Source organism: Myodes glareolus, chromosome 4 (assembly GCF_982192425.1).
Source record: "Myodes glareolus chromosome 4, mMyoGla1.1, whole genome shotgun sequence".
NCBI lineage: Eukaryota > Metazoa > Chordata > Mammalia > Rodentia > Cricetidae > Myodes > Myodes glareolus.
In genome coordinates, this window is record NC_142029.1 from 8,374,616 (window position 1) to 8,662,973 (window position 288,358).

At 44.4% G+C, this 288,358-nt stretch overlaps 1 protein-coding gene and 1 pseudogene across 1 annotated transcript; one reads left to right on the forward strand and one right to left on the reverse strand.

Moving 5' to 3' along the window:
• The first annotated feature begins 20,740 nt into the window (after positions 1 to 20,740).
• On the forward strand, positions 20,741 to 21,385 carry LOC146894519 (serine/threonine-protein kinase VRK1 pseudogene; annotated as a pseudogene).
• Positions 21,386 to 24,157: 2,772 nt separating this feature from the next.
• Gadl1 (GAD like acidic amino acid decarboxylase 1) lies at positions 24,158 to 168,142 on the reverse strand. Its single transcript, XM_048423714.3, has 14 exons — positions 167,974 to 168,142; positions 162,556 to 162,682; positions 159,812 to 159,902; positions 155,641 to 155,747; positions 154,805 to 154,920; positions 148,463 to 148,542; positions 148,275 to 148,329; positions 143,328 to 143,444; positions 136,359 to 136,423; positions 135,633 to 135,714; positions 91,549 to 91,748; positions 80,869 to 80,920; positions 72,192 to 72,281; positions 24,158 to 25,871 (listed from the first exon to the last, which is right to left on the reverse strand). Exons 1-14 carry the CDS (start codon positions 168,124 to 168,126, stop codon positions 25,698 to 25,700), a joined length of 1,509 nt encoding a protein of 502 aa, XP_048279671.3. The 5' UTR covers positions 168,127 to 168,142; the 3' UTR covers positions 24,158 to 25,697.
• Between the last annotated feature and the right edge of the window lie 120,216 nt (positions 168,143 to 288,358).

Consider the following 288,358-nt stretch of genomic DNA (forward strand, 5'->3'; position numbering starts at 1 on the left):
TTTGCTTTTCTGAGTTTCATGTTGCCCCCTTATTAAATCTGGCCAGCCCAGTGGAACAAAGAGGCCACACCATGGGGTGTGGTAGTCCTTCTGTGTATCTGCCTCCCCATGTCTATTAGCTCTGGAGAGCCAGAATGTTCTTTCCTCTTTGCTTAATCTGCCTAGCACTCCCCTAACAAGGTCTGAAGAAAATCTTGCAGAGAGAAGAATTGGGGGGGGGGGGGAATGAATGGTTGAGTGTGCATAGCATTTCTTCATGTGTGAACTGTGTGCTGACACCTGAGATGACTTCACAATCTGCTAGCTATCAGAGGCATGTTTATTTTTTATTATTGTTATTTTTTGTAAGGTGTGTTTTTTGTTTTGTTTTTTACCAAATATGTCTTTATTTCAACAGGTGTTGGGAAGACAATAGAAGGTGAAGCCTGGGGTTTCACAAATGTTATTTTTTGAAAGATACATGGCAAAAACACTTTGTTTTTGAAAGTCACTGAGAGATAACAGTACTTATTTATGGTGATCAAAGGAGATGCATTCAGAAGGCTGCCAGTTCTTGTCTAAAAATAGAGACAGCTTGTTTCAATCAGGGATGGAAGTGCCTAGTGGGCTGAGGAAAGAGCGCAGAAAACCTCTAAGCATCTGGTGTACAGACCTTTACAGGGCTCTGATAGTCCTTGGCTCTCCTATGATGGAGTAAGTCACAAAACAAAGCAATCCCATTCAAACTCGGAATTAAGATTAATAAAAGGGCTATTTATTTAAAAGGAAAAACTTACAGATCACCGTCCTAGACAACAGCCTCCTGCAGGATCAGGAAAAGCCTGATAGCCAGAAGTGGAATCCGAAGCAAGCAAGAGAGCGAGAGGGCTGCCGCTGCTTATTTTTAAAGCGGAAGACACCACACCCCAGGGGGCTGGTACCTCAAAGGCTATTGGCTGAGGGAGCAGAAGCAGCTCCTGCAGCACTCCTGCTTGTACCCGAGGGGCCCCTCCACACCCCCACACCACTCCCTGCACACGCATGTGTGTGCATGATCTGTTGCTTGGATAATGCCCAGGTAAGCATGAGCTTCCCATCTTCCTTTGCAAGCTTTCTCCTTTTGCATACTAATCCGGATGTTTCCATTCAGTTCCTATTCCAGCTACAGGAGTTCTAATGACAGCAGCTGGGCTCCAGAACCAGACTGCCCACCTTGGGTGCCAGTGAAGTTAGAGGCAGCAACACACAGCCCTGGGGGGCTCAGTGGTCTGGCTCATGAGTTAAACTACTCTTCTGGTTGCTGGGATCAAAGCCCTGACTAGCAAAAAGGAAGGGTTTCTTTGGGCTTACAGTTTAAGGTGACACAGTCCACTGTGGTTGGTAATGAAAGACATGTGAGAGCCAAAGTTAATTTAAGGTTTGAGTTTTAATTACTGTGCCCAAGAGATCCATGAAACAAAAAGGACTCTAACCTGTGTGCCCCTTGTTCAACAACAGACACTTTCTGAAATGCTGGAGGCTGTTATTTACGGAAGATAATAAGCCACTATTTTTCCTCTCCTAAATGAGTTTATGTGGCTCAGCTTCATGAGATGTTTGATCACAAGTAGGCAGGAGGTACATGGGCAGGAAATGTGTCACGACGTATGCTTGCTTCTAACTGGACCTGGTGGGAAATGCGTGGCGTAATGGATTTGCCTTTTTAGATACTGCAAAATGTGACTTGTCGTCATTTTCTGGGAATTCTGGAATGAACCTGGTCAGAGTCCATCATTCTGGTCAATGTTTAATTAAAGCTATCTTCAAATCTGGCTCAAAATTGTATTGTGATAGTGGTCTTATTCTAGTCCGGTGGGATTAACAGATATGGCAGCAGGGACAGGAAGCAGGCAGTCTCATTGTGTCCACAATCATAAATCACAATTCAGAAGGGGAATCTTGCTACAAAGCTACAAGTGACCCCTTCCCTTAATGACCCACTTCTCCAGTGAGGCTCCACCCCCTCAAGGTTCCACAACTTTCCAAAATCCCACCACCAGCTAGGGGTCAAGGGTCAACCTCTAGGGGCCATTCACACTCAACCACAGCTTAGTCAAACTACAGGGGAGGGAAAGCCATCTCAGCACTGACTAAAGGGAGCCACCTACCAGAACATGGGAGGGAAAAGTCTTTTTTTTTTTTTTTTCTTTTTCCCAAATGCACAAGGTCTCTGGGCTCAGAGCCAAGCACCTCAGCCCACCCAGGAGCTAAGGTCTTCTGATCCTTCCCGGGCTGTTCCACCAGGGTCATTTCAGTTCTGGTTAGTGGAGGTCAGGAGTAGGAACAGCTGCAGCAGCCCTCAGAGCCCTCTCCACAGGGACACCAGCCCTGCTGCCAATCACTGCCTTTTAAAAGCCTGCCTTGCTGGCTCCTAGTTCCTGTTTTGTGGTGACCTTTTCTTTAAAAAAAAAAAAAACTGTGTGCAAATGACATGCTAATGACATGCTAATGACCCCATCTTGAGGGAATTTGCTTCCCCAGGTGACAGGAGGGAACTTTTCATCTAAACAAGCCTGTCTATCTCTTCCACAGAGGCTTCCCTAGTTGGCATCTGCTCATCTTGTTCCTTTTCCCCCTGAAGTAACTGCCTAATCAGTGCTTATCACATTTCTAATTAGTTGCTGCTTGCCTCATACTCTATGGGTTGGGGGCCTTGCCTTTCAGGCCTGCTTTGCAAACACTGCTGATGAAGACAAGATTGTGAACTTACCACATTGCAGGCCCTGCCAATCAGTCTCACATGGCATAATCTAATTCCAATACCTCCTGATATTTGCTGCAATTAAAAATAACTTGTTAATCGCCTTCCTATTCTAATGAAGCAGACATCGTGCCTTTATTTTATTGTAATTTTTGACAGTGTCATGCGTGAGTGCTGTTTACATTGTTTCTCCCCCATCCTCCTCTTCTTGTCCCCTCCCTCTCCTTCTCCACTTCATGATCTCCTCCTCTTTAATCATTAGTGTTATGTTTTCAAAATAACTATCTCAAAATTGTCCTGATGCTAAAGAGCTGTATGTGGTGTAGAAGATTCTGGACTTCCACGGTCATTTTTAGGGTGACATTCTGGTCGCCTACACTGTTCAGGCTACAGAATAAAACAGGATGACTTTAGGCTAAGACTGTTAAACAGAAAACCAGAGAAATCTTTGGAAGTTCCACACTGTGTGCTTCTGAATGTCCCAGGCAGTCGATGAGAAGCTCTTGGTCAGAAGACAGAGGACAGCATCTGTCCTGAACATTAATGAGCACCCAACTTGCACACATTCTGATAACTAACAAAGTTCTGCTGTTGATTTTGGTGAGACTGCCAACTTGCACAGCTGCTTTGGAAATCAATATGATGATTTCTCAGGAAATTAATAAACAATCTAACTCAAGACCAAGCAATACCACTTTGGGGTATACATCCAAAGGATGCTCAATCATACCACAAGGACATGTGCGCAACTATGTTCGTAACAGCATTATTTATAATAGCCAGAACCTGGAAACAACCTAGATGCCCTTCAACTGAAGAATGGATAAAGAAAATGTGGTACATTTACACAATGGAGGACTACACAGTGGTAAAAAATAATGACATCTTGAAATTTTCAGGCAAATGGATGGAACTAGAAAAGAACATAGTGATGTAACACAGACCCAGAAAGACAAATATCATATGTACTCACTCATAAGTGACTTTTAGGCATAAAACAAGGACAAACCAGTTTAGAGTCCACAACCCCATAGAAGCTAGACAACAAAGAGGACCCTAAGAGAGACTTGCATGGATCTACATAAGAAGGAAAAAAAGATAAGATTTCCTGAGTAAAGTGGGAGCATGGGGGGGGGAGGGGCATGAGATAGGGTAGGAGGGGAGGAAGGAAGGGGAATGGAAAAATATGTACAGCTCAATAAAAACACTAAAAATGTAGATTATGGAAATGGAGATCGTGGCAATATTTTGTTTGTGATCTAACAAATAAATCTTGCCAGAAGATCAGAGTGCAGACCTAAGCCACTAGTTAGCCATAGAGGCCAGACAGTAGTGGCACACACTTTTAATTCCAGCACTTGGGAGGCAGAGGCAGATGGATTTCTGTAATTTCAAAGCTACCCTGGGCTACACTAGATTGAATCTGTCTAAAAGAGAAACAGAGCTCACACAAAGACAATCCCAGCACTTGGGATGGTCACACACCTTTAATCCCAATACTAGGGAGGTGGAGACAGGAAGGGATATGGCTGGGCTGAGAAAGGAATGTAAGGTGGGAGGAGACAGGAGCTCAAGGCATTCAGTCTGAGGACTGTAGAGACTGGACACCCCATCCAGTCTGAGGATTTCGTAGAGGTGAGAACTTTTGACTGGCTGCTCTGCTCTCTGATCTTTCAGCATTTGTCCCTATATCTGACTCCAGGATTTTATTGTTAAAACCAATTAGAATTTGCGCTATAGGAGGTGAATCTCAGAAATTAAGAGAGTTTGGTTCCCAGCATCCATGTTTGGCCCTTAGGACTTCCTGTAATGCTAGTGACAGGGGATCCAGGCTCTTCACCGGCCTCTGCAGACACCTGAACTCCTGTACACAGAGCTCCGACAGACAAGCACATACATACACATATAAAAAATAAAAATAAAGGTGGGGAAATACCGCGCCTGCACGGTCTGGAACCACGAGTCTCGGCGGAGGGTGTCCAGGTTGAATGAAATCCACAGAGCACAAGGTTTAGGTGAAACAGCAGCTCGTTTATTGTTCTGCTTGGGCTAGATTTTATACCATGGCACCAAATGGGGAAGGGGCTGCGAAGGGACTGTCACCTACCCAAGGAGGAACTCTTACCTGACCCCAGTAGGGGTCAAGGACTGATCACATGCACTCCACCTTCACCTGTCCCCAGTGGGAACTGTCACCTGACCCCAGCAGGGATCAAGGAATAATCATGTGCACTCAAACTTCCTCATCCAACTCCAGGAGCAGAGGGAAGTTCTTATTCTTTGCAGATAAGCACCTCAAATGGGGGCAGGGAAATATAACTTGGGGTAGCAATTCCCACAGGGAAACACAGACAGTAAGAGTCTCTGAAGGGCAACTTTTGGTAAAATGAGCTGGTCATCTTCAGAGTACTGTTTGAGATTGGGGCAGCCTCCCTACTGGGAGTGTACATTAAAGACATTCTACACGTTACAGATAGATATGTTGAAGTATTTGGAAATAAATAATGGATTATAATAACTGAGGCTCTTCATGAACAATGCTTCTTTTTTCTTCCCCCTCAAATTCCCACTCATGAGCTCTCCAAGTTGATAAACAGATGAAGTGTAGAGGTAGAGGTCCTAGCTTCTCATCCTCCACACTTGAACTTGGTTAAGTCTGAATGGAATCTTTGAACAATGTCTTCTAAAACCAGAGAAGCATCGGCGGTACCCTAACTCCTCACGGTTGGGGGACAGACACTATCTTGGGCATAGGTCTGCATTTGTTGAAATGTCTCATCAAAGCTGTGAACTTTGCTGAGTCATGGCCACTACCGATAGGTGCCTGAGTTTTGACATGGATGGATGTCCCGGGGAAGCCTGCTCACTTGAGTGTTCTGTCCTGTGTTTTGGTTTCACTAGGCAAGTGTTGTTTTAGGAAATGTAATCACTCAGGAATCAGCACTGCCTAAAGGAATGAAGTCATCACTGACATCATCCATAGTCACTAATCCACACTAAATATGATTTTACAAAATGATAGGGCTGGGTTTAAACAGTGAGTGTTCAAACTTGCAACACAATCATTTCTCCACTAAGCTGCCATTGTTTGCGTATTTCTCAGTTGTAAGGAGTATAATGAAGAGACTTCTTTGTAGGGAGTTGGCAGATCTCGAACCTCCTTGTGAGCTGGTGTCCCAGGTTTTTGCTTTTTGTTTGCTTCCCCTTTCTTCACCTTCAAACACAGTTTGCACGATCTCAGCCAGTCCTGTCACCCGAAATACCATTCCTTTGCTTGTGGATCTTCAATTTAAGTCTTTCATCTTAACTCTTCCCTGAGACTGAGATTCATAATTATCAATAAATCACCTGTGCTTGACTGACTGATAGGCAGCTCAAATCTTGCACAGACTACATCAGGTGATGTTATAAATCTATGTTATCATTTCAGGAAGCCACAACTCCTTCTTTGCCCAACTGAGAGAATATGGAACTCTCCTGAATTCCTCCTTGCTCTGTGGACACTCTTTTCCATCAGTCAATCCTAGCGTGCTACGAATGTGAGCTTCCCCTTACAGGCTCTTACACTGGGGGATTGCTTTCCAAATGACAGGCTTTGGAGCTTATTGGACATCTGGAGTCTACCCTAATTGCTGTTTTCATTCCTTGGTGAATTTATAACATGAAGTGATTACTGGGGAGTAGAGGAAAATAAAAGGAGACACCTGGCAAGTGGATTGCTGTGGGGTATATTCTTTTTCAAAAGGTTTACTTATTTATTTTTTATGCATACGAGTGTTTTGCCTGCAGGTATGTCTGTCTACCATTTCCTTGTCTGGTGTCTGTTGGTTAAGTTATGGATGGTTGTTAGCTGCTGTGTGGATGTTGGGAATTCAACCAGGTCCTCTGGAAGAGTAACCAGTGCTCTTAACCACAGAACCAACTCTTCTGCCAACTACGGGTATATTCTTAAGAACTTGAGAATTTCCTAACCTTTCTGTATTCTTTTCTTTTTCTTTTCCTATGTTCCATGAGATGAGCTGGCTTCTCCATCATGAATTCTTCCAGGGTCCTTCCTCCCATGAGTCATTTTGCTACAACAGTGACAAAAGCCACTAATATGCCAATCAATCCACCCATAGAAGCTTCTATAATCAAACTCCTGATCACCACTTTCTCCATTACAATTCTAGTATAAATAACCATACTTGCTTTCTTGAACCATTTTGCTGCCGAGCACTACAGTATATCTAAATGAATTTAATAAAATCACTTTATAACAGAAAAATTGGGAGTCAGAAAATATATGAAGCAAATTCCAAATTTTCTCTGAAAATTGCATTGCCACTTAAGAATTCTAGAGTCTGAGAATCTGTAGAGATGAATTCAGTCTGAAGATTCTGTCTGAGCATGCAGTCTGAGGTTTTGTAGAGACAGCATTCAATCTGAGGATTGGTAGAGAGAGAATCGCCGCTTCAGTCTGAGCATTGGTAGAGAGTTTGGCCCAGGAGCATCAGAGGCAAGTGATCACTAGGAGTGGCTACCGTGACAGCATGGTCTGGAACCACGAGTCTAGTCGGAGGGTGTCCAGGTTGAATGAATCCACAGAGCACGAGGTTGAGATGGAACAGCTTCTTTATTGTTCTGCTGGGGCTAGCTTTTATACCATGGCACCAAAAGAGGAGTGGGCTGCGAAGGGACTGTCACCTGACCCAAGCAGGGACTGTCACCTGATCCCAGTAGGGGTCAAGGACTGATCACGTGCACTCAACCTTCACCTGACCCCAGTAGGGACTAAGGAATGATCATGTGCATCATGTGCACTCAAACTTCCTTATCCAACTCCAGGAGCAGAGGGAAGGAAATTATTATGTTTTCTTTGTAGATAAGCACCTCAAATGGGTGGGGGCAGGGAAATGTAACTTGGGGCAGCAATTCCTACAAGTGGCTAGTGACCATGCCACTGGGAGAGACAACCACAGTGACTTTCAGAAACTATCATAAGTAGCTGCTATGGAAAAGAGCACCTGTGTCCCAGCCAGTATCCTCTGCCATTCCCGATAAGCGATATACCGCCACTGTAGCAACCGTGTAACATAACCCCACCTACAACTAGAGGGGGGATCCCCAAAACCATGTCATTGCTTCCACCTAGAGTAGCATCCACTGGACGTGTGGCCCCACCTTCACCTCAAGGAGTGACCATGTGAGCCTTGGGTCCACTTACACCTGGAGAAGTAATCACCGGAGACTCTGCTCTGCCTGGGTTGGAAGGAATATTCAACGGAGTCACAGCCCCCAACTATATCAATTGGAGAAAGAGGGACCCCCTGAAGCACCGATTAGAGGTAGAGATGGGTGGGCAACATGGTAAGAAAACACTCATCAACATAAAGGGCAATACCACTAGAAAACCAGTGCTCAGGCAAGACCTGAACATCCTAATGCAGATGAAGAGGAAGAAAATGACTTTAAAAATAACTTTATGAAGATGATTGAGACCTTTAAAGAGGAAATGAAAAATTCACTTGAAGAAGTGGAGGAAAAGATAAACAAAAACTGGAAGATATCAAAAAATCCCTTAAAGAAAACCAAGAAAAAGTAATTAAACAGGTGAAGGAAACTATTCAAGACTTAAATAAAGGCAATAAAGAACACAGAAACTGAGGGAATTCTGAAAATGGAAATTTGTGTAAACAATCAGGTACCACAAATACAAGCATAAAAAACAGAATACAAACAATCAAGAGAGAATCTTAGGCACTGAAGATGCGACAGAGGAAATTAATTAATTGGTTAAAGAAAATACTAAATCCAACAAATGCTTAATACAAAATCTCCAGAAATGTGGGACACCATGAAAAGACCTAAAAATAATTGAGATAGAGGAAAGAGAAGAAGTCCAAATCAAAGACACAGATATTCAACAAATCATAGAAGAAAACTTTCCTAACCTAAAAAGGAAATGCCAATGAAAGTACAAGAAACTTACAGAACACCTAATAGACTGAACCAAAAAGAGAAGTCCCCTTGCCACATAATAATCAAAACACTAAATATACAGAATAAAGAAAGAATATTAAAAGCTGCAAAGAGAAAAAGGCCAAGTAACATATAAAGGCAGACCTATCAGAATTCCACCCAACTTCTCAATGGAAGCAATGAAAGCTAGAAGGTCCTGGTCAAACGTCATGCAGACACTAAGAAACCATAGATTCCAGCCCAGATTATTATAGCTACCAAAGCTTTCAAACACCATCAATGGAGAAAAGAAGATATTCCATGACAAAACCAAATTGAAGCAACCTATCCACAAATCCAGTCCTATAGAAAGAAAACTCCAACCCAAGGAAGTCAGCTACATCCACAAAAACACAGGCAGTAGATGATCTCACAGCAGCAAATCCCAAAGAAGAGAAACACACACATAATGACACTACCAACAGCAAAAGCAAAAATAACAGGAACTAGCAGACACTTGTCATTAATATCCCTTAATATAAATGGACTCATTTATGAAAAGACACAGGCAAACAGATTGGGTACAAACACAGAATCCATACTTTTGCTGCACACAAGAAACAAAACTCAAAGACAGACATTACCTCAGAGTAAAGAACTGCGGAAATTTTTTTTCCAATAAAATGGACCTAAGAAACAACTTGGTATAGCTATCCTAATAGCTAACCAAAAAGACTTCAAACTAAAATTAATCAAAACAGATAAAGAAGGACATTTTATATTTGTTGCAATAAAAACCCATCAAGAGAAAAATCTCAATTCTGAACATCTCTGCCCCAAATACAAGGGCACCCACATTTGAAAAAAAACTTTATTAAGGCTTAAATCACACATTAAGCCCCAAACACTAATAGTGGGAAACTTCAACACCCAACTCTGACCACTGGACAGGTCTGTCAGACAGAAACTTAACAGAAAAATGAAAGGAACTAACAGAGGTTACGACTCAAATGGATTTAACAGACATCTATAGAATATTCCACCCAAACACAAATTAATACACCTTCTTCTCAGCACCTCATGGAACCTTCTCTAAAACTGACCACATATTTAGTTAACAAAGCAAACCTCAACAGATACAAAAAAAAGTTGGAATAACCCCATGTATCTTATAAGATCACCATGGCTTAAAGTTAGAATTCAATAACAACACTAATTTCAGAAAGCCCACAAACACATGGAAATTGAAAAATACTCAACTGAACCACCACTGGGTAAAGGAAGAAATAAAGAAAGAAATTAAAGGTTTCCAAAAATTCAATGAAAATAACCACATGACATACCCAGACTTATGGGACACAATGGAAAAAAGTGCTAAGAGGAAAGTTCATAGCTCTAAATTCCTACATAAAGAAGCTGAAAAAATGCCACACTAATGAATTAACAGAACACCTGAAAGCTCTAGAACAAAAAGAAACAAGTTCACCCAAAAGGAGTAGATAGATGGTGGGAAAAAAATCAAATTGAGGACTGAAATCAATAAAATAGAAACAAAGAAGACAAAGAGTTGGTTCTTTGAGAAAGTCTGTAAGATTGACAAACCTTTATTCAAGCTAACCAAAAGGTAGAGAGAATATCCAAATTAACAAAATCAGAAATGAAAAGGGGGACATAACAACAGACAGTGAGGAAACCAGAGAGTCATTAATCATACCTCAAAAACCTCTACTCCACAAAATTCAAAAATTTAAAGGAAATGAATAATTTTCTGGATAAGTATCGCATACCCAAATTAAATCACGACCAGTTAAACAAATTAAATAGATCTAGAACCCTCAAAAAAATAGAAACAGTCATCAAAAGTCTCCCAACTGAAAGAAGCCCAGAAGGCCAGGTGGTTTCAGCACAGAATTCTACCAGAATTTCAAAGAAGAACTAATACCAATACTCCTCAAATTGTTCCACACAAAAGAAGCAGAAGGAACATTGCTGAAATCTTTTCATGAGGCTACAGTTACCCTGATTCCCAAACCACACAGATATGCAACTAAGAAAGAGAATTACAGACCAATCTCCCTCATGAACATGATGCAAAAATACTCAATAAAATACTGACAAACTAAATCCAAGAACATATCAAAAACATCATCCACCAGTAGTCTTTATCCCAGAGATGCAGGAATGGTTCAACATGTGAAAATCCATCAACATATTAACAAACTGAAAGAAAAAAACCTACATGATCATCTCATTAAATGCAGGAAAAGGTTTCAACAAAATCCAACATCCCTTCATGATAAAGGTTTTGTAGAGTCCAAGGCTTCAAGGGACATTCCAAAACATAATAAAGGCAATATACAGCAAGCCAAAGCCAACATCAGACTAAATGGAAAGAAATTTAAAGTGATCCAACTGAAATCAGGAGCAAGACAAGGTTGTCCACTCTCTCCATAGCAATTCAATATAGTACTCAATATATTCAATTCAAAGTAGTATGGCTAGAGCAATAAGACAACAAACAGAGAACAAGAGAAAAAAAATGGAAAGGAAGAAGTAAAACTTTTACTATTTGCTGATGATATGATAGTATATATAAGTGACCCCAAAAATATTTTACCAGAGAACTCCTACAGCTAATAAACACCTTCAGTAATGTGGTAATGTGGCAGGATGCAAGATAACTTAAAAAAAATCAGTAACCCTCCTATATAGAGATGGTAAACTGACTTGAGAAATAAATCAGAAAACTATCGCTCTTCACAACAGTCACAAGCAACATCAAATATCTTGGGGTAACTCCAACCAAAGAATAGAGAGACCTGTATGATAAGAACTTTAAGTCTTTGAATAACAAAATTGAAGAGGATATCAGAAAATGGAAAGATCTCCCATGCTCACGGATAGGTAGAATTAACATAGTAAAATGGCAATCTTACCGAAAACAATCTACAGATTCAATGCAATTCCCACCAAAATCCTGGCACAATTCCTCATAGACCTCAAAAATAACAATACTAGGGTGGCTCCACCCTGCAGAACTCTCCCGAATCCCATCCCAGCCTTCATCCAGGTACACCTTCCTCTCTTTCCCCCTTCCCCTTGGGCCCACAAGATCTCCCCAGAGCTGCTCCCTTACACACTGAGCCTGGGCTGTGGGCTCATCCGGGCAGGGGCAGCTCCTGTGCTTTGAGAGCCTGCCTGAGGACAGGCAGGCCCTGAATCAGCTCAGCCACATTCCTGGCCAGCAAGAGACAGTGAACTTCTAGCAGACATCCATTGGAGGAGGGATGAGTTTGCTCCTGGCCCGAGGGCTTCGGCTAGGAGGAATTCAGACTTTCCCCGCCCCCCTCAACTTTCTGGTCACCCTGCAGTGGTGGCTCCACCCTGCGGAGCTCTCCCGAATCCCATCCCAGCCTTCATCCAGGTACACCTTCCTCTCTTCCCCCCTTCCCCCTGGGACCACAAGATCTCCCCAGAGTAGCTCCCTTGTGCGCTGGGCTGGGGCTGTGAGTGCAACCCGGCAGGAGGGAGTGCCTATGTTTCAATAGACTGCCTGAGGAAAGGTAGACCTTCTGTCAGTGAAGTCCCTGCCCAACAAGGGAACCTGACCTGGTACCAGAAGATCCAATATAGAGCAGTTGAAGGAAGAGATGGGCAGACGCCAAGGCAAGAACTCCTCCAACAATCTAAAAAACAACATGAAATCACCAGATCCCAATGACCCTACAATAGAAGGCCTTGAAACTCTTAATTCAGAAGAAGTGGAAAAAAGTGCCATTATGAAAGCAATAGAGTCCCTTAAACAGGATATGAATAATTCCCTTAAAGAACTGGATGAGAAGTACAACAAAAAGATTGAAGAAATGAGTAAAGAAATGGATGAGAAGTATAACAAAAAGTTCGAAGAAATGAGTAAATCCGTGAATGATACACTGGGAAACCAAGAAAAAACAATCAAACAGGTAATGGAAACAGTTCAAGAATTGAAAACTGAAATGGAGGCAATGAAGAAAACACAAAACAAGCCCCGGCTGGATATGGAAAATCTAGGTAAACGAACAGAGACTACAGAATCAAGCATAATCAATAGGATACAAGAGATGGAAGAACGAATCTCAGAGTCTGAAGATACCATGGAGAAAATAAATGCTCTGATCAAAGAAAACAGCAAATCCAACAAATTCTCATCACAAAACATTCAAGAAATTTGGGAGACAATAAAAAAAACCAAATCTAAGAATAATAGGGATTGAAGAAGGAGAAGAACTGCAGATCAAAGGCCCAGAAAATATATTCAACAAAATTATAGAGGAAAACTTTCCCAACCTAAAGAATGATATTCCTATGAAGGTTCAAGAAGCATACAGAACACCAAATAGACTTGATCAAAAAAAAATCCCCTCGCCATATAATAATCAAAACACAAAACATACAGATTAAAGAAAGAATATTAAAAGCTGCAAAGGAAAAAGGTCAAGTAACTTATAAAGGTAAACCTATCAGACTTACACTGGACTTCTCTATGGAAACCATGAAAGCCAGAAGGTCCTGGATAGAGGTACTGCAGAAACTAAGAGACCATGGATGCAAACCCAGACTACTATACCCAGCCAAGCTATCATTCACTATCAATGGAGAAAACAAAATATTCCAGGATAAGAACAAATTTAAACAATTCGTAGCCACAAACCCAGTCTTACAGAAAGAAATAGAAGGAAAATCGTAACCCAAGGAATCCAACATTGCCAACAATGCCTACAATAACTCAGACATCTAGTGACCCTTCAAGAGCTTAACTCAAACAAGGGACACATACAAACTCTAATAAACAAACAAAAAAATAATAATAACTGGAGTCAACAACCACTGGTCATTAATATCACTTAATATTAATGGACTCAATTCACCTATAAAAAGGCACAGACTTAGAGATTGGATACGAAAACAGGATCCAACATTCTGCTGTTTACAAGAAACACACCTCAACCACAAAGACAGACATCTACTCAGAGTAAAGGGCTGGGAAAAGGTTTTCCAAGCAAACGGACCTAAGAAACAAGCAGGTGTGGCCATTCTAATATCTAACAAAACTGACTTCAAACTAAAATCAATCAAAAGAGATGGAGACGGACATTTTATACTCATAACAGGAACAATTCATCAGGAGGAAGTCTCAATCCTGAATATCTATGCCCCTAATATAAAGTCTCCTACTTATGTAAAAGAAACACTTCTAGAACTCAAGGCAGTCATCAATCCACACACACTAATAGTAGGAGACTTCAACATTCCTCTCTCACCAATGGACAGGTAAATCAGACAGAAACCTAGCAGAGAAATAAGAGAATTATTGGAGGTATTGAATCAAATGGACTTAACAGACATCTATAGATCATTCCACCCAAATAGGAAAGAATATACCTTCTTCTCTGCAGCTCATGGAACCTGCTCGAAAATTGACCACATACTGGGTAACAAAGCAAACTTCCACAGATACAAAAAAATATTAGTAACCACCTGTGTCTTGTCAGACAACCATGGACTAAAGTTAGAATTCAACAACAGTGCTACCCCCAGGAAGCCAACAAATTCATGGAAGTTGAACAGTCAACTACTAAATCACCCCTGGGTCAAGGAAGAAATAAAGAAAGAAATTAAAGTCTTCCTTGAATTTAATGAAAATAAAAACACAACATACTCAAACCTATGGGACACTATGAAAGCAGTGCTAAGAGGAAAGTTCATAGCACTAAGTGCCCAATTAAAGAAAACGGAGAAAGCACACATTGGAGACTTAACAGCACACTTGAAAGCTCTAGAAAAAAAAGAAGCTGATTCACCCAGGAGGTCTAGAAGACTGGAAATAATCAAACTGAGGGCTGAAATCAACAAAATAGTAACACAGAAAACAATCCAAAGAACCAATGAATCAAAAAGCTGGTTCTTGGAGAAAATCAACAAGATTGACAAACCCCTATCCAAATTAATCAAACAGCAGAGAGAGAACATGCAAATTAATAAGATCAGAAATGAAAAGGGGGACATAACCACAGACACAGAGGAAATTCAGAGAATCATTAGATCTTACTACGAAAATTTATATGCCACAAAGCTGGAAAATGTAAAAGAAATGGACATTTTTTAGATAAGTACCATATACCAAAGTTGAACCAAGACCAGGTGAACAATCTAAATAAACCTGTCAGTCGTGAAGAATTAGAAGCCATTATCAAAAATCTCCCTACCAAAAAAAGTTCAGGACCAGGTGGTTTCAATGCAGAATTCTACCAGAACTTCCAGGAAGAGCTAATACCTATACTCCTTAATGTATTTCACAATATAGAAACAGAAGAATCATTGCCAAACTCTTTTTATGAAGCTACAGTTACTCTGATGCCAAAACCACACAAAGACACAACCAAGAAAGAGAATTACAGACCAATCTCACTCATGAACATTGATGCAAGAATACTCAATAAAATACTGGCAAACCGAATCCAAGAATACATTAGAAAAATTATCCATTATGATCAAGTGGGCTTCATCCCACAGATGCAGGGTTGGTTCAACGTACGCAAATCTATCAATGTAATCCATCATATAAATAAACTGAAAGAAAAAAACCATATGATCATTTCATTGGATGCTGAAAAAGCACTTGACAAAATTCAACACCCCTTTATGATAAGGGTGTTGGAGAGATTGGGTTTATGAGGATCATACCTAAATATAATAAAAGCAATATATAGCAAGCCGACAGCTAACATCAAATTGAATGGAGAGAAACTCAAAGCCATTCCACTAAAATCAGGAACACGACAAGGCTGTCCACTCTCTCCATACCTCTTCAATATAGTGCTTGAAGTTCTAGCAATAGCAATAAGACAACATAAGGGAATCAAGGGGATTCGAATTGGAAAGGATGAAGTGAAACTTTCGTTATTTGCAGACGATATGATAGTGTACATAAGCGACCCCAAAAACTCTACCAAAGAACTCCTACAGTTGATAAACACCTTTAGTAATGTGGCAGGATACAAGATCAACTCCAAAAAATCGGTTGCCCTCCTATACACAAAGGACAAAGATGCAGAGAGGGAAATCAGAGATACATCACCTTTCATGATAGCCACAAATTGCATAAAATATCTTGGGGTAACTCTAATTAAGGAAGTGAAAGACCTATTTGACAAGAACATTAAGTCCTTGAAGAAAGAAATTGAGGAGGATACCAGAAAATGGAAAGACCTCCCCTGATCTTGGATTGGGAGAATCAACATAGTAAAAATGGCAATTCTACCAAAAGTAATCTATAGATTCAATGCAATCCCCATCAAAATCCCATCAAACTTCTTCACAGACCTTGAGAGAACAATAATCAAGTTTATATGGATAAACAAAAAACCCAGGATAGCCAAAACAATCTTATACAATAAAGGAACTTCTGGAGGCATTACCATCCCTGATTTCGAACTCTATTACAACAGTGTTGAAAACAGCTTGGTATTGGCATAACAACAGAGAAGTCAACCTATGGAATCGAATAGAAGAACCGGGTATTAACCCACAAACTTATGAACACCTGATTTTTGACAAGGGAGCTAAAGGTATACAATGGAAGAAGGATAGCATCTTTAACAAATGGTGCTGGCATAACTGGATGTCAACCTGTAGAAGAATGAAAATAGATCCATATCTATCACCATGCACAAAACTCAGGTCCAAATGTTTTAAAGACATCAACATTAATCCAACCACTTTGAACCTGATAGAAGAGAAAGTGGGAAGTAGTCTACAAGATATAGGCACAGGAGACCACTTCCTAAGCAGAACCCCAGGAGTGCAGACAATAAGAGAAACAATGAATAAATGGGACCTACTGAAACTGAGAAGCTTCTGTAAAGCAAAGGACACTGTCAGTAAGACAAAAAGGCTACCTTCCAACTGGGAGAAGATCTTCACAAACCCCTCATCAGACAAAGGTCTGATCTCCAAAATATACAAAGAACTCAAGAAACTAGACAATAAAACTCTAATTAACCCAATCAAAAAATGGGGTACCGATCTGAACAGAGAATTCACAACAGATGAACTTCGAATGGCCAGAAGACACTTAAGGTCATGCTCAACCTCCTTAGCGATCAGGGAAATGCAAATCAAAACAACTTTGAGATATCATCTTACACCTGTCAGAATAGCCAAACTCAAAAACACCAATGATAGCCTATGCTGGAGAGGATGTGGAATGAGGGGAACACTCATCCATTGTTGGTGGGAATGCAAACTTGTACAGCCACTGTGGAAATCAGTGTGGCGGTTTCTCAGGAAAGTGGGAGTCAACCTCCCTCAGGACCCAGCAATTCCACTCTTGGGAATATACCCAAGAGATTCCCTAACATACTACAAAAGCATTTGTTCAACTATGTTCATAGCAGCACTATTTGTAATAGCCAGAACCTGGAAACAACCTAGGTGCCCCTCAATAGAAGAATGGTTAAAAAAGGTGTGGAACATATACACATTAGAGTTTTACTCAGCGGTAAAAAACAATGACATCTTGAATTTTGCATGCAAATAGATGGAAATAGAAAACGCTTTACTGAGTGAGGTAAGCCAGACCCAAAAAGAGGAACACGGTATGTATCCACTCATAAGTGGATTCTAACCATAATTAAAGGTCTTTGAGCCTATTATTCGTGATCCTAGAGAAGCTAAATAAGAAGGTGAACCTGATGAAGATTATTTAGCTATCCGCCAGGAGATAGGAAATAGACAAGAGTCCCAGGTAACCTCGGGTGCATGGGGGGGGGGGGGTGGGAGGGTTGTTGGAAGGGGAGAGGGTTAGAGGGAAGGGAGTAGGGGAGGAATGGGGAAAGCTCGGTGGACTGGGATGGGGGGAGGGAGGAAGGATGAATATGGGATCAGGGAAGAATATATTTCAACTAAGGGAGTCATTTTAGGGTTTACAGGAGACTTGATTATATATGGGATCCCAGGTCCAAGGAGAGATCCCCAGATTGTTCTCTGGACAGAGGAGAGGGTGCCTGAACCGGCCTTGGCCCATAACCATACTGATGAATATTTTGCTTATCACCATAGATTCTTCATCTGGCAATGGATGGAGATAGAGACAGAGACCCACATTGGAACACTGGACTTAATTCCCTATGTCCAAACGAGAAGCAGAAGGAAAGAGAACGTGAGCAAAGAAGGCAAGACCAGAGGGAACCTTCATCCGATGATGGATGGCGATACAGACGGAGACCCACATTGGAGCACTGGACTGAGCCCCCCAAGGTCCAAATGAGGAGCAGAAGGAGGAAGAAAATGAAAAAGTAAATCAGGACTGCGAGGGATGCGATCACCCACTGATACAAGGGGACTGATCTAATGAGAGTTCACCAAGGCCAGTTGAACTGGGACTGAACGAGGACATGATCCAACCAGATTCTCTGAATGTGGCCGGATTCTCTGAATGTGGCTGGCCGGGAGTCTTTCTGAAAAGCCATTGACAATGACACTGGGACTTGTTTCCTCTGCATATACTGGATTTTGGGGATCCAGTCTGTTTGGATACTCACCTTCCTGAACCTGGAGGGAGGGGGGAGGAACTTGAACTTCCCACAGGGCAGGAAACCCTGACTGCTCTTAGGGATGGAGAGAGAGGAGGAGAGGGAGTTGGGGGGGGGGTGGGAGGGTGAAGGGAGGAGGGGCGGAAATGGATACTTTATAATTTAATAAAACTACTTTCTCATAAAAAAATAACAATACTAAATTTCATATGAAGAAACAAACAAACAAACAAAAAACCCAGGATAGATAAAAAAAAAATCAACCTTGTACAATAAAGGAACTTCTGGGGGCATCATCATCACTGACTTCAAGCTCTATCATAGAGCTACAGTAATGAAAACAGCTTGGTATTGCCTAAAACAGACAGGTGAACCAATGTAATCAAATTGAAGGCCCTGATATTAACCCACAAACCTATGAAAACCTGATTTTTGACAAAGAAGCAAGACATATAAAATGGAAAAAAGAAAGCCTCTTAACTAATGTTGCTGGTATAACTGGATGTCGACATGTAGAAGAATTCAAATAGATCCATATCTATCACCATACACAAAACTCAAGTCCAAATGGATCAAATACCTCAACATAAAATTAACTACACTGAGCCTCACAGACAAGAAATTGTGAAGTACCCTTGAATGTATTACACAGGAAAGCACTCCCTAAATATAATACCAGTAGCACAAACACTGAGAGCAACATTAATAAATGGGACCGCCTGAAACTGATAAACTTCTGTAAAGCAAAGGACATAATCAATACAACAATATGGCTGCCTCCAATATCTTACCCAATTCCACATTTGACAGAGGGCTTATCTTCAAAATATTCAAAGAATATAAGAAACTAGACATAAAATTACCAAATAATCAAATTTAAAAGTGGAGTACAGATCTAAACAGATTTTTTTTTAACACAAGAATCTCAAATGGCCAACAGAAACTAAGGAAATGCTCAACATACTTAGTCATCAGGGAAATGCAAATCAAAACAAATCTGAGATACCATCTTATACAAACCAGGATGGCTAAGATAAAAAACACTGATGACAACTTATGTGGGAAAGGATGTGGAATAAGGGGAACACTCCTTCATTGCTGGTGGGAATGCAAATTTGTACAGCCACTATGGAAATCAGTATGGCAAATTTTTAGAAAATTAGGAATCAATCTACCTCAAGACCCAGCAATACCACATTTGGGCATATACCCAAAGGAGACACACTCACACCATAAAAACATTTGCTCACCTATGTTCCTAGCAACATTATTTGTAATAGCCAGAACCTGAAAACAACCTAGATGCTCTTCAATTGAAGAATGGATAAGGAAAATGTGATACATTTACACAGTGGAATACTACTCAACAGTAAAAAGCAATGACATCTTTAAATTTGCAGGCAAATGGTAGGAACTAGAAAAACAAAACATACTGAGTGAGGAACCCAGACTCAAAAAGACAAATATATTATGTACTCACTCATAAGTAGATACCAGACATAAAAAAGGAAAACCAGCCTACAGTCTACAACCCCAGAGTATCTAGAACCCTCTTCCAGAAAGAGATGGAAGCAGATGCAGAGATTCACAACTAACCACTGGACCGAGTTCCCAGAGTACAAATGAAGTGAGGGAGGAGTGATAATATGAACAAAGGGGTCAAGACCACAATGGGGAAACCCACAGAATCAGCTAACCTGATCTAGTGGGAGATCACTGACTCCTGACTGACAAATGAGGAACCTGCATAGGATCAAACTAAGCCCCCTGAATACAGGTGACCATAGTGTGGCTTGGGCAGTATATGGGGCCACTTGGGCAGTGGGAGCAGGATCTATCTCTAATGCATGGACTGACTTTGTGGACCCCATTCTCTATGGAGAGATACAGGAGGAGGGGAGAGCCTTGAACCTGCCTTAAGGAGGTGAGACAACAGACTTATTTGACTTCCCAGGGGAGGCCTTATTCTCTCTGAGGAGCGAATGGGGGTGGGGTGAAGGGAAGGGGGAAGGAATGAGAGGAGAGGAGGGGGGAAGAACTGGGATTGGTACATTAAATAAATATAAATAAATAATAAATAAATAAATGGTATTATTAAGGAAAGAATTCTAGATATCCTGGACTATAATTGTCTTAGTAGGTTTTCTGTTGCTATCAAGAGACACCATGACCATGGAAACTCTTATAAAGGAAAACATTTAATTGGGGTGGCTTGCTTATAGTTCAGAGTTTTGGTCATCATGGTGGGGTATGGTAGTATTCAGACAGGCATGGTGCTGGAGAAGTAGCTGAGAGTCTCACATCCTAAAGGCAGCAGGAAGTAGACTGAGACACTGGCAGGTATCGTGAGCATATGAGACCTCAAAGCCTGCCTTAACAGTGATACCCTTCCTCCAACAACAAACACCACACCTACTCCAACAAGGCCACACCTCCCTTTACAGCCACTCCCTTTGGGGGTTAGTTTTTTTTTTTCAAACCACCCCAACACCATGAGCACGAGTAATGTATGTCCACAGGGATTACCAAAGCCTCCAACCTTCTTCTGAGTTACAAAAACCCTGAGCAGGTGTACTTAGTGACTATGGACTTGCTTATGGGAACTGCCCAGATGCAGCTAATATGGAGTAAAGAAGATCCCCAAAGATGCTATGTTGGCACACTGGAGTTCACCAGCATAGATGCATGCCATGGTGTGGCCCCACTGTGATGTGGTTTGGCAATGCCTGGTTAATACATGACCCAGTGGCTCGTGTTATCCTCATCCTCCTTGAGAGAATAACTTGAAAGACCCTAACTACCTTAGACATTTCAAACTTAGATATAGAGACAAGGTTGCAGCTTTGGTGGAAAAATGCTCTCCTGAGAAAAACAAGCCAGGTAAAAATGCTAAGTATATGAAAGCTGTGAAATTACTGGGCTACAATGGAGATTTAAATGTTTTTCAAGAACTAAAAGCTATAGGAAATAAAGATGAAGGCAAGCTGGATTTTAGTGCCGTGGAGACAGAGGTGTGAAGATAGATCCGTCCTCAAAGAAGCTGAGGGGAGAAGTAGAAGAAAGCACTGTGTGTAATGAGGAAGACACAGAGTCACAAATACATGGTGGAAGAGGCCACACAGACTCAAGAACTAGAAAGCAAGCCCAGAAGTAAATGAGGTGCCCGAAACAGACTTTTTTCCCCTACTCATTTGATTTTTCCCCTCCTTTTCTATTTTATGTTTTATTTTCATGTGTGTCTTGTAGAGTTGGCATAATTATTAAATAACTATGCTTTGGGCTTGTTTTGAATAACCAATTTTATTAAAATTCGTAAGAATTTGTTCACCCTGTATCTACTCATCCCCATTTACATCCCAGTGTCCAAAGAGCAAGTAACGAGCTTCTAATACGTCAAATACTCAGGTGTGCTTCTATGTCACTTGAGGTCCTACCCACAGAAGTCTGGGTAACTGACTTTCAAAAAGTCATAAACCAGCAACCCCCACATTCACTTTGCCCCAGTCAGTAAGCTCCATGTCGGTTCTTGGATACACTGTGGATGCAATCCTCACTCTCTGGCCTTACAGCTTCCACTCCGTGGATCGTCCTTACCCAAGAAACTCTGCCCCTTACTTGCTTAAATCATCTGCTCAGTGGCTCAACTGTCAGCGGCTTGCCTGGTCAGCTGTTCTACAATAGATAGTATTCTCCCTCCTCTACACTCCTGAGCCTTGGAGTTCCAGATATGTAGCCCTTAGGGCTTGGCTCATCCCTCCGTCTTCAAGAAGCCAGGACCTACAGTCTCCCATCTTCATCTCATTGAGCTTTGTGCTTTCTGATAATTTCGTTCTTTGCATTCTCTCAGTGTCTCTATATGCCCGCCACCTTCCCCATTCCCACCCCTTCTTTCTCTGTCTCTATATGTCCACCATCCTTACACATTCCCGTCATTTCTCTTCCTCACTGACTCTGTCCTCACTCATTTCTCTGGAATTCCTCAGCTGCCTTTTCTCTATTGCCATGGCTGCTGCCACTACCTCAATAGCGGCAGGTGCTGCCACCTCTCCTGGTCCTGTGGTTTTCTCCTGTTTCTACAACCAACTCAGCCTACACTACCTTTGCTGGCTAGTTTTCTGTCAACTTGACATGAGCTAGAGTTATCTGAAAGTAGGGAACCTCAAATGAGAAAATGCCTCCATGAGTTCTAATTAGTGATTGATGAGAGAAGGCCCAGCCCATTGTAGATGATGCCATACTTTGGCTGGTGGCATTAGGTTAAAAAAATAATCCAAGACAATCAAGTCATGATGAGCAAGTCAGTAAGCAGCATTCTTTCATGGCCTCTGCATCAGCTCCTGTTTCTAGGTTCCTGCCCTGTTTGAGTTCCTGTCCTGACTTCTTCAGTGATAAACTACAATGTGGAAGTGTAAGCCAAATAAACCCTTTGTTCCCTATTTTGCTTTTGGTCATGATCAAAACAGCAGCAGTCACCCTGATGAAGATGTGATAAAGATCATAAGTAGGCAATAAAACTATCCCGGGAGGAACAGTGGGGGCAGCACAGAGGGATGTTTCCTGGCTGGCTGGTAAAATAAGCCAAACAGCCAAGGATGGGGCATGGCATGCAAATGTAAGGCTGTGATTTGCACCAATCATAACTGTTTCCAATTCCATCAATCACAGAAGGATGGCACAGAAGGACCTGTCACTGACCTCTCATGACACCAGTCCGGAGCTTTCTGTTGGGTCACTGGAGAATGTACAACCTCCAAAAGCTAGAAAGTTGAAAAGCTGCAGGGTTAGCAGGGTCATCACGGGTCAGCATACAAATCACCTGCAGCAGTCATGGCTGGAGCACAATCTGTGGAGGAGGTGCTGCAGCTTCATTAACAGTGGCCCTCGCACCTGGGAGGTAGCCTGTTCTGCCGCCCAGTGAAAACAGCTGTGATGTCAGTGCAGCCTGCCCTAAGAGGGATTGTTCAGCTGATCCTTCTCCTCCCCAAGGCAGCTGGACAACAGGAAGGGTCTGGCAACCGTCAACGAGTCCAGTCAGTAAAGCCCACAGCCACGCAGCTCATTTAAAGCCAGTGTTGAAAGAATGATTCAACAAAGCCTCTTTCTCCATTCTCAGCAGAGTTTGACGCTTGGGTAATTGTCTTTGCTCCGCCACTACTTGACTTGTATGCTTCTCTGGCAATTCTCTGTCTCTTCTCGAATGAAGACTTTAAAAGCAAGTTTATCTAGTCTATCCATTGTGCGTGTTTTAGTTTAGCTTGATCTTATTTATTACATATTTATTTATTTATCTGTTGTTTTGTTTGTTTATCTATTGCTGTTGTTTGAGACTGAGACTCCAGTAGACGAGGCTAACTAGCTCAGGGACCTGACTGTCCCTGTCTGCCCAGGACTGGATGATACGGGCAGGTCACCACACCCAGCCTTTTTTCTTTGTGAGTTCTAGGGATCTGACTCAGGTCTTCACGTTTCTAAGGCAAATGTTTTATTGAGTGAGCTGTCACCCCATCCTCTCAAATGATTATTCTTATAACCATCGAGCCAAATACCTGATGGATAGGGTTAGCAGAATATTTCAAGAAACAAACAAAAATAATGGGATTGTAAATGATCTGATCCCAGGGGTATTTTCCATCAATGAAAAAAACTACCACATCCCATCAATGGTGCAGTAGGACCTGAGCTGTAGCTATTGAGTTTCCCATGATTGCCTAGTAGATAAAAAATGACCAAATAACAAACCCATACTTTGCTATACATTCTTTTCCATTTTTTTTAGGTGTTGAATAAGAAAGACCATTTCTAGTGTCTTCCGTTGTTAAACTAAATTTCCAGTTGAATCTAGTTCACTTCTTAAAAATGTATTGATATCACCTGTCGAAAAAGGCCTGACAGAGAAAGAACTGTCAATCACACGCAGTGCTGACACGGCTTTTTATTTCACAAAATACAACTTATTTCAGGCATCAATTTTAGGAGCATTTTAGGTAGGCAGCTTTTAAAAGGCAACAAGAATCAAGCCATGCACGGATAGCTGCCACCACCAGGGAGTTTGAAGCAGTTCAGAAAATGAAGTGTAGACGCCCCTGATGAGTGGAGCTAGCAGCAAGACCATGTACTCTACAGTGAAGAGACTCAGCGGGCACTGCACAGTACTCATCAGTACTTCTCAACATTTAAATGGCGTGAGTTAGTGATACAGGATGAGGCGGCGTTCATCAATCCAACACCTGGGCAGCTCTCACCACACAACCTTCATTCTACACCCTCATCCCTGAATCCTGTCCGTTTCTTAGTCAAAGAGAACCCTCTAGAAAGAAACCTCAGACGATGGTTGGAGAGAAAGCTACAATCAGCTACAATCATCTATGCCCATGAACAATGAAGTACTGCCATGAGATGGTCTCCGATGCTAGAGTCTCCACCAAGAGAGATCACCAAAATTGTCCAAGTGACATGTCAGAGTTAGGGAAAGAGAATGCTGTTGCCTCGGACTTCACTTATGGTAATTTATTCTACCCCTACAAAGCCGAGCGCGAAGATAAAAACTGCCTTCCCAAGCCTAGAAGAGGGTCAGAGACCCACACAGATGTGCCATGTTTGTTTCCACCCAGTGGCACATTTGGAGAAATGGGTTAGTGTTCATTTGTCACTGGTCAAGAAGGCACACTACAAAGTATCTGGTTTTTACCCCGATCTCTAGCTCAGATAAATTAGAATAGATAATGATTCCTTTTCACTCCTTGGGGGGAAAAATCATCCCAAATAAAAATAGTTTTAGGCAATAAGAATCTTGCACAGTCTGTGTGTGTGTGCAAGTGTGTGTGTGTGTTTGACATGTTTCAGGCACCCTGAACATTTGTGGTACAAACACAACAGTTGTATTTTCCAAAGCCTGACCTTTTCTGGCAAAGCCCCAGTCAAGGTTTTCCCTGGACCATCGTTTCTCAGATTTTACTGTGCGAAAGACTCACCAACTGTGTTTATTAAAACTTGGGAAACTAGAGCCAGGTTTTCGATTCAGATGGTGTGGGGCGAGGCTGGGGAGTGTGGGTTTTTAGTAAGTTCCTTGGTGATGGTTTTGCTGTGGCGCAGGGGCTACATTGAGGCTTTGTTGCTGTAGGCTCCACACTGCGTGTTTCTACGTTCTTTAAAAAACAATAGGAGCTGACAATCCAATATCCACCCACAGGGCACTGCCTAGAGCCTCCTCGGGGTTGTTTCCAGGGATAATATTTGAGGGAATAACTTTTTATTGCTTCTGCTTTCTCCATTCTACAGCCAGTAGCAGCAGGCAGCCAAAGAACCCTTAGGAGTATTCGCTTAGCATTTTGGCTTTCTGGTGGGAGTGGGAATGTTTGCTAATCTCACCAGAAGGGTTGTCATCTACCTAGGGTGTGTCCAGATGCACTGGATCTGGGTCCCTCCCCAGGACAGGAGTGGTGTCTCTGGGGGAAGGAAAGCCATGGCTACATATCCCTCCCTAGGCTGTCGATCTCATCTAGCAGGAAGTCCATGTCTTCCCGGCTCACTTGAGGGCTGATGACCACTTGGCGAAAGAAGTTGACCTTCCCTCGGTGGGGCTGGTAGCCCAGCATGAGACTTCCCTTCTTCATCATTTTCTCCTTAATGGCTGGGGCCACCTGCAAGGGGAAAGAGGGCACAGATAAAACCAAGTGTCAGAGCACGTCAACTGACCTTTAGTCAATCGGTGTGGACCTCAGTCTTGTCCTCGAGTCTGACATAGTAATAACTCATCGAGAGTGTACAGCATTTATACACCAAGTCAAGTGGCTGGGCTGTGTTAGTTCGCCTTTATGGTACCACAAGGAGCTGCTGGCAGCTTGTCTATTTACAGAAGAGGAAGTCAGGCACTTGAGAGTCTTCGAGTTCCGTGTGTTGCTGGGATTAAACACTGCTTAAAAAAAATTAGGGTAGAAAGTAGTTCACTTCATTTTACAGATTACAGTCCAGCATCAAGAGATGTCAGGGCAGAGACTTGAAACAGAAACCATGGAGGGACACTGCTTGCTGTCCCTTTCTTATACAGTCCAGGACCATCTGCCCAGGGAATGTTGCTGCCCACAGTGGACTGGGACCTCCTACATCAATTAACCAGGACACTCTTCCACAGGTATATTCAATATGATCTGGGAAGTTTCTCTGTTGAGACACCCTTCTCAAGTGGTTCTAGGCTATGTCAATTTAAAGCTACATAGGACATGGGGTCCCTTACTGAATCCGAAACTTGCCATTTCAGCTACTCTGGCTGGACAATGAGTTCTCAGGATCTGTCTCTGCCCACTAGTGGTAGGGTTGTAGGTGCACATGGCTGTACCTGGCTTGAATGCCCTAGATGATTCTTGGTGAACCTAGTTTATAGAATGGTAACGGGTCCTTGAGCTATCATTCCTCTCTTTAAGAGAAACCTTAAGATTTTAAGCATTGGAAAATCCTCAATCTATGGACAAGAAAATAAAACAAAAACCCTTTCCATCAAAGATGAGAAAATAAAATGTGTTGAAATAACCAGGCTAGCTAAGAATAAAACAATTATATTTTATTTACTATAAGGGGAAAACTCACGAAACAGGAAACGAGAAATCCAAGCACAGCAATGTCCCTCGGGAAAAGGTGCAGAGAGCCCGCACACGGAGGTGCACACCTTTTACCGTGGGTCCCAGCGAGGCCACGCCTTAACTGAGACCCACCTCTTAAAGATGATTGATTAACAAGACTTTTCCCATCAACAACGTATATAACTGTACAAACGTGCTTCCAGTCCTGCAGCACAGAACCAGCTCTGGCTCCGCCCATTTTTAATTTAAAGCAGGCGTGCTCTGGGCTTCAGCCTCATTTGCATGTTTGTGCCCTGCTCACTCTCAGTGCTTCCATTCTTCTCTCAAAAAGGGCATTTCCTGCTCCACCTGTGAAAAACATTTGGGACTTGACACTGGCTTATGACACTCCCAAGGCTCAGTGAAGCTATTATCAACATGATCTCTCAGGCTGCCATGGTTTATAAGCAAACCAGAAGTCATTTTGCTTTAACCTTTTTCACATTTTATTTATTTATTTGTGGGGTGCATGCCACTACCACATGTATGGAGGTCAGAGGACAATTTCTAAGAGTCAATGTCCCCCCACCCACTAACCAACCAAGGTTGCCAGGCCTGGCAGCAAGGACCTTCACCTCCTGAGGCAGCTTACCAGCCCCAGAAATGCTTTCTAATGCCACAAACTGCACGCCGAAGAGGGTATGTTTTTAATAAAAGGATGTGCTGGAAGCTTCAAATCCTGCTCTTGTGTCTGGCACAAAAGTATACAAGTTTCCACAAGGCAAAAACTCCCGTAGAGACAGAAACTTCCTAAATTCAAGTTTGTTACTGGTTCTCTGAGATTACAAAGAAGTAATAAAACATCGCTAGTCTCAGCAAAGGAGCCGAGCTGGGGTTTGACAGAGTACAGCAGGGAATTTACTAAAATTATTCCCCAGAAGACGTCACTGCTATGCACATAGTAAAGGCCTCCTCTATTGAAAAATACCGAGTAGCTTAAGAAAGTCCCGAGGAGCCCCAAAGCCACAACCTGTTGAATTTCTAGCTCAAATCATCATTGTAATGGTAGTAATTATTACTGCTAACAAATATTTTGCCAGTTCTTTGTGCTTTGCAATACTCATTTCAGACTAATTTGAAAGAGCCCATGTTTTTATTGTAAAGACCAGGCTCACTTCACTAACCGTCGGATTAACACCCTTGTACTTAAAAAAACACCAAGCATGTTCTGTTTATCAGGCTGCAAGGCAAACTCTGAGACCAGGCAATTTGGATATTGTCTTTCAGCCGGCAAAGGCGTAGAAACAGGCCTAATCTGGCAGGATGGAATATTCACAGGGAAAGGAAATATGTGCAAACTAAACGTAAGTACCCAAGTCCCGCGCCTAACTGGAGCATGCATGGGGAAAAGCAATTTGGCAAGGCTAAGATTGCTTTCCGGCTCTCAATTATTTTACTGCGGCATTTCCTTCAAATTGTAAATCAAATTCTTTCCTTGTGCTTCAGTGCGCTTGGTTCCTGAATCTTAAGTGGAGGAAGATCCTGACATTTCTATTTCATTGCACAGTTTCCTCTCCGTGTTTCCATAGGATTTCTGTTTCCCCTCTTAAATTTGTTCCCGTAACGACACGGTCATTTCAACGGCATTCTGTTTGTCGTCTGCTACAACACTGGGTAGCAGCGTATTTAACAAGACAAGAGGCGCTTAAACAGAAGGGAGCACAAGTAAAATGACTCTCCCTGACCAACGGTAGCCATTTGATAAGCAACTGGTCTAGCAGCGCCTCTGCCTTGGATGGAGAACAATAGTCATGTCCAGAAAATAACATTGTTTTGAAAATATGTCCATACTCTATGCTAACACAGATATATCTCCTTGGGTGGAGTGGGGGCACACCTGTAATCTCAACATTCTTGGAAAGTGGAGGATCTAGAATGCAAAGCTTACCTAGGCTACTTGAGATCCTGTCTCAAAAACATCAAAACAAGAGGCCTTGAGAGGTGGCTCGGCAGTTAAGGATACTTAGTGCCCTTACGGAGGATCCAGGTTCGGTTTCCAACACCCACATGGCTGCTCGCACCCACCTGGACTTCCAGTTCCAGGGAGATCTGATGTCATCCTCTGACCCCTTTGGATTCCTGCACACTAATTCATAGCAGACACAGATACAAAGATTTAAAAATGAAATAGATCTTAAACTAAACTCCAGTCAACACAGCCTCTCACAGTGGAAATACATCTTTCTCCAATGGAGTCTCACTGACCACACAAACCATACAGAAGATCACGCCCCATGCCCAGGAATAGAAGACTAATCCAATGTGGACTCAATGAGGTTTTTAGAAATTGGGTTTTTTTTCTTATAATGCTTTGCCTGGGCATTTAAAAAACTTTACCTATCGTTTGTATATATGTGCATATGATATATATATATATACTTACATACATACACACATACATACATATATTGTCTACATATATATACATAATATATACATACATATGTGGGTGTCTTCCACAGGCAAAATCAGACATCGGGGTATGGAGCATTGCCATGACAGCCTCCCTACAACGTCTGATAATATTTTGTCACACTGTTACTGATGTGACAGACTATACAAAAATCAGGTCATTGAGCTAAAAATCTGTTAAACACTCCCATTATGAACTATATCACTCATTTCTTTAAATTAATATACTTTAAGTCAATTTTAATTTGCACCTGGTTCCTGGTCCCGCACCCCCCCCCCCCCCGTCTTCTTGGTCCCTCTGTGACCATCTCTTGAGATCTGAATCTTCAGAAGTGTGAGAAAACCACAGCTTCTGAGGGATTCCTCCTCCTCAAAGAATCTGTTGCATCCCACTGTTGGCAAGACGATAGCCTTTGCTCCTTAGTTGGTTTAGACACGGGATCTCACACCTCATGCACGCTGTGACTGCACAATCTTTCACTCAGGCTCCAAATTCCTTCCAGTCTGGATAATGCAAATGTACTTGTGCCTTCAGAAAGTTAGATTGTCATAAGGTTGATCACCTTAATGGTGTTTTGCACTGGAGCCACACCGCTGGAAATTTAGTATGGCGGGGAATGACTTCCTAAGATTTTCTAGAAAGGTCTGTGTTTACACAACTATCCAGAATACAGGTCTCCTTTGTGGGTGAAGAAGCTACTTCTGGGGGTTGAAGACATGATCACAAAGCCCAAGCTCTAGAGTGTCTCTAAGTTTCCCCAGCTCCCCTGCGGTCTGCCGTGTGTCTCGCTATCACAGGGAGCTTGAGCAGCAAGGCTGGTATTTCCTACAGGTGTTTAAAGCTGCAGGTCACCTGGCTTCAGACCCCATCAGAGCAGCTGGGTTTAGATTTGGAGAGGTACGCCTGGTGGTCTGTAAACTCACAAAGGAACTCCAGTGTTCTTTGGGAATCAAGGAATAGAAAGGTCTTCTTGCTGGGGTGTCTGTAGAGGCAGCAGTGGGGTAGATGATGAGGGAAGGGAGTTGCGGCCCGAAATGCAATCCTAGGAGATCAGGGGGTGGGGATGAACTCTCCTCTTCCTGGATTGCTTATGTCGATTTTCCACAAGAAAAACTTTCAAAACCAATGACCTTTGGAGAAGTTGCTTAGAAGTTAGCCAAGTTGTTTGTTAATAGTAAAACTTGATAAAGTATTCAAAACACTTAAGCATGCCCCAGAAAACAATGAGCATTTTCATTTTGAATGCTTGAAGAGTCAATTTTCTCCTTTTGATGTATTTTCTGCCCACATCTTAGGGCCTCACTTGCTTTAATTTTTTACTTGTCTTATTCCTTTGCACCGCGCACTTGCCCTGATACCCCTGCCCCATAATTTAGAGTTGAAATATATCTGTGTAAGTCTCTCAAGCTTAAATGATATAAAATTGGTGATCTGTCGCCCATGAAATCACATGCATCTAAAAGATCAATTCAGCTTGGCAGAACATGAAGAAATGGCTACATTTCCCTAGACACGCCTTTTTCAACTATGAATATTTTTAGCCTAATTTCTCTCTAGAGTACATCTGAAGTCAAAATAAGTTGTGCCTCCATTTCAAAAAACTACCCCATTCACGATTTTTCTAACACAAGTTAGAAAAAGACAACACAAGAGCAGGTATCAAACTGAGGAGTTTAGGGCCTCGGTGACTAAAAGAGGCAGCTAGTTTCACCGGTGGTGTTTACATCACAGAGACAACCACGGCAGATGTTCCAATAAACCTAATGTCAGCTATATATTTGAGGCCAGCCAAAATGAACAGTCATAAAAACAAAGCAAACTGAACCGAAAGCTTTAGCTGAAGAATGGACACAATAAACATTCTGCACCCTCTATAAAGCAAAGCTTAATACTCCATTTTGTCCCGGCAGCCAGTTGAGCTAATAGCAGCTGAAGAGCTGTTTAGGGTCAACACCCACTTTTCCGCCCACATTCAGAGATTTCCTTTGTGCACCAAGAAGTGAGGCATAGCTCAGTAAATTCCAGCAGAAGCAGAAGCAATAGCACGGGGGCTTGTGAAAGCCTGTCAGGGGACTGGGGGAGATGGTGAAGTGCTTATTACAAAACACCATGAGGACCCCAGATCAGATCCCAGCACCCACGTATAAACCAACTGTGGTGGGTGTGCCTACAATTTCAGAACGTGGGAGGCAGAGACAAGGGGAATCCCTGCATCTTGGGTAGCAGACTGGCATTGTAAATTTGATGAGCTCCACATTTGGAAAGAGAATATGCCTCGAAAAATAAAGTGTGGAAATACATCCAATGTTGACCTCTTGTTACAAACAATCATACAGAGAGAGACAGAGACAAAGAGAGGGGAGAGAGACAGAGACAGGGAGAGAGAGACAGAGAGAGAGGAGAGGCACACACACAGAGAGAGACAGAGAGAAAGACAGAGAGAGAGAAAGAGCACGTCAAACCATTTAGGATTGCTGCAATGACCATGGAGTGCTTCTTGCATTTAGTGTCCCCAAGATCATGGATATTGAATAACCCATAAGTCTGGAAATAACCCAGCCCATGGAGGAATCTTGTTGCCTCAAATGTTAAGATGTTCTTGTTCGGCACCACTTGTCAGTAGTTCCTTGACACCCTGACACCTTTTAGTCCTTCCTGTTTTCACCATGAATCACTAACCTTGCTGTGGACCAGAGAAAATAACTAAATTTAAGGGTCAGCAGAAGTGAGAAGCTGAGAGTTAAAAACAGTTTTCATGTTTCTCGAGGATTCTTAAAATGATCACTTGGAAGAGATCGCGTCTTTGAAGTGTGAGCGAACAAGAGTATGTTCCCGTTTCTTTCTGGATCCCATGGGCGATGATCCAGGATCTCTGCATCCTTCCCTTGGCTATCTCAGCAGAGACAATCATTTCCTCCATGAATTGATGCCTGATACAGTAAGTGGCCAAGTGACACAATAGTTAGCCACACAAGGACAGTATTCAAACCTTACCTGTAGAACTAGGGATGTAGCTCAGTGGCCAGATGCTTGCCTTAGATGCATAGAGCCCTGGGTTCATCCTCTGGGGGAAGCAAGCAAACCTTGGGGATGGAAGGGCCATTTGAGGAGCGTGCTAAGGAAGATGAAGATGCTGACTCACAGATTATCTCAGGGCAACTTTCTTTGAGAATGGTACATGCACTCACCACTTGGCATGAAATAACAATGTGCTGAGATTTTGGTGACTGATTTATTCCATGCCAAGAAGCATCTAACAGCAACCAAGGCTCTTTGGGGTGATAAATACAATGCTTCTGCCTAGTAACTTAGGAATAAACCTGTGGCCATTTATATGACACCCTTAGACCATGAGCCAAAATAAACTCTTTCCTTAAGTTGCTTCTTTCCAAATTCCTGACCCACACAGTATAGAGCAGAAAACAACCGTTAAAACTGGCAACCCTTAAGGAAAGCAGCTCCCAGGAAAATCTGCCTGATACCAAGCTTGCCAACCTGAGTTCGATCCCAGGCACCAACAGGGTACATCAGAAGAACAAACTGCTGCAAGATGTCCTCTGACTTCCACACATGCATTGTGGCAACTGTGGACACACATATGTGATGTGCTGTGAATATCACTGGTTAATAAAGGAACTGCTTTGGGAAAAACTAAACGGAATGCTGGGAGAAAGGAAGCAGAGTCAGAGAGAAGCCATGGAGCCCGGCCAGAGACGGACGCCCAAACTTTAGCCGGTGAGCCACAGTCATGTGGTGATACACAGATTAATAGGAATGGGTTAAATTAATATGTAAGAGTTAGCCAATAAGAAGCTAGAGCTAATGGGCCAACCAGTGATTTAATTAATACAGTTTCTGTGTGATTATTTCGGGGCTAAGCAGCCGGGAACAAACAAGCGGCCCCTCCTCCAACACATATGCACACACACACACACACACACAAACACATAAGTAAATGTGATTAAAATTTTAAAAATAAAAATGACTACAATCGATACATATGAAGCAAATCGCACCTGAAGCATTAAGTTCAGATTTTTTTGCATAAAAGTGTTACAATTTCAAGCTTTAAGTACTATCTTTTTGAGTTAGCTCTTAGTTACATAATAATATATACTATTTATCATAATAATGTATTATATATATATTTATATATATAGATAGATATATACATACATTTTAAAATTATCATAATGAAGTCATGTGGACTAAAGGGCTGCCAGTTTCTTGCCTCTGGCTCTTACTCTCCAGGTAGGAAACGCTTTCCGTCCTCAGTTTTGTATATTGATGACGGCAGGATTCTGAATGGCATTCAGCCACTGCCCTTCCATTTCACAGACCCACAATTACACAGCCTATAATAAACGTGTTTGGTCTTTTCTCTTTTTAAGTATTTAAGGTCCGTGTCTCCCACCATCCCTGCGTGGCCCAGAGGTGCATTAACTCTAGCCGACACCACAGGGCTCCCCATTTGCTGCTGATCTCATGCAGAGGGCAGGGTTTCATAGTCAACATATGTTACCCCAACACATCACCCCAGATCTCAGCAGGTACTGCAGGTGACCCCTCTGCCTCCTGTCAGGGTTGAAGGTCACAGAACAGATTTGTTTTAAGTCAAAATTTCTAAAGTTCTCATCCTTTCTTTACCTACGGAGGTGGGAAACACAATTTCAGATTATATTGTTTAAATGCATTCAGAGACAGGTAGGGAAAAATGATGAAAATTGCACTTTAAGGACTGCTTTTTACTTGGCTTCTAAAATAATGAATTCTACTGAATGGAGCCCTAAAAAAATGGAACCTGGGTGGGACTTCGTATGCGGCTCAGACTGGCTGATCCATCTCTCCAGACAAGGCCCCCAAAACACTACAGAAATTGCTTCAACCTGGGTGAGTGGATTATTGTAAAGATTCATGAAATAACCCTCTCATCTTTTAACACATCTCTGACCCAGTTTGGAAGAGCACCTTTCATGTCTCCTCCTGCTCCGCTGACCTCCAGGACGGTGGGTCAGGCGTATCTGCATTTAACAGGCCGCTTTCATCTCTGGGTTCACAAAGGAGTCGAGTTTTTTCTTTCCAAAGGAAATTGAAACTTATATTACTAGGCAGCAGTTCAGGAGATTTTACTTTCTATTTTATAACCACGGCAAATAGAAAGTGGAAACATTAAACAACAGACGTGTCTTGGCACAGCACACTGATTGGAGTAAAACAGAAAAGCCATCGCTCGGCCTGAATCTACCCCCAGGTGGATCATTCACAGGTTCTAGGTCCTCACTCTAGAAGGCAATAGAGTCGCGTGTGGCAGATGGGGGTGAGACTGGGTGGCTGGAAGGAAACACACGAGGAGAGCCCAGGCAGAGAGGAGAGGGAGAAAGAGAACCCCTGACTGTAGGGCCTTCAGAGATGGTTACAGGCAAAATGGATGCTTGCTGCTAAAGCGAGAGGCCCTGGGTTCGGTCCTCATGGACCTCCATAAAGATGGGACTGGGGGAGTGTGCTTACAATCCCAGTGCTGGGGAGGCAGAGGCAGGAGGATCCCTCCCAGTGCTGGGGAGGCAGAGGCAGGAGGATCCTTCCCGTGCTGGGGAGGCAGAGGCAGGAGGATCCCTCCCAGTACTGGGGAGGCAGAGGCAGGAGGATCCCTGAGGTTTTCTGGCTATCCAACCTAGCTAAGTTAGAGATCTCTGGACTCCACAAGAGATGTTATTTCAGAAAATAGTGTGAAGAAGTGATTAAGGAAATGCTCTTTATATTTTGAATGATAGAAAATTGGTGTGTTCTGCACCGGTTTGTGAAATACCCAAAATTGTGCATCACAGCCTTGTCCCACGTGGACAGAGGTTAGCAAATAAGACTTGAGTGTTCCCTGCCATATAAAGAGACTTCTGGGTTATGTGGTGATCAGTCTTGTGACTGACAGGCGTCTTCACCTTCTTCTCCCAAGCCGTGAACTCATATGTTGCTCTGCCTTCTCTTGAATGCCTTCTCTCTTGAATAATCGGTCACAAATGTGTCCAGTAGCTGTGGTAGTCAGCGTCTCACGGCTGGGACAAAGCACTTGAGGTGGTACTCTCTCCAAAATGCTGAGATGCCCTTCCCACATCTTGCCCTCTCGGGCAAAGTAATGACCTAAGTCGCTAAGAACGGCATCCTTTCCATGGATGACAGGACACGCTACCAAATCTCTCACATGACCTTACTATAGGTGTGAACACTTAGTCCAGTAATGATCTGGACAAAAATGGGGGCATCATCTTCAGCAACATATGCTAGTCAGCTCAAAGAGACCCAGTTCCACCTTACAGAGAAGGTGCTCTGGCTTGAATGAGAAATGTCCCACTGTATTTGTAAACTGTGCCCAGTTGGTGGCGCTATGTGGATGTGATAACGGACTGTTTAGGAAGTGCAGTCTTGCTAGAGGAAGTATGTCACTGAAGGTAAGAGTTGAGGTCTTACCGCCTGGCCCCACATCCTGCTCTCTGTCTCTGCTTCGCGTGTGTAGGTGGAGATGTAATTTCTCTCTCCTTCCTCTGGCCGCACCTCCCTCAGAGCTGTCATGGACTCACTCTTTGGAAGCATAAACCAAAGTCAACTCTATCTCTGTAAGTTGCTTTAGATCGTGGTGTTTAATGACAGCAATGGAACAGTGGTTATTCTAGCAGGCATCATTTGTAGAGTAGTTTAGGCGACACAGAGGTGACAGAGGCTTTTAAATACTTAAACACAAAGGAACTGAGCAATGACAACATTAATCCACCAACAACAGGGTTGGAGGAGCATTATTGGAGCCAGGCCTCAGATTATCCTGTGAAGTATTTCTGAAATGTGTGCAGGTAGTGTTGGTGTTCCATGGAAAAGGCATGGAAGTCTTGACTTCAGAATCTAGTCATTGAAAGCCCGGAGTCCTGCAATCCCTAGGACCTTGAACCTGGAAATTCTTTCCAGCAAATTGATCTAAGTATGGGAACCCCCATATTAACTATGAAAAGCAAGTAGGCAGAGGTTTCCACCATCAGTGCTTTCCTGAGGCTCATGGGAAACAGCCTGAGGCTCACTGTGGACATTGAAGAAACAGGGGAGCAGACACTTTGCGTGCAAAGCAGCATCTCCTTTTTTCTACTCTCAGAGATGGATTCTAACCCCTATCCATCATGCTTCCTATGGTTAGGAATGCCAAAAAATAGAAGTAGCGTCTCCGGTGCAGTGTAAGGACAAAAACCAGCACCGAAACGATCGGGGAAATGAGCCTGGTTTAGTATATTATCCGAAGCATTTTCTATAAATGTGGTGCTGTGCTTTTCAGTGCTTAGTGGCCCTCAGTGCAGGAGTGGAAATGAAACAGTATACGATTTTTAATAAGATGTATTCATGTGTCCCTGCGTGCACGTATGTATGCGCCATGTGTGTGTAAGTGTCTGCTGAGGCCAGCAGAGGGTGCTGAGTGCCCTAGAGCTGGAGTGACAGTTAGTCGTGAGCCAACCAACATGGGTACTGGGATCTGAACTTGGGTTCTCTCAAAGAGCAGCAAGCACTGTTCTTAACCACTGATCCATCTCTCCAGACCACTGGAATAAGATGAGTTTGAAGACAGAAAGACAGCAGAGTCCTGAGACATTCTGTGCAGAAAGAATTCTACTTGGGTTAAAAAATTCCCACTCGTCAGTCCCCAGAGGCTTTTTGTGGTGGCCTGCATATGACCTGTGCTCTGGAACAAGTTTGTGTGTCTACAGCAGGTGCCACTCAGATAGACCTGAGTTTGTCTTGCCCCTCAGATGGGGCTCATCACCACAGTGCTGAATTATCTCAATCACAGGGCAAGCAGGTTATGGGACAAATCAATTCCAATCTGGCTTTGCTTTTTCTTTTTTTGTTTTTGTTTTAATGATGACAGACAGACCACAGCCATAAGCAAGCCATGCTCTCTCTAGGATTTTTGCATCCAAACTCTCAGACGGTGTGAAATATCTTTATATGGATAAGCCTCTCAACCTCAAGCACCTCTCTCTCTCTCTCTCTCTCTCTCTCTCTCTCTCTCACACACACACACACACACACACACACACACAGATACATACACACAAAGACACACACTCACACACAAACACTCACACACAAACAGACACACACACAAATATACAGTCAGACAGAAAGAGAGACACACAGTCAGACAGACAAACACACAGACACATAGTCAGACACACACATATACATACTCGCAGACACACACAGACAAACATGCACAGACACGTAGTCAGACACACATACTCACAGACACAGAGAAACAGACAAGCACACACAGGGATACACAGTCAGAGACACTGACACACACACACAAACTGTCTCCTTGACTACTGACAGCAATGAACCAACTATGCACAGACTTGTCAAAATGATGATGCCCAGCTGTCTGAATAAGAAAGAAAAAGGGGGAGGAGAGAGGAAGAGAAATGTGGAATTGACTTGGATTGGAAGCACACCCTCTTATTCATTTTAGCTAGTGATGAAGCCACATCAATTCAGACATCTCTTTGTACATTTTTCTTTTTTGCAAAAAACTTCAAATCCAATTTCTTCTGAAAAGACAGCCTCTGTTATATTTTCTGAATCAGTTGAATGTGTAGGTATTTTTTAAAAATTATATCATCAGTTGCCTTGAAAGGAAGGTCCTAGACTTGAAATGTGGACAAAATATTCAAATGAAGCTCAGGGTTTAATCACTTCCACGAATTTATCTCTTTTGAAAAAGATTTATGTGCATTTGTGCCTCTGTGTGTATATACAGGCTACATGAGTACAGGTGACCTCAGAGGCCAGGTACTGGTGCTTTGCAAGATCGTCACTGAGCCGTCTCCCCAGTCCCAAATTCATTCTGCTTTATATTTTCCTTTCTCATCTATTTGTCCTTTCTAGCTGTACTCTGAATTTCACCCTTGTCACCACGGTGGCCTGTGGTTGGAACTGACTGTCTCCATTAGGGAGTCTGAGTGAATCTGTTCCTGATTCGCGGCACCAGCTAGGTGCCTGGGGTCACTAATGATGGATCTATCCAAACTTCGTGCCAATCACACAGAACCATTCTAAGATTTTAAAATGTTTCCCGTCAAGAGCCACCTCAAAAATATTTACAAGGACGGCCTATCAAATACTCAGCAACATGCGGACCTCATTGCTCATCTGGAGGCATCAAACAGAGTTGGGGAAGGGAAGTCTCGAGAGACGGTTGTGTCTGGCTACCTTCCCCTGGACCAAAACAATGGCACGGAGGCTATGGGTTGATTTGGAACGCCATCTAGTGAAGGATTGAGGGAAGTGCAGAGAAGTAGAGAAAAAGGCCAAACTTAGTCCTGATAGAATTGTTTCATGCGTCCCTTGGGACAATTTTAACTAGTTCTGGAAATAAGGACAAGTCTGACTTGATGGTGCCTACCCAACATCACAACTACTCAGGGGGCTGAGGCAGGAGGGTCACAAGGTCAAGGTTAGCGTGGGCCACTGAGTGAGTTCAAGACCTGAGTGGGCAACTTTGGGAGACCTTGTCTAAAATAAATAAACAATTAAATAAGCAGCCAAATAATAAACTGTGACTTGATGGCAGAGAGCACTTTCGCAGAACTTGCAAGGTACCAGCTTCAGTCCCTAGTACTGTTCTATCAAAGAGGATGGTGGGAGGCGCGTGTGCGTGCATGCATGCATGCGTGCGTGAGACATCGTCTCTCATTGGTCTGAAATTCTACACGTGAGCCAGGCTCAGGGGCGGCCTGCTAGCTTCTGTAGACTCACCAATCACAGCACCAGGATTCCAGGCACAGGCATTTCCCCAGCTTCTAACCGGGTTCTCAATGAGGATCCTCATGCTTGTTCGACAAGGGCTCCACTGCCTGAGCCGTTTCCACCTCCCCAGCCCTGTGGCTTTTTCAGTTACAAATGAGTCGCTAAGCACAATGGCTTTAGAACAGACCAGATTCACCACACGGTCCTTCCTGCCTCTTCCTGGCTTAGTGCTCTTGGGCCGGATTCTCTCAGATCGGAGTCAGTAGGGCCATAATTTCCTCCCACAGGTAAGTCTGCCCCAATGACACAAATGGCACCTAAGGGCCTGAGAAGTCAGGCACAGGGGTGCAGGGATTTTGAGGCAAGCATCTGCCGGGCATGGTGTTCTTCGGCTGAGTGGTCGGTGTGTAAGAGGTTCTGGCTAGCACAAAATTAAAATTTGTCTAGACTGCAATAGTTTTTATCACAAGAAAATCAGTACAAACAGCGCCTACTTTGCAGCGCTCTGCACTCAAAGGGCAGTCAATAAAAACAGCACTGTTCAATAACTCATGGTGGCAGCTAAAATTTTAACCTGGGAGGAGAGCCGGATAGAGCCCAACGATTCCATTTTGATTTTTTTCTGTATAAGCCGAGTCACTCATTCCTTTCGCTGTTGAACCTTTCACCCCACCTTCCAATGTCGTCTCCCTGAGTCTGGGTTGGTGCTCTCCCTGAGCTGCATCGAGTTCTCACAGTGAAAGAAAAAAGCAAAAGAATAAATCTCCCCAACTCAATACGGCAGTGACTTTACCAGAGCTGGCCATCAGTATTTTCTGCCTACTTTACCTTCAATCATTCTGATTTTGAAACAATCACAGTCTCCAACAGCAAGCAACCCCACCTGACTTTCTGTGTCAAGCTTGCTTTCTTCTTTTCTGGTAGCCTAGCATCCGACCTCTCTGAGTAACTGACCCCAGTCAACACCAAAAAGCCAACCTAAGGTGTCGTTCCTGTTCCAGATACAGATAACTTTAGGGCCCATGGGTAATCAATAGGTTATCATATTATTTTAGACGTGATTGGGAATTGTGGGAAAGTATTTGACCCACTTTGCACATGTGTGATGTGCTAATATTAGTAGTTAGCTGTTGCAAATTAAAAAAGAAGCCTGCACTGAGACAAAGAATCAAGGAACCCCTTCATAAGCAAGCTAAGGGCATCAGACGGAATCCCTAAAGCCCCCGACTGACTGGAAGTCTGCAGAAGACAGTCTAAGACAGAGATTTAGAGAGAGACAGTTGGAGAGAATGTCTGACAGGTTTACTGGGGAGCCTCCCCATGTGCTCTCCACTGAAGCTGTGTCTCAAGGACACTGAGGAAAAATAATTCGATTTCTGCGGTGCTGGCGTGTCCCCAGGGTCTCACCATCCCCTGAGTTTAGGTTTTGGAGGAAAGGCCTGTGGAAACCTTGGCACAGATTTTTGATCCGTGCTTTGACACAAATGTAAAAATCAATAAAGCAAGTCTTGTTTCCTTCTTCCACCCCCCAACACACACAAACACACACACACACACACACACACACACACACACACACACATACTCACTCATTTTGTGTCCTCTGTTCCCAAAGGATGACTAGAAAGGGATGGTGTTAAAATTTGTAAAAATAAATAAATAAAAGATTCAATGATGGTTGTTTGCATAGGGATGACAGGGACGCTGAGGGGTCAGGGCCCCTGCAAAGGCTGCCAGACACCCAAGGCTATTACATCACAATTCCAGAGAGACTTCCACTGCTTGCCTAAGGAGTCACTGGGATGGTGAAACTTGGGTTGTCTCTTTGAGATTTAAAATCACCATGGCAACAAGCCTGTGGGTGTGTACAGGAGGGCACTGAGTTAACTGGGGAGGAGGGGGATCATTTGGGTGTCAGGACTCCATGGCCTTGGTTACCAGACTTCATGAGCTGAGCACCAGCCTGCATCTCTCTCTGCTCCCTGACTGGGGTGCAGTGTGATCAGGACCCTGAGCTCCTGCTGCCCTGTCTCCCCTGCCATCAGGGGCTGGAGCCTCAAACGGTGAGCCAAAATAACTTCTCATTTTTTTCAATAGCTGTTGTAGTATTTTCTCGCAGCAAAGAACAGTCCCTGTTCAAGGGTCCACAGAAAACAAGAGAACTGATCATTAGATTTCCGCGGACAACTTCAGGACTCTACCCAAAGGTTTTCTTCCCCTGTGACAAAACCGAAACCAAACACCAACCTGGGAAGGCTTGAGAGAAAGGCCTAGCTTTTGTTCCCGAAGCTGCAGGGCCTGCCTCAGCCTCTCTGCTGGTTACAAAGTGCATTTTAGCCACAAGATCCATCTGGCAACCCTGCGAACGTGTAAGTCCAGACCCATGCCAGGAGAGACTGGAAAAGTAGCAACAGCACCCAATGCCATAGAAGCCTCAGCTTTGGGAAACCAGCAACCTTCAGCGCCTATTTAGGGGAGGTGATTTGTTATGATGGTTGTGGCTATTCCCCCACCACCACCACACACACACACACACACACACACACACACACACACACACAAATTCTCACACCATAGCTGAGGCTGGCCCTAGAACTCGCTATGCAGTTCAAGCTGGTTTTAAACTCATAGCAATCCTCCTACCTCAGATTTCTGAGTGCTACGATTAGAGGTAAGGTCCACCACACTTGACAGCAATTACCTACTAATATGAATTTAAGATCACCTTGGACATATGAATGAAACTGGACATCACTGAGTTTTCTAAACCAACCAGCTCCCCTGTCTCCCAGAAAACCAATCTGGGGGAGGCAGAAGTGACCATTCCATGCTTTGTCCTTCATAATCTGCTCCCCTTAAGGATCCGAGGGTTAGAAGAAAATGATCCTTGAAGTATACGGCATAGCGTGGAGACAAGAGTAGAAATGGCAGAAAGAATGTTCTAGAAAAATATCTCTTTTAGTAGAGTCGTGTGTATGTGCAAAGTGCTGGGGTCCAAAGGGCTGTTTGCTGATATTGGGAGATGTCAGTGGCACGCTAAAGCAATCTAAAGCAATCAAAAGTGCTTGCACTTGCGGGTTGCAGTGGTGTCACGCACACCTTTCACACTGGCACTCACTGGGCAGACAGAGGCAAGTGGATCTCTGTGAGTTCAAGTCCAGCTTGGTCTACATAGCAATACCCATGCTGCATAGTGAGACCCTGTCTTCAGAAGCAGTGCTTGTTCTATTTAAGCCAATGGGACAATTATTTCTTAATTCTCAAATATGTGCCTACTGAGCTATCAGTCCTATAGGTGTGCTGGTGGGACCTTGGAATCTGCTAAGAATTGGGACTCTCACTGTCCCCAACTCTAACCACTTCTGAGGACTCCATTTTTGTGTGTATGAAACTGTTTTATTAATGTTAGGTAGTTTCAGATGTATAAAGGATACATCTTAATAATCGCCTTCTCAAATCAACTTCCTTTTTAAAAATAAAAGATTGCTTAGACCCATAAACAGACAGTGTTTTCCCCTGTGGGCCAGGAAGTGACTTAAGGCCACACCAACTTCACTCTCCTCAGGTGAGCAACCCGAGTAACTCCAGTTTGTCCTACTGAGCAGAACATTCTACTGCAAAGGTTAGTTTTGTGTGTGTGTGGGGGGGGGGGGGGTCCATTGTTTACAACATAAAGCAAATTCTTCTAATCAACTGGCTGCAGCTTCTGGAGCCTTTGTAAACAGAAACATCTGCCCCTTGGCCTGCCTCTAGTTTGATGCCTTGTGGGGATGGGCCTTAGAAGGCATAGCCTGCCTCTCCTGTAGGGTAGGGCGTCCCTGCTGGACTGAGCCTGCTCTCTACCAGTCTTCACTGAGCACTGCTCTCTTGCACCTCTAGTGGGTACCACACTGACTTTGTGAAGTGTTAAGCACATTGCAAAGACCCCATCTCTGACTGCAAGCAAGAGGAGAGCAATCACCTGAGGACTGAGCAAGAGAGGGAAGGCCATTCCAATGTACATCACATGTCCTGCACATAATAATATTTTCTCCCCTTGGTATTTGCTACTTCACCTCAAAGATCCTTCCACAAAAGGATTTAGATCCCTAGCTCCATCTTTTAAAAGATCAGTCTCTGTGCAACATGCATTTAGCTTGTTATATTGCTTAATGTGGCTTCTGCTTATCATGTATTTGAAGTTTTCTACATTTTAACTTTTATATATATATATTAGTTTATATATATTATATATCTATATAATATATTATATATTTATGTATATTATATATATTAGTTATATATTAGTTTATAAAAGCTAAACGTGGAAATTTTCTACATGTTTAGTAAAGTTAAATTAGAAAAGGTCCTTTTCTGTTGCTGAGATAAACAGTGATAACCAGGAACTCAAGGAAGAAAGGGTTTCTTTTGGTTTAAGTTCTAGAGGGATAAGAATCTCCCGGTGTGAGGAAAATGGCAGCAGGCAGGAGGCATGGTGGTGAGAGAAGAAAACTGAACAATCGCATCCTCAACCACAAGAGGGGAGAGTGTAAACCCTCCAAACCAGCCCGCAGTAATGCGCTACCTGCAGCAAGACTCCACTTCCCACAGGTTCCATAACCCTGAACATCATCACCAACTGAGGACCAAGTGTTCCAATACCAGAGCCTATGGGAGACCATGTCTCACTCAAGTCTAATGCAGTCTCCTGGACTCCACATCCATGTACATGTTCATGTGTTCACACACACACACACACACACACACACACACACGCACACACAGAGTGAAAGGGGGGAAGGGGTGCCTTCCTATAGCCTTCCCTCTACCACTGATGGCTGAGCTCTTCCTCCCAAACCACTGACGATCCTCAGGTGTTAAAAGGAAAGACTGGGCCAATATGCTACCAGTGGCCCAAACACAAACCACACTGAAAAGCTATTCCAACTGTAGCTGTCTCTTAACTCTCAGACTCCCCCAGGCAAGTGTTCCTATGCAAGGTTTCTCTACGTCGTGAATTGCTAGGGGACCAACAAGGCTTACTTGTACTGCAGCTCCATCTGTGAGGGGCCTCACTCAGTCCCCTCACTTTAATGGTGCTACAGAAAAGATGCCTGGAACCTTGAAGCTCCAAGATGAGGAAGAACAGTTTGAAAGGATGTCGGGAAGTCATATCCAGCTAGGGATTGAGAGCCACTTGCAAGTCCAGTTTTATTCAATATCTTTCTTCCTCAAGTGATAAACCCAGTTTGTGATGCACAGGGTTTTCTGGAAAGTTCCTGCTAAAAAATGTGGCCTCCAGATGCATAAAGACCCTTTAATTATTTTGCTTAATTGTTTTACATATGTGTATCTGTTTGAATGTATGCCACGTGTGTGCAAGGTGTTAGTGGAAACCAGAAGAGGGCATCAGCTTGCCTGGAGCTGGAGTTACAGGCAGTTGTATTGTACCTGAGCCAGGTACTTGGAGCCAAACTGAAGCCCTGTGGAAGAGCTGGAAGCTCCCCTAACCGCTGAGCCGTCTCTGCAGCCCTAGTAAAGATCCTTCCAATGAGGGGCATCGGTTTGTCTTTCAAGTGTGATGTCCTCCTTTTGCGCTTTCTCCTGCGTGGTACAGGGTAGGGAGTCTGTTGTTCTGTTTTTATCTACATGTAAAGAAAACCCCACAGGGAAGTCTTTTGGGAAGCAAATGGGAAGTATGTCCAAATGGTAAAATAAAACTTTTCATGAAATCATAGATCTCCCCAGGAGAGAAGAAGGGGCGTTCTGTGGCTGCAGTTTTGAAAGCAATGGTGAAAGCGGCACAAAGCCTGTATCCTAAGTGGCTGTGGGAAAGGGCGGGGCCATTTCAAGGCCAGCAAGGACCACCTAGAGCAACAAGAGCATAGGGCTTAGGTCCCACAGCTAAACGGTAAGGAGTGTGTCACCTCCGTGGATAAGTACCTAAGCCTCACTGAGTAGAAGATTTGAATGTAAATGAGCCAAGAATACAAAAAAAATATCCAAGTGTCTATAAAATTTTACTGTCCAAGAGCTCTGGTTTTGTCCAAGTTGAGACTTATTGAGCAAATTAAGCTTCAACTTTTTTTGCTGTGGTGAACAGACACCAGCAAGTAAAGAAGTTGTAATTATCAAGTGTTTTCACTAAAAATGAGTTTCATCTTGCTGAGGGGCAACAACCACAGGGTAGTGGTGTGTTGGCTTGCTTGCTTCCATCTGCCGTACTTCCCTCCCTCTATCCCTCCCTCCATCCATCTCTCCCTCCCTTACTTCCTTCCATCCTTCTTTCTTTTCTTCCTTCCTTCCTTTTTAAATACTTTTCTGAAAATAGTCTAGCATGTGCTTTGAGAGCATTTAAAATTGCTAACAGATGAAACATCCAACATGGGCAATCCAAGAGGCTTCCTTGAGAAAGCACAGCAGAGGAGAGCCACTTCAGCATCACTGTAGAAGAGTCTAGAAGAATGCTGTCTGCTTAAGCAACAGTCCATCCAGAGAGCTATCAAATATTTTTACAAAGAGTGGTCCTTCACCTCGGGGTATAAAAAGATAGGTGTCACTGTGGTAAGGTGACCACAAATATGCACTGTCTAATGCCGTGTAGTTTTCCCTAACGCGAGCTTGAAGTTCCTACACCACCAAAAAGATACAGTCTATTGCTACAATATACCCTAGCCATATTCGCCTTGTGAACACCCAGAGATGATTATTTATTGCCTGGGAGATCCATACAGAGATTCTGGTCGAATAAAACCATCATCTAGATTCATTAGAGAAATTGGATTCTTATTATTAAAATGACAAGAGTGTCTTGGAAGAAGATGGTACCTTAAGATACTCAGGGAGGCCGGGGAAGTGCCTTCATGGGTACAAACAATTCTGTACATATGGGGAAGACTAGAGTTCAGATCTTCAGCAGGGAGGTAAATGTCAGGTGGCAGTGGCAGCCTGTTTCCAGCAAGGTAGAGACAGGGGACTCCTGAACAAATTGTCTAACTAGATGAGCTGAGTCAGCCAGTTTTGGGTTCATGTGAGAGACCCTACCTTGATATATAGGTCAGGAGAGAAAAGGAAGCCACCAGCTGTCAACCTTATACACTACACCACATACATCTTCATACGCACATACACATAAAACACACTTATAAAATAAACAGAAATACATTTAGGATTTCTTGCTTTGCTGTTTTCTTGAGCTCTCTTCATTTTGTGGTGCTCAGGACCAAACCCAACTCCCACTGGCTAGATAAATGCTCCATTGTTGAGCTGCATCCCTGGCCCCCAAATTTAGAATTTCTATGTAGAAAAAAATGTTAATAAGACCAATGCCAGCATTAGGATAAATATAAAGATAACTCAGATATAGAATTGCAAATTATTATCAATAAATATATTAAACTGCGGTAGATAAAGATACCTCCTTCTCTCTGGTAGCTTCTTGGGCCTGTACCTTGAGAGGTCTCTTCCCTACAGTGCCATTGAGACAGGGTCCTATGCATCCTCTCTTTAAGAAATGCCAGTGGTAGAGAATGCATGCTGGGAATGCCAGTAATGCAGTGACATATTTGCCTGCATTCTCCACTTGACAGGAAGGAAGGGAGCCCTCCTCATCCATGGCCTGGCAGCCTGAATAATCTCAATACAGACTCAATAAATGCATGAGTGAATGAAATGAAAGATATAGTCCAGAAATGTTGCATCATGACAGAAAAAAAAATAAGTCTTTTTAAGGCCCTCTGTGTTGTTCCTGGTAATGATGGGACTGATTTTAAGTTCTGTCTTCAGATTCGGAGTTGCGTGACTCCCGTGTTTCTCTGTTTCTTCACATGTGCGATGTGAATAATAAAAACAGAAGTGTGACCTCATAGAACTCTTATATGTATCCCCTGAGACTGCAGAGGTGGAAACATTTATCAAGCCACAAAACGCACTGCATAAAGCTAAGAAGCAAAATCTTTATATAAAGCACAATGATTGAAGGCATGGTATTGATTAATGATATTAGTTGCTTTCCACATGAATGTGACCAAAGCCCTACCAAGAAGCAGCTTAAGTGGATGGGAGGATGGTTCAGCATCTAAAAGTACAGACTACTCCTTCCAGGATACCCAAGTTTGTCTCCCAGAACCCATGATGGGCAACTCACAACCATGTAACTCCAGTTCCAGGGAACCTAACATCCTCTCCTGGCATCCGTGGACACTTGTATACACCTGAACATACACACACACACACACAAACGCACACGCACACACACACACACACACAATTTTAAAACATCATTTTAAAAGGCAGTTTAAGGGAGGAAGGGATTATCTGGGCTCACAGTTTGAGAGGTACAGCCCATCAGGGTGAGAAGGTCTTCACAACCCGCGGACAGGTGTGGGGCAGCCGGTCGCATTGCCTCTGGTGAGAAAGTCTTCACACTCCAATGAGGGAGGGGTGTGAGACAGCTAAGAACCACAGCACACACCCGACACCACTGCTGCAACGTGATTTTCAAATTCCTCTATGAGGAGACATCGCGGTCCCTTCCTCCACCTAACTTGGGCTGATCTTGCAGTATCTTCAACCCATAGAAAACAGCAGAAGTGATGCTGTGTAGGTTCCAAGGGCAGACCTCAAGAATTCTTACAAATGGCCCTTTGCTCTCTTGGGACCCTTCCTGCCCCGGGACCACCGGCCTGGAATACCTGTCAGAGGCTGAGGAATTACCCAGCTGCGAGCCCAGCTGTCCCAGATCAGACCCCAGCAGTTCCATAACAGCAAAACTTCACATCTGACCCACAGGCAACTGCAGGGGAAAAAAAGCCCGGGCCAGCCCAAACCAGAAAGACCACCCAGAAGATAACTCCCCTGAAAAACCTATAGCAAAAGCTGAGTGGGATGGTTTACTTGCTCTGAGAAATAATAGCTAATTTATGGTTCCCCCATGAGTGTACCTTGAAACTGGTTCTGGAAGGTAGGGTGACACAATCAGAAGGTGTGTGTGGGGGGGGGGTTGTGTATGTGTGTGTGTGGTGTGTGTATGTGTGTGTATGCGTGGTGGTGTGTGTGTGTGTGTGTGTGTGTGTGTGTGTGAGAGAGAGAGAGAGAGAGAGAGAGAGAGAGATTTGAATCATTAAGGGTATGTTTCTGTTCTTCCCTTCAGCTTCCCCCAGCTTTCCCAGGGTTGTCTGAGGCACAGCTGCGGGCTGACCTCAGTATGAGGGCTGAAAGCTGCCGCTCTCAGCAGAAAAACTGCATTCATTCACAGAACGCTGGGCACGGCGCATGCATTTCTGCTTCCAAGACACGTTTAAAAGGAAAGTAAGAAATGACTTCCTGGCCACTATCAAATCTCTCTTTATGTATGCCATTCCTTTCAAATATAGCTTCTGAAATCAACCTAACCTGTCTGACATTTAAAACTCGGCTGATGCAAGGAGTCAGGGAAGTATTAGTTAGCAAAAGCGGCCAGAGGATAAATGAGACGCTAGCTCATCAGAAGCCCATAAAACCAGAAGTGCGCAGGGAAATTTGCATTGAAAGCGGAAAGAGGATTTGATAAGAGATGAAAGGACGCATGGTGTGTCTAGATGGCTGAGTCGGTAAAGTGCTTGCCACACAAACACTAGGGCCCGGTGGCAGGTCTCTGCCACCCACAGGGAGGCTGAGTGTGGCAGCATGCACCTCTAATCCCAGCAGTCCCAGTTTTGGGAGGCAGAGACAGGAGAGACCCCTGGGGCTAGCTAGCCAGCTAGCCTAGCCAATCAGCAAGCTCCATGTTTAGTAAGCAGCATGGCCTTGGAAGAATATAAGGTAGGGGTGATGCGGGAAGACACATCAACCTCTTGATTCTGTATGAACACACACTACCTGCATGAAAATAGCACACCACACACACACATACCACACCACATACACACACACATATATACGCATACATACACATACACTCACATACCCATACCACATACATACAAACACAGACACCAGATACACACAAACATATACACATACACATAACCATATTACCCCACATATCACACCACACACACACACCAGACATACACATACATATTCATACCCCCACCCCACATACCCCACACATGCCACACATACACACACATACCACACATACACCACAATACATAAACACACACCAAACACATACACACACATATATATATATCACACATACACACACACTACTCCCTTATCACACAGACACACACGCACGCGTGTGCACAGTGTTAGCAGCAGTGTTGTTAAGACAAATCATCAAAATTGGGATAGATACCTGGGCTTAAGAAGGAGGGACTGTGATTGGGCCACAGAAAACCCAGGTGTCTTACAGTCGGCTCTCTGTGTACTAAGACCCACAGTGTTCCATAATTTAAACTTTGTGCTCCCGACAGTCCCAGGAACTAGGTATTATAAAAGCTGTGTATGATACAGAGGAGGCTCGGACAGATAGAGTGATTTTACCATGAAAGTCTTCTAAGGTGTTTTTGTTGTTTGTTTTCATAGCCAAGAGCAAAGTCAAATGTGGATACTGGCGGAGAACTCTTTTCTTTCCAACTGTTTGGACTCTAGGCCTCGGCCCACACGACTTCCCAACCCTGTACGTGTTGACAGTTTCTCAAGGGTGATAGGTATGAGGTACTCTGAGTCACACACCCTTCTATGGTGAACCCCTTTCTTAGCAGGTTAGCCGGACCCCTGAGCCGTGGCGGGCACCCTCCTTGCTAGTCACTTCTCTCTTCCTTGCTTCCTACGCTGCCTCTGCCTTTGTCCAGATCTCAGTGTCTCCCATGTCACTCCATGTTGTCTTTACCTTTTCGCCTCTCGTCTTCTTCATCTCCCCCAAGCCACAGACCCGGGACTTGGCAGGTTTAGGATGGGAAATGATTCTGTCACTCTCCCACCGCCTAACAGGACATGTGGAAAAGCAACTTCCCCCTCTAGGGAGAACAATAGAACCTACCCCATGGGTGTGTTGGAGACGGCATCATGTGTGAATAACGTCATGCAAGGCAGAAAGACAGTGCTCAGGAAGTACCACAAGAACAAACGCAAGTCCTCCATGAACATGAGATGGGAAGAGGATTGCTTTTCCTGAACGCATACATGTAGGCACATGTGTGTATATGACGGTAAGCAGACAATTTGGGTGGCGTCCCTCAGGACCTGTCCACCTCAGTTCTTTGAGATATGGTCTCCCATTGGTCTGGAGTCTGTGGATTAGCCTAGGCTGGCTATTCATCAAGGCCCAGGGTCCCACGTGTCTCCACTTCCCCAGGCCTGGGATTACGAATACATGCCTCTCTACCAGCTTTTTATAATGTGGGTGAACTCAGGTTTCCTAACTGAGCTACTTCCCCAGACCTTTCCTTGTTTTTTTTTTTTTTTTTCTGGTGACCCTGTTCAAGAGGATCCAACCTCCTGTATTGCCATCAGTTAAATCCTCTCCATATTTGCTCCCTGATCTAGAGGTCTTAAATCACTTTTGCAGAGTGCTTCGCCATCCTTGTCAAAGGCAGTCCTTGCTGAGACCTGGTACGAATGCCAGCCCTTTAATAGTCTTTTTCTGAGCCTCTGGTGGAAGCCACAAGGGTCTGGCTCAGCATTTCCCTGGCTTCTCTCCTAAGTGTCCTAACATCCAGTGTAGATGTTGCTACATTGCTAGGCAGCTAAGGGGTCTGACATGATTGACAACTGCCTTGTTGTAATTCTATGTGTTATCATTTCAGAAATCAGTGGGAGAACCAGCGTCAGGGAGGAATACACTTTGCCTAGCGCAGATCAGGGCGGGATCTAGGGCTGGCATGTCTTGGGGCACAGAGTGCAGAGGTGACTACAGATCCCGGTGGGAGGAGCTTAATGGTCAGTCCAGTGTGGAATATGCTTTTCAGTCACTGTCCCTGTGAGCTTTCTATGAGTTTATACGCCTTTTTTTAAAAAAAAAATGGATTAAGTTTTATTTTATGTATATGTTTGTGTGCCTGCTGGTCTGTGTACAAACCAGTGACTGCACTGCCCATAGCGACCAGAAGAGGGCACCAGATCCCCTAGACACTGGAATTGAAGCCTATTGGGAGCTGTTTTGTAGGTGTTGAGGAGGGAACTGAGTCTCCTGCCAGAACAGCAAGATTTCTTAGCCGCTGAGCCGTCTCTCTAGCTTAAGCTCAGTCATTTTACCCACACATGCCTGATGTTTTTGCTAGAAAGGGATCCACATTTGGAGTCAGAACATGTAGACTTAACACTATCAGGATTTTGCCAGTTCATTTTCTATCAAACACCATGACCAAAAGTAACTTAAGGAAAACAAATTCATTTTGACTTATGGTTCAGAAGGGTAGCATCCATAATGACCAGGAAAGCATGGCAACAGGCAGAAAGTGTAGCAATGCTAGGAGCAGGGAGCTGAGGGATCACATCTCTATCCCATACAGGAGCTGGAGAGAGCAGGAATTGGGGTGAGGCTATTAACTCTGAAAGTCTCCTCCCAGGAACACACTTCATCTACAAAGTCACGCTTCTAAAGAGTCCATAATCTCTCCAGACAACACCACAAATAGGAGACCAAGTGTCCAAATGCGTGAGCCTAGGGGTGAGATGGGCATATCTCATTCAAACCACCACAGACAACTGTCTATAGGGGATTTTTTTTTAATTCCATGTTGCAAAACCTAACCAAAACAGCACCTTAACGTGGCTGATTTACTTCCTTTTCAGACCTATTCCCACTTCTTCACTTCCATAGCAGAAACGATTCTCAATGCACCACTGGCTCTGGATTTCACCATACAGTGGGTAGTTCTGGCACTGCTGGGATAGGGCATGGTCTCTACAGGCTTGTTCTGGCTCCCATAGGGGAGGGGGTGCACCTTCCACAACCTTTCAGTGTTGGGCTGAGCTCTCCAGCTTGCTTTGGTTAACTATTAGTAGCTATGGTTAACTATTAGTAGCTACTTAACATGATCTCACCCCTCTGCCATGTTCATCAGAACTCCCTTCTCATGTCCATAGGTTCAAGGAAGAGGGTAGGAAGTTCACACAGGGCCATGAAAGGAAAGTCCGACACAAGCAAGCAGCCGACATCTTCCCTTTCCAGGCAGAGAGGAGTGAGGCATGCTGGCTGCTTTGTGAATGACAGTGTCATGGTGTTACCATGACAATCCATTTTGTTTCTAGAAGACAAGAAAGGAAATTCTCTCTTCCAGGGGTGGGGGTGGGGGGAAGGTTTGCTGTACTAGAAACAGAAAGCACAACTTGTATTAAAAGTTAGAGACTGCCCCAGCTCCTCTCTTCCCTCTCACCTGGCTTCCTCTTTGAGAAGTCAAAGCCTTCCCCCCACCTCACCCCCACTTACAGTTGAACTCATTATGTAGTTGAGAATGCTCTTGGAACTCCTGATCCTCCTGAAAAGTGTGCACCTCCACCTGGCAGGACACGTTTCTTACATTTCCATAGTAACAGACATTACTAAAGCGATAGCTCTTTGCCAGTGTTTCCTCCGGCACTCCAGACTATGGATAGGTGCTCCTCTTCCTCCAGCCTTGCCCCTTTAGTTGCCACTTGACTTGAATCTCTCTGCATGGAACACTCCACTTCTGGCTCTTTCAGGTTCTAAATGTTTCCTTCAGCAAAGCACTGCACCAATGCTGAGCTCTTCCTAGAATCCCTTACACGGATGGAAGGCCCAGAACTGCCTCCCTCAATGATGACTCTAGATTTGTCCTGTCCTCTCTTTCTTCTACTGACTATGCACTGGGCCAACCACACACATGCAATCTCAGTGGTCAATACTCATCCCTCACCAAGTCACACATACACTTAATAACTACCAAGCTTTTTATAGCCGCAATGACTGTGGTTTTGACATCAATCCCTCTGGGAATTATTCAAGTTACAGGAGGTTTCATATTAAAGAATACTAACTGGAATAATTTTGAGATGCAAATAGAAATCTTGATAACTAGACTCTGCACCGAATACACTGCTTTCAGAATTCTACTATACTCATTATGTTAAAAAAAATGAGACGTGAGGGATCTATGGACAGATGCTAGAACATCACCCACACTAATGGAAAGCAGGACAATAATCTGATGATGCAGCGAGGACATGGGGAAGCTTCAGCCACTCCTCCTTCGGTAAGCAAGATTAGAGGCTGATTTCCCATGCTGCCCTACTCAAAAATCAATGGCTAGTAAAAATGTGCACATTATCAATTCAAACTGGCCAAACAAGGATTAAACTTTACCGTGTGGAACACAGCCCATAAAAATATTTTGCAACTAGATTTCTTCTCCCAATTACCAAGGATACAACATCGTTTTTCCTGTAGGCATTGCAGGAGGAGCCTCTGAAGTTGGCCGAGATGTAAATCAAGTATTGTGTGGGTGCTTTCTTTACCCACTTCAAAGGACCCAGCCCTCCTAAACTGCCTGAATGGCCACAGGAACTCTCAGCAAAGACTCGAGGAAGGAGGCAGCTAGAGTCCATTCAAATTCCTTCTTAAGTTGTGGAGCTGATGACTCAGGCCAAAAGCTCAGTGGGTAGTCACACAGCATGGAGACCTGGTGTGGGAGAATTGTCTGTATTCTGTCAATCATATTTTAATAAAATGCTGATTGGCCAGGCAGGCAGTATAGGCGGGAAAGCCAGGCAGGAAGTAGGGGTGGAGCAAAGAGACTGGGAGTATTCTGGAACCAGAAGCTCCCTCAGCCACTCCTGCGCAGACCACTGAAGAGGCAGCATGTAACTTGCCCAGCTGAGAAAGGTACGGAGCCATGTGGCTAATGTAGATAAGGATAATGGGGTAACATAAGTTATAAGAGTTAACAAGAAACCTGACCTAATGGGCCAATCAGCTTTATAACTTATAGAGATCTCTGTGTGGTTGATTTTCTCTGGGACTTGCCGGCTGTGGGGTACTGTGCAAGACAGATACCCCAACAAGCCGGCCCATCATGTTACAGAGACCTGAGCTGGACAACCCACAACTCAGGTAAAAGGAGACATGGGTTGGCACACGCATCTAGCCCTAATGCTGGGGAAGCAGAGAAAGGTGAATCCCTGGAGTTCAGAGAGAAAAATCTATCTCAGATAACAAGAGGGATAGCATCTTGAGGAACAATGCACCAACACGTGTATCTCCACAAGCACATATACACATCAGCATACAGTCACACACACACACACATGCACACACATATGCACACACACTTTTCCATTGCATGCACTGTAGAGCATGGGTTACTATGTGTGTGTTTTATGTGATTATTTCACAGCATGGTGTGTTGTGCACTAGTTGAGTCTGTGTGTGTGCACAGGTGTACAAATGAAACCTGGATAAACATCCTTCCCTGATGCTGTACCAGATCCTTGTTCCTTACTCCATAAGTTTCAAACCTAGACCAAACTTTATCCCACTGAAAGCATCCAGATTAAGCAGGTTGTAGAGATCACAAAAGGGGCTGCAAGGAGCTTCATAGAGGCGTCTGTGTGGAGGAGTGGATCGAGCAAAGACTGCATTTCATTTAAAAGATTACACAGGATGTTGTTCCATACTCACACAAAGCCCTGAGCAGCATCGGGGACCACCACTCATGATGCTGAAACTATGGTTAATACCTTGCAAAACAATGCAGAAATGATGCAATTCATAAACATGCCATATGTCCCATACCACACAACATGCAGCTCACATATGTGTGTGTATGTGTGACTCTATTTTCTACATATGTAAGACATGGGGAAAACAAGATTGTAGGAGGGGTGAGGGTCTAGGAAAAGAAGGCTCCTGGCACTGAGACCTAAGGAAACTACTCAGATTCTGGACACAGATCTGGGGCCTCCAGAGGAATCTCACAGGCAAAGACATGAAAACTGTGGAATCGGGAGGAAGCAAAGGCCCTCAATGTCTCACCTTTCCTCCTCTGTGGTCTGCACTCTACAGAAAAGGCATGGCAGGTCTTTAGAAAAGTAACTCAGGCTGCATCTCTAAAGACCTGATGATTGTGCAGAGAGAGGCACCATTGGGCACCAACTGACCCGGCTGACATGGGCTGTGGCAGTGATCCAAGCAGGTGAAGGAGGTGTCTACCAGCTATGTTCCTTCTGGCTGTTACCAAACAGCTGAGAGAGCAACTTAAAAGAAGGAAGGATTTATCTGGGGTCACAGTTTGAGGGTGCTGTCCATCTTTGGCGGGGGAAGCATGGTGGCAGAAACAAGGGGGTGATCACAGGGCATTGATACAGTGAGAACTGCAAGCTGCCCCTTTCACTCAGTTCAGGGTTCAGGCCCCAGTCTCAAGGTGGTGGGTGCTGCCAGCATTTAGGATGCACCTTTCCCTCTTTAAAGACCCATGCAGACAGACTTGCCCAGAGGTATATTTCCTAGGCCATTCCAGACCCAGGCAACTTAAGACAAACTATCATCAGGAGGAGAACACACTCTGAATACAGATTTCTTTCCTACACGGTCCTTCAACATGTATTCAAAGTTCTCATATGATTTTTCTGAAACTTTTTGTATGGTATATTAAAAAAATCAGATGAAACATACCTAAACTCTACAGTGTAACAGGCTAATACCTCCTCCCTACAAAACAGACAGTGGACATTTAATAACACTTTGCACACCTATAATCACATTTTATTCAGTGTATTTTTTTATCTCCTAATAAAAAGGTTTCTGTACGTCTATGGGTATATGTGAATCTCTATATATATTCAAATTTTGCATAATAGATTTGTATATAATATGTACAAATGGGGTAAGGGTCCAACTGCATGATTAGGGTAAGGGAAAAGTGTTTGATTTTGTTTTGTTTTGTTTTATTTTGTTTTGTTGTTTAGATTAGAGTATGTAGCCCCAGCGATACTGAGACTTACAATGTCGACAAGTTTGAGTCTGGCCTGGCCTCAAATTCACAGAGATCAGCTGCTTCTGCCTCCCAAGTCCTGGGATTAAAGGTATGTATCACCATGCTTGGATAAATGTGCATTTACTATTATTATTTGTGTGTGTGTGTGTGTGTTTGTGTGTATGCAGTGCACATGCACATGTGTAGGGGTATGTATGCATGTGTCTACGCATGCATGTGGAGATATATGGATAAATACCTTGATTATCTTTCCTCAAGCCCTGTCCACATTGACTTTTATTTTTAAAGTGTTTGTGCACAGGCATGTTCATTTGTGTAGAGAAGCCTATGTTTGCGCACAAGTTCATGGCCAGAGGCTGGTGGCAGACTTCGTCCTTGGTCACTCTGTACCATGTTTACTTAGACAGAGCCTCTCAGACCCAGAGCTAGCCAATTCAGCTGGTTTAGTTAGCCAGTTGCCCCAAGGAGCCTCTGCTTTTGCCTCTTGAGTATGGGATTATAGGCAAGCTGCCACATCTGCCTGACTTGTAATAGCTGGTGAGGCCAGCTCTGTTTGCATGGTAAGTATTCTGTCCACTGAGACTTATCTCCAATTCTATCTTGTTTGCCAGATGCTGCCTCTCACTGGCCTGAAGGTCACTGGGTAGGGTATGCTGTTTGGTTACTGAGTCCCAAAGATCTGCCTCTCTCTCTACCTCCTCCACCTCCCCAGTGTTGTAAGCATATGCTGTCATGTCTTTGACTTCTTTACACGGCTTCTGGGGATCAAACTGAAGTCCCCATGCCTGCATGCCAAATACTTTACCACCTGAACATCCTCCAAGGCCTTCCTTTACATTCTCATTTGGTTCGTTTTTCATACAGGAGTTTCATCCTAGGTGGGCCTAGAACATCGCACATATTCAAGGCTGGTATCTTAGCCCTCCATATCTAGAGTACTAGGATTCCAGGGATGTATTGTTATGGCCAGTTAAATTTCCTTATGTTCTTTTTATAAGGTATTACTTTTTATTTGTATTATGTGTTTATGTGAGTGGATTTGAGTGTGTGCATGTGAGTGCAGTTACCTACAGAGGCCAGAAGAGAGAGCTAGAGTCTCTGGAACTGAAATTACAGGCAGTTACTCCACCTAACATGTGGGGATGCAGGGAACTGGCCTCTCTGGTCCTCAAGAGCATCAGACTCTGTTACTGCTGAGTCATCTCTCCAACCACTGCTTTTATCATATTCTTGACGACACCAGACAGATAAAGAAATGCTTGGTAACTGATCAAGCTCTGCAGGATCACAGCCAGAAGGGCAGAGGTACTGGGATATCCATTCATCTCTAGAGACAGTAGCTTAAACGCTGCTAAAAATCTTAACAGAGCATCCTTTAAAAAATACATATTTAAAGTTCCAAAATACATATGCAAAAGTTAAAAACACCCTTCATGGGGCTGGAGAGGTGGCTCAGTGACTAATAGTGTGTGTCGATCTATCAGAGTAGCCGGGTTTGGTTCCTAGCAGCCACGGTGATTCACAAGCATCCATATCTCCAGTTCTAGGAGATCCAATGCCTTTTTCTGACCTCACGAGGCACACAAAGTGCACATAGATACTTGTGGGTAAAATACACATAAAATAAAATGGATAAACCTAATTTTTAAATATTAAAACATCATACTTTAATAAGTCACTTTACAAAAGAATAGCAACAAAAAGGTAGTTTTTGGCTGACTACAGATTACATTATAAAACAACTTCCTTCAGACTCATGGTTCCTGGGCCCAAGGCCAGAAAGACAAATCTCTAGAATGGATTATGGTATCCAGAAATAGAATCAAGAATTTTTAAAAATATAATATACAGATAACACCAACTTTGCTAATGATATTAGTGGAAAGAGTTAGTTAATAAATTGAATTGGAATGTCTGTGCTCTAATTTGGGGAAACAATTAAATTGAATGGATATTTTACTGTGTACTCAATACTACCCTCCACATGAATGAAGGACTTAAACACAGTCTATTGACTGAGAGGAGACTCAGCGGGAGATGGATTAGAATATTTATCAGGTCCATGACACAACGGTAACTCCAGCTTTGAAGTCTTGGAATAAATCATGAGGAAAAAGACTGACAGATTTGAATATATAAAAAATTCAAAACTTCTATACAGAGGGGGGAAAAAATTCAACAAGACTAAAATGAAAAGGCATTGTGCAGAGGGCAATATTTGCATGCCAGGTGACAAACAGCATTCTCAAAGGCAGGCTATGTACACCCTCACTCAAATTTATCAGGGAAACATCTGATTTCAAAATACAAATATGCAAAATATGAGAAAGCTAAATACATAGAGAGACACAATCCATCAAGAGGGAGAAGCAAGAAAATCATTTGGCTGCCAAGAATTAATACAATACACAGTAAGGCAGACCCAAGACAGAACCAGTTTCCCTTCCTAAGCCCATCCCCCACTGTCCACCAGTGATACCCAGTGTGGCCACAGCTATGTGGAAGACTGTGGACTCTCATCTGACTTTCAGAATTGCAAATGGGTCCAAACTCATTAAAGATTAATCGCATAAAGGCTATAGATAAAGCTCAGCGGTTAAGAACGCAGACTGCTCTCGCAGAGAACCTGAGTTTGGTTCCCGGTATCTATGTCTGGCAGCTCACAATTCCCTTGACTTTAGCTCCAGAGGATTCAATTCCCTCTACTACCTATTCCTTAAAAATACAAAATCATCTTAGAATAGTTCACGATGTACAGGCACATCCAGGCTCAGATGCCACACAAATTCCACAGTCAGCAACAACATTTGGTGCAGTTTGCAATGTGGAAAAAGTAAAAATCAAAAGTGGGTGTGAGCAGTGCAGGGTGTGAGCTGGAATGCAGCTTATTTGGTTGAGGACTCGCTCTGCATGCCCAAGGTCCTGGGTTTGAAGCACAACATTACATAAGCTGGAAGCCACCCAAGACCCATGCGACCCAGACTCAAAGGACAAAAGTGGTGGCTCATCACTTTAATCCCAGCACTCAAAAGGCAGAGGCAGGTGGATCTCTAGGTCTGGGGCTACCATGGACTACATAGAGATTTCCACATGATCCAATCTACATAGTGAGACTCTGATCCCCCCTAAAAAAAAAAAAAAGAAAAAGAAAAGAAAAGAAAGAAAGGAAGGAATGAAGAAAAGTGGATGCCAATATGAAGATGTCCATAGATTGTTGTTTACAGGGACAAAATCCATGGCACCAAACACCCACACTTATGACACCTATGGGGAATTGCCGACTGTATCTGTTGGTTTATAGATTATAACAGACTGTTATGCAGTGCTCATGACTTCATTCTAGAGTTTCATCTGATAGAATGGAGAGATATAGATAGATGATTGGCAGGTAGGCAGGCAGACAGACAGACAGACACATGGATTGGTAGTGAAGAAACTTGAGGGGGACACATCAGGAAAAGGAAATCATGTCACCACCTCCACTTTGTCCAAGCCTGTCACGTCTCTTAGTGTTGCTGAACAATATATTGGGGAGGGGGACATTTGGGAAAGAGGAGAAGAGAGAGGAGGTAGAAGGAGGGGTCAGGACAGTGGCAGCAGAGACCAGAGACTGGAGAGGAGGTCCTGGGTCGGGTGCAGCCCTAAAGGCAAATGTGGAAGAGTTGGCTGCCTGCGGAGGCAGGGGCATGGCTTTCTCTCAGTACAGAAGATCACAGAGGCACAGATGCACACGTGAAGGAAAGTGAAGGAGCAGGCTGATCCTTTGAGAATTCCACCCACTGCCTGCCTAGGCAGTTCTGGTGACTGTTACCCTACAAGTCTGCATTCTTTCCACAGGGCTTGTCAGTTCTGAGTGGCCATTCCCATGCAGGAATAAAGCAATGATCAGAGCCGCCAGAAGGGGGCAGCTGTGGTACTGGCAAAGGAGCTTCAAAGATAATTGGGGAAACGTTTTTTGTCCTTTAGCCCAGGGTCCATTCTTTATTCTGCAACAATAAATTTCTCATCGTGTCCAGTGCAATTTCCTTAATGGCTGTGTTGTGGGTATGAATTTTGTCCTGTAAACTCAAGTGCTCAAGAAATGTCACCAGACGCTATTTCCTCTAAATAAAAATCAAATCCAAGGCAGGCCACCGTCCTGAAAGGCCAGGCAGAAAGTCCATCCTCGGTAATGACTATGGTTCCCACGGCCCTGTCTGGCCCATCCGAGAGCTCACAATGACTTCTCCCTCTGGAGAACTTGCCCCTGTAGCCCCCGCCCTCCTCTGGGCCTGCCTCCCCACTCTGCTCTAGCTCCACAAGTTCACCCTGGACTTGGAAGAGAGATCTTCGGGGCATGCAAGCCTTAGGAGCAGCGAGAAGCTCAGAGGCCCCATGCCATTCAGGGGTTAGGGAAATGAAGAACTAGGTGAACAGTTGCATCCAGACATCCTAACTGCATTGTCAGTCTGGACACGGGTTTACAGCCCTGACACAGCCCACTCCTACCACTGATTGGTGGGTCTAATGTCCGGCAGGGAGGTTTCCCTTCTTTATGGATTTTACAGGCATCCCTAGAGGTAGATGGTGCATTGGGAATGACCACCACATGAGCCCCCCTGAAAGAAACAGAAAACAGAGAATTGAAAGAAACAGGGAATAGAAAAAAAAAAGTAAAAGTGAATATGAGGATTCCAGGATTCAAGAATTAGGGATTTAACTCATTTGGTATTTGCTTAGTGTGTAAAAGATCCTTGGTTTGACTTGCAGTGTTACATAAAATAAAGGGAACACATACTTACACACCACCCAAATACACTATACTCACATCACATTGTACACATAACACATACTTACCCCTGCCCCCTCACACACACATTGGGAGCATAGTTCAGTTGACAAACTCTTGGCTAGGTAAGCATGAAATCCTGAATCTGAGCCCCTACAGCCCAAGTGAAGATACTGGCTGTAGTGGTGCATGATTACAACCCATCCTGGCACTAGGGAGATGGAGTTAGACAGGTGGGTTCCTGGGACTTGTTGGGCAACCACCTAGTCTATTGGTGAGGCCCAGGCTAGTGAAGAGCCCCTGTGTTAACAAGGGAGAGAGCTACCGAGAGAAGCCAGTGGTTGATCTCTTGTCTCTCCTTACATACATGCACACATGCCCCTGTTTTAACAAGGGAGAGAGCTACTGAGAGACGCCAGTGGTTGATCTCTTGTCTCTCCTTACACACATGCATGTGGCCCCTTCCTCTGTGAGCATACACACACAAAGATACACTCAAATAAAATAAAATAAAAAGTAAATAAAGTCAGTGTCTACATTAGATGCTCCTCAAATGTAAAACATAAAGCAAGTTTAACCTTGATATCTCCTAAAACTGGAAATTTTCAAGATTATATCATCAGTTATATGCCACATGATTTTCAAAGGGATCTTGTTTTTTTTAATTACTAAAAATAAATAAAAACCTGGGGCTGGAGAGCTATTTCAGCAGTTAAGAGCACTGATTGTTCTTGCGGAGAACCCAGGTTTGGTTTGCAGCACCCACATATTGACTCACAACTGTCTGTAACTCCAGTTCTAGGGGATCCAATGCTCTCTCCTGGCTGCCAAGGGCACCATGCACCATGGGCCCTTGGTAGTGCCCAGAGATGGATGCAAGCAAAACACCAATACCCATAAAATAATTAAAAAGAAAGAAACAAATAAACAAAACACCTGCTCTGTTTTTATACAAATAAGTATTTTTTAACTCACAGTCCAAAACAGAGCAGCTGGGTATCCTATTATCACAGAGTAGGATTGAAGGAAAATCAGAACCAGAATTCTCAAAAATAGGATATGTGCAAATTCTCTTGAACACATGCCCACCTGCACATGTGCACATGAATGCACACAAGAATACACCAAAGCAACCCGAAGATGCTCTATAAAATGCTGCTGGCAGATTGAAGGATGGAATCTCAATGCTTGAAGTGTGCAGATACAGTCAGGCCATCAAGGGAGCACACTGAGGACCCCTGAAAAGCTTCCCAGAGTGCTAGCAAGTGGCTTGCTTGGGCATCTGTGGGCTGCCAGTTCTTGCACCCTCCTCTTGAAGTGCCACTCAATGAAAGCCTGTTGGGGCAGCATGGATTCTCTCTAAGAATGTCTTGAATCATCTGTCAAATTATATCCACAGCTATGCAATAAAACAGTAAATGTGTCAAGGACCACCCAGAAAAACTCACTCTCCTATGACTGAAAAGAAGAAACACTCTCAGACCTGGCTTGCATTAGTCATGAATCTGCAGGCCAGCAGATCAGAGCAGGTTGCTGTGGCCACACAGGAGTGCAAAGGAAGGGACGTTAAGTCTGTGCAAGCATGTTAGGATCTTGTTGATGGGGCATAGACTTGTAAATGAAATGTTCACAGAAAAGGATATTTTCATTAGAATGCCAAGGATGAGTCAAGAAAAGCACATGGGATTTTCTGAAACCTGTTTGTGCTTTGTCTTTATATCTTATTCCCAATTGCCTGTCCCTAACTGGTCACTCTGGGGCAGCTCCTAATGAACTGGTCACTCTAGGGCAGCTCCTAATGAACTGATCACTCTGGGGCAGCTCCTAATGAACTGGTCACTCTAGGGCAGCTCCTAGTGAACTGGTCACTCTGAGGAGGCTCCTAAGAACACACAGCACATAAACTTACTGTACACAGAACTTGGACTCTACTATCTGTTCTCAGTCAAACATACACACAGGATTTTATATACACTTAATATCTGTGATGATTAATGTCCACTGTCAATTTGATGGGTTTAGGATATCTGGGCACCTCCGTGGAGAACTTTTTAAATTAGATTAACTGAGGTAGGAATGTGGTGTCATCCCATGAGCTAGAGGTTCCAGACCGCTCAAAAAAGAGAAAGGAAGTGGCCACTTTGATTGACTATAGATATAGTATGACCACTTGCCTCCCTGGTCCTGTGGATGCAATGTGAGCTGCCCCTTGGTCCTGTGATTACAATGTGACCAGTTGAACAGCCCCTCCCCCCAGTCCTGTGGATACAATGTGAGGAGCTGCTCTTCCTGTCCTGTGGATACAATGTAACCAGCTGCTCTTTTCCTCCTGTGAATACAATGTAACCAGTTGTTTCTCCTCCTGTGGATACAATGTGACCAGCTTCCCCCTGGTTGTGTGAATACAATGTGACCAGGTGCCCCCTGGTCCTGTGGATACAATGTGACCAGCTTCCCCCTGGTCTTGTGGATACAATGTGACCAGCTGCCCTCCATTCCTACGGCTATCACCCAGCCCCCTTACTATAATAACATTTATCCCCTTGAACCATAAGCTCAAATCAAACCTTCCCCCCGAAACTGTTACCTATCAGGTTTTTTTTCATAGCAAGGGGAGAATTGACCAGTACGATTTCGGTCTTTATCTCTGCATATACACATAAATATACATACACACACACACACACACACAAACACACACACAGAGATCACTATATATGAACACAATTTTTCAAAATTGGTATGTTTTAGTAGTTGATTTTTAAATTTTCTTCCCAATTAGTTACATATATTAATTGTCAGAACATTAAATTTGTCTATAGGAGTGAATACATACCATATTCCTCTTTTTGGGTCTGGCTTACCTCACTCAGTAAAGCGTTTTCTATTTCCATCCATTTGCATGCAAAATTCAAGATGTCATTGTTTTTTACCGCTGAGTAGAGCTCTAATGTGTATATGTTCCACACCTTTATTAACCATTCTTCTATTGAGGGGCACCTAGGTTGTTTCCAGGTTCTGGCTATTACAAATAGTGCTGCTATGAACATAGTTGAACAAATGCTTTTGTAGTATGTTAGGGCATCTCTTGGGTATATTCCCAAGAGTGGAATTGCTGGGTCCTGAGGGAGGTTGACTCCCAGTTTCCTGAGAAACCGCCACACTGATTTCCACAGTGGCTGCACAAGTTTGCATTCCCACCAACAATGGATGAGTGTTCCCCTCATTCCACATCCTCTCCAGCATAGGCTATCATTGGTGTTTTTGAGTTTGGCTATTCTGACAGGTGTAAGATGATATCTCAAAGTTGTTTTGATTTGCATTTCCCTGATCGCTAAGGAGGTTGAGCATGACCTTAAGTGCCTTTTGGCCATTCGAAGTTCATCTGTTGTGAATTCTCTGTTCAGTTCAGTACCCCATTTTTTTTAATTGGGTTAATTAGAGTTTTAGTGTCTAGTTTCTTGAGTTCTTTGTATATTTTGGAGATCAGACCTTTGTCTGATGAGGGGTTGGTGATTCTGACCATAATTAAAGGTCTTTGAGCCTATTATTCGTGATCCTAGAGAAGCAAAATAAGAAGGTGAACCTGTTGAAAATCATGTAGCTATCTGCCTGGAGATTGGAAATAGACAAGAGTCCCAGGTAACCTCGGGTGCATGGGGGGGTGGGAGGGTTGTTGGAAGGGGAGAGGGTTAGAGAGAAGGGAGTAGGAGAGGAATGGGGAAAGCTAGGTGGACTGGGATGGGGGGAGGGAGGAAGGATGGATATGAGATCAGGGAAGAATATATTTCAACTAAAGGAGTCATTTTAGGGTTTACAGGAGACTTGATTATAAATGGGATCCCAGGTCCAAGGAGAGATCCCCAGACTGTTCTCTAGACAGAGGAGAGGGTGCCTGAACTGGCCTTGGCCTATAACCATACTGATGAAGATTTTGCTTATCACCATAGATCCTTCATCTGACGATGGATGGCGATACAGACGGAGACCCACATTGGAGCACCGGACTGAGCCCCCCATGGTCCAAATGAGGGGCAGAAGGAGGAAGAACATGAAAAAAACCTCAGGACCGCGAGGGGTGCGATCACCCACTGATACAAGGGGACTGATCTAATGAGAGTTCACCAAGGCCAGTTGGACTGGGACTGAACGAGCATGTGATCCAACCGGATTCTCTGAATGTGGCTGGCCCGGAGCCTTTCTGAAAAGTCACTGACAATGACACTGGGACTTGTTTCCTCTGCATATACTGGATTTTTGGGATCCAGTCTGTTCGGATACTCACCTTCCGGGACCTGGAGGGAGGGGGGAGGAACTTGAACTTCCCACAGGGCTGGAAGCCCTGATTACTCTTAGGGATGGAGAGGGAGGAGGAGGGGGGGAGTGGGAGGGTGTGGGAGGAGGGGCGGAAATGGAAACTTTCATAATTTAATAAACTTTGAAAAAAAACTCAACACAGGAAAAAAAATAAATTTGTCTATAGGTTATGTACTAAAATGTAACTAGTTCCTTAGAGTTGGCTATTTAGCTACTTCCTATAATATTGTTATTTTGAATAGCTGTGAACCTCTGAGTATATTTTCATTCCTCACAATTTTGCTACTTTTTATAAGGAAACAGCTTTAAGTTTGAAACTGATCAAAGAAAATGTATGCAAAATTAAGGGTTTGTGTGTTTTATGTCACTTCAGTTATGTGAGATGTCCATCTGTATATGTGTTGCTTTATTGGTTGATGAATAAAGCTGTTTTGGCCAATGGCTTAGCAGAGTAAAGCCATGTGGGAAATTCAAGCAGAGATATAGAGAGTATAAGAAGATGCCAGGTAGCTGTCAAAGGAGACAGATGCCGGATCCTTACCAGTAAGCTACAGCCTCGTGCCAATATGCAGATTAATAGAAATGGGTTAATTAATATGTAAGAGTTAGTTAATAAGAAGCCTGGGCTAATAGGCCAAGCAGTGTTGAAATTAATATACTTTCTGTGTGATTTTTTTTTTTGGGAGTCTGGGCAGCTGGAAAACAAAAGAGCAGTTTCTGCTTACACTCCAGTAAGACAGCAAATTTATGTACCTACAAGAAGTTTAGAGAATGAACTGGGAGAGGGCTTAGTCATTAACATGCTTGCCTTGCAAGCATGAGGACCTGAGATTAATATGCCAGAACCCACATAAAAATCCAGGTGTGAGGACAGGTGTCTAGAACCCTAGCACAGGGGAGGCAAGATAGGAGGACTCATGGACTCGCAGGCTAGGCTGCCTGTCCTAACTGGGTTCAGTGAGGAGTCCTCTGTCAAAAACTTAGGTGGAGAGCGATGGAGGAAGACATCTGATATAGACCACTGGCATGAACGTGCACACATGTACATATGCAAATACCCCTATACACACATGTACATATGCACATGCCCCTATACACACAGTAAAAAAAAATCCTAGAGGACTCAGCTGACTCTCAGTCTCAGGCAGCAACATTCAAAATGGCACGTGGGGAACACATATGTGCGCAGATGTCTGTAAGCATATGTGTGGAAGCAGAAGTTAACCCCAGGTGTCAATTCCCATCTTTTTGTTTTTTATTTTCTTTTTTAAAGGTCACTGGCAGGCCCTGTCACTCCCCTGGAGTTCTCTGGCTGGCTGGCCTGCAAGCCCCAGGGAGCCCGCTGTCTCTAACCCCTTCAGTGATGTCACGTGCATGCCACCACCCTTGGCATTTTTAATATGAATTTTAGGAAACCAGTTCAGGTGTTTATGTCAGCACAGAATCAGTTTTCTGACTGAGCTGTCTCCTTAGCCCCTCTATAAACATTAAAAAAATTGTATTATATTAATTCATTCATCCATTCACTTGTGTGTGTGTGTGTGTGTGTGTGTGTGTGTGTGTGTGTGATTACCATGGTATAGGTGAAGTGGTCACAGGACAACTTGCAGGGATCAGTTCTATTTTTCTACCATGGGGGTTCCAGGGATAGAACTCACGTCATTAATTTTGACCACAATCACCTTTGCCCACTGAGCCATCTGAGCAGTCCCCATATCCACTTTTAATAAATGCCATTTTTGACTTCACATAAATCAAGAGAAGTATTTTCTTCTAAACAAACTTGTGTGCTGTTTCTGGAGAGCGCTACCACTAATACTATACCATCCTTATTATTTTCAAGACAGACATTACCTGCAAGCAGTGTTCTCCCTTTGTGTAGAACACACCCACTGCGTTTCTCAGAGCACTGCCAGGAATTTTACCAGGTTCAGGCATTTTCAGAAGCTGCCATGCACAAGTATTGGTGAGATAGAATGAAACACATATCTAATTATGAACCACTTTGCTCTTTTCAGCACACATAAGACCCCATTTAGCCCTTCCAGAATTACATGCATTGGCATTCCCCTTGGGAATACAAAGGGAATGTTGTTAACAGTCTTGGTTGTGAACAGTTGTCACTGGGTCTGATGCAGACAAGAGCTGCTGCAGCAGATTGGGGAGTAGCTCACAGTCCTGCAGTAGGCCAGCGCTAATGCAGCAGGACTAGAGATGGGGGTGTACCGGGAGGAACAAAAGTAAGAGAAAGGCGATGCCAGGAGGCAAAGAGGCATGATCTAGGCAGGAAAGTAGCGAGGACCTGAGATACAATCATGCCCGAAGGAGATACATCTGCAGAAGACATGTAAGAACAGAAGTCACACTAGCCTGTTGACTGAACACAGTGACACAGAATGGATGTCATAGTCCTGCGTTCTCAGAAACAGCCCCTCCCCCCCTCACACACACATCCTGTGCTATGCCAGATTCATTTCTAAACAGGCCCTCTCCTCTAACTGCGGAATGAGCCCCATCACACCGTACGTAGCTCTGTGACTTGGCAGCTCACCCAGCTAGCGTGACCAGAGGAGCAAAAACAAAAACAAAAGCCTTCTTTTCTTTTTGCCTTATTTATTTGTTTGTTGTTCTCCATCCAATATAAATGAGGAGATAAATTTCGAGTGTGCTTTAAGTGAGCTCCGGATATAAATCATGCACTACACTCTCACACTACGGTAAGCACAAAATCAGAGAGATCAACAGCGGATACATCTGCCTCACCTCTCCCTTTCCAAATCTGTCTGCAAACACCCATGTAGAGAGAGAATAACTAAGAACCCGAGGCCCCGCGACAACTGCCTGCAACATGGGCTTCACTAGCCAGAAACAATCATGACAAAAGGCATGACATTCAACCAGACAAAGGGAATAGTGATCTCAAAGGCAAAGAAGCATTTGCTCTTTTGTAAAAGATCCGCTTCTATTTCTATTTGTGTTTGTGTGTGTGTGTGTGTGTGTGTGTGTGTTTCTGTCAGTGTATGCCAGGTGTATGTGAATGCTGGCAGAGGCCAGACGAGGACATAAGAATTCCTGGATCTGGAGTCACAGCAGCTGTGTGTTGCGTGATGCAGGTGAACTCAGGTGCTATGGAAGAAGAGAACCCTTAATCTCTGAGCCATCTGTCCAGCTCCAGCAACAAAGAATAGCAGTGATGGATACTAACTATTCCAGAACAAATGTTGGCCATTGCTGGGGATGAAAGATAATGTCTTGATGTGTGTTTGGTTTCCTGTGAAGGTGAGAAGAGCAGAATATATGAATTCTCTGATTTTAACCTATATTTCTGTGAAGTTTGCATAGAGAAATATGACCATAGGATTGTGTGGCTGAACACTTGGCCCCATGACATTGAACTTCTAGGAGGTAGAGTCTTGCTGGAGGAAGCCCATTAGGGGTGAGCTTTGAGAGTCTGCACCCTCACTCAACTTCTAGTTTGTTCTCTCAGTTTCCTGTACATGGACGGAGATGTGATCTGTTGGCTTCCTGTGTGTGGATGGAGATGTGATCTCTCAGTTTCCTGTGTGTGGATGGAGATATGATCTATTGGCTTCCTGTGTGTGGACAGAGATGTGATCTGGCAACTTCCTGTGTGTGGACGGAGATGTGATCATGGCTCTGTTTCCTGCTCTGGCCCCTGCTGCCATGCCTCTTCACCTTGATGGACTTTTGTCTGTAAGTGGCAATTGGTCATGATGTTTTTTCATAGCAACAACCAGTAATAAGCACAAGATCCATTATTGATTTTGGATTTTCACAGGGTAGAAGCAAAGGAGATGCATGACAAAACCAGCCCTACCTTCCAGGAAGTCATCTAGCTGTCTTCATCTCTGTCTGTGCTGTGGCACCAAATCAAAGAAACACCAATGTCACCTTCCAAATGAATTTTCTTCACAACTAAAAAACGATCTTCAGGCCTGGGACTACCTTTCTCAACTTGAAGCAGTTTATTTTCGGGCTCTGCCCAATAACCTCAGTCTCCATCCATTAAAGGGAAAATTCCCCTCTAAACCTCACTCCAATTCCCACCCTGTACCTTTCTACTCCCCTTGAAGCTTGTCCACCATCTGCAATGTATTTTCACATTGCTTTCTTATTTACATTCTGTGACAAAATACCAGACGGATCGCAAGGCCTGGGCAAGCTGTGACATAAGAGGTTGGCAAGGCCAGGACAGGGATGTTGCCCTGACTTGTCTCCATCAAGGTTCCTGAATCATTCTCTTTCTTCTGTGACTAAACCGAGGACAAGCAGTCACTTAAGAAAGGGGGGGCTTCTGTTGGCTTGCAGTTTGAGGGGACAGTCTACCATGGCAAGAAAGTCATGGCAGCATGCTCCAGAGGCAGTTGCTGGCACTGTACCCACAGGCAGCAGCTGGAGAGAGATGAATGCTGCTGGGTCCTGGCTCACTTTTTCCTTTTCATTCAGCCTAGACCCCTTGACCAGGGAACCGTTTATATTTAGAACTGGTCTTCCCTCCTTGGGTCGATCTTTCTGGAAATGCCCTTACAGACACCCAAAGGTGTACCTCACCAATGCCTTAGGTATTCTTTAATCCAATCAAGTTAAAAAATTAAAATTAATCACCACTCTTCTTGAATTCGGGTTTGGCAGGAGATAGTCTGCATATTTACTGGTTAACTAGTATACCACAGTACACCAGGCATAAATGTGCACTAAATAAAAATAAATGGCCAAGCTGAGAGGACATAGCATTGGGTAATGCTACAGAGCGCCATAGCTCATTGGCAACAAAAGGCTTTCTTTCTCTTAATTTGCTCTTCTGGCCTTCCGTGCATCCATCGCTGCCCCTTCTCTTAACTCTCGTGATCTCCACACTCTGAACGTCCTCAGGATCTATTTCTCTCCAGCTGTTCCCTCCCTGGCATCCCTCCAGTGTACAAAACTCCACTCCAGCTTCACACAGCGAAGCAGAGGTTTGTCCCCTCTGCTTCTGCTGCAAGCTGAGTTTATCTTCATCACTCCCGTCGGTCTCTTTCCTTGCTACATCCCTAAACATGAACTTGTCAAGGGCATCTACCAAGTTCTTTTGATATTTGTCTCCCTAGTGCTTAATACATCTAGCCCTCAGTAAATATTTACTGCTGCCTGTTTGGCAAGTCCTTTGACTTCCTTTCAAAGGGCAAGCTGAAGGGCTATCAACTGTCAGAAGTTTTTTTTAAATAATTACTGTTTCCTCCGGTTAGGGGAGGAAAGGGATTGCAAGATAAAGCTTTATGAACTTGGGATGGAGTCTTCTCTGCTTGCCTTGGGAGGAAAGATGAAGGGGAATTGCCTAGTCTTAAGGGTACCATGAATTCTCACATGTGTGTCGTATGGCAGAAACCCCCAAGCTAATTTTCAATACAAAGCTGTGAGTAGGGATAAGGAATGTTGACTAATGGTCCTTAGAAAACAGAATGAGAGGCAGGATTTTGTCTGGCAGAGCCAGGTAAAAAAGGGTATAGATAACATTGAAGCAGGCTCTGGGGGCAGAGGCTCCTTCTCTACATTGTGAGCTCTCTACAGCTACGTGTGAAGCCCCTACTTGCTTTCAGTGCTCAGGCTGTGACTCAGGGCTTTGACCCAACAAAAAAAATGTTAGGTACCTGCTTTACCACTGAGCTGTACCCAAAACCCCTGCTTTATCACTGAGCTGTACCCCAAACCACACTGTTGTAAAAGGGAGTGGTAGGATGCATTCCTGCCCAGACCTCGGCTAGCTTACCCCCAAAATAATTACACAGAAACTGTATTCATTAAACACTGCCTGGCCCATTGTCTCTAGCCACATCTTGATTAACCCATATCTAGGAATCTGTGTATCACCATGGGGTTGTGGCTTACCGGGAAGATTCTAACCTATGTCCATCTCGGGCTGGAGCTTCATGGCATCTGCCTGACTCTGCTTTCTTTCTCCCAGCATCCTGTTCTGTCTACTCCACCCACCTAAGTTCTGGCCTATCAAAAGGCCAAGGCAGCTTCTTTATTTAACCAGTGAAAGTAACACATAGACAGAAGGCCCACCTACTCCACCCCATGAAGACACTTTCAAGAATGTTTTATTCAGTTAAAAACCCAGACCCAGAATCCTTTATTTTTTTTCTGAAAGTTCCTTGACTGTTTGGTACTGGCTTCTGTGGAATGGAGAATAGGATGTTGCTCACTGCGTAGCCACACAGTATAGGTGAGGAGCACTGAGGAGATGTGAGGTCACAGAACACAGCGGTATTAGCAATGGTGTCTCCAGATGGTCAGCATGGTTCACAACGGTTAAGAATCCTTGAAACTGTAGTTAGTTTGCACCCTCTACATAAGAGACTAAAGTCCGCGGCATTCTCCTACACATCAGCACTTGCTTTGTGGCTCTGACATGACCTACTTTTGTAGATTATTCTAAATAGTCATGAGAAGAAATATTCTACAAGGGAAATCCAGTTTATCACGAACACAGAGGGCAAAAGGGTCCCCTCATCCCATGAATATACCATCAAACTCATAAACATTCACTAAAGATTTACCACCAATCTCATAAACATTCATTAAAAATGTCGTTAAAATATACAACACAGAATCTACTGGACTGCCTGCCTGCCCACCTTGGGGTAGCTCTGTCTAATTTCTCTTTGGAGTGTTTGCTTAGTGAAATAACCTTCTGGCTTCTGCTCAGATCCCCCCCCCCCGATTCTTTCTTTCAAGAACACAAGAAGCAAGAGACACCCTTCCTAAAGTAACAATATCTGATTTAGGTTTTGCATGTGCTTTCAAGTGCGGCGATTGATAGAAGGCTGAGAAGGAAACATGCCTCCAGAAGCGAGAGCATCAGCCATTACGCACACCTGTGCCTGTGAACCCTGCGACCAGCTCACATTTTCAGAAATTCTAATTTTCCTATGAAGGTAGAGCTTCTAAGAAAGTCTACAGTTTTCCTGCACATGGCCCAGATGTTTTTGCATGTGTGTGTATGGATCTGGCACGTCCATGTTCTAGATGTAAACACAGCTAACAACTGTTGGCACGTCATCGGTTTCTGCAGAGAGAAACGCCTGTAACTGAGGCGCTTCTCTGGGTCTTCAAGAGGCAGGCACACACGGAGTTATCCACAGACCAATAGGCAGGTGCATTGAATCCTTCTCCTCAAAAGAAAACACAACCCACTCATTACTCACCAAGCTAAGCTTCTTCCAGAACTCTGGTCCTTCTTCCATCTCTCTGAGACTCGGTGGAATGTACCAAAAGCAAATATTGGTGTATTCAGGCTGAGGATTAAAAAAAAAATCATAGTAAAGAATGCTGTTTTGTTACTTTAAGGTTAATCTTAGACAGTAATTAAACAAAGGCTTTTAAACTCCACACTAGGCTATTAAGAGTCATCAAATATGTATACCTCAAAGCCAAACTCTTGCAGAGTAGATCTGCATGAGTTCTGACAATTATTTTACTGGAGTTTGGTTCTAGAAGGTTCTCTTTTCTCTACATTAAGAGTGGACTCAAAACCCAGTGCATGCATAACCATTGTCACAGGGTAAGTCTCTATCTTCATTCGATCACAATGTAAGACAAACCATGCCAAAGACCAGAAACAGACGTGTGCTCTACCAGCACTGACTGTGTTATGGGGTGGATTCTCAAGTGAGACACAGTTCCTTTTACTCAGAAGCCACTGCAAAGGGAATCCGCCTTCTTCGGTGGACACTGGGCACTATCAGTGACTGAGATATCTTTGATAGCTTTCACTACAAATGTAGTTTGTAGCCGGTAACCAGTGCTGGCAGTTCTTACTAGTGCCTGGCTTGTCAGCCCTCCTGCTATGAAGTCTGCCGTACTTCAGAAAGAATAAACAGTCAGTATCTCATATCCTAAGATCAAGACGGGTACCACATGGAGTTCTGCTGTCAGTGGGTTTGAAGCCATCACTGGGAACCTAGGGATGTTTTCTGTTCATCATGATGATGTCTTGACCCACTCACTCTTGCATCTTTGAAATGTCTAACCATCTCATGGGATGTGGCAAAGAGATAGAGTTACAAATTTTTAAACTAGAGAGTAGGTTTGACAAAGAAATGGCTGTGCAATTCAACTTAATTTCCATTACCCCTTTATCACAAGAAAATGTTTTATATGTTTTATAATACAAATCTACAGAATTTACATTTGGGCCTCTGATTTATAATAGATTTAGTTCCCCCAGATAGACTGTGCTGAGCTTCAAAATTCTTTGATCATTTAAAAAGAATAATTTTTTTAAGCACTAATTAGAAAGTAGAAGAAAATCAGTTTGTCATTTGCTTCTACTAACCGATCTATAAATCAAAGACTGTCAACCATTCCCAGGACCACCGGCATCAGCTATAAAAGGGCTAGCCTTCATCTCCAAGTCCACTCATTCTTGGTACCCTACAATAATGGTGGTGGGCCCTGTAAATACTGTAAGAGTTGCCAGATCTAGTATATGTTGTCATGCCTGGGTGCTGGAGGGAAGCCCAAGGAAGAGGTAGTTCATCCCAGGATGCTATGTATACTTCATGTTTCCCACGAAGGATTGGGATTGATTTCAATAGTCCCGGAAGTCCAGAAGCAAGTAGTTACTGCTTTGGGGCATCTCAAAATGGCAGCTCTACTTCCTGGCACACTGCCCAGGCAGCTTTGGAGGGTAGGAGACTGTCACCAGCCAGGCACTCTGCCCCAGCGACTTGACTGGTGTCTTCTGGGAGTACTCTGCAGCTTTTATTGGCTATGGCCCCTGCAGGAAGATGGCGTCCCCCAGAAAGCATAAAGTGGATGACTAGTGAGCTTTCGCAAAACAACATTTCAGTGAACTCTGCCCCAGTCACACTTTTTCCAAGGGAATATGTTTCTCAGTCCTGTGCAGGAGTGGTCTCTTTTCTGTGTTCCATCTCAGTTCTGGAGGAGGTGGTGGCTCTCTATAGGTCAGTTATGCCTGGACAGTTTTAGGGAACTATTGCATCTCTATAAGATGCCTCTCATGGCTCAGGCCATTGTAAATCAGTATATGTATGTATGTATGTATGTATGTATGTATGTATGTATGTATGTCCCATGTGTGTATAAATATAGATGTATGTGTGTATGTACATGTGTGTATGAACTGCTATATCTATGTATCATTTCTACTATCTGATTGTCTACATCTATATATCTACCTTCCCCATCTGCGTATACATTTATCTACATATATCCTTCTCATTTCAAGTTGCTGGGCCACTTTGTTTTTCTGTTTTTGAAAACAGACCCTGCTGCATCGTCAATTTTTATTCATTGATGTTTGTATGAAAATACTACAAAACATATCACAACAGCTTGTCTGTGTGGCACACCACCTATGTCTCAAGCAGCCCTAGGCTAGGCTACTCAGATCTGTTTCCTTGTAGAACTCTCTTTTAGCCATTGTGAGGGTGACATCTTCTGTGCCCTCTACTGCTCAGCATTCTCTTCGAGTGGCACAACTCCCTGAAGGCACAGCTGGCAAAGCGCAAAGCCCTTTGGACACTTCCCTGGAGGACGTTTGCTCTCCCATTTGGTGGCATGCATTCACTTCAGCCATTCCCAAAATGAGTGAGGAGGAAGAAGGTCTTGGCTTGCTCACCAAGAGCATGCTTGCGTTGTCTCCTAGTTCGTTCTTTCCGCAGCTTCTGTCTCATGCGTGACTTTCTGCCAGAACCGTTAAGCACTAATGGCCGTTTTTAGAGCAGAATCATGCAGATGCCCTTACTCTTCATTGCCTTCATGTGTGAAAGCATGACCTCTGAGCACCATCGGAGCGCGCTCGGTCTAGATTCTCTACAGACCATAGCAGTTGGAAGGCACAGAGAGGAAACTGACCGTGTGGTGAGTGGTGGGAGAAATGGTGGCAGCGAGTACACTATCCTAATCTTTTCAGGGCTGCTTCCATTATACTCTGGTTATCAAAGAGAAAAACAGACAGGCACTTTGTTATCAACCCTAGGAAGGGTTATTGAAAAATCAATTAGAGGTCCCCAAAATGGTATTAAGTTCAAGTTTTATATTTGGTTTATACACCATCTTTTAATCAGACCATCAGTAACAAAAAAAGAAGGTGACATGATGTATTTTATTAGGTATAAATGCAGACTCTAGCTGTAGATTAAATTATGCAAATATAGAATGAAGGAGAAACTGACAAGGAGGATTTCAAAAGACTTTATATTCTTGTTTTTAAAACAAGATGGCAGTACTGTTTAAAGATGTCAGCCGGGATAAAGCCCATGTTTTAGAGTCACAAGATTGGGATTCCAAACTCATTAGGCCACATTTTCGTGCGTGCGTGCGTGTGTGTGTGTATAGGCCAGAGATCAACTTTTAGCATAATTTCATAGGTACCTTCTACTTAGTATTTGAGTCAAGGTCTCTCACCGGTCTGGAATTTGCCAAGTAGGTGAGGTGTAAGGCCAATAAGCCCCAGAGATCCATCTGCCCATCCCTCCCTAGTGCTGACATTACAAGCACACACCACGTAGCAAACTTTTCACATGGGTACTGGAAATCAGACTCAGGACCTTTTGCTTGTACAGTAAGCATGTTGTTGACTCCCATTTCCCCAGCCCTTCACCATGTCTTATCTTAGACAAACGCCACAAGTTCTGGGCCTCTGCTTCCTATACTGTACTGCGGGTGACACTGTCTGCACCATGGACTCTGCTGCATGAGCAGCAAGAGAATTTATTTCCCGCAGTGGCTAGCATATCTGCCACACAGCAGGCGCTCTGTGAGGTTAATGACTATTCCTGGGGGCCATCCCGGTAGCAGGAGATGTCCTTTTCAAGTGGATGTACAGCCTCATTAAAATCCGCACGAGCTGAGACAAATCACTAGGAATGTTTTTGGATACCATATTTGAAAGGAAATCCTGAGATGTATAGAGTATCTAAAGAAGGTCAACCACATTGCTCAGCATCGGAAACAGAATTTCTGTGTTGTAGAGACTGGAGGAGAAATTAGAATGAGGAAATCATTTATGTCGTATGCCCGTGCCCAGAAACTCAGAGACTCCGAAGGGAGAGGGGTGCAGTGGCTGATCTGCAATGAATGGGGGCTAGCGAACGAGAGACTTCTCTTATTGTCAGAAATTGATAGTGCATCGGGGAACACCAGAGTCTTCAGAGGACTGAAAATAGTAAAAATGAACAGAGGGCGGAGTTCATTGGTGAAAAATTAAGGCAGAAATAGAGATACAGTTGGCTTTGCAGTGGGCATCCCCACATGCCATGCCCGGTGCTCAGCTTGACTCTAGAGGCAGTGCGGAGTCACAGCAGAGAGGCAACCTGGCTACAACTTACATTTCAGAAAGTCAGTCAAGCCTGGTGTCGAGAGATGGGCTAGAGATGGGTTAGGGGCAAGGGGCAGGTGCTGCCAACCTGAAAAGTGATTGGCTCTTAGCCAAGATGGGGAGGAGAAGATGAAGCAGAAAAGGGGGTGGGGAAAGGTGCCATCAGCAGTTTCGCTTGGACTGATCATGGTTCTAATAATCCGAAGAAGAATGCGAACTTTTGGTAAGAAAAATGCTTACATATCAACTTCAGGAGAGGTGAGGTGGAGGTGAAGTTTCTGTGGAGTCTAGGGGAGGCTACAGGATAAGCATGCACAGAAGCTCAGGGTGGAGCCAAATACAACAACAACAGATGCTAAACCCAGACGACAGAATCTTCCAGGAGCTAATACTGATGGAGTAAAGGAAGCAGGACAGGAGAGCAGAAAAGAGTATCCCAGTGGTATGAGACAAAGAGGACGTCACACTAAGGCGGAGAAGAGAAAGTCACAGGAGGAGGTCAAAGAAATCATGGCCGGTGGGAACTTCAGATGGAGTGGGGAACTGTGTAAAATAAACAGTAGAAGTCCAAGTCATTTAAATGAGATGTGTTAGATTTCAGCAAGTAAAATGGTCACCACGATCGCATCAAGCTGTGTGAGAGACGCTATTGAAGGGAATTCACAAGGTGCTGGGTACTCATGGGGGTAGGCATCCAGAGCTAGAACACAGCATTCGGAGCTCTCTGGATGAGGCAGAACCAGCAAGTTCTTCACAGTAGGAGGCTGTTTGGGCACAGTCTGAAGCCCATCATCCGGGCTCTGGGTGAGGCTTCGTGCCATGCACCGGAGGTCGACAAGATATCCTTCATGCCTCTAAAAGTCTATGAATCATGATAGCACTTCCTAATGCAGAATTTAGGAAGTCAAGAACATAAAGGTGAATAATTCAGACTCGCCCATGAGACTGAAATAAAAATATGAACAGGAGGCTGAGAAGGAGTATACCTCTAGGAAAAGAACTATTAGATCTTAGATCCAACCCAGAAGAAAAGACAGAGTTATGGTTTTCAGGGGACCATGAATAATGCAGAATTCATTTGAAATGATAACTTTCAATCATCTTCAAGAAGATAGACATTACTTTAGCTCTTTCCAGAAGACACTCAAGTGATAGGTGCTCTATTTTCCTATGCTCATTAACAATTTCTAATGTAAGTTGTACTTAGCATCTTTCTTGCTCTCTCTCTGTCTCTCTCTCTTCCTCTCCCCCTCCTCTTCTCTCCCTCTCCATCTCTCTCTTCCCCTTCATTTTAAAATGAATTTCACACTTACATGTAAAATTTAAGGCCTAATTCTACTTTATTTCTTGAAACAAAAATCAAGGGAGACCAATGTAAATCAAATATCAAAGCCTTTGTAGCAGGGCGTGGCTGCAGCTCAACAGTGGGGCACGTGCTGTTTTGGACTCAGTTTTGATTCTCAGATCCAGCAATGAAAATAAAAAGCCAAAATCCTGTAGTACAAATTCTGGAAGCCTCTTATTCTATAGGAGCCAACTGGCTTCTACAGGGAAAGAAACACTCATGGGTTTGGAGAGGTGGCTCAGCCGGTAAGAGCATGGACCGCTCGTGTGGAGGATCCGAGCTCAGTTTCCAGTATCCACTTTGAGCAACTCCCAAACACCTGCAGCACCAGCTCCAGGGGTTCTAACACCCTCTCCTGGCCTCTGTAGGTACTACACTCAGGTGCACATACCCACACATGGACACACACACACACACACACACACACACAGAGAGAGAGAGAGAGAGAGAGAGAGAGAGAGAGAGAGATGATTTAAACATAAAAATGGATAAATCTTAAAAAAAAATATCCAGAGCTCAAGTCTGCCTAACAGTTAAACCTTACCTTGCAACGAAATGAATTTAATTCTCCAGAGATGGTACTAAGTGTCCCTCCTCCCCTTTCCAGGGCCTTTCGGAAGAAGTTATCTGTGGCAACTGATCATGTCATCTCTTCCCCTCTGCACTTTTACTCTCAACCTTATAACAACAAACAAAAGCCCACCATGCGGTTCCAAAGTGCACAGCATTTCATACGCGCACTGTCGAAACAAAGCAACCCAAATTTGCAAAAAACAGATGGGAAACTCAAAGTCAGGAAAATATAAGATGTGACTCTAACTTAAACCAACAGTGTGACCACTGGCTCCTCTCTTTGTGTGTATAGATATTCACAAGCAGCGGAGCCAGCCGGGAGATTCGCCAACATGAGAACAGCTGAAGAAGTCTAAAGGATGCATCCACCTAGCTGTAATGAACGAAATGATTTTTGCAGAGACAAATGGGTGGAACTAGAAATCAGTTTGTTAGGTGAATGAGGTTCTTAGTCTTGTCCACCTGACAGCCTGTAACTCCAGCTCCGTGGGATCTGATGCCATCTTCTTCAGAGCTTCAGAGCAACTGCGTTCATGTTCACATACCTCCCCACATGCCCGTTGGCGTGTCTCTGGGGCACTGTTTTATTGATGATTGATGTGGAGGGCCCAATCTACTGTGGGCAGTCCAACCCCTAGGCAGATGGTCCTGAGCTGTCTAAAAAAGCAGGCTGAGCAAGCCAGGAGGCAGTTCTCTGCCATGGCTCCTGCGTCAATTCCTGCCTCCAGGTTCTTGCCTTCCGTTAACCATAGACTGAAATCTGTAAGCAGAAGTAAATCCTTGCCTTCCCAAGCTGCTTTCAGTCAGGATTTGATCCCAGCAACAGAGACACAAACCTAGGGCAGTAAAATAAGCATTCACCACTACACTTGTTTTTCTTTGCTCGCTTTTGTGTGGGTTGCTGGCTAGTAAACTCAGGTCCTCATGCTTGGAAGGCAAGCCCTTTTCCAGCTGAGCCATCTCTCCGGCCCTGATTTTAGAATTTCACCCTGCTAATGCAGTGTCTCCATTACAGCCATTGGAACACTGGTAACGTTATTTACACGCATTTTAGAGTATTCCCCTCAAGCATATTTCCTTGCTGAAGGCTCCTAACTCCTTGGTGCCTCCTTTTCACTTCCCACTGGCATAAGAGCATTGAGCGGGGACCTCTCTTGTCGTAAGTATTTCTGGAGGCCGCAATTGCAGGCACACACTGGAACCCACTGTATCTTGCCGAATAAAAGATCAGTGCAGATTATCTAGACTTCCTACAGTGGGATCTATAATTGGTTTTACATTCATTTAAAGAACGCAATGAGGTTTCAAAGATCTAAGATACCCGTGCCCTTCATGGCTCTTAAAAGTCAGAATGAAACAACTGGGTGGAGAGATGGTTTGGTGGTTAAGGACACACAGTGCTCCTGCAGAGGGCCTGAGTTCAGTTCTGTCCCACGCATCAGGCAGCTTGCAGCAGCGGGTAACTCCAGCGCCACAGGATTGGACACCATTCTCCGGCCTCCACGGGCAACTGCACTCCTGTTCACATACCTTGCCATGTGCCGGTTGGCATGTCTGTGGGACCCTGTTTTGTTGATGATTGATGTGGGAGGGTCCAGTTCCTGGTGGGCAGTCCAGCCCCTACGTGGTTGGTTGTGAGTTGTATAAGAAAGCAGGCACATGCATACACATAAGTAAAAAAGCACAGTCCCAATGAAGCAGGGTTCTTGGGTTTGAGAGAGGCGCCAATGGGTAAAAGTCCTCATTCGGGAAATGTGAGGACTTGAGTTGGGATCCCATCATTCAGGTAAAAAGGCAGGCATTGCTGAGCATGCCTGTAACCTCAACACTGGGTGACAGAAACAGGTAGATTGCACCAGCTACAGGAACAGTCAATCTGGTTGGAAGACAGACTAATAGTCTAGTGAGAGCTCCTATTGCAATATAGAGGAAGACACCTAATGCCTTGCTCTGGCCTTCTGCATGTGAGTGCACACACTCATGTATATGAATATCCCCCCCTCACACACATACATGTGCGCGCACACACACACACACACACACACACACACACACACAGAGAGAGAGAGAGAGAGAGAGAGAGAGAGAGAGGATTTTTATATTTCCTTACTTTATATTTTAGCAAAAACATTCATACATTCATCTTCTAAATCACCTGACTTCTTATACACAGCAAGAGATCCAACATCTACAATGAAGCATCCCATTTCCCATTGCTCCACAGCTCCTAGTGCTCATTATTTCATACAAAGAGAGCGTGTGTGCACGCTTTATACCCCCTTAGTTGGTCTTGCATACACAAGCACAGTATTTGCAACACAATCGCTGTGCCATTTCTGTATCAAGAAAGAGGTCATAATTTATTCAGTATTATCCCTGCTAATTATTATTGAGCATTTTAATTTTCAACACTTAAAGGCAAGTGTATTCTCTGTGAATCCAAGCAAGGAAAAAAATGTTCACTAATACAGTCAATTAACATAATGGACTGTATGAATTAAGCTAATGACTTGTTTCTTAGCCCGCAACACAAAACTGGCACAATACAACAGATTAGACAATGGCTGCCTTCAGCACTGTTGATTGGCAGGGCCAGGAGCGCAATCCCACAAGCACTTACTTCCATCAGTAACTTGAATCCTTCTCTCTTCTTGATTTCATCTACCAGGTACCTAAAAGAAAAACGATGTTATTTTAAAACGGCAATATTAATAATCTGCAACCCCCAAATACCGTGAATTGACTTTCATAACCTGAAGCATTGCTTCTGCTGCAGAACTGGGGCTTGGGTGCACGAGGCACAGGCATAGCTCCAGACATGGGCAGAAGTCTCTGAGGACATCTGTAGGACCACACTCTGGGCCTCCCTAGGAGGACACATCTTGTTGATGAGGCCAATCTCACGTTCTAAGACGAGCTTTAATCTTGGCATGAAAATCAAACAGAATGAGTCATGTCATACCCAATTTCTTTTAGAAATTTTTATTGGGTTTATTTATTTTATTTTATGTGTATGAAAGCTTTGCCAGAATGCGTGTATGCGTACCATGTGCATGTAGTTCCTGTGGAGTCCTGAAGAGGGCATCAGATCTCCTGGAGCTGGCGGTATGAATGGCTGTGAGCAGTCATGTGGATGTTAGGGGTTGTCTGCAGGTGCCCGTAACCATTGAGCCATCACCAGCCTTCATTATACCCACTTCCTTGGTGAGGATTCAGTATAGGTGTTTGAACAACTTTGCTAGGTTACAGGGAGCATTTGGTGTGTTACTTTTGCTGGGATTTTAAGTTTAAGACCAAAAAGTCTAAACTGGTCGTTTCTATGGCCAGAACAGAGGACAGGAGGAGCACTAATCAGTATCGAGTCACAAGCAAGGGGTGCAAATAGAGCTAGGGTGCCTACAGTGGTCCACTGAATATAAAGAGCAGCATTTCATCATAAGCAAAGATCTCAGATACACAAGACTTGGGATATGATTAGAGCAGGCATACAAAGGCACTGAACAGTGTGTATAACAGTGCCCAACTCTTCTCCTGCGGCTTGGCTTTTATCTACACTTAAACGGGGGCATTTCACAAGGTCCACTTCTATGTAAAGAGCTACAGTCAATAAATGTGTACTCAGTGGGAAGTTGTTTTCTACAAGGAAAATCCTTTGATAGGTTATCTAAGTCCAAGTGGTCAACCCTAAACACATGTACATATGAGCAACAATGAATGTGTGCATCAGTGCATGCGTATTGTGTGTGTGTTATGAAATCCTAACTGAAGAAAGAGAGGTCGTGTTTGTGTGGGGGAACACAGAAGGATCTGGGGGATAGAAATAATATAAATATCATATATATGTATGAAACTCTCTGAAAGAAGAAAAATTATATATGTAAAAACTTGAAGTATTTGACCTTGGAAACAACTGATCGGATCACAAACTTAAAAATCTCACCATATTTGAGCCAGCATTTCAAGTTTAGGGGTCAAATGCATTTAAGAAAATGTATACAACTTCGGAAAGAAAAGTGTTTGCCAGAGAATTATTGTACTCTTCTCTAAATGGAAAAAGTGGAATAAAAGAAAGATGGAGAGAAAGAAAGAAAGAAAGAGAGGGGGGAGGGAGGGAGGGAGGGAGAGAGAGAGAGAGAGAATGAAAGAGAGAGAGAGAGAAAGAAGGAGAGAGAGAGGGAGGGAGGGAGGGAGGAAGGGAGAGAGAGAGAGAAAAAGAGAGAAAGAGAAAGAAAGAAAGAAAGAAAGAAAGAAAGAAAGAAAGAAAGAAAGAAAGGAAAAGAAGGGAGAGAGGGAGGGAGGGAGGGAGAGAGGGAAGAAAGGAAGGAAAGAAGAAAAAGAAAGAAAGAGAGAGAAAGAAAGAAAGGGAGGAAGGAAGGAAGGAAGAACGAAAGAAAGAAAGAAAGAAAGAAAGAAAGAAAGAAAGAAGGAAAGAAAGAAGGAAAGAAAGAAGGAAAGAAAGAAAGAAAGAAAGAACACTCACCAGCAAGAACTGGCTTCACAACTTATGACCTCACCCTGTAGCCATGGCAACCTGAGCATGCTATTAAATTCTTTATAGTCAATTAACTCTTGGGAACTTCAAGTCTCATTTGATTACTTCAGAAACCAAACCTATGCAGCCTTTTTTCTGGTAAGAAATTGCCACGACAAGTCAGAAAAATCCTAGAAACCATGTGAAGAGTTGGGATTTTGTTTGTTTTCTTTCATTTTTAGTTTTTTGAGACAGGGTTTCTCTGTGAAACAAGTTCTGGCTGTCTTAGAATTCACTCTGTAGACCAGGCTGGCCTCAAACTCACAACAGTCTTACTGCTGGGATTAAAGGTGAGTACCACCACTGACTGCCCAGCTTGTTTTCGTTTTCTGTTTTTTTTATTGTTACATTACTTGTTATAGACCATTCTAGAATGTGGATACAAAGTACTAGTTTATAAAATTTGGTCTTTTATGTCCTCTTAATTTATTTATATATCATTTTTACTGAAGATATAATATTGATCCTTGCTCATAGATATCATTTTTAAATACACAAAATCTTAGAAAATTCTATTAGTCATATAAATCTTTTATTTTGAACAATTATGTTGCAATCACACACAGAGACAGTCACAAAAGTATTGACATGCTACATGCATATTCCCATCCCTGAATATTGGTTTCAGGGCATGGTATAAAGTAGGAAAAGTCTTAGAACCTTCAAGACACAGCAAAAAGTGATTCCAGTCATCAGTAAGTATCAGAAAAAATGTTTGAGATCAGTGGCCATCAAAGAAATGCTAATGAAAACATTGATGATAAACCGTGTTTCCCCATGGTGTTGGGTACCAGAACCAGGAATAGTGAGTAGATGTTAGAGTGATTGGAAGCTGCCCTATGGCCATACTTTCTAATGGAAGAAATCACAGTTGTGAATCAACTAGGAAAAAAATTAATCATGTGGACACACATAGAGATACATTTTACACTTGCAAATATATATACATATGTGTATACGCACACACATATTATAGTTACAGATCTCTGTGTTTCTCTACACAGTCATCAGAAATAAAGTTAGAGCACAGAAATTGAAGACTAAAAAACTAAAGTGTGCTGAGTGACCCAGAGTTGTATGGTGTACCTGTGCAAACGAGTAGACTCTAGTTCTGTCTTGTGAAGCATAAGAGCAAAGCGTTGAGAAACATAGACGATTTAATTCCATTTCATCATAGTTTTATGAGAAAGAAACCCTAAGTAAGGTCTGGAGAGATGACTCAGCAGATAAGAGCACTTGTTGCTTTTGTAGAAAACCAGAATTCAGATCCCAGCATCCATGTAAAAAGGCAGGTATGATCCTGTACATGTATGTCACCCCAACTCCAGCAAAGCCTGAGTCAGGAGGATTGCTATGGCTTACTCACTGAGAAACTGATAACTCGGTGTTCAGGGAAAACTCTGCCTTGATATTTTGGGTGGAGGATGATAGACAAGGAGCACCCAACACTTTCTTCTGATATCCCTAAACACTGGCACAGATGGGCACTCCCCCAGCACATATGCCCACACACTCACAGACATGCACACACAAATGTATAAGTAAATTTTTTAAAAGTAAGACAAAAGTTAGTTCTATCTCCATAGTCTGCGTGAAGACACCAGCACGGAGTAAAATGTTAAGATAGGCATTGTATGCTGTTCAAGATTGTATACTTGAAAGAGAGGGAAAGGAAACAGGAGAATTGAAAGTTATTCTGCTCATTTTATGCCTTTGTGCAAAGTTTCATGGGTGTTGTTCATGCCTAACTTCTGAAAAGAAACTGGAAACACCAGAGAACAGCTACAACCTCTGCCTATATCACAGAAGTTTTGAGACTCATTTGTAAAAGGAGACTGCACTTTAGTTTCCTGGCCACCCAGACCCAAATAATCACACAGAAACTATGTTAATTACAACACTTTTTGGCCAATGGCTTAGGTGTATTCCTAGCTAGAGCTCTTATATCTTAAATTAACCCATTTCTATTATTTTATATTTTACCAGGAGGCTTGTGGTTTGAGGGCTGCATGGAGCCTACCTGACCCCACTTTCTTTCCTCCTCTACCTCTGCTTGGATTTCCCACCTTGCTATATTCTGTCCTGCCCATAGGCCAAAGCAGTTTCTTTATTAATCAATGATAATAAAACATATTCAGAGTATACAGAGTGGAATCCCACATCACTCATTCCTTATCTCAATCTCCAAGATATAAATGCATGGGCACCTGCTACACCCAGAATGCTGGATTGTAATCACACCAGCCTACAATGTCCTGAGTTCATGGTCAATGCTTTGCCTACCAGGAACCTTGAGTTATTCCAGGTTGGAAATTGCTAATGGGCTTTTAACCAACCTTGTAACTAGAAAAATCACATAGCATTCCTGAGCCTGTCTCAGTTTCCTCATGCACGTAATAGAGATGTGGGTACAGATTGGGAAAATCCTTGCCTGGCATTATTATTATTTGACACTTAATCTTGCTATGTGTGGTTTCTTTGTAAAATACTCTTGTCATAGTGGCTGAAGCTGTCTTCCAAAACCAAGTCAACTCATTGTAGTTATATTCTGCTTATATAGCTGTCCCATTTGGAACTGAGTGTTCAATAATCACATGCTTTGGGCACTTGCATTCACCCCTCCAAGGTTCCAAGAATATCACAGAAGAAGGGAGGAAAGAATGTAGTAGCTTGAGTGTTACGGGGTGCTTTCTCTGTATAACATGGCCACCCATCCTAAACACACAGCAATTGGAATTACCTGCACACAGTGGTGCCTATCAACATTCCATCATGAGCAGTGAGGGCCTGACAACCCCCTCTCTTCCCTGAGGACCCATAGGTTGCTGGGGGAAGGAGAGACATTTTCTTCAGTGGCATAAATAACCTCCCCATGCACGATATGTCAGCAAATCTAATTAAACTCACTAGTCCACCAAACAAACAAAAGGAAGCAAAAATAGACAGAGGAGTAATTGGAAAGAGGAAAGGAATTAGCAAGAGTAGGAAGGGATCAGAGAGGGTTATTGGGGGTGAATATAATAAAAATGTATCAAAACTGTATAATGAAACACATCATTATGTATGATTTATTTAAGCAATAACAAACTTGCTAACCATGTCAAATGGATCTTACATTTGAACAATGATCACCCTGAGTCCCTGTCAACACCTGTAAAGTGCCATGGTCTAGCTGAGCTTAGGGACTAAACTGTCATTGTGCCAACAGAACAGCAGCTAGGGCCTGCTTGTTGGGGTTTCTGACCTGCCCAATTCCCATAGCCAGTAAGCCCTAAAGAAAATCACACAGAAGTCTCCATAAGTTATAACCGATTGGCCCATTAGCTCTATTTTTGCTTCCTTTTGTTACAGGTGTGGCCCCTGGTTGGTAGATCACACTCCAGTGAACAGCTCTATATCAGTGCCTATATGGGCAGCACTAATTAGACTCAGTGGGTTATTAGACAAGCAAAACAAGACAAGAGGACATGAAATGGAGTTGGGGTGTGGCAGAGATCCGAGAGGAGCTGGAGGAACTGTGTGAGAGAGAATACAAACAGAAACTACATTGTATATTATGAAACTGTCAAAGAATATATAAAATATTTTAAAATGTATCTTTCTTGCTTTGCCTGGGAAGGAGAGATAATTGTTTGGACACTGGTCTATCCAAATCTGGTCCTTCCATCTTAGGCGAACATACCAATTTCAGGATGAGGCTCTGTTTAGGTTCAGGAATAAAAAAGTGTGGTTCTGGCTGGGTTTGGCAGGAGAATTGCTGCACAGGTCTTCGGTATCTAAGACACCTGATCAAGGGCCTGAGGAATAACATCTGAGCTATACCAGAATGCTAATGACGTGTGTGCATCCTCAGTTTGGTGCCCTCATCAGACCCACCTTGCTGTAATCTGCTGGGGGAAGTCAATTCTTCCAGTGGTAAAACAGCTGACTCTACTCAGAGCAGAGTAGAAAGGATGAGAAGCCGAGCTTTCGGAAGATGTGTGAAAACTGGTAGACTCTGGATTGAATGCCCGTGGGTTCACAGATAAACAATATCTGAATTGCCATCCTGTGACTGAAGCAGATAATTTGACTCCTGTCGTGGGTGAGTTCTGGGGCCAGTTTGTGAAGACTGATGAGAACCCACTGCTAAGTGTGAGGGATTCTGCAAACCCAGCTCATAGTAGTGTTCGGTTACCAGAGTAGTAATATTTATACCACTGAAAAGGGTGTGGTGGTTTGAGTAAGAATGGTCCTCATAGGCTCATGTATTTGAATGTCCGGTTTCCAGTTGGTGGAACTGTTTCGGAAGGATTAGGAGGTGTGGCCTTGTTGTAGAAGGTGTGTCACTTGGGGTGGGTTTTGAGGTTTCAAAAGTCCATGCCAGGCCTAGTCATGCACTCTTTCTGCCTCCAACTTTTGGATCAGATTTGCGCTTTCTGTTACTGCTTGAGTACCATGCCTGCCTGCCTATCACTGTATTCCTAGTCATGACCATCATGAGCTAACCCTCTGAATCAGTAAGCAAGCCCAAACTAAATGCTTTCTTTTATAAGCTGCCTTGGCCATGGTGTCTCTTCACAACAATAGTAAACCTAGGACAAAGGCAGACAATGTTAATTGGGGTATTTCTACTGACAACCAATCTATCTGGCTTTAACCTCATGGTTCACACCAAAAGAACACACACCAGAACTGAGACAATATTTGACTTCAAAGCAAAATAAAAACAGGGCTACAAGCCAACTAGTAAGCACAGAAAGAAATTAGACCATGGTTCTAAGACTCTTAATCCTAGAGAAACAGCTGCCAAGCTTGTCATTTCCCAGTCATTGCGAGGGAGGGGGCAAAAGGACTCTGCCCCCTTCATTTGACATTGGGCACAAGAGGATAAGGTGACTTTTGCTGACCCCAGGAATATATTGTTGTCCATCAGCAGCATGGAAAGACGAGGGGTACAAAAGCCCATTATGAATAACAGCACGAAAGCAGAGGGATGTTTTTCTCAAATATTTAAATATAGGTCACAGAGCCTGCAGCGCTATTCACTGAAATGTTAATTCCACTCAATTCAACTTGACAAACGTTTACAAACAATAAGGATTTGTTGAACTGAATTGAAATGTTAACATTTATCCTCCTGTGATACCGCGTCTGAAAGAATTAGAAAGTATCCTTAGACTATAAACTCCAATCTACCCTGAGACGAATATTAACTTCAGAATAAATACCGTCATCAAATATTTATATCTTGCCTTATTTCAAGACACCTGTCATTGAGTCACTGGGAGGCTTTGGCAAAATAGCACCACATCCTGCCACATTTAAATAGTACAAGCAAATAAGAACCGGGGGCACAGCTTTCTGACTTTTATTTTAATTTAATGGGTAGGTATGCATATTTATTATAAACAGTCTCCTGTTCTTATTGCTAGGTTATCATCTCTATACTCTTAACAGGGCACATTAACCCCATTTCTAGGTAAAGTTTGTTCCCCCCAAGGCTCAACAGACTTTTTAAAAGTATTTATTTATTTAATTTTATGTGTCCGTGTGTGTGTGTGTGTGCCTGCATGTTACCATGTGTGCACAGAAACTCACAGAGGTCAGAAGAGGGTGTCAGAGACCCGGGAACTGGAATTACAGATGGTTATGAGCTCCCATGGAGGTGCTGGGAACAGAACTAGGGTCCTCTGCCAAAGCAGCAACCATTCCTAACCACTGAGCATCTCTCTAGCCCACTCAGCAGATCCCTTAAAAGACCAGATGACTGAGTCGATCAGAGTCGAGGGCACATGTCTCAGTATGACCATGCTGCGAGCTGGCCTGGAAGCAGCAACTGACGGACATTTCTTCCACTCAAGAATAATTCAACTGTCTTTGAGATTGTTGTACTGAACTTGGTCTTGAATTTGGTAAAACGTAGATCTGATTCCTGGTAAGTGCCACGGGAACAAACACAGCATGCAGAAGGCATAACTGAACAGCAGAGAGAAGCTGGCCTGGTGATATTCCGTGAGCTTTTGATCGAGCTGTGCCGGACATCATCACTCAGGCCTGCAAGGGATGTAGGTGATGGGAGGCGATGCCACTTTTCTTCATTTATCATAGCATGGGGCCTCTGCTATTTACACCTGCCTGCTTCAGTTCCTGGGGTGGGGGGAGCCAGACCTAAGTTAAAGGTTCTACACGGTTAAATGACTCACAGAACTTAGTGACAATGGAGAATCCAAATGCTGAAGCTCTATAATCAAGTTATCTTGGGCTACTTAAAAAAGAAAAACCTCCCCCCCTCTGTATGTGTGTGCATGTATGCTTGTGCATGCACACATGTACATACATGTGTGTCTACATGTTTGAGTGTAGCCACTTGCATGTCAAGGTCAGAGGACTGCCTTGCAGGTCGGTCCGCACCTTCCACATTCTTTCAGGCAGTGTGTCTTTATTGTTCTCCACTGTATGTACCAGGTTGCACACTGAGGACCCTCCTGTCCCTGACTCCCATCTCTCCTGAGGAACCCTGGGAGTACAGATGTGCATGAACTACTGTATTGGTTTTACTTAAATTTGGGGGACCCTAACCTTGAGACATCATGCTTGCACAAGAACTGCTTACCCACTGAGCTTTCTCTCCAGCCCTCTTGGGCTTTCTGTAGTCTTAACAGTCATTCATTGCCTATGGGGCCCAGATGGTCTGCCGTTCCTTTTTGGGATGCAAATCCTACAGAGATGTGGCTGTGTGACTGCAGAAAGCTACAGGCATGGGGTAGTTTCTAATGAGGAATGTCCTCACCGGCAAATAAATCCCAAGGGCAGGGAACTGCAGAAGAAGGGATTCAGATAAAGGGGTTCAAGAGACGGTTTGCTCAAACTCTACTTGAGAGTTATCTGTAGTGGTGTTGTGAGGAGGTATCCCACATCGTAGTAGCTAGCTAAAGTATGCATAAATAGCAATATGAATGTTTTCTTTCCTCAAATGAACCCTGAACCCAGAGTCTCGTGTTTCTGTCTACCATTACCTGTCTTTTGCCCTCAGCAATGCCAGCCATGACAATTGCTCACCTCTGACTCTCACCACATTGGCTATTAGATAAAATCTGTAAAAATGTATTTTTAACAGACTGTTAGTTTTCACCGAACTAAAGTTAGAATCTCATCCATGGCCTCTAAAACCTAGGAGGAGGGTTTCACCGCTGCTAGACTCTGCCTCCCTGTGATTCCCACCAGGAAATGCTTCGACTCACAGCTTTCCTTTTGTCTGCACTTGTTCTATAACTGAAGATCTCAAGGGCTACTTCTATGGTGGAGTAAGTCGCATAGGACAAACTTCATCTATGCTGCAAAGCGATAGACGCTAAGTTTCGGCTCAAAGTGAACTCTTTCTGATCCTCTGTGCTAAAAGAACTGTGTTTGTGCTGAACACACCCAGCGTATCTCACTATCCTGTTAGCAGGCACTAAGTTAGTTCTTCTTTATTCTTTTATTATTGAATGTGTTTATCACGTGTTCCCGCTTCCTTCATAGGCCAGAAGAAGGTGTCCGATTCCCTGGAACTGGAGTTGCTGAGCTATAGAGCTGCCATGCGGGTCCTGGGAACAGACCTGGGTCTTTTGGAAGAGCCGTCAGTGCTCTTACCTGCTGAGTCAGCTCTCCAGCCCCTTGAGCCACCTTCCCAGCTCCCTGAGCCTCCTTTCTAGCCCCCAAAAAACTTCTTAAAGAACAGTCACCCAAATTATTTACTCCAGTTTTTTTCCAAATGCCAAGGCCAATTCTTTACCTGTTCTGGTAAAGGGTACTTCCTGCTCCTTGAGGTTGAACTCTGGCCTCTCTGGGCAGTGCACACACATGGTGTGTATGTGTACATGTAGGCAAACACTCATACACATAAAATGAAAATAAATAAATTCTTTTAAAAGATATTTGAAAGAATTTCCATTATTGTTATTTTGCTGGATTAGAACTGAGGTGCACTGAGTCCACATGCTTTTCTAAGCTACACAGCAGGTAACTGGTACCACTAAGTTTTGAATTAGCTTGTCCTGCCTAACAGGGTGGTGAAAGCCTTTAATCCCAGCTAATTCCTTGCTCAGGGAAGATAGATCTCTAAGTTCAAGGCCAGTTTGGCCTACATATTGAGTTTCAGGGCAGGCAGAGCTATATAGTGAAGCTCTGTCTCGAAAATAAAAACAAAAAATTAAAATTGATCTGGTTTGTCCTTCTTCTGTGCTTAACAATAGGCCAGGAGGAAGTGAGATCCATCACACACCAGTGTCACCATGTTCCTCGACTGATAAAACATAGGATGAAAAAGTTTTGATTTATTTGAGAAAAAAATCTATGTTTGTGAAGACTAATGTTAGGAGTATATAATTAAATGTGTTTATTCATTTTTGAGACAGGACCTTTCTGTAAAGCCATAGCTGGTCTTGAACTCCCAGAAATTCAGCTGCCTCTGCCTCCTGAACGCTATGGTTACAGGTAAACGCCACCATTCAGGCTTTTCAAGAATTTCTATTATGTTTCATTTATCCTGCTCTCTCACCTGAGTGTGTACCTTAGTGGCGTGAAGGAAGGGTAGAGGACTTCTCTGCACATGCTTCCAAGACATAGTAGACACTAAAGAAATGCTTACTGTGTTCAAAAAGGGACTCAGAAGCAAGGGTTATGTATAGAATCTACCAATACTATTTTCATTTGGTCTTTCTAACACACATACACACACACACATTCACACTCACACATGCAAACATGTACGCATGCATGCATGCACGCATGTGTGCCTGCACATACCTAGACAGAGCAAGGGCACGATTAACTCTCTCCTCCAGTCCTAAGGTGCCCAGGGCTTTCCAGGTCATCCAGAACTTGAAGGCATCGGGTCTCCTGCTGCACTGGATGGATTTGTCTCCCGTGTCATAACTGACATCGTAGAATTTATCCTGCTGGAACAGGTAGGTCGCTTTGGCAGAGTAGCACTTCTTGAGAAGATCCTTCGAAAAAGAAAGTAAAGGAGAGTCAGGGCCCGTTCACTTTAGAGGAAGTTCTGTGTCAAATACACACAGCAACAAACCCTGCCTGACGTCTGTTCCCAGAGATGTCACACCGCTGCTGGCCGTGGAGGGTGGACACAACCTGTGTGTGTTAGGGTGGAGACCCAGGGTTCACCCAGGAGCAGGCAGTGCAAGACCCACTCTCCAGGTGTCACCAAGGGCTAAGAGGGGCCAAGAGGACCAAAGGCCCCATCACCATGATACCAAGGCCTCAGTTTCTCAAAGGAAATACCTCTCTAAGTCCCTCAAAGCTGCTCCAAAGGAAAGACAAAGCCTGGTCCATTTGTGTAGCACTTTACAGGTTGTAGTACATTAGACCATTTCAGGGGCAAACCCTAAGCTCTTAAATCCCCTTCTTTCCAACAGATCGCCACGCTGAGCATCCATGAGTGACAACGACCCAGGGAGAGCTCATCCAGTGGAAGAGTCAAGAAGACTGGACCAGTGTGTCATCATCCCAGAGTGGCAGTCACCAGTGGTCTCTTGTTTGTTCCATCCTGATTTCATTTGCAACTGAATTCTCTTCCCGTGTCTGGACTGGTGGCTTCTCACTAAGAAGCCAGTGACAAGCCCACCGTGTCGTGAGCAGTCCACCATCTTCTCCGTTATTTGACTGGAAGCCATACTGTCTTTAGTACCAGGAAGAGTTCCCACGAGGCAGTCTCCCACTGTCCTATATCTTCCCGAGCATTCATATTGCACAGTAAAGATAAGCAGGGGAAGGGAGTTCAGCTTTCATTGTCACACCTTGGCACAGTGCTTAATCTAGCACATTTGACAACCATAGCCAGAGCTGGCATCTGCTGAAGTCAGACTCTTTATCCAGACAAGGCATGACAATGGCATTGAAATTCAAGTACCCTAGACCACATGCCTCTGAGATTGTGGAGTTCAAACCAAGGCAGCTTGGGTTCCGGGCTTGGCCTCTCAGTTTATCACCTTTTGCTGTTTAAACAATGAACCCTCAAAGACACGTGTAAAGAGTGCTGGGATCTGGTGACATTTCAGGATGTCATCAAAAGCACAGCTCAGCCAGTGGGCTCCATCTTCTTGTCCAGATCACCCAAACCACTTTTGACTTCCAGGGGACGCATCGAATTCAGCTGCCTCCGGTCCAGCTATCGGCGACCATACAGACAACTGTGAGTCAGCACTCTGCATTCCAGACAAAGCTCCCCGCTTCCTCACACTTCAGCCATCTGGTGTGGGAGAATTGTCTGTATTCTGTCAATCATATTTTAATAAAACGCTGATTGGCCAGGCAGGCAGTATAGGCGGGAAAGCCAGACAGGAAGTAGGGGTGGAGCAAAGAGACTGGGAGTATACTGGGACACAGGAAACTCCCTCCACAGTTCTGCCCAGACCACTGGAGAGGAAAGATGTAAGCTGCCCCGCTGGAAAAGGTACTGAGCCATGTGCTAATGTAGATGAGGATAATGGGGTAACATAAGTTTTAAGAACTAATAAGTAGCCTAACCTAATGGGCCAATCAGTTTATAATCTTATGGAGTCTTGTGTGTGATTTTCTTTGGGGTTTGCTGGCTGTGGGGTACCGGGCAGGACAGAAACCCCAACAAGCCGGCCATCATGTTACAGCCATCAGCAGTGTTTAGCTCATCAAATAAAAGTTCCCAACAATTCTCTCCTACTGCTTTTCCTATATTCTCTCCCAGGCCACCATTACTGACATGCAAACATTTTTTCTAAATTATTTAGCAAGCAGGCATATTAATCATCTTTATAGTAATTAATTCATGTCAAAATTGTTAATCTTTTTATAGAATTCATATGATGATGCCAGGACCCTGGGCATACTACCCCAGCATGGTATTCAGTACTTAAGCTGATATTTGATGACAGGATTATGAAACAAAATTCAGCCTGCACTAAAAGAGGAGCTTGGTTTTAACCTAGAGCAGCATCCAGTAAAAGCCAAATGTAGAGGAGAGCCTGAAACACAAATGCTGGATTTGACATGGGTATCATGCCATGAGCTCACTCCAGCTATGGTCACCTCCACGGGATCAGTCCAGCCAAAATTCTGGCATAGACGGAGAAGTTGCTCTCCAAGCTGTCATATGCTGAGCTGTTGGCCATTAAAAACTAGTGAGGTGGGGAGGGGAATAAGTCTTCTTCCTTTGTAGCCATTGGTACATTGTTCCACACTCCAGGAGATAGCCTCACCCCCATACATTTCAGAGCAGCACTAATTGGACTTGCTGGGTTACCAGAAAAAGTGGAGGATGATGGAGAGGTAGCTCAGTGGTTAAGGCCACTTCTTGCTCTTTCAGAGGACCTGAGTTTGGTCCCCACCATCCATGTTGTACAGTTCACAACTGTACATAATTTCACATCTAGGAGATCCAACACCCTCTTCTGGCCTCTATGGACACCTGCACAAATGTGCTACACACACACACACACACACACACACACACACACACACAAAGAGATGAAGTTGGGAGGAGCCATGATGGGGAATTTCAGAGGAGTTGGAAGGGAAAATGGGGTGGGATAGACATGACCATGTTCCATTGTATATGTGTATGAAATTGTCAAGAATAAAAATAATATTGTAAAAACCCCCTTAAAATGACCAGGCCTAGTAATTATTTATCTAGTAGATATTTTAAATACTTTAATATACAGAGAAAGCCATGCCAGGCTCTGGCGTTCAGGTGGCGAATCAGAAAGCCACTGTCATTGAGAAGTTTCTGATGGGAACAGAAGACAGAGAGGCAAACTACACAACAGACGCTAGGACAGGAAGAACAAGGCGTCACCGAGTTCAGTGGCTAGGTACCTTTCATCACATAGAGATGCCACACAGGGCTCTTTAGAGGAACCACAACAGCCCAGGGCTGAGAAAGGGGAGGTGGGTAGGGTGGCATTAGCTATTAACTCTGCATAATTAGAGTTAATTAACAAGGTGCAGTATGGCTGTAGAGCTGGCTGGAAGGCAAAGAATGGTCAAGGAATCTTAAATGCCACGATGAGGAGGATTTGAGGAAATCCTCGCAGGCGCTTGCAGATATTAAACTTGGTTTCTGCTCTGGGAAAATGGAGAGCGAATGAGGAAATGCAGAGTCTGCTTTGGATGCAGCTGTACATATGAGCTCAGGCAGAGGCACTGAGCATCTGGGCTGGACTTTACTGTGCCCAGTGGAGGTGAGGGTGCTTACTCTGTGCACTAGACAGTCATCCTGGGGAGATGTCATGGTCCAATGCTCACTGGCGACACCCCTCAATCTCTGAGCAAAGCCTTGCCCCACTTCTGTCTGGTGCATGCCTCTGAACCCCTCCCCCCAGCAGTGGTCATTCACTCTCTCTTGAACTCTCTTGTTCACGAAGGGAGTCACAGGTCAGGCTGCTGGCACTCTGCCCCTCGCTGTTTATCCAATGAGCTCTATAGTCCGCACTCACCTTTCCTGTTGAGCTGACATATCTGCCCTCTGTCGAGTCCACACAGCACAGAACAGCAGAGGAAACGGACAGAACACAATGAGGGTCTTACAGGGAATCTACGCCTGGTGGGCAGAGCTGTCTATGATCTTCCTCCAACAGATACAGCTGAACCTGACTTGTGTCTATACCCTGCCCTTCACACAGCCCTCTCTAAATGTCGCAGATGGGAGAGAGGCAGATTCGGCCTTCTCCAGGAATGAGTCCCCTAACAGATTATCTAGTTTTAAGCAATCAATCCTATATACAAGCAACACTAAATGAACCCTCAGAAGGTTGTATTTGCATGTGTATATGTGTCTCTGTAACAATAATTTAAGAAGTCATAAATTTGAAAAAGAATTGAGGAAGAGTGAAGAAACCGAAGCGGGTAGCAGGAGGAAGAAAATGATATAAATAAAATACTCATGTCTGAAATTCTCAAAACAAAAGGGATGATGATGATGATTATTATTTATAGAAGTCTCAGCATGCTTTGAAGAAAAGTCAAGGAAGCATCTTGTGAAATGACAGTGGACCAGAGAAAGAAAGAAGTGGGGGAGGCAAGGGAGCAGAGACAGACAAAGGGAAAGGCATGCGGAGCCTAAAGGAGTCATGTGGGGATCAAGGGGTGGTTTCAGTGCTAAAGCACAGGTCACATGGAGACATCCGTCCAGGCTGAGATAGGCAAACAGGCACTTGGGAAGCTGCTTCAGCTAAAGAGCATCCACTCCTCGCTTGGAGACAGAATGAAAGCCTGACAGACCGCCCTTCAAGTCCATCTCTTTCTTTGGCTGAAGGAAAAGAGATAAGACATTGTCCCCAACCTTGTTGTCGAGTCACCTTGGAGTCACCCAGGGAGGGAGAACCTTTGGGACAGACACCCTTCACCAGTTGGGAGCAATTATCCATGATTGCATTATCCACATTTCAGAGGGGAAATTTTCACCCATGAAGAACCACCCTCTTCTCCCAACCAACCAATAAGAACTTCGACTGAGCAGACAAGGGTGGAGTCACACCTTGCCCAGCACTTTTCACATGCTAATCTCTTGCCTCCCACCCCAATCCCTCCTCTGTCTAAGTCCACAGACCAGTAGGGTGACTGGATCCTATCATCCATTTCTCTACCCCGTGTGGCCACACTGACTGCATCTCCTCTTCTGTTTGCGTTACCAGTTTTTTAGTTGTGTAAGAATGGATGGGCAAGTTTAGCTTCTTGGAGCTGTCTGGAGCCTAGTTTTTTACCCTAAAACCTCTGATTACAATACAGTGTATCAAAAACCTATGTGACGCCACAGACTGCTTGGCTTTCATCCAGCTAGTGGAAACTGTTACATGGCACAGAGCATTTAGGGATCTACCCTTCCTGTCTAAACAGACATTGCTGAATGACACCAGATAGTGCGAGCAGAACCTTCCACTCCCGTTCTACCCTTCTACCCCTGTCCTTCCCCATTTCCTTCTTACCCCCCACCCCCATTCTAACCCCCATGTCCTCAGTCCTTAAAATCAGGGCATCTTAGGCTCTAGGTCTATGAACCATGTATATGGGGCTGGAGAGATGGCTCGTCAGTAAAGCTCACGCTATGCAAAAATGAGGGCCTGAGTGTTTATCCCCAACACCCATGTAAAATCACCAGGCATGATGGCATGGATTTGCAATTCCAGCTATGGATGGTGAGGTGGATTCCTGGGGCCTGCTAGCCAGCTAGTCTAACCGAATGGGCAGAACCAGAGATAGTAAAAGACCCTGTTGCAAAGCAATAAATAAAATAAGATGCAGAGAAACAGAGGTAGATACTGGAGGTTGACCCCTGCCCTCCAACATGCATGGACAAACATGTGAGTGCACACCCCAACCCATGTGCAACTGCACACACCCAAATTCATACAGACACAACATAGGCCATGCTATAGGAAGTCCTATAGCCAGAAGCCTTTAAGTTACCCACCCCCTTGGGCGTGGCCTCTTAAACTATAAATGCTGATGTAAAATGCATGTGCATATTCTCTCTCTCTTCCAGTTGCTGGATTCAGTTCCCGTTCCCTGTTCACTCAGAGAACTGTGATCTATGAGTCTACCCCTAAATAAATAATCCTTTATTGTACTCAATTCTGAACTCGTGTGGGATTTCTTTTTAGCATCCATCTTCAAGGTAGAGAAATCATTTACCTCTAATGAGTCACTAAGAAATGTATTTTAAAACAATTCTCCTACCTCGGTTCTATGCAACTTTTACCTCCCAGTCTCATGGGCATTAATGGTTGATGCTGGGCTGTGAGCCTCGCATGCCTCTGCAGCTAAGATCTGTTCATCTACTGGCAGCTCCCCTTCAATGCTGAGCAATCAGGTCTCATGTTCTGAGTCTTGGCTCATGCAGTCTGTAGTTTGTTCCATGTCCTATGCTATTGCAGCGACGGCATCCATTTCCTTGTGAGTCCTTTGTAAGACACCTGCTGTTTTCCTCACCACATTACTTTTGGAGTGTGTGGCTATTGACTTCATTCTTTTCTCTCTGTTATTCTAAGCCTTCTTTACATCATTACAGTAGAAGCTAAAGTCTTCCAGAACTGCATCTACCTTGAATAAGGGCTCGCCTTGATTGTAAGTGACTGAACTCTGTCTTTGAACTTGTCTGAGTCTCATCCTGACCCACTTCTGCTGGACCCCTTCAAGGAATCGTGCATCTCCTTGCCCCACCCATCTGAGGTACTACCAGGCCATGGCTGTCATCCATAGAGCCCCTCTGCTTTTGGGTTCTTACCACCCCACTCCTTCATGCTTGTGTGGCCTAGGGGAAGCTAGGTGAAGAAGTCTGATGGTGTCTACGGTGATTGTACACACATTTTGGGAGAGCTGTGGAACAGCCTACCACCCCCCTACACAGGTGGGTGAACCTGTCACCCACCTTTCCAACCTCTCATTGTGTACCTTCCAGTCAGGCACAGCTACTCCAAATGTACCTGTGCTGGCAGCCTTCTGTGACCTGACTCAATATCTGCCTGACTTGAGCTCATTGCAGAAAGTGTCCATACACATGCCTGTGGTGTCCAGCAATGTAGGACTTCCCCATCCGTGTCAGTTAATAGACTTGGTCAGAGAAGGAATGCTGTATGAGAGCTTAATGAGTGATGCTATGCAAGAAAGACTTCACATACTCTCTTGTCTTCCACCTTCAGCCTTCAGGCTGATCACCTACTGAGAACTGCTTTTTGCAACTCAATCTGGTTTCTCTTTGGAAGACCATCCTGCCAGCTTTGGGCCCCAGCACAGGTGACTGTATGCCTCGTGGATGCGGTAGGCAGAGCTCGGCAGGCCCTTCTGACCATCTGCTGGTGGGGTCCAGTTCTCTGCTGGATGCAGCCCCTCTGGGCTGACTCTTCCCTCTTGATCTCATGGCTCCTTTCCTCTCAAGTCCCTACAGCAGTTCACAGATGACCCCCAGACACAGCAACCTTCAGGACATAGAATGATTAGCCAGGCACAGGAGGGAGGGAAGAAAAAGAGAGGGAAGAGAGAAGAGAAGAATGGAGAAGTCAAAGGGAGGAAAGAGCAAGGAAGGAATAAGGGAAAAGTGAGCGAGGGAGGGAAGAAGGGAAGAGAAAGGAGAGAAAGGAGGAAGAAACAGTGAGGGTGGGGGAGAAGAAGGGAGGCATGGCTTCCTGGCCTCCGTGATAGGCCTTTGTTTTGCCAGCATGTGAACTGACTGACGTATATCACAGGTGCTGAGTCGGTCTGATGTCTGTAGAAACCATCAAACATCACAGACTGTTGGGTGCTTATTGTCCTATGAAGCCCACCCCATCCTTCTTACAGGAAGCATTGCTACGTTTTCAGCCTGTGGTCCCACAGGGATTTCCAGAGTGTTGATGGATCACAGACTGGAACACATTTTCTCCTGAAGTGTGAGCAATTCTCCTGTAAGCCGCCCTGTCTAAGGAAGGGTTGGCATAGGCTGACTGCAGAAGGAAGAAGCAGAACTAAAAAGATATTTTTAAGAAACACAAGTTAATAATTTGAAACCATGACACTGTCTAGGGGAGACAGGGAAGTTAGACTCAGTTTCTCAGAGGCTCGTAAGTGCTTCTATAAATAGGGAGACATTTGCCAGGGCAGGATCACTTGGCAGGCCTGCTTCCGCCCTACTAGAGTATAATAATAGCCCGGTTGGGCTTCTCTCCGAGCAGGGGGAGATTTTCCAGTATCCCCTGAGTGTCTATCAGCACACCTTCTCTGCTAATAACAATCTAAAATGGTGGTTTTCAAGTTCTGATGACAACCCACCGTAAGAGATTATTTTGAATTACGGACAGACACAGTGCCCACCCTCGCAGACACAGGCTGGAGCACACGTTTCACGGACCAGTGCACTTCACTACTGCAGTGACTCCACCCTGGGGTTGTCTGTTTCATCCTGCTTTGTTCCATTCATTAAAGGAAAAATCAAACAAGCTGGTGTCTCTTAGAATTGACTCTATAACTCAAGACCAATGGTCCAGTGGGACTTATCCTCCAGTCACATTAAAACTACCCATTCTAAGGTAGGCTGCCCCGATACCCACCCCATCCATTGGACCCTTGCCTGCAACCTCAGTGGAACTCTGAAACACAGCCTGCTACAATACAGAGAGGATCAAGAGAGGAGTGAGTGGCCACCTGGCAGGACACCCCACTCTCTAGGCCCTCCATAGTGGTTATTTAATCAGCCAGCAGAAGAGTTTCCTGCAGTTAGGCTGCCCCAATACCCACCCCCAGCCACTGGACCCTGCAAGCTACAAGCCCCAACCCACCCCCAAACCCACCTATCCTCCTGCAACCTCGGTGGAACTTGAAACACAGCCTGCTACAATACAGAGAGGACCAAGAGGGGAGTGACTAGCCACCTGGCAGGATACCCCACTCTCTAGACCCTCCATAGTGGGGCCTCTCCCCAGGCCTCTCCCCGACCTGCTGCAGCATAGCTACTCAGCCAGCAGGAGGGTTTCCTGCAGGGAGAACCAAGAGAGGAACTCTAACGCACAAGCTGTGACTGCACAGAGGGGACCAAGAGAGCGAACCAGGAGAGCAGACCTAGAGAGCAGGCTAAGACAGACCTCAGTGGCTCCCTGAGACACAGACATTGACAGTATAGAGCAGACCAAGAACAATGTCCAAAAACTCAAACATCCACTGCAAGGATTGGACCAAGATGCAAAGACACTGCTAGCATCAATTGAAGGAAGAGATGGGTAGGTGCCAATGCAAGAATTCATCCAACAACCTTAAAATCAACATGGTAACATCAGAACCCAGGGGTCACACAACAGGAAGACCTGAGCATCCTAACCCAGAAGAAGCAGAAGAAAACATTTTTAAACACAACTTTATGAAGATGATGGAAACCTTTAAAGAGGAAATGAAAAACCCCCTTAAAGAAATGGAGGAAAAATCAAACAAAAAGTTGGAGGAAATTAATAAATCCCTCAAAGAAACCCAAGAAAACCAAGAAAAAACAATCAAACAGGTGGAGCAAACAGTTCAAGACTTGACGACTGAAATACAGGCAATAAAGAAAACACAAACTGAAGGGATTCTGGATATAGAAAATCTGGGTAAATGAACAGGAACTACAGAGGCAAGCATAACCAACAGAATACAAGAGATGGAAGAGAAAATCTCAGGTGTTGAAGATACTGTAGAGGAAATCGACTCATTGATCAAAGAAAACATTAAATCCAACAAATTCTTAACACAAAACATCTGGGACACCATGAAAAGACCAAACCTAAGAATAATAGGTATAGAAGAAGAAGAACTCCAGCTCAAAGGCACAGAAAATATATTCAACAAATTCGCAGAAGAAAACTTTCCCAACCTACAGAAGGATATCCCTAGGAAGGTACAAGGAACTTACAGAATACCAAACTGACTGGATCAAAAAAAAAAGTGCCCTCACTATATAATAATCAAAACACAAAAAATACATAATAAAGAAACAATATTAAGAATTGCAAAGGAAAAAAAGTTAAGTAACATATAAAGGTAGACCTATCAGAATTACACTCAGCTTCTCAATGGAAATCATGAAAACCAGAAGGTCCTGGATAGATGTGCTGCAGATGCTAAGAGACCACGGATTCAAGCCCAGACTACGATACCCAGAAAAGCATTAAATCACCATCTATGGAGAAAAAAAAAAGATATTCCATGAAAAAACCTATTTAAACAATAAGTATCCACAAACCCAGTCCTACAGAAAGTACTAGAGGGAAAACATCAACCCAAGGAAGCTAACTGCACCCACAAAAACACAGGCAACAGAAAACCTCCCACCAGCAAAACTGAAAAAAGGGAAGCACACAACCACTACCACCAAAAAATAACAGGAATTAACAACCACTGGTCATTGATATCTCTTAAAATCAATGGATTTAATTAACTTATAAAAAGACACAGGCTAAGAGAATGGATACAAAAACAGGATCCGGCCTTCTGCTATATACAAGAAACACACCTCAACCTCAAGACAGACATTACCTCAGAGTAAAGGGTTGGGAAAAGGCTTTCCAATCAAGTGGGCCTAAGAAACAAGTGGGTGTAGCTATCCTAATATCAAACAAAATAGATTTCAAACTAAAGTCAATGATAAGAGATGGAGAAAGACACTTTATACTCATAACAGGAACAATCAAGATAAAGTCTCAATCCTGAACATCTATTCCCCTAATACAGAAGCACCCACATGTGTAAAAGAAACATTACTAAAGCTTAAATTGCACATCAAACTGCACACACTAATAGCAGGAGACTTCAATACTCCACTCTTATCAACAGACAGGTCAACCAGACAGAACTTTACAGAGAAATAAGAGAACTAATGGAGGTAATGACTCAAATGCACTTAATAGACATCTATAGAACATTCCACCCAAACACAAAATAACATACCTTCTTCTCAGCACTTCATGGAACCTTCTCTAAAACTGATCACATACTCAGTAACAAAGCAAACCTCCAAAGATACAAAAAAAAAAAACCAAAAAACTGGAGTAACCCCCTGTATCTTATCGGATCATCACGGTTTAAAGTTAGAATTTAACAACACTACTCTTAGGAAGCATACAAACTTATGTAAGTTGAACAGTACTTCATATGTACTTACTTATGTAAGTACTGAGCCACCCCTAGGTCAAGGAAGAAACAAAGAAATTAAGCACTTCCTAGAATTCAATGAGAATGAAGGCACAGCATACCCAAACCTATGGGACACTATGAAAGCAGTGCTAAGAGAAAAGTTCATAGCAGTAAGTGCCTACACAAAGTGGAGAAACCTCACACTAGTGACTTAACAGTGTACACAAAAGTTCTAGAACAAAAAGAAGCAGATTCATCCGGGAGGCATAGAAAACATGAAATAATCAAATTGAGGGCTGAAATCAATAAAATAGAAACAAAGAAAACAATACAAAGAATCAATGAGAGAAAAAGATGGTTCTTTGAGAAAATCAACAACATATACAAACCCTTATCCAAACCAATCAAAAGGCAGAGAGAGAACATCCAAATTAACAAAATCAGAAATGAAAAGGAGGACATAACAACAGACACTGCAGAAATTCAGAGAATCATTAGGTCATGCTACAAAAACCTGTACTCCACAAAATTGGTAAACATAAAAGAAACGGACAATTTTATGTATAGATACCATATACCAAAATTAAATCAAAACCTCATAAACAATTAGTCCTATAAACTGCAAGGAAATAGAAACTGTCATCAAAAGCCTCCCAAACAAAGAAAGTGCAGGGCCATATGGTTTTAGTGCAGAATTCTACCAGAACTTCTAAGAAGAGCTAATACCCATGCTCCTCAAAGTGTTCCACATAATAGAAACAGAAGGAACATTGCCAAACTCTTTTTTACGAAGCTATAGTTACCCTGATACGGAAACCATACAAAGACTCAACCAGAAAAGAGAATTACAGACCAATCTTACTCATAAACATAGATGTAAAAATATTCAATAAAATACTGGTAAACTGAATCCAAGAACATATCAAAAAATCACTCACCATGATCAAGTCAGCTTCATTCCAGAGATGCAGAATGCTTCAACATACAAAAATCTAGCAATGTTCTCCATCATATAAATAAACTAAAGAAGAAACCATATGATCATCCTATTAGATGCTGAACATGCATTCGACAAAATCTAATTCCCCTTCATGATACAGGTCTTGGAGAAATAAAGGATACAAGAAACATACCTACACATAGTAAAATATACAACAAGCTGACAGTCAACATCAAATTAAATGGAGAGAAACTCAAAGTGATTCCACTAAAATCAAGAAAAAGACAAGGCTGTCAACTTTCTCCATATCTATTCTACATAGTTCTTGATGTTTTAGCTAGAGCAATAAGACAAAAGAAGGAGATGAAGGGGATTCAAACTGGAAAGGAAGAAGTAAAACTTTCACTATTTGCAGATGATATGATAGTATATATAAGTGACCCCAAAACTCTATCAGGGAACTCCTACAGCTGATAAATACCTTCAGTGAAGTGGCAGGATACAAAGTCAACTCAAAAATCAGTAGCCTTCCTATATACAAATGATAAAGAAGCTGAGAGAGAAATCAGAGAAGTGCCACCTTTCACAATAACAACATAAAATCTCTATAACAACATAAAATAGCTATAAACAAAATGGCAATCCTACCAAAAGCAATCTACAGATTCAATACAATCCTCATCAAAATACCAACACAATTCTTCACAAACCTTAAAAGAACAATAATCAACTTCATATGAGAAAACAAAAATCCCAGGATAGCCAAAACAATCCTGTACAATAAAGAAACTTCCAGAGGCATCACCATCCCTGACATCAAGCTCTATTACAGAGCTACAGTAATGAAAACAGCTTGGTATTGACATAAAAACAGAGAGGTTGACCAATGGAATCAAATTGAAGGCTCAGATATTAATCCACAGACCAATGAACATCTGAGTTTCGACAAAGAAGCAAAAATATTACAATGGATAAAAGAAAGCATCTTCAACAAATGGTGCTGGCATAACTGGATGTCAACCTGTAGAAGAATGAAAATAGATTCATATCTATCCACAGGTATCAAACTCAAGACAAATAAATTAAAGACCTCAATATACATTCAACCACACTGAACCTGATAGAAGAGAAAGTGGGAAGTAGCCTTCAATGCATGGACACAGGAGACCACTTCCTAAATATAGCGCCAGTAGCACAGGTAATAAGAGCAACAATAAATAAATAGGACTTCCTGAAACTGAGAAGCTTCTGTAAAGCAAAGGACACGGTCAACAAGACAAAAAGGCAGCCTACAGAATGGGAACAGATCTTCACCAACCCCACATCAGACAAAGGACTGGTTTTCAAAATATATAAAGAACTCAAGAAATTGGGCACCAAAATTCCAAATAACCCAATTTAAAAAATGGGGTACAGAACTAAATAGAAAATTCTCAACAGAAGAATCTCAAATGGACAAAAGACACTTAAGGAAATGTTCAACATCCTTAGTCATCAGGAAAATGCTGTCACTCAAATTAAAGCATGGGCCAGGGGGCCTTCCTCTAGAGTTAAACCTCCCTGGAGAGGTCCTCACAGACGCATGTAGAAGTCTGTCTCCTTGAAAGTTTCAGATACCAGATTCAGTCAAGTTTAACCATTAGAGTTCGTCCTACCTTATGGCAAAACAAAGCAGCCAGCTTACAATATGGGAGGACTGGGAGGGGAAAGAAGGAAAATGTCAGGTGAGATGAAAGAGGAGGAAGAACCCGGTAAACGGAGGTCAAAGAAAGAGATGGGGAAAGAGGGCCAAGCTCGAATTGGTGGCCGCGTATGAACGGTAGTGCGACAGCTTCTTCCTGCGTGTGGCAACCCAGCTGTCCATGCCCAGCACTCATGTCGTGCTGGGGACCCCGAGTATCTATGGCGTCACTGTCAGCTTCACCCCTCTGCGTCATCACATAGCGTTTTCACTCATCTGTAATAGCGGATAATGACACCGCCCTGCAGACCACCCCCTGGGACTATTTTGATTATCTGTGGCATGTTTAAATGAATGCCAGGAAACAAAAATGTATTAATACCAGACATCTCTCTCCAGTCTGGATGGATTAATTGCTTCTGCCTGACATAGGTGGACAGGCGTGTGGGGAAATGCTCTCATCCCAACTGGACAGAACTGACAGGAAACAAGCAGGCTGCTTGGCATCGATGCTAGAAGATTCCACACGGAGAACACAGTAGGAAATGAAATCAGCCCGTGTCTCCGGCTTATTCGGATGCCACTAACAAGGGCATGGCTCTTTCTCACAGAGAATTTTACACGTTCTTCAGCAAGTCCTCTGGCCTATATTTCTTGGAGGCTGAGCATCCTCTGGAGGTCTGGCCTCTGAGGCCCAGAATGGAGGCAGGAGATTGATTTTATAGAAGTGAAAATGCAAGGCAGGAAAGCGATTTCTGAAATGTGACTTTCCTATTCTTCACTGGAAGTGGTTGGTGTTAGTATATCCATGAGCATTCTCGCTTAAAGCTAGCCTGAGAGCTCAGTCTAAGGTGAATGAAGAAGGCTGGAGATGTAGGTTTGAACTCCCCTGTACCACATTAACCACCAGGCATGGTAATGCTTGCCTCTAAATCCAGCACTTGTGAGGTAGGGGCAGGAAGTTCTCAAGTTGGGGATCTTCCCCAACTATGTGGGGCATTCCAGGTCAGCCTGGGTTATATCTCCTGTCTCAAAATAAGTATTTCTTTGTTTATATCAAAGAAAATGAACCAGAAAGTTCATGGTAAAACCTTTGGCTTGGACCAAAACAGTCAACTAGGAAAAAGGGGTTTCTTTCCTGTAGACTTAGGATAAAAGGCAGGAACGGGCTGGGGTGACCGAGAATTTTCTGCCATATGAGCAGACATTTGTTCAGACAGAAAACCCCATGTATTCATGTATGACTTACTCCTAAATTGGGGTAGAGCAAACGGCATTCCTGTTCCCTGCGTGCACAGCAAGGTGCTGCATACTCGGTTGCTATCACATGTGATGAGAGACTTGCTTTTCCAAACAGTGTCTCCGTTCACTGGGGAAACGTCTGTGGTTGGTTCAGAAAGTTACAATAACTTGCTCAGGTGGCGCAGGTTAGGGCTGTTCCTCACAGAGGCAGAATTTGAACAGAGGCTTTTCTGGGCTCCCAGATGTGCAGGCTGACTGATGCACTGAGATATTTTTTATTCCTGTTTCAAACTAAACTACAAGCGAGCAAGTGGGCAAAGCTGCCCCCTCCAAAGAGTGGGCCGAACATTCACTAATTCTTAGCGTCAGACGCTCAAAGGCTTCTGGCTTCTGTTATGAAGACTACAGCCTGCGACTGCATGGGCAGGCCACCGTGTTCCATGTTCTGATGAATGTTCATGACCACCCAAGGGCCAAATTTAACTCAGCAGCTCTGTTCAAAAAAACCAAACATCTACATGAAATCAAAGATATAGTTATCTTTAAATTAACAAAAAGAGGGGTGGGCTATGCTTCAATTTTAAGGCAGTTGATGAGTCTGTTTGAAGCCCTGGATTGCAGTGCTGTACTGTGCTGTAAAAAAGGAGATGGGGATTCAGGTGGCTCAGGGAATTAAGTCCCTTCCCTCCAAATTTGAAGACCTGAGTTCAGTTCTTGGAACCCTTACGGTAGAAGGAGAGAACTGACTTCTTAAAGCTGTCTTTGACCTCTACAAACAAACACACATACACAAACACACACACACACACACATGCATGCGCCACCCCCCTCATATATCAAATGTAATAAGAATCTTTTTTAAAAGAAATTGTCCTTCATCTTCATTAAGGCAAGGGTTTTGTTGTTTTTTTTTTTTTTTAATCTTTTCTCACACAGTAACTACATGGCTTCTAAGAAAGGTACTTGGATTTGGAAGATAAAAAAGAAGATTTGGCTTTTTTTTCAGTTTGAGGAATACTTCCTAATTTCCTTAGGGAATGAATTTGATGGCATAAAATCACATGGGAATATCTTTTCTAATTTTCATTGATCCATCTGCACTCTAAGAGGAAACAAAATTATTCTGTAATGAAACTGGCTAAGTCTGGGTTCATTGTCTGCCTTATGCTGAAGTCGTATTTTGTTTTTATAATGGCTCTGTGGCTGGAAGGGCTCTGAATCTCAGACTGGAAGCTCATTACTGGCAAACAGCAACAGCTGGGGGTGGGGTGGGGAAGGAGATGAGAAGCAGGAAAATACGAGGAGGGAGAGAAATGGGAGTAGAAGCAAGAGAAAGAAGAAGAGGGGACAACACATTAAGGGGTCTCGTGGGTTCCACCAAGGGGGACCAGGTGGTTCCCAGGACCCTCTGATCCTACCTAGGAGATTTATAGTTTCTAACCAAATCATAGAACCCTTGTCTACAAACTGCAAGTATCCGAAAGGGCACAAGGGACAGAGCGGGTCTAGAACAACCACGACACCCACCCTAGGAGACGGTGGCTGCCCACAGGCTTTCTGTACAGCGTGGGCTGGAAGAGGAGAAGGCAACAGAGATGAATGGACAGCAAAGGCCCGAGGAGTCGGCCATATTCAGAGAAGCCTGAAAGTGACCTTGCGCAGGCTGCAGACTGTGGAAATGGCAGAATTGGTAAAGCTACTGGTACTGTGATTTACAATCTCTGTGGCTTGCTTCTGAGGTGACTGAGCAGGCTCCATCTTCTAAACCAACGTTTTCTATTTCTGCACACCATTGCTGCTCTCAAATCCACAGTCTCGAGTGGGAAATGAGGGTAATCTGCTCTTTGGCATCTATCCACCATCTCAGTTGAGGAACACAAAAGCTCTGGGATCCAATGGTGGGCTGAGGGGGAGCCTGAGTGGTATTTTGCTTTGCTTACTTGGTTGCTTGTTTGTCTTAGACAGGGGCTATGGAGCCCTAGCTGCCTGTGTACTCCATAGAATCAAAGAAGACTCTGAACATCTGATCCTCCTGCCTCAGCCTCTTGAGTCCTAGGATTACAGGTGTGCACAATCATACCCTGCTTATGGGCTTTGGGGGATCAAATCCAGGGCTTTGTGTGTGCTAGGCAAACATCCTACCCACTGAGTCACCTCCCAACCTCTCTTGACAGGTTTGGAATCCCAATTTCATTGTTCCTTCAATCCACACTCTGAAAGAAAACACCGGACTCAGGCAGGGAAGACTCTCGGGCTTTCACCTGGTCCACGAGAAAGGAAGTGGACTTTGAACAGTGTGTCCTGTGCCTGCCACATGAGACACATGCCAAGCCGCTGGCAGCCTCATTTCCCAACAGAGCAGCCTCACTTGCTAGTGGCAGACCCTAAACCTGAGTCCCCATGGCTCCACTCTCCAGGAGATCCTATGCTGTCAATTTCTGAGTCCCGCACTTGTCTGAAATCGAGGATTAACTCTCTCCTAGCACCACAGGGTGACATCTAGTCCATTCCCACCCCAGCTCCATCTCTGACACCTCAAGTCCTCAAGTCTGTCGATGCCCCAAACCTCTGGGAAGACACTGTGAGCTGACAGTTAACACAGTGACCGGGACCCCAAGTGAGCCAGAGACAACCCCCCAGCCTTGTTAGCTCGCTGATGGGGAACATGCCTTACGACCTCACGGGCCCTGTCGCCCATTTCTGGCAATTTTCACTCTAAATAATGACGATCAATGTTTTGAAAAATAAGCGGCAACATTTCTACCGACTTCCTAAACCTCTAGTAGTACCGAAATAAAGAAGCATGCCCATATACGAAAACTCAATTTCCAGTCCAGGAGCTTGCGTGAATTCAAAGCTATAGCATGCAGTTAAGACTGTCTCTGTGAAATTAACCTCACCACAAACCACAGCTGTCTCGTTGCCTCAAGCGCCATCATTTTCACCCAAAAGAGACATTTAAAGAATTCCCACCTCTGAGGTTCTTGTCTTGGGTTTCAATTGAACCCTAAGTGAGGGGAGCCCTGTGGCTTTCGTAATTAGAGCTCCAGACCCTTTACCCCTAGAAGCTGCTACCACACTGGCAGAAGCTATCTTTCCCTTATTACATGTACGTTCCTCTTTTCCCTGGCTCTGAAAGCAGCAACTGACTTCGTGGCATCTCACAGCACATCTGGGAACTGGCTACGGCGACATGGAGGCGCTGACATTTTAAATGAACACATCCGAGTTTCTGTAACAGGACATTGACAGGCAGTATGCATGGGGCGCTGTCCGAAACTGGTAATAAAGCAGAGGAATTACATGTCAAGATCCCATCCACATATGACAGTGACGTGTACTGTCCCCTGATGTGGGGTAAGGAAGTGCTCTGGGAAGAAGCAGCCCACAGAGGACTGCCCTGAACTGACAACTGCATTAGCTAGAACACTGGGGAAGACACATCCCATCTTCCTCCTTCTCTCCCGCTTCTGTGCCGGGTTTAAAACCCCAGTCCATCAGGCACTGTCACGCTGTTTCCACAGCCAAAGCTCTCTCTCGTTCCAGGTCCCTTTGATTCATCATGTCCCTTCCCAGCCATAGAAAGAGACAAGCGAGCTTCTCCCCTGGCTACTTCACTGGTCATGAGGTCAGAAGAGACTGGGAATTTGGAACTAACCCTGAGAGTCTCTTATTCAGCTTCAGGTCACAGATCAAAGCTTCACAAACTGTGGCCCTCAAGCCCAGTTGGAAAATGGGCAGCAGGGAGAGGTCTCTGGATATCCAGTGATCAAATGTTAAGTCAAAATCAAGTGTGCCACGAACCCAAGGTGTTTCAGGTGGTCCTCATCCATGCCTTATCTCAGGATATCCCTGCAATCTTGGGTTGTCTCAGTCTCACTTCCTTCCTTCCTTTCTACCTCCCTACTCCCCCTCCCAGTTCTCTCATTCTCTCTCTCTCTCTCTCTCTCTCTCTCTCTCTCTCTCTCTCTCTCACACACACACACACGTGTGTGTGCATCCCTCTTTCTCTTTCGTGTGCACTTGTGTGTGCATTTCTCTTTCTCTCGCTTGTGTGTGTGTGTATGTGCGTGTGTGCACACTTATGTGTGCATGAGCACACATGCACACAAGTCACAACATTCATGTGGAGGTCAGTACTTGTAGAAGCCAGTACTCTCTCCTTCTATAATATGGAAAGGTTGAACTTAGGTCATCAGACTTGGAAGCAGGTGCTGTCACCAACTGAGTCTTCTCATCAGTTGGAAATATTTGGTCTTCATACCATTTCTGTATTCCTGTGTACTGGCACCAAGGGCAAATTCCTCAGGTGGCAAGGGACCAGCGGTGGGAAAGGTTTAGCGGGACATGATGCAACTCTTAGAGTGTGAAAGAGTTCACACTCTTTCCCGTGGATAGCTTAGCAGAAAATGACTTTGCCACAGTTTTCTGTTATGCCGTGTTGGACGTGCACACAAGGAGATTTTCTTTGTCTTTAACTGAGCTATTAGCATGATGAAGCCACATAATTTCTTACTCATAATATCTATTCCTGTCATTTCCAGAAAAAATTGAAATTAGTGAACCCCCAGGCCAAGACTCTTCCTTAGTGTTTTTTTGTTGTTGTTTATTTAGTATTGTTGAGAATATTATTAATGTCACTGAGAAGTATCAGTTAAAATACAATATTTTCACTAAATTTGAAGTTCATATACACTTACATAACTTTGCTTATGTGATTTTTCTTATGTAATATTTGGGATTCACTTAGAAAAAATATTATATATTATATATTAAATTCAAAATTTTAAATAAAAATTGCATATGTTTGCTGGGGTGTATGCACACATGAGTACAATACCCTCTAACTTCAAAAGAGGGCATCATATCCCCTGGAACCGGAGTTACAGGTGGTTTTGAACTGCCATATGGATGCTAAGAACTGAACTTGGGTTCTCTGCAAGAGCAACTGGTTCTCTTAGCCACTGAGTCATCTCCCCAGGTCCTAGACTCAGACTTACCTGAGTGTGTTGCATTTTTCCATGCTTTATGCCACGGAGTTACTCTGAGAAATGAAACTGACATCTGTGGGCTGGTCACAGGTGCCTTGAGTTGACTCCTTCTCCATCCACATCTCCAACCAATTTGCTCTTTCTGCTTCCCCTGCCTCTGACCTTCACACCCCCAGCTGAGCTTCTTGATTCCCACCTCGATTTCAGGACCACTCTGTGTAGTCCTCTTAACCACATGGCTACCTACCAGCTGCCCTGAAGTGTCTGGAAAAGCAGCTGCCTCAGTCACTCTCATGCACGGACATCCCCCCTGCCATCTCTGCTACATGCACACTGACATGGTGGATGGAAACAGAGGCTCCCCACAACTCTGAACGTCACAGAGAACTGGATTACCTGTGTATTTACACACCCTGGAAAGTTCTACTCTCCATTCATGCCTCCGAGTTCGACAGCTGTTCCCTCTGCCAACCCCACCCCACTGCTGAGGTCAGGGTATCTACTTGGGAAAGAGGGAAGGCGCGAAAGTGTGTTCTTAGTGATGAGATGATGCAGTCTTTCCCAAGAGTGACTCTGGAGTTGCAACGAGAGATTTGTCACTTGGTCTCCATTGCCATACTGATCATAGGTTCCTCACAGCAACACAGGGCGACATCTCAAGGCGTGGCTTGGGAGCCCTTGAGGAAGTTGCCTTTATAAGTCGGTCTTGGATAGAAGAGCTAACTGACATTGTTATTATAGATTAATAGGAAAACAATTTACATAGAAACACTCCAAACCAAAACCTAAGGGAACCTAAATTACCCTCGAATATAAATTACTCACGTAGAACAACAGCACGAGGAGGAAAAATGGTGCATGAGCATCCTTACAAAACAATAGCATGAAGAGGAAAAACCATAATAATCGAGTAAATTTAATAAAGATGTTCATGAAAGAGAAGATTGTAGGGAATTATCCACCAGGAGATGGTAAGATAAGCTAATTACTTCAGGAGGGAAATGTAAAAATATTTCTAAAATTAAGCTGCCCAGTGAGAACACAAGAATGACATAAGACATACAAAAACAATTATTTTGCCTGCATGGTCAAAAATACTACCAAAGTAGATTAAATATTTTAGGGAATGTTACCGAGGGTGACTTACGTAGTCTTCATCGAGTGTTCTTAAAAAATGAATTCCCTGAGAATTCCATATTGTACTCACACTCTTTCCCCACTCCTCTTCCAGATGCACCCCACCCCCGGGCCCCCAAACTTCATATCCTCTTATTGATATTTTTCAAAGCCGTCCAGTCCAGTTTGTGCTGCCCACATGGGTGTGAGGTCTTCCACTAGAGTGGGGCTGATCTACCAGGGGCCACACCCTTAAAGATGGCTGGCCTTCCCCCGACCCCCAGCAGCCTTGGCTAGGGGTGGGGTGTCACAACTCTGTCCTCCTCCACTGTAGAACTTCAGGTGAGTCAGAAGTTGCCGATATTTCAATTCAAATATAGGCAAAATTTTCCCAACAAGACAGTTTTAGGATTCACTTCTCTCGGCATTTCTAAAGGGTAGTCACCCCTTTACCAGAGTGATTACCTCAAAATAAATAAGCATTTTAAGAGTGAAACTCAAAATACAATCCACCTGCCCTTGGGACTCACCAGATCCTATTTCACTTCCCACCATGGACTTTTCCATCCGACCCACATGGACTGGACACCCATATTATCCTGTGTGTCAACCCTCTCCAGAGACAGCACAGAGAGCCACAACTGACCACAATGCAGAGAACAAGAGATTGTAAAATGCTCATCTTAGATTGGGGTACCTAGACCACAATCCCTTTCCCCCAAGGCTTAGGGGTCACTGTGGGAGAAAAGGGAGAAAGACCATATGAGCGGTACCACAGGGCACAGCAGTTTCTGGACACAATAGAGCAATTGCACATATTGAACTCACCGTGATTGTGAGATAGTTTGAATGTGATAAACTCATAAACTCACAAGGAGTGTCTCTATTAGGTGTGGCCTTGCTGCAGCAGGTGTGGCTTTGTTGAAGGAAATGTGTCACTGTGGTGGGGGGCAGACTTTGAAGTCTCTTTTGCTTGAACTTCACTCAGTATCACAGACCATTTTCCTGTTGTCTGATGTAGAACTCTCAGCTGCTTCTCCACCCCATACCTTCCTACATGCCTCAATGCTCCCCACCCTCCCATGGTGATAATGGACTGAACCTCTGAAAAGGTAAGTGAGCCACCCCAGTTAAATATTATTTTTATAGGAGTTGTCGTAGTTATGGTGTCTCTTCACAGCAATAGAAGCCCTAACCAAGACAGGCTGTGACAGCACACACAAGGCCTAGGCATGTTTGAGCCAGACAAAAATCCCAGCGTGGAGTGGACAGATGAACAGGAAGTCCCACCCAAACTGATGAGCTATTGGCAGTTGATGGCTACTGGAAGAGGGAGAATCAATTTTTTCTAAGGGTATGGCCCCTCATAGGTCAACCAAGCCCCAGTGGAAGCCCATATACCAAAGCATATGGACAGCATATACTAATGTAAAAAATGAGGGTACAAATTGGGTGGACAGGGAAGGTGGTGGATCAGAAAGAACTGGAGGAGGGTGAATATGACCAACGTTCATTGTATGAAATTTTCAAAAAATTAATGAAAAACATAGTCTAGCTAAGGATACACACACACACTGGGATGGAGGAATCAATCAAAATAGACAGAGGCAAAGTTCTAAATACATAAATCCATTGATGCATTAAAATAATAGCTCTCATTGCAACAAAATGGGGTTAATCTGTAGCAAGGAAAATCTATGAGCATGTGTTTAACTGCTTAGGAAATAAAATGATGGAATCCGCTTATAAACTATAATAAAAAGGGAATATGGTAAAATTCAATATTTATTCCCAGATTTTTTTCTCTATAGGGTTGATGAAAAACATATATACCCAGGCAACTCAGAGTTATGCTTTCCACTTAGTATGGCTGAAAATATTCTCCTGTGGCGGCTTATGGCTATAACCAACGTCATCCTCGGAGGTTAGAACCAGAACAAAATGGTTAGCTACGCTGATGTGACTGACTTCTCAGGAAGGTCAGGGAGTGACTTTACACCTCCAAGAACTAATGAGAGATCTGGTCAAGTATTTAAATACGAACAAATTCATTTAAAAATTTCCTCTGTGTCAGCATCAGAATCAAAAGGTTAACAGAACTCCAAGATGCTGTACATGGGCAGAGCAATCCATGGGTTAACTTAGAGATGCATTCCAAATTCTAGAAATAATATGAATTGAAAATTTTTATGGATAAATCATGAAGCATCTATAATTGTTTTTCTTTTAAATTTCCTTTTATCTTTAATTAAATGTTTTTGTGTACATCTGTGTCTGGTGGGGGTCTGTGAGTGCAGTTTCCCATTGCGGTCAGAAGAGGGTGCCAGATATCCCGAAACTGGAGTCACGTGGGTTTTGGGAAGAATTCTGGTCTTAACCGCTGAAGCATTTCTCCAGCCTTACTTTTATCTTATTTTAATAATACAAAAATGTGGAGGAAGGGGCAAGTATGGGTGCGTTGGGCACATTTATTACTCACTGAGCAATGTGATAGGCCCCAGGGGCTTCACTTCTATGTTGGTTATGCTTGAAATTTTCCATAGTGGGTGCATTTTCATAATGGGTTAAAAAAAAAGCACTTGTCATTCAAGATTGGTGCCCCATCCCCAGAACCCGTGTAGAAAGCTGTGTGATCATAGGTGCTCAGCATGGAGTGAGCATCTTCAAGATTGGCACACCTACACTGAGATAAGGAGATGGGAGTGGGAGAGAGGAGAATATTCTGGAAGCTCCCAGACTAGCTAGCCTAGAATATACAGTGCAGCAGACTCAAAAGAAAGACCCCACCTCGACAAGGTGGAAGATAAAAACCGACTCCCGGAGCCGTCCTCTGATGCCCACACACGCTAGGGACACGTGTATGCCTTCCGCCATCTCAGGAGCGCACTCTCATTCTTTTCCCCATGCGTGTGAGCACACACACAAATCTTTAGAACTCCCAATACAAAGTCTGTGAACTTAAATATTTCTGCAATCTATCCAGAAGCACAAATACACAATATATGGAAACAATAACTCTTTAAATTAGTAAACGGCACCTGCATTTTCCAGGACAAATTCTGGAGCCGTACAAATCACAGCAGCGTGGACTTTGGGAGATAATCAATAGTGTTAAGTCCCCTGGAAAGACCGCTCTGGACTCGGAGTATCAGGCTAGGTCCTCGTCTCCCCCTAGCTTTGGTTCCCAGATCCTTTACCAACATTTTTTCTACTTCCATTTTCTGGGTTTTGCACTGTTAGATTTCTGAAGTTCTTGATGTGGGCAAAGGTCAGTTTTCATGGTGGACTGTGTCTCGGCTCCTTGAGCTGGGATGAGGGTACCACACTATGCTGACTCTCAACCTGAGTCGCTAAGGGAAGCTTGTACTATGTAAGCCTGGGTACTTTTAAATTTTTCCTCAGCTGATTCACAATTCAGACACCAGGAAAAGTGACAAAACTCACAGGAATGAGGAAGGGAAGATGGGATGATATTTTCCCAAGGCTGGTACCTGCCCTCAGCAGGCTTAGCTTCCTACTCTTGCCGGTACAGCCCCTGATAACTCCAGCAGCTAGGACTTGAGAAATGCGTGGCTGAGGATGGGCCGTTAAAGGGATGCAGTCAGTCTTACAGCTATATGAAGGTTCAGAAAACACATGTGGGTTCTCATATAGGGCATAATTACAGAGATGTCTTCCAGGACTTGTTGGATTAGCTGTTTCTATGATAGTGATGGAAATCAGAGACAGAGAGAGAGAGAAAGAGAGAGGTGGGGGGTAGATTCTGGAGCTGGAGAGATGGCTCACAGGGTAGCGTGCTTCCTATGCAAACACGAGAACCCCCGTTCAGAGTTCCAGCATCTGGAACCCAGGGCGGGCTGGAGGTGGAGATGGGTGGATCTTAGGTGATCACTGGCCAGCAAGTCGGGTTGAAATGGTGAGCTTCAGTTACAATGAGAAATACCTCAGAAAAGGAGGCAGAGAGTGATAAAGGAAAACACCTTCAGTTGGCCTCTGGCCTCTGCAGGAGCACAGTGTGTGTATGCATATGCGCACATACTCTAATCATCCCCCCCCACCCCCCGACACACACATCTGTTTTAAAAAGGAAATTCTCAGAGCCCAGTTAGACTCTGTTTAAGTAGTGCAAAAAACAAGTCACTGGTTATGGAAGAAAAATATGGCAATCTGCCCGTATGTACCATACTAGCATATGTATTTAATGTGCATACTAACATGCATGCACTAACAGGAATGTACCAGTAGCCACATACTAACAGACATGTGATATAGGAAGTCCTTCTGTATATGTGTTGCTTTTATTAGTTAATGAATAAAAAATTGTCTTGGGCCTACATAGAGCAGAATAGAGGTAGGTAGAGAAAATTAAACTGAATGCTGGCTGGGAGAAAGAAAGTGAAGTCAGGAGAAGCCATGTAGCCCCACCAAAGACAGATGTTGAACAGAACTTTACCTGGTAAGCCACAGTCATGTGGCGATACACAGATTAATGGAAATGAGCTAAATTAATATGTAAGAGCTAACCAATAAGAAGCTAGAGCTAATAGGCCAAGCAGTGATTTAATTAACACAGTTTCTGTGTGGTTATTTTGGGTTTAAGCTGCTGAGCAGGCAGACTGATCAAGCAGCCTTCCTACAACATACATGTACTAAGTTAGATTTGCTAACATGCATGAACTAAGATATGTATACCAGCATGCATACTAACATGTGTATCAACAAACATGCAATAAAACTCATGCACATATGTATACTAATACAATTAACACACATCCATTAGGAAAACTATGTTTTGCTTTTTGAGGTCAAGTTTCATGTAATACAAGCTGGCCTTGAACTTGACCTGCTAGCCGCTGTCTCCTACCAGGCTTGGTTGATCTAACATTGGCCAGTGTTCACACTGGCCATTAATTTTATGGTCATTGCTGTGCTCAGCTCTCTCTATATATACTATCAAGACTGTGATGCTTTTGACTTATGGAAAGAATCAAGAATTGGTCATCTCATAGTTAATTCTGGGTGGGGGAGAATGGTTTACTGGGTAAGAACACTTGCTATTTGTAAGCTTGTGGTCCTGAGTTTCAATGCTTAGAGCTCATGTAAAAAGTCTTACGTAGCTATGCATGCCTGCAATGCCAGCCCTGGGCTTCACAGCCAGATGGATCCAGAGATCCCAGACCTGGTTAGTATAGTCCAAATGGCAAGCTTTCGGTGCGTGAGAAACTGTACCACAAAGCAATAAGGAGGAGAACTCTAGAAGAAGACAAACACTCAGTTTGCTGCTCTAGACACCACATGAACTCACAAAGGTATGTCTGTCTATACACTCACATGTATACACACACACACACACACACACACACACAAAGCCATCTTTGATGCAACTAAGTGTTCTGATCAACCCCTACTGACATTCACTATGCTGATTCACACCTCCCTAGTGCCTATCCCAATCACATTGTAAAAGCAATCATATCTCAGCTATTTGCTTAGTTAGTTTCTGCTGTTAGCATCTGGGTTGACTTAGGGAATAGATCAGGCTATATTTGAACATACAGTAGATACCATGACTATACAAGTTAAACAAAAGGTGAATACAAAGAAGGGGTGGAGTGTAAGAAGGAGGTCTTGGGTACAAAGAAGGGGTGAAGTATAAGGAGGAGGTCTTGGGTACAAAGAAGGGGTGCAGTGTGAGGAGGAGGTGTGGGTACAAAGAAGGGGTGAAGTGTGAGGAGGTGTGCGTACAAAGAAGGGGTGGAGTGTGAGGAGATGTGGGTACAAAGAAGGGGTGGAGTGTGAGGAGATGTGGGTACAAAGAAGGGGTGGAGTGTGAGGAGGAGGTGTGGGTACAAAGAAGGGGTGGAGTGTGAGGATGACTTGGATACAAACAAGGGGTGAAGTGTTGGAGTGGGACAATTCTGTATTCTGTCAATTGTGTTTTATATAAAAGCTGATTGGCTAGTAGCCAGGCAGGAAGTATAGGCGGGACAACCAGACAGGAAGTAGAGGTGGGTCAATGAGAACAAGAGTTTTCTCAAAAGGAGGAACCCTCCTGCCCAGTCCTGTCCAGACACCAAAGAAGGAAGATGTGACCTGCCCTGCTGAAAAAGGTATGGAGCCATGTGGCTAGCATAGACAAGAATAATGGGCTAATATAAGTTATGAGTTAATAAGAAGCCTGAACTAATGGACCAATCAGTTTATAACTTATGTAGACCTCTCTGTGTGATTTTCCTTGGGACTTAATGAATGTGGGGAACCAGGCAGGACAGAAACCACAACAAGCCGGCCCTCATGTTACAGAGTGTGAGCAGGAAGTCTTGGAAAACTTCTCTCCTGAGACCTGGTCAGACTAGGGAAGGTTCCCTATGGCCAGAGGTAGAAGATGGAGGAGGAAGGGAGGAGGATTTCTGTGGCCACCGAGAGGACAACCATTGTGACAGTCACTTCTCACTAGTAGATGCTAGCAGGTTGTAGGAAACAGTTTATGGGGTTCAATGCCACCATGGCCAGAAAGGACGCTCCCTTTGCTATCCGGTTCTTCATGGTCCCTACCCTAAGATGGAGGAATAGGCTATGTCCTAGAAACTTTCTGAGCTCCAGCATTTGAGAGTTAATTTCCCCTGAGACCAAGAAGAATAAAAATAAAACCCTCCATGATGTAAGTTGCTTTATTTTGGGTCTCAAATTATTCCATAAGGTAAAATTTCCAATACAATAGCCTATGACCATTGTGAAGAACAAGGTACTCTCCAAGTGATGTGACAACCAGCACATACAGAGAGGGGGACACATACAGACACATACAGAGAGAAGCAATGGGAAGAACCCGAGACTGGAAGTCTGTCTTTAGCAGTGGTCCTCAACCTTCCTAAGGCTACAACTCTTTAATACAGGTCCTCATGTTGTGATGACCTCCCAAACCTAAATTTATTTCATTGCTACTTCATAACTGTGATTTTTGCCACTGTTATTAATTTGCCACTGTTTTAATGTTAATATCTGTGTTTTTTGATGGTCTTAGGTGACCTCTATGAAAGGGCCATTCCACCCCCAAAGGGTCACAACCCACAGGTTGAGAACCCCTGGTCTACAGTGTTCCAGGAGGTCAAAGTTCAACTTTAAAATGTCAACAAGAACATAGAGACATTATATAGATAAAAAAGTAGCAATAAGACCTCTAAAAACATGAGAGACATAAAATAAGGATGCATGGTACAGCTTTGACAGGATTCAGTTGGCTAGAAGAGCGTATCCGTGAACTTCAAGAGAGGTTAGAGGAAACCATCCAAGTGGAGCACAGAGGAATGAAATCAGGTGTGAAGATGACTCAGTCAGCGAAGGGCTACCCCAGAACCCACATAAAAATGTCAGACAGGGTAGAGTTGTTTGTCCCAGCTCTGGATTGGTGGAAACTGACAGAAGTCTGTGGTCCCCTGGACAACCCTCCTAGCCTAATAGGTGAGTTCTGGGCCAGGGAGAAACCCTGTCTCAATAAACAATGTGGATAACATCTGAGGGGAGAAATTTGAGATTGTCCTCTGACCTCCACATCCATGCTCCCACATGTGCACGTATGCCTGCACACACATGCACACACACTCCCCACACAAATATGCGTACATATGGATATACAAAAGTCTCTTTAAATCAAACTTGGGGCTGGCTGGGCCGCTTGTCTGGTAAAGGCGCTTGTCGCCAAGTCAGAACCCACATGGTAGAAGGAGAGAATGGATGCCTGCAAGTAGTCCTCTGACGTCTACATACGCACTGTGGCACAGGCATGCCAACTCACACGCTAAATACAAAAAGAAATCTAAAGTAACATACACAATAGATCATGAGAAGAAAGCAATATGTGAAGAAGCCCTGTGGACATTTAATTGGGAAGAGAGAGAGAGAGAGAGAGAGAGAGAGAGAGAGAGAGAGAGAGAGGTGGAGAGAGAGAGAGAGAGGCAATAACTCTCACATGCTATCTTATAAAAAAATCGCTCCATAAACTCAAAGGGCCGAGTCACGGCACATTCAACAAAACTCATATTTAGAACACCAAAGTTAAGGAGTGAACATTTTTAAATCTTGAAAATGTTAACAGAAACCAAAGGAAAAAGTCATTTTATCATAAAAACGTGACACTTCAATGGGTAACATTTAAATATAATGCCAGGGAGTTGGGGGGGGGGGGCGTCTGTGGAGGGCGATGCACCATCAAAGTACCCAAGGAGCTCACTGACTGGAGTTCTGTGTGCGCGAAAAGTAAATATTTTTTTAAAAGTCGCAAAGTGCTATCAAGTGAGCCAAAAAGATGTTCTTAAGAACAGTCTTCATGAAGGGAAATGATCCCATACGGAACTTCCAAGACTCAGCGAGCAATGAAGATGTGTACACAGAAACGCTGATGGCAAATTTATGTAAAAGACCCAAACTGGAATAACCCAAATGCTCACAACAACAGAATGGACAAACAAATTGAGTGTGTGTTCATATGCTCCAGTACGATAGAATGAAAATATGTCGCAGGTTGTTCCGTGACATGGCGGGCTCCTAAGGACATTGTGACGTGGTAAAACGCACTCAAATCCTCAGCTGCTCCACTGGCTGAGGCAGAAGGCTCACTCGAAACTTACTAGTTTGAAGCCAGTCTGGGCAAGAGAGTGAGGCCTGAGCTCAGAGCTGAACACATGAGCAAACGGATAGAATAAATTGGAATGACAACGAAAACTCGAACTTGAGAAACACATGCTTCAACTTCTACTTAAAGGAAAACCAAAGGAGCAAAAGGAAATTCTACCCTTCAGGGAATGTCTGACTGCTGAGGGAAACTAAAGAGAAGATCCATCAATGGGAGGGAAGGATGGACAGAGGAAAGAAGGGAGGGAGGGAGGGAGGGAGGGAGGGAAAGAGGGAGGGAGGGAGGGAGGGAGGGAAAGAGGGAGGGAGGGAGGGAGGGAGGGAGGGATGGAAAGAGGGAGGGAAAGAGGGACAGAGGAAGGGAAGGAGGGAAGGAGGGAGGGAGGGAGGGAGGGAGGAAGAGAGGGAGGGAGGGAGGGAGGGAGGGAGGGAGTCTGTCTAGGTTTCTGGTTATGCTCTTTGCTTTAGCGTAATTTCTCACTTGACAACGCTGGAAGTTACATTTGAGGTACACCAATGTCTCTCACTCTCCATGGACAGTGGTTGTAAGAACACCCCACACCCAAACCTGCCAATCCGTCAGACCCTTATACAAAATGGCAAAGTATTGGTTGGCTGATCCCTATGACAATCACTCAGACCAGGGATCACCTAATAGATGCTCTCACAGCCAGGCCTAATGGCCTGAGTTCCATCCTACACCCACACAGTGGGAGGAGAGAACAGATGCTAACAAGCTACTTTTTGCTGTTCACAGGTACACTGTGGTATTCACCCACAAACACACAGACACACAGACAACATATACACTCACACATACTTACATTCACGCACATACACACATATATATTCACATACACCACACACATATACACTCACACTATGCACTAACACACATATAACATGTGCATACACAGGAACACATACACACACACACACGCGCACACAGCTATCCTCTTCTGATGCCCAAACAGCTCTACTTTAATGAACCGCCAAAGAACACAGTGAGCTCCTTTCACTCTTTAGCAAGTCTCCCTAAATTATGATTTCCTTCTGTGTCTTTTTCTTTTCAAGACAGAACTTCACTCTGAAGCCTAGGCTACCCTTAAACTCACTATATAGCCCAGGCTGACTCCAACTTAACAACAATTCTCTTGCTTTACAGACTCAGTGTCGAGGCTGTGCACCACCACTTCTGGTTTCTACCAACACTCACTGCCTCACAGGCAGGCATGCATGCTTGCTGTGTGCAGTACTCTTGGTTTGTCATGCCTGAGCCATCTGCATCCTCACAGCTTGGAAGCAGGAGCTACATGGCCAAGGTACCACTTCTGCGGGCATTCCTTCTGTGGGAATTAGGATCCCTACATAAAAGATGAGTCTGTCTTGCAGTTTCTGTCTTTCTACCCAGGTCAGAAGCGGGTTGTGAATTCATCTTTATTATAGGCCATTAGTGTTTTCTGTACAAGCCACGGCTGAAGGAAAATTACTAAACATCTTAATAAGTAGACTATACTGGTCACCTTTGAGATCTTCACCAAGTTCGTTTCTGAAGTTCATGTGACTAACACTTTGAATAACCACGGAAGGAAATACACAGAAAATAATTGATTGACTTAAACTATTCTTTATTTGGCATCACAACACTACAAAAGCCCAATTCCAGGCTTCCGGTGCGTCTTCAGATGTCTGCTTTGGAAGGTAACAAACCTGATAACTAGAGCCACACAAAGGAGAAACAAGAGGAGTGATTTATTCCAAGGAGCCATGCCAGAGGGAGGAACAAGATTAAGACTTGTTGTTGTGTGGCAACAGGGAAATAAGAGCCAAGTGCGGGCAGACATTTGGAATCCTTGAACATGCTAAAACCGAGTTTTAGCCTCCCCACAGAGACAGGTGTGCCATGCTAATTATGGGCTGCATCCTCTCATTACCTACCTCCCAGGCTTTCTTTTATGCCCTCTTATGTTTCTTTTTTTTCTTGGGTTTTTAACTTATATAATCTTCCCGTGTTACAGGATTGTCGCCCTCTTTCTTTCTGGGACAGTTTTCATCTGCTGGTTTTTGTCAGATCAGCAACACAAAAAGAAAAAAAAAAAGAAAAAAGCAGGGCACAAAGTTGAATTATTTCACGGTTACTTCTTAGGAGAAAGGGAGCCATTTGGGATGATTATCACTGAAATGAAGGTGGGAGCTTCAGGCTCAATGGGACTGGCTTCCAAGATGAGTGAATTCTTCACCTGGAAGGGCATCAGAGAGATTCCCACACCCTCGGGGCTCTCCAGAAATAGACAGGCAGAGGAGCTGGGATTCAATAGCGGGCAATGCCCCGGCTCACCTATGCCAAGCCCATGAAATGCATGTAACTCCAATCCCCAGGACCAGGTGGCATTCACCCAAGAGCTCTGGGGGAATTCAAGGGTGAAATTAGGAAGCTCTAGGCCAAGAAGCTAGACGCAACGCTTCTAACAGTCACAGCCAGCAAACGGGCAGATGATGAACGCCACTCCACTCACTCCAAGGGGTCAAAAGGGATCCAGCGAACTTCAGAAGAGCAAGCCTCTCTTCTGCTTATCCAGCCTCATTAGACTCGAAAGCAAAAATAACTTCCTAGGGGGAAACACACTCTGGAGTCTGAGGAGGGAAAGCATGAATCATGGCTTTATTATTGGGCTATGGAGGATCAGAATAAAACAACCGGTGCTGGTATGGAGCCGAGACTGTTAAGTGCTAACCTGGGCCAGGATGTGGGGAGATGCTGTAGATACCGCCACGTGGACAAGACATACATCAGTTAGCATAGATACCGCCTTGTGAACGAGACATACATCAGTTAGCATACACTGTCAGAAGGCATGGTTGTCACAACTCGTCCTTGTGAAGCCCACATGCATATTTTGGGGTGTGTCTTGATTTCTTGAAAGTCACCTCTCTTTCTCTTAAGCTCTGTGCTCAAATCTTATTTTAAAATGTTTTGAGTATTTCCCATCTTAGCCTCACAAGAAGAAGCCATTCATGAGGTGTAAAATATCAGGTCACATGGGAAAAGTTTACACTGAGGGTAACAAGGAAGATTGTGCATTCGTACGAGATAATGTTGGAGAGATATTCGAATCTAACCACTTCTGGAAGCTTGTTCTATTAGTTAGTTAATTAATTGCTGCATTCACTTTGCATGTGTATGTATGTGTGCTTCTGAGCCGGGGATATGAGTGGAGGTCAGAAGGTAGCTTCATCTGTTGTCTCAGCATTCCGGCTGCCTTGTTTCCTGAGGCCTGGAACCCACTGACTCAGCTGACCCTTCCTTTGTGCTACAGAGTAGAGTTCAGTCCATGTCCTTCAGCCTGCACAGCATGTGTTTTTACAACTGAGCCATCTCCTCACCTAAGGAATACCTCCTTTACTGAACTAAACTAAGTTACAGCGGTGCTACAAAGGGCTGGGGCTGCAACTGAACAAGGCCCCTTCTGTCCACATGGAGCTCACAGAACAGCCTACGTGACCTGACTCTGGGGATCACCGGCAGGCTCTGATGGTGGATCGCTCATGGTCTATTAGGAGCTGGGTTTCTCTATGCCTAGTGTGGCAGCTGGGAGAAATAGCTCCCCTAGGAAGCAGCACTGTTAGAGGACGTAACTTTGTTGGAGTAGCTGTGGCTTTATTGGAGGAAGTGTGTCACTGTGGGGTAGGCGTTGAGGTCTCTGCCCAAACTGCTCCTAGTATGGAACACAGTTCACTTCCTGCTGCCTGTGGATCCAGAGGTAGAATCCTCAGCTCCTTCTCCAGCACCGTGTCTGCCTGCATGCTGCCGTGTCCCACCATGAGGATAATGGACTAAACCCCTGAAACTGTAAATCAGTCCTAGTTAAATGTTTTCTTTATAAGAGTTGTATGGTCATAGTGTCTCTATACAGCAATAGAAACCCTAACTAAGACACCTATGTAGTAAGTAGTGACTGATATAGGAGTGTGTGATAACATACCCTAGAGACACTGTGAGCAGCAGAGTTAAAGCACCACCCTCAATGAGCCTGGGTCTGGAAGCAAGTACAGATCCCCTTATTAAAATTAAGGACAGAGGCAATGCCAATACCTAAATACCAAACCCCAATTGTACTGGCTTGTTGGTTGGCGATGACTATAGTGATTTTCGAAGAAAAGAATCTGATGTTATTGCAACCCCTTTGTTCTTTAACAAAAGTAGAACATAGGTGTCACTTATTGCTCGCTGAAGCCTTGTACTTTTTACCGTGATGCATCCATACAAGTACACACATAAACAACAGTTGTGTGCAAAGAATACGGCCAATTCCCTCTCCTCTCCTCTCCTCTTCTCTCTTCCTCCTTTAGTTCCTCCTTCCTTTCCTTCTCTCCCTCTCCATCTCTCGCCTCCAATTCCTTTCCCTTCCCCTTTCTCTTCTCCCTCTCCCCTTGTTTTTTTAAGCATGTCCCTTCATGACCCACAGCACACCCTCAATGACTGTGTGCTGAATAAATTTCTTTTCTTTTTTCTCCCACCCCTTCCCTTAAAGACACACTAGATCTACAGCTGAGCCTGCTCTAGAAAGAGCACAGATGGAATAGAATTGAGCCCTGGTCTCTCGGGCCGCACCTTTAAATCTTGGGAGCAAAGGATTGCAGGTTGATGTCTTGAGCCAAGAATGATGCCTGAGAAGTCATTCTAAAATGTCACCAGATAAAATTAGAAGGAAGGTGTTTGCACCCATGTCTACAAGTGAACAGTGTCATCCCTAAATACCCCTTGTGCCAAAGGTTAAACACATACATTCTCATATTCTCCTAGTGAGAATCTAACCAATTCATGAAGGAAAATTATAAAACAAGTACAGAAAATCCTCATGAACCTGATCATGGTTCTTCAGCTTCTAGGGTTTTTATACAGAGGGAGTCTGGAAGATGGCAGCTAAAAATATGTTACCTAAAGTTAGCACTGGGGCTGGGGAGACAGCTCAGTTAAGAGTGTACTGCTTTTGCAAGGGCCTGAGTGTGACTTCCAGCACCCACAGACAGCTCCCAACCTCCTGCAATTCTCGCTACAGGAGAGCCAATGCCTCTGGCCTCCTTGGGTGCCTGCACTCACACGCAAAGACATGCATACATTTTTAAAAAGTAGATTAAAAGTTAAAACCATTTAATTGGTCAATCTTAAAGTGTTGGTCATGCAAATTATAGTCTATTAAATGATAGGATGTTTTTCAACTATCAAAAATTTCACAGAAAGATATTGAACAGTATTCATAATGGTGTTTAAGAGGGTGTGTGCCAAAAGCAAAATGTGCTACAAATTTTGCGGCTTGATAATTAGGCATATGATATGATATGATATGATATGATATGATATGATATGATATGATATGATGATATATATATCCATATGCTATGATGAACACGCATCCTCTTAAAGGTGTGGGTGCCGCAGGAAGCAGGCAAAGGGCATCTTCAGGGAGGCAGTGTTCTTGTCTTTATCCTTCCTTCCTTTAGCACTTTGAAAATAGAAATATTAAGCTAGACATGAGTTTTTAAAATCCATTGTGTTTACAGCAGGAGGGATAGCTTGATGCGTCAAACACCTTGCTGGGTAAGGGGAAGGGCCAGAAGTTGTTTTGTATGTCTCTCTGTGTGTGTGATTGTTTTTAATTGAGCTATACCTTTTTCTCCACTCCCCTTCCTTCCCTCCCTCTCGCCTTCTATCCTCTCTTGTGACCCCCACACCCCCAGTTTACTCAGAAGATCTTGTTTTTTCATCTTCCTATGTAGACCCATGTATGTCTGTCTCTCTGAGGATCTTTTATTTTCTAGGTTCTGTGGGGTTGTGACCTGTAGGCTGGTTTTTCTTTGCTTTATGTATAAAAGTCACTTATGAGTGAATATATATTATATTTGTCTTTCTGGGTTTGGGTTAACTCACTCAGTGTAGGTTTTTTTCTAGATCCATCCATTTGCCTGCAAATTTCAAGATGTCATTATTTTTATTACTGTGTAGTATTCCATTGTGTAAATGTACCACATTTTCTTTGTCCATTCTTTCATTGAGGGGCATCTAGGTTGTTTCCAGGTTCTGGTTATTACAAATAATGCTGCTATGAACATAGTTGAACACATGTCCTTGTGGCATGATTGAGCATCCTTTGGGTATATACCCAAAAGTGGTATTGCTGGATATTGAGGTAGATTGTTTCCTAACTTTCTGAGAAATTGCCGTACTGATATCCAAAGGGTCTGTACCAGTTTGCACTCCCACCAGCAATGGAGCAGTGTTCCCTTTACCCCACATTCTCTCCAGCATAAGCTGTCATCAGTGTTTTTGATCTTGGCCATTCTTACAGGTGTAAGATGGAATCTCAGAGTTGTTTTGATTTGTATTTCTCTGATGGCTAAAGATTTTGAGCTTTTCCTTAAGTGTCTTTCAGCCATTTTTGATTCCTCTGTTGAGAGTTCTCTGTTTAGGTCTGTACCCTATTTTTTATTGAATTATTTATTCTTTTGATGACCAGTTTCTTGAGCTCTTTGTATATTTTGGAGATCAGCCCTCTGTTTGATGGGGAGGTTGGTGAAGACCTTTTCCCATTCTGTAGGCTGCCGTTTTATCTTGTTGACTGTGTCCTTTGCTTTATAGAAGCTTCTCAGTTTTAGGAGGCCCCATTTATTTATTGTTGCTCTCAGTGTCTGTGCTACTGGGGTTTATCTAGGAAGTGATCTCCTTTGCCAATGTGTTCAAATGTACTTCCCACTTTCTCTTCTATGAGGCTCAGTGTGGCTGGCTTTATGTTGAGATCATTGATCCATTTGGACTTGAGTTTTGTGCATGGCAATAGATATGGATCTATTTTCATTCTTCTGCATGTTGAAATCCAGTTATGCCCACACTATTTGTTGAATATGCTTTCTTTTTTATTTTATATTTTTTGCTTCTTTATCAAAAATCAGGTGTTCATAGTTGTATGGATTAATAACCGGGTCTTTGATTCAGTTCCATTGGTCCTCCTGTCTGTTTTTATGCCAATACCAGGCTGTTTTCAGTACTGTAGCTCTGTAGTAGAGTTTAAAATTAAGGATTGTGATGTCTCCAGAAGTTTCTTTATTGTACAGGATTATTTTGACTATTCTGGGTTTTTTTCTTTTCTACATGAAGTTGAGTGTTGTTCTTTTGAGCTCTGTGAAGAATTTTGCTGGGCATTGCATTGAATCTGTAGATTGCTTTTGGTAAGATTGCCATTTTTACTATGTTAATTTTACCTACCAAGGGCATGGGAGATCTTTCCATTTTCTGGTATCTTCTTCAAGATCAAAAACACTGATGACAGCTTATGCTGGAGAGGATGTGGGATAAAGGGAACACTCTTCTACTGCTGGTGGGAGTGCAAACTGGTACAGACACTTTGGAAATCAGTATGGTGATTTCTCAGAAAATTAGGAAACAACCTACCTCAAGACCCAGCAATATCACTTTTGGGTACATACCCAAAGGATGCTCAATCATGCCACAAGGACATGAGCTCAACAGAACAAAAAATATCCATAGTGCCAGCACCATCTTTACAAATAAAAAGAAAAGAAAATTCCCTGTGGCTGCTGGATTCCACACAAGGCTTTGCGGGTTAAGTCAGATGATGACGCAGTGAGCAGAATGCGAAGGAGTTAGCGCTGCACAGGGCTTCCGAGGAGCCGTTCCTGCTCACATTCATTTGCAAGTCTTTTACAAACTAAAGTCCTTCAAATAAACACTCAGAAATTAAGAAGTGGATATTGAGATTTCTCTGCCTCTGTGCATCCCTTCGAACATGTGCCTTTTATTTGTCATCAAAGCACATAACCACGCTCTTTGTCCCCCTACAGGCACACAGGCACATACCTCTTACACCTGCAGTCAACCTATTTATAATCACAGGGACATCTCACCTTCTTTTCATCCTCCTGATACAAAGGGGGCTCATGCGAATACAGCTTTAAGAGTGGCAAAGTGCTTTGTTCCTGCAGTGGCCCCCGACCAAGGCAGGAAATTAGTCAGGGCACCCACAGGGAACCAGTCCCTCAGAACAGCCCTGTGAACACTCCATGGAGTATAAATTAGGGAGATCATTTTTTTTTCTGGCCACTATATTCACCAATTTGCTGTCTTTCAAGTAGAGTTATCCCTTATACCAACTGCAGAAGGGAGTCTAAATTAAATTGTCGTTCAGAAGGCACCAATTGAGGTGTACTCCAGCCTGAACAGGGCTTGGCAATGAGCTCAGTATCTATATGATGTGAATGATTGCATCTCCAAATTCCCAAAAGCAATAATGTGGGGTGAAAGGAACTGAGATGCCTGATTCTCTCCCCTGAGTGGAGCTAGTGTGAGGCTGTGAGGGTGAACCTTATATCGCAATGGAAACCTCAGGATGATCGAAGGTTCAAGAAAGCCTAAGTCACCAAATGAAGTTTGACCAAGGGAGGGACCATGTGTGTGCTGCAAATGGCAGAGACAGAGAATCAAGGCTTCCCAAACTCATTGTTGCTCAGATGATGTCTCTGTGTATCCTGGAGACAAGACATGGACTGAGCTGCAGGGTTTTTTGTGTGCCCTGCTGAATTCCCATACTGCTTTGGTCCAGTCTTGGTTTTCCAAGTGAGGATGCTTGCTCCATGTCGTTGTGTATTGGAAGTATATAGCTTGATGGTTGATGTTACTGTGACCCAAAGCTGAGAATATGCCCTGAGATGAGAAGGGATTTGAATTCATACTTTCAAGCAATGTTTGGAGAGTTTAGACTCTGAGCCTCTTCACATTGAACTTAACGCATTTGACATCATGAGATGACCATGGACCTTTGGGAATGTGCTTTGAGTCTGTAGAGTGGCCCAAAGGCTTATGTGTTTGACTATTTTGTTCCCAGCTTGTGGCACTGTTTTGGTAGGAACTTTATTCCCCAACCTCAGCTCCTGTGTCACATACACCTTTGCCTAAATAAATTTGATTTTACTTTTGTCAGTCTGGCTTTTGCTATAGAGATGTGGTTCTCAACTTTCCTAATGCTGTGACTCTTTAATACAGTTCCTCATGCTGTGGTTGCTACTTCATCACTGGAATTTTGCTACTGGCATGAATGGTAATGTAAATATCTGATACGCAGGATATCTGATATGCAACACACATATGATATGTGACCCACAGATTGAGAACTACTGGTATAGAGACTTCAATCACACACACACACACACACACACACACACACACACACACACACACGTTTCCATATATGTTCTTTCTTCAAGTTCATTACATAATTCCTGTTCAAACTCTCTCTTCCTGGACATTCTGACAGCCTTCCCAGGGCGTTCTGTCTCTTGTATTCAATCCCTGACATTCTTTAAGATTGTGCAGGGTACATAACTACTTTCAAATTATTGGGAGTATAGGCAGGCAGACATGTCTGAAGTCCTATCCTAATGCTTCGCCCACTGAATCATCTCCCAGGTTCTAGGCTCATTTTTTACAGTTAACTTATTGGTCTGGCATGACTCTTGACCACGGGAACCTTTCCTGGTCAGTTTAAATTCCTTGGAACCCTTTTACAAAGGCGCCCCTGTGTCCATGCTGAGTTCTTCACAATGATCTCATCTTCTGTCACTTGGTATATTGTGAACCTGAGGAGAGCCCATTACCTAATTCCCCCATTACGTATCCCTAAGCAACAGTGTCACTCCGGCTTTTCACAAGATCTTTCACATGTAAGTAAATATACAGACAGACAGACAGACAGACAGACAGTGTGGGGTAGTTTTATGTCAACTTCACAGGCTAGGGTCATCTAATAGGAGGGAGACTCAATTGAGAAAACGATCACTTGGACAACCTGGTGTAGGCAAGCCAGTAGTGCATCTTCTCAATTAGTGATGAATGTGGGAGGACCTAGACCACTGTGGGTTGATGGTCCTGGGTTCTATAAAAAAGCAGGCTGAGCAAGCCATGGGGAGCAAGCTAGTAAGCAGCACTCCTCCATGGCCTGTGCATCAGCTTCTGCCCCCAGGTTCCTGTCCTGCTTGAGTTCCTGCCCTGGTTTCCCTCAGAGGACTGTTGATTCAAGATATGTAAGCCAAATAAATCCTTTCTTCCTCAAGATACCTTTGGTCACAGTGTTTCATCACACCAATAGTAATCCTAACTAAAAGAAAGACAGAGGCTCAAATCTCTTCTTTCTTATTCAAAAGGTCCCCTGATGGCTTCCAATCAACCCTAAAACAGCAGGTGTCATCTATGCAGACTTTTCTAGCCAAGACCTCTTCTTAGATATCAGCTGTCTTACTTGAATGAATGGTATTCTAAAATTTTCGATATCCAACAATTTGAGATTCATATATTTATATATTATAGACTGTTATATATTGTTATGCTATATAACATATTGCTAATACATGTCATATATAAATATATTATGTATTATATTCAATACTAAAGAGATTTCATGCTCAAATTTTCCCTTACCTCACCTCCATGACACCTGCTTCTCCTTCACCTCTCATAAGTGAGTGTTCTTTTGGGCCTGCAGAGTTGATGTCATATAGATACAGAATGCTAAAATGTCTGGTCTAACTCCCTTGCTGTGATGGTTAATATTGGTTTTCAATTTGAAAGGATCTAGAATCATCTGAGGATGAGCTTCTGGGCATGCTCTGAGGGACTGTCTAGACTAGGTTAGCCAAAAGAGGAAGCCCCACCTTGACTGTGAGGAGCACCATCTCATGGGCTGGGCCTCTGGACTGAAGATAAAGGAGAAAGCAGACTGAGCAACAATATCTATTGCTCTTGGCTTCTTGGTGATGCGCACAATTGGACCAGCTGCCTCATATGCCTGCCACCATGGCTCCTCTACCATGATGGACTATAGACTCAACTCTGAGCCCAGTTATTCTATCCTCTCTTAATGTTGGTTTTGCCAGGGCCTTTTTTTACAGTATTAAACAAGTATCTGATAACATTTGTTATCACCTTTTGCTTAGATGTGACATCCATTCTTTTTCCCTTCTAACTCTAACTTCTAACTAAATAAAAATCTTTTCAGAATGTTTTCCATTTTTAAAGGGTGTATTTATTTTTCTCCTATGTATGTGTTTGGCCTGCATGTATGCATATGTATCACATGCATGCCTGGTACCCAAAAAGGCAAGAAGAGGACATAGGAACCCCTGGAACTGGAGTGACAGTCAGGAGCCACCATGTGGGTGCTGGAAACCATACCCGGGTCCTTTGCAACCGAGCTCTTAACGGCCAAGTTATCTCTTCAGTCCCAATACTGTCTAATTTAAGGTTCTTTCCCTTTCTAAAGATGAAGTCTGAAGCCACCAGAGTGGTCTCTAAGTCGTGGTGTGATCCTGCCCATGGCTTTAGCTTCTCATCTCACTTCCTGCTCATCTTCACATCACCAGCCTTCTCAGTCAGCCTCGAAGAACGCCTTTCAGCTTTTGAAACGGAACAGAGCTTTCTTTTCTTAGGAGATCCGCACATACTGTTCTTGGCACCTGGGGGAAGCATGCATCTCTCCGCCGTGAATTCTCAGAGTCTCACATCCTTTTCCGTGTCAGTTGGAAGTGCACTCGGCATTTGGCTGTGCACACAGTTTACTCAGTGGAGATGGCTCCAGTCACAAGGACATTTCATGTCGCTGGTATCCTGTCTCAGAGTCTGAAAATGGGTGTTTTGGGGGTTGTCCCAACATTTCAAAGCTATTATCCAAGCACAAGGCTTTCTCCTTTCTTTTTTCCACCATGGGCATGTTGGTGTTTGACTTTAGGGTCATCACCTTATGTTCACAAGGTGGCTGCCCTCTCTGGGTCACCACTGTACTCAAATGAGAAATGAGGGGAAACTTTTCATCTCATGTCTGTCATCTTTAGCAGAGACGCGAAGCCTTCACCGAACTGCCCCCTAAAGAATGGGCCAGATATATGACATAAAGACCAGAAAGGAAGCTACTTGGTGAGTACTGAGGAGGACACAAATATAAAAGAAGGGTGACAGCTCCCACACTTACAGCCAAAGTCTCGTAATGTTCTTTAGTGGACTCCTCAAAACAATGATCACAGAGTCAAACAGGTACGGCTGGAGAGATGGCTCACTGGTTAAAGTGCTTGCTGCACAAATATGAGGACCTAAGTTCAAATCTCCAGCATCCACATAAAAGCCAGGTACGGTGGTGCACACCCGTAATCCAAGCAGTGGGTGGGTGGTGGCTGGTGGAGCTCAGAGGCTCGCTGGCCAGCTTGTGTGGCAGAATCAGTGAACTCTGGGTTCAGCGAGAGACACAATCTCAAACAACAAAGTGTAGAAGCAAAAAAACAGAACATACCATTCCCAATCCCTGTCCTCCTCATACTATTACATGGTGAGTACATATGTGCACATGTGTGTATATAAGCACACATGATATGCAGAGGTAAATATGCCTACTCTGTGGTTGTCTTTTCTGTACATTTATGAGCTCTCTGACTGTGGGCAAAGTCTCTCACTCACTGCTCAACTTCTGGAATAAGCACAGAGAAGGGTCTGTCTGGGCCGGGCAAGTCAATGGGCTGAGGGACTGACTGAACGTGAGACAGAACCACAGACAGGAAGCAGGTTTAAACATAACAGAAACCCTCAAAAACCAAACTACTGGAAACTATTGCTGTTTCTCTCATCTCATGGCTGAGCTTTCTATTCCATTTAAATAAAAAATGAGTTTTTCCTCCAGAAAACTCAATCGCTTCAAGTGCCCAGTTCCTCACACAGAGAGTACAGCTCTGTCAACCTCTCAATCATTCTGCGTGAACAGGCTCTGTTGTTTGCATTGAAATTTAGGAAAGAATCTACTTTCCAAACATAAAGACGTACCCCTTGTGAATGAGGTGTATGATTCAGAAGGCATGTAATTGTCTACTTACATAGATGTAAGCCAATTCTTTGATAGGCCATTCAAATATGATTGGAGAAGGAGAAAGAACAGAGCAGCTAGGAAGTTATATAAAGACTACTCAGAACTTTCTGTCTAAATTTTCCACTGCTAAGAGCGTCACGCCAACAGATCATTTGTCATTCAGGTCGGATGAGGAGGGAGAAAGAAAATGCCAACTGCCTGGCACACAGTGTACATCTGGGCTGTTCTGTCCCTGAATCTAGTCCAAAAGGAAGTTGAGTTTACACCTATTTCTATCATGTCCTAAATATGAATCTGTGAGTAACTTGAGTGTCTTTGACTCAAAATGGCATGATAGTCTTAAGCCACCTCCAGTTCCAAACACAGTCAAGTCACAGTTTTCAAACTTAAACCAAAAAGGTCAAGTGGTATGGAATACAGTCACGGATAACCCTGTGAAGACAGCCAACTATAACCAACCTGTGAAGATAGTCAACTATAACCAACCTGTGAAGACAGTCAACTATAACCAACCTGTGAACACAGTCAACTGTAACCAACATGTGAAGACAGCCAACTATAACCAACATGTGAAGACAGTCAACTATAATCAACATGTGAGGACAGTCAACTGTAACCAACATGTGAAGACAGTCAACTGTAACCAACCTGTGAACACAGTCAACTGTAACTAACATGTGAAGACAGCCAACTATAACCAACATGTGAGGACAGTCAACTAAAATCAACCTGTTAACACAGTCAACTACAACTAACCTGAGAACTGTCAACTACAATCAATCTAACAAAACATTTGGAAGCAGTTCAGATCCCTGAAAGTAGCTACTTCTGTAGATGTGAAACCTTTTCTTAGTTTTGGATGAACACTGTTCTTGGCCATGTCAAAATACATAGGGTGCTAACATAGCAATATCACGTTTATTTACTTTCTTTGAAAGTCATTTAAATATCTCCACAGGCAAGAGTAAAACTTCAAGTCTCAAATATGTTTTCACTTGCAATAAAACTCCTTTTAAAAACTAACAGAACTGATTTTCAGATTGGCAAAGGGAGTCCCCCTCTGATGTAAACAGATGGCTGGGAAAGATCCCCCACATGCTGAACGCAGATCTTGAGGAGGCATTTCTAAGAATGAAGTAGCACTTCTCAGCCTGGGCCACTTCCCACAGGATCCTTATTTAACCCACAAGAAGCATGTCGCGTATGCCTCTGGCCAAGAGGAGCTCAGCAGCCCCTGCCCACTTGCCTCTCAGTCATCCAGACCAGCACCCGACTCTTCCTGAGCAAGCCATCCCCAACAGGCAGGTGCCCGCGATCAGTCCTCACCTAATCTCCTTGCACAGAAATGCTCCACTAAACCCCAGCTGAGCATATTAAGCATACGAGTTAATGTGAGATGCACATCTGCTCCACTTTCCCGGTGAACAGAAACTTTGAGATGAGTTAAATCCCAAACTCAATCAATGGGAAATGGGGGAAAAAGCGACAGCTTTAAAATATAAACCAAATGAGGGTGTAAGAGACCATTTTACACTAGCTAATAAGACTGTATCATGCCTCACTCAAATCCACTAAGGTACTGGGGAGAAATATGAATTCTTTATCTGAGCCTAGTTTTCATTCCAAGGTCATGGCCATTTCCTAAGGATCATCTTATTAGCCCAAGGCAGCAAGGAATGAGCAACAGTGTAGCTTCCAAACATTTGGGTGTTGAATTCACTGGATTTCTGAAGAACACGGAGGAAACTTACAGTTTTGTCCTTGACAAGTAGAGCAGAGCACTGGATTCCAGCCATCAGCATCTTGTGTGGGTTCCAGGCCACAGAGTCAGCCCTGTTAGGTCAGAGAAAGAACTCAGAGAGGGGCTTGGCTAACTACTGCAGGAGAAGGAAAGAACCAGCGAGATCCCCATGTACAAGTTTCCGGTCCCTAGGGTTTCACACCTGAGGAATGGGAACAATCTGGGGCTGTTTTATTTCAAAAAAATAATTTCTATAGTGTGGTGTGTGTGTGTGTGTGTGTGTGTGTGTGTGTGTGTGTGTGTGTGCGCGCGCATGTGTTTGTGCATGTGTGTGTGCGTGCATGCATGTGGAGAGAGAGAGAGAGAGAGAAAGAGAGAGAGGTTAGAGGTCACACTTAGGCATGTGCTCAGGATGTCACCCAGCCTTGTGGATTATTCAGAGTCTTTTTGGCCCGGAGCTTGCCAATTAGCCTAACTTGGCCGAACAGTGCGTCCCTGGGCTCAGCCAGCGCCTGCATCTCCAGCAGTGGGATTCCAAGTGCATGCTACCACACATGGCAATTTTTTATGTGGTCCTGGGGAATGAACTTGGGTCCTTTTGTAATCACGTCAGTGACTGAGTTCTCTCCCCAGCCCTCACGGTATGTTTTCTAAAGGCCACTCAGATGGGGACATGCCAACACTGTTCCCTCCCCCCCAAATAAAAGTCAACGGCAAAACAGGAAACTAAATTTACCTGTGGATTCCATGCAGGAGCTGGCGGTGCTTTCTTGACACCAAAGCTGAGCCACCCCAAGAGGCCTGTTGAAATATTTAGATACCTAAAAGTTACTTAAGTTACTTGCTTACCCGTGAGCTACCATAGCAACCCCACACACATCATTTAGCACTTCATTTGGTATCATGTTCATAGATCTGAACTCTGGAGAGTTTGATTAGGCATTCTAACCAGGCAATCAGAACCCCAGGAGAGTAAATGGGTCCCCATTGGCTCATAGATGTGAAGTCACACAAAAGAAATGGGTATATTAATAGCCAGCTGAGCTTTTCATGGACCAGAAAAAGGTTAAAAAGCTGCAGCCTATGCCCTCTTGATGGCGTGCATCTAGGACAAATGACATCTTCACAGTGCTGCTACACACATTATACTGTGAGTCATGAACCAAAGACTAGCATTCTAGTGATGAATGAGAACATTGTTGGCAACATGGCTAGAAGGTCAATAGGGATCAAGTAGGAGGAGATGTGTCCTATCAGGAAGATTAGACCTTTTTAGCCTACTGATTCTCAGAAACATTTGCAAACTTAACATAGGAGTATAAGAGAGAGGGAGCTTAGAACTTCGGGGAGTTACTTACTGGGGAGATGACTCCCTGAGTGCCAGAGGATGGAACAGAGAAAAGGAACAGAAATGCAAAGTCTCACAGTAAGAGGTCAGGAAGGAGGGGAGGAGGAATCCAAAAGGGAGCACTCAAGAGCTGACCAGGCTCTTGAAAATTCTGAAGGACAATGAAGGGTGACTGCAGGGAAAGACTCTGGGAGCACTTGACCCTGACCCCTGCTGACTGCTCTGGGATTCCCAGGAAATCCCACAGCATCCAGTAAAGAACAGACGTATGGCCATCTCTGCTTCCACAGGAAAACTAAAGTTCAGAAGTGCTAGGTCGATTGTCTGGGGTATCATGGGTAATCAAAATCAGACTGAGACTCTCAACTCCATTCTCTTTACTTGATAATCATCATGGTTTAATCAAAGTGATCATGTGGTCAAATTAGAGAGTATAACATGGGAAGTTGAGGGGAGTGGGGTGATTCCAGCAACAGTTGAGCTCAACAGTTACCTAGCAGGCAAACACTATTTTCTTTTAATAGTAAGTTTAAAGGTAGATGATAGAAGCTGAAGTTAAAAAACAGCAGGATTGTGTGCACTCTGGAGATAGAAGAGGAAGAAGAGACACTTTCAGCTCTTAAAATACTGCTTAAGCTGCCTTAGTAGCTAAGATACTACAGCACCAGCCACCCTGTGGCCTTAAGTCCCTTCTAGAATAACTCTTCCATTCAGGGCAGGGACAAGGTTGAGAGAGTCACACAGTACAGGCTTGGAATTGAATTTACTCCGGCATCAGAGTCCTGTGCAGCCCTAAGAGTGAGCAGATCATCAAGGTTCAGACCCCGACTCTCAGTGGAACCCTTTAGCTGCAGCCCTGATTCAACAAAATTCCCAAAGACCCCATGATCTCTGGTGTTTCCCGAATTTTTGTGAATACCCAAATTCCCATGGAAAGGATTGGTAAGTTGGGTTGTCACTTAGAGTCCTTCCTACCACCCCCATACTGCCACATCCCGCAGGCTTCACAAAGGCCACATTGTGCTGAGTCTGGAAGCAAGCAGGACATATTGGTCACACCCCTTTCTGGTCCCATGCAGTTAGCCAGACTCATTCCCGACCCCTCTTACAACTCTAACTCTTCTTCACCCCCAAATAAATACCTCCAAACCCTAGTGATCCATATTTACATTTGTCCTAACAAGAATTCTTCTATTGGTTCACAAAGTCATTGGGTGTAATAGGGAGCAACCATGAACAATTTTATTTCTCAATAGATTTAAAAGGAGGAAAAAATAATACTGCTGATGGCAGGGTCCTACATCTCACTAGTTCCCTTTCTCAGTTCCTAACTCTAGAATCTTCAACATCAAACCACTCTTATGGTGAAGGAGTTTAACTTTCTACCCTACTAAAGACTATTACTGAGTTCTTAGCACATACTAGGCATCGCAAGATATTTCTCTCTTAGTGACTCATTGATAAATAAATGGAGCTAACCTTGAAATAAAGATGGAGGCAGGAGTAGAACCAAGACTTCACAGCCACCAAAACCCATGAAGTTAAAGACTATACAGGCTGGGGATGTAACTTAGCTGGTAGGGTGCTTTTATGTTGTTCACAAGGTTCTGAGTTCAACTTCTGCACTACACAAATAACGAGTAATAGTGTATGTATGTAATCCCAACACCTGAGAGGTGGGGACATGCTATGGCTGAAAACTGAAAAGCATGCATTCAGCTTTTCATCAACACCGTTTAAGTGCTTCGTGGCAGGACCTCTTAACAAATGGCGCCAACGTGTGGACAACTGTATCCACATAAAGCCTGAGACAGCTTGGGAAGTAATTCTAGAACAAAATAACAGCATTGCATGGTTTCTTGGTGGCAGCAATTTCTCGGGTCTGCTCTGCTTGCTAGAGGCAAGCAAATGCTCTCATCTAAGAGAGACTTCCTGACTCAGCTTTAGCTGCAAAACCTTGCAGCTCTTTTAAGAGGTCCTGCCACGAAGCACTTAAACGGTGTTGATGAAAAACTGAATGCATGCTTTTCAGTTTTCAGCCATAGCAGGAAAAAAAAGCTGCGCTGTTTTAAAATGCTGGCTTTCTGGGCTGTCCTGCCAGGGCAAACTCTGACTCTTTCAGGCAGGCAGTCTGACTGAGTGTGGTCTGTGAGCAGAATGCTGCAGCTTGCTTGTTGGCAAGGACCTTGAAACGCCATAGAGTTGCAGCAATAAAAATGGCTCCAGCGGTACCTCTGTCATGAGTCTAAAAAGCTAAAGAATGGGCTGGATCTAGCCGTCAAAGCCATGGCTATCCATATTGCTTTGTAAATTAAAGGCTCATGTGGTCAGAAAAAGAGAGATAAACAGTAAAGAGAGATTCAAAGATGAAGAAAACCTCTAAATGGTTTACAGTGTGTTAAAAATATATGCAGGCTAAAAGGTTAAAGTCATTAAAAATAAAAAAGAAAGAAAGGGAGATATAGGGTGTGGTGGTACACACCTTTAATCCCAATGCCTGGGAGGCAGAGGCACATTGACCTCTGAGACTTTAAGGGGCAGAGGTAGTTGACCTCTGTGACTTCAAGGTGTGGTAGCACACACCTTTAATCCCATTGCCTGGGAGGAAGAGACAGAAAGATCTCTGAGTTCAAGGTGTGGTAGCACACACCTTTAATCCTAGCACTGGGGAAGCAGAGACAGAAGGATCTCTGTGAGTTCAAGGACAGCCTGGTCTACAGAGTTATTCCAGGACAAAGATATATACAGAGAACCTGTCTCAAAAAGCCAAAAGATAAAAGTAAAAATAAAGAAATAGACGTTAAAATAAAGATGGAAAATACAAAGAGAATCTTGATACTGTATGCCATTATGCTCTCTTTGAATTATTTGAATGCTGAGGAAGGAGCAACAGCTGCTAAAGGACTGTTGTTTATAAATACTGCTGAACTAACCCAAGAAAGGTATTTTGAAAATACCTTGGCTTCAAAATTGAAGTCAAAATGTATGCTACTTTGGAGAAGAGATTCTGCTTTTGTTTCCACAGAAAACGAGAGGCTTTGGATTTATTCAGAGTTAAGAAAAATCACCTTTGACCAAGGGAGGCCACCTGAAAAATCTCCGACAGGAACAGATGGCCCAGATGTCTGAGTTCTTCATCCAGAACAGGTTCAAGACTGCTGCCTGAGATGATCAAGACTCACAGGATACTCCAGTCAGGACTTGATGATAATTCTAAATTTTCTTTAGGTCCCCTTAAGACTATCAGCGCCCCCAACCAGCAGGAAGTAGCCTGAAATACTACGCCCACATTCCCAACAAATGGATTATGGGTATTTTCCTTTGTTTAAAAAAAAAAAAAGAGGGAAATGGTGCGGGAGAATTATCTGTATTCTGTCAATCATATTTTAATAAAACGCTGATTGGCCAGGCAGGCAGTATAGGCGGGAAAGCCAGACAGGAAGTAGGGGTGGAGCAAAGAGACTGGGAGTATTCTGGAAGCAGAAGCTCTCTCTCAGCCATTCCTGTGCAGACCACCTAAGAGGCAAGATGTAAGCTGCCCAGCTGAGAAAGGTACGGAGCCATTATGGCTAACATAGATGAGAATAATGGGTTAAGATAAGTCATAAGAACTAATAAGTAGCCAGAGCTAAGGGCCAATCAGTTTATAACCTTATGGAGTCCTGTGTGTAATTTCTCTTTGGGATTTGCCGGCTGTTGGGGTACCGGGCGGGACGGAAACCCCAACAAGCCGGCCCTCATGCTACAGGGACAAGAGGATGAAGAATCTTCAAGGCCATCTCTGCCTATGTAGCTTGTCCTGAGATCTTATTTTCAAAGTCGAGAAAGCTAGAGTGCTTACATGTCCTATGGGAAATGCGGCAACAGGTGGGAGGGGGAAGTTCTGATGGGAACCTGAGGGCTAACAGATGACACCAACCCCTGCTTCGGAGGGGACCAGCCCTTGAGGAGTCTCACATTAATTCTAACACAGGAAGGATGGAAAGATACATCAACAGAACTGGAATGGGTTTAATTCCCTTAAAAACACACAAGAAGTCAAAATGATCATGGTAGCCTTTAACATTAATGGACTGTGTATAGCATACAAAGCTTCCTAAAGATAAGTTACATTCTATTGTGATCAAACTGTCCAACAAATTAGACACCTGCCGCAATAAAGAATGATGTGTTTGTTTCTTTTCAGATATCTTTTATCTATCAAATTAAATCCAATATAATACACATTGCTAGATGTCTATTATATGCAAGCAGAATAAGCTCGTGTAGCTTTAATATTTTCTTAATGAAGTATTTTCTTCAAAATTTAACCCTTAATTTAAAAGAAACAACTTTTTCCTCATTGCAATAAATTAAAATTCTGACTAAGCCACATAAATCTCTACAGGCCATTTTAATGTCAAAGCTACTACAGCTACTATGCTCTCCATAAACTTATAACCCGTATTGACGTTTCCCTTCTGAGAGTGAAGTGTCTAAGGAGAACGCTGATGTGATCAACTGTTTCTCCTTATTTCCATGCTTAACAAAAGTGCTCACTTCACATTATCTTTTAGGGCATTAAGTATTAGCACATTTCCAAGGTGATAAAAATCAATAAGGTGTAAGTTAAAAAGTGAACAGACCAAAATACTCAAGCTCCATTTAGCAAAGTCAAAAATAATCTACCTGAAGTATTGCTTTTGGCGTGTTAATTGCGCCTGTGACTCCCGTATCTGGTTCACCCAACATTACCATCTACTCAAGTGCTCTCTCTAGATCATTCTATACCCAATTGACTTCCAAAGAATAAAATGCTCTGCATTATAAAATTATATGCAGGGATATCGCCTTAATGCTTGGTCATCTTCTGCTCAACAAGTTATGACATATTTCTTCAAATCAGAAACATCTGGACTATTCTCCTGCCCAGGAAGATATACTGAAGCCTCGTGATCAGGTCCAACCATTCCTTTTCTAGGCTATATTAAAATCCACAAAGTCTGTCTTCATATCAAAGGAAAGAAGAAAGAAGAGAGAAAGGGGAGAGAGAAGGCAAGGAGGGAAAGGAGGGAAAGAAACAGCGAGAGGGGGGGAAGAACAGAAGGAGGGGAAGAGGGAAAGAAAGAAGGGAGAAGGAGGGGGAGGAAGGGAGGGAGAGAAAGAGGTCGGGTAAGAAGAGGGAGAAGTAATAAAAAGAAAGGAGAAGGGGAGGGAGGGAATTGGAGGGAAGGAGGAACAGAGGGGGGAGGAAAAGAGAGAGCAAGAAAGTGGGAAGAAGGGAAAAAGAGAGAAGGGAAGGCAGTAAGAAGAGGAAAACAAGGACAGGGAGGGAGAAGAAGGAGAGGACAAAGAGGGGTGGAAAGGGAAGGGAGATGAAAGAAAGGAGAAGAAAGGAAAAGGAAGGAGAGGGAAGGGAAGAGATGAAGAGCCAGGTCAAGCACACTTAGCTTGCTGAATTCAACTTTTTAACCCTGAATAAGTAAACCTTGAATAAAAATTACCTTTAGCTTAGAGGAAAATGTGTTATGAACAGCCTCAGGACTTATGAAATGAAATTAGAAGAAAATCTAGCCCTTTAAGTTAGAAAATTATGAAGAACATAAATTACATCAATTTCCCTCAAACAATTATCTATTACGAATCCAGCTAAAACCTGCTTTAATTAAGACATGTAATTATGCAATGTAGGATAGGGTATTTTTTCATTTTCTCACTGATTGGAATCATATAATTTTATAGCCAGAAGATATTTTCTCCAGATTTATCAGCCATGTCCCCCTGCAACCGAAGCAACTGCAAACACAGAACTGAGCACAATGAAGATGATGCGGATTAGAACTCAAATCACAGCATCCTGGTTTCACTGGTGCTGTTCCCCTAACATTGCACTGCTTTGCTGATTCAGAGAACCAAAAGGGGTGGCTCATGGGAAAGGAGAACATCCCATGGAATACAGAGAACAAAATCAAAACAGATCTGAGGTCTTAGAATCTTTGGGAAGCCTTAAAGAAATGACATGCTTGTTTCCCAAGTGAGATGTGAGAAGCACAACTGAAAGTAGGAAGCTTCTACATCCTGAGAGTAGGAGAAGCTGGGAAGGCAGGAGAAGCTGGAAAGGCAGGAGAAACTGGGAAGGTAGGAGAAACTGGGAAGTTAGGAGAAGCTGGGAAGGTGGGAGAAACTGGAAAGGTAGGAGAAGCTGGAGAGGTAGTAGAAGCTGGGAAGGTAGGAGAAGCTGATAAGGTGGGAGAAACTGGGAAGGCAGGAGAAGCTGGGAATATAGGAGAAGCGGAGAAGGTAGGAGAAGCTGGGAAGGTAGGAGAAACTGGGAAGGACTTGGTAGTTAGACAGACATGGACACACGGAAGAACTTACATCTACGTGGAGCCAGAGGCCATGCCTCTCACAGATCTCAGCAATCTCATCCAGGGGGTCGAAGGCACCCAGCACGGTGGTACCAGAAGTGGCACAGACAAGAAATGGCACTGCCCCCTGAAGAAAGAAGCCGATCACAAAGAGAAGTGTCACTATCATTGTGAAATACACCCTGTTGTAAGCTGGTGAACACAGGGGTTATGCATCCGGAGTCAAACAGGACCTCTTCGGAGGTCATAGTAGATTCTATGAAAGTTTGGACACCCATACTATGTAGCCTCTGGTCCTTATAAATAGGTTGAGCACAGTGAGAAAATACTATAACTTGATCCTCCATTGGTCGAAATCAATGGCTAGAATCAAGATTATCACTGTCAGTTTCTGCATTCTGTCTGCCAGGTTTATGCTCTGGTGACAGCCTAGATCCAAAGTGGTTAAACCCACTAGTAGTGATGAAATGTCACTCTTTGGGCTTTCTGATTGCTTTTGAGGAAACAGCTTGGGCTTCCATAGGGCCTGCATTGCTCCTTCTCACCAAAATAAGTAGAGTCAGAACTGGTAGGCAAAATTCTGGCCCTAAGGGTGAACCATGCAGTCATGTCTGCTTGTCTAAGTAAACACAGCTGTCAGGCAAAGATAAAATCAAGTACAGACACAGAACAAGCTGTGAACAGAGAGAGGAGGCAGTCTCACAGGGTAGGGTTGTCCACATGGGGACAGTCATGGCTAAGTTCACTGCATGTGATGGGAAAGAGGACCTGCCTCACTCCTGTCTTGGTACCCTCCTCACATAGCTGATGCCTGCATCTTGTAAACTGAGCAGATGTCCGTGGCCCGTGGGCAAGAAAAGGGAGATCATGGGTGTAACACAGTGATGAAACACAATCCAAGCAAGTTAGCCAGGCATGCTGTACATCCCAGCAGGCTTCATGTCCATCAGGTAACTGGAGAAAAGGGATGCTTCCAAACATATCAGTGCCAGCATGGTGGCAGAGGTGTATTGCTTACTGTGACAGAGACAACTTACAGACAACTGTGATACTGTGGGACTCTAGGGTTTCAAAACATTTGAGGCATAAGATACTCCTACCATTTTATTTCCTCTGAGCTTTGTTTTGCTCTCATTTAGCTCAGAGCTGATTTCCCCTCTGTTTTATAGTGAAGTTCATTACTATTGAAACAGAGTCTTAGCTCCTCACATGCTGTAGGCACCTGTGTTTGAACCAAACTTACTACAATTTAACTGACCTTTTGACAGAAAGATGTTATTTCTCAATGGAAAGTGGGGCAGAGCAAAGCCACTGGGTCCCACATCCCCCAACTGAGATGCCCAGGAGTCAGAGTGACATCACAGAATGAATCCAGTTGCCATGAGGGGAGACATCTGGTCTACCCCAACCCTTTCAGAGCCAGGCCAGGAGGTGACAGAGCCCCCACTGAGGAACCATGAGCTTGGGTAATTCTTCCCTGTACTCAACCACAATTGATTAAGTCTTTATCATGTCAGTGACCTAAACAGAATGAGAACAGAGTCACATCAATCATTCAAAGCAACACACAAAAAGTTATTTGCTAAAAACCGTTTCAGGTAGCTTTAATGGTGTGCTCTTCCCCATAAACTATACGATGCTCTGGCAACCATGAGCAAACACCTGTGTAAGCTAGTAGAAGAATCTAAGGAGTTCTCTTTCGCTGTCAAATCACATGTTTTTAATAGTCCCAGAAATCACAAGTGCATGTGTGGATTTAACCTTCCCTGTGTTTTTCCTTCATTCTTTCTTGTCGTTACCTACAAAGTTCAGGGAAACAGTATTGATTGCATACTGCCTGGGAGCGTGTAGTCCATCAGAAAGTTTGTCACTTCAAATGCTCATGCTCAAAACCCCCTCAGAAATATTCTGTGGTCCCGCTCGCTGGGCTGGTCAATAACTACTTAGCTGGTACCCTGCAGTTTGCACTGTCTTCATAATGGTGTCAAGCAAAGGCCACTGGCAAAAAGATGTCCTAATAGGTTGTCATGGCTCAGAGTTCAACCCCAGCACAAAAACCCATGCTGATGCTCAGCTGCCTGGGTCTGAAGTAATAAGAATGAAACACAGACAGACAGGTCTGAGCCACAATGTCTCCCATCATGAGGTGTTGTCTCCAAATGGATGCCAGCTTGGTTGCTGGTGAATCCATGCCCATGGAAGCACTGACTTCAAAGGAAACTGGGCAGAAGCACCAGCGTTTCCCTGCTACCCTCCTCTTCAATGTGCCTGAAGCAATTTTCACTTTTCAAAAACTTCTGTTCTCGGGTTTTCAACTTCAGAATTATGGCAACTTCTTATACTTGGGGTGTCAAAACAAGCCAAAAATTGTGGAAAAGAAAATGATCACAATGGAATCAAATCAACTCTGTTAGAAATATGAGTTGCTAATGACACTAACACAGGAGGCTGTGTTTAAGTGCGGGCAGAAAATGATCTCAGAATATTGAGGATTGGTAAATCAGGCAAAACAAGGAAATGTTTATCCTTCTAGCCTGGGAAACTCTTCTCTTTGGGGAGACTAAGTAGTGATGAAGAAGTAGTTCTGTTTGTGGTAGACGGCCTGCCAACGAGTGAGGAAGGAGTGAGAGAGTCAGTCCCAAAGTCACCTAACGAAGGAATGCTCCAGCCAGTGATGAGCAGGGCAGCCAAATCCAAGAGGTAGGGGCAATGGAAGCAGACTTGATAGTGGATGGGTGGACCCCAGAGATACTAAGGTTCATTGACCAATGTCATCCATCACAGAAGAAAGCAGAAGGCGTCTCCCAAAGGAAGGACAAAATGTAAAACTTGGAAATAAATCCTACTTGAATTCCATGGAGGTAAGTAAGCACCACATTACACACAAGAGGTGGTGCAGAGGAGAATCGGTCTCTCTGCCTCAGTGTGAGCTACCCAGGGGCATGAATGCTTCCCCACATCATTTCAGAGCATAAAATTAAAGGAGGAAGAAGCTGTGGATTAGCAAAGCTTTATCTAACCACCAACCACACATAATATAGCAACCTTATGTGAATTCTTCCTTAAACAAAGGAAGCTAATTTTTTTTAAATAAAGGGAAATTTTTAATATAGACTGAATACTTGATTATAGTAAGTGATTACCTTTAAGTATAATCATAGTACTAGTTAAAAGGTAAGAGTGCTACTATACTTTATAGCTATACTCAGCTATTTGTGGATCAATGAGACAATGCCAAGGGTTTGGGTCTGACAGTCTTTGGAATGGTGGAAGGGGGTGGGTGGAGGTGGGAGAGAAAGTTAACTATCTCTCAGTGAGTGCTGAGTCTGCATGATGAGTGGTCAGAGGCGGGCTACCTCTGCTCTGTAAGTGTCTGAGGCCATCTACAATAGAAAATCTAAAAGAATACAGATAAATAGATGGATAGATAGATAGATAGATAGATAGATAGATAGATAGATAGATAGATAGATAGAGACAGAGAGAGGGAGAAAAATAAGAGGGAATAGAAGGATTGGGGAAAAGAACAGAATGGAAGGGAAGAGGAACAAGTGACTTGAGAAAGCAAGGAAAAGAAGGCTGTGACCCATGCATGCAGGATGCTCAGCATCCACAGCCACTGAGCATGCTTAGCATCATCAACGCTCAGCAGTTTCAGCAGGAACTTGGGTGGAAAAGGGTAAAAGTAAATCTAAAAGGAAGTATCTGAGGTTCACAGTAAGAAAAGAAAACAAATAAATGAAGAAAACAACAAAACAAAACAAATACCTGACAGCATTTTGGAGACTTTTACCCAAAGCGAGAGTGTGATAATCTGAACCCCCAGGCAATGCTTGTGTCTACACCGTATGAGGATGTTAATTAGAAAGGTATGTGTATGTTGGAGGATGCACATTTGAAGATAATGCATCTACAATAAAAATAGACCTTTTAGTATGGACTCCAAGGCCAGCAAGATGGCTCGGAGAATGAAGATACCTGCTGCCAGGCCTGAAAGTCTAAGTTCGATCCCCAGAAAAAACATGGTGGAAGGAGAGAACCAGTTCTCAAAAGCTGTCCTCTGACCTCCCTATGTGAACCATGACATGCACCTTCTCGCCTCCAAATAAACAAAACGTAGCTTTAAAAAAATTCATATAAACTCTGGACCAAATATAGTAATTTAGCATACCCCAGGTGAAGTAATTTTATGAAATTTGAATAGATGAGGGTAACAGCAATGATATAATGTTAAGTCTTAAAGTAACGAATGTATCCATCTCCAAGTGCTAACACCTATGAGAATAGACCATTTGCATAAGCTACCTGTTTAAAGCAGTCTATAGCTCCATTAGTAGTGGGTGGAGGAAACAGTAGAAAGATAGTAGAGGTGCCCCAAAGCATTCGGACCCCGGAAGTAATCAGGTAAACAGAGCAGCCAAGCACATTTTCAGAATTCTGCATCAGGGTTAGCCTTGCCGGGTCACAGCAAGCAAGCACAGCCATGTTTTCTCTATATAAGCAGTTCAGGAAAATAAAACATTCTAGCACAGAAGTGCTAGACCAAGCAATCCTGAAAATGAGAGCAGGGTGAGATGGAGTTCCGCCCCCAATACTCCACAGACATGCCTGTTTGAGCCTCTGGAAGGAGGAGTTATATGGGAACCAGATACTGGGATTCTTCAGGAAGACACACTACACATTTAGGGACAATCTAGCCGAAAATCCAAAATATCATGATACCAGTGTTTACAGACTTCAGCCACCCAGGAATGAGAATGCCCAAGAGTGTGGAGAGCCGGGAGCCAGGAAACAGAACGTGTGTAAGACCGCTGTCAAGTTCCCTGCGTTAACCGCAGCGCAAGCTCTTCTCTCACCGGCTGGTAGACCACTGCTGGTGTTCTGTATCATCTCACGATGCTCTGCCTCATAGGCAAATGCCCGTCCCACCCCCTTCTCTTCCATCTCTCAGTCTCACCTCTTGTCTCGCTTGCCCAATCCGTCTCTCCAGTTCCTCGGGTATCATTTTACCTCTAGGGGATACAGAGTTAAGACATTCAGTTATGCCCAGTACTCAACAGGCCACAGACGTGCTTTCAGGTAGCAGCGTTTCTTTCCTCCAACCACGACCTCCACCCACGAGGCTTCTACCCCTGTCCTTGTTACCTTCCATCTGTTTCCACAAAGTACACGTTCTGAGTGCCAATCCCAAGGAAGGAGGCCGCTTTCTTCATGGAGTAATGACACTGAATTCAAGGGGGAGGGGGAAGGGAGAGCAATGAACGCAGAGCATGGAGCATGTATTATTTATTGTCTAAACCACAGCGTGTCTTTATACTGTAGCACAATCCTTGGAACATGATTGCATAGGAGAGAAAAGAAAATGATAATTGAACTGAAGTGCTTAATGGAATGGCAGAGACCGCTGACTTCAGGGTCAAGAAGGTGGCATTTTTGAAACCTTAAATAATGAACTCTTGAAGACTGGGTTTGCCAATCCAGAAAGCATCATGTCAATAAAGCCTATGCTATCAGCTTATTAGAGAAAGAAACAGGTTGACATGTGAACCCGGCTTAATGCATGGCACAAACATGGTCCCTGGAGGCTCTGGGCATCTGTAAGATTAAGAAAAGTTTCTGTTGATACTCTTGTCATGTGTGAGCTCGTGGAAGCTTAGAATCTGGTCTACCGCCAACTGGAAACCCTCTGAGGAGAGACAAAATGCCACCTCAAAAGGGACAAACTTTTCTGTTTAACTGTTTCCTAGGGAAAACCTGATGGGGTTAGAAGCAGAGGTCAGACTCTTGCCCAGTTTTTAACAGGGGGAGCAAGGCTGAAATCAGACCTATAGGAATATGGCTGACATCACATGAACCGAAGTGACGCTGGGAGGTAGCAAGTGTGCTCCGTCATGGCCAGAGGAAGTCAATGTTGGTTTGGCAGGTGTAGCCTCTTTCTTATCAACACACACTGACAAGGCTGGAGACAGTTAAGCTTCTACCCTTGGCACTCAAAGCCTACAACATAATTAGCACTCATACACTGAAGATGCTGTTCTTTGTGTATGAAGGGGGGACAGGTGGTCAATTCATTTTTTTTCATGACAGAAAAACAAAGGCAATAAGGAACATTATTGTCAAAAAATGTTGTTTTAATTTGTAAGGATGAATGCATTAGAAGAATAGTCATGCCTTCACACTTAACTTGATATATTCCCTCAAATGTGGTAATTTTTCCCTCCTTTTGTCAAATGGGAAGTTCTTTTTTTAAACCCAGTAAAAATAAAATGCAGAAGGAATCGTGCCACCAGGAGAAATGGGACCATCCTAAATAATTAATTTCCAAATATCAAGCAGGACACATCCCAAGTGCCCGCAGGATGTATTTATTTCAGGGTGTCACAGAACATATGCATATCGGACAGCAATAATGTACATTAAAAAATGTAATTAATGTCTACTGGCTACAGCAGCCGGGCTGACTGGAGGTAGCGTGCCTGCCGTAGCTAAGGTGACACAGCCGGGGTGAATTATTTCTCACCAGAGATGAAGGCTCTGCCAGCCGAACAGCTATTGATTTCCTAATGATAAATGCTAGCCTGCCCCCAGCGACATGCGGCTGTAAGGAAAGCCATAGCCCCCTCTCCATGAGAAACAGCACATTGTCTCCAACTAAACAAAATCCAGACTCAGGATCAGAACAAAGGTCATGGCGCTAACGCCCAGGACATTGGGACATTGGGGCCAGGAACAATCCGGTATCACCCTCCAATGCAGAGGAACAGATTGTATGTGTGTGTGTGTGTGTGTGTGTGTGTGTGTGTGTGTCTGAGTGTCTGTGTGTGTGTGTGTGTGTGTGTACCGACTAAAAGCCAGACACAATGGCACTTCAGATATGTTGAGTAGTTGAGGGGGAAGGGAAACCCATGGCCTGACCTGAGAACTAATAACTGCATTTTTAAGTAAACGGTGGTTGTTCTCATGACTAGCCAAAGATAAATGGGCATTCTAAAACCCAGACTCCCCACAGGCTTTGTAAATCCACAGAAGGCATCCCCACCCCCAGCGGGTACCAGTTTCCATGAAGATGAAGCAACAAACAAGTGACAACATGAAAGTCAGCCCTGAGCTGAAGTTGTGCTTTCCGGGTCTCGTGAGGATGCTTTTTCCGTGCCCTTGGATGTTTTCCCTGTGATCTTGGATTTCAGGATGAATTACGATTTCACCTTGATGTGTCCTGTGTCCTGTGTCCTGAATGCAATGGGTCTAGCGCAGACTAATTTGATGCTCACATTTTGATGTAAAGAGAGCAGAGTTTATCAGTGTTATCCTTTCAGGGAGGGAGAGCAGAAATATTCTGAAGATTTCTCCAAGATTATAAAATTAGACCCATGCCTAATGGTGCCAGGGTCAACCAAGATGGATGACCTTCACTCAAGGTCTACACTACATCTAAAAGGGTACTTGTTTTCTGTTGGGAATGGATCCATCCCATTCCAGCTCAGGGCGTGTTAGGTAGCTATTCCCTCTGACCAAAAACATTCCGTTAAGGCTCGGGAAATACATAAGGGAAACCAACAAGACCCAGAGAGCTCCTGAAACTTCGGACATTCATGAGGTCCCTCTTCAAAGTTATAAGAGTGCTGACTGTTGCCGGAAGAGGAGACTCTACGGATAGCTGAGTCACCTGACAGCCTGCCCCAGGGAGTAAGCTTTCAGGAGTCCCACCTTGCTGGGCTGACTTTTCAGATGCTGTTGACTTTGGGGCATGGATGTTCCCGGATGGATGCAACACCTTACCCACCACCCATGCCCCTTTAAGTAAACCCAGTAAGTCCACTGTCTCACCAGTTAGACTTTGTGGCATTGTGTCTTTGCTGTGGCATATGTGCCCTCTCTGGGGTGGGTAGCTGTTCATTCTTGCATTCCAGACAAATAGCTCACCAGGGAAGCCCTAAGGTACAAGCCTGAAGGAGGACCAGTCTGAGACAAGCATCCTACACTCGCGCCTTCTTTTCTAGTGTCAACCATGTTCGGGAGGAACTGCCTGGAAGTTAAGGGGTTTTGTTGGCCCTCATCTTGTAGTGCCAGACAGTGATCTCTGTTTTGTGCTGGTTCTAAAAATAATTTACTCTGCTCATAAACCTCAAAACCCCATGATCACTGTGCACTCAAGACGCTCACAGTGAAGTTCTAACCAAGTCACAACCCTTAAATTTCCTGACTTCTCTCCAAATGTCTCCTTTACTTTGATCTCCTTGCAGCACTGGAGAGGCTATCGCGGATGTGGTGACAGCTCGGGAGTCTACTGTGATGGCCTTGCTGGGAAATAGCAAGAGGCGAACTACAGACGGAAAGGGGAGTGTGCAGAAACACCTTTTGTGCTAGATACACACATTCCATAATCCAAGGCACAAGAGAAGTGGCCAGTGTGAAAATAAAAAAGAAACTGATTGAACCATGAAGAGATTGTGGGCTGCTGAGTGTCCTCTAACGAAACTAAAAGCAATCAACGATGTGCAACCAATGTCTCTCCTAAGCATTGAGAGCTTGACTCAGTACAACGTTGAGTAATTCTGTTCCTAACTAAACAATGGCTGGATTGTTTAATAAGCAATAAAGGGATGGTCATTAAAATAGAAATTAAAGCAATGCAGATGCTCTGACCCCGATTAGGGAAAGGAAGAAGCTGTGGGTAGCATCAGGGTAGAATGGTTGACTCTCTATGAACGATTCAAGGGAAAAGTGAGCTCACACAGATGGGGTTTATATCCTGTTCTTTGATTTTCTGGACCCAATTTCTGTTGGCATGCCAGCCACCCATGCCTCCTGGGAGACTGGGAAGACAACTACTGAGTTCTGACTTCATAACAAGTTAAGAACCCAGGGTCTTCTTACCCCTTCAACCGGGGTACCCATCATCCCCATTGCCATCTTCGTTTTCAGCCTCCATTAAACCTCCTCCTTTTTCTGGGGCATCTCTTCCATAAAAAGACTAGTAAAAAAGTGTTAAACCAAGTGAGGACAGAGAGTGAGGAAAGGCATGGAGCAGAAAGCAGGAGCAGGCCTCCCTCAGCCTGCCCAGGAGATGAAACAGCACGGGATCTCCAAGGACTTGGGTCTCTAAGTCTCAAAGAGATTGGCCTGCAACAGAGGGAGGGAAACCCTGTCCCACAATAATCCCAGGTGCGTAAGTATTCTCCGTTCCAGACATCCTCCTCTGCCTCCAGAAGACACAGCTTATGAAGAACCATAGTGCCCAAGGTGAGATGCTGATGGTGATGTACCACCTAGGTGAGTCTTCAAAGGGACCTGCCACCTTGGCTCCTGCTCTGCTGTCAATGCAGAGCTACCCAGAGCCAAAGGCAGGAGGAAACCACAACACTTGATTGGAAGTCACAGACAAGGCTCAGATTTTACTTCGTTTCTTTTTGTTGTTGTTGTTGTTGTTGTTGCTCCTATTTTAAGTAGGATAAAAAGTAACAAGTCTCCTCTTCAGGTTTTCCTACATGCTTTGTTTGGGCGGGTCTTGCTCCTCCACTCCTCCCCACCCACTCCTACCCTTCCAGGCCTAGCATTCCACTTTCCTCCTTCAAGTGTTTGTGTCCTGTCTTGCCTAACCTTGGAAGCTAAGCAAAGCCAGGCTTGGTTAGTACTTGGATGGGAGACCGCCTCAAGCTTTTGACAGAATAGCTAGTGGTTCTAACCTGGGAATGAACAAATGTTCCCACAGGAAATACACAGAAGTAGAATACAGGGGGACAGGCCTCTTTCAGGCAAGACTGCCCTTAGTCTGGACCATCTATTTCTAACCATCTCACTGGGACTGGCTCTCTCTCCTCTCATTGATAATGGCTACTTCTTCTAATATGGGCCAGAACCCACTTTACAGGCAATAACCCATTCTGTCTTTGAAAGCATCTACTCTTTGACGAGCACTGTATGGCTGTTGGATTGCTTTCATGGGTCCATTGCTCATGGAACCCTGCTCCAGATGCTTAAGGAGACCTTGCACTCAGCATCAGATTCTACTTTTTCTGCCTTTGGATCATGGTCCAAAATGTATTTGGCTTTGCTACGAAAATGAGTCTAGATGGAGAATGCACGGGTTCTAACTCTAGAACTCAGTGACTGGTATGTTCTCAGCTTTCTCAGGGAGGGCTTGCACTGCCTGTTAGAATACACTGTGCACAGGGCATCCAGGGTAGAGAGGGGTCACTGGGACCACCCTACTGGGCCACTTCTGTACCAACCATGTCAAAGAGCCCAGACATGAATGGCACAACCTGCAAGGTGAAAAGAGACTAAGAATAGGTCACACAGCTGAAGTTCCAGACTTCTGGGTTTGGGGGTAATTTGAGGCAAAGGGCAACTGATGTACTGTTTCACAAATTAGGAAAGCAAAGTCCAAAGGTGACAACCACCTTTGCTAAGGTCACTCCGAAAATGTGCGCTGGAGACTGGAATCAAACCGGGGTGGCCTAGTTCAATGCCCATGTACTCGTCCACACCCTTCCCATGAACCTCAGGGAAGATGTAAGAACTCTGGAGACACAGGATTGTATTGTGTGTCACTGTATGTTCGTCTCTCTGTGTGTGCATGTGATTGTATGTGTGTGTGCATGCATGTGCGATTGTGGTCCAAATGACATCAGTTGTTACTGAATTCCCTGCCTTCCTCTCTATCTTGAAAAGAAAGAAATTCCTTACACTACTCAATCAAAGCAACGTTGCTAGGAATTGTAAGCAGAGAACACATCTGACACCAGTCATGATCTGAGTTCCAATAAAGCAAGACACTCAAGGCAAAGATTCACAGAAAGAAAGAGAGAGCTGGCCCTTCAAGTGAAATCTGTACACACACACACACGTACACACACACACGCACACACACACACACATACACACCTTGCTGTGTCCATCTACTCCTGTGCATGTGCACATGTGGTTAGTGCTGACCACTAAAGACTAGAATTTGTCCCTGGAGAGGATAGCAGCTATTAACTTCATCCAGGAGTGGGATCTTGGAAGATCTCCCCCATCTATATTAACACGCAACTGACATTGTCATGCTGAAGATCTTGCCTAGGCAAGTATACCACTGAGATTTCATGAGTGCAGCTCCTTGTTAGATGTAGGAGATGCGGTCTATGGCAGACATCCTGGTCCTCTGGCCTTTACAATCTTTCCACCCCCTTCCATGATGCCCCCGAAGCCCGAGGTATAAGGGTTGCGGTAGGTGGATGTGTATTCACTGGGTATGGGCACCCTGTGGTTAGACTATGAACTTTAAATGAGGTTGCTGTACCAAAATTGAGTGGCCAGGAGTCATCAAACCAGAATAATCTGATTTTCCTTTGAAAATAAAATGATACATCATATGTAGCATAAATCAATCACATGTAGATACGATAAAAATCACAACAGGAGTCCTCAGGCAAATGAACCCTCTTGGCTAACACATTCTCAAGAAGAAAAATGAATCCAGCATCAAAAATAATGCTTTACCTCTGCCGATGTGAAAAGGATTAATCTTGGCAAACCAGACAGGCCCTTCTCCTTAACATCAGGGTAGTATCTGTATCTAGCTAAATTCATTGCACACATATTGGACACTGAGCCACCTGCAAAGACAAAATTTAAATGTTAGATTTACAGCATGAGGTCTTAACACCCAAAGAAGTGAATAGACGGGGAACAATGGACAGCTAGGACTACCCTTGTCTAAGAAAAATTCACTGTGAGAGTCACCCAAACACCCCAAGTGCCCCATTCATAGTCTCCTAGATATTCACAATTTCCGAGCTTTTTATCTCAGAAAAGAGGGAAATTTAGGCCTATCCTTTTCGCTCAGGACTTTTTTTTTTTCCAAACTAAAACTTTCAATCTTTGGGCCTGAACTTAGCAGGAGCATCCAAAGCTGTGTTGTTTACAACATCCTGTCTGTCACTCTGTCTGTCGCCTCTCTGGTGAAACTGAAATGGAAACACATGCTTGTCTCCAGCCCTAGAAAAACTCTGTAGAATAAACCTAGATGGTTCAGAAACCTGAGGAAACATTGTCTGACAAACGTAGAGGGACGTATCTCTGTAAGCTCCCAGCAGCTGAGGAATGCCTTCATGCTAGCTAAAAACCTTAAGTGTAGCTATGTAAGTCCTAAATTGTGACATCTCTTTTGCTAAGTATGCATTTATGCTAATTTCAACCACGCTATGAAAAGGTGTCAGCTCCACGGTAAGTCAACTTTCTGGTCATGTGCAAGTCTGCAAGGAGAGGTTCCCTAACTGAATAGATGTTTAGATGCTCCAAGTGGAAGGGTGATGGAGGTCACCAAAGGTACTCACCTGGATTAAATATTCCATCCCCTTCTTTCCAGCCAATACATTCAATCATTTTCTTCAGAACCGCCTCTTCCACTAACAGAAACACTGGGGACACCTCATACGTATAACTAGACAGATATAAAAAACACTTCACTTCTATGACTAGAGTCAAAACATCCCTTTGGGGTCCCGAGAGAAATGCACAGAGAGAGGTCCTGAAACCCAATGGCTACCAAGTGGAGGAAGTCTCTGCAGATCTATCCCTTGGACCTGGAGAAGTCTTCTTTGGGGATATTATTAGTCCATAGCTGGTAGCCTTATGCCAGCTACTTCAGGAACCTTCAATTCCATGAATGGAGAAGAGGACTGAGCATCATCTGTGTGTCAGCCATGAGAAAAGGCCATTCCTTTGTTTGGATACTTAGGATGTTAGCTATTGATGCTAACTAAAGAGAAGCTATCATCTGGGTAACCATATTTGTCTGGGTCATTACCATGAGCACACTATCTCTACACAGGGGCTCTGCATCCTGAACATGACTTCTTCTGCCACATTAGCTATACCTGCACAGATATAAAGCGTTCTATGAGTATCTCTCATTGTGTAATGGTTTTACTGACCTGATTTCCTGCTCTAGGCCAGGTACCATCATCAGAGAGCCTTGCTATGGTGGCCTTCACCTCAGCTGAAGGAATTGCATTATAGCCCCACTCCCTTTCGCATCTATCCTTGATGCCTGGTCCTTGTAGAGATTTCTCTGGGGTTAGTGGAGACTGTCACTGAGCCTGTGTGACAGTCTGACTTGCATCCTTCACCCTCCCTGCTCTTCCCTCACTCTCCAATCCCTCATGATGATCCCATGTGCTCAATAACAACCTGCTCTGTGCACTCCAGCCAGAATAGCTCCCCAGTTCCAGAGCAGTGTCCCAAATTCCATCAGCTATGGTGCCTGGTTACGTAATGTGTAAGTATCTTCTTCCTCCAGATAACTAAGTGGCTGAACATCCCAACCTCCTTTATAATTAGGTGACTATATTAAATTGCATCTGAATAAATGTATACTCTAATATGTAGGCTAAGTAGATGTGTTTAAATTTCCAGTTGTAGATTTTTTTTGATACAACTATTTTAACAGTTCTGGAACAAAGGCAAAAGAACCAAATGCCTACTGTGTTATGTCTGTCTGCGTGTCAAACACTCTACAGGTGTTGAGTTCTCTATTTCTAGCCATGGTGCGAAATCAGTTTACACACACACAGAACGTGTGAAAGGCTGTATATAGGAGCTGAAATATGGATAAAAATAATCACTCAATTTGTTGTAAACCTATTACTAAAAATTAGATCACCTCTGCACTGTCAATGGGCATGCAGATGGAGAAGAGGGTATAGAACACACAGGGGGTGGGCACATGGTGAGAGGATGCTCCAGTAGGGCAGCAGGGTTCACATCATAGACCTCTAGATGTGCCAGGTTGAATAACTCAGGTAAGGAGTTATCGAACTCTGCCAGGAGAGAGCTGAAGAGTGAAACTCGGTTGTTCTTTCTGATAATCTACTACTGAGCCTTCCACCCCGGAGCCCAGTGCCTAGGAGCCCAGTGCCTACGTCTTCCCTCCATGGAGACACCGTCATGGCTGTGACTTCACCCCGACATCTATGTCAGTAATTCAGGAATTGTCAGCCTTCACCTTGGTGATCTGCTCAACGCCACCCTGTGCTGTACACACCCTCTTCCACGGCTTCCATACCTACACTCTTGGTTCACCCTTTCCCTCCCTCCATCATGGTTGAGTCTCTCCCTTTTAACCATTAAAGACTAGATATCATCATATCATGTTCCCAAGGTCCTGAGTCCCCTTCTCTCCTCACTCTGTTTGCCCTTGTGTTGTGGTTTTTCCATCCTGGCTGCTCCCTGAAGCCACTAAACCTGCACAGCATAGGTGTCTTATTAGTCTGCGTGGAAGCCAGGGGATTCTTAAGTTAATTCCAAGTGGGAATCACTAGCTTGGGGAGCCTCATCCATGCCCACCATTTAACCACTTTTCCTCCCCTCTTCCCCATCTCTTTCACATTTACAGCTCTTAAAATCTGTATCAGAATTCCAGGTCCAGAGATCTCTCAGTATGCTTCACTATCTTAAAGTCCTTGCGGCTGTGAAGACCCACACCTGAAATGGAAATTTCGGTATTGCCTCATCCACTGCACCGTTGAAAACTGATGCTCTCGTCCCATGTTTTGTACCATTTAATAGCACAGCCATGAACCCAGTCACAAAGGCTGGGAGCTTAGGCATTAGCTAAGAAATCTCTTCCTAAGTCTCATTTCCAAGATCTAACACTTATCCACCCCTTTACATGTATGTCATCTTCTAAGTGTGTGTACATATGTGTATGACTAACCCTGTGTGTACAGATATACGTGTGCATATACACATGTGTTTGAGAAGGCCAAAGGTGGTTTGGGGGACAAGGACAGGGACCTGGGCTTGCCTGTATGACTATGTCGGCTGATCACCGAAGGCCAGGGATTCATCTCCCTCCACCTGCTCAGTGCTGGGACTACAAGTGGGTACTGAGGCTCCCACTCAGGTCCTCACGCTTGTCTACCAAGCACTGCCATGGCAGAGCCCTGCGTTCAGGCTTTGTCTTCGCAACCGGTTTTCCCCAATTCTTTCCACTTCTACTTCAGTCAGAATCCAAACTGCTACCATCTCTCCTTTGGCAAAGGAAATACCCTCTTAATTCATCCTGTCTAGTCTGCTTTGATACTTCAGCGTGTGTGTGTGTGTGTGTGTGTGTGTGTGTGTGTGTGTGTCTATGTGTGGTATAATGAGCACATGAAGATCAGAGGACAATCTCTCCATATTCATCCTCTCCTTCCACTTTGAGACACCCCAGCTTAAACCATATTGGCCCAGTAGTTTCTAGGGATCATCTTGCCCCTCCCTTACATTTCCCACAGATGCGCTGGGTTTTAGACATTTGTGTTCCTTCATCTGGCTTTTATGTGAGTTCACAGATTCTGAACAACTCAGGTTGTCAAGCTTACTCACTGAGTCATCTCCCCAGTCCTCAGCAAAAAAAAAAATTTTTAGACTGCAAATGTCACCAAATAATGTCGACTTGCAAGAGCTTCCTATGTATGTGGAATGATTCATAAGCATGTTCCACAGGGTCAACATGTTTTTTCTCTTGGTCTCTCTGGTCTTGTTTCCTGCTATAAACCCTGTCACTCTGTCGGCTACCCCCACGCTGACCTTTCCTCATAGAGTGGCATGCTGCCTCCCACCACAGGACCCTTGTACATGCTGTTCTCACTGTGGCTCGCTGCCTCCCACCACAGGCCCTTCATACATGCTGCTCCCACCACTTGGAACGTGTCCCTCTGAACTTCACGGGGTTAACTCTTACCCACCCTACTCTTAGCTGACCCCTTTTCTCAGAGACTTTCCTGGAACTAACTAGGAAACATTCCTCCTTTTATGTTAATAGTATAACACACCTGTCTCTCAAGGATGAGTTTGGATTTTACATCCATCCACGTTAAGGCCATTTAGGACGTGCCTTTCTTTCACCAGACTTTGTCATTTCCAAGAACACCATCAAAAGTAGGTGTGTGTGTGTGTGTGTGTGTGTGTGTGTGTGTGTGTGTGTATGTGTGTGTGTAAATCAGAGGACAGCTTTGGACATGGCTCCTCAGGAGCCATCTACTTGTTGTTTGAGGCAGCAGGATCTCTCACTGGCCTAGAGTTCACCAAGTAGGTTAGGCAGACCTCCTATGTCTGGCTCCCAGAGCTGGGATGACAAGCCTGTATCAGTATTCTTACTGGGTTCTGATGGCCGTACTAAGGTCCTCACGCTGGTGAGGCAAGCACTTTCCCAAGTGAGTCATCCCCTTGTCCCAAGGCTTGTTTCTATTTTGTCTCTAATAGCTAGCACAGACATGACTTCTTATGCAGGAGTTAGTGGAGAGTGGCTGCACCAGGTTTCTCCTGTTTGATTGATAGGCATGCCCGGCATTATCTCTTAGCTCCACCTGCAGAAAACACCTCCTCCAATATGGCTTGGAGTCCTAGGACTATGACATTTCTAATGGTTAGACTTCGCAAAACAAATCATTACAGTGAAATTTATGAAACCAACTTCCAGAGTTAACATCCATCGCTCACTGCCAGCCGCACAGTACTTACATGCTTGGGTTCAGAGCTTCTGTTAGAATCCGGGCCGCCAAGGAGTAGTAATCAAGACCAGCATACAACTGGTTAAAAAATCTTGGATGGTCTGTAAATGGAAAACAAAGTACTTCCTTACACAGCAATGGTGTGCCAGTGGCTCCTGCAGACTAGGAGAGCAGCTGGGCACATAAAGGTCAGCACAGTGTGGTTCCACTTAAAGGACAATCAGCATTGACATCTGTAGAATAGAGGTAAGGTTTTGGTACCTCAAGGAAGGGCTTTTTAACCAGGCAGTGGTACAAGGGGCCTCTGGGTCCTAGAAATGGTTTGAGCCTCCTGGCTATAAGCTGAGTGAGCCATATTTATATTCCTTATTACATGTAATTAATTACACTTCAATTTTTAAAATACTTAATATAGATACAAGGAAAAGTGTTGAAGCTCCTTTTCTGTGTGTGCATTTGTGTACATATTCATGTGTGTGTGTGTGTGTTTATGTGTGTGTGTGTGTACATAAAAGTGTGCATGCTCTTATAGGTCAGAGGTTGGCGGTGGGTGTCTTTCTCAGTTTTTCTCCACCTTCCTTTTAAGAGGGGGTCTCTTATTCAACCTCACACTTGTCCACTCAGCTAGACTGGCTGGCCAGTGGTGCTGTGAGGTCCCAGAGCTGGGATTACCGGTGTGTGAAGCCTCATCTTGCTTTTTAACATGGGATCCAGGAGGGCAAAACTCTAGTTGCCCGGCTTGCATGGCAAGCCTGTTATCAGAGGCACTGTATGCCCACCCATGACGGGCTTTGGCGTAACTCTTTCTCCAAGACAAGATTTCTCAGTGAAACTGGAGAGATTTGAGCTTTGCTTCAACCTCTGTTCACTTTTTCCATCTACATCGACCCAAGCCCTGGAGAAATGGGTCTTAGCACCGTCTGTCCCTCCCTCCGAGTGTCACAACCTCCAAATGTCCGCCTACTGTGACAGCCCAGGCGTGGCCTTTCTGGTCCTCCTGCTACACAGCTTGTCTAGCATGAAACAGATGGAGTACCAGCTGGGACTCAATTCCTACACTTCCGGATTCAACCACTTCAAAGGCCATCTCTTTAAAACTCCATCATGGAGTCAGAACTTCCTGTCTAGTCTTTCCCCACCCCCTCCTTCCCTCCCTCCCTCCCTCCCTCTCTCCATATCTGTCTCCTCCTTTAAAAGGTCTCCTAAAAATCCCCAGCTTTCCAAGTGTGAATATTCACACCAAGCACCAGGCTAACTGGCTTGGCATTCTCAGGCGTAAGAAGCACAGCATGACACAAAGCACAAAGGCAGAGGCCTTTCTAATTCGGAATGTGTGGAAAACTGGCTTGGTGATAGAATTTAATGTGGGTTTTTCCCCCCTCTCCCTTTCAACCATGAGTTCAATAAAGAAAACCCAAATGAAAGTAAACGCCTTTTCAAGCATGGAAAACTGCCTCTGAACGGCAGAGACAACCAGACATCGCTACAAGTAATTTTAATAGGATTTTTTAAAGTTCTGTGTTAATTTATGATTGATTTCCATGGTAACATTATGGAAAATACACAGTAAACTGAAAACAATCTACGGCATTAAATGTCACTCTAGACTTCTGACAGGAGCTATAATAATGAAGCAGGCATTCCTGCTTAGGAAATTCTAACTGAGTTTTAGATATATGCACCAGGCTTTCCCAAGGGAACTTAATCCAATTATTTTTAGCCAGGATTTTATGGCGTTCTTTCCACTAAATTTAGTCCAATGTCAGAATTCGCAGAGCATAATGCCTGTGGAGATTAAGACTCCAGATTACCTCCTTAGCACAGGGAGATGTGCATATTTTAGAAAATCAGCCCACCCCCCACTTTGAAACCTCTTCATTCATCGTGTGGTAACAATCAAACTACTTTTAGTGACACAATGTCACTGTTTACTGAAAGCCACAATAGTGATGGCAGTCACGTGAAAATCACAACAAAACCTGACATTTAGTGTGTTTTCTTTTACTCTTAATTTTTTTTTTTTTTACTTTACTGAGTCTCAAAAACTCAGTCTCAAAGTAGTCCAGGCTAGCCTTGAACTCACTACGTAGCTGAGGATGACCTTGAACTCCTGATCTTCCTACTTCCCTCTGAGGGCTGGGACTACAGCTGTGCACCACTCTGCCTGGTTTACGCCATTCTGGGAAGAATCCAAGGCCTTGTGCATGCTGGGCGAGCACTCTACCACCAGGGCTATATCCACAACCATCATATTTCTCTTAGGTCTACCTAAAGGTTTTGATTCTGACAGATTTGATCATATGAGTTGGCAATGAGCAGTTGCCAAGAGTAAACCAACATATAAATAAGCTGACTTTTAAACTTTTTATTTCGCTTTTCCTCCTCTACTTCCTCCTCCTACCTTTCGCATACTCCAGGTCACAGGAAAAAAAATTCAAGTCCCATAACATAGTCATACAATCACAATAACTTGCCAGTTTAATAACTAATTCGTAGAAACTTTAGTACACCATCTTGGCTACAAATGGAGGATGGAGACTGACCAGGGAGAGTCAGTGTTTACAAGGTTCTGACATTAACAGATTCCCTATCAAGTCTTTGATCCTGAAGACAATCTTCAGTAGGGATTAAAGGGACCCATGTAGAAATCTCCATCCGAGCCAAGATTCCTTGGACCCAGGGCTCCTGTTCCTTGGACATTGGCACCATTGCTTTCACTAAGAGGCGAACATCAGGGACATGACAAGGCCTTACTGGTTTTGACGCTGAAGTGGATGACATCTCGGCAGAGTCTCAGCAGCTTGTCCTGTGACTCTCCTGTGTCTCTCATCTCCAGATCGAGGAGCTGCCTCAGCTGCTCAGGGGGCTGCCACTCACACACCTGGAGATTGAGTGACAGTTCTTGGTTAACTAAGTTCCCAGTAGAGCCCAGGATTGGGGGTATGGGAGGAGCCAGGACTCCGCCCCCAGGGAGCTCCAAAGGAGCAGAAGACTGAGGGATTTAAAGTTGCTGAGGCTGCAGGCCACCATGAAAGGAGCTGTGAGGGCAGGGTGGATACAGCTAGGACGGGAGAGGTTCACTCAGATCTCCGAGAAACAACATCAGACTGGTGATGTGTGTCAGACCAGAGTGAGTCAGGCTGAGTTTAGGAATGAGTCACAGTGCTCTAGGTGGACATAATGTGGGATGGACGGTCAGGCAGCCCACGGTGCTTCAAAGATGTCATGGAAGCGTGCTGCAAGAACAAAATAAATCAGAAGGAAGAGAGAGGCAGCCATTGAGGTAAGCGAGACACCGACTGTTCCCTGAGCTAGCTCCCTCTCTTCCCCACACAGTCTGTCAGCCCTGCCGGAGTGGGCCTCGCTCCCTCAAGCCATTACTATATATTTCTGTGCAAACGCCTTCACCTCCGCTCCATTATTCATCAAGTAATTGCACAGTCAAATGCTCCACCAATGAGCTACACCCCTCTCAGTAGGAGAAATCGCGAAGACACAAAACCACCCTGCCTTGGACAGCTTCTCTGCCCGCATTTCTTCTCTGGTACTGCTCCCTCCTGGCTTGCTTGCCTCCTCCTTCCATGGACATACCAAGTTTGCACACACTGCTGAGGTCTCCACATGCTTCATCCTCCGCCTCGGACGTCTCGCTCACCTAACTCTTTTCATGGTGACCCCTCTCCCTTTTTGTATGTCTTTGCTGAAATGTTTCAATATTTTCTCAGTGGCGCTTTAGTCTCTTAGCATTCGCACCTGCCCGTGACCCAGTCACACTCACTCTCCCCAACTTCTTCCATGGCAGGTGTCACCAAGGTATTTCCTCATCTGTATGTCCTGCATCATCCCCCCAGGGGCAGAGGCCTTGGCGTGTTCATTCATGGAGCTTGCTCATCACTGCTTCACAGACCCCCAGTAAAGATGGATCTGGACGCAAGTTTGATAATGGTGGCGGGGTGACAGAAGGGGGTGCTCATAAGAAGATGGGGAGGGTGAGGCGTAAGCACATTTACCCTAAGACACTCAATGGAGATGTGTGGAGACACGGAAGAGTGATGGGGAGATAAAGCTATAGCAAGGCAGGCTGTAGAAATCTCCTGGAAAGGGTCAGGGAGAAAATTCTAGGCTAACTGTGATGACATACCAGGCGGCAGGTGCTCGCAGCTCAGAAAGAAGCTACAGGGATCTCTAGAGAACCCTGTCCCGTAAGGAACAGCATAGATGGCTTCTGACAGGGAGAACGCCCATAAGAGAAAAAGGTAGACATTCTAGTATGGTGTAGTGGGACCCAAGCCAAGAATAAAGAGCATTAAAGAAGGGTTTGCTGCCAATGATGCTGAGAAGCCAAATTAAGGACCAACAAGCCCTCATGGAATTCATCACCACAGAGTTGTTCTTGATGCTAACATGAGACTAGAGAGGTGGGGGTGGAGGAGAGATCCTGGTGGAGTGGAGGGGTAGGAGGTGAAGAAGCTGAGGGAGGGACTGCAAACATCTTTTAAGCTTGGTGGTAGAGAGGAGGAGACGCTGAGGCGAGAGGCCAGGGAACAGAAGCTGGTGAGAAGCCAGGGAGGTGGGAAGCAAGGAAGCAGGAGGAGCTATCAAGCCATGTGAGAGGTGTGAGTTCAACCCCCATGGTACCTCCCTGGCAGACTGAGGTGAGTCAAGCTTCCAGAGACCACCCACAGGAATGGCCATACACAGCTCTACACATGAGTCTCAAGGGAGCTTTGATGAGGGAAAACTATCTCAGAGGTTGCTTATGACAGGAATCCATCTGCGTGATCTCCTGGGCCCAGGAGCTACAGAGTCAGCAAGAGCAGTAGATGGCAGGGGCTAGAGGGGCCTGGGATGAGCAAACTATAGGGAAGACAAGGCAATCTGGAAGAGTGTGGAATTGATGTGTGTGTGTGTGTGTGTGTGTGTGTGTGTGTGTGTGTTTGGCAGAGTACAAGCGTGCACCCATGAATCCAGAAGTCAGAGGACAGCCTTGAGTCCTTCTTTAGTAGCTGCCTGCCTTTTCCTCTGAGTTAAGGTCTCGCTGGCTCAGAACTTGCTGATCAGGCTGGATTGTCTAGGAAAACGCTCCAAGCGGGTTCCTGTCGGCTTTCCCTGTCCTGTGAATACAAGCATGGACCTCCATGTCACACTTTCAATTACAGGCCCTGGGATGGGACTCAGGTTTCTTGTGCTTACACACAAGCGCTTTGTTGCCATCACTACCCTGCTTCTCCTCATCAACCCTCTCCCTGCTCCCTTGCCACCTTTTGGAGACAGTTTCTCTTTAGAGTCCAGGCTATCTTTGAACTTACTATGTTGAGGAGGATGACCTTGAACTCTTGATCCTCCAGCCCCCAAGTACTGAGATTATATATTCTGGTGTCATGGATACCAGACTTGTCAAAGCAAGTGAAGTATGCTTTATTGGATATAAGCTACAATGCCCGTTTATAAAAAGTGGCTGAGAATGACCACCTAAGTGTGAGGTCACTAAGAGTGTGGCACGCCACTGTAGGTCATCTTAGAAAGGTGTCCTGATGGTCCTCAGTAAGAGAAGACTAAGATACTGTCAGGAAAGCTCACCTGCCGGCCCTAACTGCAAACGAACAGACAGCTTTCCTATCTACCGCGTCAGTCACCTTGGCTGGGAGTCCTGTGTTCCCTTCCCATCGAATCTCCCATGGGTCTCTTCTGTCTTCTGTCAGTTCTCCTTTCCAGTCTCTTCTACAAGAGGGATCCCCTTGTTCTGTGCATATCTTGCCCTTCTGCCATGTGTCTTCCAGCTTCTTCACTGTTCTTAGCCACAAAAGCTTCTCCGCAACCTCTCTCCGCTTTCCTAAACCAATTGAATCTCTGCACTTGACCCCCACATGCCAGCGCCTCTGTGAACTCCTGAGAGGTCTGCCCCAAATGCACAACACTTGCAACTCTCTCACAGGGACCCCCATTCTCTTTACAAATGAAAGTATGCCCTTCTGGTTGGATTATAAATTCAGTTTGAAGCTGGGCCTTTATCTTATGTTTCTTTATTTCCTAGAGGGCTCAGTTTAATGCCTTTCAAGTAGCTCGTATTCAGTTAATATTTAATTATTGAAAAAAGCCTAGCTTTAAAAAAAATACAAATTTAGCCAGACATTGTGCCTCATGTTTATAGTTCCAGTCCTCAAGAGGCCAAGGAAAGAGAGACCAAACTGAAGCTAGCCTGTGCTACACAGATCTTATCTCAAAAATCAAATCAGATCAGTCAGCATTCCGGTATGGGTTGGGGAGGGGCTCAGGAGACTCCGCCTCTAGCTTAGGACATTTTGGCAGCTGATAGACATGAAGAAGAGCCAGTTCTCTCTAGAGGTGTGGATCCTGCCCGTGCTCCAGTGAATGGTCAGCTCTACACACAGAAGCACAAATTAGAGTAAATGGGTTCTGAAAAGAAATGAAGAAGGAAAAGAGGAGGAAGGGGAGGACAGGAGGAAGAAGAAGAGGAGGGGGAAGGAAGAGGGGGAGGAAGGAGGAGGATAATGACATGATGCTGGGAGGGATGTGGTGGGGCAGTCTGGGAGGAGCCGGAGCGAACAGCGAGGGTGGATGTGATGAGAAGGTATCGCAGAGGGGCTGGAGAAATGACTCCACACACAGGAGCGCTGGCTACTCTTCCAGAGGACCTGGATTTGATTTCCAGCACCCACAGGGCAGTTCACAGCACTCTATAACGTCAGTGCCGCACCCTTCTGGCCTGTGTAGGTACTACATGCACATGGTACACATTTAGATATGTATACATCTACACATATTTAAATGTATATGCAAGCATATACAGTAAAAAAATTAAACAAAAAACATTATATATTGTATGCATAAAATTCACAAAAATAAATATATTTTAAAAGCATAAAGAATAATAGAAACAAAACTTTCTGGCAGAGAAATATGCTCCTAAGCAAACAAGAGCCAAGGTATTTCATAAAAATGCAGAGAAGTCTGATATTAAATCATAAATACACGAATGGATAAAAGCTGCCACAATCAATTTTGTCTTGAACATGTCTATTCTGTCCATGTTCAGAGATCACAGCAATAGAGTCTATTAGTTTTCTAATTGGTGACCAGCATTTCAGAATAAATACCATTACCTTCAAACTCAGTTATCAATGGCATTTATTTGCTGCTAATATAATTGGGGGAAATCTCTACTATGTGCTCACTTGTTGGTAATTCTGTTCCAACAGGAGACGTGATTGGATGATCAGAGGCAGTTTACCAGTTGTTAGAGGTCCTGGGGTGTGTGGAGAAGTTAGGAACGTGGACACTGAAGCCATTCCATCTGGATTTAGCCCCAAATGGCCTGTACTAGCCAAGCCAGGTGATATGGTTGAGATATAGGACCCCATGTGCCTCACTTCCTCAGTCCTTTCTAAAACAGGAACAATAACATGTCTGTTGTTTAGGGCTCATGCAATGACCGGGTGAATGTGTGTGTGTTCATGTGTGTAGGTCTGTGTGTGTCATTCGCATCTCGCTGATTTCTACCAGTGAAACAGATGACTCACGAGAAAAGAGAAAGCACATTCTGGTGAGTGGAGTCGATATCATCCAGGCTACCAAACAGGGCAGGGCTTTCTTCCTGAATTTCCTGACCTTGCTCTGCAAGCCCTGAAGCAGCCTTCAACAAGACCCCACGGGCAGAGACAACCTGGCCCTAGTTGCTGTAATGTGGAAACCAAGGAGAGAAGTGGCCGTGTCTGTGACGGCGTCCTGTTACAAAGCGCTAGAGAGATTAATGTGTAAACACCCTGCACCGTACAGATATGGGAACCATATCTGGGATTTTAGAAATTCTGTGCGTGTGTGTGTGTGTGTGTGTGTGTGTGTGTGTGTGTGTGAATGACAACACGTGCATAGCAGAGATCAAAGGAGAACTTCAAATGTCTGTCTTCCTCTTCCTCCTTGTTTGAGATGGGGGTCTCAGCATACTCCAGGCTGACGGCCTGTGGCTGCCATGTGTCCGGTTTCTCCCTCCCACCCTCCTGTGGGAACACTAGGACTTCAGATTTATGTCACGGTGCCCAGTTTCCCTTGGTCTCTGGGCTTCCGAACTCGGGTCTTCGCCTTTACACAGCAAGTGCCTTCCCACTGAGCCATCTCCCTGTTCCTGGGACTTCCTGTGTGTTTTCTTTTTACCTTTTCATTGACGTCCGTAGCTTTCAAAACCACCTCTTCCATGACAAGCCGGCAGACTTCTTCAACAAATTTTTCTCCTGCTTTCACATCAGTTTGAGGCCCATTGAGTACAACCCCATCCACAAGGACAGGGATCTTCTTACTAGGGGTCATCTCCTTCTGGGCAGTGTCTCCTAGGAGGGCACAAACAGAGGGATTTGAGAGCTCACACCACGAAACACAAAGAAATAAAACAGACTCCACAAAGGGCATACTTCCACGTATGTGCTTATTTTAAGTTCTCCCACGTGTCTATATTGTATGTTGAGCACATTTCCTCTCAGACCCCCTGCCCTTCCTTGCTTGCCCCTCCCCACTTCTGTCCCTCTTCTTCTTCACGTGAATATCTTCTTTTCACAGATGAAGGATATTGTGTGGGGTATGGATCTCACAGTTGCTCATATCAGGAGTTCCCCAAAGCTCGTGATGTACAGGATAGCTAAAGCTATCTTATGGCTTCGTTGGTCCATGGAGTGGAGAGTCAGCCCCTAAGGACTATGTCAAGTCTGGCTCCAAAAGGTTGTCTCTGTGTACCGTGCCCATGCTGAATGGAGACACTCACATACAATACTATCTGTAGCAGAGGGATATCTGACAGATCACTGCCTCTCAGAGATAGTGAGACACTTAGTAACATATCCATGGAGTCCAAATGATTGGCACAAGATCCTTTCCATGGGCATACCCTTGCTCCCACCACAGTAGAATAGGAAGAAAGAGAGGGAGTTGGCCATTTGGAGAGGGGGGAGGGAAACAGTGTATCAGTCCCACCCAGAATTAATTCTGCACTGTAAGCATCCTCTTGAGTTGTTTGTTTGTTTGCTTGCTTGTTTTGAGACAGATCTCATGTAGCCCAGGTTGGCCTCAAACTTGCTTTGTAGTTGAAGGTAACTGAGCTATTGACCCTCCCGCCTCCACCTTCCAGTACAGACAGTGGAGGTGCATGTCACCGGGACTGGTGGATGCTGGCGGGAGATGGAACCCAGGGCTCTGTACATGTTGTGACAACTACTCAACCAGCTGAGCTGGGTGCCCAGCCCTCATCCCTTAGCATGTAAAGCGTGCACTTGTTCAACTTTCCAGAGCCAGCTCCACTAAGCAGGGAAAGCAGGTAACAGGTACACAAGCCTCCCGCTCCTTTCCTCCTCGTGTGAACTCAGCACCTCTTGACCCTGGGCAGCAATGCTCTGCAGGGGTAAAGAAAAAGGCACTAAGCCACATGCATTGTTTTCCCCAAGAAAGTAAGAATGCGCTTTGAAATTGGAATACCAAATAGAATTTTATAAAAGCCCATCTCATATTTGATGTCTCTGAATAAGAGAAGAGGCCCAGAGGGTCATCCAGGCATCTTAAAGACAGTAAACACTGAAATCTTCAAAGGCAGCGAGCTAGCCACCACCTCCATCAAGGACAGGCTCTGACAGCATGCTGCTCTAAATGGAAGTGTCCTCCTTCTTCCAGGGCAGACAGTGCCTGGGCTGTTTTCCTCTGAGGAGCTAAATTTCAAAGTCTTCGGGGAAGAAACTTCCTCTGCTTTCCAAGACTGTTTTACTCACCATGGGGTCCAGGAAATGTCCTGTGGCATCTGACTCACCCCCCAAAACCTACGCTCAAACACATATGAAAATACCTGTGTAAGCCAGACATGGTGGTTCATGTTCTTGGGAAACTGAGGCAGAGGGATTTCCAAGAATTTAAGGCCAGCCTCAGCTAAATCATGAGTTCCCCACCAGCCAGGGCTACAGAATGTGACTATGTGTTGAGGGAAGAAATAAGGAAGGAAGGAAGGAAGGAAGGAAGGAAGGAAGGAAGGAAGGAAGGAAGGAAGGAAGGGAGGAAGGAGTTTTAGGGTCACTATTGCTGTGATGAAACACCATGACAAAAGCAAGTTGGGGAGAAAAGGGTTATTTGGCTTCCACTTCCACATCACTGTTCATCACTGAAAAAGTCAGAATAGGAACTCAAACAGGGCAGGAATCGGAGGCAGGAGCTTATGGAGAAGCCATGGAAGGGTGCTGCTTACTGACTTGCTCCTCAAGGCCTACTCAGCCTGCTTCCTTACAGAACCCAGGACCACCAGCCCAAGGATGGCACCACTCACATGGGCTGGGCCCTCTCTCATCAATCACTAATTAAGAAAATGTTTTACAGGTTAGCCTACAGCCTGATCTTATGGATGCATTTTCTCAATTAAGACTCCTTTTCTCTCCAATGACTCTAGCCTGTGTCAAGTTCACATAAAACTAGCCACCACAGAAGGAAAGAAGAGAGGGAAGAGGGAGAAAAGGAGGGGATTGAGAGAAAGAGGGAGGAGAGGAAAGAGAGAGGGCTTTATGGTCCATGCATGAGCCCTCCATCACATAGTTTGTTCAGTTTAAGCATGTTTCTCATGGCATTTAGTTCTTTTGTTTTGTTTGTTTGTTTGTTTGTTTGTTTGTTTGAGGCAGGGTTTCTCTGTGTAGCTCTGGCTGTCCTAGAACTCACTGTGTAGACCAGCTGGTCTTCTCACAGAGCTTTGCTTGCCTCTGCCTCCCAAGTGCTAGGATTAAAGATGTGTACTTCCACTTAAAATTTTTTTGTTTTTATTTTATGTGACTGTGTATCTTGTCTACATATATGCCTGTGCACGCAGTGCCCAAGGAAGACAGAAGAGGGCGTCGTGGCCCCTGGAACTGGAGTTACCAAAGGCTGTGAACTTCCACGTGATACTAAGACGTGAACCCAGATCCTCTGCAAGAGCAACAACTGCCCTTAAGCACCGAGGCGTCTCTCCAGACTCCAGCGCCCATCATCGAGGAAGGAATAACACGAACATCAGAAGCACCGTGCTGCTCCCAAGAGCCCCATCCTACCTTCGCAGTCCGGTCTCCAGGAAAGATGTTGGTAAGGTGCCCGGCGGAAAAGCTTGCACCGCTCTGTCTACTGTGCCTTCAACCTCCCACAAGTGTAGGCCAAGGTCAGCTTGAAGGCAGGACCTGAACTGACTCAGACCATATAGCAGGGCACATGACTGGTGACTCAGACAACTTGGAAATCCATATCTGGGGCACCCAACCCAGATATCCAAAGCATATTTACCACAAGCTTGAGTTTGATTGCATTCTCTTTCCCTGGGCACAACCCTCACTCCTGTTTATAATCCCTGGGTTCAGTTAGCTGTGGAAATTTACAGAATCAATTCCTAAAATGCAGTTTCAGCCCTGGGCCTCTCTGAGTAGCTCACATTCTACATCCACCTAAATAGGCTCACACGGTCTATTTTCAAAAGCCCCTAAAATGTGTGTGGCTTTGAATAGTTTCTATGCTTCCTTCCTCGATGCTCAAGCAGTATCCTCATTTATTTATTGACTATACCCCAGACAATTTTCTCCCAAAAGCTCAATATCCTGGTAAAATTCTGTAGCCAGATGAAGCTAAAGCATCATTACTGACAGAGATAACACATGACTTTGTCTTGGGCAGGTATCCTGAGCTTGGGAGGAGGGGGTCTGCAACTCCAGGCTCCACCTCCATTACCCATGGAAGTGGGAGATGCCAGATCCTCCCATGCCCTCCACTTGAAAATGCATGGTGAATATGGGTGAGGGCAAACTGAGAAAACCCCAGGGGGAGATACTTTACAGGGAAATGCCTTTCAAGGGAAGGAAGTTTCCCTTTAGAGGGAAAAAAGTTTTCTAGGTTTTAAAAATAAAATGGGAAAGAGGGCAATTATTCTGGGAACTGTGGCTCTGTCAGAAGGTAGTGCTATTCTTAAACGCGCGGGAAAAGGGAGCTTTTGTTTCAACCTCATTAGTGGGATTTCTGGCTTTTATTGCTCAGGGATAGAGTAGGAGTGGTTCTTTAGCTCTCCTAGGTTCTCTCTCTCTCTCTCTCTCTCTCTCTCTCTCTCTCTCTTTCTCTCTCTCTCTCCTTCTTTCCCTCCCTCACTCACTCCCTCCCTCCCTCTCCAATGAAAATGTCAAACACACACAAGCACAACAGCGTAGCTCAAATCATCTCTACTTCACACGAGTCTGTTTCGAATCCCCTGTTCTTCACAGAATTGATTAGGAGCCTTATCAAGAAGAGGTTGGAGAGCATGGCTGCTCTGTGGCTGCATCTTATTCTGTTGATGGTGGGGACAATGTGCTTCTCCTGCATGTGTTCAGGACAGACAGACCCCCGGTATCTCCGACAGGCTGAGCTGGGTTCGCTGCTTCCTCCCTGCCACGGTTAATCAGATTCATAAAGAACTTCAAGTCAGAGGGATGGCTCGTGAAGGACATATCCGGGAACGGGGGTGCTCAGCACCCCAGTCTTTCCACCTGAGTCCTGACCATCAGGAAGGGCTTGGATCCCTGCAGCTGCCCCTCAACCTCGTCCAGCCCTGTGGCTGATCTCCATACAGCACAACAGGCCTGTGAGGAGACAGCATGTGCTAAGAGGTTCCTGACTCCTCACTGGATCAAAGTCAGTCAAAATGCTGTCATGGCCTCCCTGGCCCCACAAGACCCCGTCCCTGCTACCTCATTGGCTTCCAACTTCACAACTCACTATTGTTTCCCAGGATCACCCTGCTCCATTATCAACCCCTTGAGTGACAGTTTCTCAGGGAGAGGTGCCTTGATTCCAGATGCCATAGCAGACACCTGCCCATGGCTGCCTTTTCTTCCTTGACTCAAAAGCAGCGATGGCCCTGTCACTTCCCAAAGCTGTGGGTTAAGGCTGTTGCGTGAAGGCACTCTGCCCCTCGAGTCCACTTCCCCATCTGTGCTTGGACCACTCCAAACCATTAATGCTCAGTCAAGGACTCACATCCACATCCCCTGGGGTCCGCAGGTCTACCAGCCCCTCAACTGTTTGTTCTCCAGCCCCAGAGAAGCTCAGTGTTTACACGGTCAGAGTTTGCCTTGCTAAAAAAAAAAAATGATAAATCCACCTTAAGTCCTGCTTCAGATGGAGAAGGTCTGTTCTTTCACAGCGGATCAAATGCACCAATACGTACGAAGCTGTGAAACAGCCACAGGTATGCGCTGGGCACTCTGTAAATGCTAGTGGATACCAGCTGTCACAATAAACATTATCTAATAGAAGGACATGAAGTGGTATTTAGATATATGAACACACAAGATCAGTTTGCATGTGCTGTGGCAGGGGCAGGAAGGTTTTCTCAAAGGGTAAGGAGAAGGTTGGTGAGATGCCCAAAGGCAGAGGATGCCATGTGAAGGCGGCAGTTTCTGCATCAGGCTCAAGATCCAAGATGGCAGAGGAGTTTTTCCGCCCACTTAGGATAGACATCTGTGCAAGGACGTCATCTTGTCACTTCACTGTGGCTGTCCGTGTAAAGACTTTACTTCCTGTTCTAGATCACAGGCTCCCACAGGGGAAGATCCACGTGTGATTTTTCTGAGTATTCCAGGAACAGAGATCAGACAATGGCTTCCGACAATGCTCTGGAACGGAATTATCTTCAAAATAACTGTTGAGCTGAATCATCGACTTGAGCTGACCGAATTCACTCAGACATTCCAAGCTCTTTGATCCTGGTACAATTATACTACAACCTCTCTATGCCTCAGTTTCCCCGTATGTAAAATGGGAGAGGTTCTGATAGAAAGGATAGCACTGCCAACAGAGCCCTCTGGAAAGGTTGATGAAGGCTCACGAGGGAGCCTGAGTTCCTGCCTGTGCATGGGGAAAGCACAGAGGACCAGGGACGTTTAGCAAGTACTCCAAACTCATAGCTAATTTTAAGAATATATGCATTGCTTTGGAAATCACAATTCTGGGTGACCTTGAACTCTGTCCAAACCCTTGATTGTCCAGCTTCTATCATCTTTTAGAGGTTATGCTCTAGCCCCAGAGATGATATCAGCATCAGTTTCCTTCCTGTCCACGCCACTTTCCTGGTTCGTCTATGCAGACAGAAGCTGGATCCTCCGCTTAAACACCCCAAAGTGTAAGTGGGGAGAAAAGTGCAGAGAAAAACTCCAATATGCAACATGGGGGAGAGTGACTCTTACGTGCTGGACCCTGTCTGAGGGTCTCATAGGTTATACCAATTTAATTACAGTTGAAATTCTGCTCAGTTATTCAGTTTCACAGATGAGGGAACTAAGACACAGACGGTTTCACGGGGCTTAACCGATTTAATGTCCCAGAAGGGACATTAGGGAAACTGATATAAATGTTACCTCAGAGTTCAGTGGAAGAGCAGTATGATTCCGTTCTGCCTACAGTCTGCAAGGCAGTGTGAAGGAGTTAAGAAAGACAGCGAGGGGGGTTAGAGTTAGGGCTTGGCATCGGTGACTGAGAACCTCTGAGGGCTGAATGACTACTGTGGACAGTGGCAGTGCCGCATGCTAGGAGAGAGATGCCAACACAGTGTTTCACATGTAAATAGCATAGACATTTTGAATTCAGGGTCAGAGGTAAAGAGGTAGCTGTATGGGGGAAGGATTTTGAATGAGAATATTTGTCTGGGTTTTAAAAACCTGCAGGAATAATGCCTTTAATGCCTCATCACATCTCAAGCTAGTGACTTTACAGACACCTGCAGTCACGGAGCCACTCAGGGGAGTGACTTCAAATGCAGGCTGTGTCGCTTCTGTAAGACTGTACACTGACTACCTAGACAAAACAGGTCTAAGTCCCCTTCCGCTGGACATTAACCTGTCGGTTCTCAAAGAGATTTCTCATTTTGTCAATTAAAACCCTTGTTTTCCCACTAGTTCCTGACAGCCTATCATCTTAGATGGGGCCAGTTTGGTTTGACTTGTAAAACCAAGTACGGAGTAACACTTCAAGCCTGTTGGTGTCCCTGCTGCCGACCGCTGGAGGCCCAACCCCATCCTCTGCTGCATGAACTCGATGAGAAAGCTTCCATTCCTGCTCAGCATGTGCCAAAGCTGGCATAGTTAGATGCTAACCCAAGTCCTAATGCTGTCCCGTGGACATATCTAACCTTCAGGGGACTCATATTTCTTACTGGTAAATGGAAGAGGTAGCTGATCTGATGCCTGGAGTGTCTAAAGGGGAGGAGTGCAGGCAATGTGTTGAATGAGAGCTGAGGGACACAGTGAGGAGCTCAGTCAATGGTAAGCATTGTAGAGAAGTCTAGATTCTCTGTCTCTTCAGGGTGTGTCTCTGTCTGTGTCTCTCTGCCTCTCCTCTCTTCTCTCTCTCTCTCTCCTTCTCCCTCATTCACCTTTGGCTCAGATCATTGGCTCAGATCAGATCAGCCATTTTTGTTTGTTTTTGTTGACTCTGTGCGTGTGTGTGTGTGTGTGTGTGTGTGTGTGCAAAAGCTGTCAGTAGGGACGACCCCCATCCAAGGATCTTACTTGTTAAGTTATTGTTTATACACAAAGATCAGAAAGACAGAGGTGCAGCGGGTGTTTTTAGTCCCTGGTTCAGGACTAAAAAGCTCTCTAGAAAACTGACACAAAGACGCTAGGAACCAAGAAGAGCCAGAGGGGTCAGGGTCTCCAGTGTACAATGATCTCATCCAAGGAAGGCTGGGGACTGAAGTAGAGGTTGAGGTAGTAATAACTGATAAATTAAGGAGAGCCTACTGTTTACCAAGAACTCAACCTAGTGGCTAGGGACATAGAAAAAAACATACATGGTCTCTCTTCTCAGTACTACTAAGCCTCAAAAGAGAATATTTGGGTAGCAAGGCAGAGGAAAATTGAGATTTAAAAAAAAAAACAAAAAACCTGAACATGTATTTGTAAAACGTTTTCTGTCAGGAGCCTCTGCTAATCATGAGTGGATGCTTAATTTCACCAGCGTGCCTGGTGCTGTTGCATGCCTCTCAAATCACAAGCCTGTTGTCACCGTTCCTGCTGTCAGTGAGAGTGGAGAGGGTGACAGTGGGAGGAAGCCGAGAGATAACAGCACAGCGAGCAGACCATGTGGACCCATGCCAGAAGCAATGTCTGGAGAGAGCTGGTGTGGAGAGGGAACGATTTTACAGCGTCCCTGTAAGTACAAGATAGAATCGTAAATGACAAACTGTGCCCAACTTCAATCAGCAGGAAACGGGCAGAGAATGGGAGAAGAAAAGAACAAGACAACTTGAGTAGAATCGCATTGACTGGGTTATTACAGTAGATATGGTTAAATCTTCCTTGGTGAAATCCATAGTGAATAGGTACTTTCCAAATGTGTCTTTGATAAAGTAGTTATGGACTCTCTCCTGACCTTCTATGGCATGTACTACCTTGGGGCGGGCAGTACGGCAAGCTTGGGTATCAGTGAGACACATTGGGAGTGACCTGAAAACTCACTGAAGGTGTGTTAATGCATACTTGAAATCTCATCCAAAAAGAAACCTAGTGTGGTGTCTGGTCTGTCAATCTAGAAAAAAGCACTGTGTCTGCCATGAAGAGCAGAAGGTTCTATTAAGGTGACATTTGGGATGATTCAGGCACTAAGCTGCATCCTTCGTAATCAAGCCAGGTACAACAAGATCACCCAACTTCAAGAGGACAAGACCTGGATCAGCCATAAAAAGAGCCAACTGTCGCTTGATAGAGGTGAAGGAGGCACACTCCTCCAGCTTTTGGTTAAGGCAGGACCTCATGTGTCCCAAGGACTCATCAGTATGTGTTAGGTGTTGAACCCTGTGTGTCAAAGTCAATGCCGTGCAATAGACAAAAGAAGAGAAGGGGGCAACAAAGAGGGCTCAGCTGGTCAAGTGTCTGCCTTGGAAGCGTGAAGATCGCATGCTCGTAATCCCAGCAGTAGAGGTTGGGGTGGGGAGTGGGAGGAGATAAGTGGATCTTTAGGAGTAACTGGCCAGTCTCTCTAACCTACTATGTGAGCTGTAGGCCAGTGAAAGACCAGATCTCAAAACCACAGGATGGGTGGCACCTAAGAAATCATACATATACACATACATGGACACATGCACACACATACGTCAAAAAGATACTGACAAATTTACAGTTGGTTGAAGTGACTGTAAGGTGATTAAAAAAAGCCAACAGAGAATAATTAAGATCATTGACTCTTATGGATGCTTTAGAGGAAATTCCTTCACTTGTCAAAACAAGGATGAGGCGGTATTTTAGATACAGTTAGGAAAAGACATTCCTGGAGGGTTGTCTGGATTAAGACAAGAAAGAGAAGAAGGCTCCAGCCATGAAAGGCCATGGAAAGAAAAAATAAACAATTGACGTATCGACCTCTGCAAGACATAGAAAGAGAGGGTCAGGGCCCAAACGTAACAACAAGCAGAAGCAGGAACAAAACGAGACCTGGCTAGGCAGCCTGGAGTCAGAATGCAGAGGCTGCCTTGTGCTCTAGGGTCAACAGGAAACCACTTAGAACTCCTGGCGCGTTCAGAGGAGAACTGAAGAACGGGGAGCTGGTGGCTGTGTGGAGTTCACATAAGGCAATAAAGGTCTAAGGTGAGGATCCAAGCTAGCCCTGATCCCAGCCAGGGAGACGGGATCACAGCCCAAACAGCAGCCCGCCTGGCGAGCTTGTGTTCCTGTGCACGTGTCTCTGCAGTCATGTTAGTGGGAGGAGCCCCACCACTGTTCACGGAGAGGCCTGTTTTTCTGTCTCCCACTAACCCTAAGCTCCCACAGTGAACTCTAGGCGCGATGTTGACAGACTAAGTCAGAGCAACGATCTCTGCACGTGTGAGCGCTCTCTCCCCGCTTACAGCAGAGGACTGATGCCTAGAAAATATGTCTGGGGGTGACACTTTCCCATCACCCCCGGTTTTACTTCATGGAATCCCATTGTTGGCATCTGGGATGCCAGTTCGATGATTCAGACTCAAATACCACTCAAATACCAAGCCCTCTCCTTCAACAAGACAGACTATGGAAGCGAGACGTATGGAAATGAGCTAGCAGTCCCTGGCCTATGGTCAAGGATGCATGCTGTCCATCACACCCCTTGTTTCCCTAGTTTTAAAACACAGGTCTCATGTAACTAAGGCTGCTCCAAACTTGCTATTATATAGCCAAGGATAACCTTGAAGCTCTGATCCTCCTGCCTTCATGTCCTGAGTGCTGGGATTACGGGTATGGACTATGACTCCCAGGTCCTTCAATGCTATGGGTTGAACCCAGGGCTTCATGCATGTTAGGTGAGCAGTCTGTTCACTGAGAGTTACACACCATGCCTGCTGACTTAGTTTGCTTTTCATGGGCATGAGGCTAGCAATTAGGTGACCTTCTGTTCTTCTTGGGAGAAACAGTCAAGTATTGCTATGGCTGAAGGATGCTTTTCTCGGCAACCTGAATTGACACTGCCTGTCTCGGCTTGTCATAGTGACAGGAGACGTCTAAACCAACCTCTTTACCATGCCACCTGTAAACCCCATGACCTCCTCTGGTGACCATCCCCTCAGCTTGAGAGGCCTTCATCACAGCGAACTCCACAAGAGGATTGGATGTCACCTCCCATTACACCCTCCTCCTCATCTTCCATCAGGCTGGAGAACTGCTTCCATGGATTTGATGCTTGGCTCAGCAGCAGCAGGGCATGATGGTACATTTCTGGAAGCTGTCTCCCTCTGACTTTCCGCTGATGCTCATTAGCACTGTCTCCTCAGGAGTGCAGAGATTTCTGGCACTTTCCTTCTCCGTTGCCTTGGCTATAGAATGCTCTGACTCCTCAAGGCCTTTCTGTTCACATATATTTCTGGGGCTCTATAGCTCCTTTTTTTTTCCTTTTTCTTTATAACAACCCTATCATTTTCTGAGACTTAAGGTTGAGTGGAATGAATGCTATTTTAGCTAGAGTTATTATTCCTATGATCAAACACCTTGGCCAGAAGCAACTTGGGGAGGAAGGGGTTTATTTGAAACTCAGCATTCCACACATCCATCAGCGTCAGTGAGGGCAGGAACCTGGAGGCAGGAGCTACAGGAGCTGATGCAGAGGCCATGGAGGGGTGCTGGTTACTGGCTTGCTCCTCTTAGCTTACTCAGTCTGCTTTCTTATAGAAGAGAAGACACCCCTGCCCAGGGATGGCACCACCACAATGGACTGGGCTCCCCCATCAGCCACTAATTAAGAAAATGCCCTTCAGCTGGATATTATAGCAGCATTCTCTCAACTGAGATTTTCTCGTTTCAGATAACTCTAGCTTGTGTTAAATAGACACGCAGCTAGCCAGGACAAATGCTTGTTTTGTTTCTCTCTTACTTTTCTAACAGTGTGATAAGGCGTCATGACCAAGAGAACTTATGGAAGAAAGAGTTTGTTTGGAAATTAAAGTTTCAGGGGGTAAGAGTCCATGACCATGATGGGGCTGTGGACCATGGTCCCAGGCAGGTAGGCTTGATGCTGAACCAGTAGCTGATAGTTCATATTCTGATGCACAAGCACAAGGCAGAGACAGAGAGAGAAAGAGGGGGGAGAGATAACTGGAAATTGCATGGACTTTTGGAACCCCAAAAACCCTGGTGGCGCACCTCCTCCAACAGAGACACACCTCATAATCTTTCCCCAACAGCTCTATGAACTGGAGACCGAGCATTCAAGCATATAAACCTATGGGGGCCATACTCATTAAAACCACCACGGTTTCCTTGGTGGCCTTTTAAAAAGGTTTCACTTATTTATGACTGTGAGGGGAGTGTGTATGATACCTGTGCACGGCCATGGTGTGCATGTGGAGATCACAGGATGAGTTCGTGGAACTGAGCTTCCCTTCCATCTTTACATGGGTTCCTAGGCTCCAACTCAGGTCACTAGATCTACACAAGTACATTTATTCCTTAAGCCATCTTGACCACCCTGAACTTCTGTCCTCACCAGCATTCCGGCTGGCAATACCCTTCCCCTAGGGCACCACCTTGGTAACAATCTGGTAAATCAAGGCTCCTCCCCTTAAGACCTCTAAGTCCCAACAGTCATGCTCCCCGTGGCTCCTCTAGTTTCTATGACCACATTATTTATGTCTCTCAATGTCTATGAGCTTTCCCAGTCTAGCTCCCACCACTCCCCCTCTGAGCAAGCGGGAGCCAAGTTCATGTTCTGTGGAAGTGGAGAACTGTGACTAATACCCTGGGAAACCTGGGGTCTGTGTCCAATTCCAACTAAGGAAAGTGAAAGCCAAATAGTTCAACCCCACCAAGGGTACTCTTGGGAGAATCACAATTCCTCTCTATTTTTACTGTTCTCCGGAATGAGAAGGCCACCCAGTTACCGCACTACTCTTTTGGTTTGTTTCCATTGTTGTTGTTTGGATCGGTTTGGGCTTGTTTGTTTCCTTTTTTAACATCCCACCGACATACAATTCAGTGAGAACCATAAAATCATAGTGAAGTGCCCAGAAAAATATGGCCAGGCAGAAATGTAATGCAAGCCATGGTTTCAAGCCATCTGGGTAACTTTATCCATCAAGTGCGTTTAATGGTTCTAGGTACGCATAAAGCATTCGAAATGTTCCTGCATTTTAAAACAATAGCAGCAATACAGAACGATTATTTACAATAAACTGGGTATGAAGTCATGCTCACATGGCTTCATTGAATCTCTATTATGAGGACTCCTTGCTACCTTGATTTCACAGACAAGAAAACTAGAGGCAGAGGCATGAAAGGAACTGGCCAAATCACGTATCTAGTCAAGTAATGGGACCAGAATAACAAGCCAGGCAGTCTGGACCCTATACCTTGATTTTGGGAACTGTGAAGATGACTCACCAGATAAAAGCCCTTGCTTTCCAAACCTGATGAGTTGTGTTCAATCACAAGAAACCATATAAAAATTCAGATGCAATGGCATACATCTGTAATGCCAGCACTCTTATTGTGAGATGGGAGGAGATGAGAAGAGACTGGAGGTTCGCAAGCTAGGTATCCTGGAGAGAGCCATGCTAGGGCAGAAAGGAGAGAGACCCCACAATATGGAAGGAGGGAATGGACTCCTGAAAGCTGTCCTCCAACTGCCACATTAGCTATGTACATGCATGGCCCCACACACATGCATGTACACATACAAACACATACTAAATAAATACACTTCAAAGGACCACATTCTCCTGCCCCGCCCACAAAAGACACTCAAAAAGATATGGCTTCCTGTGTCTCATCAACCACACTAAACTATTTGGACACGTATTTTGTACTCTTAAAGCAATAAGCAATTATCCTGGAAGTATGTATTAAATTGCAACGTTGCTGCAATTTAATATCTAGTTTTAAAACCAATTTGCTCAAGTGTTGACTTCAGGATTTAAAATGTATTCCATTTAACCAGCAATTTAAATGAAAATTTAAATAAATGCTATAAATGGGTGCCTCATTTGCATGATCTGTTGATTAACTCTGATGTGATGTCATCTGTGCCCCGGACTACGCTTCCTGTCGAGGGCTCTGATGTGTCATCTTGGAGGCAAAAAGGGGACTTTTCCACACCTCACTACACATGTTGGAGCAGCATACAGTTGAAGCGGTCACTCGTGGCCACCCTCACAAGCAGGAAGTGGAACTTACTGAAACTGTTTTATGGCATTCTTGAGTGTGTCTTTTTTTTTTTTTAAATCCACCAAAAAGCTGTTTGGAATGGCGATGCGACCTCTGACAACCTCCATAGTCTCAGTTGCCTTTTAAGGAGGGCGAAGTCTGTGGAGACATTCCTGCACAGTAGATTCCGAGATGAGGCTGGAGCTGCTGACTGGGGACCGAGGAGGAGAGTCTGCCCAGGATCTCTCTCTCTCACCTCCGCAGAAACCTCCAGCACTGAAACATGTTCAGGTGTCTGAGTGCTATGGACAGTACCCCTGTGTGGTACATGCAGGAGTTCTGTGGGACACCCACATGCCTCTGAACTTCCCCAGTGTTGAGACATTAAATATTCCTAAAATACTTCATAACAGAGAGATGTGGGATTCCCCTCTGTATGCTGGGAATACAATTGGTGAATAAAGAAACTGCCTTGGCCTCTTGGTAGGGCACAACTTAGGTAGATGGGGAAAACTAAACTGAATGCTGGGAGAAAGGAGGTGGAGTCAGGGAGAAGTCATATAGCCCCACTGGAGACAGACGCCAGAACTTTAGCTGGTAAGCCACAGCCATGTGTACAATTAATATGTAGGAGTTAGCCAATAAGAAGCTAGAGCCAACGGGCCAAGCAGTGTTTTAAATTATATAGTTTCTGTGTGATTATTTTGGGGCTGAGTACTGGGGAACCAACAAGCGGGCTCCTTCAGCAGTAGAATACTATGGTATTGCCCTGAGTTATCCATCAATAGAGACCCACTGCTAGATAAGTCTGGATCCAGCCAGAATATGCCTCAATGATTTTTTTTTTTTTTGATTATGTGTATGTGTCGGTACCCAGGTTTTTTTCCCCTTTGCTCGAGGTGCTATGTGGGGCCGTTTTTCCTCTGACTTCCTGGCTTCTCTGCTTGCTGCACCAGCCTGAGGGATTAGCTTAGAGAGAACTCGGCCCTCTCTTGTTATGGTAATTCCACCTGCAAGCAAGGTTCCCACAGCAGCTGCTCTCTGACCTTGGACACAGCAGCCTGACTTCTTCTTTCCCTGTTCCGGATGGGAGGGGGCTGTTGTCCTTCTGCCCCATAGTATATATGCCCGACTTGTGCTTAATAAAGTGGCCATTTACTCCTTTGGTAAATGAGCCCGGTCTCTGTGTGTGTCTGTTCAACCGTTAGGATATTTATCCTTTCTCGTGGACTTGGTTCGGGAGGCCTGAATCGGGTGTGGGAATTCACAGAAAAGTGCAGGCAACATGTATGAACCTGGGACCTTTGAAATTTATAGCCACCAGTGAATTATTTAGCCAATGTCCCCATTTTTTTTATTGGATACTAAAAATTTAATAGTTAAATTGTTAAACAAATCCATTGAAGACGGTCCGTGCTCCGCTTCTCTTAAGCATCTTTCTCTTAAACACAGAACCTTACTCTGTAGGCCAGGGTGTTCTAAAACTCGCTGTTTAGCTCAGACTAGTCTCAAATTCGCAGCAGCATGCTCGCCTCAGCCTCTCTGGGGCTGGAATGGTAGGCATGAGTCACCACAACTGACATAGCCTAACTATTCTGAATGTATCGCATCAAGCATCATTGTAGCTGGCACTTAGCTAGAGCTATGTCAGGACTGTCTAAAGTCTTCCATTTACACAGCACAATACTGTGAAAAACAAACAAAGCTCACTTTGGGTAAACTAAGTAGGGAATAGTCTTAGTAATATATATTATATATCATGCATATTAAATATATTATACCTATAACATATAACTATATAGTATGCCTTAGTTACCTATATTAGTTACCTGTGGTTTCATAAATAATGATCCCAATTGAAGTAGCTTAAATTGACAAGAATGTTTTTCTGTGAGGTTTAGCAGGCTCAGATGATGTTTTCTGAACTCACTGGCACACCATATCCAACTGGCACATTATCTCAGAGTTTGGTTCAGCAGATGTGACTGACTTGCTATGGTTCTTCTCGTGAGCCACGAGGTTGAACAGGCTTGCCCACAGATTGGTGGCAGAAAGAAAAGGGAAAAGTCACCCAGCCTTCTGGTCTATTCTGCTGTGAGAACAAGCCACAGGCTGGACCAGATAGGAGATTATGGAGGAAAAAGCTTACCTCTCCACAGGGAGCAATGCTACACCACAAGTCGGCATGTATTTGCACAAGGAAGAAAGTCACGCTTGCAATCTATCACCGGTCAACATTTTTATGCCTACCTGCCCTCATTGTCACACCAGCATCTCCCAAATCCCAGTCCATGCCACTTTCAGGCCTGAAATCAAGAACTCCGTGACCCGAATCTGGTCTGCAGGTAGACAAGTCTGCTCTGTTGAGGCTGATCTTGGCTCAAAGTCCCATAGAAGAAAAACATAAGTTACCAGATGATACAGACAGCATCCATTAGTGATCTGAGACAGAAAAACACAAGACCCATTCTCAGGTAAAAGAGGAGGCCCAGGACAATTGAAAGGCTGTGGCAGGCGGAGATCTAGCAGGGCTTGTGTGTGTGTTACTCACATTGAAGACAATCTCACTTAGCTATGCTGGGTGGTTTCCTGGCCCATTGCTCTCAGGTGCTCTGGTTTCTCTCACCACCTTAGAGTTCAGAGGCAGGGATGGGCAGAGGCAGGCAAACCAGCAGGTGGCAGCCTGACCTCTCTCCCTTCTATGTAGATGGTTGGCTGTGAACCCCAGCTTCTCTTGATGAGTGAGGTAAACTTGCTTCCCACCCCTCAAATAATTGTGATGCAAAATAAGACCTTCATTCCTGAAATGGCTTCTTTTCAGGAGTTTGACCATGGCAATAGGGGGAATAACTAATGCCAGTTCCACTAGTCTCCAGATAGGCTAATTCTGGCCAATATCACAAAGGCTGCGTTAGCCAGGATTCCTCTCCGGTATTCACAACGAAACTCAGCTTCACAGTGTGTTTGCTGTGCGCCCATCCACACTTACATCCCTGCTTCACAGCCTGCTTCTGGAAACACCACAGCTAGCAAAGCATTCCTGTGTTTCAAATGCCAATTGTTTTAGTTTCATTTCTGTCGTTGTGTAGGAAAGAAAGAGTTGGTTTAAGCTCACAGTTTCAGCTTGGGATCTGTTGTGGTGGGGAAGCAAGGCAGTCACCTAGTCACATTGCAGAGGAAAGCAGAGAGAAATGGATACACGCCTGCCTGGTACTCAGCTTTCTGCTGTCGTACATGCTCCAGAACCCTAAGCAGGGCGTGTAAGGTCTGTTTTTCAAGCTGGATTTTCCCACATCAATTAAGGCAGTTAAGACAGTACCCCGGCCTGAGTCCCATGCCACAAGAGTGAGCCTACCCATGACAGTGCCTGGACTGCCAGGGTCCAGAGACTTAGAATAGAACCAAACACAACTGAAAACGGGGGAGGGAGTCAAGGTAATGATGCCTAACAATATTCTGCCATACTTACTGTTATTCCATTGGGACACTTTAAGAACTAACCACGCCCATCCCAGCCACTTTTGACCCCTCCTCCCGCCGCCATTTTCTCTCCCTCTCTCTCTCTCTCTCTCTCTCTCTCTCTCTCGTGTGTGTGTGTGTGTATGTGTGTGTGTGTCTTTGTTTTATGTTTGTCTATATCTCCCTTTTTTAAGTAATAAATGTCTAGCTTTATGTATAGCCTTATGTCCATTTACTTTGCCGTTCACCGTATCCAGCCGCCTGACTCTGCCGCTTGCCCAGGGACCCTGTACTGCTCCGGCGGCAGCTTCTGCCTGGCTTGCAGGCCGCCTGGGCCATCATAACATATTCTTTTTAAAAGAACAATACTTACACATTAGTGCCTAGCCCAATAGTCATCGGAGAAGCTTCATCCAGAAACTGATGGAAACAGATGCAGAGACCCACAGGCAAACATTAGACTGAGCTCAGGGAATCTTACTGAAGAAGGGGTTGGAAGGATTACAAGAAAACCCACAGAATCAACTAACCTGGGCCCATAGGAGCTCACAGAGACTGAACTGACATCCAGGGACCCTGCATGGACTGACTGAGGCCCTCTGCACATGTGTTACAATTGTGTAGCTCTGTATTCTTGTGAGCCTAAGAGTAGGAGCAGGGGTTGTCTCTGACTCTTTTGCTGGGTTCTGGGACCCTATTTCTCACACTGAGTCACCTTAATGCATGAGGAGGTGCCTAGTCTTACTATAACTTGATGCACCATGTTTTGTAGATGTACATGGGAGGCCTGCTCTTTTCTAAATAGAAACAGAGGAGGCGTGGATAGAGGAGAGGAGGTAGGGGAGATAGGAGCAACTGGGAGAAGAAGAGGGAGGGGAATTGCAGTTGGGATATAAAATAGACAGACAGACAGATAGACAGGAAGAACAGCAGCCTGCCAACAGTATTGCAGGCCAGCCTGATACAGACAATTTCTCATGTTTCTCACTTTGACTCTCTTCCCGGTGATTCCAGATTGTGTCAAATTGACAATTAAAGCTCATCATCACACCAGGACCCCACACGGACACTGTTACACAATTTCGGACACCTTAGGAAGGTGGGGGAACACCCCCAATTCTGCAAATCCAGAAATGAGGATCAGCAGGGTTGATTAACCTGCCTAGAGAGCGCACAGCTCAGAGAGCCTCCAATCCAGAGCCATGGGCTCAGACTATGACTCACTGTGGGGCAGCTTCCCTTTCCACCAATCCCTGTGGCCTCTCTCATGGGGCGGGGAGCCTCACCCGCGAAACAACAGGAGAACAATTAAGTGCTGAACTGACACGCTGTATCGAACCCTTCTGGGCAAAGCCGCCATCCTCCTTCCAGTCGACAATTACTTTCTGAAACTCTCTTTTGTTGTGCCATCAACTTGAAAAATAGGGACACTGGCTAGCTTTACAAAATTCAATTTTTCATAGATTTTCTTTCTCCTCCATCACTACTTCATACAAATTAGGCACTGAAATAAAACTGGGTAATAGCATAATAGAACATTCCACGTAGAAGATGCGTACAAAGGAGGTATGTTGCCTGCGTGGTCTTTTTTTTTCTTCTTCCTTTTTTTTTTCAAGTCACATCCGAAAGAACAGATATAGCATAAAAAAGCAATTAAGTTTGAGCTGATTCTAAAAGTCAATACACAATATGAGGTGGTAACGGCACAGCACCCACAGTGTGAACTGGAAGGATCTTGTTTGTTGAGAACAAAAAAAAGGAGTCCTTCGTGTTATTTCTCATAGGCAAAAATAACACTGTGGAAACACAAGATTTCCCAATACTATGGTTAAGTGACTGATATTTTTGTTTTTCCTTTTGAGACAGGGTCTCATATAGCTCGGGCTCTAACTGAGGTTGACCTTTGAACTTCTGATGGTCCTGCCTCTACTTCCTGAGAGCTTGGGATCACAAGCCTGAGTTCTGGGGGTGCTGGGATAGAGTCTAGTGCTAGGTAAGCAAGCCACCATCTGAGTTGCATCCCCAGTCCACTTAGTACCTAACCATGGCTTTGCTAGCACCAAGTGACTTAGAGAGTTGCCGTACCTGGCATTTAGAAACTTCACAATGCTGGCATGCTTAGCCTTGCCCCAAGAAATGTAAAGCACTAATGGAAACAAATACAAACAAGATGGACACAGCACGCAAAGGAGCTGCTGCCGAGGCTGAGAACGTGAGTTCCATCCCAAGGACCCAGACAGTAGTGGCCGAGAACTCACTCTCATAACTGGTCCTTTGGCCTCCCTCGACACATGCGCTGTGGCATTTGCACACAAAAGAAGAAAAGAGAGAAAATACGTGTGATTTTATCAGCATTTTACAGGCTTGTTTCCTAGATTTGTTTAATCACATGCCCTAACAATAGGCACATAAAGAATATTCTGGAGTGAGGGTGTTGAGAATGCTTGCATTTCCTTGGGTAGATGATATTTCTAACTAATCCCTTCTCAACATTATATATCACTAGTCAAACAACGACCTTATGGGTGAAGCTAAAGTCAGTTTTTAGTCATGTATTAAAATTATATGTTAGGGTTTTGTGTTTTGACACGGAGTCTTACTATGAAGATCACACTGGCTTTACACTCGGGGCAGTCTTTCTACCCCAGCCTTCTGAGTGCTGGGGTTATAGGTGTGAGCCACCACATGTGGCTGTGGAGAACACTGTCATCCAAGCATTACGTTCATTGTCATCTCAATCAGAGCAACTATGACCACTAAGAAGAGACCTTCAACAAACTTGAGTCCATTGACCTTCCCTCATAGAAGGCGGGGCCATGGAGGGTCATTGGAACCTGAGATGAAATTCAGTCATATGTGATTCTGCCCTAGCTGAAGGGTCAGAAGTGTGAGAGTGTTAACCAGAGGGGCAGGGGTTCTACCATATCAGCTTTTGTGAGTTCTCTGAGCAAAACAGCGCTTACCATTTTAATCACATGGAGACACCTCTAAAAACTGCTAAAAGCATAAGCTGTGTTGGTGTGGAGGGCCGGACCACATTCTCCATTGCTTCTAGGAACAAAGGTAGAGATTGACCTCTGTGACCCCAAGGTGTGGCGGTACACGCCTTTAGTCCTGATGCCTGGGCAGCAGAGGCAGATTGACCTCTGTGACCTCAAGGCGTTGCAGCACACGCCTTTAATCCCAGCACACGTGCTTGGTAACTCTACCGCTGCGTCCCTGCCTACTCCCGAGGCATCATCTGGGATAATGGGCAGTGGACCAATCCAAGAGTGACACGTCAGAAGCGAGGACTGTTTCCTTTATAAGGGCTGGGTTCCCCTCATTCTGGTTCTCCGCCATGTAAGCTTATGCTCTCTCTCTCAAGACGCATAAAGCTTTACTGCAGAAGAATCCTAAGTGTCCCGCGTCGTTCTTGCGGGCGAGACGGTAGCGCGGGACATGTTGGGTTAATTTTTCCTGGGATACCTGGACAAACACCAATAATAGGCCAATACAATGACTCGTCCAGTCTGGCCTGTGGATTCAGCGGGCTTATTGGGCTTAAGTTATAGGTAAAACAAAAGTGGGGGGTTGCTTCTAGGACATGAGTGAGGGGTCACTTATAGGAGCACTGAAGAACCCAAACGGCTGTGTCCCCGAAGAAGCCCTCAGGCACAGGTGATGACCTCCCCACAGTGCCGCAGGAGGGGTTCTCTCCCTTCAGTTAACTCTCACCCTTCAGATTCTCTACCACCTTTGGAGGCTTGTCACTCTATGGCGCCACAGGTAGATTGAACAAAATCGCCCAGAGCTGAGAGGAAAGCGAAGGAGAGGTGAAGCAGCAGGAGTCTCGGGTTTCTGCCTCATGACCCCTTCCCCTCCCTTCTGGGGTGGGGGGCAGGTCCACTGGCTTGATCTTTAAGAACCTTGATGAGCTTCTGTGACACCCCCTGGCTCCCCAGAAGAGTAAACCGCCATTTGTCTCTGCCTCCGTCCTCCTCAGAGAAGGACCTTGGAAGGTCCCAGGGTCCGTGACTCATCTGAGTCACCTTGAGGACCTCAAGGCAGCCCTCCCTCTCCATCCAGCCTCAGAGGCCATCACCTCAGCACTGACAGGGCTATCAGATGATCTCCTCCATGAGGAAATGGTCCACAACTTTGTCTTAGTTACTTCTCTCATGGCTGTGACAAAATAGCTAACCACAGGAATGGAAGGGACAGAAGGAGGGAGAAAGGGAGGGAGGGAGGGAGGGAGGGAGGGAGGGAAGACAGAAGGAAGGGTCTATTTGGACACACAGTGTGAGGTCACCCATCATGGGGGAGAAGGCGTGGCATCAGGAATGTGAGGCAGCTGGTCACATTGCATCCAGGCAGGAAGCAGAGAAAAGAATGCCAACACTCAGCTCTTTCTCCCACTCCTACAGTCCAGAACTGCAGCCCAGGGAACGGTGCCACCCACATTCAAGGTGGGTCTTCCTGCCTCAGTGAACCCAGCCCCTCACAGGTATACCCAGATTTCCATACTGGTTCTAAATCTCATTGATTTCAGTGGAGATGAACTCCCACAATTGCCTCTGTATGTCCATGGGACTCCATAGAAACCAAATGCTATCCCCAGCATGACTTGATCTCAGGGGATGGGGTTATAAAATGGAGGAACTCTCTCTCTCTCTCTCTCTCTCTCTCTCTCTCTCTCTCTCTCTCTCTCTCTCTCTCTTTCTCTGTGTGTGTGTGTGTCTGTATGTCTGTGTGTCTGTGTGTCTGTGTGTCTGTGTGTCCTGCCTTTGTCACTTTATTCGAAAGTGAAGATGTTCTGCTGACTTATTGACACTTCCTCTTGTCCTTGGCCTTTCAGCACACAGTAGACTCTCTTTGCGCTCTTGGCCAGTTGTGGCCTTGCCCTTTAGCCCTGGTGGGTTGTGGCGAAGGGAAAATCGAATTATTTAGAAAGTTATGCCTCAAGGCAACTGCCTGCCTTATGAAGCTATCATCTTGCTTGAAAGGACCCATTTTGACTGCTGGAATCTACGTTACTCTCCTTTCTCTTTGTTTTCTGCCTACAAAGATCATAATCTCTAGGAGGCAGAGAGGTGAGCTGCTTGCAGAGAGCTGCAGGGACCCGGAGAGGGTGCAGACGAAGCATGCCATGACTCCGAAAGTGTCCTATACACGGAAATGTTTTCAAATTGGATCACAGTGGGATTCAGCCACTCTGCAAATAAAAGAACTGAATTATAGTCTCAAGTAAGTGAGGTTTATGGGTGTAAGCTGTGTCTCCATAGTGTCTTTCAACTTCCTCACAGTGGGAAAAGGGCATCATAGTGAGCTACCCTGTTACCAGCCATGCTACTGATTCTCTTGGGGGTGCTGCTTATGGACAGAGATAAAGGAAAGACTGCAAAGGAGGGGCTGGAGAGATGGCTCAGAGGCTGAGAACACTAATTGTTCTTCTAGAAGAGCCCACCTTGGTTCCTATCACCCTCAGAGGGCTGCCCACAACTGCCTGTTATCTCAGCTCCTGAGGACTAGACACCTACACCTGTATTCGCACACCCACACACAGACACATACGAACACCTGTACTAGTGTGCACACAGACACATACATACATAAAAACAAATCCTTAACAATGAAAAAGCTGCAAGAGAGAAAATATTGGTGCTGTCCTTCCCCCAAGGCAGAGATTGGATGCATGCCCAGTGCCGTGTTACAATAAGAATGCTGGCATTTCCCCTCAACCTGGTCATAAAATGTTACCAGTTACTTCAAATCATGAGCAGGAGCTGTGATTATATATGCAAACATTTACATAAACTATTGCTTCATTTTAGTGGGCCTTCTATGAAGTTTCTTATCTGATAAAAAATAAATCAACTATCTAGAATATACAAAAGAATGGAGAAGAAGATAAACTATGTGAGCAAAGTCAGGGCAGCTGACACACGGTAGCATTAACTCTTCCTATGGGAGACTTGTGAGCAACAGCCTGGCACTGTGTTCCATCCCAGCCTTCCCTGGGCTGAAGCCCCAGAACAAGACATGGAAATTCACATTCGGAAAACGGCACAGTCAAAGTGTCACCTTGTTCATAAAAAAAAAGAGCATCATGCCAACCCCCCGTGAGAAGTCTTCTTGATTCCTTTCCCAAGGCAATATGCTTTAGCTGCCATGGAGGTATGGCCTGGAAATAGATTGCATCAGAGGCAAAATGATCCTGGGTTTCTTCAAGCCACTGGAGGTGAAAGATCTCCCAGCTACTCTTAGAGAAGAGCCACCTCCACCATCTTAACAGTGAGAAAAAAAATTATTCTCTCTTTTATTCCTCTGCTGTGTTCTCTCTGGGTGTGGCTTCAGTTCTAAGCAGAAAGAATCCTCCAAGTTAGTCTCCTTTCTCTGTTAAGGTAAGGCTCACGCCTTTAGTACCAGCACTCCACTCAGAAGGTCGAAGCAGGCAGATCTCTGTGAGTTTGTGACCAGCCTGGTCTATAAGAGCTAGTTCCAGGACAGCCAGGGTTGTTACACAGAGAAACACAGGGTTGTCTTGAAAAATCAAAAAAAAAAAAGAATGACAAAACTCAAAAGTCTCCTACCTCATACAGTGCATTTATTATTTGCTTGGGAGAATTTAGTCAAACAAAGCCACATCAAAAACCTGCTTCCCCAAGACATGAATATTTATTTATTCATCCAACTCAATACAATAAATATCTGCATAATGAACAGGGAAGGAAGAACTTGTCTGAGATGGTAAAGACTTGGGGGTGGGTGGCTAGGAACATAAGCTCCCCAAACCTAGACCAGCTGCTCCAAGGTTCCTAAGTGTCTTAGTTGGGTTTTTATTGCTGTGAAGAGACACCATGACCGTGGCAACTTCTGTTAACGAAAACACTTAATTGAGGGGCTTACAGTTTCAGAGGTTCGGTCTATTATGACCATAGTAGGGAGCACAGAAATCTGCAGGCAGGCCTGGTGCTGGAGCTGAGAATCCTACATCTTGATTCAGGGGCAACAGGAAGTTGACTAATAGTCACACTGAGGAAAGCTTGAGCAAAAGAGCCCTCAAAGCCTGCCCCCACAGTGACGCACTTCCTCCAACAAGGCTACACCTCCTCAGAGTGCTTCTCCCTGTGAGGGCCATTTTCTTTCAAACCACCACATTCCACTCCCTGGCCCCCAAAGGCTTGTAGCCGTATCATAATGCAAAAATTGCATTCAGTCTGACTTCAAAAGTCCCCACAGTCTGTCACAGTCTCAAACTGATTTCCAAGTCCAAAGACCCTTCTAAGATACAGATCAATTTATGAACTATAATCTCCTGTAAAAATCAAAAGAAAAAAGCAGATCACATACTTCCAACATATAATGGCACAGGATATACATTTTCATTCCTAAACCCAGGGAAGGGAGCATAGTGAAGAAATGCTGGACCAAAATAAGACCGAAAACCAGCCGGGCAAACCCTAAACTATGCATCTGAATGTCTTATGTCAAAACACTCTTCAGATTTCCAACTCCTTTCAGCTTTGTTGACTGTAACGCACTTCTTTCTCTAGGGCTGGTTCCACTCCCGGGTAGCAGCTCTCCACTGCAGGGGTCCCACAGCTCTGGAGTCTCTAACATCTTGGGGGCTCCAAGGCAATCCAGGCTTCAATTTCACAGCTTCACACAATGGCCTCTCTACTCGGCCTCCATTCAGGACTCCCCTGACACATGCCTGGTTTCAGTGGCTTTATTCCATAACTCCTTTCTTCTATCCTTAACTCTAAAACCTGAACCACAAGACCAAAGCTGCCAAGTTCCCCCAAAGCTTGCTGGGGCTGGAACATGGCCGCCTCATTAAATTACATCTTCACCAGCTTTCTGTCCTTCACTACCTAAGCTTGGCTGTACTGAAGCTTGCTCTGTAGACCAGGCTGGCCTCAGACTCAAGAGATCTGACAGCCTCTGTTTTCCCGGTGCTGGGATAAAAGGCATCCCCCCCACCACCCCGGGCTCTGAGCTTTTCTTTAGTTCCTTTTTACAAGTTGGAAACTTAGCTCAGTGGGGTCTTTCCCTGAGGTTGCCACTCCCTATATTCCATTGCTCAATCCATTTACCTCCTTGAACATAGGGTTTAGCTCCATTCCACCTCCTGGTGTTCTTTTTCTCCTCATAATTACATTTTGTAGTTTACCCTGCTCAGCTTGCTCCTTTTCATTATAAATCTTCATGAGAGTTACCACTAATGTCCATATGACAAGTCAATACTAAGCTGTTCTGAAATTTCTTCTGTCAATGGAGTTAGTCCAAAACTCTTTACGTTAGCCTCAAGCAGACTTTTTGAACAAGGGCAAAAACCAGCCACTCTCTTTACCAAAAATATCACAAGAACAGTTTCTAGACAACATACTAAAATTCTTCTCTGAAACCTCTTGAGCCAGCTCCTGACATTTCAAACCATTATCAGCACCATTCCTTGTCTTCCATGCTCCTACTAGTATGTCCCCATTAAGCAGTGCTCAAATCATTCCACTGCTTTCCTAACCCAAAGTACCAAAGTCCAAATTCCTCCATATAAAAGCATGGTCGGGCCTATCACAGCAGTACCCCCAGTCCCTGGTACCTACTTCTGTCTTAGTTAGGGTTTCCTGTTGCTGTGAAGAGACACCATGACCGTGGAGCCACCTTCCTGCATTCATTCAATCTGCAGCCTCGGAGCTCCCTGGAGCTACACTGTGTGGAAAAGACTGGTCCTCATATAGTCTGCTCATCCACCTTCCACATCTGTGAGGTAAGGAGTGTTGTCCTTGCAGCCTCCTACTGTACTGGTGAAGCTCAGCCAGAAACCTCGCCTCATTTTCTGCTCATGGCAACAGTAAGGCCCTACAGCCCCTTACAGTTTCCCCAAAAGCAATATGAGAAGTAAAAAGTGACCATGGGCCACTGAGGTGGCTCAGCAGATAAAGACACTTACCACCAAGTCTGATGGTCTGATTTTTATATCCAGGATCCATCCACGTGGTAGAAGGAGAGACTGACTTCTAAAACGTCATTCTCTGTTCTCCATATGTGTGCGCCCACACATCATGTACACATACACACATGTTTATGGATGCATGGATACACACAACAAATAAGTAAGCAAATGTGTGGAAAGAAGGAATGAAAAGTGACCAAGGCGGCCACTTGTCAAAAAGCTAAAGACTTGCAGTCATTGGATTTCTAGGAACTGGTCACTCTAGACAGCCTTTCAACTCTATCCTATGCCTCAAAACATGGTTAATCTTTCTTTAGAATGGCAGAGCTCCCTTTCTGGATTGCTGTCTATGTTTTTAATTAGTTTTCACCCAGTTTTTTCCCTGTGCCTTGTTTATGATAATGAATGCTGAAAGGGCGTAAGTGTTTAGTCCTGAGAATTAATTAGAACGCATTTCAGAATCCAATGGAAAGCCATTGTTTAAAACAATAGAAATGACATTCATGCCTGTGAGAGAAGGTATAACTGGGGCAGATGAATGCAGCTGCTAAGGTTGGCTTAAAAGGAAGGAGAAGAACAGCCCACACAGAACAAAAGCCTTCCCCTCGGCTTCAAGCCGTCCCCTCCCAAAGTTTTTTTTTAATTATTCATTTATTTTTTTGACACCAATAGTAGGAACTCACTTCAGGAATAACAAATTAGTAGAAGAAGAAGCTAAGAGAAATCCACCTTCTACCTTGTCATAGGCATGATCTGAGTCCCTAGGCATATCTTCTTTTCAACTTCAGTTGCATTTATATAAATGGGTTATTCCTTTTCAACAGACTGCACTTATCAAATGTACTATTTTGCAATCTAATGTAATTTAAATAACTCAACATTTGCATTTTTCAACAAAGTCCCTGGTGCTAAATATTTAATGCCTGCCAACATTTTACTATTACTATTGAGTGGGAGAAAAAGATAATCGCTTTAAATTTTAATGAAAAACTTCAAAAACAAACTATAAGAAATATCTGAGAATTTTTGAGCAAGATCCATAAAAGCTTAAAATATCAAAACTCTGCAAAATTACCCCATAATATATCCCATTAGTACTATTTAAAATAATCAGCAAATGGAAGCATGCATTTTAACTATCTTGTTCTAAAGCTTAATGAAATTAATGGAAGAAACTAGGAGCTGAATATGAGACATTTAATAAGATGCTCGATTGTCTAATAATAAGCCTGATAGAGAGGCTGGTTTTCGTGCCTGATTCTAGAACTTCAGGATAAGTTTTAGGAGCGTACGGGGTAAGAGGGGGGAACCCATGTGCACAGGACTCAGGGCGGTGAACATATTTCTATACACAGAAAGGGGAGGTGATGTTTTTTAACTGTGGATCCCAGAAGTCAGAAGTCTGCAGAAGTCAGAGAGGACATCACCCATGAGCAGCTACAAGAGGTACAGGAGTTAAAGTTCTCTGGCAGAAAGAAGACAGAGTTCAGAAAAGGCAGAGAGTTAAGATAACAATGTCTAAGAAGGGCTTCTCATAGAAGTCGGGGTGGGGGGAGAAAGAAAGACAGAGACAAAGAGACAGAAAGAATGCTGAAGTTCGCAGATAAGCTGTTCGGAGAGCCAGGTGAAGTTGCTGATGTAGCCTGCTACAGACTTCTGCCGTGAGATCCAACTTCTTGCTATAATTCAGGCGGTAACCCTGCGACCCTCTCCCCTGACATAGCTGTGCTCTATAGAGAAGCGATGAGGAGAGACGCTGGGTGGCTCACTAGGTAAAATGCTCACTGTACAAGCATAAAGACTGGAATTTAAATCTTCAACAACCGTGTAAAAAGCTGGGCATGACCATGTACTGTAACCAAGCATTGGGGGCAGGGCCAATTGGAGTGGGTGGGTAGAGACAGGGTTACTAGGGATTAGTGGCTGTGGGCCTAGCTTCAGATTCAGATTCCCTATCTGAAAGGGAGTAAGGGGAAGAAAGATGGATTTCTGTAGTACTCCTGACACAAGGTCAAAGCCCCAGCTCTCGGCAGACAGTATAAGTCTGGTGCTGGCTATCGTGAACAGCAGCACTGCTATGGTCCATCACAGCTTCCATGATGAACAGAGCCCGCCACGCCTCTGCTTCTAATAATGAGAATCATAACAAAAGCAGTTAGAGAGAGTGAGTGTGTGCGGGGAAGAGTCACTGCTAGGTGTCTGTGTCTCTCTTAATCTTCCCCAGAACTCTGAGGCCAGACTCGGCTACAGTCCAGGACCCTAGACCACAGGATCTGGCTGCTCTGCCCAAGGAGATCTGAGAACTAATCCTCAGCTGTGGTTGCTTTAAAACTCTCAGGCTCATGCCCCAAGCAGGCAGGAAATGGCTACAAATCCATGCATTCCTGAAGTGTCTTCAAATGTCCATGTCACACAGGAGGGAATGTGGAGGGCCGAGGGAGGGCAAAGGCCCCCTTAGCTGTGAGGCCAGCAAAGCCACATGTTCAAGATGATGAGAGGTTGGAAAATTAATATTCATAGTTACTGATTTTGACTGTTTTTCTTATTTACTTCTTTTTCAATTACTCATCTCTTTTAAAATCAGCTACCCTAGTGGTTTGTTTCTTTTGTGTGTGTGTGTGTGTGTGTGTGTGTTTAATTTTGTGTTTATTTGACACAGGGCCTTATATAGTCCAGCTAGGCCTTGAACTCTTTATATGATGACGATGCCCTTAAATTCTGGATTCTCTTGCTTCTATCTCCTAAGTGCTGGGCTTACGGGCTGGAGCCAACACAGCAGGCTGCTATTTTGCATCACTGGGAAGTCAGAAATGAAATGTTCAAAAATAATTAGGGGGGTCAAGTTCAGCAAAGTCAGCTGCGAGGATCCCCTGAGTGCCCAGTGACCAGGGCTGTGATTCATGCTTCGGAATGTGTGTTTATTGCACCTGTTATATCCTGTCGAGAGCAAGACCAGCTCCTAAGCTCAGCAAGACAAGGGATCTTGAGAGATGCCCACCAGAAGAGTGACTCTCTCCTTTGCCACTGATCTTTCTAAGTCTTTGCATGATTTATAATCATTCCCCCCAAATTGGAACACATTCAAACAGTATTTTATACCCTGTTGTAGTTTGTGTAAGTCACCCAACTGTCTGTGAATTTAGGTTTTCAAAAGCATGTCTATTGTTTGATGTGTAAAGACTGAAACATTTTTCCTGCTGTGAATAACTCCAAGCAGAGAAAAAGAAAGGAAATACCTGTTCAGATTTCAAATGCAACAACAAACAGGGTAAACGCCCCAGGAACTCTGTCTGCATCACCACCCGAAGACACGTCTGCCACTGCCTCTCTTTTTCCTCTGGAACAGGGTCTCCCACAACTCAGGCTGTCCTTAAACTCACTCTGTAGCTTAGGATGACCTTGAACTTCTGGTCCTGCCCCTCTGGCTAGCATTACAGTTGTGAGCTCCACCCCTTGTTTTTTGTGGTGCTGGGGATCAAGCCCAGGGCTTCCTGAGTGCTGGGAAAGCGCCCTACCAACGGAGCTACAGCCTCAGACCCCATCACTGTCCCACTCCTCCATCACACCAAGCAAGTGCACTAGGAACGTGCATTCTTTCCATGCGCCTGCATTTTTCCAGGTGCTGGGAATGCAATCCATAGAAGTGAGCCACATACCCGGGGCTTCGGGAAGGATCACAGATGAAAGAAGCAGGGGGAGGAACGCCTACAGACACTTCGTAGAGATCTATATTTGACAAGGGTGATGCAGGGCTTACTAAATTGCTCACACCAGCTCAGAGCAGGGGTAATAAACGTCTGGAAGCTAGATTTAGCAGTACTCCCCCAATGCTGGCCGCTGTTACACCAATCAAGTTGTTTCTGGAAAATCCCCTTCCCGAGAGTTGTTCTTTAAGTCCATTGTCCTCCTCTGCTCCAACGTATGAAGTAACTTCTCATCCCCACTGTGTACCTGAACAACAAAGACCACCAGTGGTTCCCAAGTGTGGGCTGACATCGACACTAGTCATCACTGAGTACCCGGGAACATGGAGGAGGGGAGCACTGCAGAGTGCCTGGGAGCACTACATCATGCCCGGGAGCATTACAGCATGCCTGGGAGCATGGAGGAGGGGAGCACTGCAGAGTGCCCAGGAGCATGGGAGGAGCACTATAGAGTGTCCAGGATCACTGAGGGAGGGAGCACTACAGAGTGCCCAGGAGCACTGGGGGGAGGGAGCACTACACGAGTGTTCAGGAGGACAGGTGGGGAAAGCATTACAGAGCACACAGGAGCAGGGAGGGGGAGCAATTAACAACATGAGCTGGCTCTCCTAACTCTCCACAGTTACTTCCTTAACTCCACCTGTAATTCTAAACATTAGCCCTCGACACGTGCAAAGCCTACTGTCGCCACACCCTCTCCATGTTTGTCCTGATTGCCATGATAATCTTCAGTCGTGGCTATTTTTATCCCTCTTTGCCAATTAAGAAATTGAGTCTAAGCTAGTGAGATGGCTCAGTTAGTAAGGTGCTTTCATTACAAGTGGGAATGTGAGCCCCGGAACCTATGTAAAACAGTATCAGAAATGGCGAGGGGGAGACAGGAAAATCCCCGGGTCTTTCCGGTCAGTCTAACCAATTGGTGAGTTCCAGGCTAACAACCAACTCTGTTTCAAAACAAGGCAGAGAGTAGTAAGTAGGAAAGGCACCCAAAGTTGACCTCTGACCCCCCACACAGGCACACACATGCACAGAGAAACTGAAGCTCACAGGACTTTAGCCATATATCCAGAGACATAGAATCAGAACCGGCTGTGGGCCAGAGAATTCTCCATTGTCTTCTTCTCTTCCCTTCACTCCTACAGTTGCCCTAGAATGGCTATGGCCCTCTGGGGTCTGTCTGCCCCCACAGCACTGCCCTAACCTTGGACTCTACCATGGTCAAGAGGAATCGTATCTGTGAATCTGCCTCGGGAGAAGGACTGTTACAGAACATGCTACCCCTCCGCGCCAACTTGTCTGCCATGCTCAGCAACCAGAAGTTTCTCCCACAGGAGCAGCACCCACCCTGTCTCCACACATCGTCTCCCACTCCAAAACCGACACTCCCATGACATGAGAGTCTCACTCCAGGTCCTCTCTGGTGTCCTTCTTATGGTCCTCAAGAGGCAGGCAAGGGATAAGGGATACCACGCCAGGGGTTCTGCTCCCTTTAGTGCCCCGTGGAGTCAGAGGTCAGCAGTTATAATGTGGATGCAGAGCTAGCAGACTGGGGTGAACACACTGAAGAACCATTTGCATTCATTATAGCTTCCTTTCCACCAACTTACTAATGGGCTTACATAAGATGACCCCAGCAGCTTGGCAGAGCAAGGACAGAATCATTTGTCACATAATAGACTTGGCCCAGGTTGGGTTTCATTCAAGGAGGCCCAACCCACACCCCAAGGGACACGTGCTCACCAGGACGGCTAGGAATGCAGCCTCAAACACAATTGATTGTAAAATTATTTAAAACATTGGCAGGGCCTTGGCAATAATTTTAAAACTGGACTTAACAGTGGTCCCAGCAACTGTGATAAGAATGTGGCTCAGCATCACCAAAATGTTGAATAGCTCTGAAAGAGGGCTGGGAAGGCGGCTCAGTAGTTAAGAGCTCTGGTTGCTCTTCCAGAGGAAAAAAAAAAAAAAGAAAAGGTTGATTCCTGCTACCCACATGGAGTCTTACAGCCAATCACCTGCAAACCCAAATCAGGGAATCTGACACTCTTCTGGCCTCTGGGGGCACCAGGCACACACACGATGCACAGACATACATGTAAGCAAAACACTAAAACACAGGAAATAATTTTTAAAAAAATCTAAAAGGAAGACACAAAAAGTGAAGGTGTCACACACACGCATGCACACATGTGCACACAGACACACACACACACACATACACACATGGAGGGGGAACGAGGGTAAGAGCAAACTATACTGAAGTCTTGTTATCAATCAAAGCTTCTATTTCATCCCACTATCTCTGTCTTCAGGTCTTACCCCAGCACAGACAAGTGATGTCTCAGCAGAATAGAAAACACTGTCACCCGTCACACTAAAACAGGAATCAGGTTTCCAGTGTAAACGTAGTTTCAACAATAACCAAATGCAATTACACAGCAACTCCATGGATGGTGGTGTTACTACTTCCATAGGGAGCACTAAAGTTTGAGTAAAAAATATCTTTTATTGTTAATGAAAATGCAATGGAGTTGAACATAATTAATACCCCAGTTTTTCCCGGATGCAAGGCGTCTAGATCATAATATCTATCAAGATGTGAAGAAGGGGTAAGAATTCTACAGGCTTTAGCTGTAACGGATAGATCTGTAACATACTGTGAACAAGGAGAGCTGAAGACAAGAACATCGTTCAGTGTCTCTATCCAGTGTCATTCTCTCCTATGGCCTCATAAATACTCAAGGATGTACGAAGTCTGACAGGCAGATCCTGTACTGTTAATAAAGATGCCGCCGTTACAGGCTCAAGGCGCAATGCAGGGCCATTAACCACGTTATCATTTTATCACCTTCTCTGGGACAGACAGACAGACTGACTGACTGAGAATTAAGCCTGTTGGTCTCTTAAAAGTTCAGATTTAAACTGAAAGGGGCTAAGGATGTGGCTGGGTTGGTCGAGAGATAGACCAACATGCATGAAACCCTGGGTTTGACCCCGCCCCCCAGCATCACATAAAACTGCACGCGGGCAGTGGTGCAAGTTCATAACCCAAGGACTCAGGAGGCAGAAGATGGAGAATAAGAAGTTCAAGGTCACCTTTAGCTACTCAAGTGTCTGTGGCCAGCCTGAGCTACCCGAAAGAAGGAGATGGAAAGGGACCTCTCAGTTGGCAAAATACTTGCTTTGCAAGGACGAGGACCTGTATTCATCCCCAGAACCTGTATAAGATATAGTATATACATATGTAAAACATTATATACATGTGTGTGATGGCAAATGCTGTGATCCCAGGGCTGGAGACAAGAGAGTCTCTTGGGCTTGCTGGCCAGCTGAATCTATTCGGAGTGTTCTAAGATGATTGGAGAGAGGATGCTTCAAGAAACAAGGTAGACAACTCCAGAGAGGCCAACAACACCCCCAAGACTGATTTCTGGCCTCCGCATCCACACCCATGTGTATGTACACCTGGGTATAAGAGCACCTGCACATGCACACACATGTAAATATGTGGGACCATTTGAGAGAGTGCACACGCTCGCATGTGAGCGCAAGCACGCGCACACACACATACACACAGCAAAACATTTGTAAAGTGTGTGGAGGTAGTTGTGTTAGGCACTCACCTTGCAGTAGCAAAAGGCGGCAGATGAACTAACTACCCAAGGCTTCTCTCTGTGCAAGAGTCCGTGCCTGGCTAGTCACGGAACAAAACACCCAACTCTGAAAGTGGCTGGTCCTCCCACGTCCCCTGGCTCGGTTACCTGACTACCTGAAGAACAGAATTCCAAAGGGAGTTTTCAACTCCAAGGAGTCCTCATTAAGCCTTGCTCAGTACCTTCCCAAAGGGTCTCTTGCAAAGAGGAGTTACTAACGGGGGAGGGCTCCTAAAAGGTCAACAACTAACCAGAGAGTGCAAATCAGAACAACAGTGACCTTTCAAAGGGGAGACTAAGGCCTGGGGCGGCACAACGGCAGGGGGTCCAGCCTGAAGGCTTTGCCCGTTAGAAAGTGCTTATGTTGACAGGCTAGGGGGATTTTATTACACGTGAAAAGTAGTCTCAAGTCCTCCCCAGGAAAAAGTTAGAAAATACGATTTTAAAGATACAGAACCAGGTGCTATCCGAGTTATAAAGACGTCTCTACTGGCTCATCATTCAGCAGCTGAGATTGGAGTTTTAGGATCCCAAGCACGCTGGGCTGTCTGTGGGCTAACGATAAGCTGTTTTTAGAGTGGCGGTTGGAAGAAGCACAGAGGGGTTGGGCAGTCATCGTCCCAGAGCAGAAGCTGCGCTGTCAGTCTTTCTGGGAAAGCGTTGGCACCCTGGCTCCGGAGCTCACGCAGCAGACGGAGTGCCAAACAGATGCCTGCACTAGCTCGGCATTCCATCCCCCACCCCAAAAGTGTCCCGCTGAGTTCTTTGAACTTTAAAAAGGTAACTCTAGAATCAACAGAAAAGATCTAGAAAAACGCAAAATAGGTAAATAAATCTACGAAAATCGGGACTTCTGACACAATCTTGCTGCTTAAGAAGGAGGAAATCTGTCTGCTATCTTCTTCTGGGACAACCAACTAGCAGCTGCGGGACCCTGAAGTCCAGAGAGATGCGGTGGTTACCTTGGCTGGCGCCCGAGCAGTCGCAGACGTGGCTCATCGCGGCTCCTGGCTTCTTTGCTGGGGCTGCAGCGGGACCAGCCCTGGGTCGCGCAGGTGTACGCAGAGACAGCTAGGGACCAGGACAAGCCCGCTGCCACTGCTCTGCTTTACCACCCAGGCTGCAGTGCCCGCCTCCTGAGGCAGCCTGAGGCTCTCTAAGAAGACACAGCTTGAGCCAGGGCCAGTGTCCCTCCACCCTTTCTGGAAGGTGGGGGAGTAGGTGCCAGGGGGCCTCTCACTGGGACAGGCAGAGAAGCCCATCAACCTCAGGGGAAGGTAGGGGCAGCAAGGCAGTGGGCCAGGTCCTGGGGACCCTACCACTGTCCACCTCCTCTTCAATTCCTTCCTCCCACCCCATTCCCTTGTTTTTGTTTGCTTGTCTTGAGCCAGAGTCTGATTCAGCCCTGGAACTCACTGTATAGCTCAGGCTGGCTCTGAGAAGGGCTCTATACAGCTCAGGCTGGCCTTGAACTCTCAGCAATCCTCCTGCCTCGGCCTCCCACTGATAGGAGTACAGCAAACTGCCTTGCAGGGTCTGACCTGGACACAGAAGTCCCAAGGTAAATATGATACTGTCTGTTCCTGTTGCATTCTGGGAACCTATTTTAAGGCAGCTGCAGGGGCCATTCATTCAGGACTGCCCTGCTATTTAAGACTTACACAAATGAGCCGGGTTTTTCTTCCCTGACTTCAACATTTTGCTACTACAATTTCCCAAGTTCCGGACAGGCAAAGTGGCCAGCAGTTTGATCCAGGATGGTAATTGTATTAGCTGCTTATCTCCTTGATAGGACAGCATACTGACAAAAGCCACAATCAGGAAACAGGATTGATTTAGGCTCACAGTTCCAAGAGGGGACAGGTCTATCCTGGAGGGGAAGCGAGGACAGGACAGCAGGAATGTGAGACAGCTGCTACACTGTGTATAGTCAGGAAGAGAAAAGAGATAATTCTGCTGACAACCAGCTTTCTCCTTTTCGTTTAGACCAAGCCCCCAGGCCCTAGGATGGCACTGTCCACATCCAGCGTTAAACTTCTCTGGAAACACCCTCAGACACACCCGGAACTGTGTTCCCTAGTTGATACTGTATCTACTCAGGCAGACAGGGAGGTGAGCCACCCCAGACACTGTCCCGCGCTACCGTCTCGCCAGCAAGAACCACGCGGCACACTTAGGATCCTTCTGCAGAAAAGCTTTAATGCGTCTTGAGAGAGAGAGCATAAGCTTACAAAGCGGAGACCCAGAATGAGGGGAACCCAGTCCTTATAAAGGAAACAGTCCTCACTTCGGACGTGTCACTCTTGGATTGGTCCGCTGCCCATTATCCCAGATGATGCCTCGGAAGTAGGCAGGGACGCAGCAGTAGAAAGTTACCAAGCACGTGTGCTGGGATTAAAGGCGTGTGCTACAACACCTTGAACTCACAGAGATCTGCCTGTCTCTGCCTCCCAGGCATTGGGACCAAAGGCGTGTACTACCACACCTTGAAGTCACAGAGGTCAATCTCTACCTTTGTCCCTTGAAGCAATGGAGAATGTGGTTGCGGCCCTCCACAAGACATGAAGGGAACAAAGTGACAGTCTCTTAGTTAGGGTTCCCTTGCTGTGAAGAGACAGCATGACCATGCAAGTCTTAAAAAAAGAAAACATTTAGTTGGTGGTAGCTTATAGTTCAGAGGTTTCCTCCATTATCATCATGGCGAGAAGCAAAGCGACATGTGGTGCTGGAGAAGGAGCTGAGAGTCTTTACATCTTGACTCACAGGCAGTAAGGATTGGACTGTCCTACCGGCCTGGCTTGAGCATATACAAGACCTCAAAGCCCACCCCCACAGTGACACACTTCCTCCAACACGGCCACACCTGCTAATAGTGTCCCTCCCTTTGAAGGGGGGGGGGGCGTTTTCTTTCAAATCACCAGACAGATTAGAAAGATCTAATATTCGCCTAGTCTTCAGATGAAATTTTGCTCGCCAATATATGCCTCCAAGCTCTTGAGGTTTCATCCCTGCCTTGTTCCTTCTGTGAATTTAATTTTAATCAGTGGGTACTTTCATCTTTATTTCTTTGTCATTGCTCCAACAAGCGTCTTGTTTAAAGCTGAATTCTCCTGGGAGCTTTTTAGCTCAGACTGTGGGTACGATAGAAAGCTTCAGCTAGTGTCACTTAAAGGCGTGCTGTGACAACTGCATGTAGAACAACACTGGGAATTCAGTCTCGAACAGGCTGACATAAAAACTCCTGCTTGGACTGGGAGCCTAGTGATGTTCCCTATGGAGTCACATCCTCCATTCTCCAGCAGTGCGGCCACGCCTACCGCACTGAAGCGCAAACTTGTACACCCAGAAAGGGCGACTGCGATTGTGTCTAATACAGCAAGTTCGCTTATTGTTCGAAATTTTAATGTACAGTTTTAGGGAGCTTCTGTGTTTCTCAGATGGTCACCCCTCTATTGATATACTGAATTTCACTATGCAGAAAGGACTCAAGTTGTTAATAAAAGCATGAGTAAAAAAATGTCTGGAATTAAACTTGATAACGCCATTGAAAAAATACTGAGAAGGGCCTGAGATTTAGATGGGTTGCTAGGTAATTGCCTAGCACGCAAGAAACCTTGGGTTTGATCCAGCAGCCAACAGGAGAGGCAGGCAGATCAGAAGTTCAGGGTTATTCAGTATATAGAGAGTTAGAGACCAGTCTGGACTCCATGAGACTCTGTCTCAATCTGACATCACATAAGAAAAAAAAGAACAAGTGTCCCTCACTGGTCAGGGGATTTGAGAGAAGATATTGCTGTGTTACAAGGGATTGACACTAAACATGGTTCTTAGAGCCGGAAGGCAATAGAGACAATTATTCATTCATCTGATGATTGGACATTCATTTGCTAAAAACAAAACAAAACGAAAACACTTTACAAACTGTTTAAGATTTACTATTCTTAATTAGGTGTGTGCATGTGCAGGAGCTGGTGTGAGGATGTGGGCACAGATGCCTGTGGACGGGGTGTCAGAGGCCCTGCAGACGGAGTTACAGGTGGTTATAACCCATTGACCTGGGTACTGAGAATCTAAGTGGGCTTCTCTTGAAGGGAAGTGCATGCTTTTAGCCTGAGTCACATCTCCAGTTCCTAAAAACAAAACAGAACCAACCCATTTTTGTTATGATAAGGATGGAGCTCCAGAGTAATACCTCCCATTTCCACCCACTGAGTGTCTCTTCCTAGGGCACAAGCGAACGTCCTTTCTTCCTAGGAAGGTCACTGGTGACAGAGCAAAGAAATGATTCCTAACAAGTCTAGATCGGTAATCAATGAGTTTATTGGGCTTCACAGGAGTATGAATGTAGGGTTTCTTTCAGGAGTCTGGGTGGTACAAAACTGGTCACATCACTGAAAAGTTCACCCCAGCATGGATAACTCACAAAAACTGCATCCCTGGGCATTCCTGCAGACTTGCAGTAGCCCAGCTGTCATGGTAGCATCTCCATTCCCCAACAGATGTGCTGCCTCTGTAACCGTGAGAAGGGGCTTTGTGAACTGTATAAATTTCAGGATTTTCCTGAGCCTTTGTAAGTTGGTTTGTTTCATGAGCCTCAAGGGAATGTTTCAATTTAGAGCAAGTAGCAACACTGTGCCACCACTGGCCCTTGACCTGTAGGAGTGGATCTTCCAACAGGGAAGTCCAGGTGTTAATCAACAAGGTGGCATCTTAGACACGGCGGTAGAAATATGTGTAGTTCCGTAAAGTCAAAACAACTGAGCTGGCAGGTGCCAATCATCAGAATGATTTAGGAATAAACTCTCAAACTAACCAAGATTTCTTTGTTAAATATCATTATCCACATATAATGAATTGCATTGCTCAGCCAGGAGGTTCTCTGAAACACAAAGGGATCATTAAACAGAGAGAGGGAAAATATCCCAGCCGACCAGGCTGTGGCTATGCACTGTCCTGGATGAGGAGAGATACGTCTGTGTCTAATTTACTGAGTAAAGTAAGTCATGCAGTCAAACATGACAAGCACAAAAATTGGAAGATAATGATAATTTTTCCTCAGAGAAGATTTTATAATCACCTAGGAGACACACCTCTGGGTGTTTTTGTGAAGGAGTTTCCAGAGAGGATTAACTGAAGAGAGACAACCCACACTGAACGGGCATGCTTGTGAATAAGAATGTAGTCTACCCTACAGGCCATCTGGGAGAGGAAACCATGGGAAAACTCAGAGGGAAGAAATGAGAAGAGTATATTAGTTATAGTTCTGCCTGCTGTAACAAAATACTCAACACAGAGCAACTTAAAGAAGAAGGCACTTATTTGGCTCACAGTTTGAGGTGATACAGTCTATAACCATGAGGAAGACACAGTAGTAGAGTGTGAGAAGGCTTGTAACATTGCATCTGCAGGGAGGAAGCAGACAGAGATGAACGCTGGTGCTCAGCTCAGCTCACTTACCCCTGCCACTCAGCCCAAGATTCCAGCCCTTGGGTTGATGCTGCCGAAATTCAGAGTGGTCCTTCTCTAACCAGTTAAATCTCTCTGGAAAACCTGACAAGCCCATCCAGAGGTGTGCCTCCCACGTGGTTGAAATCCAGCTGATGAAGATTAACAATCACAAAAAGGCTTAGTGGGAGCCAAACCCTGGGCTTAGTCTGAGATGAAATGCTATCTTTGGAACTTATTGGAACAGTATCAAATTTAGTGAAGCCTCCATGGACAGAGAAAGTAGTGTCTACCTCCTAGGGCTACTGTAGCCAAGTTTCTTATCTTGATTTTTGGAATGTAGTTTGCAGTTCTGTGCTCACTAATAACCCAATAAAGATGACTGAAAAGATTAGGAACATTACTTTGGAACCAGGTTGGGAGTACCTTAATGCCTTGGTCCTGACTGTTGCTAGGGGGACCCTGTGCACCAGAGTCCAAGCAGCTCCACTGCCTTCTAGCCATTAGGAGTCAGAAGAAGCCTTGTTGACAACCACAGCCCTTTAGATAAGCAGCCCAAAGGTCTCTAGGCATTCTCCACAGTGTCACCATGTATGTGTATTCCAATTTAACACTCCTAGTCATCTGTAATTATCACACTTTATTATATTAATACTAATATTTATTATTATTTATTTATATCAAGTCAAAAGAAATGCTGCTCTTGGACTTGAGAATTTGGCTTCCTAATAAAATCCATTCCATTCTCTGTCTTTGTAGCTGTGTGTCTTTGTAGCTTTGTATCACAGTACATCATTGGCAGAATACAAAGATTGCCTTTGACAAAATTAAAATGTATGCCATTTTTGAAGAAATACACTGAGAAGAGAAAGACAGCAGTCAAGTTCAAGCCTAAAATTTTAGTTCTTTCCCACTCAGAGTTCCGAACACATGAGAGGGTGTTCAGTTTGCACAGCGACTGTTCCTTAGAGAGCTGAACCACTATACTGTGTGTTGCTGGTCACTCACCTAGCCCCCAAAGCCTTGTGAAAATGAAACGCTCCATGTAATGGCAGAGTAACATGAAATAAAACTCATTTTGTAAAATCATTCATCACAGCTTTGTAACAACCGTATCTTAAGAAACAGATGAATTTAGTACATTTTGAAGTTTATTGATGCTTTCCTTTTATGTAAAATGTGGTGTGGTGCCCATATTTCTGCATTATGGTGTGCTCTCCTGGGGGTGCCTGGCAATGTGTCAAACTGAACTGTTTTACTTAGAGTGTTTTTATCGCAGATTATCCCATGGGTCTCTGAGCTCTCTTCCTCAGATGTTCATTATAGTCTGATTAAGTGTCATGTCCAAAAAGTGTAGATTTGGAAACAACACACACACACACAGAAGAAAGAGGAGGAGGAGAAGGAAGAGAAAGAGAAGGAGGAGGAGGAGGGGAAGGGAAGGAAGGGAAGGGAAGGAAAGGGGAAAGGAGGGAGGGAGGGAAGAGAAGAGAAGAGAAGAGAAGAGAAGAGAAGAGAAGAGAAAAGAAGAGAAGAGGCCTATTGCCTACATATAATTCAACACATTAATACAGAACATGGTCTTGGAAGAAAAATCCAGCCATATAATGCTACATCCCTTATCCTTGTGCCATGGTAACTCCATGTTACAGGATGACTTAAGAAGTCACCTGGTCTCTGTTTTACTCACATAGACCATGATAGAATGTTTTCCAAGAATCCCACCAAAACCAATTAAAACAAGCAAACAAAAAAAGACCACCACTAAGCATACCACCCTTCTGGGAAACCAAGCCACTCAATTTGTACTTCCCAGGGCAGATGGAAAACCTCAGACTAGGAGATGGTCTCACCTGGAGTCCAGCCCGTCAGAGGTCACATAATGACCAGTCACCAGGGTTGAATTTAGTCTATATACACATTTTCTTTGACTCCCACATGGATTTTTAAATAATAAATACCTAGGCTAATTGTTTTTTAAAATTTCTAAATGCCAGTTTCTCTTAAACACTAGAAGCTTCGGCAGGCCTGGTAGTTTGAAAGAAAATGCCCCCCACCCAACAAGGAGAGGCACTATTAGGAGGTGTGGCTTTGCTGGATTAGGTGTGGCCTTATTGGAGGAAGTGTGTTATTGCAGGAATGGTGCTTTGAGGTCTCCTATGCTAAAGCTACTCCTAATGAGACAGACCACTTCCTGTTGCCTCCAAGTTGTAGAACTCTCAGTTCCTTCTCCAGTACCATAGCTCCCAGCAAGCTGCCATGTCCCACCATGACAATAATGGACTAAATCTCTGAACCTGTAAGTCACCAATTAAATGTTTTCCTTTATAAGAGATTCAGTGGTCATGGTTTGTGTCTTCACATACACACATACCCAAACACACACACACACACACACAAACTTATATTTTTAAGTATGTTTTTTGAATGAAAGAAATAAAACCTTTGATGCGGTCAGCAGACTAAGTATTTTCTTCCAATGGAACAGTGGTTTTACAGTTACACTTTAAGTACATAGCACACATTTCTAAGTAATTGTTGGTAAAATTAGACATTTCTAACATCTGTATTGGGGATCACACATATGAGTCTCATATACTGATCTGTTGTATTTCTCTGCAACGTTTTATTAACTCGCAGTGAGCATTGGCCTTCGACTATATTTGTATTTTTGTTTTACTGTGTTTCCAAAACAAGCTGCCAACACCAGGACCAAAATCAACTAAGGGGAGGAAAGGGTTTCTTTTGGTTTAGAGGTTACAGTTCATTGTTGAAGGATGCCAGCCAGGGACATATGATGGAAGGCAGGCAAGAAAGCTCACTTTAAGGACTGAAAGAAACTTTTTAATCTCAGGACTGAGGAGACAGCTAAGTTAGAAAGGTGCTTGCTATGTGGGGTGGGTCTGAACTCCTGTCACCCTAGTCAAAAGCCAGGGGGTGACAGCACATACTTCTAATCTCAAGGCTGTGAAGGTAGAGACAGGAGCCCCCATGGGGCTAGCTGAGCAGTCCAGTTAGGTGCATCAGTGAACTGCAGACCAAGTGTAACACCCTTTCTCAGGAAATCAGGTAGCAAGTGATTGAAGGAGTTCTCCAACATCAGCCTGTAGTCTACAAACACACACACACACACACACACACACACACACACACACACACGAGTGGCCTTCCTGCCAGGACCCTGACTGGTCAGCTTGTCAACTTTATAGCCTCCATAACCATCTGTGTACTTAAGAATAGGCCCATCAAAGCTCTCCCAGCCGTGTCTTTATTGGTGATTTCATCTCACGGTTATATGCGAAGCAGAGCCCAGTCAGTTGTAGCAGGCAGACTGAGTGATAGACTCATCAAAACATGCAATGTTGCTGAGGGGTGAAAATCTGAAAAGTAATATTATTAATTGATAAGAACATTTACCTGACATTACCTTGAAGTCATCTCTTGAGGCAATAGGAAAGCAAGGCCCCCACACTGTGGCAGTTAGGAAAATACCTTGTATTCTCCCCTTTACCCCAACCTTGGGGCTCACATATTTGGTGTTCCATGAAAAGAGCAATTTCTGCACATTAAAAATGAGGGCGGAGGTGGGTGAGACAGTCTTCACTGGCCAGGGACGCAGTGGAGCTGTTTGTGTACTACTCAGCCATGAGCCTCACGTAGCCCTACACACTAGAGATGTACCTGCAATTCTAGGTCCCAGCAAGGCACTGCGAGAATATGCAAAAGGCCTCCCTAATGTTTTAAACACACTTGGTGAAGCAAGGGGTTTTTGAACATCCTGGGATAATCATGATGTGACCGGTACGTTTTGAAAATCAACAGTAAATTGTAAAAGACGGTGCTGTGCCTTCTGGGCTTTTCGAGTGAGAGGCTAGGCTACGTGTCACGTGTCCACGCCATCTTCCTCTCTGGAAATAGGATTTTACGCTGGAAGCACGCCTCATCTTCTCTGCTTGCTCCCTAAGAGCTCTTCTTCAGCCTTTTCCACTTTGCTCCCTGCTCCAAATGCTATTGAATTTGGATGCTGTCTCCGGTTTCCAGTTTATTTCTGTTAACATTTGGTCAGTGAGGGTCTCCAGAAATTCTCCTTGAGGTCACCCTGAACTTTCCTGGCTCCTTGACAAGAAGTGGAGGTTCCAAAAAAAATGTGGGAGACTCTTCTGGGATCTTTTGACCTTGTAGGCTGTCCTTCACCTGATTCTATTGGTCCAGGGACATTGGCAGCCTGTGCTTTTGTGACTGTCTCTTGTGACTGCTTAGGTCCCCTGACTATATCTTTATAATGAGTCCCTTTGTAAACCCTTGAATTGTCCTCATTTAAATGCTCTGTCTGTTTGTTTTCTGGTTCTCAAAGGAGAAGGTTGTAAAAGGAGATCGCCACCATCCCATGCACAACAGGACCAGTCTAAGTGGTGAATTCCAATGCTCTAAACCATCCTTATGATCTCAATATTTCTGTCTAATCCCTAGGTTAAGCCTAGAATTTAGAAACTCTGATAAATACAAGAGAAAATCTGGTGAAGGATTTCCCATTTTTGCTGCTAATGTTTGGTTGATCCAACATTCTGAAGGTAAAAGTAAGAGGATCAGAAATTCAAATTCATCTCAGCTACATAGCGAGTTCAAGGGCAGCCAAGGCTACGTGAGACTTCATCTGTAAAGCAAACCAAAACAAAAAAGCTACACATATTAGGTGGTTATAGTTATTTATGCCTCCTACCAGTGGGAGAAAGGCAAGGCAGAAGACAATGCCATGAGTTTGAAGTTAGCCTGGGCACCTGGGATACATAGTGGGACCCTGCCTCAAAGAGAGAGAGAGAGAGAGAGAGAGAGAGAGAGAGAGAGAGAAGAATGAATAAAATGAAGGAAGAAAAAAGGAAGAAGAGAAAAGAAAAAGGTAAAGTATATGTATTTCATATACAAGTAAGCCTAGAATTTTCCCTAGATAAGAAGCAATAACTAATTGGCATTTTAGATATTTCGAATTTATAAAATATTGGCACTTATCATAACATGAAATTGAAAAACCCAAGATGACACTGGAACATATCACTCCTGTGGGGAAATCGAACAGTCAGAATCTACTCCCTATGGAAGTGAGGGAAGCCATCAATAAAGGGACAAAATTGACATTCAAAACTGTCAATGGGATTTTTAGAGACACCCACAAGGACTCTGAGCAGCAACTAAATTCAGAAGAATTATAGAAAAGAAATCCAAGAAGTCTTTTTGGTAATGCCCAAGGATCCCATAGCTCTGTTATCTTGTAACATGAGGATACACATAAAAAAAGAAGAAAAAAAACCTTGATATTTTGGTGATACCATCTAACTGGCTCACTACATTATTTATCAAAATCATGATTTTATTCTATTTTCAAAGCAGAAGTCCCAGAGGTTTTGTTAAGTGTGATGATCATGCATCCCAAAGTCATGGTGAACTTTCGGGAACTGACATAGAGCAGAGGAAAGTCTGGCAGTGCAATGGATACCAGCTCCGCCTGATGAATAACCATTTGTGAAACATTTGTAAATCCTACCTGGAGTTCTACACACTGTGCATCCTGGTTCATCTACTCCATGAACAATACCACAGAGTAAGATTGTGGCTTTCCTTTATGTGTGCTGTCACCAACATTTAGCAAAACTTAAAACCTTGCTCAAGATTCACAGATGGCCAGATATATGTAGATTTCAAACCCTAGTCTTTCTGATTCCAGAGTCCACTCAGGAAACACTGATATTTTGTGTCTTTCGCCTTCAAATAACAAATGTTTCAAACATGGTTCTGTGAGTTGGCATTTTAGGTTGGATGAGCTGACTTTTTTCTGGCCCCTTCAAGTCTCACTGTGCGTCTGTCAGTCGGTTGATGAATTAACTTGGTTGGATGGCTTGATGATAGCTGGGCTAACTGGCACAGCTTTCAATATAGAGTCCAGCTTTTTGATATCGACACATGACATAGACATCTCCAAAGTTCAATCCAGATTTAGAAAGAAAGAAATCTCATGTTTCAACTAGGTTTACAGTTTTATGTTGGGCCATATTCGTAACTACCTTGGGCTGCACAGACAGAACTTTTAAGCATCCATGTTTAGCTTCCTTCCTGTTTCTTCTTCAATGAGTAACCTGGATAAATATACATGTTTTTATATTTAAGTCATTGTGGGCAGTAGCTACTGCTCTGGACAATGGAGAGTAGGCTCAAAGGAACTTGGTTATACTAAATAATAAGTTAAGATATGCTAACAGTCCTATATGTGGTTAAAGGATATAATATATTACTTAAAAGGACCTTCTTTAGATCCTAATATAAATAAACCAGTTGGAAAAGAAATATTTGATATGTTTTTAGAAAACATCCCCGTTCCGGAAAATCAGCTGCCCTTATCTCTTAGCTGGTTTGGTTGGTATTCTGTGTGAGTTTTTGATGTTATCTGTGAGAACTTTATAAATGTAAATCGGACTCCTAGAATCAGACTGTTATGGGGTAACAAGCTGTCCCCACAATCATTACCAATGAGGAGGTGAGGGCAGGTTCTCCAGGATACGTGGATTCTCACCTAGTGGGCAAGATACAGATATGTCTCACCTCCCAGCCTTGAGTAACAGCGACTGTGGGACTCAGTTCCAGCCCTGTGGACACTGATGCCAGGAGGACCCTCTCCTGTTCTCTGAGCTAAGAAACATTCTCCTCCTGGTCCAGGTTCCTAAGGGCTTCTTCTGCATTAGCCTCTCACGTGATGCTATGCTTCTCGGTGGCTATCAAGTCTTTCTAGGGAAGAGTCATCAAAGCAAGAAGGCCCAGTGGTTGGTTTTCAGTGGCAGTGCTGGTGTGTTTCGTGTATGGCATCGTCTGACGAGTCCTGGCTTGCCTGAAGGCTCTAGGTTTCTCACGGACCAGGCCCGTGCTGCTCTATGCCTGCTCACTCCTACTCACAAGACCTGGCAGCGACCAGACACAAAGTCTCTCCAAACCCAAGGGTTACCTTTAAGTATTTAGCCTACTTCATCTTTCAAGGATATTTGGAAGTGTGTACGTAACCAGCCTGGCAGGAACGAAGGTGTTCTAAAGAGACACCGTTTCCCTCCAGTTGGCTGTCAGCATACTGAAACAGGGGCTATAAAGAGACAGACACTTCCACAGGACTCCGACGCTGATGAAGGAAAAAGGCGGAAGCATGGCGCTGGCCAAAGTGGGAGCTGGTCTTTCGGCAAGAGTTCAGCTTATCAGATCACCTTGCCAGAGACTGGGGTACAGGCAGTGATGGTGGCTGGGATCAAACCTTGGTCAAATCAGGACCGCTTATGTGCATACCCCTTGTCTGCCTTTCACACCTAAACTTCACATCCGGATGCTGGGGATGGCCTGGAGTTGGGAGTCGTCACCGGCCACTCCTTGTTCCCCTCCCACATGTGACTATATGAATCAATTGCTCTTTTTCCTCCACTATTATTTTTGTCTGATTGGTCTATTGAGGACGGGAAGCCAATCCGGGCTTGTGAGGCCTGACAGAATCCAGGCTCTGACCCTAGCAGCCCCTATAACAGTGGTGATTACCATCCACTTATTAAAGGTAACATTCTTCACACTGCAAGATAACACATTCTCCTAATCTCCCCCTACGTCTTTGATTCCACCATAGTCTCTGTCCTAGATTCCATTATTTAATAGTCATGAATCTAGTATCTAAAACCTACCGTGCAATTACCCTAGGTGCTGAGGGCAGAGGAGTGAAGGAGACATCTAGTGTTCTCAGAAAACTTACATTCTAGCAAGGAAGCAGTGATACTGGTGACACAATACTGGAACTCAAAGTGACTCGCAGGGAGATAAACCCAGAGCGTCTTCCTAGGTCAGCTCCTGAGTGATGTTGGGCTATCATTCATAAACTCCGCCCCAAATGCCTGACTTTCAAAAGCAGCAAGAAGGGAAAGACACATCCAGAGCTGATGTTAGGGTAAGGATGTACACTGAGAGAAGCCGAGCTACGTTAAACCTCCCATATCAGGGAAATTCCATAGAGAGCCTGTCTGTTCCAGGCAGGAGTTCATGAGGAAATGCACATATGTGGATGTCTGGAACCAGAGTCGTAGAAGAAACAATGTTTCAGACTCTTCAAACATCCTTCTCCACCTGCAAGGTTTCCATGGGTGGTTCTTTTGCCCGGTAAGGTGACTGCTACAGAGACTCATAACCGGTCAAACTGCTGAGAAAAAACAAATATTTAGTGTTCAGCCCTAAATGAGACATCTGTATGACTCCCTCCAGGGCTCAAGGACCAACCAGGAAGAGGGTGTAGCAAGAGTCCAAGAGTCAGGAAAAGAAGGCGCATTGGGAAGCAGGGTACGACATGGCCATTGCACCTATGAATTTATACCAGCAGTGATTCGCTGCAGAAGACCTAAGACTGGCTCTGCCAGCATTCTGTCATGGGTGAGGGAGGGGCTCATAAGGGCCTACGCTGCCTTAAGTAGCTATTAACTATTAGTGATTGACTGAGGGGAGGAAGGGAGATTTTCTTCCTTGGATCAACACACACACACACACACACACACACACACACGAATGAAAAAACACATAAAAATAGAACAGAGCTTGATTGAGAACAAGAGGGAATCAACAAAAGTGGGAGAACAAGAAAGGGCAGCAGGGGATGAATACGATCAAAATATCAAAATATAGTGTATACATGCCATAAAAATATCAGAATGAAACCTACTACTTTATATAATTAATATATGCTAATAAAAAACAAAAGTCAACTATTATCATAGACAGAAGTCACAGGTTATCCGCAGGACAACTGAAGCTATACAAATATCATCTCCCATTCTGACCATTATCAATCACATGGGTTAGGAGGACTTGAAGCCACACGTCATTCTCCTGTTCCCTCTCAGATTCCTTCTCTGTCATCTCCTGCTTTGTTTGATCCCCAGAGGAGCGATTCTTGCAAACTGCACTTCCTGGGGTCTTTGGCGTCATTCTCCTTGCCCAGCTCCAGTGGGTGGGAAGCCCTGGCAGCAGAGCGCAGTGTGGATGGAAGGCAAAGCATTTGCCACCTCTCTTTGGATTCTTAGGCTGTATTTCCGGTTGTAGCTGAGTGGTTTAGACTTTGCCCACCAGACCAGCCGATGGCTCAGCTCCCCCCAGGCTGCCCGGCTAGTCCACACTCTTTCCTCACCCCTCCTCCCATCTCTCCAAAGGCTGACATTGCTGGCTCACCCTCTCACCCTGTTTCTTCAGTCCTCTGGGCACTTTATCAGGTGTGCCTACTCGATTTATTCTGTTCAGTTACTCAGAATAGATTTTGTTTTCGGGATGAACCCTGACTGGCACTCAAGACCTGGGCAAATCCCCAAATGTGACGAAATTGATTTACTTCACAATCCACCTCAACAGCCACCCACAACGGAAAGATGCATCCAATTCAAAAACCTAAAGTTACAATGTTTGTGTCTTGATTAAAGTCTCAAAGAGGCTCTGAATAAATGAGAACACTCTACGTAACACGCAACAGCTGTACCCTGAAGCCATCACAAAGGATAGTGAGCCCCGAGCTACTCCCTGAAACCTGAGCTGGTTCTACTCCTTCAAATGCAACGAACACAAGAAAGCATTCAAAATGCAGCGACGGGGCCAGCCTGATGGTTCAGAGGGTAAGGGTGCTTGCTGAGGATGACAGTTCGATCCACAGGACCCACACGATAGAGAGGACTTACTCCTACAAATTGTCTTCTGGCTTCCATACATGCGTTTTGATGGACACACACAAACATACCTTTTAATGCGAGGAAACACTTGTAAGGTTAAGTTCAATGGCACAACAATAAATACTTATTGAGATTCGTCAATGTTAAAGACTAACATCATATTTTCTAGTGGGTAGCTGAAATCCTCAATGAATCAATTTAAAGTAATTAATCTCAAAACAAGCAGCAACCTACAAAATAATTTAGCTTCTTCATTAATATAAGAAAGGGAAAGAAAAAATAGAAATTGCTGGAACAAAGCAAATAACAATAAAGGAAGGTAGATTTGAATTTCAAGTTATCAATAATTAGACTAAATGTAAGTACGCTAAGTATTCTGGATAATCGTTTGGATTTTTGAACTGCGTAAACAAGTGACATTTTATTATGCGCTACTTTTAAAAGAGCAAAGCCATGGGAACAGAGTGAATTACAAAAACAATGTTTGAGAACTCACCCAAAATCTGCAGTTTTATTGAGATCAGTTGCTGAGGGCCTAAGTCAACAGACTGATATTTCCTCTCTAAGAATTTACAAATAACAAGTTAGAGAGATGTTGATAAGCACTCCGTGGAGAGCTCCCACGGTTTCTGACTCTGGTGGACCATTCGGAAGCCACTCTCAAGTCATGTTTGAGTTCATAGAGATGTGTCAGTGCTAAAGACTAGAAAGTCTTTTCAAAGCGCAGTGTGGAGGAAAAGCTGACTTCCACAGGAAAGTGGTGCTTTGGAGAAAGGAGAAAACAACAGTGAGAACGAGTGTCTATTCACACTGCCAAACATGCAGATCACTACCCTGACAGTAGAGGGAGCTCTGCCGCTGAGAAACCCAGGTCCAGACCCTTCTCTCCTTGCTCCCTGCTCATCCCATTACATCCACATTAAACAAAACACAGGCAGCATCGATAGAAAGCCACTGTGACAGGAATAAAGGAAAGGGAAATGAATTGTTTCCACTGGAGGGGTAAGGCAAAGGAAACAGTAAAAATATAACATGTTTCAATATTAATGAATGCTATTAATAAATGTTTGAAATGTGCATAAAAACCTCAAATAAGAAATATAGAATCAAATGGACAGAAAACAGAAAGAGGTGAAACTCATTACCAACATCAAAAAAAGTAATTTGAGTCAATGTCAAATTAAATCTCTAAATCCCCAAGTGAAAATCAACTTGATTAAAAATAAATGAAGAGACATTGAGGAGATGAAGAAAGTCTACTATGAGAAAGAAAGAAAGAGGGAGGGAGAGAGAGAGAGAGAGAGAGAGAGAGAGAGAGAGAGAGAGAGAGAGACAGGCAGACAGACAGAAAGAAAGGAGCCTGAAATCCCTAGAACAGGCACAATTAGAACCCAGGAGGAAGAAGGAAGTGGCAAGAGTGCCCGTGTGCTTAGATGTGATCAACGAAGACAGACAAAAGGGAAATCAGTCCACATCACCTTCACTGGGAAGCCGGCTGCACACCCAATGCCGACCTCACTGTAACAGGAATTGTCATTCTCAACCCATAACGTACCAGATTCACAGGAACAAAAATCCCTGGACTTCAAAGACAACAAGAACTAAACACGTGCCTCTTGGTGAAAGGCCCAGTAAGACCTGAAAAGAACAGACTCTCAGACTTGCAGCAGAATTTTCTAGAAAAGTAATGGGAGAAGCCACTCTAGGGAGCAGAATTTTCTTGAACCCTAAGAAAGTGCTGACCAAAGGTTATTCTTAAAAATCCAGCTGGAATTATTGAACCAACGTGATTGAAAAACACTGAAACAGACAATAACAGAAAGAGCGTATGTCTGTAAGTTTTCAACAATTTACAAGAGAAGCACCAAAACATTGTTGAGAAAATATTCTGTCTGCCCTTCAGTCCATGGATCCACCTGTCTGTCTGTCTTTCCACCCCTCTCTCTATGTGACTTATCCACTCATCTATTTTTCTCTATATGTGGTGTGTAGTGGCATTTCATTTGTATTTTAGTAAATAAAGTTTGCCTGAAGATCAGAAAAGTAAAATTGTCACACTGGCCAGCCTTACAGACCAGACAGAAATGATACACACCTTAAATCCCAGTAGCCGCATTAGCTTGCCATAGAAACTAGGTGGTAGTGGTGCAAACCCCTAATCCTAGAAATAGAGAGGATTATCAAATGGGAAGGGGGCTGGAGAGATGGCTCAGGGGTTGAAAACACTGGTTGCTCTTCCAGAGGACCTGGGTTTGATTCCCAGCACCCACATGGCAGCTAACAATTGTTTGTAACTCCAGTTCCAGGAGATCTAACACCACCACACCAATGCATATAAAATAAAATTTAATAAATAAGATGGGAGGAGACAGCTCTCAGTCTCATTGTGAGATTCCTGGAGGCAGGATCACCATTTTGACTGAGTAGAGGTAAGAGCCAGTGGCTGGCTGTTTTGTTTTCCTGACCTACTGGATGAACCCCAATTTCTGTCTCTGGGTTTTTATTAATCATGTTACAGTGGTGTCCCCAGCCACACAGTGGGAAGAGAGACCTGGTTTTTGCAATCTGACCTCTGACAACACACAGATGCCTTGGTATACATATATGACCTGTCCCCTCACCACACGCACGCACGCGCGCACACACACATACACACACACACACACACACACACACACACACACACACACAGAGAGTAATAACACATTTTACAAAGAAAGAAATAGAATGTGCATGTGGACCACACACCTCTTAAACCTAACCATCAGAAATATACCTTCTCAAGCATACGTGGAAAAATTGATGCTAGCCTATCAATTCGGCTCAGCACATTCCACAATGTAAAAGCAACGTGAAGAGCATTCTCGGGTGGCATTGCAATAAATCCAGAACCCATAACAATAATGACAAAAACAAGCAGTGGCTTCAGCCGGGAGAAGAAAAATCTCTATAAACTGTTCTTACAACGTAAATAAAAAGTAAGGCATTCTAAATAAAAATAATGAAAATGCTTGCAGAATCGTCTCGGCAAACATCACGGAGAAGACAGTAAAAATGACAGTGGCGCAGGCTGGTATCTGGGTGGTACATCACAACGTCCATGTGTCTATTTTTGCTACAAAAATAAACAAAGAGAATGGCATATAAATGCACAGGTGTGATCCAGCACTCGTTACGACAGCCTCCATAAAAACTACCACAGACTGATTGCCTCAGACAAAACAACTTTTTTCCCTAGAGTCTGGGACAGGTTCATTCTGAGCACTCCACAATATTCCATGACAAACATGGGCATTGGGATGGATGTTGCAGAAATGCCGATGAGCCTGCATTACTGCGCTTAGCTCTGTGGGTCAGACTCAGAGGGGTTCTGGGTTCAAAGGACATGCAGACTTTAGATTCTAATGGATGCTACCAGAATGACTTTCAAACAGTAACAACACACCCCACCCCACCAGGAATACCCTCTGCTAAGAATAGCTCCGCCTCTAAAATCTGTTCCCAGTAATCTGGGGTTCAGGGGAGGCAGGAATAGTCCTACCAAGAATGCCTGCCCTTAAAATCCGTTTCCGGTAAGCTGAGGTTCAGGGGAGGACAAAAAGCACACACTTCTGCTTAGCAGGGGTGGAACTGAGTCTAAACCACCTGCCCTGCCTCCAGACCAGCCTTATCCTAGTCATTTAGGACCAAAAGTTAGTTTGGTCCAGACCCAACTGTCCAGACCCACTGGGTTGCCTAGAGCCTCACAGTGTCCTGCTGGGACCCAGCTGCTGGGCTTGCACTATTTACAGCATATAATAGGCCGCTTATAGAAGGCTAATGATGCACAGCTTGCAAGAATAACGACCCTTCAGGAGCTCAAGTGGAGTCCAGAGCCAGCGCCTCTAAATTTATCTGAGGGATCGTGAGAAATGGCTAGAACAGAGAGAAATGCCAGGCTTCTACATCATTAAACACATTACCCAAGAAAAGACATTCAATAGTGGAAAGGGGATCAGGGACAGGTAATGTGGGCAGCTTTATCCACAGCTGTTCTCAGCAGTGTCAACAAATGTGAGCAAGTCCTGAGGATGCTTGAATATTTTGGAGAATACGGCAGGGGAAGTGGGATAAGTGAGGGGGTATGCAATTAGCAATCATTTTAAGAATTAAAAAGCTTAGGGCTGAAGAGATGTCTCTGTGGTTCACAGCCCTGGCTGCTCTTGCAGAGACCCAGGGACACTGTACCCAGCACCCATATGGTGGCTCACAAACCCCTGTAATGTCAGTTCCAGGAGATCTGATGCCCTCTTCTGGCTCCCTTGGGTATTGCATGCACATGGTGCACATACATATATTCAGGCAAATGCTCATTTGCCTTAAATGAAAATCAATCTTTTTAATAAAAGGAATTAACAAATTGAGGCACTTCTTTATGAGTTTTGTCAATGGGGTTCATTTTGAGACTCGAGTTACTGCCTCTGGACATGAGAACAGGAAAAGTTGAGCTACCACAATTTCAGCAGCATCAGCAGTCAAATGAACTTGTGAGAAAGTGAGCAGGTTTCTGTTTGGACCACGGTAGGAAACCACTAGTGTGGCAGGGCACAGCATTTGAATCTTTGCACAGCTTACAGGAGAGATATTTGCCCACTTGTGAGTTCTGGCATGAGAGACATGAAAATAACATTTTATTTTCTCCTTAGAAAAATAGAATTGATTGTGGTTAGGTCAGGATGGGAAAGGCCAGACTGAAAACTCAACAGGTCTCATGCACTCTTGACCATAAGCGCATGGAGCAAGGAAATAGGATTTTCGGGGTCTCTGGCAGGGGACTGGGGTCAGGGCTTGCAGGAAAAAGAGGTGGCCCCGTTCTGCTTGGTAAGGTCATGCTGTAGGATCACTTGTGTGTGTTTGTGCACGTATGCATGAACACGGAGGCTGGAAACCAATGTCAGGTTCTATTGCCCTTTGTCTATTCTCTATTGTTCCCCACTTACTTTTTTAAGACAGGGTCTCTCATTGACCCTACATGGAGCTCACTCATTGGCTAGTTTGGGTTTGTCTATGGGCCTGTCTTTTCGCACACTCTCGCTGCTATCGTTTTGTTTTCTGAGAACCATCCTTACCTGCTGGAGTTCCGTGGCCTGAGCAGAGAGTTGTGGAGGTTCTGGCAGGACAAGCCATCCTGGGGTGGCCCCAGCTCCCTTGTGCAAGCAGTGCTTTTGAGTACAGGACAACCATGAGCCAGGCTTCTCCCCTACGACCACCTTTCAACTCGGCCTCTGCCTGGCCCCTTTCCTCCCTTCTTGCTTTCCATGCCCTTATCAGCCTCCATGGACAGAGCTTTTTTAGGGAGTCATTTGCACATTTCTTGGAAATGAGTTTTAAGAATATGAGGTACTAAACATTTGCTGGGCAAGGGGACTCGACGGAACACGGCAAGGCTTGCTGGGTGTGCCTCCACATCAAGGCTGCTCTCGGGGTTTCCATGTTTCCCATCCAGCATCTAGGATGATGATTTTGGAAAGCTGTTATTTCCCTGCAGCTCAGGAACCCTCAGAAACTCAATGGCGGTCCTTTGCTTAAATGCATAATTTCTCTAGCACTCATTCAGAAACCATAGAGGAAATCCCATATTCCTAACGCAATGCCATTCAAGCAGTTAAAAATTATGTCAGTATTCTTAATTTTGTCTTTTCATGAGAATTAGTTCTTACAGTTTTAGAGGTACTAAGCGGTTTCTGAGACATTAAGGTACAGGTTGTCTTTCCACAAGATGTGTGTGTGGAGACAGAGGTCAGCTTCAGGCATTCTGGGGGTACCATGCACCATTGTTTGGTTTTAGTTTTGTTACTGTTGTTTTGCTTTTGAGACTGCCTTGGAACTTGTCAAAGAGGCTAACTTGCTGGCCAGGCGTCCCATGATGGGATTTCAAGCGTGTGCCACCACACCTGGTGTTTTTTTGTTGGTCAGTTCCTGTTTACAAAGCAAACACTTGACTGACTTAAGTTGCAATCTCCGCAGCAACTCCTTGCTTTCCCGAGGAATGATAAACAAACAGTGAGTGTTTCATTTTCAGCCTCTCTACCGCCAACATGATAATGACAGTCACCTATGCAGTGGCTCCCTTCTCAAAGCTACCCTTCAGCCCACTCTCTGACAAGTAGGGTAGATCTTCTAGATGTTTCTTTGACTGCCTGGACTGCATTATGCCTTCTCAGCAGGGGCACTGGAGGGACACCAGAACAGGGGAAGGGCTCCTTGTTCACAGTTCTGCTTAGCCCCCTTTCTGATACTCGTGTGCCCTGTAAAATGGCTGGCTTCCTGCAGTAATGACCCACTGTGCTATCAGGGTTGAAGGCCCCTTCTCAAAGTCATGTTGAAATGTAGTGGGTGCTTTCACAGCATCGGGAAATGTTTCTGTTGGGGTCTTCACCCTTGTGTTAATGCTATTGTTTGGGGATTGATTCCATTATATAGGGGTACTTTGTGCACACTCTACTGGCCTTCTGCCTTCCATGACAGTAGCACTGAGCTATAAAACCTTCCTGTCCAGCTGCACAGGGGTCTGGGGCAGACAGCAGCCCCTTATAAACGAGGAATGGACATCCCAGGACTCAATGTCGGGAGCCACCCTCGTGTCCTGAGAAACAAGACAATGTCATCAAGAGCCAGTTCTCACCTCTTCCTCTAGCTTCCAACAGCCCTGGAAGTGCATTTTCCCAGAATTCCCTTCTCGCCTCCATTTCCCTTGCCTTCCCAGGTGCACCTTAAGGCCCACGCTCAGCTCTGGTGGACTCAACCACTAGTCAGTTTCGGTACTGACCGCTCTTGTTGTGGTTCCTCTGTGCTCCCGGCAGCCCCAGGACTACAGTGGCTGAGGCTGTGTATCTCCCCTTGGGAACTGATACCATCTGAGGTCTGGGAACTCTACACCCCAGGGCCAAAGGCTGCACTTCACGGTGGTCTTTGATAATATCTTAGAGAGTAACAGACAGACAAAGAAAAGATGAGAGGGAAGAAGTCAACAGGGCAAAAGAAGGGAAAATCTTTTTTGTCTCTTCAGCCACCTTATGGCATTTGGTTATTTAATTAAACCTCAGGGCCATTGTTCTAGACAATGACCTCTTGGAACCTACAGCCCAAAGGAACCTTCTCCACCAGGGCCACCACACAGTAGGAAAGGCATCAAGCAATAGTTGAGTGTAGCAGGCTCCTGCCACGGGCTGGGCTCCACTGGAGCATCCCCCAAGCATTATGTCACTAATCACCAGGACTACCTAAGGCATGGGCTCTGCTCCTGTTTCTGTCTTAGGAGCCAGAAGGTGAGGGACGCTAAAGGACTCTCCTAGGTAAAAGCAGTATTAGGATTCTGAGTTGGTGTTTCACACCCAAGCCAAACATAAATCCTTGTATATTAAGTTGCTGCTTCTCTAATGACATTATGTGATTTGTGTGTGTGTGTGTGTGTGTGTGTCCAGAAGGGCAGACACCATAGAAAGTGAATCCTGAAGAGAAAAATCTAAAGCTCTGATTAATAAAAGGCACAGAAAACTTTACGTAAGAGGGCAGGGCTCAATCAGTAAGATACCTGCAACTGAAGCCTGAGGACCAGCATTTAGACCCTCAGGTCCTACCTAAAACACCAGAAGCCGTGTGCATCTGCAACCTCAGCACTTAGATGACAGGGTGGGAGGACCCTGGAGCTTGCTGGCCAGCCAGCTGTCTTAAGTAGGAGGTCTCTCTCTCTCTCTCTCTCTCTCTCTCCGTCTCTCTCTCTCTTGGTTTTTTGAGACAGGGATTCTCTGTAGCTTTGGCGCCTGTCCTGCCTGGAAACTTGTAGACCAGGCTTGCCTCAAACTCACAGAGATCCGCCTGCCTCTGCCTCCCGAGTGTTGGGATTAAAGGTGAATGCCACCACCTCCTGGCTTAGGTAGGGTTTCCATTGCTGCGAAGAGTCACCATGACCACAGCCACTCTTGAAAAGAAAAACCTTTAATTGGGACTGGTTTACAGTTTCTGAGGTTTAGTCCATTATCATTATCATTATGGTGGAGAGCAAGACTGTACAGGCAGACATGGTGATGGAGAGGCAGCTGGGAGTTTCTCATCCTGATCCACAAGCAGCAGGCAGAGACTGTGGTGTGTCACATTGAACGTAGCTTGAGCATATGAGACCTCAAAGCCCACCCCCACACTGACACACTTCCTCCAATGAGGCCACACCTCCTAACAGTACCTGTCCCTATGGGTCAATCATTCAAACACATGAGTCTATGGGGGCCATTCTTTTTCAAACAACCACATCAGCCCAACCAAATTGGCTAACTCAGCAGCTCTGTTTAACTCACTTCCTTGGCTCTTGTCTGGGGACGGCACACATTCTTTCCTTGTTTCTTCCACACATTCACCCATACGGTGGGAAAGATGTGTCTGAAACCTGACATGGCTGTTCTAGCGGCATCAGAGGGTGTCTGGGTTTGTTGTCAGCTTGGCAGATTCAAGGTCACCATAAACACACAGGTCTAGTCGTACTTGTGGAGAGAAACTTTCTGAAAGACTTCACTGAGGAAGAAGCTCTAAGGTGGAACTGATTAGAGAGACTGTGAGCTGAACGCTAACGTCCTTCTCTTTCTACCTCCTAATGGCAGACGTAATGTGGCCAGCTGCCTCAGGCCCCAGGTGCTGTACCTGCTCCACCAAGATGGACGACACCCTCAAAATGCGAGCACAAATAAACGCTTGTTTCCTTGAGTTACTTAACTAATATGGATGGGCGACAAGAAAATAGAAGCAACCAATAATGCAATTCCCACGGTGCTTTCATTAAATTGAAATAAGATTGAACTCTATTAGAAGGCTTGAATACTATAAACTGGGAAAATACCGAAGGAAAGAAAATACAGAACCAAGGGTATTGGGTGGAACCAGTCCTTCAAGAACCTAGAGAGGCTTTTGTCTGGGTCACTATGTGTGTCTTCCACTAGCCAAGCCCCCCACCCCATACGCAAAGCAAGGAAGGACACCAGGTGGAAAAGGTTGCTGCTGAGAGATCTCAACTAAATTTGGAATTGCAGGAGGGCGAGCCCCAGTGGAGCCGATTTCAAAATTAAGTGCTCTGTGTGATGTTCGCTTCAGCTCTCAGGATGCTGCTTGACACGCATTTCCCCAGCCCGCTTCTGTAATACCTCACTGATTTGACAAGCATGCAGTGCTTGACGGAAGCAACCTGTCAGGGGAGGTAGGCTTCCTAGAGACTCGGGAAACCAGCAGCTCTGTGCTGTGCTGGAGGGAAGAGAGAGCAGTCTCAGTGCAAAGGCGCGCGTGTCTTGACTGGAGTCTCCTGAGAGGCAAGATGAGAACTTGGAGCTTTGACTCCTCGGCTTTGTGTTCTCTTTGTTTCTGTACACAGGGTATTTCAGAACGCTCTACTGTAAGTCCTTCATTCCCGGTGACTGGTCATCTGTTAGCAGACAGATCACGCCCATAGATATTGCTGGAAGCAAAGACCTATATTTTTGAGATCTGTATTTTGTTTACAGCCATCTTAAGTTCACAAGTAAGATACTCACCTTTGCAGGGCAAGTTCCGGACCTAGGACATTAGCCTAGTGAGACCTGCAGGCCCCAGGTTTTAGAAACAATTAGCATTTCCTTTGTTAGTCAACAATTACAGCCCCTCAGTATTTCCTTATTAGCTAGGGATGTCTCCAGACCTGAATTCCAGCAGACCTGATACCCTCCCCTCCCCCTTGCCTGTTTGCTATAACAGCTTCTGAGAATTAATAAAGCACAGCTTGATCAGAAGTCCTGTCTTGCTGTCATTTCTTGTGTATCTTGTCTCCTCCATTCCTCTTCCTCTCCTCTAGGCTTATCAGGGACCCCCGCTCGTATCCCGCTGACTGGGATAGATATGACAGAAGACAAGGCATTACGAGGAAAATCTGCTTCTGGCCCTGGTCCTCAGCCGTGACTACACAGAAACGAAACAGAGTGTGTGAAAATGACTACCATGCTTCAGCTGCCCGAATGCACATGCTCTCTGCCCTGTGGCTCCGCAGTTTCTCTATGTGCAGGATCCGAACATGGGACCTCTATTACTCACCTCATTGGCTTCTTATTCTATCACCTGGTTGAACTCAAACCAGCTTGAAGGATGGGTGACCAGACCATGTGGGTCAGACCAAGTCAGGGCACTTCTCCTTATGACTCAGTAAGTTAATTAAGAGAGAAACCAAAATCGAAAAACCCATCTTACCTCAGCCTGTGCCTGATGGAGTCCAGGGGAGACCAGAACCAACTGGCTTCACCTCACCTAGCTTATTCACCCACAGCCTGGAATTGGGAGTTAAACAAATTACTATTGTTTCAAGCCACTAAATTGTGTGTGTGTGGGGGGGGCAGGGGGTGTCACCATAGCTAACCCGCACAGCATTTCCAAATGCGTTCTGTTATAAAGGGAGTTCTGGAAAGACACTGGGAGCTACGAGAGGCCAGGCAGTGTGCTAGATGAGTAATCAGAGGCCCAAGCTCTCTGGCTTCAGAGCTAAAATTGGCTTCTCTAAAGAGAAAGGTCAGAACTCTCCAAAAACTAGGCCACGTCCAGACACAGAGCAGGAGGCATCTAAACTGATACCAGTGAGTGTGCCAGATGGTATGCGGGGCTCACAGGTGACAGACAGACAAAGGTAGTCGATGTGAGAACTCAGCAGCTCCCTCTGAAACAGGCTGTGTGCACATGGAAACGCACACTCAGTGGGGCCCGCTCACCACGGCCTGGCACACAGAGGAGTGGGAAGGATTTCTTGGTGGAATACATGACCTAATGGCTCGTGAACATGCCTGATGCCGTTTTTCTCCCTCGCTGCTGGGTAGACAGGTGCCTTGCTTCCTAGGAAGGAGATTTCTAGGTAATCAGGGGAACTTCACAAATCAGCAAACATAGTATACTTTGTATGTACTCAAAAACAAGAGCTCTTTGGAAAGTATAGAGGCAAATATAAGTATATATATATATATATGTGTGTGTGTGTGTGTGTGCGTGTGTGTTATATGTTATATATATGTTAACTTTTAAAAGTGTAACTAATATTTTAAAGTATATGCCATCCTTGGGGCTCAGCAGTTAAAGTACTTTGTATTGGCGTGTGGCTCCCCAGAGCCCACACACAGTCCAAGGCACTGTCATGTATTCGTGATATCCCAACTCCTATGGTAAGACAGGAGGCAGAGGAAAAAAACCTGGGGAGTTGGTGGGCCAGGTAGCCTGGCATATACAGCAGTGAAGTGTAATCAGAGGGGTGAGCAAGCCTGCTTTTCGTCCCGCCCGGCTCCCGCATGGCTAGCTTAGTCCCGGAAATAACAACACACAAATTGTATTCATTTGAACACTGCCTGGCCCATTATCTCTAGAGAGTTAGTTACTAGCTAACTCTCACATCTTGATTAACCCATTTCTAATAATCTGTGTAGCACCACGAGGTGGTGGCTTACCGGGAAAGATTCAGTATGTCTGACCTGGTGGCTGGCTCCATGGCGTCTGCCTCATTGCCCTCTTCCCAGCATTCTGTTCTGTTTACTCCACTTACCTAATTTTCTATCCTATCAAAGGGCCAAGGCAGTCTCTTTATTAACCAATGAAAATAACACATAGACAGAAGGCCCACCTACATCAGTGAAGGACAAAGAAACTTTGTCTCAAACAGGGGAAAAAGTGAGGACAAACACATGAAGCCATCCTCCAACCTGTACACAGATATCATGGCATTTATGTGCATGCACGCACACACACATTCACACACAAGCACACACACACCATGTATACAAACAAATTAAAAACTATATCTTCTTAAAAAAGCTATATGTTTACTTTAAAACATTTAAATAAAGTATAGTGAAATATATTATATATTAAAGTTTTGTATATGCTATTAAATGAAGAAGTATCCATATGTATGTTTTCAATTGTATATTGTATGTTACTATAGGCTTTTTATTTATTTATAGTGCATATTGTTTTAAATATATAAAGAACAAAAATGAATTATGCTTGTGTCTTTATATAGTGTTCTTTCTTTAAATCATCATTTTTTGATCATGTGACAAAAATAATACAAAATATATTGTATTATTGTATTGTAATAATACAAAATATATTGTATATAATACAAAAATAATAAAATTCAATTGTTATAATCACTTCAACCATCGGGGGCAGGAGAGAGGGCTGAGCAGTTAAGAACACTTGTTGCTGCAGCAGAGGACCCGGATTCCATTTTCAACATCTGCATTGGTGGCTCCCAGCCACCTGTGAGGCCAGCTCCAAGAGGACACAATGCCTTCTCCTGATCTCCATGCGCACACACGTGCACCCTACCACACACAAAATTAAAAACAAAAATTAAAAGTAAATCTTTTGAGCTGGGCGGTGATGGCGCACGCCTTCAATCCCACCACTCAGGAGGCAGAAGCAGGCAGATCTCTGTGAGTTCAAGGCCAGCCTGGTCTACAAGAGCTAGTTCCAGGACAGGCTCCAAAGCTACAGAAAAGCCCTGTCTCGAAAACAACCAACCAAACAAACAAGATAAATCTTTCTTTTTAAACTGCCAACCAAGCATGGTGTGTCTTGTGAAGTGAGGCTTGAAGACAAGCGCAGAACTGTATGCACAACACGGACACGCACAGAACTGTATGCACAACACAGACACGCGCAGAACTGTATGCACAACACGGACACGCGCGGAACTGTATGCACAACACGGACACGCGCGGAACTGTATGCACAACACGGACACGCGCGGAACTGTATGCACAACACGGACACGCGCGGAACTGTATGCACAACACGGACACGCGTGGAACTGTATGCACAACACAGACACGCGCAGAACTGTATGCACAACATGGACACGCACAGAACTGTATACACAACACGGACACGCACAGAACTGTATGCACAACATGGACACGCACAGAACTGTATGCATAACATTCTTGCCACAAAATTCCCCTTGGATGAGAACAGACCCATTGATCTGTCAGTTTAGAGAAAGTTGGGAACAGGCAGGGGTGCTCACTAAACAATGCCTACAAGGTGTGGAGAGATCCAGAATGCAAATTTTCATGACCTGGTTTCTTCAAGAAAAAGGGAAAAGAAGAGGAGAAGTGAAGGAGCCCCTTCAAGGACTCATGAGACACATTGGTCATTTATGGCTTGAGGAGTTTGTTAGCGACAGACTGGAACAAAGAAAGATACTTGTGAGACAGTCAAAACCATCACTACTATTGGATGGTAGTAAGGGATTATTAGTTTTGTTTACAATATTGGGGTAGGTTTTAAAGATGTTTGTAGAGATACACACTGAATGGTTACAGTAGATAACCTGAAATCATTCAAAGTACAGAAAAAGCAGGTTGGCCAGAGGGAAAAGTCTCTATCTGGGTCTGGGTGGCAGCAGTGCGGCGGGTGATGATGCTTACTTTTCTGTGTTCTATGCACTAGAGAATTCCCAAATCTAAAGCTGTAAATAAACAGAGGAGCAAAGCAAGAAGAAGGAAGGAGGAAAAGACAAAAGAGAGAAAAACGAAGGAAGGAAATAGAGAAGGCAGGAACTCAGGAAGAGCAGCCTCTTTTCCAAGTTCTCTCCCAAAAAAAGGATGAACTTGGGGGCAGGGAAGAAGCATCAGCAAGAGTGAGTACTGCTCTTTCAAGGGACCTGAGTTTGGTGCCTGGCACCCACACTGGATGGCTTACAATGTCCTGTAACTCCAGCTCCAGGGAATTCAACACCTCGAGCGTCCATAGGCACCTGAGCTAATGTTCTTAGGCATCTCTCTCTCTCTCTCTCTCTCTCTCTCTCTCTCTCTCACACACACACACACACACACACACACACACTCACTCACTCACATGTAAACATGCACACAAAGAGGCAGGCACACACTAATACATTCAGGTGTACATACATACATACATGGTGTGGGAAGTCCTTCTGTATATGTGTTTCTTTTATTGGTTAGTAAAGAAGCTGGTTTTTTGCCAACAGCTTAACAGAATAAAGCCAGGCTGGAAGACATATATATAGAGAGAAAGTAAGCGGTGTCAGAGAGAAGCCATGTAGCCGCCACCAGGGACAGACGTCTCCACTGGAGCCTGCCGAAACTTTGCCAATAGGCCACGACCTCGTGGCCATACACAGAATAATGGAGATGGGTTAGTTTAGGATATAAGAGCTAGCTAGAAATGTGTTTAAGCTATTGGTCAAACAGTATTGCAAATCATGCAATTTCTGTGTTATTATTTTGGTTCTGGGCAGCCGGGAATTAGCAAGCAGCTTCCTACAATGTGCACACACACATTATTAAAAACAATAAAAATAAAGCTAAAAAGATGAATTTGCATTTTAATTTCAACACCAGATGAGTTATAGGGCATATAGAGATAGTGGAAATTAAACTTGAATGAGGAGTAAGAGGAAGAGAATGAAGAGGAGGAGGGAGAAGAGGAGGAGGAGCAAGCTAGAACCATCAGCCTTTTCTGAGGGGAGATCCCTCCCACCCTTCCAGATATTTCCCCGCTTGCTGCTGGAGAGCCTCTTGCTGTGGGGCCTCTGGAGTACTCAGAGCATTTGTCAATGTCTCCTGTGATGCTCATAAAGAGGTGGACACCGTAGCTGGGAGACAGCAGAGCGAGGCAGATTCAGGGATGATTGAACACCTGTCCTGGGGGGTGCAGTGGGGGGATAGTGCCAGCATCAGTCTGGAGTACTCTCCCACTGGAAGGCTGAGAGCCCTGTCCAACTCAGAGTGAGTTTTATCAGTGACAACACAGATGATGTGCCAGTCAGTTTGACAGGGGATGTGAGGTGCAAGAGACTGCGGCCGAGACCTCTGGGAAAGACGCTGTGTCTGCAGAGACTAATTGATTAGAAAGGCTGAACTGTGGAGAAACTGGAAGGTCGCAGGTCCCAAGGCTAATCACCTTATCTCAGGCTACTTCGAGCCCTCCAGAATCGCCATTCCTTGCCCACTTCCATGTCTGAACAAGTGTCGTGTGACTATTATATTTGCAATCCATGAACTAATCAGACAGCAGACTTATATCACCTGAAAGCCAAAAATATCATCAGACAGCCTCTGAGGCCAATAGAAAAGTGTCGCTCATCTTGCTGTGACCATTTTTACTGATGGACCCACCAATATATTTTAAACTTTCCTAGATTTATGACTTTCCTTTGTTTATGAAACCTTAGAACTTCATGAAACTGTTTTTTCTTTAGCACATGGAATTTGGGGGTAATTTAAATCTGTGTTCGTGGGCTGTAATCACTAGAAACGAGTTGAGAATAAACTTGGTCTTAATCCCTTTGAGATGAGAACTGTACTTTTTTGTCAACAGGACTTATGATAGAATACCTTCGAGGGCAGAGATACCACCTACAGAGCGACAGGCATGCCACAGTCCTGAGTCATGGTCAGCAGGCTGAACCCCCTTGCTGATTATCCTCAAATACTCAGGAAAAGCCCAAAGGAGGAGATGGTGTGGGCATTCCCAAAGCATGAGCTACTTCCCCGAGGGCACTATTCAGCTCCAAGAACCCAAGTACCATCAGATTTAAGGGCCCAGGGAAGCAGGGAAAGCCAGATTCCTTGGTGTTAGATGTAATAAAGAAGTCGGAGAACAGTGTGGCTGGAGAAAGAGGGAATGCTCACTGGGCACAACTCTGCAAGGCCACTGAGTGGTTATTTAGAAGCAGCTGTGGGACAGGGCAGGCCAGAGAAACCTCCCATTACCGTGGCTCACAGAGCTTGATGAACCACTGACTTCGGATAGGAGTGAGAAACCAACGAATTAAGTTCAAGTGTGGGGAGAGTGGCCCACAACTCCAGAGGGGAAGTGTGATTGAGAGCAAGACTGCTGGATTCTAATTACAGAATTTGGGGGTGAGAAATGTGATTCCATAGAGGGCAGTGTTTCACATCTCCTGGTCAGTCTCCCTTGTAAAAACATTTCTCTGCAATACACACTGAAAAGGAATGGGGAAAATGGAATTCAGGCTTAGAGAATTGTATTTTCCAAACTAACATCCTGATTGTTCTTGGTGGGCATTACAAAGCACTGTGGAAGGGTCTGTTGTCTGATTGTGGCTCCACCCAAACTATCTCTGGGACATTCTCTGAGTCTCTTTTTGCTTTTCTCTCTGTGTCCCACAACCTAGCAGTGAATGGAGCTTAGAGTTCATGTTAAAGCAGTGTTTGATGAATGAATAAATGCACTTAGGCCGGTAACATCTCGAGCTTCTCAACATAGTAATAAGGGAAAAAAAATAGCAAAGCATTTTGACTAGGAAGCGGCTTCATCTATCAGAATATGGATATATCCAAATTCCTGGATTTGCATTAAGATAAATGCATAGTATTTTTGCTTGAAATACTTACAGAGAAGCAATTAACTTAAGGGTGCCACGCTGCCCCAGAGATGTTATTCATGTCATTCCTTTCTGGAAGATGAGCTCTTCATTTTAATTCAGTGGAGAGCTGAAACCCCAGGGACAGCTTTACAAATTGATCTCCCTTTAAGCTTTTTAGATCCTTGCTTCCCCAAGTAGGGACCCAGGGGTCAGCAGCACTGGGATTGGTGACACCTGGGGGCATATTAGAATTGCAGTTCAGACCCCATCCCACAGCTGAGTCTGAGACTGCATTTTATCAAGAGCTGCGGGTGGTTCATGTGCAACCAAAGTTTGCAAAAAAAAAAAAAAAGTTACCATGGCTCAGCAGCCTCTGTGTGTGTGTGTGTGTGTGTGTGTGTGTGTGTGTACATGTGTGCATGTATGTATTCACCCGTTTGCACACATGTATATATGGAGGTCAGAGGTCAACACTGGGAGGCCTTTTTACTTGATCCCAACCGTATCTTGGGAAACAGGGTCTCTCGATGAACGTGGACCTTCCGCTGGGCTGGATCTACCCATCTCTATCCTCCTCACAGTGTTAGGATCATAGATGGCCACCACAGTGCCCAGGTTTTGTGTGGGTGCTGGGGATCCAGACTCAGGTCCTGACACATGTGTGGGAACGAGGCACCCACACGAGGTGGAACTGGTTCCACCTGAGGTTTCCAGTGAGAAGTGTGGTTCCTTGCTACAGTCTATGATCCCTTTCCTTTCCATCTAAGCTTGCCATGATCATGGCCTACTGAACATGTTGGGGAAGTCACACCATAGATGAACCTCCAGACACCTGGAGAGCATTCCTTTAATCATTAGGTTAATCGCCATGAAATGCCCACTTTGTGTGAATTAAAATACAGAAACAGACGATTCCTTTACTTTAATATCCACCCTTTAGTTGCTGTGTGTTCTCCATCAGGCCGGAAGTACTTTGTCAAGGTCAATGCTAATCCACAAAACATAGTAAGTGCATATTAAAAAGCCCATCTTTACAGTTGAGGATGTTAAGGGCTAGAAAGGGAATTATTCCTCAAGGTCACTGAGCCATTATGCAGAAGTTCAGATCCACAACCAGCCTCAGCCTTGAGGTCAGGTGTTTCTCAGAGCATCCTGTTGGGATCACATGGGATGTTTGTTCATACACACATTTCTGTGCCCCACCCCGGCTGTGTGGAGTCTAAATCTCTGCTGCTAGGGCCTGGGAACCTGCATCTTAATACTGCTACCAGCGCTGTGAGGTTGTAGTCTCTGGTTCCAGTAGAAATCAGGGCTTAGACAACAGATAATTCAAGATAATTAATAGGAAAGCAGTGAGAGGCGTGTTCAATGTGGTCACACTAAAAAGAGGAGTGGAGAAGTCCAGGCAGCCCTAAGTCTACCTTCTATGTTCTGATGCGAGGCTTAGATTTGAAGAGCGGGCAAGAGGTAGGCATAGCTGAGCAGCCGTGAGGAAGGGTGGCACCACCCGTCTCCTCTCTGTCAAGTTGCCAGAACTGTGTGAAATCTCCCCGTAAGAGACAAGTTCTCCCTCAGGCAAGCATCAGGTTTAGTTTTTTCTTTTCTGTAGCACGAAGTATCTCTGGGGAAATTCGAATTCCCTGGGGCCCATTGTTTCAATAGTCTCCTGGCAAAAGGGAGGGGCACAATGTCTCTTTAGAATATCTTCACTCTTGCCAGGACAGGCATAGCACCCTTGAGAATTTGGTATGCCATATTTGAGAAGAAGTTAGATGCCACCGTTTGAGCATGCTGCTTCACGCTAAGGGCATGGCGGGAGACTGACCACACATCTGGCTCCCCGTGGACAGTGCTGGTTTGCAGACACCACTGCGGTGTAGTCACTCAGAGTGTTTCTTCTTTACTTCGCAGGCTCTGGCTTGGGTGGTAAATCCGGCAGTCTGCGATCATGTGTCTGTGTGTTCTGGTGCAGCTCTCTCCAGCTCTATCTGACTCAGCTGTCTTCTTGTGTATCGTTCTTCAGTCTTTGGGGCCAGAATGGGCATTCAGGGTGAAGGGACTCTAGCCCATTCCAGCATGTGGCAGGCCTCCGGCAGGCCTTGCCTTTCTGCCCAATTCCCTCTGCTTTGCTGAAAACCATTAGGTTACGTTCCTGAAGCTAGTCCCTAGGTCTGTTCTCCAGTTTCAGCCACCTCCTCCTCCTGAGGCTGACTACCAAGGTCCAGTTATCAAAGTACTGAAATCCAACAATCAAGAGCCCCCTATGGCTCACCTAATTAACATGTACAATTAGAATTTAACACCTCATCCTAAGATTGGGTTTCCCCTTGTACCTTTATAAACTGCCATTTTCCTATGTGTCATGTCTGTCTCCTCTCTATCCAGAGACAGTCGTTTGTCCTTCCTCTAAGACAAATACCCCTGCCCCCTCTTCTTGGTTCCCTTTCCCTTCTCCTTCGTCTTCTATATTCTGTTTGCCTCTTTTTCCCTGTCCTCTGTCCCTCTGGGACAAATAAATCTTCTTTGTGCTGAGAAGTTGGTCTTGGGTGTCTTGAGCTGTCTTTGGGGTTCCTTACACAGAATACCAGAGTGACAGGTTATTCATTCCGATGCAGTACCAGGCTGGCCTACTGAGGAAGGTCATGCTTGAGAACCCTCTTATGCGCCTGAATTCTGACTTGGCTCTGTGCTTACCCTCCAGGCCACTGGGAGGCAGTGTTTATTCATCCACATGGCCACAGGTTCCCAAGATTCCTGCAGACAGAAGACAGTATGCATCAGTGTAGGACAGAGGACCAAGCACTGAGCGATGTCTCAATGCATGCTCTCGGGTGGCTTAAATGGGGAAATTAATGCAGACCTCAGACTGCTGCTTCAGGAACAGATTGTGGTAAGTCGGAGATAAGAAAACTGATGTGTGGGTAATTTGTGCTTCCAAGAGAAACTGAACATGGAGTGTTCTTCTCCCATGATTTTGACCACGGTGCCACGTTCCCTTACAGCACCTTTTTGTTCTGGCAAGACTGAAGAGTTAAGAAACACACGTTGATACTTGAACAACCCACAGTATTTTCTGACCACAGAGTCACCCGTGACAGGTAGAACTTCTGAGCTCTTCCTGGCTACCTTGGGGCCCCAGTGGCCCCTTCCAGCCAGTTCCAAGGCTCCTGCACCCCTTGTTGACTTTATGTGTTTTATTAAAACAAGATTTGTCTCTGCCCCTGGGTTCTGCTGTAATTGCACCCAAAGGCCAACGTAGAGCATGGAGGCTGTAGTTAGCCAGGCTTGACTCCCGACTCTGATGCCTCCCAGCTCCATGGCCTTACCAAGCTACCAGCCTCCGTGTGTCTTGATGCCCCTTCTGCGAGGTAGAGACAATGGTGGTGCTGTGTGCACTGGAGGAACTGACACACGTGAAATCTCTGCATTGAGCTGAGCTCTCCAACAGAGCAGCCACTGACCCTTTCCACCAAAATTAAGCCAAGCTGAGATAATATTCAGTTTTTCAGTTTCACTAGCCGCAGGTAGAGGGATTGATAGCCCCTGGTGTGGCAAGGGGCTACCATGTTGCTCAGCACGGATACAGATGTTTATATTGCCATGAAGCTACACAGCTTGGACAAATAGGGAGTGCCTGGGAAGGTCCAGGATTTATTCTCTGAGGCACAAATGACTTCACATTCAATTATGAAACTAGCAACTCTTCAGTTAGATCTACTTCTAGAGGATAAATAAAAATAGTAACATCTTAGTCAATGGTTGACAGATTTCCTTCCTTCCTTCCTTCCTTCCTTCCTTCCTTCCTTCCTTCCTTCCTTCCTTCTTTCCTTCCTCTTCATTACCTTCCCTCCCTCCTTTCCTTAATCTCTTCTTCCCTCCTTTCCATGATGAAAGCTCTTGAAAAGCACAGCATCTCACCCTGAGCCTTCTGCAAAGCTGATTAGAGTGTTGAAGATTGCAGAGTGAAATTTCTCAAGGTCAGTGTCCAAGTATCTTGGAGTGTCTTTACCCCTTTAATAGCCATTTGTTGCCCTCCTGTATATGTGACCTAGCATCTTTATGGCCATTAGGCAAATCATTGGGATGCACAAACAAAGCTCTAGTCTCCTCTAACCAGAACTCAAGACTGCTCACACTGAATCCAAACATACAACCGGTGTGCCCGCACAGCATCAGGTGTCTAGTCACGTGTTCAGACATATCAGGCACACAGCTGAGAACCTCTGCTCATCTGGGACCATCCATCTGATCTCTTTGCTGACATGTTTGAAAAATATCCTGAGTTGTTTTCTTTGTTCTGTTAATTTAAGAAAAATTATGAAACTGTTATCATGCTGGAATATGGAATTTGAAGTCATCTAAATCTGTGCTTCTAGGCTGTGGTCACTCAGATTTGGCTCCAGAATTAATTGTCTCTAATCCCTTTGAGGAGAGAGCTGTGCTTGTGTTGAGACTTCCTCCTTCCTTGCTGCCTCACTTTCTTCCTTCTTTTCTCCCTTTCTCCCACCTTCCTTTCTTTACTTGTGGGAAGTCCTTCTGTATATGTGTTGATTTTGTTGATAAATGAATAAAGAATCCGCTTTGGCCTGTGATAGGGCAGAATAGAGGTAGGCAGAAAAACTAAACTGAAGGCTGGGAGAAAGTCGGAGGAGTCAGTGAGACACCATGTAGTTACTGGAGGAGACAGTCATGTCCTGGAATTTACCGGTAAACCATGAGCCTCATGGTAAAATATAAAATAATAAAAATGGGTTAATTTAAGATATAAGAGCTAGCTAGCAAAATGCTTAAATGATTGACCAAGCAGTGTTTTAATCAATGCAGTTTTGTGTAATTATTTCTGGTCTGAGCAGCCGGAACTAACGAGCAACTTCCACCCACACTTCTTTCCTTCGCCCCACCTCATTTCTCCCTCTTGCTGTCACTCTTTCAGACAGAAGGATGGCCATTGCATTCCCTGGTTCCTAAACTGTTGTTGGGTTTTCCCAGTGACATGTCCTAAGTATGGAAGCTCATGTTCCAGGGCTCCTGAGTTCATGACGACATAAACACAGCACCCCGAGAAAGGCCGGGTTCTGTGAGGCAGAACTAGGAGCCTCTTTTTCCACTGGCTTCGTCCTTTCCCTCTATCAAAGTGAAAGATTCTGACATAGACAAATGGCATCCTAGTAAATCATTTGTAGTAGCAAATGTCACTGCATAAGACCAGCCAAGCAGTGTTGCTATGGGCCACTGCCTGGGCCCCAGAGACACGGGCTTCAGAGAACGTTCTGCTGATAACTCTCTGTAACAAGATGGGACCACTGTTCCTTTCTGAAGGAACCATAATGGATATTGATTCTTATTTTCAGAGTTTGGCTCATTAAAATACCAAACAGAATCCTGTGGGGGAATGAGTTGTATTGATTGGTTCATTTTGGGTTATGGGTTTGTTTCCTATGTAATATGTAATTGTGTTTTATAGTCTCTCTAACATGCAAGGATTAAAGATGTAATTTGGCGACACAAGAATTGGCTTATAAATTCTGAAGCATTTTCTCTCATCAAACTCTTGGATAATTATGGTAAAAACTAAGGAAAATGTTATCTTTTAGACTGTTTATTCTGGGGAGGGAAATGACAGGATGGGAACAAACGCTCCCCTCTTTTATGCCTGTTTTACTTCCTTAGCGCTCAAGCACCCAGTAATGAGTTTAGGGATGCCAGGCGAAGATGTTCCATTTTTGCTAAGGTCTAGTAAACTGACTTTTCTCTCACATTGCTTTGCTTCTAACATCGCAGAATGAGTTACCATCAGCGGTGTGCCACAAAGCACCCTTGCGGAAAGATTCAGGCTTAACTGAAACCCTGAAAGAAGGCAAGCCAGGGAACGGGATATATTTGAGATTTTAACAAATGTATTATTTCCCCCATGCTAGCTAAAAGCTAATAACTTCTTCCCATATTCTTATTATAGCAGGTAGGCATTACCTACAGGGGAGTCTGTGCTTAGTTGTAGAATCTGCTTTGGCCAATGGGGGAATCAGCAGGCATGATCCCAGCAGTAGCTTGAAAACCATTTGTGTGGTAGAATTGCTTGGCTGTTTTGCTTCCTTTGGGAAGCACATGCCTGGACTAGCTGCCCGGTCTCAGGTGAGCAGAATAAACTTAGAGCAGAGCCCTTATGGACCAACCACAGCTGACCTGTGGGAACTCACCCATCGTGAAACCATAGGGGTTCCAGTTCTATGGTGCTAGGGAGTGTGGCAAGGGGAAACAGTCCAGCTTCCACAGCTTCCTTGACCCATGACCTTTACCCATGACCTTTTTCTGTCATGTTTGGTCTCTCACACCATGTTACAGGATTGTCAGTTTGATCTTCTCACCACTACCTGGAGCCCCAATCACTTCCTCCTGAAAGGGACCGTGTGTCAACTTCCCGGTGGAGGGCTGTTCACTATTACAGCTAACCTGAACACGTTTTCTAGTCTAGAGACTTTTGAAAACTCAGTCATGCAATATTTCTATATCAGAATGTTCCAACTGGTATCTGTAGATAAGGTCATTAATAGTTACTGAAAGCATACTATGCTACAGATGATATATATATATACATATATATGTATATATATATATCTTCATCATATATAATACTGAGAGTAATTATTAAGAGAGACAATTAAGGCTCCTAGAGATGACGTTCACTTGAGTTCTTGCCTTGATTTCCCTCAGAGGTGGACTGTGGTGTGAAAGTATAAGCCAAATAAACCCTTTCCTCCCCTCAGCTGATTAGATCAGAGTATCTTATTGCAGCAATAGAATAAAACCAGAACAAGTCATAATGCTGAGTTAGTGAACACTGTATAACTGGAGACAAAGCATCCGAGACAATGCAAGTCATAGTGAGTGGGGAAATCTGGGTTGTTGAGGATTTGGTCTCTCAACACAGGGCAGTGGCAGAAGTTTTCACAAGCGGGTCAGATTCAGCTGTGTTTTGAAGGTGGACACCAATGTGATGCCCTGACACATTGAAGTAAGTTATAAGAATACTGGGGCATGGAGGATGTCTTAGTCACTCTTCAATTGCTGTGCAGAGACACCGTGAGCATGCCAACTCTGATAAAAGAAAATATTAAATGGAGGCTTCCTCACAATGTCAGAGGGTTGGTCCATTAGCATCATGAAGGGGAGCTTGGCAGCAGGCTGGCAGGTGCTGGGAAAATAACTGAGAACTTTACACCCTTATCTGCAGGCAGCTGGCAAAAAGAGAGGGAAAAAAAGACGTGGGGCCTGACATGGGCTTTTGAAACCTTGTAGTTCACCCCTAGCTGTAGTTGGAGGTTTCTCTCTGTTCTGTCTGGGACCACTGGATCAGTTTCTCTCCTAACGGCTGGTTCACCAATAACCTCTCAGAGGCTTAATAGTAATTATAATTGCTTGGCTAATGACTCAGACTTATTATTGGCTAGCTCTTATATATGAATTAACCCATTTCCAATCATCTGTATATCACCAAGAGGCTTCGTGGCATTACCTGTCCTCTAGTACATCTTATAGCCCTGGAGGCTTCTGTTTGGAGTTCCTGTCTAGCTTTATTCTGCCCTGCCACAGGCCAAAAGAAGCTTCTTTATTAATCAATGGTAATACAGCATATTCACAGCATGCAGCACCCAGTGACACATCTCCTCCAACAAGGCCACACTTCCTAATCCTCCCAAATGGTTCAGAATCTGTGGACTAAGCACGTAAATATGGGAATCTACGGAGGCTTTCTCACCTAGACCACCACAGTGCATGACGACAGGGGTTCTTCCATCTGACTCGGAGCAAACAGGAGTGGCCACACAGTGAGACGAAGCTGTGAGTGGAGACCATTGGAAGGCTGAGGGAAATCAGCTTTGAACTATTGGGCTAGCAATCTCTTCTGTACATCTAAGCAGAGATTTCCAGAGCACTGTTGGATTAAACAGAGAAGGAGCCATGGACACAAGTCCTATGTACGCATCGCCTGGCTCCCTGGTTTTAAGGATCTTCCCATTCCTTTCCCTCGTTTAATTTCACAGAAGTCTAAGTTTTAGTTATTTGGGCTCCTTTTGTTTTGATGTTTAAGGGATAAAAACTGAGTATTACTGAATTTGATTAACTTGGTCAAGGGTGAAAAGGGGTATGAGACAGGTGTATAGAAGGAATTTATCCAACTTGTATGAAAATATCGTTGTGTAACATGGTACTATGTACAATTAATATATACAATGAACATTTAAAATTAACTAAGTAAGGATAACTTAATTAAGGTCATATGCTTTTAGATGGAGAAGCCAGAGCTCCTATAAGGCTGCCTGACACTATCCAAAGTCTTCCATATTCATGTTAAACTGTATTTCGCTGACCCTGTGTGTCTTCATACATGTTGGAGAAGTGAGTGTGTCACCCACTTTTCTTAATTAGAATATGTGGGTTGCCTTTTCCAGAAACCCAAAATAATACTGGGTGTATTAGTTACTTTTATTTTTGCTGTGACCAAACATCTGATAAGAAGACACTTAAAAAAGGAAAGTTCATCTGGGCTCACGGTTTGAGGGGGTGCAGTCCAACGTGGAGGGAAACACATGATGGCAGGGCGTTCTACAGACATGAGAATGTGTGCCTCAGACCCTCACCTCTTCACGTCTTAATGGAACAGAAAGTAGAGAGTGGACAGGAAGTAGGACCTGGCTAGCAAACCTCAAGGAGCACTCTCAGTACCCACTTTCTCCAGTAAGACTCCACCTCTTAAAGATTCCAGAACCTTCTGAAACAGCTCTGCTAGTAGAGGAACAAGTGTTCAAACTTGCTGGGGCATTTCATTCAAACGACGGCAGTAGTCAAAATTGAAAACATTGCAGAGGTTTCTCTTTCACATATGTTGGAGATCTTCAATCACATAGAACTGAACCATGGGACATCATCTTGGGGTTCACTTTGCTTTTATCTTCTTGCCCCTCCATCTCTGTGGTGGTTTTCTATTCTGAATGGGTCAGAACAGCCAGTTTCTACCCCTGGAACCAAGGCGTAGGTGTAGGCTAGACAAGAAAAGGAAGATGAGTCAACCTCAGAACAGTATACCTCACTTTCATCCTCATCCTGTTGACCAAAATCTAGTCATTTGCCACCCCTGGCTTCTAGGCAGGCTGGGAAGGGTATACACTGAGCCTCCTTAGGTGGAGGTAAGAGCAATGTTTGCAAAGCTTCGCCAGGGAGGAGCAGACTGGGAATCGGCACACAGCACACGCTGTCTATTCTGTTCTTCACACGTTGCATTAAACCTTTCCAATGATCGCCTTCAGCAAATTGAATTGGAAAATGTTAGCACAATCTCAAGTCATGTGTGCTTGAGAAACAAGTGCCAATTACTCCCCATAAAAAAAGAAGAAAGTACGGCGCTTCACGGCTGTGGACAGAGGGAGCCGTAAGCCTTATCTACGCTATTGTGGTTGGAGCTGCAACCTTAGCTGACGAACAGAAACACCTGTCAGTCATTCTTGGCCAGGATGAATTGTGAGCCACCAGAGTTTTGAATTATCCCAGGCTTTCAGTAGCACACCTGCCGCATAAACTATCCACCGGTGATTCTAATTTCTCTTTCCATGACCCCACATCCAGACAGTTCTTTCAGAGCAAAACAGGTCTTGTCAAAACAGCTGGTACATCTCCAATCAAACTGCCAGTTTCGGGAAGATGGGGTCAAAGAAAATGAGATCCTTTCCTCCACCACTTTCCACTTCTATTATTAAGTAAAGGAACAATGGGCGTATGGAAAGGAGGACAAAAGAAAAATTTAAATGTAAATTTCAAATTTACATTTTGAGTTCAGATGACTCGCATCAAACAGGACTGCAGATGCATGCTGTATAATTGTCTCTGCTTGGAAACTTGAAAGGTACTGCAATGCAAAATGTCCCAGACGAAATCTGTACAATGTTTGCTCTGAGTATAGGCCACCCAGTCAGCTGATGGACAAATAGCATAGACTTTTCAGGATATTCAGTCTCTGCCACATCTGCCTAACTTCTGCTGGAGTGGAAACACCCATACGTCAGACAGAAGATGACATTAGATAGATAGATAGATGACAGATAGATAATAGATAGATAGATAAATAGATAGATAGATGACAGATAGATGATAGATAGATGGATATATAGATAGATAGATAGATAGATAGATAGATAGATAGATAGATAGATAGATAGATAGATGACAGATGATAGGTAGATAGATGATAGGATGGTAGGTAGATGGATATATAGATAGGTGATAGATAACTAGATGATAGTAGATAGATTATGGATGGAAAGATAGATAGATAGATAGATAGATAGATAGATAGATAGATAGATAGATAGATAATAGATAACCGGTAAGTGATAAACCCATAATGGATAACAAGAGTTAGTCTATGAGTGAATGATAGTTGATTATAGGAAACTGCTAGTTAGCTGATCAACAGGTAGATTATAGGCAGATGATAATTAGGTAATAGATGATAGATTGTTAGAGGATAGCTAATACGTACATTTCAAACCTGTTTTTATCTGTGTGTGTGTGTGCGTGTGTGTGTGTGTGTGCCACATGGGAGTGGTACAAAATGGTGCCCCCAGAAAGGGTGCCAGATGCCCTGTAGCTGGAGTTACAGGGAATTGAGAATCACCTGGTATGGGTGATGAGACCAAACTTGGATTCTCTCCAAGAGCAACAAGTGCTTTTCACCACTAAGTCACCTCTCCAGCCCCACTAATAGCCCTACCCATAGACAATAGAAAGATATGGCATGGGGATGGTAGAGTAATGGATGGATAGATAGATGAATGGGATAGGTAGAAGCTATTTAAGTTGTCAACAATGTTTTGCTAAATCAGTTGGTTTCTGCATGGAAAAATTCTTAAGAGCAGTGCTTCCTAATCTGGAACATCCCTACAGGGCACCAGGGCATTTTGGCAAATATAGAACCAGGAGGAGAAAGGAGCCTTTGGTTTGCTGGCCCAAAAAGCTCCCAGTGCTGCAGGTACCAATGGCCCAAGAACTACAGTCTGAGATGTGTACCGGAGTGTGGAGGTAAAAAATCACCTGGAATACTCAACATCACCAAAATCTTCTTCAATGTAGGCGAGCCTGTTCACCTCCCCAGCAACACATACCACTTTTAAGCTTTACAAAGTCTTGTTTGCCAATAGCTATGATTTTCCAATTCTTCCCATGCTGGTTATTTGAAATGTGTGAAATTGCACCTTGTTTAAATTTTGTTCTTTTTCTCTGATAACAGAAAATTGACCATCATTTTATATGCTTATTATGAATGCAGTGTTAGTTTGCTGTATGGCTCTTATCTTCTTTTTGGGCATTTTTTTTAAGGAGAAGGTGGGCTGGATATGTAGCTCAGTTGGTACATCACTTGGCGGACAAGCACAAAGCTACTGGTTCAATCCCCAGCACCTATAAACCAGGCATGGTGACACCTGTCTGTACTCTCAATGCTTGGGAGGTGGAGGTGGGAGGTTCAGGAGTTCAAGACCATCCTACGCTACATACTAAGTTCAAGGTCAACCTGGGTTACATGAGATTCTGCCTCAAATAGAAAATATCAATAACAGTGTCTTTCAGGAAAGTCTTGAACCCTTGGCAGGCATTCCAGTTGCAAGCTGAAGATGCTCTCAGGGGTTCATTTCAATAACTGTATCTGGTACTAATGATCTACCGCTGAGGAGTTTAAGCATACAGTCCATTCATTATGCAAACATCATCTTGGCCAAGAGCATGCAGAGGGTTTCCCGATCACCTGCTCTCAAGAAACAAAGCTGTGATTAATTTAGAGTCAAGGACAGGACTAATGGGAGCCTTAAATAAAACGTTGCCCTGCAGGTCAGTGGACTTAGAAGGACAGGCATGTTCAAGGACACAGGTTGCCCCATCTCTACTTGTTCTGCTTCAGCAAGGAGGTCAAGGCCGAGCTTGAGAGGACTGTCAGTGTTTGCTCAAAGTTTGCCGAATGAGGGGGTTTGCACTGGGGAGGCGGTTCTGACTTTATCTATATCATTAAAACAACTGAAAATAAGGAAGAACAAAATCTCATCAGATAAAGCTTTTGAATAATGACCAAGTCCTACACAAAGGGAATAGGAGATCAGAGATACAAAATTATTAGCACTAACCCTGTCCATCTTCTGATAAAAGGTTTATTAATAGATACAACTTGTAAATACCTTTCTACAGTTTGTAGTGTCTTTCCAAGAAAAAAGAAGTAATTACCGTAAAAACTTGTTCCCACAACAGACTGACAATTTTACCCTGCCTTGAAAACTCAGCTGAGGAGAGCTAGTTTTCTAACATGCATGCTTTTACAGAATTTCCTGGGCTACAGGGAATCCTTGGGGAAGCTGAACCTGCCAGTAAAAACAGACTCTAAAAGTTGAGACGAGAAAAGGACTCTCCCAACCCTTTCACCAGAATGAACACCCTTTCATGGGATGCTTTCTTTACATTTTCTTTTTCTAACAAGAGATCATGGCTTTGCTGCTTCAAGTCTTTGTTTCTTTGTTTGCTTTCTTGAGACAAGGTCTCACATCATAGCCCAGGGTGGCCTGAAACTGACTTTGTGACCCAGAGCGACCTCAGGGTCGTGACAATTCTCATACCACATCCTCCTGGATGCTGGGGATTTGTTTAAAGATGTATTTTTATTTGTGTGTGTGTGTGTGTGTGTGTGTGTGTGTGTGTGTGTTGAACATGGTGTGTGTTTTGTTCATATGTGTGTGTGTTATGTGCATATGAGTGTAGGTGCCCGAGGAGGTCAAATGAGGGTGTCAAATTCCTTAGAAAGGGAGTTGCAGATGGTTGTGAGCTGCCCAATGTGGGTGCTGGGAACTGAACTCAGTCCTCTGTAAGAACAGTACAAGCTCTTGTGTGTTAACTATCTCACTGCTCAGACCCACTAGTGTTGAGATTTGAGGTGTGAGTCCCATGACCACCTAGGACCACAGGTTTGCTTTTAGTTGTGTGTGTGTGTGTGTGTGCATTCATAAAACACAAATACCTCTAGAAGTGAAAAATAACAGATTCTCACTGTGTGTAAAATATTTCTCAAACTTTTTTCAGGGTGTTGGTCCTAGATGCTATAGGAAGAAAAGGACACCAGAGAAATGTAAAACAGATATCACTTAGGTCCCATCCAGAGTCTGAAGGCTTTCCCGCTTCTCTGGTTCAGTTAAGTCTCTCCAGGTTGTCTCAGAGATCAGCCTCAAGAAGTCCCAGTCACCCTGAAGCCACCTTCTTCAGGGGCTCCTTTATGTTGCTGAGTCACAGTACGAATGCAAAGAGGATTTTGTCTCACATTTCCCTTGACTCTGCCCCTCCTTATTTGAGTCCTCAGTTTGATTGCTCCGCCTTACCCTATCCTGCCTGGCTATTGGTCAAGCAGCTTTGATTATTAACCAATGGGAACAATACATGCTTACAGGGTACAGAAACATCCCATAGCAACCAGCCATCAGGGAAGACAACTTTAACTTCTTCTGTGTTGTTTGTTTCTTTGTTTTAGTTTTTCTTTGTTCTTGTTAGTTTTGTTAGTTTTAATGTCTACCAGTTTTGGATTTCTTTGCACTATAGGCGGGATTCTACTGGTGACAGACAGAATTGCAAATACTTTTGAAACATAAATCTAGTAACTTCTGCTGTTCAGTTCAAGCCCCGATTTTTTCCTCCCTTCTTGCCTGATATTTTCATTCTGAGACAGGGCAGATGCAGTTGCTCAGGACACTGGTTCATTTAAGCATCATCATCATCATCACCAACAAAACATCTCCATCATCATACGTGTGTGTCCTTCCTCAGGTGCCAACTACCTTGACTTTTGTTTTGTTTTGCTTTTGTTTGTTTGTTTTTGTTTTTGTTTTAGATAGGATCTCCTACTGACCTTCAGCTCCCAATTAGGCTAGGCTGACTGCCCAGTGAGCCCCAAGAATCTTTCTGTGTCTCCCCTAGCACTGGAATTACAAGAGAATGCTCCACACCCAAGTTTTCAAATGGGTTCCAGCGCTCAAACATAGGTACCCACCCCAGAAAGCCTGTGGAGACTGAGCCATCTTCCCTGCTTTTGTTATCATTTTCTAAGTTGAGTTATGCAAAGTCACTAAACAACAGAAAGGAGCACGCCCAGCAGTGATGTGTCCACAGGCTCCTCTTAGAGCTTTCTAAAATCAGGGTATTACATAGGGCTTTTAAAGCAAAGATTGCCCATCTCCCCACCTTCCCACCCCCCATCAATGTGACTGGGCTTTCAGATTTCACACAAGGACTCAGACCCTGAGTCTCACAGGGAAGCTGATGTTCCTAGTGAAAATTAGCTTTCCCTTTTTAGAGAGCCTAAAGAAGGAAGAAAAGAAAAAAAACAAAACTTTTTCTTTCTTCTAGTCAAAGAAAAATATTCAGACACTTTTTCAGCTTGCCCAAGATTAGTAAGTCATAATCGGAAGATATTGGCTTCTGTTGGAGTGAATATCAAGATTTATTGACCTGTGGAGTAAATATTAACGGAGGTGAAATGGAGGTTAATAACAAACCTCGAGGGATAATATATCTTCATATTTGCTGAAGTAAAGAGCCGGCTCCTATAATGCTCATACATACATTCAAAAGCCTCTTTTACCTAAAAGCCCAGAAGTCACTCCGCTGTGACAGATCGTTTAAATGTATGGCCAAATCTCCATTTGTATTAACGTTCTCTGGGTAAGGGGGACCACAGGAAAAACAAACATTAATCTCTTCCCCTGAGTGTCACCAACAGCCAATCAAATGCCAATTGCTTATTTACATAAGAGATCTGATTGGAGGAGGCTGAGCCTGCTCCACAGCCCTCTCTTCTGTCTCCTAATGTAGGCCAGGCGTACTAGTCTCTATCATACTAATCCCTCCCTACCTCATAAGTCCGTCTTTCCCCATACAACAAAAGTAAAATATTCTCAACCAGTAATGTCATGCAGACTCAGATAGATCTGTTCACTGTCAACAAATTTTATAAACTACAGCATAGTAAGAAAATTAGTTTTAAAACAAAAGAAGCGTAGGGGCTGAGGAGATGGCTCAGGGGGCAGAGTTTCTGCTGCCCAGGCTTAAGGACCTGAGTTCTGATCCTCGGCATGCCTGAAGGAGGGCGCATGAAGGGTTTCAAAGCCCAGAGCACAGTAAAGGATGTCCGAGTAGTAAGTATTACTTTTAAACTAACTCTCGGGGACCTTTAAGATCATGTGGCCAAGGGGCTGGAGAAATAGCTTAATGATCAAGAGTACTACGTAGATCAGGGTTTGGTTCCCAGCACCCATGTGGTAGCTCACAACTGACTATAATTCAGCCTCTTCTGGAACCCTCAAGTACCCCCCAACACACACACTCACACACTCACAAACAAACACATACATAAATTTAAAAAAAAGAAGAAATATTTAAAATAAAAGATTATATGGCCAATGCCTTCAAACTTTGAGACTACCCGATGTATGTCTATCAGGGGTAACCTGAACCATGACCTTGTTGAGACTACTAGTGCTTACTGATATTTAAATTTAGTCACTAGCATTGAATGTATATGTACTCATGTGTTCATGTATATGCAGGCACATGTATGTATATGCATGGGTGTGCCACTGCCTGTAGAGGCCAGAAGACAACCAACTTTGGCTGTCATTCTCCTGGTATATACATCTCTTTCTTGCTTTTGTTGCTATTGTTTTGCATCTCTCACTGGCCTAAAGTTTGCTATGTAAGCTAGGCTGGCTATCCAGGAATCCATCTACCTCTTCTTCCCCAAAGTGTCATCATTACTAACCTAGGCCTTGATGTCTTCAAGGCAGGCACTTTACCCACCTGGCTATCTCCTTAGTCTAGTCGCCGGACTGTAACATTCAGGACAGTTCTGTGTAACATATTAGGATACACTGCTTTATTTAATTCAAGATATCTTTGGGTAAGACGGTCATACTGAATCCAATATCCTCACATGTCCAAAGTCATGCTAAGTGCCAACTAGCTGCTGGGTGCAGGAAAGGCAGCTTCTGCCCCTGATTTGTTCTATATAAGAGCTTACCATGTGCCACAGTCCCCACCACCTTCTGTATGTCCATGCTGGGGCTGTCAACAGCCAGGCGTTATCACATCCAGAGTGTGACTTTTCCTAGCATATCATAAAAAAGAAAGAAGCATTGATCCTCACACCCATGTGTTTCTCAGAAGTGGAAAAATTCCCAAAGACTGAGGCAGCCACAGGTTTTGAAAGAAACATGTGTGCTAGACTGCCTTTTTAAAGAACACCGTGAGGATCTATGGTTTAATACACAAACGAGGTGCATTTGAAGTTGAAGAAAAGACACCGCCTACGCCTCCATGAGGTAAACAAATACTGAGAAGAATCCTGACTGGAATGTAGCATGGATGTCCAGTGCAGGACTCAAGGGTCTGTCAGAGAAACCAGTACCACATGTTGTTCCTACAGACATGGAGCATCATCAGGAGCAGTGATGCTGGGATTCACTATAGGCGCACTTTCTACATCCACCTGCCCACGTAGGTAGCCACAGTTTTGAACCTTGACCTCATCTTATGGACAATGGTGTAGATGGAGAAACTGAAGTCAGAGCAGAGCAGTCAAGGGATTGTTCTTTCTGGATGCATGACTTTGTCCCCTAAGACTGTGAGCTCACTTAAGAAAAACAAAAAACAAAAACAAAAACAAAACCCCACTAAAGTCCAAGGTTATTTAAGCATGAAAAAAGCCAAACAACCTTCCTTTATTATCCAATAATGAACCTAACCCCTTTTCAATAACTCTGAAGTCCCCCCTCCTGAAGAAACCTGTTTCCACATCAGTGTCTGGATAACACAATCGATGCTAGGGCTCGGACAGTACCTCCTGCATCTCCTCCACATACTAACACTGTCTGCTCTTTGTCCCAGTCTTCCTATCTGCGAAGGTCCTGTGATTTCACTGCCTCCTGTTGCTCTGTGCACCCTCGACTCTGACTTTCTCATCCTAAGAGCTCAGAGGAAGATACTGCCACGGGCCCTAGCTCGGGGGAAGGTACTGCCACGGGCCCTACTGTTCAGCCACTCTTCTCCCAACTTAAGGAAGCAAGGGTTGATTTTGGCTCGTGGTTCAAAGACATAGTGAAGCATGGCACGGGGCAGACTCCATGGCACCAGGTAAGTGTAGCTGGCAGACCACATCTCCAGCAGAGCAAGTAGAAGAAAGAGAAAAACCAACACTGGGGCTTAGCTTGCTTTTTCTTTTCTCCCCTTTTTATTCAGTCCAAAGCCCCAGCCCACGGGATGGCACTGCCCACATTCAGGTTGGCTGTTCCCTACACTGTTAAGTGTCTCTGGAGACAACCTCACAGATGTGTCAAGAGGTGTGTCTTCTGGATGTTTCCAAATAGCCAGTGGACAATGAAGACAAACCACCGCACCTACCCAAGTCTTGCCTCCTCAAATCTAGTCTCCAGAGCCCCAAAGAATCACAGCAATCCGTCCTGGGCATGCCGCTTGACTTTTGGTTCAAAGCTGCAGCTCCTCAGGAAGGTTTTGCGGTTTTAATCACTTTAGGACTCACTGCACCTTCATTTGTCTCTGGCCTGTGTCATGATGCTAACCCTAGGCTTTTTCTCAGCATGGTGCTTCCGTGCTAGCAGCTCAAAACACCCACCAGATTTGGTCCCCTGCTCTCTCGGCCAGGACAATCTCTGGCCTAGGCTAGAAGCTGAACCATGGAATGCCCCAGAAACCCCACTTCCTCGCCAGAATTTGACCAGCTGCACCAACAGATGGTGAGGCTACCCCTCCATCGCGTTTCCTTTAACACATCACTGCCTCCTAAGCTCCCTGCCTGCATCTGTCCCCCACACAGAATGCATGCGTCTGTTAGTGCAGGGGCTGAACACAATTCCTTGCTTTGTTCCTAGAACTCAGTGCAGTTCCACTCAAAGGCGAGTCCGAGTGAATCTGGGTTGAATGTTGGGGGGGGGGCAGAAGAAACTTGCATGCATTCTGCATGCATTCTCCCCCCTCCCCTCCTGCTGCCTGCTTCCCCAGGGCTTTTATAGGGAGCTGAACTGATATTCATTTCTTCTCTCAGAAGAGCAAGAATTAAGGATTTAAAGAGCTAGCATAAAGGAGGGGAACCTTTAAAGAGAGAAAAGAACCTGGAGTATAGCATAGTTATTCCAAGAACCCTAAGGGCGCAATCATGAAGTGTGTGGACAGTGTCAAAGAGAGAGAAGTGGATATATGTGGATGTTTCGGAACACATAGCCACATGCTATCTGCTTTAAGCGTGTCAACTCATTTTAATATTGATGGAGTTTTCTGGGGCAGAGTTGTGCCCAAAATTGAAAAGGAAGAAGTAGAAGAAACAAGCGGAACAAGATTATGTACCAGATACTATATACCCTCCCACAGAAGGACTGATGAGAAATGAGATTCGGAGAGAAGTCTGTGGTACAACACGGATGCCCCATCAGTCACATCATGTGAGTCATTACAGCCAGAACATGTGATCACCACAACGACTAACGTATACAGTATGTAGCACTCTTGTATCTAGTGCTCTTGGGGCTCTTGTTAGCACCGTAGGCACACATTTCATTGAGTCCACTTCACAAGATGCTGACCTGAGCTTCCTTCTCTTACAGACAGGCAAACTGCAGAATAGAAAGAACACAGACCTGCCCAAAGCCACACACTAAGTGGCAGATAAAGAATCTAATATCCGATTCTGTGGTTCCGTTATCCTATTTCTTCTTAATTTATTTCCTACATTAGTGGTGTGTGTGTGTGTGTGTGTGTGTGTGTGTGTGTGTGTGTGTGTGTGTGTGTGTGTGTTGGGAGCATGCCTATACTATGACAAGTGTGAAGAGGTCAGAGGACAATGATGGAATTTGGTTCCTCTTTCCATCATGGTAAGAAGGGTATTATCCCTTGAAGTCAAGCCTGACAACCTGAGTTTTCTTTTTGTGATGTCTCCCCTATAGAAGGAGAGAACCAACTCCCCTAAGTTGTCTTCTGACCCCCACAGACGCGCCATGTCATACATATATACGAAATAAATCAGCAAATAGCAGATAATTATTTAAGTAGCGAGAGAGAGTATGATTTCATTTAACATGGTGACCTACAGTTCAACACATATTCTTGTAGCATGAATAATAAAAAACCCAGAGGCAGATATTGGTTTTCAAGCTGAAGATTATAAAAAGCAAAGCAGCCAAGCCACTAGAGAGCTCTTACCTCAAAGAAATCCTCAGCCTGCAAGAGAACAAATTCTTGTCTCATCTTGGTTTATATTCCTCTCTAGTTCTGGGATTAAAGGTGTGAACCACCACCATCTAGACCTGTCTCTGCACTGATCTTGTGTAGCCCAGGATGGTCTTGAACTCACAGAGATCTATCTGCCTCTGTCTCCCAAATCCTGGGATTAAAGATATGTGACACCAGTGTTTATCCTCTAGTGGCTTAGTTTTATCTTCTGGTCTTCAGGAAAGCTTTACTTATAAAACATAAATAAAATATCCTCAAAAAGACTCGTCATTCAACTTTATGGCTGAATAAAGTTTGGTTGTCAATAAACCACATTTTCTTTATCCACTCAGCAGTTGACCGGTTCCTTGTCTGATTCTATGATTTGGCAATTGTGAACAATGATGTACTAAGCTTGTGTAAGAAGGCTGAGGTGTGCTAGTTTAGAGTCTTTCCGTCCCAGTCCCAGGAATAGCATAGTTGGACCACAGGGTTTATTTTTTTCTTTCTTTCTTTTTTTTTTTCAGGAACATTAATATAAATCCCCACGTAGTTGGACTAATTTATATCCATAAGTATTCTTTTTAATTCACATCTTTACCAACCTTTGTTGTTAGTTGTTATTTGTTTTCTTAATGGCTCATTCAGGAGAGAGAGCTGGAATCAAATTATACGAAATAATTAAGGGAAATAAATCAGATTCAGAAAGATAAACATTGTATGTTCCCTCTAATTTGTGGCTCCAAGATTGTATCTCAACACACAAAATGTTATGTATACAGGACGTGGATGAGAAAGTGAGAATGTCTGAGTCAGTGGGTGGGAGTAAAGAGGAGAGGTGAGGTCACTGAGTGCAACCATGATCAAAGCACATTGTCCGTTTATATGCTGTGAAGTCCATGTAGGGTAGTGGAGCCCGTCACTACACAGAATGAATGTGTGTCAATAACCTCTTTATTCTAAATGGGAGACTTATCTTAAAATTGTTTATTCAAATTCAGAATGCGTTAGCATAAAGATTTAGCAAAATAAAGGCCGAAGAAAGCTCCTGTGTATTGTGCTTATCACTGATCGCTTTGTTTTTAATTCTTCTTTCACTTTATTGTTTTTTCAAACAGCTACTAGTTGTTCATATATAAAATCTCATATCTGATGAACCTTAGTACTTACTCTTAAAAACAAGCATTTCTTTTGACAGTGGCCTCTACCTGATTGGGAGTACTGGTGATCATTATAGTTACAAAAGCCACCCTCTTGCTGTAGAAATCAAGGTTCCAGTACACTAGTGAAAACCCTCACATTATTGCTGACGAGGCATCATCACTTTAGATTCTAAAAAGGTCAGAAAATTATTTGCATGTTGAACTTCATATGTAGAAAGGTCTCCACTGTCTGCAATTATTGTATGGAACACAGTTTTGCTGTTTGGAAAGCATTTCTCCCAAATTCCAGAGTCCTCAGGAGAAAGAAGAACACGAGGAGAAGGCTTCATCCATGAGGGTGATCCTCATGTAACTCAAAAGCTTTAGGTACAAGGACATAAAAATATCCAACAGTCTTCATGGGGGAGGCAGTAACCTTCTTGAAGCATCTAGAAGAGGCACAAGGAAAAACCAAAGTCACAGATGAATTTGGAATAATTTCTCCCAGATAAAAAATATATTTCCTGTTCCCCATCTCGTTCTCAACAAATAAAAGTAATTATACAATTATCATGTCTCTTCTTTCTCATACTCCTGGGTGAGAACAAACAGATTCATCTCAGCAACCAGAGAAGTATACTCAACTGTGTACCGAACTATGGTATTAACATAGCAATTTACACATCATTACTTTTATTTTCAGAGTTTTTTATGAGCAAATGGTATTTTGAATAAATGACTAACAGCTCTTTCTTTTCTTCTTATGTAAGATGTGTTGTCAACAATTGGTTTTATCACAATTTATTGTTAGTGTGTATTATCAACACATAATTTTGTAGTCATTTTATAATGCCTGAAATGGATTTATACTTAGTTCATTTGAAAAATTATTGTATGGATTTTGATAATGCTCTATTAAAAAAAGCAGCAATGAAGCCAATAATGTACAAATTAATCTTTATAACTTTAGGTTTAGTCGTCTGCCAATAACAGACAAAATGATGAATACAGGTTTTCACCCTGGTATGATGGCACTTGGCCTTAATCCCAGAACTCAGGAGGCAGAAACAGGTGGATCTCTGTGCGTTCAAGACCAGCCTGACCTACATAACAAGTTCCAGGTCAAACAGGGCTGCATAGAGAGATCCTGTCTCAAAAAATAGTTAATAAACACAAATTTTCTTCTTGTTATTTAAACTAAGGAATGTCATAAACATGAAGCTGTGTTTTTAGATAAAACTCCTGTAGGTCACCCTTGAGACATTCAGAATGAAGATTTACTGTCTTTTGAGAACAATTTCTCACATTTTAATATGAATAAAAATCTCCTAGAAATCTTACTGAAGTTGTAGCTCTAATTTAATACATTTGCACTGGACTCTGAAATTTTACAAGTAATGTTGATGCTACTAGTTCATATTCCATGTTCTAGAATAGTCCATGTCTCATTTGGCTTTAATTGTTGTCTTAGTCAGCACAATTTCAGAGATTGGAGGGAGGGGGAGTGTTGGAAGCCACAAGGTGAGAACTTAGTGGAGTGAACTTGGTCTGAAAAATTGGTGGAGGGGCTGAAGAGATGGCTCATCAGGAAAGTGTTTGCTGCATGAGAACCCGAGTCTGAGCCCCAGAACCCACATAAAAAGTCAAGCATGCTGGTACAAACTTGTGGTCCCAGAGCTGGAGAAGTGGAGATGGGTGGGTGTCTAGGACTGGTTAGGCAGTGAGCGTAGTCAAATCGGAGAGACCTGGGTCTTAATGACAGACTTTGTCTCATAAAGTGGACAGGTTCTGGAAACATGGAAACACACATACAAATTTAAAAAAAAAATGTTAGAGGAACACTCTGCAGTGGTGTTACCATGAATTCAAGGGAAGAAACTGTTTGGGAATGTTTGTGGTGATCTTTTCTTCAATTACTGCAACTGAAGGATGGGACGGGGAAGTCTGAGTCTTCTCCTGGGACTCCTTGCTGTTCTTCTGCTCACAGTATGCACGCAAGTCCCTGGGACAAATGTGGCGATAAAATAGGAAGCCGACATTCACTGCTAGCTTTTCTGCCATCCGAAGGAGGCTCTGTAGACTGTTCACGGCAGGCCAGGTAGCCAAGCCTGTTGCATGCCCATATGCAACTGTGCCTCTCCTTTCCCAGCACCGCTCTTACTAACCGTTAGCTGCTCCCTCGTGCCTCTGTAAGCCCAGATCTCCCTGAGGGTAAGGACCGCTCTGACTCTGCTTCCTTCTGAAACCTTAGCACAGCTCCCAGCCTAAGGTGAAGACTGACCCCTAAGAAAGTCAACGCTGTAGAAACAAATGGGACCGTGAGCTCTACCCTCGGTGCTGGCGCCTTTCTTTCCAGTGCGAAATGAGGACAGGAGGATGTGGGTGAAGAAGGAAGGAGCAGCTACGCTCATTTCCCTCTTTTGCTGCGTTTTGTCTGTTGACACACTGGGTGTCATCTTCTGTCCCCCTTCCTCAGCCTCAATCGCTTCTCTGTCTCTACACAGTAACTCTTTCTGGATTAAGGACAGACATCACTCAAGCAGTGACAATAGATTCTTCTGCTTATTCTGTCTTTCCAAAGATCTTTTCAGGGTGAAGAAAATGAATGTTCAGACCTCATAGAATCATTTTAATCGAGTGGAAGAGGTGAGAAAGGACCTTGCCTAGGTGCAATCCTGTGACTCCTCCTGAGCTGGGCAGATGGAGTGTCCTGCAGCCCCCACAAATGCTCATAGTCATTCAAGGTCGTCAGACTCCAGTGTCTTACCTGGCTTGCCTGACTCTCCCTAAGCAGAAGCCCAGGGTTCTCAACAGCTGTCACTGTATGCTCTGTCAGTGACAAAGACAGATGATCCATAGGACACAGGGGGCAGCCTCCACATGCAGAACTGCCAGGTAGTCAGGGATACTGTGGTTAAGTTAAATCATAAATGGCCTTGGCAAGTAATTTAGTAGTAGTAGGCACAGATAGAATAGGCAGGAGCTTAGATTGGGTCCCATAGTACCAAAGTAAAATAAGTGAGTAAATAAATAAATAATAAACTATTCAACGAGTCCTGGAAGAAAGAGTCTGTCCATGGCTTCCCAAGCCATTCATGGGTCATCCACTGGTTTGTCGGTCCTTCTCATGCTGTCCCTTGTCCCCATCAGAAAGAGCTGGAGTGGGGAGAAGCTATCCTCACATAGATTTGTAATGCATCCATGCAAAAGTCGCACAGATTTCCATGAGAGCATTTTGCAGACGTGGCTTCTGAGGTCTAAGTTCTTTAGATAACTAAATGCCAAGTATTCACATTAATGGAGCTACCGAAGTATGCTGTGAATGGCTGCTTCTCTGAGACTGGCTGCAGGCAGGCTGCATTTTACTTTAGCTAATTATCACAAAGGGGCCAAGTCGGACAACTGTGATAATGGTGGGACAATGACAAGAGCAGAGGCTAGTCACATGAAAATGCTGCAGAAATCCTTCTTGTTCGCAAATACCGGAAAAATCTCCTGACCTATACAAATCAGGGTCACCCAAGACTTATTACAGAAGAATGGCAAAATGTTAGCCATTCCCATGACGTCACATGGCACAGGCTCCATGGGGCATGTGTGGCCACATGTCTGATTCCATAGCCACCTATAACATTATCTCTGAGGTCAGAAATTCAGCATAGAATAGCCAGAAAAGTCTCTGTTCTATCAAGCTGGATTGAGGTTGTTGACTCATGGTCTTGGACCTGTAAACTTTTAACTTATACCTAGTTTGGGTTTCTGCCTTTTCATGAAGCTCATCTATTACTATATATGCAAAGTTACCATAAACAACTTAAGGCAAGGTTCAAAACTCTGAAGCTTTCCTCTCAGAGAACATCCATCTCCTAAGCAAGTCTGAAGAACAAAAGGCACCATCTCCAGAGGTGTGGTGGTTGGAGTGAGAATGGTCCCATATGCTCAGGTATTTGAACACTTGGTCCCTAGTGGGTGGTGCTGTTTGGGGAAGAGGAGGGTTGTGGTCTTATTGGAGGAAGTGTGTCACTGGAGTTGCTCTCTCTGCTTCAGGTTCCTGCCTGAAATGTGAGCTCTTAGCTTCCTGTTTCTGCTGCTATGCCCGCTGCCTGCTGCCCCCCATCCCTCCATGGTGGAGTCTCATCTTTCTAGAATCAAACATCTCTTTATTCTGGAAGCTGCCTTGTTTATGACATTTGGTGTCAGTAACAGAAATATCGCTAATAGAGCTGGGCTAGCTGACCACTGAGCACCGATTATTCATTCCCGCTCCAGCTCTGCTGTTCCAAGACTGGACCACCACACTGAGCTTTTTATGTAGCATGAATGCTAAGGATTGAACTTAGATTCCAATGTTTACAAGGCAAACACTCTATCAACTGAGCCATTTCCCCAGGTCCTATGTTTCCTTTATTTGACCAGTGCCTATCTCTGGCTGTTGTGGATAATGTCTATTTCTGATTCAGTCATTCCCTTCACTAGAGAATTGATCAAAGGATAAAGAAGCCCACCTACGGGGAGTGATTCCATCCATACCTGAGTGGAAATACTCCTCAGTGGCTGTCTTGTAAGAGAGAACAAGAGGCCATGCCACAAGTCTCTGGGTGACTCAATGCTGGGGTGTCACTTAGGGTTCACAGAGAATCCAGACATCCTTTCTTGGCATTCTTTCCTTCTTTTCTTCCTCTCTCTTTGTGTTTGTTCCTCTGCAGTCATAGACCAATACCCATCCAGACACCCAAGACCACCCGCTTCTCCTCCTCCTCCAAGGGAAACCTGTAAGGCAGGGCTTACTAATTGACCCAAAGTCTCCAGGTGGATGGTCCCTAGTTCCCCCTCCATTACTCTGAGTAAGAGTTACCCCTATCCCATCCTCCTGAATATGCTGGGGAAGAAATCCACAAATGAGATTTAATTGTCAGAACTCTGATCACATGAAAATGAAAATTCTTGCTGTCTAGTGTGAGGGGAGAAAGCAATATCCAAACCAAAAGAGATTCCTTTCAGGTATTTTCAGTCTCCAAAACCAAACAGCTCCATGTCTGAATACAGTGATGGGATGGTTCCACAGGGTCTGTGAGATCTACATCTCTTGAGCAGTCACGGACACAGCAGAGATCCCTGTAGCAAATATGGAAGCCCCCAGTTGCCCCTATGCCTGCAATGAGTATCTTCTCTTTCATAGAAGCAATCTAGGTTCAAAGCATGAAACAATTGAGTTTCAGTTGCCAGTCCTCATTAAATAATGTGTCACTTCATGAAGCCTGTTCAGATTGATATTTCACCTGTCTTATTATTCCATAACCCTTCTCCCATCATCCCTTGTTCTAGTAGAGAGGCAAAGAAATACACACTCATGTGATGGGGGATGTCCTTCCATATATGTTTTACTTTTATTGGTTAATTGAAGCTACTTTGACATATGGCAGGGCAGAACATAGCCAGGCTGGAAGAGATATAGAGAGAGTAGGCAGAGTCAAGGAGCTGCCATGTAGATGCTGAAGGCTAGAGATGCTGACCCCAGAACCTTACCGGTAGGCCACAGCCTCGTAGTAATACACAGATTAACAGAATTTAAGATCTAAGAGTTAGTTAATAAGAATCTTGAGCTAATAGGTTAAGTAGTGTTGTAACTAATATAGTTTCTGTGTGATTATTTGGGTCTGGGTGGCCAGGAGCAAAAAAGCAGTCTCCTACTACAAAATGGCACCCATACATTTGGGACTGACCCAAGTGGACAGGCACACGCCTTGGGTTTTGATGCTTGCATGCCTGCTCAGGTTAGGAGGAAAGTAGCTGAGAGCATGCCTGCTGCTCAGCAGCCCCACCTAGGCAAGCAGCTGGATTGGGTCTGTTAGTTGTGCACAGGAAGGAAAGCATGGTGGATTCCCATTGCCATACACAGAGATATTCCCAGACTGTGCAGCATGCTAAATAGCAGATTTAGCTTTTACTCAGACAAAAAGGGTGTATGTACTGCACAGTGCTTCCCAGAGTAAAGGTGGTGAGTGTGGCTCCCACCCAGCAGTCTCAGAACCATCAGTAAATGTACCTTTGCCATATTGAAAGGCCAAGAGAGCTGGAGCTAGCTAGCATCCAGGTCTGCTGCAGCCACACTGCTTACCATTTTAAAATGTTCTTTGTCAGAAGAGAATTTCATATACACAATAGGACAGATTCAGATATAAAAGACCTCTGAATTAGACACAGTGTGTTTAAAAAGTGTATGTAGGCTTGGAAGAGAGAGGAAAAAGACAGTTATAAAAAGAAGTAAACGGTTTTGAAAATAAAACAGTCTTTAAAGAGATAGTAAAAGTGATATAAAAGAGTACAGACAGTAATACATTAAAGGACTAAAGAGAGTAGAAAAGAAATATGCCACATAAAGATGGAATGTACACAGAGAGTCTGGATTATGTTTATTATTGTGTTTTCCTGGAATTTTTTTGACTGTAGAAAGACATTTGATTCTGGGGGCTGCTAAGTTAAACCAGCATAAAGGTTTCTTGACTTCAAAGTTTGACTCTAAGGATATGTTACTTTGGAAAAGAGGGTTTGCTTTTGTTTCCACAGAACATGAGAACCTGTGGATTCCTTCCAGACTAATGTGACTTGATGGAACAAGATCCCAAAAGGTCTCTGTGAACCCTAAAAATACTTTGCCCAACAAACAGCAGGAAAACATTTGGAAAAACGACACCCAAATTCCCAAAATGATTGTTTATAAATGTTTGTTTTCATTTAAAGGGGGATTTGATATAAAGATGAATATTTTGCATTGGTATGGATCCTGGTCTATTGATATAAATTTAAGGTCAATTTTGTTATATGCATATTTCTGCTTTTGATTAAGGTATTGCGTTTGTTCAACTCATTTAAAATTGTAATGTGTAGTTAAGAAATATAGATTAATAGATAGTCATTTGTAATAATAAAACTTTTAATTATTTTAGTTAGGTTTTCTATATATACAGAAATATATTTCAGTTAGATAACTTTCAATAATTCAAAGACTTACAGAATATGGCATTTAAAATGTTTTAAGAACTTAGACTTTTCTTGACAGTGAGACAAGTCTGCTTCTAGCAGTACCAATTACTTCAGAGAGGTTGATGGGCATTGAAGAAACTCATTATAGAATTTTGCCTTCAATGTGACAAGGACAGCCATTTGGGCAAAAAACTGCTCTTGCCTGGACTGCTTTTGGTATGCTGTATGAACTAGACATGCAGGACCCATAGAAAAGTGACTGATGGACTTTCCAAAAGACAGAATGGTCCTTCAGGGTTCCTGCTTCACAGAAGAAACTGCCAGACATTCTGCAGGACACATAAAAAGACAACTGATGAATTTTGGTAGTACAAGGTAGAACAGATCGTCAAATTTCCTGCTTTATGGAAAAGTCTGCTGGATACTATGGGCCTATAGGCTGAAGATGGATTCACCAATGTTATAGAACTTTGGGTTCAAGCTTTGAGATATCTCTGTCAATTCTAAAACTTTGGAAGTTGCTTGTGATGCACTTCCTGTTTACCTAGGTAATATATCCTTCTGGGGTCTTTGAAGGAGTTGAAGAACAGATAATTATAATTTTCCTTAGTTATGATACAAGATAAATTAGGCATGAAACTTTAGACTTACAAAGATAGGATAGATGATAAATTATTATTCTTAATTTACCAAATGTAAATGAACTAAATATTGTACCTATAATTCTTGCTTAATAACTGTTTTGTATAAGTAACTTTACTATGTTAAAGTAAAAAACCTTTTAAAATTAGACAGAAAAAGGGAGATGATGTGGGATGCCCTTCTGTATATGTGTTGCCTTTATAGGTTAATGAATAAAGTTCCTTTTGCCTATGGCAGGGCAGAATATAGCCAGGCTGGAAGAGATATATAGAGAAAGTAGGTGGAGTCAAGGAGACAACATGCAGCTACCAAAGGAGAAAGACACGCCAGAACTTTGCCTTTAGGCCACAGCCTCATAACAACACACAGTTTAATAGCAATGGGTTAATTGAAGATGTAAGAGTTAGTTAATAAGAAGCATGAGCTAATAGGCCAAGCAGTGCTATAATTAATATAGTTTCTGTGTGCTTATTCAGGTCTGGGTGGCCGGGAAATGAGAAAGCAGTCTTCTACTACACACATGAGTTGAACGGATTAGTATAACAGCCTGGGCTGAGGCTCAGTGGATAAAGTATCACCTAGCAAGCAAGCATGAGGATCAGAGTTTGGATCCCCAGCATCCAGCTGGTTGGGGTGATTTCAGTCTAAAATCCCATTGGGAAGGTGGTGAGAGATGTTTCCCAGAAGTCCACTGGACAAGTAGTCTTGCCGAGTGTAGTTTAGAGGAATAGAGAAGGAGGAAGATGTCTGGCATCCACTCTGGCCTTGATATGCATTTGGACATGTATGCACGTGTGTGTGTGTGTGTGTGTGTGTGTGTGTGTGTGTGTGTGTATGTGTATGCTCACACACACAAATCCAAGATGGCTCAGTGGGTAAAAGCAGTTGCCTATAAGTCAGACAACTGGAGTTCAATTCCTAAAACCCACATAAACACTCAGATGTGGTGGCCCAGGACTCCTTTGATGAGATGGAATGTGGAGACAGGAGAACGACCTGAAAGTTTGTGGGCCAGCTAGCATGGAGTATACACAGTAGCAGAAGCTAGGGAGACCCTGACTAACAAATAAGGTGGAAGGAGAGAACCGACTCCGAAAGTTTTCCTCAGACCTCCACATGTGCACCATGGCAAGTCCCTCTGCCCCCCCCCCACACCATAGGCATTCCTAAGGCAATGATAAGTAAATACACACATGCATTCGTCTATACATAAAGCAAATAAAAGGGTCTGGAGGGATGGCTTGGTGACTAAGAGTGCTTGCTCCTTCTTTCAAAGGACCCAGAGCACCCATGGTGGGGGGAGGGGGGGCTCATACTCTTCTGTGATTCTAGATCAGACACCCTTTTCTGGCCTCTGCAGCCACCTGCACATGTGACATATATTCACATAGTTTCATATGCAAACACACTAAATTTAAAACAAATAAATACGTTTCTAAAACAAAAAAATAACTAAAAATATGTAGCAGTCATGGTGACCAGCGTTGGAACACTTCCTGTCTGTCAATCTCCACACATAGAATTTTATCTTCATTATCTCATTTCTTTCACAAATAGCCTGTGAGCTGGTAATTATCTCTCTTACAAGCTGATTTGGTTCAGGGTCTAGACATCCGGGGGTAAGCAGGCCATGCGGGTGGAGCATCCTCACGAGGGCATCTATATCCACATCCTGATCCCTCTCTTCAGCAGCCTAGACACTTGGCTTTCATCCTAATGGCTAGAAACTGGCGGATGCATCTCTGGACGCCCCATCTGCAGGAAGAAGGGGGCAGAAGCCATGCCTCTCCTCCAGCATTGATTTTTTTTAGGACAGTGAGTCCTTTCCAGGGAATTCTACTCCCATCTCACGAACCAAATCTATGAAACTGAGTTACCCTGGAGCCAGCAAAGTGGAGTCTTGCCAACTGACTTTTTGTGCATCATGACCACATTTCTAACTAAAATTTTACTGATTAGACTGAACCAGAGCTGGGGAGATAGCTCAACTGGTAAAATGCTTGCTGCCCAAGCAGGAAAACCTGTTTTACCCCCGGCACCTATTGAAAAGTCAGAGATGGTGAGGTGATGCTGACACCTACATCTGACGTCATTGCTGGAGCCCAAGACAGAAGCATACTTATGTCTCACTGCCCATACAACCTTGCTTATTTAGCAGATTCCATGCCAATGAAAGACCCTGTCTCAAAAAACCAAAGTGCATAGGTTCCAAAGAACAACCCCCAAGGCTGATTTCTGGTTTCTACACGCTTACACAAATGAGCATGTTTACCCACAAAAGAATCCATGAAAAGCCGAATACGTCATGTGTTAGCTGCCTGGCACAGTCTTGGGTTGTGGTGTTACTTCCTGCACAATCCTTAATGGGGTTTCCCTTCAGCCTCATGTCGCCGTCAAGATGACAAATTATCCTATTCACCTCTCCAGCACTCTGGAGCAGAGACTAGCAGAAGAAATGGTGAACAGAATCAAACCAGTATCTGTCATACCCTACCAGCCAAAATAACTGAAAACCAATATAAATGTTACTTTATAGTCCTTCATGAAGACACCAAGGAGTGTATATCTATAACACAAAACTAATCTGTCTTTCAATTTTTGTTCTCATTTCTCTCACTGTCAATAGCTTATGCATGCATGACTGACACCCTAAAAGGCCCCTCATCTTGTCTTCTAACGTCCAGGAAGTCCTTCTGCTCCCTGTGTCAGCCTGTGCTTCCTTCCTTCTCTCCTCCCCAGCCCAGGCCTGGCTTAGATCAGTCTGCCGAACCTCTCTTGTGTGTGGCTTTGTTCTTGCCCTGCTCTACAGCCAGGCAGACTGTGCTGTAACTTCCCCATGGTTCATTCCTCCACAAAAAGTCATTTTTGCACAGTTGCTATTGACAACCATCTAACACCAAGATGAGAGTTAATCTCAAACAATGCCTGGGAGACCCTGAAGAACAATGGCAGAGAGTGCTGGCGTCCGACACACAAAACTCACGTTACATGGAATTTTAGGGATGCTGGGTAGCAAGTGTAACTGGCAAATCTCTGGGTTTCCACACTCCTTAGGGAATCCAGACTAGACTCTTCTATCCTCTGGTGCAGATGAGGGAAGAAGAAGAATTTAAAATTACATGTTAATTTATGTTATTCCTACTCTTGTAACTCCATATATATTCTCATTTTGTTCTTGTGCAAAGTCGGTAACGGGATGGGGACGAAGCAAGGAGTAGAGCATGCTTATTCTGCATGAGGCCTTGGATTCCATAGCATACGTGAGGCCTTGGGTTCCATGACCAGCATTGCTTAAACTAGGGCTTGTAGAGTATGTCATAACTCCAGTTCAGGACCATCCTCAACTGTGGTAGTGAGTTCAAGGAAATGTGAGACTCTGGGGTGTTACACGAACCCACAAGAGTCTGGTTAAAGGGCATCGAGAATGTATTTAGGTATAAGATAAGGATAAACTCTCACTGATACAGAACAGATTAATGGATGCCACAATCCAGCTGCCGTGGCCTGCCATTCTGCCAACCGCTCCTTGCTCTGGCTCCAGCCACCTGAGAGAGAGGGGGAGCAAGAGAGAGCATGACCCCCTCTCCCTCAGCTCTTAACAGTCATGTCCACAGGGCTTGCTGCTCCCAAGATCACTGGCTACCCAGATTTTAAAAAATCCCCCAACACTGGAGTTTTTGATTTTTCAAATTACTCTGTAACAGGAAATCACAATTTAACTTTCTTATATTTTTTTAAATATTTGAGGCTAGGGGAATAAAGAGATTTGATAAGGTTTATAATGGTATTTTTTTGTTGTCTTACTTAGTTTCTATTTCTGTAATAAAATGCCATCACTAAAACATTTTTGGGGAGGAAAGAGTTTATTTCATATTTTAACTTACACTTGCACATCATATTCTATTACCCAAGAAGTCAGGGTAGGAGCTCAATCCAAAAAACTGGAGTCAGGCACTGAAACAGAGACCATGGAAGAATACCATCTCAGCCTGCTTATTTCTTATATAGCCTAGAACCAGTGAACCTGCCCAGTGGTGGCAGTTCCTCCAGTGTCCCCCACCCCCACATTAGTCATTATTCAACAAACTGTCCTACAGATTTGCTTCATAGGCAACCTGCTGGAGGTAATTTTTTCTTAGTTAAGTTTCCTTCTTCCTAGACAACTATAGCTTATCTCAAATCCACAAAAAGAAAACAAACAAACAAAACCACCAATCAGGACAACTGTCTAGTAAAATGGATAGACAATCTTGTTTCCTGGTCTTCTGAGATGTAAACAAGCAGCCTCATGCTCCCACTGACCTGTGTTTAGTTCCTGATGCCATGCCTTCTTCATCATGATGGACTGTGCTATCAAACTTAGGTACCCTAGGAAAGCAATGGTGTATGCAACAAGAGGCCGGTATTCTCCTCTTCCACATAAATGCCAGTGACACTGACCTGTTCAGAGGATGTCTCCGTGAGTGGACAGCCCAGGGTCTCCATCGCATTACGAGGTTTCTGCAACTTGTCCTACCCTGTCACTTGCAGTCCTTCACAACTGCTCTACAAAATGCTCCAAACCCTTAGGGCTCTCTGCTAAAGCTGCCACATACCAAATGCCTTTCTACTCTCTTTTAAAAAAGGGTAGAGGCCTGAACACTATAGCTCAGTCATAATACTATTTGTACGAGGACCTGAGTTTGTTCCCCAGAGTCCTCATAAAAAAGCCTCGGGTGGTGGTGCACGCATGTAATCCCAGACTGGTCAGGCAGACAGCACGACCCAGGGATCTGCCTCGCTCGGCCTCCTCGGTACTGGCGCTACAATAGCCCATTCCATCACGTTCAGCTTCCAAACACTTAACCAACTGAATCACTTCCCTAGCCCTCCTCCTCCTCTTTCCACAGGCCACTTTCTACCGGCCTAGGTCAGCCCTGTTTCCCTCTGAATGGCCTCGCCTCCAAACAGTACCCCCTCTTGCAGTTGAGTTTCAACTTCAGCATTTGGAACAGTCACGGGTACTCAGCCTGCAGAGAGAAAGGGAAGTCACTGTGAGCTTTTGACACCTGTATCCACATACTATGTGCCTTCAGTCTTGCTTTAGCATAATGACCTTTGAAGCTAAAAATAAATGTTATTACATATATAGCAGATTTTTTCTTTTTTTGCTTTTCTTTGAGACAGGGTTTCTCTGTGTACCCCTAGCTGTCCTGAAACTTGCTTTGTATACCAGGGTGTTCTGGAACTCACAGAGATCTGCCTGCCTCTGCTTTCCAAGTACTGGAATTAAAGGTGTGCAACACCATTGCCCAGTTTCAATGCCAGATTTTAAGCTCTCTTTTAAATAAAGCATATTGATGGGAGTTTCCTCCTTGTTGGACATACATGTCATTTATACATTGCAATGGGCAGTTTAGCTATGAAAATTGCACATTGTAAACTAATGCCTATTCTTCCAGTAGCCCTCAGCTGAATTGCCAGCGGGTGGGTAGGACTGGGCTAGGAAGTCCAGAAAGACAAAAGGACACTGGAAAGAAAGGGGAGGTGAGAGAAGGGACAGCAAGAGGCCAGCTGTGGAAAGTGTAGCTGTCGGGCAGTGATGCATGCGTGAAAAGAAAGCCAAGGAAAAGAAGAAGAGGCCCCTTTGAGTGTGGAATGCCTTACTGTTTAACCCAAGGCTGTTGGGTGTGACCCACTTTTAACCTCCTGTTCCATATACAGTTCTTTCCATACTCCAGCAACATTCCATTACCCAAATGAAACTACATTCGAACTGTTATATAACTACCAATAAATACTGATTTGGAAAAAGAGTATTGCATTAAATTTCTCACATGTGTTAATAAGGCAGGTGGCGTAGTGACTCTAATTACTTGGACTTTAATGAACAAACCGACCACACAGAGTGGGACGCTGTCTCACCAACAGTGAGGCCGGTGTCGGATGCGGATTCAGACAGCATTCCTAACCACCAGCTTTGTGAGTTAAACAGAAACAACGCTTGCCAGGGGAGAAAGGCAGCCACTAAACAGCAGCCATCAGCAAAAGACTGTCTAGTTTCCATGACATTGCATATGTCACACCAGGAGTGCTAAAGGGACCCAGAAAATGGCAGACCTTCTGGCAATCAACCCCCATTATTGGTCTGGAGCATGCCTCCTAGGTCATTAAATGGGAAGAGAATAAAATCTCTATTTCTATGAAACCATGGTAAATCTGTAGGCAGCCGCTAGGAATATTGGCTCAATAATATAGAGTTAAGTCTTCTGCCCAGTGTCAAGGCGTCCCCGTGACATTTGTTTTCCTTGTGTCACAGCCAATTTTGACCATCCATTTCATTGGACTGAGAAATGTCTAGAATATTGGTGGAGCATACTTCTGGGATATTTCTGGGTATTTCCAGTGGCAATTAGATTACAATGATGCTGACATCATCAACGGATTAATCTGTAGAAGGATTTAGAGCAAGGTGTCAGTAAAGAATAGGAGGTACGGCCTAATAGAAAGGGGGGGTCACTGGAGGCTTGTCCTTTATTGGCTTGCCTCCTTCCTTCCTGCATCTGCTCCTTGTCTGCTTTTCGAAACTCCTTTGCCGCAAGTCCAGCTGCCATGCTGTTCTACTCAACAAGTGCACGGGACCAAGTGACAGTGGACTTAACTCACTCAGATTGTGAGCGCAGACAAATACCTCCCCCATTAAGTTGTGTCAGCCTTTTTGTTTGTTTGTTTGCTTGTTTGTGAGGTAAGAACAGTCAAAAATACAGTAACTCTCCTTTCCACTTTCGGAAGCCTTAGAAGGAAACCCTGGAACAGTTACACTTTTCTGGAAGTCTGCCTTTGTTGTTTTCCACATTCTGTCACCAGACACTTGACAAGAAACCAATGAGAGTAGGTTTCTGTTCGATTACAGATGGAGTTGTTACCATCTGTTATGGTGGAGGAAGGACTGGCCCCACCCAGTGTGAGCTGCCTGGTCACATTGCCTCCACAGTCAGGAAGCAGTGGGGTGGGGAGAAGACGCCAGCCATTATTCACCTTACTTCCTCCATTCCATCAGGACCCCAGCCTACAGGATGGTGCTGCTCACATTGAGGGTGGCTCTTCCCTCCTTAGATACACCTTTCTAGAAACAGCCATCTAGATATATCCAGAACTGTGTTTCCATGGTGATTCTAAAACCTTATCATGTTTTGATAATCAAGATTAGTACCAATCGGTCCCTTCCTGTCAGATACTGTTTTATTTGGTAGTGTCTGTGTGAGTCTGAAATCTATAAGTCTCCGACTGTTTTAACTACAAGGGATCGTAAAGCGGGAGGTAATGCAAGGGTTACAAATTATCTTTATTATGGGGATACAAAAGGAAAAGGGATTCAAAGGGAAACAGACTCAGAGAATACTGGACAAGGTGGAAGCCATTGTGTCCATCTGCTCTTCCCCAGGGAATTGTGGACAATCGCACAAGCTTGCTTCTGCTCTGACGTCACAAGAGAGCCATCTCTCTTATAAGAGATCACGTCTTCACATGAAAGCCGTGCCCTAAGGCTGGTACCCAGAAAGCTATTGGTGGAAAGGTGTCCCCACAAAGGATTGGGTACAATGTTCTATCTAGTAGACTCAGAATTCTTAAATCAGCAAATGAGAGTCAAAGCACCAAGGAAGTCATAGAGACTGCAGTTCAAGAACTACTCTGAGTGGCCTTTATGTACCCTGCTAGCAGAGGGATCAGACTGAGTCCCTGAGCTACTGCTGTCTTGAAGAGACAGCAACACATCACCTTTGCTGAAGGTGAAAAAAGAAAGGCAATTAAGGTATATAGTAAATGCTTAAAATATTTTGGTACCTTAATCAGTCTACCAATTTCTCAAAATTGCCAAGAGGTACGTGCCAACTCCCTCCCAAAGGAAAAAGTCAGTGCCCAAGATCATCTGATAATAACCACAGAGCCCTGAACGTTTTATCTCCTCTATTTGAAAGAATCCAAGGAAGGGGAAGGAAGAGAAAGAAAAGGAAAAAGAAGAGGGAAGGGGAGAGGAAATAGACTCCACAACTCTGAGCCCCCAACTTAGTCCCCCCAGCAACCATTCTCTTCTTTCCAATACTCCCATGACCTACCTTCCTCTGCTGGTTTCTGTTTGGTTGGAAGCATCACCCCAACGCCCCTCCCCCCATCCATATATACAAAAGTCTGGATTGTTTGACTGGGGGTTAAATGCCCCTCCTCTGGGGGTAGCCACAGTCTAAACTTCACCTCCAAAAAAGCCCGCCAAATGGTGACCACTCCCAGGGTGTGTCAAGACCACTCCCACAGGCTATTTAAACTGCCCCCAGAGAACGAACATGTGGTCTTCCTTTTTCCCCTCTCCGGTGGTCGTTCCAGTTCTTCTTTCCCCCTTCCATGTTTTTTCCCCGGGTAGGGGAACACCCGGGAGCGCTGGCGTCCATTAAAACTGGGTTGCTTCTAATTCAGGTTGATGTGGTCTGATTGGTTTATTGCGTCAGCTGAGAGGTTTGTCAGTCCAGGAAATCTTAACAGTTCCTACTTCCCACGCTGGTTCTTTAATACTTGTCAGTCATGAGAAAGGTGAAGATGTTACCAGCTACAGCATCCCAGACATGGTGAGGGACTCATCAATCAGAACAGGCAGACAGCAGCTGTATATACCAGCTGTGAAACCAGCATCAGGCCCCACATGAGTTACCTTTCTGTCAGACTGACAAAATAACCCTGACCAAAAGCAGCTTGGGGAAGAAGGGCTAGTTTGAGCTTGTGGTTCTGAGTGGATAGAATCCATGACAGTGAGGGTAAGGTGACAGGAGCAGGCAGCAAGAACAGGAAGTAGCGCCCCTCCCAACAATGTACTTCTTGTAGTAGGGCCACTTCCTGAAGGTCTGGCAATCACAATCTTCCCAACAGGCAACAGTGCCACCAAGGGGAGAGGGGGGCAAGTGTTCAAATACTTGAGCCCAGGGGGCCAGGGGCATTTCTTATTCTTATTCAAAACACCCCAGGTTCCACCTGGAGGTCACACTGTCCTTGCACAGAGCCCCGCCCTGTACAGGAAGCTGCTTTCCTTTCAATCCAACAAGTGGAGGGTAGGGCCAGGAACCTTTTGTGCATCCATTTGTTCAAGAGAAAAATAAAATGCAATTTTCTCTCCTGGCCAAAGTAATGTTCAAGGTACTCTGAATGTTCTCGCTGGAAGTTAAATCACTTCGGCAGAGGCAAAACGACGAGTCAATAGAAACTAAATCATGATCAGATGGATTAAATTTCCCTCAATAAAATGATTTTCTAAAGAAAGGCTGGAGTATTTTGAAGAGTTGGTTTCCAGTGGGTTTTATATTAACAGCGCTCACTTTTCAGTACTTTGGACTTATCCAACCTATTGTTATGGAAATTGCGGGTGTGCTTCCAGCTGCCTTGGTGTCAGTTCACCGTGAGATTAGCCAAAAGGGCAGTAGGAATCAGAGCTAAAAACTGGAGCGCCTTGGCACTCTCTTAAGTACAGGGCAGAGAACAATATGCAGGGGTGAACCTGCATCCATCAGCATCTTCCCTTTCTAAGCTTGGTCCCAGTGCGTAAATAGTGTTTGGCTGTTTCTGTCTTCCTACCTCAAGGTTAAAATGTTGAGGCTGGGAGTGTTTGGGGAGGTAAAAAACAAAGCTCGATGCGAGGGAATGAGGCAACCAACCAGAAGAACAAGGCTCTGGGAAACAGGAAAAGGCTGGTCTCAGCAGGCTCTGACTCCCCGAGAGGAGAAGACAAAGCACAGTTGCCTTTTGGCAGCATTTTGGGTCGTTTTGTCTCTTTACCTGTCTGGCGTGGAAGGAATCTGACAGATTGGGTTGTGGTAAGAGTAGTGATCTAGTTTCGTTTCTCTTGCAGTGTTAAAATATCCACACAGCTGTTATGCCCAAATCCATGGGGTTCCCGCCAACAAAGGAGACCAAGTCCCATATAGTAATTCATCGATGGCCAGAGTCCCAGGTGATAATGGTTGGAGGGAGTAAAGAACTTCCTTTGGGTGACCTGCCCAGACTTAGATTATCATGGCTGGCCCTCACAACAGCAATTTAGGAAAGAAAGGGTTCATTTGACTCACAACTCCAGATGACTGCTCATTACTGCAGAGAAATCAAGGGGAGCTCACAGCCTCACGTCCACAGTGAAGAGCAGACAGAGAATAAACCCAGGTAGCTGACTGCTTGCTAGCTCTCTTAACTCCTATACAGTTCAGAGCACAGTGTAGGGAATGGTGCTGCCCATGGCGGGCTGGGACTTTACACATCAATTAAAAATTAAGACAGCCTATGCAGAATGCTTACTATAAAATTTTCCTCTGAGTCTCTTGGCAGAGTGTATCGAGTTAATAGTTCATAGTGACTCCCAACAAGGTCTTGTCTAATCCAGGAAAGAAACCCTCTATATTGCCCTGGGGAGTAGGTGAAGGGTGGAAGTTAATTGGCTAAGATGAGGGAGGGGCAGCTCTGATGTCTGCTGGCTTGCATCCGAATATAAATGAACAGGAGACACTAGAACCCTGATGACAGTTTGCTCAGCTCCTCCACAACCCACAATACAAACTCAGCTAGTGTGCTATCCCATGACCAAAACTAAAAGGTGCTGCCCAGTGTCTTGCTCTCCATTACATCTGACTAAACAGAATTGGCTGATCTCCCTCCCCTTCACAGTCTTTCAGTGTTTCACATCCTTACCTTTGCCTTTCCCCTCTAAAATAAACTTGATTTTGCATCTCTCCCTTGGATGTGTTTGTAACGTTCCTGATGTGACCCGCCACAGTCCCACATAATTCTATTGTCACACGAATGCACGATGCCCACTACCATAAGGCTTAACTTTGGTGGGTGGGCAGGACTTGGGAAAGGAGATGGGGCAACATTTTGCGGTCACACAGTCATACATCGACAGGATCCATGAAAAGCAGGTGTATGAAGGGAAGGAGTGTCACACACAGGAACTGAGGGTTATGAAGAGCGGCCTTGTGATGGGGTAGCTGTGTGGCTGGAAACTCTGCCCCGAAGCTCTGCTTCAGCCCCACTTCTCCCTCTCCAAACCCTGCCTCTCAGAAAGCCCATCAAGCCACAGCCTCCCCTCTGAGCCGCTCAAGACCATGCCTACAGAGTATTTAAGCTCCAGGCCATAGATCTGCCGTGTGATTTCTCTCCTGCTCTCCCTGGAGTGCTTTGCTCAAATTAAACCTGGGCGTATTAATTCAGCTTGATTGGCTTATTGCATCAGTGGAGAAACCTGCTACTGGGGATTCAGAAATACTTATCAGTAGCCACTAAGCTACAAGCTCCTCCCTCAAGGCCAGGTGCTTCGTGGTATGCTTGGAAGAGCAAAGAAATTTTCTTAATTATCATCATTTTTAGTATTGTTATTACTGCTGTTTATTATCGTTGAGATGCTAGGGCTGAACGTACTATATAGCCAAGGATGACCTTGAACTTCTCATCCTTCTACCTCCACCTCCCGATTTACCATGTCTTACTAAAGCAGGGTTATTTAAGCCACTGCAATTCCATTCTCACCCATCTCTGGATCATAGAGAGAATATAAACAGTATTGAGCCTCTCAGAGATCCAGTGTCCCCTTCTACAAAAGAGAATTAGCCATGCACTCCCCCCACATCCTCTTGGCTCTAGACACACAGGAAAAAAATCTATTTTCATCTTCTCCTGCAGCGAACCAAGACCCTGTTCCCATGACCACCTCTGTCAAGTGGTCTGTCAAGACCACTACCAGAATGAGAAGAGAGCGAAGACACCTCTCTTCTAGGCCTAGCCCATAAAGTGCCCCTTGCCTTCAGTCTCCACAGATATGGATATGCAGTCAGGATGAGAACATAGGCATGGAAGATGTGACCTTGGCAAATACCAATGCAGGAGTCAGGGGAGGAGGCAGAAGAGGAAAGGAGCAAGTAAATAAAGTATGATCATAGGTTAACACCCCAGGCAAACAGAGTTCACTGCTGCTGGAAACTGACAATTCCCTGCCCCTTCCCTAAGAGGCACCCTAGCTAAGGGTCATTGTGAAACAACCCTCCTGCATCATCGTCAAAGGTTATAATTAGTTCCCTTGTATGTTGCATGTGTGCACAACAGATCTAGACAGCCAGAGAAAGCCTGGGAAGAGATGTAGGCATTGCTGCTAAGGTTGGAAGTTGGTCTAACATGAAAAGATGGACAGGGTTAGGGTGGGGTCCTAAGGATGTATGATACATCGTAAGCAACGTTGCTCTCCTTGCTGCTCAGTCGCCATAAAGAGGACACCCAAAGCCATAGAAGTAGATGGATCCCCAGTATCAAAGAGGCATGGATTCCTTAAAAGGCCACTGAGAGGCAGGCTGCTCCTTGACTGGGATGCCCATTTGGGCTTTGCATCAGTGGGAGATGAACAATCTGGCGAAGCCACAAAAACTCAGGGGTTGTTACAGAGGTTAGTCTGCTTTGACTGGTATGGGGAGAACGTGGACGCTCTCCAGAGAGACATGTCCACTCCTAATCTAGGAAGCAGTGGGAAACAGATGGTGGCCTGCACCACTACATGGCTAATGAAAATCAGTGGGCAGCCAGCTGAAAGCGCCAGCGGCTATGGAGCAAAAACCAGCACACAGTGGGGTGCGGGAGATCCTCCACAGTATCTAGCATAGACCAAGCTCAGAGGACAAAGGGCTCTTGATCTCTGTCCTTTTCTACTTTGTTTTTGGTTTTTCTCAGTGGAGGATCAGATCCAATTAGATTATTACACAGGCATTGCCTGTTATGTGCCGCAGACCTACCTCAGCTTGCAGAGTAAAATGCCCCAGTTGACAAAGGCCAGCCCCAAATTACAGCTGAATTCTCACTGGGACAAGGCAAGGATGCACTCTTGACTTGTACTCAAAAAGGAAACTGGCTTTGAAGACATGGCCACACTGCCTCCAGTGATATAAGAGAAACCAAAAGCTGTAACCGGGGAAGAACTAAAGGCCACCAACTATAGTGGTGTGGTTTGAAAGTGAGATGACCCACACAAGCTCATGTGTAGTAACCGTTGGTCCCCAGCTGGTGCTGCTGTTTCCGGTGCCTATGGAACCTTTAGAAGGGGGATGCTTATGGGAGGAGGAGAGTCACTGGGGGTGGATCTTGAAATTGATAACCTGGCCCTGCTTCCTATCTACTTTGCTTCTTGACAGCAGTTGCAATATGGAAACGGCAGGTGCGATTGGGAGCTGCTGTCTCACCATGCCTTCCTTACAGTGATAGACTGTGTCCCCTTGAAAAGCAAGCCAAAATAAGCCATTCTCCCATTAAGGTGCTTTTCGTTAGGTGTTTAACCACAGCATCAAGAAAACTAACTAAGACCTATGGGCAGGAGGTGGCAATCAACACAAGCCCCTTGGTCTCACAACAGAGCTCATTGAAAATCTGTGTGCCACTTGCCAAATGGAATATGTCACCTTGTTTAAGCTCGTGACTGTCCCAAGAAGTAACATCATCCAGATAGGAAATGGGGGTCTAAGGGAGAGAAGTGCTTTGTGTAAGGTTAAGAGTCAGAGAAGGAGCCAGCTGTCAGTCCATGAAAGTGCCACACACATGTTCTCCGTCCTCCTTCCTGGTCTCTCCACCAGACAGTATGCAAATGTAAGCAGCAAAAACACTGGGAATTTCTGAAGTCAGCAAACAAAATCATGTATGTATCTTCATTTTCTAAGTATTCATCTAAACACCTGCCGGAGTAGCCAAATTGCTGCGTGTCGACAGGGGTCTAAACCCTTTCTCTTCCAATAGCATGCCCGTGGTGTACACAGTAGGCATGTAAAAACATTCTGCTGATGGCATAAACGAATGTGCTTTGTGTGTGCGCTTCCATGTTTTCTCGAGTATTTGTTGGTCCAATCCAATATGCAATTAAGGATTTGAAGTTCATCCTGTCCGCCCTTCCCCTTTAGTTCTTTGTTCTGCTCCTCTCCCTCTCCCATGCCCCAGTGACAAAACATCAACATTTCCAACAGTTGCCATCTTTAGGGATCAGTTTCTTCCGGTTTCAACGCATGTTATCTCTCCTGAAGGGAAGCCACGTCACTGGTCAACTCTGATAAAAATAAGTAACGTTAAGTAAAACTTCACAGTTACAAAAGTAGCTCCCCAGGGCTAAGTTGCTTGATTCCCACAGTAACCTAGAGAAGATGGTGGGCATCGTCCATTCCTGTTTCCTATGAAGAGAACACCAAGGCTGAGAGGGTGGAGCAATTTGCTCAAGATCACACAGGTAGCCAATGAGCAAAGGTTAAAGTGTGGCTCTGCCTCTCTGAACACCAGATGCTGCATGCTGCCTCCTGTTGTTCCTGAGACATCTCAGGACCCCAGCCCACCAACTCTAGACAGGTCTCTTGGCTACCAACAATCACAGCACTGAGAAACAATCAGGATCATGGTGGTGGTGGTGGTGGGGGCCTTCTCAACCTTACTCTCCTAGGCAACAGGGCTGTGCAAGGGATGAGAGAAAGCTCCTGGCCAGAGAAGGGCCATACACACAGGGCTCTGAGAAAGGTGCTGGCCAGAGAAGGGCCATACGCACAGGGCTCTGAGAAAGGCGCTGGCCAGAGAAGGGCCATACGCACAGGGCTCTGAGAAAGGCACTGGCCTTAATTCTTCAGACATAGGAGTGCTTGCACCCAGCTCTGCAGTTCCCATGAAAATTGAGTTAAGTATTAATCTCCCTGAACTTCCCAATCAGCAAAACCGTATTAATACCATGGAGTATTTTTAAATATCAGCTGACATGTGAAATAAAAGTGCTAAGGGGGAAACTTCAGCAATAGATGCCATCATCAATATTTATAATTTTATAACCACATATGACTGTACTATTAATCACACTTATTACATAATAATAAACATAAGGAGATAATATATTTTTACAAAATCACGGGCATAACAAAGAAACCAAAATCCAGAAGCATTGCAGGTAGTTGTCTTTTGTGGGGTATGTGTGTGTGTGTGTGTGTGTGTGTGTGTGTGTGTGCACGCACCAGATGTTGACACTGGGTATCTTCCTCAATCCCCTTCCGTTTCATATATCAAGGCAAGGTCTCTCATTTGAATCCAGAGCTTGCTGATTCAGGCAGCCTCCTGCCCTCGGGACTCTGCAGCCTTTCCCTCTCACATTTGCTTACAGATAGGGCACCACACATTTCTAGACATTGTGTGAGTACTGGGGACCTGAACGCTGGTCTTTTTACTTATGTAGCAAGCACATTTTCCTGCTGATCCATTTCTCTTCCAACTTGGTTTGGAGACAGGGTCCTCAGTGAAGCAGAGTTCACTTCTTTATTTATACTAGATGGGCAGAAGCATCAGGGATCCCACTGCCTGTCCTCCCCAGCTCTGGCATTATATATGTGCCATTGTGCCCAGATTTTCCCTGTAGGTCCTGGGGATCAAACTCAGGTCTTCATGCTTGTGGGGCAAACCCTTTTCCCATAAAGCCATCTCCCCAGACCCTGATCCACAACTTCTTTTCTTCATCACCCAGATTTTCAGTATCAGCGCTGTCTTATCCTGCCTGAAGATTTTCTGTTTAATGAAGTGGGGACTTCACCTAGTATCACCGTTGCCATGCAGCAGACACCAAAGGACTTGCACGCGTGCCGTGCAGCCCCGCCTGACTTCCTTAGACTCACTGCAGTGGCTGAGCTGTGTCTGGGGAAATCGTGGATTTGTTCTCTCATGAAGCAGCTTTAGCAAATCCTTAGCATGTGATAGCAGCTAAAGGATTATTCGGAGAGAATACGAGGTTTCCTGGTGTGGCTTTCTTTCTGGAAGGCAAAGAGTCACTGTGGTCCTGGAGAAAGATGCCAGGCCACAATCCTGCAGAGCTGTGCTGGATCCCCAGCCTGCAAACAGCAAGCGCGAGACTTCTCAGCTTCCACAAACACTTGAACCAGTTCCCGGAATAGTTCTTTATACTCATGCACACACTTTAACACACAGACACACACAGACAGGTATATCTATACACAGACATATACACTCACACATATTGACACACATACGCTCTCGACACACACATATGAACATACCTACACACATGCGTTCTTTAACACACATACACTCACACACAAACACATATGCTCTCAACATAAAAATATGTACATACATATTCACATATATGCACACTCCTCTCTCTCTCTCTCTCTCACACACACACACACACACACACACACACACACACACAACAGCTCAGTTCTGCTTCTCTGAAAAGTTCTGACTAAATTCGTAAAACTAGAGGGAAAGCAACCAATCCTATTGCAAAAATAGAAAATGTTCTACTTAAAAGAGTTGAATTAACCTTGCAAGCACATCCGTTATCTTAATTAAAACAATAGGCACAGCTTCTATTTATAGACTAAGGGCCCTCTTGTGCCTTTACATTCAGATTGAATGCCTTTTTTCCCTAGATGCTTGTCTTCAGAACAGGCCATCAAGTCCCTATCTTCTGCGAGCTGATGCCTAAGACATAGGACCGACAGCTGCACGACACTGTGGCAGGTTGCGTCTTCTGATGACAGTCGTGCAAACCCCTTGATCCATGCATTCTCTGTAAACATTGCTAACTCTCATTGTGAGGCTGAGCCTAACCCTACCTACCCTTAAATCTGCACAAGGTGGGCAACCCACTCTTGCTTAAGAGAACTCAGCAAAAGGGACACCGAGGCTACCAAGAATAATTCCCTAAGGTAAAGAGGTCCTGGTTTGTCTTCAGCTGCCATGCAAGCAGCCAGTTATCCCAGGGTTCTCATGAGGTGACTAAGCAGCCCACACAGAGAGACGTTGGGACTCTAGGACCTGAATGAGTGAGAGATATGTGGACAGTTCGCAGAGGCAGAGCCTCTATTCCCATCGTTGCCACTATTCAACTGTAGCCCATGAGAACCCCTGGCTAGCTGCCCAGCTGGGGCCTTCTTGGATTCCCCATCTACAGGACTGGGCATTCTTTCATGCTGGGCTGCTTAAGCCTTGTGGTGATTTGCTGTGGTGAATCATAGCCAGAATGAGGAGCCATTTCCGAAGGGAAATGTGTCAGGACAGAGCAGGACACACCTAGGCTTCTCATTGGGCCATAGATCTGCTAAGAATCGCTGCACACTTCTCCCTGTTTCCAAGAAGTGGGTCCTCCTGAGCCAGCCTCCTCCCCTGAACAGGTCTCCTAGGTCCAAGCCTTACTGGACACAAGGGAGTCACCATTGAGTGACCTTGAGGGGACAGCAAGCACTCTGCAAGGTGACTCAAATCTGAACACTTTGCAGAAGTTGACCTTGCCCTTACATGGGAGGGGCAATGCTCTGCTAGAAATGGAACCCCAATCCCTTTGGCTCCAGATGTTCAGAGATGTCTTCAAGCTCCTAAAGAAATGGTCACCTGACAGAGACACAGAAGGGGGACAAGGAATTTGATATGTGCGGCATGTATGATATCTGTTCTCCCAACAGCTATCCAAAGCTTTAATTCTAAGTCCAAAGAATTCTAATTAAGTTTGATGAAATGTAGTTCAGTTCTCCCACTGATTGTGTGTGTGTGTGTGTGTGTGTGTGTGTGTGTGTGTGTGTGTGTGTATGTGTCCATGTATGCATGCTGGTACATATGAAATATGTATATTATGAGGGCATGTGGTAGCTTAAGTGACTGAAACATATTTTAGATAGTTCTGAAGACTGGAAAGTCCCAGATTAAAATGAATATATGTGGTCAACTCCTGGTAAGGGACCCTGCCACCACCACCTCCACCTACTTTCCTTTCTGCTGCAGTGATAAAAACCCTCTGATCAACAGTAGTGAAGGAAGGAAAGGATGCATTTGCTCATACTTGCAGCTCAGAATCCATCACAGAGGGAAGTCAGGGAAGGAACCCACAACAGGCACCTGGAGGCAGGAACTGCAGGAGTGAAGCTTACTGGCTCTCTCTCTGACTTTCTTCAGCTTAGCTGTAGGCACCCTGCTTCTCCGCTGGAAATCACGAAAGCCTGCTCAAGGGGCAGGCTCCCACTTTGAAAAGAATTCCAAGGTGTGCTGTCCTCCAAAAGGAAGATGGGCATTTGCCTTTTCTTTCAGTCTGTGAATGAGCAGAACAGTAGGGAGAGAGTAACGCCCTTCGCCACTCAGTTCGCAAAACAAACTCAGAGCACGGCTTACAAAGGTTCGCATGATGGCACATGCCTGCGGTCCTAGGAAGCCAGAGACTCAAAAGTTAAAGGTGACTGTCAGCTAAATAGTGAGAGTGATTCAAGACCAGCCTGGTTTAAGTGAAGCCCAACCCAATACAGAAAATAAGAGAGGAGGAGGGAGAGATTACGTATAAAGATCCTGATTTTTCTTTTAAGAAAGAAAATAATCAAATGACAGTTTCGCAGATGAATGATACATTACTCTCTGATGGCTAGAAAATATGTTGGCAGAAATAAAAGGAAGAGCTGTCTGTCCGTCTTCTCTCAGGGTGTGAGAGAATCCAGGCTTCACTCTGCGGAGGCTCAACAACATGGCTGAAGAGAGAAATGGGGCCCTCCAAACAGGCGAGACCCCTGCTCTGTGCGCTCATACGGCACTGGGTTTCTATGTACCTTTTCCTCTAAGAGTCAAGGCAAACAGCAGCAAGGGCAATGAATGAATGTGGATGTTGCTAAATCCCTGATAACTATTTCCATGCTGATGGTTTCTGCACACAAAGAGGTTTTGCTCAGGATGGCACACTGGGGAAGAACAGGCTTTGGAATCGGGCAGTTCCTTGGACAACTCATTAGCATTGGTTTCCTAACTTGGCAGGAGTCAGACGGTGTGGTATTTTAAATCTCAATGGAAAATTTCCAAATAGATAATAACATTGGAACTTTTTCCTCCTGTGCTATCATGACATTTTGTTTTCTTCTTTACGGCTGCTCTTCAGGGCAGACCTGAATCCTCTGTGTGTCAAAGACAGCTGTGTGGCAAATCCCTGTGTCCTCTGCTTATAATCCCTGGCCAATCCCAGGTAGAGTCCTCCACAAAGGAATTCAGCCATGTAGAATATTGTCCATCTTTTCACCCTATTATCTCCACACACAGTGTTCATAGTCAGCCAAAGTGGGAGAGAGATAGAGCCAACGAGGGGAGTTGCATGTGGCTCATTGGTGGGGAGCACTGAGAGGACCCAGAGCCCCACAGTGGGCCTGGGAAACAAACGGACAGCTACTCAACAAAAAATGTCTCTTTGGAGAAAACCAAAGCAGTCCCACTCCTGACTGACCTAGGTAAAGAAAGCATCCATTTCTCTGGGTAAGTTGAGCAGACAGACACACTCCAGTGGCCCCATACGCTGTCAGCTCAACAACAGAGAAAATGATATTTCAAGTTCAAGAGAAAAAGGAGAAAATATGGCGGAGATTATAAATCTCCAAAACAGAGTCAGTAGGAGCCAGGGAGGAAAACAAGCTCAGAGAACGTGAGACCCAGCGGAAAAGCCCTTTCCAAGCAAGATTCTCGGTCGGGCAACTTCAAATACAGAGTTAGGCCAGCATGATCCTTTAGGAAAAAAATCTAGTGCTATATCAAGGACTTCCCAGATGTCTGTGTAAACAGATCCTGTGATTTCAGCCTCGAGATTTCCTCCTTGGGAGAATTATGCTTTATACATTTAATGGGCTCTTACGCATGTCTGAATTAATTTATGGACGAGGAAATCATCACAAAAATGCCGACTGAGTGTCATTCTACCAAATGATAGTCCTGTTCTCTGTAAAAGTGATAATTCCTGCAGGCCTAAAGAGTGAGGGACACTTTCTGACTAAAGGAGGTGATCCGGCATGCCAGACTCATTGTTCTGACCCTGTAGGACCGTGGCTTGAAAAGATGTTATTATAAAATGCAATGTTTGAAACAGCTGGCAAATTTTGAGAAAGAACTTTTATATCATACCAATTTTAAATATTTTGAATTAGCTATTGTGGTCACTACTTTAATGTCAACTTGACACAAGCTGGAGTCATTGGAGAGGAGAAAGCTTCAATTGAAAAAATGCCTCCATTACGATCTAGTTGTAGACAAGCCTGCAAGACATTTTTTTTTTTTTTGGTGATTGGTTGGGGAGGTCACAGCCCATGGTGAATGGTGCCACCCCTGAGCTGATGGTCCTGGGTTCTATAAGAACAAGTGTGGAAGCCATAGAGAGCAAGCCAGTAAGCAACACCCTTCCATAGTCTCTGCATCAGCCCTTGCCGCCAGATTTCTGTTCTGACTCCCTTCAATGATGTGGAAGTACAAGCCAAATAAACCCTTTCCCCCCAAGTTGCTTTGGTCATGGTGTTTCATCATGCCAATGGTAATCTTAACTAAGAAGATCATGATGTGATTTTTATGAGTTTTTGCTCTAAGTGGATACATATCAAGGAATAAAAAACCTTGAAATCAAGCTGGAGTTTGATTTCCAGCACCCACGCTGGGGAGTTCTCAAACACCTGTAACTTTAGCTCAAAGGATCTGATGCTACCTTTTGGCTTCTGTATGCACCTGCATTAATGTATGTGCACACACACAATTAAAAACAATAAAAATAAATCATGAAGTTTTATACTCAATCGCAAAGGATCTAAAGTAAAACAAGGGTTGCAGTTTCCATAATATAATTATTATCATAACAGCCATAATGCAGATGTATAAAGCAGTTGGTGAGTTGTTTTTTTTACTATACCATTGCAATTTCTGCAATGTCAAAATTTTTAAAATAGAAATGTCCTTTTATTGTATTTCATTTATTTTATTTTTGAGTCAGGGTCTCACTATGTAGCTCTGGTGGTCCTGGAATTCATTTTGTAGACTAATCTGGTTTTGAACTCACAGAGATCTGCCTGCCTCTGTCTCCCAAGAGCTGGGATTAAAGGTGTATGACACCATGCTCAGCTGTAAGGGGACATGTCTTAAGCACTCACCTGGATAATGCTTATGACATAAGGTTAGGTTAAAAGTTCAGGCCTGGGGAGTTGGCTCAGCAGGTAAGGGCACTTGTACACACAAACACACAGACACACACACACATACTCACATACACACACACACACCATGCACACACATACACACCATGCACACACATACAATGCACACTATTCCTTACATATAATGAGTAAAATTTTTAAAACTTCAAGCTACACATTATGTATCTACTGAGACCTTGAATTCAAAAACATCACTGCATACAGGAACTGTGAGCAGAAGGAAAACACAGCCCTGAGGTGGATACTTTCTCGGCTTGGTGGGTTGGTGGAAAAGGGAATGTTTCTTCACATTTTTAATAACCATCTATCACTTTTATAATGGAAACACCAACATTAATGCAGGAGCCACAAAGCACCATTAGAACAAGCGGAGCTATGGCCCCCTGTCTCCCTGCCTTGGAGCCTGGAGCCGAAGTTGACATGACAGAGGAAGTGAGTTTAAACTATCGGCTGCCAAGGGGAGGGAGAGAGGGCTGTTTTGGGGGTTGACCTTTAATGAACACCTGTCTAAGACAGAGAAAACATAGTATTCCAGGCAGAAGACTCGATGTATAATTTAGCTTTAGAGTCACACTGGGATTGCCGGATATAGCCCAGCATTAAGATTTACGGCCAGGCTGAGGGATGGTTTTGAATTGGGCTGATGCTTCCCCAAATGCTGTTTCAAGTTCAGATGGTACAAAATAGCTGCATTCGGCTTTTGATCTCAAGGCAATGGGCCAGCCTGAGTTTATAGCTTGCGAGCTTGTATCATAGCAGGTTAGACCTGGTGGAGAGGCTGGCCTCAGACGGTCCAGCAGCAACTCCAGTTCATTCTCAATGGGATCACACACCACTTTGTTTGTTGGCTCTTGTTTTCTAAGCCTGGTTCTCTTAAACTTCTCTGGGGGAAAAAATATCCTGCCTGTCACTCATCTGCAGCAGCTCAGCAGCCCTGCTTGTACCTGGGACCCCAGCTGCAAGCATCTGTCAAAGAGTTCCCTTTCCGCTGGGCATGGTGACACAGGCCTTTATTCTAGCATACAGGAGTGTCTACATGTCAAGACCAGCAAGGCCTATGGAGAAAGGTTGTCTCCAAATAATAAAAGCCAACTAAAATGTCTCCCTTCCGTCCATTGCCTTAGCCCACTGAATGTTGCTGGTTCCCATGACTCTCATCTCTCTGCAAAATCCATTTCTCTTTCGTCCTAGAACGCCACTTCTCTACAGAACCCCAGTCAGCCTCTCCAAGTAGCCTGGATGACATTTTTGATGAAGATCACAGCCACCCTGGTAGGCCGAGAGCTTCCATTCATACCCTGACAGAGCTCAAGCTCCAACTCACTTAGGCCTGAGTAACAACCATCAACATGGTCATGACTAACAATGGGACATGTGTCCTGGTGGCTGCAGTCATTTTTAGCTGACTTGTGACAGAGGAGACAATCTTTATACAGCCTATAGGTTTGGACCCCAGTAAGGAGGCAGGGGTACCCACCCTGGTTATTTCTTACAGCCCTCCTTTCAAGGTTAGACAGTTACATACACGATTCTGTTCTTTGCACAGATTGGCAGTTGGGTGGGATTTCTGTCAGGCTTAGCACCAATTCCTGTCCCTCACCCCAGAACCCTCCCATGTGGTCAAAATGATGCAAATCAGTTTCAATCCTCTAGATAAAGCAAAGTCTCTGAGCTTGCACCTGGACAGTACCTTTCCTTCACAGGGAGGCAGGCGAAAGACACTGGCCTTCAGATGCCGCCTCTCGCCTGTACCTCACAACAGCCGCAGGCAGACATGAACTTTATCACCGCTGTATCACCAACCCCATCCCACCTTCTTCCCCGCCTTTTCACTTCAGAATGAACTGCCCCTTCCCCATCCCTTTATTTGTTTTGCCTTCTCCATCACCACTCCAGTTTTTCTAGTTAACTCCTCCCATAGGCAAACAACTGTGCCTCTCGCCCTCAGGAGAGACGCTGAGTTCTTCCCTCATCCTCCTGGGCCTCTGTCCTGCTTGCTCCCCATCACAGTGATGGGGCAAGGAGTTGCCTCTGGCGATTCTTTTGTTCACACACTCTCTACTGTGTTATGAGTCTCCTCTAATCCTCGTCCAGGCCTGCTGTGGCCTCCTTCCCAAAGGCAAGAGTCACTCTTACGTTCTGACCCCGACAACTCCCAGCTCTGTACACTGAAGCATTGAGCACTTCCTCTCCCTAGGTTTCTGTGTGACATCCACCTTACAGACGTGCACCAGTGCTGTGGATATCACATTAACTATGCAAAGATGTGTTAGGTTTGCTTCACCGTGCCTTCCTAAGGCACCTGATTGGCTTAATAAAAAAAAAAAGTTGAACAGCAAATAGCCAGGCAGGAGCAGGACAGGCAGGGCTGGTGGGCAAAGAGAATAAATAGGAGAAGAAACCTAGAAAACGGGAAAGAGAGAAGAGAAGAAGGGAGAAAGTGAGGGACACACCGGAGCCAAAAGCCAAGCAACCGCCAGGCAATCACACGATGGATGGGGAAACTCTATCAACCAATCACATCTAATTAGGTGTGGCTACCTGGGGCCCAAACAGAAATACTGGGAAATTCCAGGTGTGTACTCTCTCTGTGCAGATCACACTGGACGGATAGGAAGGAAGGACCTCCTATTCTTGTGGCCTGAGTTTCCCCTCATAACCATTAAAGTATAATTGTTACTCTTGAGCTGGCCTGGCTATTTTTCGTATCTACCTAATTCACACCAATCACACATGAAGACAGCAAGAAAGTAAGATATACAGAAAGGAGGGTATTTTTTTTTGTTTATTTAAAGAATTTCCTCCCCTCCTCCCAATACCCTCCCGCTCCCCCCACTTCCTCTCCTCCTCCCTCACCATTCCCAAGAGCAGTCAGGGTTTCCTGCCCTGTGGGAAATCCAAGTTCCTCCCCGCTCCCTCCAGGTCCAAGAAGGTGAGCATCCAAACAGATCAGGATCCCATAAAGCCAGTACATGCAGACGAAACAAGACCCAGTGCCATTGTCAATGGCTTCTCAATCAGCCCCAGAAAGAAGGGTAAAAGCCCAGAGGAAAATCATACCTATGGACAAACAGATTAAACTAAGAGCTATGACAAGGCTGACCATTCACAACTAATAGCAATTTCCATGTCCTGATTTGGGAGCTGGTTGGTTGGCCAAAAGAAAACTGGCTGCACACCACCACCCTGGTTTATGCCATGTTGTGTATGGAAACCAGGCAGGGCCTTGTACATGCCAGGCGAGTACTCAACCAAGTGAACTGCATCACTGGCCCCTAATTCTTTATCCTTTATTTGCCAAGATTAATTAGAGTAACCAGATTTGTAGCCTCTTGTTTAAGCAGGATTTATTTTGCCTTTGCAGATGATATGATTTAAACAGTCATGCCATTTTTTAGGGGAAACCTCCCCTACTAGTTTCCTAATAGTTCTAGATGGTGGCAGCCACCACTGTCATTGGCAAGGATATATGTTCCTTCATTGACTATAGTTGATATACCCCATCTCCACTCTCATTGATGTCATCCAGTTAGCTTTAAAATACAGTGGCATGTGGATCCCAGGAATTCAGCCTTAGATGGTGAAAGCTAAACCTGGGTGTCTGGAATTTTACAAGCTCTAGTAAGTTTTCAACAAAGCCCGAGTTCCTGGGATGAGGTTAAGGAATTCAGATACAACTGGAGATTGCCATACAAAGCAAATAAGAGCAGATGGCATGGGTCAGATCCTACAGCCTCTGCCTTTGACATTGCTCTGTGTGCCCAGAGGCATGGCTTTCCTTCTTCCGAAGGTCATTCTCTGGTCCCCTGTAATCCGTTGCAGACTACTTCCCATCTGGCTGCCATCTCCTCGCAGACCACACACGTAACGCCTGCTCTTTGTCGTCCAGCCACAAAGAGATCCCACTATACAGAGGTCACACCGGCTGCCGGGAAGCACATGGTTGCCCTGCCCCGGTGTGTCAGAGGCAGCCAGGGCGGGCCTTTGGAGAGCTGCGGATTCCTGTGTGCTGAGATGGGGCTGACAAGCTGGAGAGCAGCTGTCACCTGTCACAATGGGAAGAAAAGCAGCACGCCTGTAGCTGAGCGGAGCTGGTCAGCTCTGTGTCCTGTCGCAGCTGACGGGAGACTGTGCTCCACCATAAATCTCAGTCTTCAGCATGAATATGGTCCCACAAGAAGCACATCCCTCAGTCACAGGGGCCTAATTTCTGAGCAAGCTAATGATACATTCCACTGGTTTCTATAAATCCAGTTTCTGTTCTGACATTTGTGTTTCTGATGATCTATACCAGGCATTGTTTGATTTTTTTGTCTCCATTTTATACCTGTCCTGGTTAATCCTAATTATCAACTTGGCATATCCTAATATCTTCCGAGAGAAGAAGCTTCAGTTGAGGAATTGCCTAGACTACCTTGGCTTCTGGGTTCATCTGGGAGGACTTGTTTTGTTTATTAATTGATAGAAGGGAGCCCAACCCACTTGGATAGCACCAACTATAGGCAGGTAGTCCTGGGTTTCATTGGAAAGCTAGCTGAGCGTAGTCAGAGGGACCAGAAAGCAGCATCCCCCATGGTTTCTACCTCAAGTTCCTGTCTGAGTTCCTGTCCTGACTTTCCTCAGTGAGAGACTGTGACCAGGAAGTTGATATATGTCCGTTTCTCCCCTGAGTCGCATTGGATGTTTTATCATAACAGAAGGGAGACAGGAACATCCTGCTCCAAGTCATGCATTTGTATCAAATGGGTGTCACCTGGGGGCTTGTGGGAGTCTCAGTTCTTCTGGCCTGCTATACCCCAAAGCAGGAGGGAGCATGCTCCTGAGGTCCTCTTGGGTTGGCCAATCATAGGAGAGTCAGGATTACCAGACCTGGGAAACCATGGCTCAGGTTCTAATTCCCACTCTGCCATTCCCTGGGTGAAAGACCTCAGAAAAGCTTGCTGTGGGCTTCAGTCTCCCCCTTAAAATGGAGCTCAGCATGATTCCCGAGAGCCAGTCCAGCACCTGGGATGGAGGCAGAAGCGTCACACGGGTATTTTAGAAACTTCACAATGGCACAAGGCTTAATTCTATGAAACACACCTCAGTCCATGTTACCTGTAGTAGTCCCACCTGTCTGGTCACATGCTATATCACTGGATTTGCAGTTTCTCCACCTCCATCACCCCTTGCCTTCAGATGTGGCCAGGTCTGGTCAGGAAGGAGCCGCTTGTTAGTTCCTAGCCGCTTAGCCCCAAAATAATCACATAAAAACTGTGTTAATTAAATCACTGCTTGGCCCATTAGCTCCAGTTTCTTATTGGCTAACTCTTACATCTTAATTTAACCCACTTCTATTAATCTGTGCATCACCATGTGGCTGTGGCTTACCAGTTAAAGTTCTGGTGTCTGTCTCTGGCAGGGCTCCAAGCCTTCTCCCTGACTCTGCCCTTCTTTCTCCCAGCATTCAGTCCTGTCCTCCCCACCTCTGCTCTGCCCTGCTCTGCTCTGCTATAGGCTCAAAATAGTTCTTTATTCATTAATGGTAATCACAGCATACAGAGGGAAATTCCACATCAGCCAGGTGACTGGCCTTGATGTGACTCCGGCCCAGTGGGGCTTTCCCCTCTGGCAGCTCTACCACACTCCCACACTGAACACATGCTGGCTAGTTGCTAGTGTCAGGAAGAGGTGGTACTCACGTAGAACACAGCATCCTAGCCACTATGTTCATAAGCAAAATTATCCCAGCCAACCTTAGACCCTCAGTGCAGAGTCTGTCCCAGTCAGGATCCGTGGAACTTCAGACCACATACACACAGCAGAGATAAATCTCTGTGTCATTGAAGAGCTTCCTGGTACTTTGTTACAGAGCGGCAGCCAGCCAGCACAGCACTATGGTACTTTCTACTGAAAACACCAACACCAATGCCATACATCTCTGTCTTTCGCCAGTGATATATTTTTTTGTGTTTATCCTTGTTTCCTTTAAAAAACTACTCACTCTCTCATCTTATTGAATAATCCCTTGCTGTGGTTTCAATGCTAAATGTTCTCCACAGGCTTATGTCCCCCCATCTGGTGGGAGGAGGCTGTCTCGGAAGGTTGTGGAACCTTCAGGAGGTGGAACATCATTAGAAGGAGTGAGTCATAGGAGGTGAACCTTGAAGTTAGATAGCCAGGCCCCACTTCCAGCTCAGTCACTGCTTCCTGTGTTCAAATGAGATGTGACCAACAGAACCTTGCCTGCGCTATTGTGTTTTTCCCATCAGCTATCAAGGCTTCCCTATCAGCTGTCATGATTTTCCCTCAGCTGTCATGACTTCCCATCAGCTGTCATGATTACCTATTCATTGTCATGACTTCCCATCAGTTGTCATAATTTCCCATCCATTGTCATGACTTTCTATCAGCTGTCATGACTTCCCACCAGCTGTCATGACTTCCCACCAGCTCTCATGACTTCCCATAAGCTGTCATGACTTCCCATCAACTGTCATGACTTCCCATCAGCTGTCATGACTTCCCATCAGCTGTCATGACTTCCCATCAGCTGTCATGACTTCCCATCA

Excerpts from the sequence above, each read along its gene's own strand:
- Gadl1 (XM_048423714.3), bottom strand. The coding sequence starts at position 168,126 with ATGACCCCTAGTAAGAAGATCCCTGTCCTTGTGGATGGGGTTGTACTC. Across the intron at positions 148,330-148,462 it reads TTTGTGGAAACAGATGGAAG|AGGTAAAATGATACCCGAGG; the intron begins GTAACAAGGACA and ends TGTATCCCCTAG. Across the intron at positions 72,282-80,868 it reads GATTCAAGTTACTGATGGAA|CCTGAATACACCAATATTTG; the intron begins GTAAGTGCTTGT and ends TTTAATCCTCAG.